At 39.3% G+C, this 288,358-nt stretch overlaps 1 long non-coding RNA gene across 1 annotated transcript; it reads right to left on the reverse strand.

Moving 5' to 3' along the window:
- Nucleotides 1–101,677: 101,677 nt before the first annotated feature.
- Nucleotides 101,678–102,516, reverse strand: LOC127135504 (uncharacterized). The gene is made up of 4 exons (XR_007808589.1): nucleotides 102,485–102,516; nucleotides 102,241–102,404; nucleotides 101,927–102,165; nucleotides 101,678–101,833 (listed from the first exon to the last, which is right to left on the reverse strand). It is a non-coding gene; the product is annotated as an uncharacterized LOC127135504 (long non-coding RNA).
- Nucleotides 102,517–288,358: the final 185,842 nt, after the last annotated feature.

Here is a 288,358-nt window from a genome sequence, read left to right on the forward strand (position 1 = left end):
GTGTTTTCGTAAGGAGCCAACGAATCATTGAATGAGGCATGGGAGAGATTTAAATCCATGCTTCGAAAGTGCAAAGGGCATGGTTTTGACGAATTGACGCAAATCCACATTTTCAAGAATGGCCTTCAACCTAATTGCAAGACTTTATTGGATGCTACCTCGGGTGGTTCTTTGTTGTCTAAAAGCGCCGACGAAGCTGCTGATATCATTAACCGTATGGCTTTAAATGACCTCCAAAGTCAAAGTAGAGGCAACACTTTGAAGAAACCGGGAGTGCTTGAACTTGGGACAAATGATGCTATTCTTGCCCAAAATAAACTTCTTTCACAACAAGTTGAACTCTTAACTCAACAAATAAAAGAGTTGAGAGAGCCTTCAAAAGCTAAACAAATAGCTTGTTGTGAGCTTTGCAAGGGTGATCATGACACCGGGTTTTGTCCACCTCCCGGGTTCGAAGAGGTGAATTACATGGCGAACCAACGAGACTACCAACCGAGGCAACAACAACAACAACCGTATCAACAACATCCTCAAAATCAACAACAACACTTTCAAGGGAATCAAGGGTTCCAACCAAGGTTATGGGGGTGGTACTTCTAGCCGTCAAAATCCTTACCAACCTCAACAACCGTCGGTTGTGACTTCAAAGTTGGAAGATACATTGACACAATTTATGCAATTGTCGATGGCTAATCAAAAGAGTAACGATGCGGCAATCAAAAATCTCGAAACTCAAGTCGGTCAACTTGCTAAACAACTAGCGGAACAACAACCCGAACCATCTTTTTCGGCGAACACGCAAACGAATCCAAAAGAGCATTGTAAAGCGATAACGACGAGAAGTGGAAGGGAGTTGATTAGTGAGAGTAAAAAAAGAGATGAGAGTTAAAAAAGAGAGGATGATAAAAAAGATGAGGAGAAAAAAATAGAGGATAACATTGATGGTGAAGTTGGGGAGTGGAGTGAGGAAGAAGTTGAAAAGAATGAAAAAAATGGTGAAGTAGAAAATAAAGAAAGTGTGGAAGTTGAAAAAAATAAGAGTGATGAAGTGATGGTGGAGGGAGTAAAAAAGAAAAGAGAGAGGAATTCTAGAGTTTCTAAAGGAAATGAGGTAGTGGGAGCTACTCCAATCCAAAACCTTCCGTATCCACATGCTCCATCTAAGAGGGAGAATGAACGGCATTACGCCCGGTCATGGATATATTCAAACAACTTCAAGTGAACATTCCGTTTGCCGAAGCATTGGAGCAAATGCCTAAGTATGCGAAATTCATGAAAGACATACTTACTAAAAAGCGGAGGTACACGGAACTGGAGACAATTGTCCTAGATGCTAGTTGTAGTGCAATCATTCAACGGATGCTTCCGAGAAAAGAGGTTGACCCGGGACGAGTTACTTTGCCGGTTACAATTGGTGATTTCTATGTCGGAAAAGGGCTAATTGATTTGGGGTCAAGCATTAATCTAATACGATTGTCTATTGTGAAGAGGCTTGGCAACATTGAAATGAAGGCAATCCGGATGACTTTGCAATTGGCCGATAAGTCGACTACCCATCCTCATGGGTTAGCCCAAGATGTATTGGTCAAAGTTGACAAATTCTTCTTCCCGGTTGATTTCATTGTGATTGATATGGAAGAAGATGACGATGCTCCGCTTATTCTTGGCCGACCGTTCATGAAAACCGCACGTATGATGATTGACGTTGACGACGGTTTGATGAAAGTAAGGGTCCAAAATGAAGAAGTTACTTTTGATCTATTCGAAGCCATGAAGCATTCAAAGGATAGGCGTGATAACTTTCGCATTGATGTGATCGAAGAGACTCCTTTGAAGTTTTCACATTGAAGAAGAGCAAGCTCTTGATGAATGCATAAGGGAACTTGATAGTCTAAAAGAGTTACATCCGTGGGAAGTTGAGGAGGAAGTATTGAAGAAGGAGGTTAATGAAGAAAAATCGCCGATTGAATTGAAAATGTTACCTTCTAATTTGAAGTATACATTCCTCGACGAGACCGAAGCAAAGCCGGTTATTATAAGCAATCTTTTGTCAAAGAATGAAGAAGCCCGTTTGATCAATGTTTTGAAAAAGAATCAAGAAGCCATGGGTTGGACTCTTTCCGATCTCAAAGGAATTAGTCCTTCCTATTGCATGCACAAGATCTTAATGGAAGAGGACTTTAAGCCGGTAGCTCAACCGCAACGCCGCTTAAATCCTACTATGAAGGAAGTTGTTAGAAAGGAGGTTGTTAAGTTGTTGGATGTGGGAATGATTTACCCGATTTCAGATAGCCAATGGGTTAGTCCTGTACATGTGGTTCCGAAGAAAGGTGGCATTGCTGTGATTCGAAATGAAACGGATGAGTTGATCCCAACAAAAGTGGCAACGGGGTGGCGTATGTGCATTGATTATAGGCGGTTGAATACCGCAACTCGAAAAGATCACTTTCCACTCCCGTTCATGGATCAAATGCTAGAAAGACTTTCTGGGCAACAATACTATTGTTTCTTAGATGGCTATTCCGGGTATAACCAAATTGCGGTTGACCCGGCCGATCATGAAAAGACGGCTTTCACATGTCCTTTTGGAATTTTCGTATACCGTAAAATGCCCTTTGGGTTGTGCAATGCACCGACGACTTTCTAAAGATGTGTGCAAGCTATTTTTGCCGACCTTATCGAGAAAACAATGGAAGTCTTTATGGGCGACTTCTCCGTATTTGGTGGTTCCTTTGGTCTATGCTTGGACAACTTGGAAACGGTTCTTGAAAGATGTGTGAAGAAAAATCTTGTTCTTAATTGGGAGAAGTGACACTTCATGGTGACCGAGGGGATAGTGCTTGGCCATAAAGTCTCCTCAAGGAGGCTTGAAGTTGGTCGTGCTAAAGTTGAAGTGATTGAAAAGTTGCCTCCTCCGGTGAATTTGAAGGGAGTCTGAAGCTTTCTGGGGCATGCCGATTTCTATCGGCGCTTTATCAAAGACTTCTCAAAGGTAGCTAAGCCTTTGAGTAACTTGCTAGCTAAGGATCAGGTATTTCTTTTAACTGATGAGTGTTTACAAGCTTTTGAAATTTTAAAGGAAAAATTGGTTACCGCTCCAATTATAGTCGCTCCAAATTGGAATTTAAATTTTGAGCTCATGTGTGATGCGAGCGACTATGCAATTGGAGCGGTATTAGGCCAAAGAAAAGAGAAAAATTTTCATGCGATACACTACGCAAGTAAAGTTCTTAATGAGGATCAAGTTAATTATGCCACCACTGAAAAAGAATTACTTGCAATAGTGTATGCGCTTGAAAAGTTTAGGTCCTATCTTATTGGTTTCAAGGTCATAGTGTATACTGACCACTCGACGATTAAATATTTTCTCACCAAACCGGACTCGAAGCAAAGGCTCATCCGTTGGATCCTCTTGTTGCAAGAGTTTGATGTTGAAATCAAAGACAAGAAAGGATCGGAAAATTTGGTGGCGGATCATTTATCTCGCTTAGTTAATGTGGAGGTTACCGCTTCCGAGAAGGAAATCCGGGAAGAGTTTCCTGATGAAAAACTTTTCAAATATCAAGTTAGGCCGTGGTTTGCGGACTTTGCGAACCATAAGGCTAGTGGTTTGGTGCCTCCCGACCTAACTTCGAACCAAAAAAGGAAATTTCTCTCGCATGCTAAGTACTACGTATGGGATGACCCATACTTGTTTAAATTGGGTGGTGATAACCTTTTGAGGAGGTGTGTTATTGGCGATGAAGCGCAAAGCATTCTTTGGCATTGTCACAACTCGCCTTACGGCGGACACTACAATGGAGCAAGAACGACCACTAAAGTCCTTCAGTCAGGAGTTTATTGGCCTACTATTTTTAAAGACGCAAATGCCCATGCGCAAAGTTATGATAGTTGCCAAAGAAATGGTGGGATTGGTAAGAGAGACGAGATGCCTCTCCAAAACATCCAAGAGGTTGAAGTATTCGATTGTTGGGGTATCAACTTTGTTGGACCATTCCCACCCTCATATGGTAATGAATATATGCTTGTGGCGGTTGACTATGTTTCTAAGTGGGTTGAGGCGACTGCCTCACCTCGGGCGGATGCTAAAACGGTAATAATTTTTTTGAAGAAAAACATCTTTTCCCGTTTTGGAACCCCCCGTGTGTTGATTAGTGACGAAGGGTCGCACTTTTGTAATGCACCGTTAGAAAGAATTTTTAAACATTACGGTGTATCACATAGAGTGGCGACTCCGTATCACCCACAAGCAAACGGTCAAGCCGAAGTATCTAATCGTGAGATTAAGAGAATTCTTGAGAAAACCGTGTCAAATTCTAAAAAAGAGTGGTCGCAAAAATTGGATGAAGCTTTATGGGCATACTGTACCGCTTTTGAAGCTCCAATTGGGCTAACTCCTTTTCAATTGGTATTTGGTAAGACTTGCCATTTGCCGGTCGAATTGAAGCACAAAGCTTTGTGGGCTCTGAAATTATTGAACTTTGATAAGGATTTGGCCGGTGAAAAAAGAAAAGTGCAATTGCTTGAGTTGGAAGAAATGCGCAATGCCGCATATCACTCGAGTTGGTTGTACAAAGAAAAGGTGAAAAAGTATCATGACAAAAAGCTTAGGAAGAAGGAATTTATGCCCGGACAGTTGGTCCTTTTATTCAATTCTAGGTTGAAGCTATTCCGCGGAAAATTGAAATCAAAATGGTCTGGGCCATTTCGTGTCAAAGAAGTCAAAGAGTATGGAGCTGTTGTCATTGAGGACTTGGAGAAGAAAGAGAGTTGGACGATTAACGTCCAACGTTTGAAGATTTATCTTGGCGGTCTTGTGGATCGCGAGAGCTGTGCAATCTGCTTGGATGCTCCTCTGTGAGCATCTCGAACCATCGAGCTTATCCGACGTTAAAAAAGCGCTTGTTGGGAGGCACCCAAACATTGTAAGTATTTACAACTTTGTGTTGTGTGGTATTGGTGTTCAAATTGGTGGAACCTTGCTGAATTGTGCTATGCAGTGCTGTTTTGAAAAAAACAGATACTGTCATGTTCGCTAGCTGCTCGCTAGGCGAAGACAGTAGCGAGCTGATTCGCTAGCTGCTCGCTAGGCGAAGACAGTAGCCAACGTTGCGTGACAGAACTTTATTATATTTTCAGAGGGCCATTCATTTGGGCTCAAAACTCTTTACTTTGTTTTAAGTATGAATATAAGGTCGAACTCACTCTCACTTTCACACTTTTCACTTCCATCTCACACAATCTCTTTGAGAATCATCCTTGTGCAAACCCTAACTGTTGCATTTCAAAATCAATCAACCTCTTCAATCAGGTTTGTTCTGTCCGCATTCTTTTGTGCCTTCAATGTTGTAAACTCTGAAGAATGAGTCATTAGGGTTGAATTTGGGAGATTGGGTTTTTAGGTTTGCATGTATGTTTAGAACGACTCCTAGCATGTTAAATTACTTTGTTTATGAAATTTGGGAGATTGGGTATCATTAGACTTTGGGTTTTCTGAAATTGGATTGTTAACAGTGGAGAACTCAGAATCCCGTAACATTCGCTAGCATCTTCGCTAGGCGAATCTGTGGCGAGCATTCGCTGCCACTTCGCTAAGCGAACCCGTAGCGAATCTTCGCTGGGTCCTCGCTAAGCGAAGCAGTAGCGACCATGACAGTATTTGGTTTTTCTGTTTTGATCTCTAATCTGTTTTGTGGTTGTGTGCTATTTCTTTTCTATGATTTTACAGATGGCATCCAGGTCAAGTGCTTCAAAAAAGAGAAAGGTCGGGAGCACTTCCCGCACTGTGCCAATTCAATTTGACACCGACAAATTCATTGGGGTGAAGCAAGCCGCACGTTATGTGGCGTTGGAAAAAAGGAAAATCTTGCCAGAGAAGAGGTTTTTGATCAACCCCGAAGGCGATTATCGGACATTTGTAGGGTTGATACATAGCAAGAAATGGGACAAGTTGATCTCTCCACTCGAAAGCTATGATATTGAGATAGTGCGCGAGTTCTATGCGAATGCGCTGCCAAATGACGACGAGCCTTTCACTTGGACTACAAGAGTGTCAGGACGTCAGGTCGCTTTTGATTGGGATGCTATTAACCGAGTGCTTGGTGAACTGCTCCATCTGGGAGTTAATGAGAGGGATGCATACCACAGAGATCTGAGGCTCGACAGGGACACTGATTCTATTTCTGCGGCCCTGTTGTTTGAGGGAAAGTCGGTTGAGGTGAACCCATCTGGGGTTCCTGTGAGGTACCATCGGGAGGATATGATTCCCTTGGCTCAACTGATCTTGATGCTGGTTCTGACTAACATTAAGCCCAAGTCACACACATCGACCGTGCCGATCCTAGTGGCACACTTGGTCCACTGTATTCTAACCAATGTACAAATCGATGTGGCGCGAATCATTGCGATTGAGATGAAGTCCGTGGTTGAGAGCGGGCTGAAATCGGGGGCGCGAGTTAACTGCCCCCTTGCTTTTCCTTGTCTCATCATGGCTTTGTGCCAACAGTCGAGGGTGAAGCTACCCTCCCGCAGTCAGGTAAGGATTCCGTCAGCAATCGATGATCGATATGTGGCCAAGTACTGTAAGCCGAAGAACTTCCGAGGTAGTACAACTGCTGATGATACCGGGGCTTCTGATGGTCCTGGTGCTTTTGCTCAGGGGTTTGATCATTTCTAGCAAGCTGTTTGCAATTACAATTGGGATTGGATGGCGGCGACTCAGCGAGCCATGGTTGATATATATGACTCTATGCAGTTATTACAGTTGCAGGTACGTGACCCTTCTGGAGAGCATCCTATGATGACGCGTGAGCAGTTCCTGCAACATGCTAGCTGGCCTGAGGACAGGCCTGTTTTCGTAGAGGGGGCGGGTGCTGGTGCTTCTGGTGCTGATGCTTCTGGTGATGATGATGATGATGATGGTTCCGGTTCTGAGGCCGGTAGTGAAGAGAGTTCTGAGTCCTATGAGGACTAAGTTTTTTTTCTTTTTCATGTTATGTTTTATTTTCTTGTATTTTCAGATATTTAGTATTTTGGTTATGTACTTTTTGGGGTGTTTTTTCCCCCACGCACATTTTAACATTTTGAAGTGATGATTGTTGTTTATGTTTTAAATTATTGTGTTTGGTTTGAATTTCTTTTGTTTAATAAATTTTTGGTTGTTGAGGGTCAAACCTTCTAGATTGGTTGCTCCTCAAACAAGTATCCAATGAAGGTGCATCCGAGCTTGGATGACAATGATAAAAATAAACAAGCGAATAATGCTAAGGTACATGGTTACCTCCGGTTAGAATTTTAGAATGCATTAAGAACTTTACTCTTTTCGTAATTGAATATTGTTCTTTTTGCAACATAATTGAATGAATGATTCACCTAGGATTTAGAACCACAAATTGTGAGGAAACCTCCATTGTACACTAAAATGCTGGATTCTAATAAACTGTGTTGATTCATTTGATTCATGCTTTGTCTTTTATTATTGTGAATTTGTGGAAGCAATTAGAAATGATCAAGGTGCTTGTTTTCTTTCGAGCACAACCAGTTCCAAATACAACTTACCCGTGAGCAGAGAGTATTCGTGAACCCCTTTGAGCTTAAACAGTTGAATCTCAGCTTGAAATAAGGCGAGATGTCAAAATCTTTTTTCTTGAAACCCTGAAATTTTTGATAATTGTTCTTTTGCCGTAAAAAGTCAAGAGCATTCACTTGGGGTGAGTAAAAGATAAGTTGGGGAGAACGAAAATGAGAATCGGTAGGTGCCACAACTCTTGAATAATCGAGCAAGCATTGAAAAAAAAATTAGAAAAGAGAAACATCTGTTTTGTGAATACGATGTGAAAAAAAAATAGAGAAAATGAAAATGAATGCTTGCTTGGAAGAAAAATAGTGAAAAACAAAATTGAGTTGTGAAATAAGGGTTGTGAAGGTTTCAAATGAGAAACAAGTGGAACGAAGTTGAGATGTGTGAATAGCTTGTACAGTGAATGTCTCTTTTGCGTCGGCAAGTTCGTTTTCAATGGCCTTAGATATGACCCTTGTTTGTAAACCTGACCAAGCTACAATCGGAAAAGACCTTAGTGATCTTCGTGCTTCCGCATTTTCATTTATAATTGTTAGACATTATATGAATTGAATTGACTTTTGCATTGTTTGTTGGAGAGTGAAATTGTCCCCGCGGTTGCAAACGCGTAATTTCTTCAATCCTTATTCGAAGAGGAGAGATAGGGTGATTCATTCAGGATAACATTGTTGTGGATTGATACATGTTTTGCTTTGCTATAAGGCTTTAGTTCTTGTGTATTGTGTTATTCTAACCATTGGGAACTTGTGTCTCGTTGATTCTCTTGTGTTTGAGCCATTTTATCCGATTTCGGAGAAATCTTTTTCTGTAAGCGAATCCTCTTGTCCTTCAAGAGGCATACTTTGCTTGAGGGCAAGCAAGAATCTAGTTGGGGAGAGTTGTTAGATGCCCAAGTTTGTTTATTTGAGCTATCAAATGTGGGCATCTTTCACTCCTTTTTGTCGAAAAAATGTTCGAAACCGCCCTTGCTTTTGTTGATTTGCAATACTATGGAAATGATCTTGGTACCTTTAATTTGTGTGTTATTGTGCAGGAATTAGGCATGAAAGAGTAGAAAACTAAGGCACAAGAAAGATGGCAAAGGAACCTAGAAAGAAAGCAAACATTAGCAAGCTCGCTAGGCGAGTGAGGTAGCGAAGTGCTCGCTAGGCAAGCACTCAGCGAGATGCCAGCGAACACTCCCAGACTTGGACAGAACCAAAAAGATCAAGTACTCGCTAGGCGAGCATCCAGCGAGCAAGCAGCGAACAATTCCAGTAGCAAAACAATTAAAACTCGCTGTGGCGAGGGAATTAGCTAAGTACTCGCTAGGCGAGCATCCAGCGAGCAGGTAGCGAACAATTCTAGTATCAAAATCATCAAAACTCGCTGGAGCGAATGAGAGAAGCGAGGGCTTCACCTAGCGAAGGATTGTTCGCCTAGCGAAGAGATGCAAACTTTTCTAGGATGTTTCCTCTGGACGCAGGCTATTCTGGTGGCTTATTTTGGGGCTCGCTAGGCGAACCATTCTGCTCGTCTAGCGAGCATGACAGCTCAGTTACCATTACTATAAGTAGCATGGGCTACTTTTTGGAACAACATCTTTTTTCTTCATTTTTCTTGGGATCATCTTTTTACTTGTTTTTGGCTTAGAGGTGATTTTTGTGCCCTAGAAAACACATTTTCTCATTTCTCTTCTTCTCTTGACAATATTTTACAAAAAGAAGGGGGATTCCCATCCAATCTCGATTATTCGACTCGGATGTTGATCAACCTTCAACCGAAACTTGTTGTTCAAGCTACCATGAAAATGAGTAGCTAAGCCTTTCATTTTGTCAAGGTTAGATGTAGATGATCATAAGCTTTGTATGTATATGGGTTAATCATTATTTGTAAACTCTTTGATGATGAATGTATGGTGAAAACCTTGTTTTATTGAAAACTCTTTGTGCTGGTTTATGATTGAAAGGTGTTTTCCAACTCTTGACCTAGGTTTTCATCCATCCTTGTTCTTTAGCTAGAGATAATATTGAATGAGTTTGTTCACTAAAAAGTTGAACCTTAAAGTTGTCATTTTGATAGATTGTGTGAGAAATCAACAATGGATCAAAATGGGAAAAACCACAATGTGTGTTAGAAATAAACACATTGGGAGGATTTTGTGAATGTGTTTATCATCTAATCGAGTTTATGAGTTTTGTTTTATCGAACATATGCATGCAAAGTGATCGTCGAACCCTAACTTTGACAATCTTTCTCAAATCGTAAAACCAAAACTTTTACCGTAATTTCTTACTTTTTATGCAAGATACCGTAACCGAAAACTAAAACCCCCTTGTTACTATAAGTTAAGAACTTAACAACTGTCGAACGGCGGCAATATCACATAATCCCTGTGGAGACGATAACAAATCTTGATACTCTATCCCTGTACCAACAAACCTCATTTTTCAATTCCACATATCTCTTAATATATTTGGAATTGGAGAAATTGGAGGTCATATTCGTGCTTAGTGATGGTTTTTTCTTTAAGATCATGTCCCTGTTTTGTATTTTGGTGATGGTTCATGTTGACCAGTCCGATGGAGCTCACCGGAGAAGACAACCGGAGCTTTGGCTCCGGTGATGATGTGTCTTGAGTCTGAACCATGGGATCCATCTTCCACGTTTTAATCTTAACCGTTCCTTGTGAATACCATGTGTATAACGCTGTTGACTTGGACATATGTGGAACGCGCGTTCTGGATCATCAGATTTGCCACCTAGATTAATCAGGGAGATCTGATGGTCCACGTATTTTTGGATTTTATGAATTTCATTTTAATTCCATTTTCGTCAATAATGCATAATAAATTTAATATTGATCCAAAAAATATGGGACTTTCACCAAAAAATTTCAAATATTTTTCTCTTTTATATTCTGAATTAAAATTATTTTTTGGATCATTATTAATATTTTTCATGAATTAATTGATTTTGCATTTGTTTTTAATTATTTAAAAATATTTTTAAGTGTCCAAAAATTATGAAATTTTTTCTCCAAGGTCCTTTGACCTTGTTTGACCTATGATAAATCTCATGGCCATTTATTTGGTGTTTTGATGAGATTTTAGGATTTGGACAAAACATATTTGAATTTAATGCATTATTTTATTATTTTTAATTGAATAAATTCCATTTTAATTGTGTTGACCATTTGTATTGACTTAATTGAGTTTCTTATTTGTCGTTGGGCCTTGGTCAAGGTTGATTTGACTTTGTCAAGTTAATATCATTGGATTTAGGGGATTGGTGGAATGTACATTCCATCTCCCAAAATGAATGAATGATATTAATTTGGTAAAAGTCCTCCTTTGACCAATTTGTGATCTCATTCATCCCCTCCCCCTTCATCTAATTCCCCTTCTTCATTCATTAATTTCCATTTGGCCAATGACATCTCAAAGTCCTAATGCTAGTTGATTGAAAGATTAACATGAGTATGAATGAGATTAGGCCACACCTTTTGCATATTTTTTGTGTGTGGTATGTTTAATGAGCATCGTTCATAATACTATGTCTCCAACATGCATTCATACCAAAAGTCTATTGCCCGACCTCAAATAGTTGTGACTTCTACATAAGTCCAATTACGATTGCTTAACATAACGCTAAATTTGTGACATAAAAGGCATAAGCAATCTAGTTAGTGAGATTGTAAGTCTCCCCTCTTCCATGATATTATGTGGAAAGTTGTCCTTCTTTCCTTCCTTTGGAAGATGTTTTGGTTCAAGGATCCATGCTTGTGGCAAGTGGGTTGAGTGTTCTCCCAAGAATGTCTTGAAATCAAAAGCAAAATAAAACTAACTACTAACTTACTAACTACTAACTTTTAACTTCAAGTCTTTATTCTAATACAATTTACTTTTAGCACTTTATTTCATTTGCCATTATACATATCATTTTAATTGTTTATGTTAATGTAATTTTCACTTTTTCCATTTGGACCATATTGTGTGATATTATTTTGTTTGTGTATACTCTGTTTGTTTGTGTGGTCTTTGACCATTAATGCACATAATAATAACAAAAAACCCTAAAAGACTTTTGAATGGACTGTTGGTTTGATCTTGCCCAATTGGACTTAGAACTTAGGCAACATTCCTTTGCTAATGGACTTGGCTAATGTCAATTTGTTGAAGAACCAAGTACTTGCAATTTGAATTCATCTGATACATCATTCAAGATCTCTCCAGTTCATCTGCAACATTGATCATTGTTAAGCTGTTATGTTGAACCTGTAACTTGTGGAATTCATATGCTACATAGGCTATTTTGAAAAAGATCATGAGGTGGATAAGCTTGGATGAGGCCATCTTTATTTGATGCCTTTGCTCTTCAAGATTGATATAATTGTGCATTTGTGTGTTGCTTGATTCTATAAGTCCAAGGGAATTCTGGGTTTCCATTGACATACTTGTCTATTGGATTGCTCCCATTTGGTCAGATCTTTTCAACTTTAAACTTTTAAATTTTTGTGCATAGGGTAGTCTCTTCATCTTCTCCCCATTTCTTTAATTTCAAAATCTCTCTCTCCATTTTCAAAACCTTCTTTGTGTGAACTACTTTTGTTCTAAACTTAGACCACTTTTGCAAAAGGTAGAAACTTTGGCCTTATCCCATTGGATTTTCAAATTTATTTTCTTAAATCAAACTTGTAAGTGAACTTAACTATACTTGACTTAAAACTTTCAAGAAAAAAATCCAAAAAAGAGCTAACTCATTCAAACCATTTTTAGGCCCTTGTGCGTTTCAAACTTAAATTTTGTTAAAACCAACACACTCATTTTGAAGTTTATAGCACGAACTACGAGGTTTTGATCCCTCATTTATATTATGGTACGTGAAGGTGAGAAAAAACAAGAAAGGGGGGTTTGAATTGTTTTGGAAAATAAGCGCTTTTACAAAATAAAATCACACAGGATTTTATACTGGTTCGCTTATAACACAAAGCTACTCCAGTCCACCCGGCCAAGGTGATTTCGCCTTCAACAAGGACTTAATCCACTAATCTTGAAAGATTATTACAACCAACGTCTAAGAGAAAGATCTCTTAGTCCTCTCAAGTATACAGACTGCGCAGAGTCACTTGAGGAATTAAACAATTGAGGTAAAAGCAGAATTTGTAATCTAGAGTGCTTCTAGGATAAAGCAAGTATTACAAAAATTAGAGCATATAAGAAATTTCACGTTATGAGCAAAAGCTCGTGAAAGATTAGAGAGAGAGTAGAGTAATTCTGTGCGTTCAGGTGTATCTCTCAATGAGGTTCGTTGTTCTTTATATAGAGGTGAAAAACGACCGTTGTAGTGATGGCAGATATTTAGTCTTGATGAGAGTTTAATGCCATAACTTCGTTGTTTCTTGCCATAACAAGTTTGTCTCCCTGAATAACTTCTTTCCAAATAGTTTCTTTCCACTTGAAATTGAAGTTGCCATTACTCTTCTTGGATAAGGAAATCCATTATCAGAGTCTGCGTCACTCTGTTAGACTGAGATCTTGAGATGTGGCTTCAGAGCTTCTGATAGTCCTCAGCTTTTAGATATCCAGTGTTGTCTTCAGATGATCTTGAGACTTCTGGAATTTCTGATATACCGTTGCTCAGAGTCAGAACTTCTAGAGCGCGCTTCTTCTTCAGATGCTTCTGATGTTTCAGATATGCTGTTTTGCTCAGAGTCAGAACTTCTAGAGCGCATTTCTACTTCAGATGCTTCTGATCTTCTGGTAATTTGTATCTGATTTGATTCTGTATCTGATGTCGCGATCAGATTCCTTTCTTCTTGTTTAGAGTCCTGCATACTTAGAAACTTTTCGTTAGAGTGTCATTTTTGGTTTCATCCTTTGTTATCATCAAAATCTTGGAATCTGTTGTAGAACTATTTTTGTTCTTACAATCTCCCCCTTCAGACAAGCATGATTCTAAATCTGATCGAGAGAGTTCAGTGAATACCTCTTCTGATTCAGGTTCTTCATCTGAACTGTTCCTGGATGTGGTGGCCATGAGCGCCACATTGGCCTGTTCATCAGCGTCAGATTCTGATGAGTCAGATTCACTATCATCCTAGGTAGCCATTAATCCCTATTTGGTTCTGAGGGAATTTTTCTTGAAGCTTTCTTTTCTGGAGCTGTCTTTCTTTAGCTTGGGGCATTCATTCCTGTAGTGACCTGTTTCTTTACATTCATAACAAGTAACATCTTTGTTAGTTTTACCTTTTGAGGTTGATTCTGATCGATCCCCTCTGGGTCTTGGTCTTCTGAAGTTGTTGTTCCTCTTTTTCCAGAGTTGTTTAACTCTTCTGGTCAGGAGGGACAATTCTTCTTCATCATCAGAATCTTCCTGTTCAGAGTCATCCGCATCTTCTGTTTCGGCCTGGAATGCTTTGTTTCTGTCAGATTTGCGTTTTTCAGATCTGGACTTTAATGCTACAGACTTGTTCTTCTTCTGAGGCTCATCTTCCTCTAGTTCTATCTCATGGCTTCTAAGGGAACTGACAAGCTCTTCAAGACTGATGTTGTTCAGATCCTTTGACAGCTTCAGAGCAGTGACCATGGGTCTCCACTTCTTTGACAAGCTTCTGACTATCTTTTTGACGTGGTCTGCAGTTGTGTATCCTTTGTCTAGAACTTTGAGACCTGCAATAAGAGTTTGGAATCTAGAGAACATTACCTCTATGGCTTCGTCATCCTCCATTTTGAAGGCTTCATACTTCTAGATTAGAGCCAGAGCCTTTGTTTCTTTGACCTGAGAGTTTCCTTCATGAGTCATCTTCAGAGAATCAAGTATATCTTTAGCTGTTTCCCTGTTGGTGATTTTTTCGTATTCATTATAGGATATGGCATTGAGAAGTATCGTTCTAGCTTTGTGATGATTCTTGAATACGCGCTTCTGATCCTCTGTCATCTTACTTCTGGGAACTTCAACTCCAACATTAGTTACAGGAGGTGTGTATCCATCTGTGACAATGTCCCAGAGATCAGCGTCATAGCCTAGAAAGAAACTTTCAATTCTATCTTTCCAGTAGTCAAATTTCTCTCCATCAAAAACAGGAGGCTTAGCATTGTAACTGTCTCTTTCGTTTGTCTGTGCCATAGTTTTTCTCGTTCTGGATCTCTCTACACTGTTAAGTGTTTGATTGGAAAATCAATAACAGAGCCGAAGCTTTGATACCAATTGAAGGTGAGAAAAAACAAGAAAGGGGGGTTTGAATTGTTTTGGAAAATAAGCGCTTTTACAAAATAAAATCACACAGGATTTTATACTGGTTCGCTTATAACACAAAGCTACTCCAGTCCACCCGGCCAAGGTGATTTCGCCTTCAACAAGGACTTAATCCACTAATCTTGAAAGATTATTACAACCAACGTCTAAGAGAAAGATCTCTTAGTCCTCTCAAGTATACAGACTGCGCAGAGTCACTTGAGGAATTAAACAATTGAGGTAAAAGCAGAATTTGTAATCTAGAGTGCTTCTAGGATAAAGCAAGTATTACAAAAATTAGAGCATATAAGAAATTTCACGTTATGAGCAAAAGCTCGTGAAAGATTAGAGAGAGAGTAGAGTAATTCTGTGCGTTCAGGTGTATCTCTCAATGAGGTTCGCTGTTCTTTATATAGAGGTGAAAAACGACCGTTGTAGTGATGGCAGATATTTAGTCTTGATGAGAGTTTAATGCCATAACTTCGTTGTTTCTTGCCATAACAAGTTTGTCTCCCTGAATAACTTCTTTCCAAATAGTTTCTTTCCACTTGAAATTGAAGTTGCCGTTACTCTTCTTGGATAAGGAAATCCATTATCAGAGTCTGCGTCACTCTGTTAGACTGAGATCTTGAGATCTGGCTTCAGAGCTTCTGATAGTCCTCATCTTTTAGATATCCAGTGTTGTCTTCAGATGATCTTGAGACTTCTGGAATTTCTGATATACCGTTGCTCAGAGTCAGAACTTCTAGAGCGCGCTTCTTCTTCAGATGCTTCTGATGTTCTGATATGCTGTTTTGCTCAGAGTCAGAACTTCTAGAGCGCATTTCTACTTCAGATGCTTCTGATCTTCTGGTAATTTGTATCTGATTTGATTATGTATCTGATGTCGCGATCAAATTCCTTTCTTCTTGTTTAGAGTCCTGCATACTTAGAAACTTTTCGTTAGAGTGCCATTTTTGGTTTCATCCTTTGTTATCATCAAAATCTTGGAATCTGTTGTAGAACTATTTTTGTTCTTACAATCTCCCCCTTCAGACAAGCATGATTCTAAATATGATCGAGAGAGTTCAGTGAATACCTCTTCTGATTCAGATTCTTCATCTGAACTGTTCCTGGATGTGGTGGCCATGAGCGTCACATTGGCCTGTTCATCAGCGTCAGATTCTGATGAGTCAGATTCACTATCATCCTAGGTAGCCATTAATCCCTTCTTGGTTCTGAGGGAATTTTTCTTGAAGCTTTCTTTTCTGGAGCTGTCTTTCTTTAGCTTGGGGCATTCATTCCTGTAGTGACCTGTTTCTTTACATTCATAATAAGTAACATCTTTGTTAGTTTTACCTTTTGAGGTTGATTCTGATCGATCCCCTCTGGGTCTTGGTCTTCTGAAGTTGTTGTTCCTCTTTTTCCAGAGTTGTTTAACTCTTCTGGTCAAGAGGGACAATTCTTCTTCATCATCAGAATCTTCCTGTTCAGAGTCATCCGCATCTTCTGTTTCGGCCTGGAATGCTTTGTTTCTGTCAGATTTGCGTCTTTCAGATCTGGACTTTAATGCTACAGACTTGTTCTTCTTCTGAGGCTCATCTTCCTCTAGTTCTATCTCATGGCTTCTAAGGGAACTGACAAGCTCTTTAAGACTGATGTTGTTCAGATCCTTTGACAGCTTCAGAGCAGTGACCATGGGTCTCCACTTCTTTGGCAAGCTTTTGACTATCTTTTTGACGTGGTCTGCAGTTGTGTATCTTTTGTCTAGAACTTTGAGACCTGCAATAAGAGTTTGGAATCTAGAGAACATTACCTCTATGGCTTCGTCATCCTCCATTTTGAAGGCTTCATACTTCTGGATTAGAGTCAGAGCCTTTGTTTCTTTGACCTGTGAGTTTCCTTCATGAGTCATCTTCAGAGAATCAAGTATATCTTTAGCTGTTTCCCTGTTGGTGATTTTTTCGTATTCATTATAGGATATGGCATTGAGAAGTATCGTTCTAGCTTTGTGATGATTCTTGAATACGCGCTTCTGATCCTCTGTCATCTTACTTCTGGGAACTTCAACTCCAACATTAGTTACAGGAGGTGTGTATCCATCTGTGACAATGTCCCAGAGATCAGCGTCATAGCCTAGAAAGAAACTTTCAATTCTATCTTTCCAGTAGTCAAATTTCTCTCCATCAAAAACAGGAGGCTTAGCATTGTAACTGTCTCTTTCGTTTGTCTGGGCCATAGTTTTTCTCGTTCTGGATCTCTCTACACTGTTAAGTGTTTGATTGGAAAATCAATAACAGAGCCGAAGCTTTGATACCAATTGAAGGTGAGAAAAAACAAGAAAGGGGGGTTTGAATTGTTTTGGAAAATAAGCGCTTTTACAAAATAAAATCACACAGGATTTTATACTGGTTCGCTTATAACACAAAGCTACTCCAGTCCACCCGGCCAAGGTGATTTCGCCTTCAACAAGGACTTAATCCACTAATCTTGAAAGATTATTACAACCAACGTCTAAGAGAAAGATCTCTTAGTCCTCTCAAGTATACAGACTGCGCAGAGTCACTTGAGGAATTAAACAATTGAGGTAAAAGCAGAATTTGTAATCTAGAGTGCTTCTAGGATAAAGCAAGTATTACAAAAATTAGAGCATATAAGAAATTTCACGTTATGAGCAAAAGCTCGTGAAAGATTAGAGAGAGAGTAGAGTAATTCTGTGCGTTCAGGTGTATCTCTCAATGAGGTTCGCTGTTCTTTATATAGAGGTGAAAAACGACCGTTGTAGTGATGGCAGATATTTAGTCTTGATGAGAGTTTAATGCCATAACTTCGTTGTTTCTTGCCATAACAAGTTTGTCTCCCTTAATAACTTCTTTCCAAATAGTTTCTTTCCACTTGAAATTGAAGTTGCCGTTACTCTTCTTGGATAAGGAAATCCATTATCAGAGTCTGCGTCACTCTGTTAGACTGAGATCTTGAGATGTGGCTTCAGAGCTTCTGATAGTCCTCATCTTTTAGATATCCAGTGTTGTCTTCAGATGATCTTGAGACTTCTGGAATTTCTGATATACCGTTGCTCAGAGTCAGAACTTCTAGAGCGCGCTTCTTCTTCAGATGCTTCTGATGTTCTGATATGCTGTTTTGCTCAGAGTCAGAACTTCTAGAGCGCATTTCTACTTCAGATGCTTCTGATCTTCTGGTAATTTGTATCTGATTTGATTCTGTATCTGATGTCGCGATCAGATTCCTTTCTTCTTGTTTAGAGTCCTGCATACTTAGAAACTTTTCGTTAGAGTGCCATTTTTGGTTTCATCCTTTGTTATCATCAAAATCTTGGAATCTGTTGTAGAACTATTTTTGTTCTTACAATCTCCCCCTTCAGACAAGCATGATTCTAAATATGATCGAGAGAGTTCAGTGAATACCTCTTCTGATTCAGATTCTTCATCTGAACTGTTCCTGGATGTGGTGGCCATGAGCGTCACATTGGCCTGTTCATCAGCGTCAGATTCTGATGAGTCAGATTCACTATCATCCTAGGTAGCCATTAATCCCTTCTTGGTTCTGAGGGAATTTTTCTTGAAGCTTTCTTTTCTGGAGCTGTCTTTCTTTAGCTTGGGGCATTCATTCCTGTAGTGACCTGTTTCTTTACATTCATAATAAGTAACATCTTTGTTAGTTTTACCTTTTGAGGTTGATTCTGATCGATCCCCTCTGGGTCTTGGTCTTCTGAAGTTGTTGTTCCTCTTTTTCCAGAGTTGTTTAACTCTTCTGGTCAAGAGGGACAATTCTTCTTCATCATCAGAATCTTCCTGTTCAGAGTCATCCGCATCTTCTGTTTCGGCCTGGAATGCTTTGTTTCTGTCAGATTTGCGTCTTTCAGATCTGGACTTTAATGCTACAGACTTGTTCTTCTTCTGAGGCTCATCTTCCTCTAGTCCTATCTCATGGCTTCTAAGGGAACTGACAAGCTCTTCAAGACCGATGTTGTTCAGATCCTTTGACAACTTCAGAGCAGTGACCATGGGTCTCCATTTCTTTGGCAAGCTTTTGACTATCTTTTTGACGTGGTCTGCAGTTGTGTATCCTTTGTCTAGAACTTTGAGACCTGCAATAAGAGTTTGGAATCTAGAGAACATTACCTCTATGGCTTCGTCATCCTCCATTTTGAAGGCTTCATACTTCTGGATTAGAGCCAGAGCCTTTGTTTCTTTGACCTGAGAGTTTCCTTCATGAGTCATCTTCAGAGAATCAAGTATATCTTTAGCTGTTTCCCTGTTGGTGATTTTTTCGTATTCATTATAGGATATGGCATTGAGAAGTATCGTTCTAGCTTTGTGATGATTCTTGAATACGCGCTTCTGATCCTCTGTCATCTTACTTCTGGGAACTTCAACTCCAACATTAGTTACAGGAGGTGTGTATCCATCTGTGACAATGTCCCAGAGATCAGCGTCATAGCCTAGAAAGAAACTTTCAATTCTATCTTTCCAGTAGTCAAATTTCTCTCCATCAAAAACAGGAGGCTTAGCATTGTAACTGTCTCTTTCGTTTGTCTGGGCCATAGTTTTTCTCGTTCTGGATCTCTCTACACTGTTAAGTGTTTGATTGGAAAATCAATAACAGAGCCGAAGCTTTGATACCAATTGAAGGTGAGAAAAAACAAGAAAGGGGGGTTTGAATTGTTTTGGAAAATAAGCGCTTTTACAAAATAAAATCACACAGGATTTTATACTGGTTCGCTTATAACACAAAGCTACTCCAGTCCACCCGGCCAAGGTGATTTCGCCTTCAACAAGGACTTAATCCACTAATCTTGAAAGATTATTACAACCAACGTCTAAGAGAAAGATCTCTTAGTCCTCTCAAGTATACAGACTGCGCAGAGTCACTTGAGGAATTAAACAATTGAGGTAAAAGCAGAATTTGTAATCTAGAGTGCTTCTAGGATAAAGCAAGTATTACAAAAATTAGAGCATATAAGAAATTTCACGTTATGAGCAAAAGCTCGTGAAAGATTAGAGAGAGAGTAGAGTAATTCTGTGCGTTCAGGTGTATCTCTCAATGAGGTTCGCTGTTCTTTATATAGAGGTGAAAAACGACCGTTGTAGTGATGGCAGATATTTAGTCTTGATGAGAGTTTAATGCCATAACTTCGTTGTTTCTTGCCATAACAAGTTTGTCTCCCTGAATAACTTCTTTCCAAATAGTTTCTTTCCACTTGAAATTGAAGTTGCCGTTACTCTTCTTGGATAAGGAAATCCATTATCAGAGTCTGCGTCACTCTGTTAGATTGAGATCTTGAGATGTGGCTTCAGAGCTTCTGATAGTCCTCATCTTTTAGATATCCAGTGTTGTCTTCAGATGATCTTGAGACTTCTGGAATTTCTGATATACCGTTGCTCAGAGTCAGAACTTCTAGAGCGCGCTTCTTCTTCAGATGCTTCTGATGTTCTGATATGCTGTTTTGCTCAGAGTCAGAACTTCTAGAGCGCATTTCTACTTCAGATGCTTCTGATCTTCTGGTAATTTGTATCTGATTTGATTATGTATCTGATGTCGCGATCAAATTCCTTTCTTCTTGTTTAGAGTCCTGCATACTTAGAAACTTTTCGTTAGAGTGTCATTTTTGGTTTCATCATTTGTTATCATCAAAATCTTGGAATCTGTTGTAGAACTATTTTTGTTCTTACAATCTCCCCCTTTTTGATGATGACAAAACAAACTCAAATAACAGATGAAACATTCAAAAATTAAGAGTTAATCAGATTAGATAGAAGTGAGCTCCCCATGAGATAAGTTAGGGAGTTCAGAAGTTCTTACCAGAGCTTCCAAGCAATGAAGTTTCTCGATACCTTTCTGCAATTTCTTAAGTCAAGTATTAGATAGATTTATTTTATAGAATAATATGTTTGCAGAGTGCTTTGAGGCATTAGGTAATTTTTCAACAGAGCTATTTGATTTCTCCCCCTTTTTGTCAGAATCAAAAAGACAGAAAATAAAACAGGAAGAAAATATATATATATATATATATATATAGATCCAGATAAGAGAAAAGAAACATCAGAGGCAAAGACAAGCAAAAATAACAAGCAAAAAAATCCTAAGTGCCTAAGGGTTGGGAGGGGGAGGCATTCTCTGAAGCAGTTGAGTCAGCAGGTTCTGAATGTTGGTGTTGACTGTGTCCTGTTGATCCAATCTGGCTCGGACTCCCTTCTGCTCTTTCTGAAGCTCTTCAAGGGTCTTGAGAACCAGAGGGGCAAAGGTAGAGGACCCCCCCTGAGTCAGAGCATTCTGTTCTTCAACAGCTTTAGCTTCAGCTTCAGCAGCAGCCTTTGCTTCAGCTTCAGCAGCAGCAACAGTAGTAGCATCAACTAGAGCTTTGGCTTCAGCTTCCCGTACCCTTTGAAGTTCTTCTTGTCTTGCTCTTTCTTCTTCTATCCTTCTAGCTTCTTCTTCAGCTTCTCTGGCCAAGCGCTCCTGTAGTCTTGCCTCATCGTCTCCGATAAAGTCGTTTCTGACTTGCTCAGAGATGTGCTTCAGTTTAAAGGCCTCAGATGTCATCCAGCCAATGACTCTGTTCCAGTGTGTCCTAACAGAGTCAGGATCATCACTGATACCAGAGTTGATGGTCAGAGACTTGACCTTTTCAACTGATGCTCATGCAAAGAGCATAATTGCTTCCTCTAGGGTTGGCAGGGAATGTTCTGGTTCAGATGGTTGAGGTGGAGAGTTTGGAGGGCTTAGGTTGAGAGTAGGAGGTTCAGCGGAAGTGTTTGGAGGGGTAATGTCAGAGGTATTGAGGTCAGAGGGTTGAACTTCAGATGGAGTGACGGTTGGTTGTTCTGTGGGTGGTGAAGTTACTTCAAGTTCAGGTGGTGGTTGTTGTGAATTCCGATTCAGAGTTTGGAGTTGGGCTAGAGTGGGAGAAGCGGGGTCAGAGGGTTCTGTGTCAGAAGAAATGACGAAATAGGGAGGTGATTCTGGGGCTGAGGATGAGGAAGTGGTTTGATTCATTTCTTCAGCTTCGGATAGTGGTAATGAGGTGTTGGCAAGATTGAATTTTGGTAGTGGTTGAGAGGTTCTGGTTGTTGAAGGAGGGGTTTCAGATATGGTGTAGATGGGTGTTGGTAGAGGAGTAGAAGAAGCAACTTGCTGTATAGAGGGAGCAGTAGAGGCAGACTTACCAGAAGACTCTTGCAGAGGTGCTGGAGGTCTTGATTCAAAAGTTTCCCCTAGCTTCGCTTTCTTCGCCTTGGATGCCTTCTCAGATGGACCTCTTTTAAACCTCACGAAGTCTGGAGCTGATTCTGGCAGATCGCTCAATCTGAAATCTGAGATGTCCACTCCTTCATCCTTCAGACGTTGGAGATAGTGGAGAATTTCCTCTTTGGGTTCATCCCTGTAGAACTTACATAGACCATTTGGCATATCCCTATGATCTTTTAAGGCTTCCCAAGAAGTGTCCAGAGTAGGTTTAACGTGAATCTTCTCCAGAATCCCCATGCTCTTCAGATTCCTGGAGTTCAGAGGCCTTCCAGTTTCTATTGCCAAGTCTTCCATGAGTTTGTGTTTAATCAGATGGTCCACGAGACCATTTTCTATCAGCACATCTGAGAGGAGTCTTCCCAGAGGAATGTAGGTTCTGGGTTTCATGTTATTCCTGGTTTCCCGTACAGAATCTCTGAGGTATTTGAAGAGGAGCGCTGGGAGGCAAAGCTTCAGACCTTTATGAATGCAATACAAAATACATTTCTGATCTGTATTGATGTAATCTGATGAGTTTGATGCTGGGCGATGATGAATAGTTCCCAGAATGATTTTGAGCCACACCCGGAGATTCTGATGTAGTTCCTTGTTCTTTGAGGGATTGCCTTCTGTGTTGAGTTTGAAGATTGTGGGGTTGATTTCATGAGCAATGTATTTCGCCCTGGGATTTATGTTGTAAATTCTTCTTCCTCCAGCTTTCTCCATGTTCAGCAAGGCAACGATTGACTTTTCAGTAATCACAATTTTTACACCTAAAACGTAGGAGACGATGAAATGATCGTCAGCATCAGCAAACCTCCAGAATTCCTTAATAAGATATGGGTAAACTGGACCGTAGAGGCGTTAAAAATAGTTTCCCCAACCTTGTTGATGAAGTTCTTCAGTGAGATCTACTCCATTTCTCTTCATGTTGTTAAAATCCACCAGGGATTCACACAGCACGTCCAGTTTCTCGAAGGGAGTTGCAAGATTAATATGAGGCTCACGGTCAAGGATGTGAGGCTCCTTGTACACTGGTGTTGCAGTTACGCCTGTAACGGTGGGAGTAGGATTACTTGTGCTTTGAGCTGTGTTGCTGGAGTTCATTTGTTGAGAAAAGTTGAATACAGATTGTTGTTGAGAATCCATTGTTGATGAAGAACTGAGATGAGGATGAACTGTTTGCAGAAATGCCTGAGAGAGCTAGGTTTGAATAAGTAGGTGAGAGTGAAGTATGTGTGAAGTGTGAGAGGAGTGTTTAAATACCCAAAAGAAACGCATGCAAAACGACACGTAAATCAGAGTTAGCACAAAAACCAAGTTAGCACGTTTAGAGGGAGAAATGATTATGGCTCATTAATGAATGTCTAATCCCAACAGTATGCACACTGCTCGAGGAGATCTCAAGAGTCCGTTCCTTGATTACTGGTAGACAGCTGTCTAGAAGTTCCAAGGTTAGACGCAAGTCACTCCACGTGTTTGCTTTATCTGATCTTCAGGAATACCAAACGAATGGTTCCTGGAGATTTCTAACTCAGATAGCTTCTTAACTAGGTAGAAGTATCAGAGTCAGATGCAAAATTTTATTTGTTTATGTCAGAGTTTCATTTTACGACTTCAGAGGCATATTTTATTCAGGGCAGTTTTGAATGTTCAGATTTTCTAAGATAAAGAGAAATCTATCTTCAGCTAAAGGCTTAGTAAATATATCTGTCCATTGATGATCTGTATCAATGAACTTCAATGTTACTATCCCTTTCTGAACATAGTCTCTGATAAAATGATGTTTTATTTCAATGTGCTTAGCTCTGGAGTGTAGAATGGGATTCTTACTAAAAACAAATAGCAGCAGTATTATCACAAAAGATAGGAATGTTACTCTCGAAGATTTGCAGATCTTCTAACTGATTCTTCATCCAGAGCATCTGAGTTGTGCACAGTGATGCTGAGATGTATTCAGCTTCTGCAGTTGATAAAGCGATAGTTGACTGTGTTTTGCTGGCCCAGGATATCAGATTGTTTCCTAGGAGCTGACAATTTCCAGATGTGCTTTTTCGTTCCAATCTATCTCCTGCGTAATCTGCATCACAGTAACCCGAAAGTCTATACTCTGATGTTTTCTCATACATCAGGCCCAGGTTAGGAGTTCCTTTCAGATATTTGAAAATTCTCTTAACTGCTGTTAAGTGAGTTTCTCTAGGATCTGATTAGAATCTGGCATATAGACAGACACTAAAGAGAATATCAGGTCGAGTAGCAGTCAGATAGAGAAGGGAGCCTATCATACCACGATAGAGCTTCTGACAAACCTTTTTACTGACATCTTCCTTTTCAAGAATGCATGTTGGATGCATGGGAGTCTTTACAGAGTTGCATTCAGCCATGTCAAATTTCTTCAGAACATCTTTTATATATTTGCTTTGATGAACGTACGTGACTTCTGAAGTTTGGTTTATTTGAATTCCTAGAAAGAACTTTAGTTCTTGCATTAATCTCATTTCAAATTCTGCCTGCATTAACTCAGAGAATTCTTGACAAACAGAGGCGTTAGCTGAACCAAAAATAATATCATCAACGTATATCTGGCATATCATGAGATCATTGTTAAGGTTCTTACAAAAGAGTGTGGAGTCAACTTTCCCTCTGATAAAATTGTGTTCCAGAAGAAAGTTACTTAAACGTTTATACCAAGCTCTGGGGGCTTGTTTAAGTCCATATAAAGATCTTTTAAGTTTAAAAACATGTTCTGGAAAATTTGAATTTTCAAAACCTGGAGGTTGGTTGACATACACTTCTTGTGATATATAACCATTAAGGAATGCGCTCTTGACATCCATTTGAAATAATTTAATAGAATGGTTTATAGCGAAAGATACAAGAAGACGAATAGATTCTAACCTTGCGATTGGAGCAAAGGTTTCATTGTAGTCAATACCTTCTTGTTGACTGTAACCTTGAGCTACCAGTCGAGCTTTGTTTCTGACGACTTCTCCTTTCTCGTTCAGCTTGTTTATGAATACCCATCTGGTTCCGATAACGTGAGTGCCTCTGGGCTTGTGAACAAGATCCCAAACATCATTCTTTGTGAATTGATCTAATTCTTCTTGCATGGCTTGAACCCAGTCATTATCTTGAAGTGCTTCATCATAGGATGTAGGCTCGATCAGAGACACTAGTCCTAGAGGAGTCTCTTCAGAAGTCCTGAATGTAGATCTGGTTCTGACAGGTTCGTCCTTGTTGCCCAAAATCAATTCTTCAGATACGTTGAGGCGACTTTTAGCTTTCATGGGGATTAATGGAAGATTAATTTCCTCAGAATTCTGAATGGCAGTTGCTTCTGGAGCTTTGTCAGATCCTGCAAGAGTGATTTCTAAATCTGCAAATTTTTCAACTAGCTTTGACTTTTCAGGGTCAAGCTTATCGTCAAATCTGACATGAATTGATTCTTCCACAATTTTGGTTTCTGTATTGTATACTCTGTAGCCTTTAGAGCGTTCTGAGTATCCTAACATAATACCTTTCTGTGCTTTGGAATCAAACTTGTTCAGATGTTCTTTAGTGTTTAAAATAAAGCAAGAACATCCAAATGGATGAAAATATGAAATGTTTGGTTTTCTTCCTTTACACAGTTCATAGGGAGTCTTTTCCAGAATAGGTCTTATGGAGATTCTATTCTGAATGTAACACGTTGTATTTACAGCTTCGGCCCAAAAGTGCTTAGCCACACTAGTTTCGTTGATCATAGTTCTGGCCATCTCTTGGAGTGTCCTATTCTTCCTCTCTACAACTCCATTCTGTTGTGGAGTTCTAGGGCAGGAGAAATCATGGGATATTCCATTAGAGTCAAATAATTCCTCAAAGGATTTATTTTCGAATTCCCCACCATGATCACTTCTGACTCTGATAATTTTAGAGTCAAATTCTTTTTGCACTTTGGAGCAGAAACTAGTGAATACAGAGTGAGACTCACTCTTGTGTTTAAGGAATTTCACCCATGTCCAGCGACTGAAATCATCAACAATGACTAGTCCGTACTTCTTTCCATTGACTGATGTTGTTTTCACAGGACCAAATAAATCAATGTGAAGAAGTTCTAGAGGCTTAGAGGTAGTAACAATAGTTTTCTTTTTGAAAGAAGTTTTTGAAAATTTCCCTTTCTGACATGCTTCACATAGAGCATCTGAAGAGAACTTCAGTTTAGGTAGGCCTCTGACTAACTCGAGTTTATTTAGCTGAGATAGTTTCCTCATGCTAATGTGGCCCAAGCGTCTATGCCATACCCATTGCTCTTCGTGAACAGACATCAGACATTTCACATTTTGTTCTTTTAAATCAGAAAGATTAATTTTATAAATATTGTTTTTCCTCTTGCCTGTGAATAGGACAGAACCATTGTTTTGATTTATGGCTTTACATGTTTTTTGATTAAAGATCACATCATAACCGTTATCACTTAATTGACTTATGGATAACAAATTATGCATTAATCCTTCTACGTAAAGGACATCAGATATAGAGGGAAGAGTACCATTACCAATAGTTCCGGAGCCTCTGATCCTTCCTTTCTGATCTCCTCCGAAGCCTACAAATCCAGCGTCTTTAAGTTCCAGGCTTTGGAACATAGACTTTCTTCCCGTCATGTGTCGCGAGCATCCAGAGTCCAGGTACCATGACTGGTGTTTGAACTTTGCTGCATAAGATATCTGCAACATAAACAATCTTATCTTTTGCTACCCAGAGTCTCTTGGGTCCTTTCTGATTAGTTTTCCCAGAGTTTCTTATCACTTTGGGTTTTCTAGCATTTTCAAATTTTTGCTCTTGTGTGTGTGTATAGTGATATGAAAATGGAGATTTAAGTTGGTCACTAGTAGAAGTTTTGTCTTCCTTAGGATCATACCCAATTCCTTTTCTATTGTTCTGACTGACTCCATAAATCATGGATGCCATTACACTCCTTCCTATCCCATTTTTTCAGAAACTTTTGAAAGGATTTTTCGTATTTATAAATTATCGTATTTGAAGTTTGTGGAGCTTGAGATAACGCTTCTTCTAGTTTTAAGCAATTTTTCTTTGCTGCATCTTTTAGAGATGTTAAAACTTTGTTTTCATCTTTGAGTTCTAGAATTGTCATCTCAAGTTTGCCACACTCTTCAAATTTTTCTTCAAGACAGCCTTTTATTGCTTTAAATTTTTGTTTTAGTTTCTGATATGAGTTAAGAGTTTCAGACAAGCATGATTCTAAATCTGATCGAGAGAGTTCAGTGAATACCTCTTCTGATTCATATTCTTCATCTGAACTGTTCCTGGATGTGGTGGCCATGAGCGCCACATTGGCCTGTTCATCAGCGTCAGATTCTGATGAGTCAGATTCACTATCATCCTAGGTAGCCATTAATCCCTTCTTGGTTCTGAGGGAATTTTTCTTGAAGCTTTCTTTTCTGGAGCTGTCTTTCTTTAGCTTGAGGCATTCATTCCTGTAGTGACCTGTTTCTTTACATTCATAACAAGTAACATCTTTGTTAGTTTTACCTTTTGAGGTTGATTCTGATCGATCCCCTCTGGGTCTTGGTCTTCTGAAGTTGTTGTTCCTCTTTTTCCAGAGTTGTTTAACTCTTCTGGTCAGGAGGGACAATTCTTCTTCATCATCAGAATCTTCCTGTTCAGAGTCATCCGCATCTTCTGTTTCGGCCTGGAATGCTTTGTTTTTGTCAGATTTGCGTCTTTCAGATCTGGACTTTAATGCTACAGACTTGTTCTTCTTCTGAGGCTCATCTTCCTCTAGTTCTATCTCATGGCTTCTAAGGGAACTGACAAGCTCTTCAAGACTGATGTTGTTCAGATCCTTTGACAGCTTCAGAGCAGTGACCATGGGTCTCCACTTCTTTGACAAGCTTCTGACTATCTTTTTGACGTGGTCTGCAGTTGTGTATCCTTTGTCTAGAACTTTGAGACCTGCAATAAGAGTTTGGAATCTAGAGAACATTACCTCTATGGCTTCGTCATCCTCCATTTTGAAGGCTTCATACTTCTGGATTAGAGCTAGAGCCTTTGTTTCTTTGACCTGAGTGTTTCCTTCATGAGTCATCTTCAGAGAATCAAGTATATCTTTAGCTGTTTCGCTGTTGGTGATTTTTTCGTATTCATTATAGGATATGGCATTGAGAAGTATCGTTCTAGCTTTGTGATGATTCTTGAATACGCACTTCTGATCCTCTGTCATCTTACTTCTGGGAACTTCAACTCCAATATTAGTTACAGGAGGTGTGTATCCATATGTGACAATGTCCCAGAGATCAGCGTCATAGCCTAGAAAGAAACTTTCAATTCTATCTTTCCAGTAGTCAAATTTCTCTCCATCAAAAACAGGAGGCTTAGCATTGTAACTGTCTCTTTCGTTTGTCTGGGCCATAGTTTTTCTCGTTCTGGATCTCTCTACACTGTTAAGTGTTTGATTGGAAAATCAATAACAGAGCCGAAGCTTTGATACCAATTGAAGGTGAGAAAAAACAAGAAAGGGGGGTTTGAATTGTTTTGGAAAATAAGCGCTTTTACAAAATAAAATCACACAGGATTTTATACTGGTTCGCTTATAACACAAAGCTACTCCAGTCCACCCGGCCAAGGTGATTTCGCCTTCAACAAGGACTTAATCCACTAATCTTGAAAGATTATTACAACCAACGTCTAAGAGAAAGATCTCTTAGTCCTCTCAAGTATACAGACTGCGCAGAGTCACTTGAGGAATTAAACAATTGAGGTAAAAGCAGAATTTGTAATCTATAGTGCTTCTAGGATAAAGCAAGTATTACAAAAATTAGAGCATATAAGAAATTTCACGTTATGAGCAAAAGCTCGTGAAAGATTAGAGAGAGAGTAGAGTAATTCTGTGCGTTCAGGTGTATCTCTCAATGAGGTTCGCTGTTCTTTATATAGAGGTGAAAAACGACCGTTGTAGTGATGGCAGATATTTAGTCTTGATGAGAGTTTAATGCCATAACTTCGTTGTTTCTTGCCATAACAAGTTTGTCTCCCTGAATAACTTCTTTCCAAATAGTTTCTTTCCACTTGAAATTGAAGTTGCCGTTACTCTTCTTGGATAAGGAAATCCATTATCAGAGTCTGCGTCACTCTGTTAGACTGAGATCTTGAGATGTGGCTTCAGAGCTTCTGATAGTCCTCATCTTTTAGATATCCAGTGTTGTCTTCAGATGATCTTGAGAATTCTGGAATTTCTGATATACCGTTGCTCAGAGTCAGAACTTCTAGAGCGCGCTTCTTCTTTAGATGCTTCTGATGTTCTGATATGCTGTTTTGCTCAGAGTCAGAACTTCTAGAGCGCATTTCTACTTCAGATGCTTCTGATCTTCTGGTAATTTGTATCTGATTTGATTCTGTATCTGATGTCGCGATCAGATTCCTTTCTTCTTGTTTAGAGTCCTGCATACTTAGAAACTTTTCGTTAGAGTGCCATTTTTCGTTTCATCCTTTGTTATCATCAAAATCTTGGAATCTGTTGTAGAACTATTTTTGTTCTTACAGTACGTTGGCACAAGACCGAAGGTCTTGTCAAACACAAAAATATAATAAATGAATTCTTTTCTCATCCCCCCATTCTATTTGTTTGTAAACATCACTTTATACAAATACATATGTGTCGCATCCCGCGAAAAATCAACCGGCGAAGCTCAAATAAAAATACAACACAGAGCCGCCACTGCGCGTTATTTATCCCAAGATAGGGAAAGGAAACGCTCAGAAAAACCTGGAAAGGAAATGGTCTTGCGACCAAAGAGAATGGGTAAGGGAGTCGGTTACGCAAGGGGAAGGTATTAGCACCCCTCACGTCCGTCGTACTCGACGGGATCCACGTTCTAAAATAAAGAAAAGGTTGCTAAAACACACACACACACAGGGAACGCAGGTGGGGTTAGGAGAAACGGGCTCGATAAGGTATCGCACCTTATGCCTACATATCTTGTCTGGAACAAGAATCAGAGCCACTGTAGTTCGGCTTACGCACGCCAAACAACACCAAACAATCAAACAAACAAATGTGGTAAACATGGAGCCCGACAACCACTGGATGGAATTACGTCGGCATCCGAACCAAAACACAAAAACGGCAAACGTGGAGCCCGACTGCCAATCATTGGATTTACGTCGGCATCCGAACCAAACACACAGTCAGATAACAAGTAAACACACGCAAAAAAGGAAAAAGGTTGCCCGGAGTGGTCTCGCACGACCACCTGCCTACATACCTTGTCTGGAACAAGGATCAGGGCGATGTAGTTCCCCTGAAAGGGACTGAATTGCTAACAAGAAACCGGGGAAAGACACACTACTAGGGAGCTGGACTCGAGCCTAGTGTTGTCATGCATCGTTACCCTAAGTTCGGTTTTCTATCCTACTTGCATAAGCAAGCCTATCCTAACCAGGAAAGAAGCAAGCATACAAGCAATCAACATACAAGCATACATCAGATGAGAACAAGCATCTCAAACAAACATGTTAATCAGATATCCACATATCACACACTATAGCCAAACAAGGGGCTCAATCAATAGGTTTGACTGCCTAAGCGAGTCGTCTGTACGGGCTGGATTTGCTCTTAACCTTGCCATTACGAGGCTAAGGTGAAGCAGATGAAAGGATGAGGTGAGGATCAGACCTCACAGCTCTTATCCCTAACCAGGGAGAGCTTCTGACAAATGAGCATGGGTCCAGAATGGGGGAACCCTTCTATACTCAGAGACTCTGACACAATGTGCACTGCACAAGATCTTGGGCTAGGATCTCAATGCTACAACCATGTAATGGGAGCAAGGAGAAGACTCAACTGAATAGTGGGGGGTAGACTGCATACCCCTACCTTCCACCAATTGCCTTGATTAAGGACTTTCACCTGCTTGGCACGAAAAATAAACAACCACAATCATTGCCTCTTAAGGAGGACTTCAGATATTTATTTGCCCGGCCCGGTAACAGCCGGGTCTCCAGACTACATGAAGTCAAGAGGACCTACCTCAATGCAAGTTGCTTAAGCAAAGCAAAGCAAAAGTTCACGAGGAACTAAGCAACTAAAAGTACCTGGAAACAGTCAAACACAGTTAGTACTCAGACAGACAAAGCTAAACAGCAAAAGTTCAATCAGTTAATCTATACAACTCAATGCACAACAAGGCAAGCTCAAAGCTTAAGCCCAAATTTCACAACCTACAAAACAATGTTATGTTAGTGTACAAACATCAAACAACATCAATTGCATTTAACTTGATTCATTCTCCATGTGCCTTGTGCTTTTGATCCTGAAAAATCAAGCAAATATTAGCAACAAGACCACTAGGCTAAGCCTAGGGTCCAAAGGCAAGAAAAATTCCTAAACAGCAAGGTATCTCTAACCAAACTCAAGTTAATGTCAAACAAGAGCAAGCACCATTGGTCTCATGTTTATATCATTCATCATGCTCATGTTATGCACAAAACAAGGCAAACTAGTTCAAATGAAGCATCAAACATGCAAACAGAACTATTGCATTCAATTCCATATCAAAACAATTCTAAAAAGTCTCAAATAATTTACACCCAAACAGGGGATATTCAAGGTCTACCATGTCAAATTTGAACTCAATTGGGCAAATGGAACCATGTCAATGAAAATCAACAAAAACAGACACAATTACATGCTCCAAATCACAACATCAACACATGAGCTCACTTCAAAAATTCATAACTCAATGAAAACAAAAAAGAAATGGATGAGACCAAAACAGGGAGGTCACACAATGTGTCTATTACAAGCATGCCAAATTTCATGATTATCAAATACCATATGAGCATTTCTCAAAAGATTTGCCAACCTATGTCACATGAACTTGCAATTTCAACCACCAGAGATGAAAAATACCAATCAATTTGAAAATGCAATGTAAAATTCCACAAAAATTCATACAACATCTCAACATGTTAATGATTCACCATGCAAAATTTCACTTCATTTCACCAAGCATAAGTCACTCAATCAAATCACTCAAGTTGACATCAAGAGGTGTGACACAAATTGTCACACCTAAGTTCTAAAATTCATAACTCCATGGCCAGGTATCAAAAACTCATGAAATTTACATATAAATGAACATCAGCCAGTCAACAATCATCACAAAAATTGTCAAGAATTTATTTTACATTATGAGAATTTCATGAACAAATTGGTAAAAGGTATCAAAATATCATACATGTGAGAGAAGCCTAGGTCAAATGATAATTCTACCATGCACAACTTTGACCAATAGGTCAAAAAAATCCTAGAGTCAACAACAAAGTCATAGAAAAAATTTCCACATTTTTCTGATTTTTCTATGATTTTTTATGAATTATTTAATGTGTTAATGAATTAATTAGAATTATCCAATGGCATTTCTGTAATTCTTGAACAGTGGCGCGGTAAACAGGATTTTCAAAAATTCAAAATGGAAAACGGATCAAACACCTGTACTGTCCAGAATTTCTCATCTCCTTCCTCGCGCTTGTTCTTCACCCTCTCAAAACGGATTTTTCTCATTTCTCAACCAAAACGCGCAAACAAATAACCGTTGGAAAGGTCTCACTCTCAGGATCTCAATCATGCAAACGATTTATCCTAACTGTTCATATATCTCACGGATCGATCGACTAAAGTTTCACATTCAAAGCTTCGAGTTCAGATTTCTCCACCTACGGTTATCCATTTCTAAAACCAACAGCACCACTACGATCTATGATAAACAAGCTACAAAACGCCTATAACCAATTGAAAAATCGTGTTACTCGAATACTAACCTCAATTCGAAGGCAGTCGCGATTCGTGGAGTTTCGATGCTTAATTCCTTGAAACAGATGGCCTAGAAGCTACAAGAAGTTGCATACAAAGCTCAGGTTCGAGAGAGATTGCTCCTACCGCGCCAAATCTTGATTCACCATGGGAGATGCTTCACGTGGACAGTGGTGTTCAATGGATAATCGATGAGGAAAACCAAAAATAGATGGAGTATTCGAGGATTTAAGATCAACACCACAAGAATTTCTGCATTTGATCAAGAAATGAGGAGGTTTGATGGATTTGAAGTTTTTGTGTTCTTGAGCAAAACTTGAGAGAATGAAGAGTTTCAGATCTGAATTTTGGTGAAATGAAATTCTGTTATGTTTATCAGATGATTAAGATTATATATGATGCACTAATCCATGATTAATCATCACATTAACCAAATTGGAATTGTTAAGTGAAATGGAAATTTTCAAGAGAGGGTAAAAATGTAATTTCCACATGCCAGCCCATGCCACCTGTTTGACAGCTCACACAACTTCCAAATGTCATGTGTGAGCTGTTGAAACTTGTCTCATGCTCATTGGTTAGGCCATTCTCATTTTCACCTTGTGTTTGCATTTTGTCCATTTTACAACTTCCATTTTTCAAGCCAATTCTCAAATTATGAAGCCTAGACATGAAATGATGATTCAAACAAGCTTAAAATACCATTCATGAGGTGTAGCAAAAAGTCCCACTCAAAAATTCCAATTATTTTGAAAGTTGGACAATTTTGCCCTTGGTCCAATTTAACTGTCCAGTTGAAAAGTGACTTTTTGCATCGACCACTTTTGGAAAAATCCAATTATGCACCATGAAAGTACATATCAAATGGAGTTTGTGCATATAAAGAACTTGCAATTTGGACAAACCATGTGGAAGTTATGGCCTCCTGATTATGGGTCATTTCTGAATTTCACTGTGCCATAATTTTCCAACCATACATGGGATTTTCAAGTTCTTGGACTTTTTGGAAAGGTAAGAACAAGATCTACAACTTTCATGTTGAACAAATTTTCATTTGAAGCTTCCTTGGACACGTGGCTTTGAGGTCCAAAACTTTCCATTTTTGGAAACTTCAATTACAAGTCACTTTCTATTTTTGGCAGTTTTTGTCCTGACTTGATTTTCTTCATTCTTAAGTTTTGAGATGTCATATAACACTTGTTTCAACATGAATGAAGTGTATCCAACTCATTTCCACCTCCAAATCCATCAGATCATGTACAGTTGACCACAGTTGACTTTTCAACTGACAGATGAATCAGGCAATGCATAGATCAATTTAAGCTTCAATCTCCAACTGAAATGGCTCAAGGGTGAAACCCTAGCCTCAATTAGCACAATATAACCATAGAATGAACCCCACAACCATCATAGACCCCATCTCCTGACTATGCCCTGACTGGCCCAATGCAACTGATTAGGGTTGACCAGTGGTCAAAACCCTAATCTCAAGGAATAAGCTCCAATCTCTTGATGACATCCAACCATGATGATGATGATATATCACTGCAATCAAGATGAAGACCAACATCCTTTGAGAATCATGAAACCCTAATTCACAGTCCAATCCTCAGATAGCCAATGATCAGTCAATAACCCTAGGCTTGCACTTAGACTTCCTCATCTTCTGATCAAGACTTGGGCGGATAGCTTGCACAATGTAACCACATGATATGCAATATGCAATGCCTAATGACCTAAAAATGATATGCAACATGATAATGCTAGTCCCAAGAGAGGAGGGCAAATTTTGAGGTGTTACAGCTGCCCCTATTCAATCCACTGTGAACCTGTCGATACGAATAGCCTCGGCTTTCGGATGATCAGGATGAAGAGTGATTGAATACCAAGAACAGACGAACAATTTGCACTCTGATGGGATAATAATTAACAACGCCTGTCAGAATCGGCGAAGAACACACTCGAAAAACATCGACCCGGATACCAAAATAAATGGTAACTCAGGGATAACCATGGTCTGATCACCACACATCCACTCGGGATTATTATTTTTTTTCTGCTTTTCTTGAACCCCAAGGTTTTCTCTATTTTTTATTTTCTTGAACCCCGGAATTTTCTTCTTTGCTCTTTTCATTTTCTCGAACCCCGAAATTTTTTCTTTTTTCATTTTCTTGAACCCCGAAATTTTCTCTGCGCAAACGATCCTCGGATCTCTGCATTTGAACCCCGAATTTTTTTTCTTTTTTCATTTTCTTGAACCCCGAAATTTTCTCTGCGCAAACGATCCTCGGATCTCTGCATTTGAACCCCGGAAAATGCCTCAGCACTCCTTTTTGCCAACATAATGAACCCCGATCTCCAATTTGAACCCCAGTCGCCTGACGATAACTCGCGATCGCCAATATGAACCCCGCTCTCCAGAAAATGTCGCAACATCTCCTTTTCTCCATTTGAACCCCAGAAAATGCCTCAGCATTTCTTTTCTCCGTTTGAACCCCAGGAAAATGCCTCAGCATATCCTTTTCTCCAATCTCTCGTGATAATTCCGCTGGCAACGTCGGAAATAACACCAAACCACTCTGAGGGCGACATGTCAGAGGGTAAACCTTCATAAAAGAAGGTAACATGTGTATCTCTTCCTCAGAAGACACCTATAACGACCTCCATTGGCCTCAGCCAGAGTCTAAGATGACACATGAACAGAAGATAATCCTAAGGACCTCATCCCGGATATAATCTTCAACTCCATCTCCATTTGAACCCCAGAAAATACCTCAGTATCTCCTTTTCTCCATTTGAACCCCGGAAATTTTCTTTGCGCAAACGATCCTCGGATCTCTGCATCTGAACCCCGCTCTCCTTTTTCATTTTCTTGGCCTGAACACCACTTTGGTCTGAACACCTCTTCGGTCTGGATACCACTTCGGTCTGGATACCGGGAAACTGGCCGGATTGCCGCAAGCTGCATCGATCTAATCATCACGAGCTTCTTCGATCTGGAAATCAGAACTGGCCGGAGTGCCACAAGTTCTTCGTCCTGACTGTTGAGAACCTCTTCGATCTGGAAATCGGAAACTTCTTCGATCTGGAAATCGGAAACTGCTTCGATCTGGAAATCGGAAACTGGCCGGAGTGCCACAAGTTCTTCGTCCTGACTGTTGAGAACCTCTTCGATCTGGGAATCGGAAACTTCTTCGATCTGGAAATCGGAAACTGGCCGGAGTGCCACAAGTTCTTCGTCCTGACTGTGGAGAACCTCTTCGATCTGGAAATCGGAAACTGGTCGGAATGCCACAAGTTCTTCGTCCTGACTGTGGAGAACCTCTTCGATCTGGAAATCGGAAACTTCTTCGATCTGGAAATCAGAAACTTCTTCGATCTGGAAATCGGAAACTGGCCGGAATGCCACAAGTTCTTCGTCCTGATGGTTGAGAACCTCTTCGATCTGGAAATCGGAAACTTCTTCGATCTGGAAATCGGAAACTGGCCGGAGTGCCACAACGACCCATGCTGAGGATGACAATCCCTGAGCCGACTGCTCTCTATTCAACCCTGGCAGACAAACACTTCGCGTTTAGCTGGGGATTATCTTCTTTCTTGTTTTTCTTTTTGGACCCCGAAACTTTCTTGATTAACATTCCCATCTCTGCTCGACAGAAACTTACCCTCCAGTATCGTACTACTGGGGAATATCCTTGATTAAAACCATGATGCTAGACTCCTCGGAGTAACACCTTCACTGTCTAATAAAACCAATCCTCAAGCAGTAACCACGGCTTGAATCGCGCTGATCGCGTAACGTCTTCTGATATTATTTCCATCTCTGTCCGACGGAAACATTTCCTCCAATATCGCACTACTGGGGAACACTGCTGATCTGACGTCATGATGCTGAACTCCACAGAGTAACATCTTCGCTTTCTGGCACAACCACCTCTCAAATGGTAGCCACGACTTGAGACTAGCTCTATGCTTACAACAATGATGCATGATCTTTTTCTGCGTAATGCTCCATAATTATGGAAATGCTACGCGATTTTATTTTTTCTATGCAATATGCTATGCTTATTTACATGATGAATGCATAAAAAGTATCCCCCTCAAGGGACTCTTCTGAGGAGCACGAGACACTCTGCTGAGGAACTCGTCAATACTCCAATCTCCCCCCTGCTGGGGAATAATACTGCTGCTGGGGATAAGGCAACCCTTGCTGGGGAAGAACCTCCTTTGCACCCAATCTACTCGAGAACCCGCTGGGGATAAGCACCACCAACATTCTGTGGGGATACACCAATCTTGACTTGCCGGGGACATCAATCCTGATTCTGCTTCGGGAAACCCTCACAGATACCTTCACTGGGGAAATACCCACAGATACTCTGCTGGGGAAACAGCAACCTCCAGGCTCAACTGGGGATGCATCACTCTATCACCTGTTGGGGATAACCATCCCGACCCTGCTAAGGAACTGCACACTACTCCGCTGGGGACAACCCATGCAATCCATATGTAGAATCCCCTCATCTGGGGATGCAAAAATCCGTCCGCTACGGGAACTCGTCCAATCCACTGGTAGGATGGACACTGTTGGAGATATATTTCATTGAAACCCGCTCCACTCGGGGAACCGCTGGAGATATATGTCATTGAACCCGCTCCACTCGGGGAACTGCTGGAGATATATTTCTTTAAACCCGCTCCACTCGGGGAATAGCAACCTCCAGGCCTGGCTGCTGAGGACACACCGTTTAAACCTGCCGGGGATAACCATCCTGACTCGGCTGGGGAAGTCACAGACTCTGGATCTGCTGGGGAAGCTAGTCCTATGATTCTGCTTGGGGACCTAGCTGGGGAAATGAGAAAAGTTGGTACAAAACACCCGTCGACTCGTCGAACCACGGTATCTACCTCCCAAGCTCGTATCAGCTTTCCACTTTTGAGAACTCCCAGACTCGTCTGGACCTTTTCTGCTCCATCATCTTGTATTTCCAATCGCTCCGCGCTCGACGAGAAACGTACTCCTGGGAGTTATACAGAAATTTCAATTCTCCGACTTTGAAGAGTCTTCTTGATTAATTCCCAAGGTCGTCGGACGTCTCGACGTCTCTCACTGCTTCTCTACCCATCCATTCGTTTCTGGTCAAACTCTGCGGGGAATTTCTACAGACTTCCAAATCTTCCGACTTTGAAGAGTCTTCTTGATTACCATCAAGGATCGTCGTACGTCTCAACGTCACTTCGTCGTTTTCATTCATTCGTCCCTGAGCGAACTCTCTGGGGATTTGTTACAAAGCTTCCACATCACAACCTGCAAGTGAGTGAAGAATACCCAACAGTTCCTGCAAAACAGATCGTCAAATAAAACCGTGCCCCAGGCGTGTCAAGATTTCAACACTTGGGTCACTCAACCTTCCAAATAAGATTTCAAGCTTTCAATCTTATAAACATACATCGGAAGGGACCTGTATGTCTTAAAATGCAAGATTCTTTATCAAAATAATCTGGATGTTTTTGCAATCAACGCGGTAATGAAAAACAAAAACCAAAATTATTTGACTGAACATGCGTTTTATTGATTGGAAAAAGTGTGGCTCAAATTGAGCAATACAAAGGGAAGCAATTCCTGAAAAGAGGTAACTGCGCAAAAGGAAAAATCTATCCTAATGGCAATGTGAAACCCGTGATCTTATCGAGTTCCAACTCGGTTACACCCCATATGTCCTCAGACTCTCCACGCTTTCCGCCTTCTGAACAAGACGTTTCTGATCGATCCCTACCGGGTATTATCCATGATGCTTTAACCAAAGCGCAAACGATCATGCTAGACGCAGTTGTTCGTTTCAATCCCTCTTTTGCCTGGACCGCCCTTTCGGGTTTTCAGTCCACCGGGATACCCCTTTTTGCCCAAGTCGCCTTTTCAGGTTTTCGACTTGCCGGGTGTACAATTTTTCATTTATATCCCTAATTTTTGCCCGAACCTTTTTTCCGTTTTTGGTTCGCCGGGATGCCCATTTTTGCCTGGACTATTTTGTTCTTTTCGTCCAGCGGGTCTCTTTATACGAAGTATTTTCTAACTGCGTCCGCATTCACAGGGGATGGAAAATCTTCACCATCCATGGTCATTAACAACAAGGCTCCGCCAGAGAAAACCTTCTTGACCACGAATGGACCTTCATAATTCGGTGTCCATTTGCCCCTTCGACCGTTTTGAGGAGGGAGGATCCTTTTCAGCACCATATCACCTACGTGATATACCCGAGGTCGCACCTTCTTGTCAAAAGCACGCTTCATTCGCTGCTGATACAACTGCCCATGACAGATGGCTGCTAGCCTCTTTTCTTCAATCAGGCTCAACTCTTCATACCGGGTCCTTACCCATTCAGCCTCTTGCAATTTCACGTCCATCAGGACTCTCAAAGAAGGAATCTGAACCTCAACAGGTAACACGGCTTCCATTCCATATACCAATGAGAAAGGCGTTGCCCCAGTAGATGTACGTACTGCGGTACGGTACCCAGGACACCAGCTCCGTACTCGGCTACCATCGTTGGTGCATTCCATCGTGCTCCGGGAAGCACTAACTCATTCACCTTATCCTCCCCATCAGACATCAGAACCCGTTCGGATTCGGGGTCATGCCCCTCCTCTGGGATCGGTTACTCTCAATCTTTCGATTAGAGCACCTCAAGATGTCCTCATCAGGGAACTCAAACTTCCTCGGTTGATAACCCTCAACGGGTTGCAGAGAGATGTAATCAGACAACACCCCTTGATTGCTTTCTGAGCATCACCAATCAGTCAACATTATTTTGCACTTTCCGCAACCCGTCCGGTCAACGCTAGATTCTCAAACCCATACTTGATCGGATCCATCTTGGACATCCACAAAGTGGTATGAATCAGCATACTGTCTCAGTCGGCGAGCAGCCTATGCCAAAGTACATCAAGTTTTCTCGAACAGTGAATGTATTGTTTCACAGTCGGTAAACTTTTTGCTAAGGTAAATTGCATGCTCTTTTCGACAAGACTCGTCATGCTGACCCAATACACCTCGTAGACCCCTCGAAGGCCATCAAGCACAGATTAACAATCGCTCCTTCCACAGGAGGTATCAGAATCAGAGGTTCCTGCAACTTTTCTTTTATTTTTCAATGCCCCTTGGCAATCATTATTTCACCTGACCGTTTTTTTTTCAACATCTCGAATGCGGGTTCACACGTGGCTGTTAGATGAGATGTGAACCATGACAGATAGTTCATCCTTTCTAAGAAACCACGAACCTCTCTTTTCTTTTCCTCGGTCCAGGCGTTTTTTTTTTTTTATTTTTTTATTTTTTTTTTTTTCAGGATGAACCTCGATTCCTCCCTTACAATGAACCCCGACAGTTTACCGGCTCGCACTCTGATAGTGCACTTGTCTGAATTCAACCTCAGTTTGAATTATCTCCACCAGATGCCCCTCTTCTGTTTGGGACTTTGCTATCATGTCATCAACATAGCAATTGATTCCACGATGAATCATATCACGAAACAAAGTCACCATGGCTCTCTGATAAGTAGCACCGGCGTTCTGCTTCTCTGGAGGACAGTCTCCTTTCCATGGTAGCTTGTGCACAACGATACCGATATTCGACCCTGGCATATCCTGACATGACCAGGCGAAGGTATCCACCTGCTCTTTCAACAGGGCTACCATTCTGCTCTCGATTCGCCTCTGAAACGGCTTCAATTTCCTATTTCCTTCCTGACCTCGGCGGTGCTTGGAATAACAATCTCAACTCGCTCCTTATGCGGCTGGATCACCTTCTCCTCTGGTTTCAACAACCTGGCTAATTCCAGCAGATCACAATCTTCTTCGTCTTCTTCTTCAGCCTGATTGCTCGGATTGTCGAAGTCATATGAGGTGTAACCAAATTGTTATCAAAGAGATCCGGAGAATTATTTTTGAATTCGGGACGAGACAAATCAAAAAGGAAAAATGCAAATAAACATTGCCATTTTTATTTGTTTTTAAACTGCAAAAATAAATGAAAAACAGGGAACACCGTTTTTTGACTGAAAAACATCCATTTATTAATGATGCAGAAAATGCAAATTTATGAACATGAGGTGGCCCTTACAATGGACCATTACGTGTCGGGCAACACGTAAGGCTTTCATGCATATAAACTGAAAACAAGAAATCATTACTCTTCAGGACGAGTGCCAGTGTTGATCTTTTTTTAGGCCTTCCAGCTTCCTGGTACGCACGATTTTATCCATTGATCAATCTCCCAGTCACTGTCAGTTTCTTTACCCACTGTACAGGCGTGATCTGAATCTAGCATTCCGGCACTGACAAAGGTGAACGACGGACGACGTCCTCTGTTCTGCTCAGACGAGTCTTGACCTAGATGATAACCAATCCCAAACATATCCGCCTTTACCACAATGCCTACGATCTGTCCCCAGCCTGGGATCCCTCCATTTCTCACCACTTCCAATGCCTGCTTATAAGAAGAAATGGACGGCTTTTTCTCTTTCTCAACACCAATGGCATTTTCCACCTTGACGGTTTCAACTGCCAGACTGAGTGCTTTACACCTTGCATCGTCCATTTCTGCTTTCATCATTCTCTGGACCGATTCCCCAATTACTACACACCCCTTTGTAGCGATGGATGCACAACAATCATCAACACGAGGGAAAGCTCCATTTTTCGTCGGGCGTTTTGGGACCACAGACATTGGCATTTTTAACTGATCCCTCTCAGTCACCTCTATCCCTTTCTTGTCCTTCAACATCATTTCCGCTTTTACAGGACCATGCCTTGGCACGGGGTTAACACTATCATCTGCCATCGGTGCAAAGCTGATTGTCTTAGAATCCACCAAGTCCTGGACCACATGCTTAAAAGCTTTGCAATCCTCAATGTGATGTCCGGGTGCCCCAGCATGGAACTCACACCTGACATTCTCATCATAACTGGCAGGCCTCTGATCAGGTTTCAACAGAGTCAACATCCTTGGCTGCACCAATCCAAGATCCTTCAACTTTTTAAACAAAGAGGCGTAAGTCACGGGCGGCTTATTGAAATGACGATCTGTCGTCCTCCTTCTCACTTGGCCCACTGCTCTTTGTGTCCTCTGTTGAGGTGGTGGTTGCCGCTGTGGTATAGATGAATCACCAACAGGAATGGTTACGGTGGCCGCATAAGGGTGGTAACGATCCTTACCGCATTCTCTTTTAGTCTGCGCATCACCCGATTCAACCTTCTTCTTGGGCTGACCACTGTCAAGGGATTTCTTCACCACAGAGCCAGAGGGATTTGTTACTTCAGATGACGGAGCCTTTCCCTGAACTTTCTCTTTGATCATCCAACCCTTAATCCTTTCTAATCTCTCGGCCATGGCTTTCTGCCCCAAGGCAAGCCCTTGCACAACACTGAACAAATCCCTCACCATCTCTTTCAGTTCGATGATGTCGGCGTTGAGAGGATCCATCAGTTTGGATTTGTTGCCCCTAGCAGGATATCTGAGCAGACAAGCTATGCGCACCGGTTGACACCTACAAAACAGCAAATGGGTTAATATGCATGAATGCAACGTCTATCCATATGAGGAAGATTCTGTCCTTTGATTCTGGTTTCATCGAGACAGCTAATATTTTGACATCCACATTCTGAAATTCAAGATGTCTCTCAACCAGATTCTCAATCAATAATACTCCCCATATGGCTAGACGTGAGTTTGATGCAGATGAATGCAAAATGAGAATGATGCAGATGTATGCAATGCACTGGGCCATCCTCCAAGTCATCTGATCATCTGTTGCTTTGAACTACAGCTCTGATTTCTGAACTGATCATAATCATCTGAGGGAACATGTAACCACAAATCTGACCCACGGGTTCCGAAATAAACGGAAGAAAGATACATCATCATCATCACCATCACCAATCTCTGAGCAGATACCCATCATCATCTGAATCGGCCCGGGGAATCCTGAAATAAACGGATCCCCACTGATAAATAACTCGGCCCGGGGAATCCTGAAATAAACGGATCCCCACTGATAAATCACGGACAGCACTCCGGCGTCTCGGCAATAAATGGCCATAAATCCGACTTATAAATAGGACTCTGATACACGGAACAAAAAGTCACCATCTGAGTCACCATCTGAACATGCATCTGTAAGAATCACCCTCCCCTCACAGGTAAATTCTAAACAGGTCATCCTAAGGCGGACAATAGTCTCGACAATCGGGCAGAGATACTCAATGGGTTTGCCCTTTCGGGTGTGCCATCGCAGCTCTCCTGAGATCGTCTAAACCAAAGATCCGGGAAATGATCGGTCACCAGAGTCAATAGCCCAAAAGAGATAATCCAACCTAAGCGGAATAACTCCACCCGGCAAGACTCTCTCAAATGAACCTCGTCCGGCTGTGGTGACATGTCTCCGCATCATGTCGTACAACATGTGAAGAGACATAAGACCACGCTAATCCTAGGTGTGTACTCAGGCCTGGGTATTGGGCCTCACTCAGAACACCCACCCCAAAACAGAGAAAAACCACTTGTACAGAGGACGACAACAACATGATAGTATGATGCATGCAGACATTAATGCAAATATAGATACACACTGGTTAGAATAATAAATGCAATAAATCAAACAAAACAAGCAACCTAAACTATCCTAGAACGCTAGGAAGGACTCGCTTAGGGAAGATGGACCAGCACAGGTCTACATCCGTGAAATCCCAGCAGAGTCGCCAGCTGTCGCATCCCGCGAAAAATCAACCGGCGAAGCTCAAATAAAAATACAACACAGAGCCGCCACTACGCGTTATTTATCCCAAGATAGGGAAAGGAAACGCTCAGAAAAACCTGGAAAGGAAATGGTCTTGCGACCAAAGAGAATGGGTAAGGGAGTCGGTTACGCAAGGGGAAGGTATTAGCACCCCTCACGTCCGTCGTACTCGACGGGATCCACGTTCTAAAATAAAGAAAAGGTTGCTAAAACACACACACACACACAGGGAACGCAGGTGGGGTTAGGAGAAACGAGCTCGATAAGGTATCGCACCTTATGCCTACATATCTTGTCTGGAACAAGAATCAGAGCCACTGTAGTTCGGCTTACGCACGCCAAACAACACCAAACAATCAAACAAACAAATGTGGTAAACATGGAGCCCGACAACCACTGGATGGAATTACGTCGGCATCCGAACCAAAACACAAAAACGGCAAACGTGGAGCCCGACTGCCAATCATTGGATTTACGTCGGCATCCGAACCAAACACACAGTCAGATAACAAGTAAACACACGCAAAAAAGGAAAAAGGTTGCCCGGAGTGGTCTCGCACGACCACCTGCCTACATACCTTGTCTGGAACAAGGATCAGGGCGATGTAGTTCCCCTGAAAGGGACTGAATTGCTAACCAGAAACCGGGGAAAGACACACTACTAGGGAGCTAGACTCGAGCCTAGTGTTGTCATGCATCGTTACCCTAAGTTCGGTTTTCTATCCTACTTGCATAAGCAAGCCTATCCTAACCAGGAAAGAAGCAAGCATACAAGCAATCAACATACAAGCATACATCAGATGAGAACAAGCATCTCAAACAAACATGTTAATCAGATATCCACATATCACACACTATAGCCAAACAAGGGGCTCAATCAATAGGTTTGACTGCCTAAGCGAGTCGTCTGTACGGGCTGGATTTGCTCTTAACCTTGCCATTACGAGGCTAAGGTGAAGCAGATGAAAGGATGAGGTGAGGATCAGACCTCACAGCTCTTATCCCTAACCAGGGAGAGCTTCTGACAAATGAGCATGGGTCCAGAATGGGGGAACCCTTCTATACTCAGAGACTCTGACACAATGTGCACTGCACAAGATCTTGGGCTAGGATCTCAATGCTACAACCATGTAATGGGAGCAAGGAGAAGACTCAACTGAATAGTGGGGGGTAGACTGCATACCCCTACCTTCCACCAATTGCCTTGATTAAGGACTTTCACCTGCTTGGCACGAAAAATAAACAACCACAATCATTGCCTCTTAAGGAGGACTTCAGACATTTATTTGCCCGGCCCGGTAACAGCCGGGTCTCCAGACTACATGAAGTCAAGAGGACCTACCTCAATGTAAGTTGCTTAAGCAAAGCAAAGCAAAAGTTCACGAGGAACTAAGCAACTAAAAGTACCTGGAAACAGTCAAACACAGTTAGTACTCAGACAGACAAAGCTAAACAGCAAAAGTTCAATCAGTTAATCTATACAACTCAATGCACAACAAGGCAAGCTCAAAGCTTAAGCCCAAATTTCACAACCTACAAAACAATGTTATGTTAGTGTACAAACATCAAACAACATCAATTGCATTTAACTTGATTCATTCTCCATGTGCCTTGTGCTTTTGATCCTGAAAAATCAAGCAAATATTAGCAACAAGACCACTAGGCTAAGCCTAGGGTCCAAAGGCAAGAAAAATTCCTAAACAGCAAGGTATCTCTAACCAAACTCAAGTTAATGTCAAACAAGAGCAAGCACCATTGGTCTCATGTTTATATCATTCATCATGCTCATGTTATGCACAAAACAAGGCAAACTAGTTCAAATGAAGCATCAAACATGCAAACAGAACTATTGCATTCAATTCCATATCAAAACAATTCTAAAAATTCTCAAATAATTTACACCCAAACAGGGGATATTCAAGGTCTACCATGACAAATTTGAACTCAATTGGGCAAATGGAACCATGTCAATGAAAATCAACAAAAACAGACACAATTACATGCTCCAAATCACAACATCAACACATGAGCTCACTTCAAAAATTCATAACTCAATGAAAACAAAAAAGAAATGGATGAGACCAAAACAGGGAGGTCACACAATGTGTCTATTACAAGCATGCCAAATTTCATGATTATCAAATACCATATGAGCATTTCTCAAAAGATTTGCCAACCTATGTCACATGAACTTGCAATTTCAACCACCAGAGATGAAAAATACCAATCAATTTGAAAATGCAATGTAAAATTCCACAAAAATTCATACAACATCTCAACATGTTAATGATTCACCATGCAAAATTTCACTTCATTTCACCAAGCATAAGTCACTCAATTAAATCACTCAAGTTGACATCAAGAGGTGTGACACAAATTGTCACACCTAAGTTCTAAAATTCATAACTCCATGGCCAGGTATCAAAAACTCATGAAATTTACATATAAATGAACATCAGCCAGTCAACAATCATCAAAAAAATTGTCAAGAATTTATTTTACATTATGAGAATTTCATGAACAAATTGGTAAAAGGTATCAAAATATCATACATGTGAGAGAAGCCTAGGTCAAATGATAATTCTACCATTCACAACTTTGACCAATAGGTCAAAAAAATCCTAGAGTCAACAACAAAGTCATAGAAAAAATTTCCACATTTTTCTGATTTTTCTATGATTTTTTATGAATTATTTAATGTGTCAATGAATTAATTAGAATTATCCAATGGCATTTCTGTAATTCTTGAACAGTGGCGCGGTAAACAGGATTTTCAAAAATTCAAAATGGAAAACGGATCAAACACCTGTACTGTCCAGAATTTCTCATCTCCTTCCTCGCGCTTGTTCTTCACCCTCTCAAAACGGATTTTTCTCATTTCTCAACCAAAACGTGCAAACAAATAACCGTTGGAAAGGTCTCACTCTCAGGATCTCAATCATGCAAACGATTTATCCTAACTGTTCATATATCTCACGGATCGATCGACTAAAGTTTCACATTCAAAGCTTCGAGTTCAGATTTCTCCACCTACGGTTATCCATTTCTAAAACCAACAGCACCACTACGATCTATGATAAACAAGCTACAAAACGCCTATAACCAATTGAAAAATCGTGTTACTCGAATACTAACCTCAATTCGAAGGCAGTCGCGATTCGTGGAGTTTCGATGCTTAATTCCTTGAAACAGATGGCCTAGAAGCTACAAGAAGTTGCATACAAAGCTCAGGTTCGAGAGAGATTGCTCCTACCGCGCCAAATCTTGATTCACCATGGGAGATGCTTCACGTGGACAGTGGTGTTCAATGGATAATCGATGAGGAAAACCAAAAACAAATGTAGTATTCGAGGATTTAAGATCAACACCACAAGAATTTCTGCATTTGATCAAGAAATGAGAAGGTTTGATGGATTTGAAGTTTTTGTGTTCTTGAGCAAAACTTGAGAGAATGAAGAGTTTCAGATCTGAATTTTGGTGAAATGAAATTCTGTTATGTTTATCAGATGATTAAGATTATATATGATGCACTAATCCATGATTAATCATCACATTAACCAAATTGGAATTGTTAAGTGAAATGGAAATTTTCAAGAGAGGGTAAAAATGTAATTTCCACATGCCAGCCCATGCCACCTGTTTGACAGCTCACACAACTTCCAAATGTCATGTGTGAGCTGTTGAAACTTGTCTCATGCTCATTGGTTAGGCCATTCTCATTTTCACCTTGTGTTTGCATTTTGTCCATTTTACAACTTCCATTTTTCAAGCCAATTCTCAAATTATGAAGCCTAGCCATGAAATGATGATTCAAACAAGCTTAAAATACCATTCATGAGGTGTAGCAAAAAGTCCCACTCAAAAATTCCAATTATTTTGAAAGTTGGACAATTTTGCCCTTGGTCCAATTTAACTGTCCAATTGAAAAGTGACTTTTTGCATCGACCACTTTTGGAAAAATCCAATTATGCACAATGAAAGTACATGTCAAATGGAGTTTGTGCATATAAAGAACTTGCAATTTGGACAAACCATGTGGAAGTTATGGCCTCCTGATTATGGGTCATTTCTGAATTTCACTGTGCCATAATTTTCCAACCATACATGGGATTTTCAAGTTCTTGGACTTTTTGGAAAGTTAAGTACAAGATCTACAACTTTCATGTTGAACAAATTTTCATTTGAAGCTTCCTTGGACACGTGGCTTTGAGGTCCAAAACTTTCCATTTTTGGAAACTTCAATTACAAGTCACTTTCTATTTTTGGCAGTTTTTGTCCTGACTTGATTTTCTTCATTCTTAAGTTTTGAGATGTCATATAACACTTGTTTCAACATGAATGAAGTGTATCCAACTCATTTCCACCTCCAAATCCATCAGATCATGTACAGTTGACCACAGTTGACTTTTCAACTGACAGATGAATCAGGCAATGCATAGATCAATTTAAGCTTCAATCTCCAACTGAAATGGCTCAAGGGTGAAACCCTAGCCTCAATTAGCACAATATAACCATAGAATGAACCCCACAACCATCATAGACCCCATCTCCTGACTATGCCCTGACTGGCCCAATGCAACTGATTAGGGTTGACCAGTGGTCAAAACCCTAATCTCAAGGAATAAGCTCCAATCTCTTGATGACATCCAACCATGATGATGATGATATATCACTTCAATCAAGATGAAGACCAACATCCTTTGAGAATCATGAAACCCTAATTCACAGTCCAATCCTCAGATAGCCAATGATCAGTCAATAACCCTAGGCTTGCACTTAGACTTCCTCATCTTCTGATCAAGACTTGGGCGGATAGCTTGCACAATGTAACCACATGATATGCAATATGCAATGCCTAATGACCTAAAAATGATATGCAACATGATAATGCTAGTCCCAAGAGAGGAGGGCAAATTTTGAGGTGTTACAATATGCACACAAAAAGGGCTCCTTAGGAGTACCTAGGACACTTTGGGTGCTAACACCTTCTCTCTATGTAACCAACCCTCTTACATGTGATCTCTGATTTTTGTTAGTTTTTATTTGAAAACTTCTTACTAATTGGGTTTTGTTTGTACTTTTTCCCTTTTCCCTTGGAAATAATAAAATCATGGTGGCGACTCTTGTTAATTGATCTCTAGCTTGTCAATAGCTTGATGATCATGAATTTCCCGCTACAGAAATTAAGTGGCGACTCTGCTGGGGAGTAGTCTCCAGTGGGTTTAGCCTACTTTTTGTGTGAATATATTTGTATGTATGTGATATTTGTATATATATGTATGTGTGATATAATCTGCTTGTTGTGCTTGGTGATCTCTGAGTGGTGCGATAAGTTCTAACCCAAACTTGAGTACAATTAAGATAGAAGGATGGTATAGTCATGTTTGACTTGTGTGGAGTAGTCCTTAACAAGGTGGATTGAGATCCATCTTCTTAGTGGAGACTCCTTTGGATTTGGAAATGTCGCACAAGTATTTGTGGTTAGGTATTACTATTTCTAATTGGGTCTGAGAAGCTGAGGACCTTAGAACACCTAACCCATCTTGGCCTATTTAGGACGTAGTGCGGAAACTGTTCAAGTGTAGACTTGATAACAGTTGTTATGCGAAACTACACTTAGACGAGTTTCTCTTGAGAATATTATGGGTCGATGAGTCAGTTATCTTAACCTGTAATATCCGATAGATGGAATTAAGACTCTGGGAACTTTATAGAACATGATCTACAGGTTTTTATCCTTAGTTCACTCCTTTGGGATGGTTCTTACCCAGACTCCATGCTCGTGACTTGCAACAAACCATTGATTCTTGGTAGATCCAATCAAGTCTTGTCAATATCAATGGAACTTGGGTGTCGATAAGGTGTAAACCATAATCCACCAAAATGGATGATTGATCTTGATAATGACTTGATTCATCCCTTGACCTTTGTTTGCCTTGTGTGTGATCACTTACTTGTGATTATTGCATTCATGCATTTCATGCGCATCATAACATTCATCACACAAAATTTCAAGGAACTAAGGTATCATTTGCAAATATTTTCAGACCATGGATTATGGATGAAGGAACACTAAGAAGTACAATTTCAAATGTCCAGACTTGAAAGAGTTAAGGAAGCTAGCATCTTTGTATTAGATCCCTTGGAATTCAAACAACATCATGGGAAGCTTTTGTCCATTTTGTCTACTGATGTAGTTGAAGGACTCTTGAGTGTATTGGTGCAGTTCTATGATCCTCTATACCATTGTTTCACTTTCCCAGATTTTCAGCTTGTGCCTACCTTGGAGGAGTATTCTCATCTTTTGGGGATACCCGTTTCTAGTAGAGTGCCTTTTAGTGGATTGGAGGAGATTCCCCGATTTAGTATTATTGCTGAAGCTCTTAACTTGAAGAAGCCCGAGATAGAGGCTCATTGGGTGAAGAAAGGAGGGTTATTTGGGTTGCCATTTGTTTTCTTCATCAAGGAAGCTACCACTTTTGCTCAAGCTGGTAGTGTGGATTCTTTTGAAGCTATCTTTGTGTTGCTCATCTATGGATTAACTTTGTTCCCTAACATTGAGATTTTTATTGATGTTAACGCTATTAGACTTTTCTTGATTGGGAATCCTGTGCCTACTTTGTTGGGTGATATGTATTTCTCTTTGCATCTAAGGAATTCTAAGGGTGGTGGAACTATTGTCTGTTGCATTCCTCTTCTGTACAAGTGGTTTATTTCGCACTTGCCTTAGACGCCTGCTTTTGTGGAGAACAAACTATGTCTAAGGTGGTCTCAGAGACTTATGTCTCTCACTAATGATAATATAGTTTGGTATGAACCGTCCTTAAGCAGTTTGGAGATTATTGATAATTGTGGTGAATTCTCTAATGTACCTCTCATTGGTACACAAGGAGGAATTAGCTACGACCCTACTTTGGCTCGTCGTCAACTTGGGTTCCCCTTGAGAGACAAACCTAATAACACCTTGTTAGAAGGTCTTTTCTATCAATAGGGTAAAGATCCCCAACATTTGAAGCAGAAGATTGTGCACACTTAGCATAAGGTGCAGACGGGAGGAAGATCCGAGCTTGGTCCACGCAATTGTGTGGCTTTGGAAGCTTACACTCTTTGGGTGAAGAAGAGAGCTATGAAGTTGAAGATGCCTTATCCATGTGAAAGACCTATGTCTAGGGTTGTGGTTGAGCCATTAACTCTCCATAACCAAGATGTAGAGGAGTTGGAAGATACGCTCATCAAGATGAAGCAAGAGAAGGACATGTGGGAAGAGCGTTTCCATGCTTTGAGCAAGAAATATGAAGAGTTGCAGTTGGAGTCTAAGGACAAAGATGCACTGATTGAGCTACTTGAAGACCGAGTGACGAAGAGACAGGGAGAGCCAGAGGTTTCATCTTCTAGCATGCCTCAACCTTCCGTTGCTTGGAAGAAGATTGTTGACCAGCTTGTCCTCGAGAAGACTCAGACGAAGGCTTCTTTTGAGACTGAGATTCGTCGCATTCGAAGGAAGTACGCGCCTTCTGCCAGATCTTCTGACGTTGTTGTTAGGGATCCTTAGGATGACTATCTTCCTTTTCTCTTGTATCTTTTATTTTGATTTCTGAAATTATACTCAGTGTAATCCTTCCAATTTATATAAATAAAAAGAGATTTTTTAGTCATGTCAAATTGTTGCAATTTTAATATTATATATTTGCAAATGATATAGTAAGTTCCTTGTAAAATAAAAATAATCAAGCATTGCATTTCATGCATCATTTGCATAAACAGGTTTTTGCCAGGTGTCTGATTGGTGTTTTTCTGTGCTTTAGCCAAACTAACTCACCGATACAACACCAGAGCTAATTATTCAAGAATCATGGAACACCTTGAGAAAGAGAACCAAGATTTGAAAGAGGAGATTGCCCGGCTGACTGCCATGATGGAGTCAGTTCTTGTTGCTCAAAACCAAGCTTCTCCAACGCCTGCAACTCCTCCCGTGAGGACTGTCATTTCTGAAGTGGTTACCTCTACTGTGCCTGCTGCCACCGCCCATTTCGCTCCCAATCTTCCTGCCGGAGTCCCGTGGGGAATGCCACCCAATTTTATGCCAGAAGGTTTCACTCCCACATTTGCTTCCATGCCGACATCTAGCCCGATCATGTCTGTGCCACCTCCAGTTGTGCACACTTTACCTCGTGTAGAGGACACCATCTATCATTTTGAGCCGTTTGAGGGCCCTAATGTCTATGAGAAGATGGATGAGATGAAGGACCAATTTCTTGAGCTGCGCAAGGAATTGAAAATGCTGAGAGGCAAAAATCTGTTTGGGAAGAGTGTTGCTGAACTGTGCCTAGTGCTCAATGTGAAAATCCTAGTGAAACTCAAAGTGCCTGACTTTGAGAAGTACAAAGGGAACTCTTGTCCACTCAGTCATCTTGTGATGTATGCCCGCAAGATGTCAACCCAGATAGATAATGACCAATTGCTGATTCACTACTTCTAGGATAGCCTGACACGTGCGGCACTCCGTTGGTATATGGGGTTATATAATGCAAGCATCCGCAATTTCAATGACCTATGTGAGGCTTTTGTGAAACAATACAAGTACAACGTGGATATGGCGCCGGATAGGGACCAAATGAGGTCCATGTCTCAAAAAGATAAGGAGACATTCAAGGAGTATGCCCAGCGTTGGAGGGAGTTGGCTGCCCAGATCACTCCTCCTTTGGATGAGAAAGAGATGACAAAATATTTCTGAAAACCCTGAGTTCATTTTACTATGAACGCATGATCGCCAATGCCCCTATTGATTTTACCGAAATGGTAAATATGGGGATGAGACTTGAAGAAGGGGTCCGTGAAGGACGATTGTCAAAAGATGAGGCGTCGACAACCAAGAAGTATGACAGTGATTTCAGCAAGAGAAAGGATAGTGAGACCAACGCAATTTCCAGTGGGAGGCAGAGGAGGCCTCAAGTTAGAAGAAATCCATCACCTTGTCAACATCATCATCATCAAGTATCTTCTATTATTCCAGTCTTTTCTAATCAGCAAACAACACCAATTCAACAACAACAACAACATCAATATCAAAATCAACGTCAACAACAACAACCGCAACAAAGAACAAACACCTACAATAACAACAATTCCAACAACAATCATCACCAGCAACCAAACTTTGAGAGGAAGAAGGTCTCTTTTGACCCGATTCCTATGTCATATGCAGAACTGTACCCATCATTAGTCCTCAAAAATTTGATTCAACCGAGGAATCCACTGCAGATCCCAGAACCACTTCCTTGGTGGTATAAACCCGAACTTCATTGTGCTTTTCACTAGGGTGCACCTGGGCACGATATTGAGAACTGTTATCCGCTGAAGTATGAGGTGCAAAAGCTTATGAAGAGTGGCATGGTGTCTTTTGAAGACCGCGCACCTAACGTGAAAGCTAATCCTTTGCCCGCTCATGGGAATTCTTCAGTGAACATGGTGGACGACTGTCCAGGTGAATTTAAGGTTTTTGATTTCCGGTTTATTCGAAGATCTTTGGTGCAAATGCATAAAGATATCTGTTTGGTGAGTAATTGTGAACATGATCACGATGGTTGTGATATTTGTAGCGTGAACCCAAGGGGGTGTGTTGTAGTGAAAAGGGACATCCAGTGTCTGATGGATGAAGGCATGATCCAGATTGTTTAATCCCGCCATGTAGATGACGATGTCAATGTCATAGTGGCCATTTTCAAACAACCAGAGCGGTTGGTGATTCAGTACGATAGCAACACTAACCAGAACGTCAATAATAGATCAGTTTCGCCGTTGGTAATACAGTTAGCGGGCCCAGTCCCGTATGCATCTGATAAGGTTGTACCATATCAATACAATGCTACAATGATAGAGAATGGTCAAGAGGTCCCGTTGCCTACGACCAGTTCAGTGGTGAGCATTGCAGATGTTACGAAGGTGACCCGCAGTGGTCGAGTTTTTGGACCGGTGTTCCCAGAGAATAAAGAAGAGTTGATTGTTGGTAAGAAGGCGGAGGTGCCTATTGTAGATCTAGTGGGCTGTTCAAAGGATAAGTCTGGTGAATCCATCAATTTGAAAGCCAATAGTGATGATGATGAGGTACTTTGACTGATTAAGAGGAGTGAATTTAATGTGGTTGAGAAGTTACTCCAGACCCCCTCCAAGATTTCCGTGCTGTCTCTGCTTTTAAATTCTGAAGCACACAGAGAAGCACTCCAGAGAGTTCTTGAATAGACATATGTAGAGCAAGATGTTACTGTGGATAAATTTGATCACATTGTGGCTAACATCTCTTCATGCAATAATTTGAGCTTTTGCGATGAAGAACTCCCTGAGGAGGGAAGAAATCACAATCTGGCTTTGCATATTTCGATGAATTGCAAAGAAGATGCTTTGTCAAATGTGCTTGTTGACACCGGTTCGTCACTCAATGTGCTTCCGAAGTCAACATTGTCAAAGTTATCTTATCAAGGAGCTCCCATGAGGTACATTGGGGTGATTGTCAAAGCCTTTGATGGCTCGCGCAAGACGATTATTGGAGAAGTGGACCTTCCAGTCAAGATAGGTCCGAGTGATTTTCAGATTACTTTCCAGGTAATGGATATTCACCCGGCCTATAACTGTTTATTGGGAAGGCCATGGATTCATGAGGCAGGGGCTGTTACTTCCACTATGCATCAGAAGCTCAAATTTGTCAAGAATGACAAGTTGGTGATTGTGGGAGGTGAGAAAGAACTGTTGGTTAGCCATCTGTCATCTTTCTCCTATGTGGAAGCTAAGGATGAGGTTGGAACTCCGTTCCAAGCCTTATCTATTGCTGCTGAGGAGAGAGTTGGGGCACCTATGTCCTCTCTGAAAGATGCACAGAAGATTGTGGAAGAAGGTCCTGTTGATCAGTGGGGGCGCGTGGTAGAGGTCTCCGACAACAAGGGAAGAACTGGTTTGGGGTTTTAGAAGGGCTCGTCAACTGTTAGATCTGAAGAGATGCAACTCAGCTTCCGTAACAGAGGGTTCATTCATGGGAATGAACAACACTTAGCTACTGTGCTAGAGGATAGTGAAGAGGAAGACTGCACCGACTTTGTGACCCATGGACATACATGCAACAATTGGACTGCCGTTGATATTCCTGTTATTTTGCATCTATTGATTCTAAGAGTTGGCAGCAATTTTGGTAAAACAAAGAGTGTTCACAAGATGTTATGTGTGATGTCTTAACATGAGATATCCTATGTACGTGCTGGAGTTCAAGAACATGTGCATGCAGGATTGTTTCAGAATGCCACATACAATGCCATGGCTTCTGATATTGGATGTATCTGCTGGAGCTTAAATGAAAGACATGTTCATGTAGGATTGTTTCAGATGACATGCACAAGATCATGACATCTGATATGGCTGTACCTGCTGGAAGTTATAAAAGGAATTATTGGATTATGCAGGATTTTTCCAGGATGTCAGACCCGATGTCATGACATCCTGTACACAGAACATTCAGTATGAATGTCTGGTGTTTTGTGATTGCACAATTAATGACAATCTTTGGATGATTGAAGATATGATTAGCTGGCGCATTCAATCATGGTTTACAACCAGATTTACTTATTTTCCAAGGAGATCTATACAGCTGTTATAAAAAGATTTGATTGGAAAATAGATTTAGGGTTTTCAAGATGTCCAAGCCTAGCTGAGAGCTTCTATAAAAAGGGACTTAGAAAACCTGTTTGAACACACAACCAAGACTGAGCGAAATATAGAGAGAGAGCTAGGGTTTGTGTCTGTTTAGTCGTAAGACTTGTAGGTCATTCAAGTCATCCATTGATGATTGAATTGGACTGATTTGTGGTTGTAATTTGTCACTCTAAAGGTGTTAAGCAAGAGTGTGTGTCTTCTTGATCAAAGCTGTGAAGCAAGATCAAGAGTGTGTCTTCTTGATTGAAACTGTGAAGTAAAATCAAGAGTGTGTAATTGAAAAGTATTTTCTTTTCACAAGGGATTGTTGTTTATAATCACTGGTGTGTGATTGTAGGGAAGTGAGTGGGTTCTCATATCTAAGAGTGCTTAGGTAGAAATTGCACGGGTAGAGATTAGGTGAGAAAGACTGTAACTTGTTGAAGTGTACGGAGAGTCTTTGAACTAATTCTATTTTAGTGAATTTACTTCCTGGCTTGGTAGCCCTCAGACGTAGGTGAGTTGCACCGAACTGGGTTAACAATTGCTTGTGTTATTCGCTTTACCATTCTATTTTTATCTATCCATTGTGTATTACCAGATATTAGTGTCGTGATATTACCTTCGACATCTTATATCTGATACCAGAATTTCAGCATCAGTCTAAGTAATTGCTTTTATATTTTAAAACCCTTCTCCTATGCCTAAGGGAGAAGTGAACATTGTTTGGGCATTTTAGTTTGATCATCAATAAAATTAATTCTATTCATCCACATCTTTGATGTTTATTTTTACTTTTTGCTTTATTCTGAAAATGGTAATCACAAAAAACATAATAAACAATATAATTGTCCATCTGCATAATATTTGGTCACAAATTCACTTCTCTAAAATCAAAATATCAAATCATTATGCAGGTTGGTTCCTAACCCCATTGAATACAACGATCCTTCTCCTTCTCCAAATTTTGAATTCCCTGTGTTTGAAGCCGAGGAGGAAAGCGATGTAGAGGTGAGTGAGGAATTGTCTCGTGTTCTTGAGCAAGATGAGAAGATTATTCATCCGTTTGAAGAGGAGATTGAGCTAGTCAACTTGGGTTCCGAAGATGATGCGAAGGAAGTCAAGATTGGGTCTCGACTGTGTCCAGATGCTAAGAAGGGGTTGATTGATCTTCTTCGAGAATATTCAGATGTGTTTGCTTGGTCCTATAAAGACATGCCTCGGTTGGATTCTGAGATTGTGGAGCATAGATTGCCGTTGAAGCCAGAATGCCCGCCATTCAAGCAAAAGTTGAGAAGAACGCATCCTGATATGGATGTGAAGATCAAAGAGGAAGTTCAGAAGCAAATTGATGCCAGTTTCCTTGTAACTGCTGAGTATCCGCAATGGGTGACCAATATTGTGCCTGTGCCGAAGAAAGATGGGAAAGTCTGCATGTGTGTTGACTGTATAGATTTGATTAAGCCAGTCCAAAAAATGATTTCCCTCTGCCACACATTAACATGTTGGTAGACAATACTGCTAAATTCAAAGTCTTTTCGTTTATGGATGGATTTTCCGAATATAATCAAATTAAGATGGCACCCGAGGATATGGAAAAGACCACATTCATTACACCCCGGGGAACATTCTTTTATAGAGTGATGCCTTTCGGTCTAAAGAATGCTGGTGCAACTTACCAGAGAGCAATGACTACTCTTTTTCATGATATGATGTATAAAGAGATTGAGGTTTAGGTCGATGACATGATTGCTAAATCAATTAATGAAGAGGAACACGTTGAGTATTTGTTGAAGCTATTCCAACGTTTGAGGAAGTATAAACTCCGCTTGAGTCCCAATAAGTGTACTTTTGGTGTTCGTTCTGGTAAGTTGTTGGACTTTATTGTCAGTGAGAAGGGTATTGAAGTTGATCCTGCCAAGGTCAAAGAAATACAAGAGATGCCTGCGCCCAAAACTGAGAAGTAAGTCAGAGGTTTTCTCGACCGCTTGAATTATATTTCCAGATTCATTTCCCATATGACTACCACATGTGCGCCTATATTCAAGCTTCTTTGGAAAGATCAGTCTTGTGATTGGACCGAAGACTTCCAGAAAGCATTTGATAGTATCAAAGAATATTTGCTTGAGCCCCCGATTTGGTCTCCACCTGTTGAAGGAAAACCGTTGATCATGTATTTGGCTGTGCTCGAAGATAATATGGGTTGTGTTCTTGGTCAGCAAGATGAGACTGGGAAGAAATAATTTGCAATCTATTACCTCAGTAAGAAATTCACTGACTGTGAGACTCGGTATTCTATGCTTGAGAAGACTTGTTGCGCATTGGCTTGGGCTGCTAAGCGTCCGCGTAAGTATATGTTGAATCATACCACTTGGTTGATATCCAAAATGGATCCAATTAAGTATATATTTGAGAAGACTGCTTTAATTGGGAGGATTGCCCGTTGGCAGATGTTGTTATCAGAGTATGATATCGAATACCGATCTCAAAAAGCGATCAAAGGTAGTATCTTGGCTGACCAATTGGCTCACCAACCAATTGAAGATTATTAGTCAGTACAGTATGATTTTCCCGATGAAGAGATTTTGTACTTGAAAATGAAAGATTGTGAAGAACCATTGCTAGAAGAAGGGCCAGAACCTGGTTCCCGTTGGGGCATTGTATTTGATGGAGCTGTTAATCAATATGGAAATGGAATTGGGGCAGTGATTATTACTCCTCAAGGCACGCATCTATCATTTACAGCTAGATTTACTTTCAAGTGTACAAACAACATGGCAAAATATGAAGCTTGAATTATGGGGCTTGAAGAGGCCATGAATCTCAGAATCAAGTATTTAGATGTCTTCAGAGATTCAACTTTGGTTGTGAATCAAATCAAAGGAGAATGGGAGACAAATTAACCATGTTTGATACCATATAGAGATTATGAAAGGAGGATTTCAACTTTCTCTACCAAGGTTGAGTTTCATCATATCCCTCGATATAAGAACCGAATGGCAGATGCTTTTACGATGTTATCATTGATGATTGTAGTAAAGTACTGGAATGAAGTTCCTAATTTATCTGTGATGCGTCTTGATAGGCCAACTCATGTGTTTGTTGTTGAAGAAATCGAAGATGAGAAGCCGTGGTATGACGACATCAAATGTTTCCTCCAAAGTCAGATTTACCCGCCTGGCACATCTTTGAAAGATAAGAAGACTTTGAGAAGATTAGTCGATAATTTCTACTTGAATGGTGATATATTGTACAAGAGAAACTTCTACATGGTTTTGCTCAGATGCATGGTGTAACACCTCAAAATTTGCTCTCCTCTCTTGGGACTAGCATTATCATTGTACATATCATTTTTAGGTCATTAGGCATTGCATATTGCATATCATGTGGTTACATTATGCAAGCCATCTTCTCAAGTCTTGATCAGAAGATGAGGAAGTCTAAGTGCAAGCCTAGGGTTTATTGACTGATCATTGGCCATCTGAGGATTGGGCAGTGAATTAGGGTTTTGTGATTCTCAAAGAGCATTGATCTTCATTTTATTTGCAATGATACATCATCATCATCATGGTTGGATGTCATCAGAAGATTGAAGAAGATTCCTTGAGATTAGGGTTTTGACCACTAGTCAACCCTAATCAGCTGCATTGGGCCAGTCAGGGCTTAGTCAGGAGATGAGGTTTCTGATGGTTATGGGGTTCATTTTGTGATTATATTATGCTTATGGAGGTTAGGGTTTCACCCTTGAGCCATTTCAGTAGAAGATTGGAGCTTAATTTGATCTATGCATTGCCAGATTCATCTATCAGTTGAAAAAGTCAACTGTGGTCAACTGTACATGATCTGATGGATTTGGAGGTGGAAATGAGTTGGAGACACTTCATTCATGTTGGAACAAGTGTTATTTGACATCTCAAAGCTTAAGAATGAAGAAAATCAAGTCAGGACAAAAACTGCCAAAAATAGAAAGTGACTTGTGATTGAAGTTTCCAAAAATGGAAAGTTTTTGACCTCAAAGCCACGTGTCCAAGGAAGCTTCAAATGAAAATTTGTTCAACATGAAAGTTGTAGATCTTGTTCTCACCTTTCCAAAAAGTCCAAGAACTTGAAAATCCCATGTATGGTTGGAAAGTTATGGCTCAGTGAAATTCAAAAATGACCCATAATCAGGAGGCCATAACTTCCACATGGTTTGTCCAAATTGCAAGTTCTTTATATGCACAAACTCCATTTGACATGTACTTTCATGGTGCATAATTGGATTTTTCCTAAAATGGCCAAGGCAAAAAGTCACTTTTCAACTGGACAGTTGAATTGGACCAGGGGCAAAATTGTCCAACTCTCAAAATAATTGGAATTTGGAGATGGGACTTTTTTCTACACCTCATAAATGGAATTTAGAGTGTGTTGGAATCATCATTTCTTGCATAGGCCTTGTAAATTGAGATTTGGCTTGAAAAATGCAATGGATAAAAATGGACAAATGGTGTCACATGGTGATTTTGAGATTTAAGCAACCAATGGGCATGAGGAAAGTTTCTACAGCTCACATGTGATAATTAGAAGGTGTATGTGCTGTCAAAACAGGTGGCATGAGCTGGCATAGTGAAATACCATTTTTACCCCTCACTTGAAATAACCAATTACACTAACAATGCTAATTTGGTTAATCACACACTTAAGCATGGATTAAGCTACCATATATAATCATAATCATCTGTTAATCATAACAGAAAACACATTTCCCCAAATTGGATCTAGAAACTCCTCATTCTCTCAAGTTTTCTCAAGAACTCAAGAACTTCAAATCCATAATTCTTCATCATTCCTAAACCAAATCTCGAAATTCTTTTTGATCTGAATTCCTTTCATCACCGTGATCATCTGTTTGTGGAGTTTGAACTGAAACAAGCTTGGAAGTGCAACTGTCATGGCAAGGTGCTCCAATGGTGAATCGTGAATCCAAGCGCTAGGAGTAAAACTGAGCGAATCTAAGCTTCACATTTCATTTCCATAAGCCTATGCTGCTTCTGTTTCAAGGAATCAAGCTTCAAAAACGCCAGTTTCGAGTCTGCCATTCCAGGTTTGGAGTTTTCTCGAGTTGCTAGATTTTGTGAATGGTTATATGTATTCTGTAGAGCATTGAATGTAGATTACGGTGATAGTTTTAGAATTGCAAATGGATGAATATATAGGAAGAAATCTGGAAATGAATTTTCGATCCAAAACCCTAAGTGATTCGATTCGTTTGATTTAGGAATGGTTAGGCAAAATAGAATTCATATTTGTAATCCTCATGCTTGGACGGTTCGAATGAGTATCTATTTGTCCATTTTGGTGCTGGTTTGTTCAATGCGTGTTCTTGAATGTTCGTGTGAAATTCTGGATTTTCTTGGACTAAAAACGATGAAATGAAGTTGTTTGATCCAAAAAGCCATTTGAAAATTCAAACCAGGTGTTTCCCGCTGGCGCCATCACGTAATTACAAGAATGCCATTGGCATTTTAATTAATTTAAATTAATTCACAAAAAATTCTAAAAAATATTTTAACACCTTAAAAAATCCATAAAAAATAGGAGAAAAATCAGAAAATTGTGGAGATTTTTTCTATGACTTTGTTGACTTGTGTAGGATTTTTTTGACCTATTGGTCAAAGTTGTGCTTGGTAGAAAAAATCATTTGCCCTAGGGTTTTCTCACATGTGTGCATTTTTGCTACATTTTGGCAATTTGATCATGAAATGCTCATATCATAAAATAAATTCTTGCCAATTTTTGTGATGATTCTTGACTGGATGATGTTTATTTCCATATAAATTTCATGGATTTTTGATACCTGGCCATTGAGATATGATTTTTGTAACTTAGGTGTGACAATTTGTGTCACACCTCTTGATGTCAATTTGCTGGAATTTTTTACATGACCTATACTTGTTAGAATTGATTGAAATTTTGCAGGGTGAATTGTTAACATGTTGAGATGTTGTATGAATTTTTGTGGAATTTTACACTGCATTTTCTAATTGATTGTGAATTTTCATTTCTGGTGATTAAATTTGCAAGCTCATGTGACCTAGGTTGGTAGATTGATTGGTAAATGCTCATGTGGTACTGTATGATCATGAAATTTGATATGCTTGTAGTAGACACATGTTAGGACCTCCCTGTTTTGGTCTCATCCATTTCTTTGTTGTTTTCATTGAGTTATGAATTTTTGAAGTGAGTTCATGCATTGATGTTGTGATTTGGAGCCTATAATTGTGTCTGTTTTTGTTGGTTTTCATTGACATGGTTCCATTTGCCCAAATAAGCTCAAATTTGACATGGTAGACCTTGATTATCCCCTGTTTAGGTGTAATTAATTTGAGAATTTTTGGATGTGTTTTGGTATGGATTTGAATGCAATACTTCTGTTTGTATGCTTGGTGCTTCATATGAACCAATGTGCCTTGTTTTGTGCATAACATGAACATGATGGATGATATAAACATGAGACCAATGATGTTTGCTCTTGTTTGACTTTAATTTGAGATTGGTTGGTGAATGCCTTGCTGTTTTAAATTTTTTCTTGCCTTTGGACCCTAGGCTTGGCCTAGTGGTCTAGTTGCTAATGTTTGCTTGATTTTTCAGGATCAAAAGCATAAGGCACATGGATAATGAGCCAAATCAATTTTAATTGATGTTGTTGATGTTTGTATACTAACATAACATGGTTTTGTAGGTGTTGAAGCTTGGACATAAGCCTTGAGCTTGCCTTGTGTTGTGCATTGAGTTGTATAGATTAATTGATTGAACTTGTTGTTTATGTTTGTCTGTCTGATTACTAACTGTGTTTGATTGTTTCCAGGTACTTTAGTTGCTCAGTTCCTTGTGAACTATTGCTTTGCTTTGCTTTGCTTAAGCAACTTGCATAGAGGTATAACCTTCTTACTTCATGTAGTCTGGAGACCCGGCTGTTACCGGGCCGGGCAAAATGTCTGAAGTCCTCCTTAAGAGGCAATGATTGTGGTTGTTTATTTTTAAGCCCAAGCAGGTGAAAGTCCTTTAAATAAGGCAATTGGTGGAAGTTAGGGACAAGCAGCCTGTCCCCCACTATTCTGTGAGTCTTCTCCTTGCTCCCATTACATGGTTGTAGCATTGAGATCAAAAGCCCAAGATCCGTGCAGTGCACAATTGAGTCGGAGTCATCGAGTATAGAAGGGTTCCCCTATTCTGGACCCATGCTCATTTGTCAGAAGCTCTCCCTGGTTAGGGATAAGAGCTGTGAGGTCTGATCCTCACTTCATCCTTTCATCTGCTTCACCTTAGCCTCGTAATGGCAAGGTTAAGAGCAAACCCAGCCCGTACAGACGACTTGCTGAGGCAGTCAAACCTATTGTGTGAGCCCCTTGTTTGGCTATAGTGCGTGCTATGTGGATATCTGATTGACATGCTTGTTTGAGATGCCTGTTCTCATTTGATATGATTGTATGCTTGTGTGCTAGCTTCTTTCCTGGTTAGGATAGGCTTATGTATGCAAGTAGGATAGAAAACCGAACTTAGGTGAACGATGCATGACAACATTAGGCTCGAGTCTCAGCTCCCTAGTTGTGTGTCTTTCCCCGGTTTCTGGTTAGCAATTCAGTCCCTTTAAGGGGAACTACATCGCCCTGATCCTCGTGCCAGACGAGGTATGTAGGCAGGTGGTCGTGCGAGACCACTCCGGGCAACCTTTTTCTTTTTTGCGTATGTTTACTTGTTATCTGACTGTGTGTTTTGGCTCGGATGCCGACGTAAGCCCAGTGATTGGCAGTCGGGCTCCACGTTTGCCCTTTTGAGTGTGTTTTGGTTCGGATGCCGACGTAATTCCATCCAGTGGTTGTCGGGCTCCATGTTTGCCACCCTTGCTTGTTTGTATGTTTTGTGTTGTTTGGCATGTGTAAGCCGAACTACAGTGGCTCTGATTCTTGTTCCAGACAAGATATGTAGGCATAAGGTGCGATACCTTATCGAGCCCGTTTCTCCTAACCCCACCTGCGTTCCCCGTGTGTGTGTGTGATGTTTAGCAACCTTTTCTTTATTTTAGAACGTGGATCCCTAGGAGTACCTAGGACGTGAGGGGTGCTAATACCTTCCCCTCGCGTAACCGACTCCCGAACCCTGTCTCTTTGGTCGCGAGACCATGTCTTTCCAGGTTTCTCTGAGCGTTTCCTTTCCCTATCTTGGGATAAATAACGTTTAGTGGCGGCTCTGTATGTGTTTTATTTTCGAGCTTCGCCGGTTGATTTTTCGCAGGATGCGACAGCTGGCGACTCTGCTGGGGAGAAGAGATGTAGACCTATGCTGGTCCATCGTCCCTAAGCGAGTCTCTCCTAGCGTTTTAGGATTGGTTTGGGTTGCTTATTGTGTTCTATTTATTGCATTTATTATTCTAACCAGTGTGTATCTATATTTGCATTAATGTCTGCATGCATCATACTATCATATTGTTGCCGTCCTCTGTACAGGTGGTTCCTCTATTTTGGGGGGGAGTCAGTTGAGGTAAAAGGTCCAATACCCAGACCATGAGTGAAATCTAGGATGATTAGGAATAGAGTGATTCATGGGAAGCGGGTGGTATGGCGCCACTTAGCGGAACATTGACATCACGAGCAGTTCAGACCCTGGTGGGATATTATCGTTACATACTTCGGGTGTGTATATGATAGTATTCTGCGAAAGGTTATTTATGCTGCGTTTCTCCCGACCTTACCCTGGCCTAGATGACACCCGTGAGTGGGGAGGGAATGATCATTTTAACAGGTACAGATGGTGACTGTTGGTGATTGATGGTGACTCAGATGGTGACTTTTTGTTCCGTGGATCAGAGTCATATTTATAAGTCGGATTTATGGTCATTTATTGCCGTGACGCCGGAGTGCTGTCCGTGATTTATCAGTGGGGATCCGTTTATTTCAGGATTCCCCGGGCCGAGATATTTATCAGTGGGGATCCGTTTATTTCAGGATTCCCCGGGCCGATTCAGATGATTGTCTGCTCAGAGACTGATGATGATGATGATGTATCTGTATTCCGTTTATTTCGGAATCCTTGAGTCGGATTTATGGTTACATATTCCTCAGATGGTTATGATCAATTCAGAGATCAGGGTTGTGGTTCAGAGCAACAGATGTTCAGAGGACTTGGAGGATGGCACAGTGCATTGCATTCATACATCATCCTCATTTTGCATTCATCTGCACCAAACTCACGTCTAGCCATATGGGGAGTATTATGGATTGAGAATCTGGTTGAGAGACATCTGAATGTCAGAATGTTATTGGTGAAATATTATCTGTCTCGATGAAACCAGAATCAAAGGACAGAATCTTCCTCATGTGGATAGACATTGCATTCATGCATAATAACTTGTTTTCTGTTTTGCAGGTGTCAGTTCTAACCTGTTTGATTGATTGAGGAATGATGAATCCGCCCAACGCTGACATTCTCGAGCTGAAAGAGAGGATGGGAGAACTGATCAGTGTCATGCAAGAGTTCGCCTTAGAGCAGAAAGTAATTGCCGAAAAGGTGAGGAGGATTGAAGACTGGCTGAAGATGGGGAACATGCAAGGAAACGCTTCGTTGTCTGGACCGAAGAAATTCTTTGGTAATGACCAGCGCAAGGATGAGGGTGAATCAAGTGCTGGGCACGCTCAGAGAGGACCCAGTAGGGATCATTACTTCCAGCGCACCGCTGCGGTAACTTTTCCTGCTGGCAATCAGCCTGCACAACAGCAACAGCAGCGTCAGCCATTTCAGCAAAGGTCTCAGAGGGTAGGATATCCAGTCAGGAGGAGAATGAGTGATCGGCATTTTGACAGGCCGCCTGTGACATATTCTTTCCTATTGAAAAAGTTGAAAGATATGGGGCTGGTACAGTTGAGGACTTTGGCATCTATGAGACCTGATCAGAGGCCGGCCAATTTTGATGAAAGTGTCAAATGTGAATTCCATTCGGGTGCTCTCGGGCACAGTGTAGAGGACTGCAAAGCTTTTAAGCACGTAGTCCAAGACCTGGTGGATTCCAAGGCTATTAATTTCGCACCATCTCCGAATGTTAATGCCAACCCTATGCCGGCACATGGTCAGGCAATGGTAAACGCAATTACTGAAGATTCAGATCACGTCTGTGTGATGGGTGAAGAGACTGATGGTAACTGCAAGTTCAGTGTTTGGATAAAGCCGTGCGTACCAGGAAGCTGGAAGGCTTAACAGATCATCACGGTCACTCTACTTGAAGAGTAATGATTTCTGTTTTGATTTTATCTGCATGAAAGCCATACGTGTTGCCCGACACGTAATGGTTCATTGTAAGGGCCACCTCATGTCTAAATTTGCATATTTCTGCATCATTAATAAATGGATGTTTTTCAGTCAAAAAACGGTGTTCCCTGTTTTTCATTTATTTTTGCAGTTTAAAAACAAATAAAAATGGCAATGTTTGTTTTCATTTTCTTTTTGATTTGTCTCGTCCCAACTTCAAAAATAATTCTCCGAATCTCGTTGATAACAATTCGGTTACCCCTCATATGACTTCGACACTCCGAGCAATCAGGCTGAAGAAGAGGGCGAAGAAAATTGCGATCTGCTGGAATTAACCAGGATGTTAAAACCAGGGGAGAAAGTGATTCAGCCGCATGAGGAGCGGGTTGAGATTGTTATTCCAGGCACCGCCGAAGTCAGAATGGAAGTGAAAATTGTGGCCGCTTCAGAGGCGAGTCGAAAGCAGAATGGTAGTCCTGCTGAGAGAACAGGTCGACGCATTCCCCTGGTCTTATCAAGATATGCCAAGGTCGGATACCGGTGTCGTTGTGCACGAGCTACCATGGAAAGAAGACTGTCCTCTAGAGAAGCGGAACGCCGGTGCCATGTATCAGAGAGCCATGGTGACTTTGTTTCATGATATGATTTATCATGAAATGGAATGCTATGCTATGTCATGATAGCAAAGTCCCAAACAGGAGTGGGGCATCTGGTGGAGATAATTCAGACTGAGGTTGAATTCAGATAAGTGCACTATCAGAGTGCGAGCCGGTAAGCTGCTGGGGTTCATTGTAAGGGAGGAATCGAGGTTGATCCTGCTAAAAAAAAAAAAAAAAAAAAAAGAAAAAAAAAGAAAAGCCTGAACCGAGGAAAAGAAAAGAGAGGTTCGTGGTTTCATAGATAGATTGAACTACCTGTCATGGTTCGCATCTCATCTAACAGCCGCGGGTGAACCCATATCCAAGATGTTGAAAAAAAAAAAGATCAAACGGTCAGGTGAAATAATGATTGCCAAGGGGCATTGAAAAATAAAAGAATAAGTTGCAGGAGCCTCTGATTCTGTTGCCTCCCTATGGAAAGAGACTGTTAATCTGGTACTTGACAGCCTTTGAGGGGTCTACGAGGTGTATTGGGTCAGCATGACGCGTCTTGTCGAAAAGAGCATGCAATTTACCTTAGCAAAAAGTTTACCGACTGTGAAACAATACATTCACTGTTCGAGAAAACTTGATGTACTTTGGCATAGGCTGCTCGTCGACTGAGACAGTTTATGCTGGTTCATACCACTTTGTGGATTTCCGAGATGGATCCAATCGAGTATGTGTTTGATAAGCCAACATTGACCGGACGGGTTGCAAGAGTGCAAAATAATGTTGACTGATTGGTGATGCTCTCAGAAAGCAATCAAGGGGTGTATTGTCTGATTACATCTCTCTGCAACCCATTGAGGATTATCAACCGATGAAGTTTGAATTCCCTGATGAGGATATCTCGAGGTGCTCCAATCGAAAGATTGAGAGTAACCGATCCCGGAGGAGGGGCCTGACCCTGAATCCGAACGGATTCTGATGTCTGATGGGGTTAAGGTGAATAAGCTTTTGTTGCCCGGATAACGTTTGAATGCACCGACGGTGTGATTGAGTAGGAAACTGGTATCCTGGGTATTGAACCTCGGTGAGATTACTGGGGCAAAGCCTTTCTAAGCTGGTATATGGAATGGAAGCTGTATTACCTGTTGAGGTTCAGATTCCCTCGTTGAGAGTCCTGATGGACGTAAAGTTGCAAGAGGCTGAATGGGTAAGGACCCGGTACGAAGAGTTAAGCCTGATTGAAGAAAAGAGGCTAGCAGCCATCTGTCATGGGCAGTCATACCAGCAAAGGATGAAGCGTGCTTTTGACAAGAAGGTGCGACCTCGGGTATATCACGTAGGTGATATGGTGCTGAAAAGGACCCTTCCTCCTCAAAACGATTGAAGGGGCAAATGGATACCGAATTATGAAGGTCCATTCGTGGTCAAGAAGGTTTTCTCTGGTGGAGCCTTGTTGTTAACGACCATGGATGGTGAGGATTTTCCATCCCCTGTGAATGCGGACGCAGTTAAAAAATACTTCGTATAAATAGACCCGCTGGACGAAAAGAATAAAACAGTCCAGGCAAAAAAGGGCATCCCGGCGAACCAAAAACAGAAAGAAAGGTTCGGGCAAAAATTAGGGATAAAAGAAAGGCTGTACACCCGGCAAGTCGAAAACCTGAAAAGGCGACTTGGGCAAAAAAGGGTATCCCGGTGGACTGAAAACCCAAAAGGGCGGTCCAGGCAAAAGAGGGATTGAAACGAACAACTGCGTCCCGCATGATCGTTTGCGCTTTGGTTAAAGCACCATGGATAATACCCGGTAGGGATCAGTCAGAATCGTCTTGTTCAGAAGGCAGAAAGCATGGGGAGTCTGAGGACATATGGGGTGTAACCGAGTTGGAACTCGATGAGATCACGGGTTTCACATTGCCATTAGGATAGATTTTTCCTTTTGTGCGCAATTACCTCTTTTCAGGAATTGCTTCGTTTGTATTGCTCAATTTGAGCCACATTTTTCAGTCAATAAAATGCATATTCAGTCAAATAATTTTGTTTTTGTTTTCATTACCGCTTTGATTGCAGAAACATCCAGATATTTTTGATAAAGAATCTTGCATTTTTAACACATACAGGTTTCCTTCCAATGCATGTTTATAAGATTGAAAGCTTGAAATCTTATTCGGAAGGTTGAGTGACCCAAGTGTTGAAATCTTGACACGCCTGGGGCACGGTTTTATCTGACGATCTGTTTTGCAGGGACTGTTAGATATTTTCACTCACTTGCAGGTTGTGATGTGGAAGCTTTGACAAAACAGATCCCCAGAGAGTTCGCTCAGGAACTAATATGTGAAAGAATGACGAAGACGTTGCGGCGTACGACGATCCTTGATGGTAATCAAGAAGACTCTTCAAAGTCGAAAGACTTGAAAGTATGTAATTCCCCGCAGAGTCCGATCAGGGACGAGCGCATGAAGAAAGGACGGAGAGACGACGAGACGTCCGACGACCCTTGAAATTAACCAAGAAGACTCTTCAAAGTCGGAAAATTGAAATTTCTGTATAAATCCCAGGAGTACGTTTCTCGTCGAGCGAGGAGCGACTTGGAATACAAGATGATGGAGCAGAAAAGGTCCAGATGAGTCTGGGAGTTCTCCAAAGTGGAAAGCTGATATGAGTATTGGAGGTGGATACCGTGGTTCGACGTGTTGACGGGTGTTCTGTACCAACTTTTCTCATTTTCCCAGCTAGGTCCCCAAGCAGAGTTAGAGGACCAACTCCCCAGCGGATTCCAGATCTGTGACATCCCCAGCCGAGTCAGGATGGTTATCCCCGTCAGGTTTAAAGTGGTGTTTCCTCAGCAGCCAGGTCTGAAGGTTGTTACTCCCCGAGTGGAGCGGGTTTCAATGAAATATATCTCCAGCAGTGTTCATCCTACCAGTGGATTGAACAAGTTCCCGTAGCGGATGGATTTTTGCATCTCCAGCTGAGGATTCTACCTATGGATGGCCTGGGGTGTCCCCAGCGGAGTAGTATGCGTGTCCCTAGCAGGTCAGGATGGTTATCCCCAGCAGGGGATAGATCAATGTTTCCCCAGTCGACAGGCCTGGAGATTGTTATTTCCCTAGCAGAGTCTCTGTGAGTGTTTCCCCAGCGGAGTCAACAGGTATCTGTGAGGGTTTTCCCGAAGCGGAGTCAGGATTGATATCCCTAGCAAGTCAAGATTGTTGTATCCCCACAGAGCGTTGGTGGTGCTTATCCCCAGCAGTTTCCCGAGCGGATTGGGTGCAAAGGAGGTTCTTCCCCGGCAAGGGTTACCTTGTCCCAGCAGCAGTGCTATTCCCCAGCAGGGTGGAGTTGGAGCAATGGCGAGTTCCTCAGCAGAATGTCTCGTGCTCCCCAGCAGAATCCCTTGAGGGGGACGTTTTTATGCATTCATCATGTAAATAAGCATTGCATATTGCATAGAAAAAATAATAAATCGCGTAGCATTTCCATAATTATGGAGCATTACGCAGAAAAAGATCATGCATCATTGTTGCAAGCATAGAGCTAGTCTCAGGCCGTGGTTACCGCTTGAGGATTGGTTTTATCAGAAAGTGAAGGTGTTACTCTGAGGAGTCTAGCATCATGGTAATCGAAGATATTCCCCAGTAGTGCGATATTGGAGGAAATGTTTCCGTCGAGCAGAGATGGAAATAAAATCGGAGGACGTTACGCGATCAGCGCGATTTAGGGGTTCAAGTGGAGAAAAGGAAATGTGGATACATTTTCTGGAGAGCGGGGTTCAAATGAAGATGGAGTTGAAGATTACATCCGGGATGAGGTCCTTAGGATTATCTTTTGTTCGTGTGTCACCTTAGACTCTGGCTGAGGCCAATGGAGGTCGTTATAGGTGTCTTCTGAGGAAGAGATACACATGCTACCTTCCTTTTGTGAAGGTTTACCCTCTGACATGTCGCCCTCAGAGTGGTTTGGTGTTATTTCCGATGTTGCCAGCGGAATTATCACGAGAGATTGGAGAAAAGGGTATGCTGAGGCATTTTCCTGGGGTTCAAATGGAGAAAAGGGTATGCTGAGGCATTTTCCTGGGGTTCAAATGGAGAAAAGGAGATGTTGCGACATTTTCTGGAGAACGGGGTTCATATTGGCGATCGCGAGTTATCGTCAGGAGACTGGGGTTCAAACTGGAGATTGGGGTTCATTATTCTGGCAAAGAAGGAGTGCTGAGGCATTTTCCGGGGTTCAAATGCAGAGGTCCGAGGATCGTTTGCGCGGAAAAACGTTCGGGGTTCAAGAAAATGAAAAAGGGCAGAGAAAATTTCGGGGTTCAAGAAAAGCGTAAAAAGAAGAAATAATAATCCCGCGTGGATGTGTGGTGTTCAGGCCATGGTTATCCCTGTGTTACCATTTATTTTGGTATCCAGGTTGACGTTTTTCGAGTTTGTTTCTTCGCCGACGCTGACAGGCGCTGTTAATTATTATCCCATCAGAGTGCAAATTGTTCGTCTGTTCTTGGTATTCAATCACTCTTCATCCTGATCATCCGAAAGCCGAGGCAATTTCGTATCGACAGGTTCACAGTGGATTGAATAGGGGCAGCTGTAACACCTCAAAATTTGCTCTCCTCTCTTGGGACTAGCATTATCATTGTACATATCATTTTTAGTTCATTAGGCATTGCATATTGCATATCATGTGGTTACATTATGCAAGCCATCTTCTCAAGTCTTGATCAGAAGATGAGGAAGTCTAAGTGCAAGCCTAGGGTTTATTGACTGATCATTGGCCATCTGAGGATTGGGCAGTGAATTAGGGTTTTGTGATTCTCAAAGAGCATTGATCTTCATTTTATTTGCAATGATACATCATCATCATCATGGTTGGATGTCATCAGAAGATTGAAGAAGATTCCTTGAGATTAGGGTTTTGACCACTGGTCAACCCTAATCAGCTGCATTGGGCCAGTCAGGGCTTAGTCAGGAGATGAGGTTTCTGATGGTTATGGGGTTCATTTTGTGATTATATTATGCTTATGGAGGTTAGGGTTTCACCCTTGAGCCATTTCAGTAGAAGATTGGAGCTTAATTTGATCTATGCATTGCCAGATTCATCTATCAGTTGAAAAAGTCAACTGTGGTCAACTGTACATGATCTGATGGATTTGGAGGTGGAAATGAGTTGGAGACACTTCATTCATGTTGGAACAAGTGTTATTTGACATCTCAAAGCTTAAGAATGAAGAAAATCAAGTCAGGACAAAAACTGCCAAAAATAGAAAGTGACTTGTGATTGAAGTTTCCAAAAATGGAAAGTTTTTGACCTCAAAGCCACGTGTCCAAGGAAGCTTCAAATGAAAATTTGTTCAACATGAAAGTTGTAGATCTTGTTCTCACCTTTCCAAAAAGTCCAAGAACTTGAAAATCCCATGTATGGTTGGAAAGTTATGGCTCAGTGAAATTCAAAAATGACCCATAATCAGGAGGCCATAACTTCCACATGGTTTGTCCAAATTGCAAGTTCTTTATATGCACAAACTCCATTTGACATGTACTTTCATGGTGCATAATTGGATTTTTCCTAAAATGGCCAAGGCAAAAAGTCACTTTTCAACTGGACAGTTGAATTGGACCAGGGGCAAAATTGTCCAACTCTCAAAATAATTGGAATTTGGAGATGGGACTTTTTTCTACACCTCATAAATGGAATTTAGAGTGTGTTGGAATCATCATTTCTTGCATAGGCCTTGTAAATTGAGATTTGGCTTGAAAAATGCAATGGATAAAAATGGACAAATGGTGTCACATGGTGATTTTGAGATTTAAGCAACCAATGGGCATGAGGAAAGTTTCTACAGCTCACATGTGATAATTAGAAGGTGTATGTGCTGTCAAAACAGGTGGCATGAGCTGGCATAGTGAAATACCATTTTTACCCCTCACTTGAAATAACCAATTACACTAACAATGCTAATTTGGTTAATCACACACTTAAGCATGGATTAAGCTACCATATATAATCATAATCATCTGTTAATCATAACAGAAAACACATTTCCCCAAATTGGATCTAGAAACTCCTCATTCTCTCAAGTTTTCTCAGGAACTCAAGAACTTCAAATCCATAATTCTTCATCATTCCTAAACCAAATCTCGAAATTCTTTTTGATCTGAATTCCTTTCATCACCGTGATCATCTGTTTGTGGAGTTTGAACTGAAACAAGCTTGGAAGTGCAACTGTCATGGCAAGGTGCTCCAATGGTGAATCGTGAATCCAAGCGCTAGGAGTAAAACTGAGCGAATCTAAGCTTCACATTTCATTTCCATAAGCCTATGCTGCTTCTGTTTCAAGGAATCAAGCTTCAAAAACGCCAGTTTCGAGTCTGCCATTCCAGGTTTGGAGTTTTCTCGAGTTGCTAGATTTTGTGAATGGTTATATGTATTCTGTAGAGCATTGAATGTAGATTACGGTGATAGTTTTAGAATTGCAAATGGATGAATATATAGGAAGAAATCTGGAAATGAATTTTCGATCCAAAACCCTAAGTGATTCGATTCGTTTGATTTAGGAATGGTTAGGCAAAATAGAATTCATATTTGTAATCCTCATGCTTGGACGGTTCGAATGAGTATCTATTTGTCCATTTTGGTGCTGGTTTGTTCAATGCGTGTTCTTGAATGTTCGTGTGAAATTCTGGATTTTCTTGGACTAAAAACGATGAAATGAAGCTGTTTGATCCAAAAAGCCATTTGAAAATTCAAACCAGGTGTTTCCCGCTGGCGCCATCACGTAATTACAAGAATGCCATTGGCATTTTAATTAATTTAAATTAATTCACAAAAAATTCTAAAAAATATTTTAACACCTTAAAAAATCCATAAAAAATAGGAGAAAAATCAGAAAATTGTGGAGATTTTTTCTATGACTTTGTTGACTTGTGTAGGATTTTTTTGACCTATTGGTCAAAGTTGTGCTTGGTAGAAAAAATCATTTGCCCTAGGGTTTTCTCACATGTGTGCATTTTTGCTACATTTTGGCAATTTGATCATGAAATGCTCATATCATAAAATAAATTCTTGCCAATTTTTGTGATGATTCTTGACTGGATGATGTTTATTTCCATATAAATTTCATGGATTTTTGATACCTGGCCATTGAGATATGATTTTTGTAACTTAGGTGTGACAATTTGTGTCACACCTCTTGATGTCAATTTGCTGGAATTTTTTACATGACCTATACTTGTTAGAATTGATTGAAATTTTGCAGGGTGAATTGTTAACATGTTGAGATGTTGTATGAATTTTTGTGGAATTTTACACTGCATTTTCTAATTGATTGTGAATTTTCATTTCTGGTGATTAAATTTGCAAGCTCATGTGACCTAGGTTGGTAGATTGATTGGTAAATGCTCATGTGGTACTGTATGATCATGAAATTTGATATGCTTGTAGTAGACACATGTTAGGACCTCCCTGTTTTGGTCTCATCCATTTCTTTGTTGTTTTCATTGAGTTATGAATTTTTGAAGTGAGTTCATGCATTGATGTTGTGATTTGGAGCCTATAATTGTGTCTGTTTTTGTTGGTTTTCATTGACATGGTTCCATTTGCCCAAATAAGCTCAAATTTGACATGGTAGACCTTGATTATCCCCTGTTTAGGTGTAATTAATTTGAGAATTTTTGGATGTGTTTTGGTATGGATTTGAATGCAATACTTCTGTTTGTATGCTTGGTGCTTCATATGAACCAATGTGCCTTGTTTTGTGCATAACATGAACATGATGGATGATATAAACATGAGACCAATGATGTTTGCTCTTGTTTGACTTTAATTTGAGATTGGTTGGTGAATGCCTTGCTGTTTTAAATTTTTTCTTGCCTTTGGACCCTAGGCTTGGCCTAGTGGTCTAGTTGCTAATGTTTGCTTGATTTTTCAGGATCAAAAGCATAAGGCACATGGATAATGAGCCAAATCAATTTTAATTGATGTTGTTGATGTTTGTATACTAACATAACATGGTTTTGTAGGTGTTGAAGCTTGGACATAAGCCTTGAGCTTGCCTTGTGTTGTGCATTGAGTTGTATAGATTAATTGATTGAACTTGTTGTTTATGTTTGTCTGTCTGATTACTAACTGTGTTTGATTGTTTCCAGGTACTTTAGTTGCTCAGTTCCTTGTGAACTATTGCTTTGCTTTGCTTTGCTTAAGCAACTTGCATAGAGGTATAACCTTCTTACTTCATGTAGTCTGGAGACCCGGCTGTTACCGGGCCGGGCAAAATGTCTGAAGTCCTCCTTAAGAGGCAATGATTGTGGTTGTTTATTTTTAAGCCCAAGCAGGTGAAAGTCCTTTAAATAAGGCAATTGGTGGAAGTTAGGGACAAGCAGCCTGTCCCCCACTATTCTGTGAGTCTTCTCCTTGCTCCCATTACATGGTTGTAGCATTGAGATCAAAAGCCCAAGATCCGTGCAGTGCACAATTGAGTCGGAGTCATCGAGTATAGAAGGGTTCCCCTATTCTGGACCCATGCTCATTTGTCAGAAGCTCTCCCTGGTTAGGGATAAGAGCTGTGAGGTCTGATCCTCACTTCATCCTTTCATCTGCTTCACCTTAGCCTCGTAATGGCAAGGTTAAGAGCAAACCCAGCCCGTACAGACGACTTGCTGAGGCAGTCAAACCTATTGTGTGAGCCCCTTGTTTGGCTATAGTGCGTGCTATGTGGATATCTGATTGACATGCTTGTTTGAGATGCCTGTTCTCATTTGATATGATTGTATGCTTGTGTGCTAGCTTCTTTCCTGGTTAGGATAGGCTTATGTATGCAAGTAGGATAGAAAACCGAACTTAGGTGAACGATGCATGACAACATTAGGCTCGAGTCTCAGCTCCCTAGTTGTGTGTCTTTCCCCGGTTTCTGGTTAGCAATTCAGTCCCTTTAAGGGGAACTACATCGCCCTGATCCTCGTGCCAGACGAGGTATGTAGGCAGGTGGTCGTGCGAGACCACTCCGGGCAACCTTTTTCTTTTTTGCGTATGTTTACTTGTTATCTGACTGTGTGTTTTGGCTCGGATGCCGACGTAAGCCCAGTGATTGGCAGTCGGGCTCCACGTTTGCCCTTTTGAGTGTGTTTTGGTTCGGATGCCGACGTAATTCCATCCAGTGGTTGTCGGGCTCCATGTTTGCCACCCTTGCTTGTTTGTATGTTTTGTGTTGTTTGGCGTGTGTAAGCCGAACTACAGTGGCTCTGATTCTTGTTCCAGACAAGATATGTAGGCATAAGGTGCGATACCTTATCGAGCCCGTTTCTCCTAACTCCACCTGCGTTCCCCGTGTGTGTGTGTGATGTTTAGCAACCTTTTCTTTATTTTAGAACGTGGATCCCTAGGAGTACCTAGGACGTGAGGGGTGCTAATACCTTCCCCTCGCGTAACCGACTCCCGAACCCTGTCTCTTTGGTCGCGAGACCATGTCTTTCCAGGTTTCTCTGAGCGTTTCCTTTCCCTATCTTGGGATAAATAACGTTTAGTGGCGGCTCTGTATGTGTTTTATTTTCGAGCTTCGCCGGTTGATTTTTCGCAGGATGCGACACATGGATAGACACGAAGCAGACTTGTTAATGACCGAAGTGCATGAAGGTTCCTTTGGTACTCATTCCAATGGACATGCAATAACAAAGAAGATGTTGCGAGCAGGTTCATATTGGCTGACAATGGAATCTGACTATTGCAAGTTTGTGAAGAAATGCAACAAGTGTCAAATCTATGCTGATAAGATTCATGCTCCTCTGACACTATTGAATGTTATCTCTTCCCCATGGCCCTTCTCCATGTGGGGAATTGATATGATTGGGATGATTGAGCCAAAAGCTTCAAATGGACATCGTTTCATTTTGGTGGCAATTGATTATTTCACAAAATGGGTTGAAGCGGCATCGTATGCAAATGTAACCAAGCAAGTTGTTATAAGGTTTATCAAGAATCAAATTATATGCCGTTATGGTGTGCCAAGTAAGATCATTACAGACAATGGGTCGAACTTGAAAAATAATATGGTGGAAGCTGTTTGCAAAGACTTCAAGATTGCACATCATAATTCTTCTCCCTACAGACCTAATATGAATGGGGCTAATGAAGCTGTGAACAAGAACATCAAGAAGATTATCCAGAAGATGGTTGTTACGTACAAGGATTGGCATGAGATGCTCTCATTTGCTTTACATAGGTATCGTACATCCGTTTGCACTTCAACAGGGGCAACCCCTTTCTCTCTTGTGTATGGTATGGAAGTAGTGCTCCCCGTAGAGGGTGAGATTCCTTCATTGCGTGTGGTCATGGAAGCCAAGTTGACTGAAGCAGAATGGTGTCAGACCAGGTTTGATCAGCTGAATTTGATTGAAGAGAAGAGATTAACTGCCATGTGTTATGGACAATTATATCAGCAGAGAAAGAAGAAAGCATTTGATAAGAAGGTCAAACCTCGAGTGTTCAGAGAAGGTGACCTTGTGCTTAAGAAGATTTTGACGTTCAAGCCAGATTCTAGAGGAAAATGGACTCCTAACTGTGAAGGCCCATATGTTGTCAAGAGAGCCTTTTCAGGCAGTGCATTGATTCTTACAACTATGGATGGTGAAGAGTTCACTCGTCCTGTGAACGTAAATGCAGTCAAGAAATACTTTGCCTAAAAATAAAATAGAAGAACAACTCACTAAGTTGAAAACCCGAAAGGGCAGCTTAGGCAAAAAGAGAGCGTCTCTGTGGATTGAAAATCTGAAAGGGCGATCCAGGCAAAAATTAGAGACATAAAAACAGAAAGAATTTCCCGATAAGTTGAGTACCCCACCTTGGGGCAACTTATGCAAAAATTAGGGATTATGGCAAGTAACTGCATTCTGCTGATCTTCAGTGATTTTGAAGACTTGTTTGAGCACAAGGGTTGGCGTTAGTTCATCTCCCGCAGCGGACAAGAGCACAGTGGATATCAATATTTGATAGATGGATTAAGGATCATTTGTATTCAATGTAACCCCTTTTCCATGTAAATTACCATTTTCAACTTTGTAAAATCTATGGAGTTTTGTCATTTATAGACTACCATTCTATTAAATAAAGTTGAGCTTTTATCCAATTGTTTATACTCTTATTTACTTCAGCCAATAGTTTTAAATTTTATTATGATCATTTTAAAATTAAATTTTTAAATCAAAATCAAGTTTTGTTTAAAATATAAAAGCAAAAAACTTTTCCAAAATAAGTAAAAAGAATATCAACAACATTTCAGTAAGAAGCAAGTTCTTAAGTGCGAAGCATCTGAGGTTCCCCAAGCGGTTGACTCTTCTGGTATCCCTAGACGTTTGTGTTGATTCAGTCCTCAGCGGAGTGTGTGACCCCCGATGGAGCTTATTTCTTTTTTCCCCAGCTGAGTTGGTTGTGGCATGTCCTTGTCCCCAACAGAGTTTCGGCCTTCCCAGCGGAGTTCGTTTTTTCTCAGCAGGTAGATCATCGTTAGAAGATGTTTGATCTTCCCTAGTAGATCACCTTGATGTCCCCACCAATCATCGTATCTTTGTTCCCAGTCAGAGTCTCCTCCTGGTTCTTGAGCAGCTTTTTGATTCTTCCCCAATAGGGTTGTCTCCCATTTTTATGGTGTTGACCTAAAATTCCCTAGAGATTGGATGTTTTATCCTCAGCAGATCTCCTTCCCCATCTAGGGTTGAGCCTTTGGGGTGTTGATCTCTCTGTTCTCCAGCAGTTTGTCTCCATGATTTATGGATTGACCGAGGATTGTACCGGTGGTTTAATTTCTTTGCGACGTCTCCGTATCCTTCGTGATCGTTTTGTCAACATAATCACCATATATACATACGCATATACATTCATATAAATTCATGATTTGCATATCCCGCATCTTCATATTTGATTTATTTGAGATTTTCATTCTCTGTTATGGCGGTACTTTATCCCCATACCAAATCTGGTGTCTGTCCTCTTTCAATTATAGAGTGTCATCCCCTAAGCAGAAAAGACTTTAACCTTTCACTATTTCCCCACTGAGTTTGTTTCCTCGTGGATGATTGTTATTTCAGTTTCCTCTCCAGCAAATTTTCTGGATGGAATTACTCCCCTTGAGTTATGTCCCTCATTGGGTTGAGTCTTGATTGACCGTTTTCTTTCTAGCTCTTACCTAGATAGATATCTTGGTCCCCTAAGAGTCTATTACCCAGTAACTGGTAATATTCTTCTTGGTTGGTAGTTTGTTACTTCTTGCCCAATACCCGACAAAAGTACCATTTTTCTCCTCAGCAGAATCCTCAGTGGATATATTCCTCGAAACGTATATCCTTGATATGTTCATCCTAACCGGTGAAGGATATCTTTTCTTCCCCCGTGGAGTCTATCCTTGATATGTTCACTTTAATTAGTGACGCATATTCTCTTCTTTGGTATTCTACCCATTAAAAAGGTAGTTGTAATTCCTATTTTGGTTCCTTGGAGAGTTAATCCTTGATATGTTCATCTTAATCGATGACGGGTTTTCTTCTTCTTGTTGGTCTTCTACCTAGTAACCAGTAGTTGTAAATCCTACTTTTCTTCTGTGCAGAGTCAATCCTTGATATGTTCACTTTAACCGGTGACATATTTTCTCTTCTTTGGTATTCTATCCAGTAACTGATATATGTAATCCCTACTATTATTCCCCATTTCAGAGTCTATCCTTGATATGTTCACTTTAACCGGTGACAAATTTTCTCTTTGATTGGTTTTCTACCCAACAACCGGTAGTCGTAAATCCTACTTTGTCCCCTCGCAGAGTTAATCCTTGATATGTTCATCCTAACCGGTGACAGATTTTTCCCTTCGACGGTTTTCTATCCAGTTTTCGATAGATGTAATTCCCCCTTTTGTTGTTCAGTTGGCATATCCTTGATATGTTCATTCTAATTGATGACGGATATCCTCCTTGACATCCCCAACAAGGCTATTCTTACCCAGTAACCGGTAATGAATATTTCCCCCTGCTTTCCCTCAGCGAGTCATCCTAGATATGTTCATCCTAACCGATGACGAATGTTGTCTCTGTCAGATTTTTATTATCTCCTTACCCAGTAATAGGTAGTAGATAATAGATTTCTGCTTCTCCTGTATGGAAATTTTATTTTCTTCCCCAGTTGAGTTGAGTGCGCATTTCTCTATGTTATTATCTAAGCCCATTCTACTAAGTCGAGCCGAAGATTTTAACCTTCACCTCCTCAGTTAGAATGTCCTTAAATAGGGGCAGCTGTAAGACCCCAATTTTGACCCTAAGATCCCTCATGCAATTTCATCATAAGCATTAGCATTTGGGTCATACCTTGGCATCCTCTTTACCCCTCTTTCAATGGGTTTGTTTTGGGAGAGATCACCAAGCACTTTGTGATTATATCATACTTGTATTTTTTCATTTCACTAACCAAAATACCAAAAATATGTCTTTGTATTTGCCTAACTCTTTTGTAGGTATGACATGATCTCATTGATTCATCAAGATCACATCTAGGGTTTGAGACCCTCATGAACAAAGAGAACAACCAAGAATTGATTCAATAATGGTTATGAACATCATATATGAGTCCCAATGTTCTCTACATGTTATATTGTTCAAGTTTGCTTCAAGAGTTTGAGGGTGATTTGCCTTGGAAACCCTAGTTTGACTGGGTATCTTGAGTAACTTCTCCAACAAGATATCTCACCAATTGATCAAATTTCTCAAGGGGAACTTCAAATTTCATCATCTTATGCATACCATGAGCCAAGAAAGTCAAGATAATTGGAAATTAGCAAGTTGGTTGACGGTGGTTGGCCAGATGAATTCATCTGATCAAAAATGGGTCTCTCTAAACCCTATCTCCTACAATTTTCATCATATGAAAATGATTCCAAGATAAAACTTTATCTAAATGAAATTATTAACAACTTTCATGTTGAGACCTAGATCTATTTTTTCTAGGAAAATCATTTTCTATGTTGAAACATTATAGGTCATTTTGTCTAAACCCTAATTTGAAAGTCAACTTCCCAAGGCCATAACTTTCTCAATTTTTATTAGATGACAAATTTCCAAGTTTCAGAATCACATTCGATATGTCTAATTAAACTTTTATGTTTAGAGTGGGAGCTAATTCAACCTTTTTGAGCATGTGATATGAGGCTACATTATAGGTCACTTTTGACCTATACCATTGATCAAATGATTTTTCCAAACTTCAAAAATGCATAACTCTATCATTTCAAATCCAAATGACATGAAATTAGTGACCATTTTGTAGGTCCTTGATAGAGCTACAACTTTGATGAACACATTTTTCCAATTTGAAGCTCCCATAAAAAGTTAAGCAAGGTGGAATGTTGAGACATATGGCTTGACACTTAGAAAAATTTTGATATGTCAATTTTTTCCAAACTTCCACCTCAAATTTCTCCTAGTTCCAAGCTCCAAATGAAAAAGTATTCATCATAAAACTTGTTCCTCTTTATCTCACCTTTCCAAATAGCTCAAACTCATTCATTTTGGACTTGAAATGTATAGGCTGCACATGGCATAAACAGGCTGATATCATTTGGCATGGATCTAACTTCAAGCATCAATGCACAATTGCCTTGCATTCTAAGCTTGCTTAAACATATCTGATCATTCATTTTGGACTTCAAGCTATCATTCCACGGGCCTATGCGCGCCCATACACCATGCTATCATCATTTGCCAAATTTAGAAGGTTGAAAAGAGTGTGCAAATATCACATGGATTTGGCTATAAATACAACTGCATTTGCTCAGAAATCACACACACATTGCGCCAACTTTGAATCTCCATTGAAAACCCTTCACTCTCATAGGATAACCCTGATAAATTCATTTGAATTTGAGCTTGAATCTCCACTGTTTTGGAATACAATTCTCCAGGATTCCATTACTTCTAAACCTTTCCATTCCTCTCCTACAAGCAATTGAAGTGAAGCCAAGCACAATTCTAGTTATCAGACTTTGGATGTCACACTGGTTGTTATGACATCCAATTCTGCACAGACAGGGATTATGCAGAACTTAACAGTAAGTGCAGTAAATAACACAAGTAATTGTTCACCCAGTTCAGTCCAACATGACCTACATCTGGGGGCTACCAAGCCAGGGAGGAAATCCACTATTAGTAGTATCAATTCAAAGCTAAACTCACCCGTTTACAACTTATCACTTAATCCCTACCCAATGCAATTTCAATCTTAACCTAAGATCAGAGTTCCTACTCACTCCCCCTCAATCACCTCAGTGATATTAAAGACACTTTGAAGTCACACTTCAAAAACAACTCTTGATTATGCTTCACAGCTTAAATCAAGATACACAGCACTCACGCTTAAAAGCTTTGAGTGACACAACACTTACAACTCAATGAACACCCTATGCCAAAGCAATCATCTACTTGATAATGGCTTGGCTTACAAGATACGTCTAATACAAGACTCACAAAATACAGCAGTGAAGTATGATGGACACACTGACTCTTCACGCTTCAAAATCCCCGAAACTGAATGAAGGAATGCCTTCCTTTTTATATTGCAGCACCTGGGCTTTTGCACCTGTATTTTCCTGAATTTTAGGTCACACAAGTTCCCTCAAATTCAACATTTAGGTTGCTAACAAATAGGCTATTTGTTAGGTTCATTGAATGTAGCTTGGTTGTTGATTTCCTGGATTTTCTCTCAGCTGTTGAATCCCTAAAGAATAGCCTGAGAAAAAGCTGAAACAGAAAACTGAACAACCTACAATTTAGCATATGCTGTCAGGCACGAATGTCACGACATTCAGCTTGACATCAAGGTCCATATGCTGAGTCTGTTTTTCCAGAAAACAGACTGTACAATTTGCTGACCTGTACATGATCAAAATGACCATACTACAGTAACAGCTTACATTAATAAATGTCAAAGTGTCCAACTTAACATTTATACATTTGGCCTTAAGTTAGTTCTGTTATTCTCTTGAAGAACAAACTAAGTTTTATGCTGAAGTATAGCAGAACACCACTCTGCCTAATCTCCAGTAGCTGCTGTCAATGATGAATGTCACAACATCCAGTTTGACATTCAGTCAGTAGGCCTTATGCCAGGTCTGGTTCTTCCTTGATAACCAGACTGCAAATGAATACTAAGTTCTAACAGAACTTCTGTTCCTTAGTATCTGTTGACAGGTATGAATGTCACAGCATTCAATAATCCTGTGTTAGCTAGTCCTGCTGTAACTACAATGTAGTCACATATACATGTCATGACATCAGTCAAGACATTAGTGTTTTACCATATAATGCAGCCAATTAAACACCTACAAACTCCCCCTTTGGCAAATTTTTGGCTAAAACACTTTGATCCCCATAACAGAGTTCATGGCAGCGGAATACTACTAGCTAATACACTCAGAGTGGCAGCACACTCACACACATGGAAGTTAAATAAAAACTTCGCATAGCAGCACACACATATTAGAAGTTGCACCTAAACTTCAACATCAGCTGCAGGGGGGGAATCTTCAGATCTGTCATGAGAGTCTGTTGTAGAGACCCACTCTGTTTGTCAGGGGTATTGGTGGTTATTACTCCCCCTTTTTGTCACAAATGTTGCCAAAGCCAACAACATAGTCAGAGCACAATGACAGAGTTCCAGACTTGGTTTTACTTCACAGTTTCAACCAAGTTAACATCCACTTGATCTTGCTTCACAGCTTCGATCAAGTGATCACCCACTTTTGCTTTACAGTAGGTACCACCATATCAGATGCCATGATTTTGTTTCTGACATCCAGAACCACTCCTGCATGAACAGCATCCTTGAACTCCTGCAGGTACAATGGCCTTCTCTCTGTAGGGTGTCTCCTTTCCCTCTTGTATCCACCCTTGTTGCAAGCAGCATAGCTATGATCTGTTGACCAATCATAGCCTAGTACAAATTGTTTAATAGTCAGAGATATTAAACAATTTATCCCAAACATCAGTGGTTGCTATAAGGTCTCAGAGAGACATATTCCCAGTTTGCTCCTTAAGTTTTCAAACTGAGTAGCATCCAGAGCCTTTGTAAATATGTCAGCCAGTTGAAGATCCGTGGCTACATGTTCCAAAGTGATCACCTTGTCTTCCACCAGATCTCTGATGAAGTGGTGCCTAATGTCAATATGTTTGGTCCTGCTATGTTGGATGGGATTCTTGGAGATGTTGATGGCACTGAGATTATCACAGAATAATGTCATAACATTTTGAGTGACATTGTACTCAGTGAGCATTTGTTTCATCCAAACTAGTTGGGAGCAACTGCTTCCAGCAGCTATGTATTCAGCCTCTGCAGTGGACAGAGAGACACAGTTCTGCTTCTTGCTGAACCATGATATGAGGTTTTCTCCTAAGAAGAAACATCCACCTGATGTGCTTTTTCTGTCATCAGCACTTCCAGCCCAATCAGCATCACAGTACCCAGATAGGACAGGCTTAGACCCATGTGAATACAGCATCCCATAGTCACACGTCCCATTGATGTACTTGAGAATCCTTTTGACTTGATTCAAGTGGCTCACCTTGGGCTCTGCTTGGTATCTGGCACACACTCCAACTGCATAGGAAATGTCAGGTCTACTTGCAGTTAGATACAGCAGACTACCTATCATGCTTCTGTACAGGCATTGATCAACACTAGGCCCTCCATCATCTTTGGTTAACTTCAGATGAGTAGGAGCAGGAGTCCTCTTGTGCCTGGCATGATCCATACCAAACTTCTTAACTATGTTCTTGGCATACTTGCTTTGGGAGAGAAACATAGAGTCCTCCATTTGGTTTACTTGCATTCCAAGGAAATAGGTCAGTTCTCCCACTAGACTCATTTCAAACTCAGACTGCATCTGGTGAACAAATTTTTTAACCATTTGTTCTGACATTCCACCAAAGACTATATCATCAACATAGATTTGAGCTATCATGATTTTGCCTTCTTCATCCTTCACAAACAAGGTTTTATCTATGCCATCCTTTCTGTATCCATTTGAGGTCAGAAATTCGGTTAACCTTTCATACCAAGCTCTGGGTGCTTGCTTCAACCCATACAAGGCTTTCTTCAACTTGTATACATGCTCAGGTTGGTTAGGATCACAGAACCCTTTGGGTTGTTCCACATAGACTTCTTCATTCAGGTAGCCATTCAAGAATGCACTCTTCACATCCATTTGGAACAGCTTAAACTTCAGGATGCATGCTACCCCCAACAGCAATCTGATGGACTCAAGTCTAGCCACAGGAGCAAATGTCTCATCAAAGTCTACTCCTTCAACTTGAGTGTATCCTTGAGCTACTAGTCTTGCTTTATTTCTAGTAATTACTCCTTTCTCATCAGATTTGTTTTTGTAGATCCACTTGGTACCAATGATGTTGGACCCTTCAGGTCTTGGAACCAGCTCCCATACTTCATGCCTTGTGAACTGCTCGAGTTCCTCTTGCATGGCAATGATCCAGTATTCATCAGTCAGGGCTTCTTTCACATTCTTTGGTTCAACCTTGGAAACAAAGCAGGAATTTGAGTTTATTCCTCTTGACCTGGTAGTTACACCACTGGTGGGATCCCCTATGATAAGATCCTTAGGGTGGTCTTTCTGAATTCTGATAGATGGCACTTTGGTGGGTGCTTCTACTTCACATTCAGGAGAAGGTTCCTGTACTTCTTCAGGCTTGACTGGACTATCAGTTGGACTGTCAAGGAATGTTTCAACATCCTCCATGACATCGGTTCCTTCCTCTTTATCATCCACAATGACATTTATGGACTCCATCAGGACATTGGTCCTGTAGTTGAACACTCTATAGGCTCTGCTGTTAGTGGAGTATCCCAGAAATACGCCTTCATCACTTTTGGGATCTAGCTTCCTTCTCTGTTCACGATCTGTGAGAATGTAGCATTTACTTCCAAAAATATGAAAGTACTTCACAGTGGGTTTTCTGCCCTTCCATATTTCATACAGAGTGGAGGAGGTTCCTTTTCTCAAGGTGACTCTGTTGTGAACATAGCACGCGGTATTCATTGCTTCAGCCCAAAAGTGCATAGGGAGCTTCTTTGCATGAATCATTGCTCTGGCAGATTCTTGAATAGTTCTATTTTTTCTTTCAACTATTCCATTCTGCTGAGGAGTTATAGGGGAGGAGAACTCATGGCTTATTCCTTCAGATGAGCAAAACTCATCAAACTTGGAATTCTTGAATTCAGTACCATGATCACTTCTAATCCGGACCACACAACTGTCCTTTTCCCTTTGAAGTCTTATGCACAGATCTTTGAAGACATCAAATGTATCTGACTTCTCTCTGATGAAGCTTATCCACGTGTATCTGGAATGGTCATCAACCACCACGTAGGCATACTTCTTCCCACCAAGACTTTCAACCTGCATAGGTCCCATTAGGTCCATGTGCAGCAGCTCCAGAACTCTGGAGGTTGTGGAATGTCCCAGCTTTGGGTGTGACATCTTGGTTTGCTTGCCCATTTGGCATTCTCCACAGACTCTTCCTTCATCAATCAGAAGCTTTGGCATTCCTCTGACTGCTTCCTTGGATATGATCTTCTTCATTCCCCGTAAGTGGAGATGTCCAAGTCTTCTATGCCACAGCTTCACCTCCTGTTCTTCCTTGGCTGAGGAGCATGTTGTGGAAAAGTTAGAGAGATCAGGTTCCCACAGGTAGCAGTTGTCTTTGGACCTGGTTCCTCTCATAACTTCCTGATTGTCACCATTTGTCACAATGCACAGCTCCTTAGTAAACTGAACATGAAAACCTTGATCACACAGCTGACTTATGCTAATGAGGTTTGCAGTTAGTCCTCTTACTAACAACACATTGTTCAGTTTTGGCACTCCAGAACAGTCCAGTTTGCCCACACCTCTTATTTTTCCTTTGGCACCATCACCAAAAGTCACATAGCTGGTGGTGTGAGGTTGAATATCTACCAGTAGATTTTCCATACCAGTCATATGTCTTGAGCATCCACTGTCAAAGTACCAGTCTTCTCTGGAAGAAGCCCTTAGGGCAGTGTGTGCTATCCTAGCATACCATTGTTGCTTCTTAATGGGAACACATCGCTTACGTGTTCTATGCTTAGGTCTGACAGGTGAGGCTCTGTTAGGGAAGCCATGAATCCAGTAGCAGAAGGCTTTTATATGACCAAGCCTGCCACAGTGGTGACACCTCCAATTCTGGTATTTCCTCTTCTGATGATCATTCATCCTAGCTCCTTGATGTTGAGACATTGGCTTTGACATATGTTTGAACTTCTGAACTCTAGCCTTTGGGCGTTCGTGTTCAGTTCTTTTTCCAAATCCTAGCCCAGATTTGGTTCCAGACTGCTGTCCCACCTTTAGAATTTCTTCCAAGGTGTCAGTTCCCTTATTCATCATTCTGATGGATTTGGTCATCTGGTTCAGCTTGGAGGTCAGAAGGGCTATCTCATCATTTAGCCCCTCTATGGCAGACAGTTGCTTCTGTCTCTCATCTTCCAGTTCCTTGATGAGTTTCTTCTGCTTTTCTCCTTGTGTGCGCACTTCTGCACTGGTGGTACACAGCTTCTTATATGCTGCAGCAAGTTCATCAAATGTCAGCTCATCTGCACTTGTGTCATCTTCAGAGACACACACACTGGTTAGTGCAGTGACATGTTTGGCAGATTCTCCTTCAGATTCACTTTCAGAATCTCCTTCAGACCATGTGATAGCTAGCCCCTTATTTTGCAATTTGAGGTAAGTAGGGCATTCAGCTCTGACGTGTCCATACCCTTCACAGCCATGACACTGGATTCCCTTCCCATGGTTGAACTTCTCCTCAGAAGTTGATCTTTTCTTAATGTCAGACGGGATGTTCTTGACATTAGGTCTACCTCTTTGATCAATCTTCTTCATGAACTTGTTGAATTGCCTCCCAAGCATGGCTAAGGCTTCTGATATATTTTCATCACCTCCTGTATATCCTTCTTCTGACTCCTCTTCAGCATTTGATATAAAGGCTATGCTTTTCTTCTTCTCAGCATACTCACCTAAGCCCATTTCAAAGGTTTGGAGAGAACCAATGAGCTCATCTACCTTCATATTGCTGATGTCCTGAGCCTCCTCTATGGCAGTGACCTTCATAGCAAACCTCTTAGGCAAGGACCTGAGAATCTTTCTTACAAGTTTCTCTTCAGTCATTTTCTCACCTAGTCCACCAGAGGTGTTTGCAATTTCAAGAATATTCATGTGAAAGTCATGAATAGTCTCATCCTCTTTCATCCTCAGATTTTCAAACTTGGTTGTCAACATCTGAAGTTTGGACATCTTCACCTTGGAAGTACCTTCATGAGTTACCTTGAGGGTATCCCAAACTTCCTTAGCTAGTTCACAATGGTGCACCAGCCTGAAGATGTTCTTAGTGATTCCATTGAACAGTGCATTCAAGGCTTTGGAGTTTCCAAGAGCTAATGCCTCTTGTTCCTTGTCCCAATCTTCTTCGGGAATCTGCACACTGACTCCATCTTCATCAGTCCTCGTTGGATGTTCCCATCCCTTGTTGACAGCTCTCCAGACTTTGCTGTCTAGAGACCTTAAGAAGGCTATCATGCGAGGCTTCCAGTCATCATAATTAGATCCATCCAACATGGGTGGTCTGTTTGAGTGTCCTAAATCCTTGTCCATGGAACTAGAAAGTAACTTCCCTAGATCTCACCCAAAACTTCACAGGCAGGGTGCCTGCTCTGATGCCAATTGAAATTCTAGTTATCATACTTTGGATGTCACACTGGTTGTTATGACATCCAATTCTGCACAGACAGGGATTATGCAGAACTTAACAGTAAGTGCAGTAAATAACACAAGTAATTGTTCACCCAGTTCAGTCCAACATGACCTACATCTGGGGGCTACCAAGCCAGGGAGGAAATCCACTATTAGTAGTATCAATTCAAAGCTAAACTCACCCGTTTACAACTTATCACTTAATCCCTACCCAATGCAATTTCAATCTTAACCTAAGATCAGAGTTCCTACTCACTCCCCCTCAATCACCTCAGTGATATTAAAGACACTTTGAAGTCACACTTCAAAAACAACTCTTGATTATGCTTCACAGCTTAAATCAAGATACACAGCACTCACGCTTAAAAGCTTTGAGTGACACAACACTTACAACTCAATGAACACCCTATGCCAAAGCAATCATCTACTTGATAATGGCTTGGCTTACAAGATACGTCTAATACAAGACTCACAAAATACAGCAGTGAAGTATGATGGACACACTGACTCTTCACGCTTCAAAATCCCCGAAACTGAATGAAGGAATGCCTTCCTTTTTATATTGCAGCACCTGGGCTTTTGCACCTGTATTTTCCTGAATTTTAGGTCACACAAGTTCCCTCAAATTCAACATTTAGGTTGCTAACAAATAGGCTATTTGTTAGGTTCATTGAATGTAGCTTGGTTGTTGATTTCCTGGATTTTCTCTCAGCTGTTGAATCCCTAAAGAATAGCCTGAGAAAAAGCTGAAACAGAAAACTGAACAACCTACAATTTAGCATATGCTGTCAGGCACGAATGTCACGACATTCAGCTTGACATCAAGGTCCATATGCTGAGTCTGTTTTTCCAGAAAACAGACTGTACAATTTGCTGACCTGTACATGATCAAAATGACCATACTACAGTAACAGCTTACATTAATAAATGTCAAAGTGTCCAACTTAACATTTATACATTTGGCCTTAAGTTAGTTCTGTTATTCTCTTGAAGAACAAACTAAGTTTTATGCTGAAGTATAGCAGAACACCACTCTGCCTAATCTCCAGTAGCTGCTATCAATGATGAATGTCACAACATCCAGTTTGACATTCAGTCAGTAGGCCTTATGCCAGGTCTGGTTCTTCCTTGATAACCAGACTGCAAATGAATACTAAGTTCTAACAGAACTTCTGTTCCTTAGTATCTGTTGACAGGTATGAATGTCACAGCATTCAATAATCCTGTGTTAGCTAGTCCTGCTGTAACTACAATGTAGTCACATATACATGTCATGACATCAGTCAAGACATTAGTGTTTTACCATATAATGCAGCCAATTAAACACCTACAGTCCACGTATTTTTAGATTTTCTGAATTTCATTTTAATTCCATTTTCTTCAATAATTCATAATAAATTTAATATTGATCCAAAAAATATGGGACTTTCACCAAAAATTTTCAAATATTTTTCTCTTTCATATTCTGAATTAAAATTATTTTTTTGGATCATTATTAATATTTTTCATGAATTAATTGATTTTGCATTTGTTTTTAATTGTTTAAAAATATTTTTAAGTGTCCAAAAATTATGAAATTTTTTCTCCAAGGTCCTTTGACCTTGTTTGACCTATGATAATTCTCATGGCCATTTATTTGGTGTTTTGATGAGATTTTAGGATTTGGACAAAACATATTTGAATTTAATGCATTATTTTATTATTTTTAATTGAATAAATGCCATTTTAATTGTGTTGACCATTTGTATTGACTTAATTGAGTTTCTTATTTGTTGCTGGGCCTTGGTCAAGGTTGATTTGACTTTGTTAAGTTAATATCATTGCATTTAGGGGATTGATGGAATGTACATTCCATCTCCCAAAATGAATGAATGATATTAATTTGGTAAAAGTCCTCCTTTGACCAATTTGTGATCTCATTCAACCCCTTCCCCTTCATCTAATTACCCTTCTTCATTCATTCATTTCCATTTGGCCAATGACATCTCAAAGTCCTAATGCTAGTTGATTGAAAGATTAACATGAGTATGGATGAGATTAGGCCACACCTTTTGCATATTTTGTGTGCGTGGTATGTTTAATGAGCATAGTTCATAATACTATGTCTTCAACATGCATTAACACCAAAAGTCTATTGCCCGACCTCAAATAGTTGTGACTTCTACATAAGTCCAATTACGTTTGCTCAACATAGCGCTAAATTTGTGACATAAAAGGCATAAGCATTCTAGTTAGTGAGACTGTAAGTCTCCCCTCTTCCATGGTATTGTGTGGAAACTTGGCCTTCCTTCCTTCCTTTGGAAGATGTTTTGGTTCAAGGATCCATGCTTGTGGCAAGTGGGTTGAGTGTTCTCCAAAGAATGTCTTGAAATCAAAAGCAAAACAAAACTAACTACTAACTTACTAACTATTAACTTTTAACTTCAAGTCTTTATTTTAATGTAATTTACTTTTAGCACTTTATTTCATTTGCCATTATACATATCATTTTAATTGTTTATGTTAATGTAATTTTCACTTGTCCATTTGGACCATATTGTGTGATATTATTTTGTTTGTGTATACTCTGTTTGTTTGTGTGGTCTTTGACCATCTTTATTTGATGCCTTTGCTCTTCAAGATTGACATAATTGTGCATTTGTGTGTTGCGTGATTCTAAAAGTTCAAGGGAATTCTGGGTTTCTATTGGCATACTTGTCTATTAGATTGCTCCCATTTGGTCAGATCTTTTCAACTTTAAACTTTTAAATTTTTGTGCATAGGGTAGTCTCTTCATCTTCTCCCCATTTCTTTAATTTCAAAATCTCTCCCTCCATTTTCAAAACCTTCTTTGTGTGAACTACTTTTGTTCTAAACTTAGACCATTTTTGCAAAAGGTAGAAACTTTGGCCTTATGCCATTGCATTTTCAAACTTATTTTCTTAAATCAAACTTGTAAGTGAACTTAACTATACTTGACTTAAAACTTTCAAAAAAAAGCTAACTCATTCAAACCATTTTTAGGCCCTTGTGCCTTTCAAACTTAAATTTTGTTAAAACCAACACACTCATTTTGAATATTATAGCACGAAATACGAAGTTTTGATCCCTCATTTATATGTTGGTACGTAGGCACAAGACCGAAGGTCTTGTCAAACACAAAAATATAATAAATGAATTCTTTTCTTATCCCCCCATTCTATTTGTTTGTAGACATCACTTTGTACGAAATACATATGCACACAAAAAGGGTTCCCTAGGAGTACCTAGGACACTTTGGGTGGTAACACCTTCCCTCTGTGTAACCAACCCCCTTACCTGTGATCTCTGATTTTTATTAGTTTTTATTTGAAAACTTCTTACTAATTGGGTTTTGTTCGTACTTTTTCCCTTTTCCTTTGGAAATAATAAAAGCGCGGTGGCGACTCTTGTTAATTGATCTCTAGCTTGTCAATATCTTGATGATCATGAATTTCCCGCTACAGGGAGCCCTTTTTGTGTGCAAGTGTTTTAGTTAAAAAAGATGTTTGCTAAAAAAATAGAATGAGGGGATGAGAAAAAGAATTCATTATTTACAATTTTATGTTTGACAAGAGCTTCGGTCTTATGCCTACGTTCCATCATAAAAATAAGGGATCAAAACCTCGTAGTTCATGGTTAAAATTTCAAAGATGCGTGGGTTGATTTTGAAAAAAGCTTAAAGATATTTTTTTATCAAAGGGAGAATACTCAACCAAACATCCATCGATAATGAGGGCTTTACAACATTTCAGAGGGAGGGCTCCAACTTGGATTCAACCAACAAGTATGCTACTAACCCCTAATAAATGGAAAGACTTACAATCAAATTATCATGAAATGGGAGAATTATATCTCAACCAAAGATAACTCAAATCTAAATGCTTCCTTTTGAAAAATTTAAAAGAAAAGGCACAAAATAGCCAAAAGGATTAGATGAGGTTGTTAGTTCTTTTTTATTTTTTGAAAATAAGGCTAATATGATTAAGTTTATTTACAAGTTTGCTTAAGAAAGTATTTTGAAAATCAATGGCATATGGCTAAGGTTTCTACTCATTAAAACAAGTCTAAGTTGAAAACAACAAGCAAAGAAGTTTTTAAAAATGAGAGATATATTTTGAAAGTTTAGAGTTGAAAATATCTAACCATTAGGAAGCATCCACAAGACAACAATGTCAGATAGAAACCCATTTCCTTTGGACTTTCAAGCAAGCAACATGCATAATCATCCAGGCAATTAATAAGAAGACCAATGGCATCAAATAAAGATATCCAAACATTCAAGTAATCATTCCAAAGCAAGTAATCTTCAATGTCCTTTAGATGTATTAGATGAACGGTCCCTTGAATCATACTCAAAGAGAAACCATCAGATGATATCAATAAGCTCAAAATAACAATTCAAATAAGAAGAAAGAGTGTATAACAGATAAACCAAAAGAGTTTCTCTAACTTGTATCAGATGAATGGCATTGGCCAAGATATCTCAGTCTCAAATAACGACATTGGCCAAGTTTCCTTCCAAAGCACATGGATGTTATCTACTCTAAGTCCAAAGATTCAGATCAAGTCACAGGCAGAGGTCCAACAGTCCACAAATGTACTTTTTAGGGTTTTTGTTTTTATTAAGTGTTTTAAGATCCTAAGACCACAGACAAAACCATATCACAAGCACAAATATAATACAAACACAAAATATGGCTCAAGTGAGCAAAGTGAAAATGACTGAAACATAAATAAATTTGCTTGAATGTAAATGACAATAAAATATAAAGTGTAAGAATTTAAATTGCATTAAAGTAAATGACATTAAAAATAAAGTCAATAAGAAATTTTTTATTCAATGTTAGTGGAAGAAGAAAATTGTTTTTAAGTCATTTTTTGAGAACTCTCAACCATCCACTGGCAAGCATGAAGATGCGAACCTAAACATCATTCATGAGAAGGGCTCCAACTTGGATAAATTAACAAGTATGCCACTAGCTCTCATAAATGGAAAAGAGGTAAAATATTCACACAATACCATGAGGAATGGGAGACTTAAAATCTCACTTACAAAAATGCTATGCCTTTGGGACAAATTTAGCGCTATGTTAAGCAATCGTAATTGGACTTATGTAGAAGTCACAACTATTTGAGGTCGGGAAATAAAAATATTGGTGTTAATGCATGCTAGAGACAAGGTATAAAAACCAAGCTCCTAAAGCATACCACACGCAAAAATAAAAGGGGATGAACCTATCTCAATCAAGCTCATGTTGATTCATCTGACACAAGGTTATTGATGAATCAACTAGCATTTTGATATATGAGAAATCATTGGCCATGAATGGATTGGGAAAGAAGTGAGATGAATATGAAGATATGAAGTGAAAAGGATCCCGAATTGATCAAAGGATAAACTTAATTTGATCAATACCATCCATTCATTTTGATGGATGAAGTTAAAACTTCATCAACCCCCTAAATCCAATGGTTTTGATCAAATTAATGTCCAATTCAACCAAGATCAAGGCCAAACAGAAGTTTAGTCAACACAAAGTCAAAACAAAATCTCAACAAAATATTGAAGCAATTAAACAATTTAAATTCAATTTTTAAATGAAAAAAAACATTTTAAAAGGTAAAAAACCTCAAATCCCTTCAAATCACCAAAGAAATAGCCAATGGATTTATTATAGGTTAGACAAGGTCAAAGGACCTTTGACTAATTTTGTTGGCACTTTTTGAAAGTCAGAAGTATTTAAAATCAATTAAAAACAAGTCAAAAACCACAAAATTCACTAAAAATATCAAACTTAATTCAAAAAATAATTTTAATTTAGAAAATGGAAGAGGAAGTTATTTGTGAAATTTTGGTGAAAGTACCATATTTTTTGGATAAAAATTGAACTTATAGTGAATTAAATGAGAAAATGCTATGAGATTCTGAGATTGCTTGGCACAACTTGTGCAAGGGTTTCTCTCGAATCTTAGCCTATGGAGTTCAATTTATAGGCAATGCAATTGATATTTACACCGTTTGAAATTTGAATCCAAAAATAGTAATTGATGTGCATGGGTGCATGGCCATGTGTTTAGGCCCAAATGATCATATAATCCACTCCAAATTGGTGCACAAATGATGCTGAGATCATAACATGGAACCATGTAAAGGTGTGTGATAATTGAGTTCAAAAGTTGCCAAATCAAGCCATCCAAAGGAACCATGCGCAAGTCCCTCAATTTTGACCCAAATGTAATGATCTTGGACTCTTTAGAGAGCTACCATGAAGGGGAACAACTTTAATGTTGAGACTTTTCTATTTACAGCTTGGATTGTAATGAATTCTGAAATTCTAGTATCAGATATGAGACGTCGAAGGTAATGTCACGACACTAATATCTGAACAATATAAACAGGATAAAAGATAAAGAACAATAATACAAGTGACACAAGTAATTGTTAACCCAGTCCGGTGCAAACTCACCTACGTCTGGGGGCTACCAAGCCAGGAAGGAAATCCACTAAACAGGATTAGTTTAATGACTCTCAGTAAACAACTTCAAGTTACAATCTTTTCACCTAATCTCTACCCGTGTGACTTCTATCTAAGAACTCTTAGATATGAGATCCTACTCACTCCCTCTCAATCACAGTAGTGATGTAAAAACAAATATTACAATGAAAGAAGACACTCTTCAAGAACACATACTTGATCTTGCTTAAAAGCTTCAACCAAGTAAACACACATTCATGCTTCAAAGCTTAGAATGGACAAATTACAACTCAAAAGTCAGTCAAATTCAATCATCTATGGATGAATGAATGGCTCACAATACACACAACCACACAAGACTAAAACCCTTATTCTCTCTCAATATTTCGTTCGTTATTTCTTGTGTATTAAAACCAGGTTTTCCATGCCCTTTATATAGAAGTGTTTGGCTGGGCTTGGACATCATAAAACCCTAAAACTATTTTCCATTCATATCTTCTCATGACAACTGATTATATCTTGTTGGAAAATAAGTCAATCTGGTTGTAATTACTGATTGAATGGCGCGTTCAATCATCTCATCAATCACACATAGATTAGCATAAAAAGCGCAATCACACAATACATAAGATTCAGACTGAATGTTCTGTATACATATGTCTTGATATTGGGTCTGACATCTCAGCAAAATCCTGCACATCCACATTTAAACATCCTGCAGGAACCTGTTATCTTATGTCAAGACAACACTTGTGACAACTTGTGAACACTCTAGGTTTTACCAAAATTGATGCCAACACATAAAACCAACAAACTCCCCCTTTGGAAATTTTGGGCTAAAACATACATCAGACCATTTGTTTCACAAGAGAATAATCACATCATCTGTTTAGCAATAGAAATAATAAAATACACATTACTAGCTAAAATAGCAACTAGTAAACACATATTAAGCACACATGCTCTTGTGCTTCTCCTCCCCCTCAGTCTGCTCAACACATACATCACCTTCAACATCACCTGTAACATACACCTCCCCATCTGACATCACCTTCAACATCACCTGTACTAAACAGATTATCTCCAATATACATGCTCTTCAACAACATTTGTCATCTGTTTATAGCATAGCTACTTTAGCTACATCTCCCCCCTTTTTAGCCAAAAGAGACCAAAGAGACCAACGGGACAAAATAAATGTCTATTAGTCAAACAAAATGTCACACAGTATGTCAAAGCATATTGTTAGGTGTTATAGAACCACAAACATACACAGCTTAACAAGCTGAGATAAAAATCCAGAAAAACTAGAAAGAACCCAGAAAAAAATACATCAAGGCATCAGAACATGACTGCCAAAAGAACCACCAAATCCATCACAGCCACCCGTCTTTGGAGTACAAACTTCCATTTTGCTGCTCCATCTTCAAGATGGAAAGAAATATTGTCCAGGTGTACAACAATAACTTTTGCAGGGGCCTACGACTTTGCTCTTCTTTACCTCAACTTTGATCCAAGACTTTAAGGGGCCTACAACAGTAGCCTTCTTAGCGGTTTTGGCTGTCATCATTTCAGCCACAAACCTACCCTTTCTGGTCTTCATCCTCTTATCCACACTAGGCTTCAAGTGATAAAGCAAGCTATCATCTTTATCATCCGAACTCTCAGCTTCTAGGTCAATCACCTTCTTTGCAGAATCATGCTTCTTAGACTGAGAAGCATTGGCAGTAGGTGATGCCACAGATTTCTTACTAGACAAAGTTTGCCCTAAAGAGCACAATCCTTTAGCAGCTATATCTTTTTCACACCTAGATGAATCATCATCCTTCTCATTGTGAGGTCCAACCTCAGGAGAGGGGTCCCTTTTTGATAGAGGAGTAGAAACTCCCTTTACAGAGTGTCCTTTATTGAGGATTCTCATGACAAGATTTCTAATTACACGATCAATGTGATGCATGTCGTCCTTAGAGCTAGGAGTATGAGTAGAGTTGGAGGGGATATAAAAACTATTACCTTGAGTATGGAATGCAGTGGCGGATGAGCCAAGAGCTTCGCCTGGGATGACAGACAGGGGAATCACGTCTAAAATATCTTCATCAAGAAAGTCCATAGAAGGCGTTCTATCCATGTGTGTAGGTTTGATATTTTTAGAACCAGATGGTGTTGGATGTTGTGACATCTTGTTGTTCTTGTGGAAAGTTTTCTGTTGCCCTAGCAAAGAAGGTTGATAAAGTCGAAGGAAGGTGGAAATGTTTGAGTAAAGGTAGCGTGTGAAAAGGCAATAGATGGAATTTCCAATACTAGGTGATGATTTACCATAAATGGGACACTTTATTTTAAGTGGGCAGACAATATTTTTATTACCTTTTCCACTCCAAATTAATTGCTACAAATTCTCATAGATACAAATCCCTAATTTCCCTCTTAGACATTCAAATTGATTCGCATCCAAAGCCTTTGTAAATATATCAGCTAACTGCATTTCAGTAGCAACATGCTCCAGGGTTATGATTTTATCTTCCATTAGTTCTCTAATAAAATGATGACGAATATCATTATGTTTTGTCCTACTGTGCTGAATAGGATTCTTAGAAATATTTATAGCACTCAGGTTGTCATAGTACAATGTCATGACATCTTGCGTGACATTGTATTCAGTCAGCATCTGTTTCATCCAAACCAGTTGAGAACAACTACTTCCAGCTGCTATGTATTCAGCTTCAGTAGTGCACAGAGACACACAATTTTGTTTCTTACTAAACCATGATATTAAGTTGTTCCCCAAGAAGAAGCATCCTCCCGATGTGCTTTTCCTATCATCAGCACTTCCAGCCCAGTCAACATCACATATCCAGTCAGCACAGATCCAAATCCATGAGTGTACAACATCCCATAGTTACTGGTGCCATTGACATATTTCAGTATCCTTTTCACTTGGTTTATGTGACTGACTTTTGGTTCAACTTGATATCTAGCACAAACACCTACATCAAAAGCAATGTCAGGTCTGCTTGTTGTGAGATATAACAGACTCCCTATCATGCTTCTGTAGAGACTGTGATCTACACTAACACCATTTTCATCTTTAGAGACTTTCAGATGAGTAGGAGCAGGTGTCCTTTTATGACTTGCATTCTCCATGCCAAACTTCTTAACAATGTTTTTGGCATATTTGCTTTGAGATAGAAAGATAGAATCTTCCATCTGCTTGACTTGTAGCCCAAGAAAATAGGTCAGCTCTCCAAAGAGGCTCATTTCAAATTCAGACTGCATTTGTTTAACAAAATGTTCGACCATCTGATCTGACATCCCACCAAACACAATATCATCCACATATATTTAAGCCACCATGAGTTTTCCTCCTTCATTATTAACAAATAAGGTCTTGTCAATGCCTCCCTTCCTGTATCCATTGTTAATGAGAAACACTATGAGTCTATCATACCAAGCCTTAAGAGCCTGTTTCAAACCATAAAGGGCTTTCCTCAACTTATACACATGCTTTGGAAGATTTGGATGTGTGAACCCTTTAGGTTGCTCAACATACACTTCCTTATTTAAGTAACCATTCAAGAAGGCACTTTTTACACCCATTTGGAACAGTTTAAACTTCAGAATACATGCCGCTCCAAGCAATAGTCTAATGGACTCAAGGCGAGCTACAAGGGCAAATGTTTCATCAAAGTCAACTCCTTCAACTTGAGTGTATCCTTGTGCTACTAATCTTGCTTTATTTTTAGTAACCACCCCTTGTTCATCAAATTTATTCTTGTAAACCCACTTTGTTCCAATAACATTTATCCCTTTAGGTCTTGGAACCAGTTCCCATACTTCATTTCTCTTGAATTGACCTAACTCTTCCTGCATGACATTGATCTAGAATTCATCAGTCAAGGCTTCCTTGACATTCCTAGGCTCAATCTTGGACACAAAATAACTATGTGAGATCAGTTCCCTTGATCTAGTTGTGACCCCTTTATTTGGGTCTCCTATAATGAGATCTTTAGGATGATCCTTCTGAATTCTGATAGAGGGTCCCTTATTAATTTTTTCATCTTCAGGTGCAGCTTGAGTGAGTTCACTCTCATTACTTTTGTCTGGGAAATCAGCGGGGCATTATTTAGAGATGTCTCAACATTGTCTGTGACATCAGTCTGTTGATCATCAACCACAACATTGATATATTCCATTATTACTTTTGTTATGGAATTAAAGACTCTAAATGCTCTGCTGTTTGTTGAGTAGCCCAAAAATATTCCTTCATCACTCTTGGGATCCATCTTCCTTTTTAGTTCATGATCAGTCAAGATATAACATTTACTACCAAACACATGGAAGTATTTGACAGTAGGTTTCTTCCTTTCCAGACTTCATATAAAGTAGTAGGAGTCCCTTTCTTCAAGATTACTCTATTGTGAACATAGCAGGCCGTGTTCATAGCTTCAGCCCAGAAGTGGTAGGACAATTTCTTAGCATGAATCATAGCTCTGGTAGATTCTTGGAGAGTTTTATTTTTCCTTTCTACTACACCATTTTGCTGAGGGGTAATGGGAGATGAGAACTCATGACTAATTCCTTCAGATGCACAGAATCCAGCAAATTTGCTGTTCTCAAATTCTTTCCCATGATCACTTCTGATTCTGATAACCTGACTTTCTTTCTGTCTTTGAAGTCTTAGGCAAAGATCTTTGAATACCTCAAATACATCAGATTTTTCCCTTATAAAATTGACCCAAGTGTATTTGGAGAAGTCATCCACCACCACATAAGCATACTTTTCCCACCAAGACTTTCTACCTGCATAGGTCCCATCAAGTCCATGGGGAGAAGTTCCAGCACTCTGGAAGTGGTGTCATGTCTGAGCTTCTGATGTGACATCTTTGTCTGTTTTCCAATCTGACACTCCCCACAAACTCTTCCTTCATCAATCTTTAAGTTTGGGATTCCTCTAATAGCTTCAACAGATATAATCCTCTTCATTCCTTTAAGATGCAGATGGCCCAATTTTGGATGCCATAAATTCACTTCTTATTCTTTGGCTAGAGTACACATTGAAGAATAACCAGTTTCTTGAGAACTCCACATATAGCAGTTGTCCTTAGACCTGACTCCTTTCATGATCACTTCATTTTCTTTATTAGTAATCAGACATTCAGTTTTTTTGAAGTTTACATTAGACCTTGGTCACATAGTTGACTGATGTTGATTAGGTTTGCAGCCAGTCCTTTAACAAGTAGCACATTGTCAAGTAGCAACAAGACTCTTCTTCTACTTCTTGAGGTATGTCCCACATTCAGCTCTAATGTGTCCATACCCATCACATTCATGGCACTGAACTCCTTTTCATTGTTTGGACTTTTCATCAAATCTTGTTCTTCTTCCAGCATCATTGGACCTATTGATGTCAGATGAGATTTTCTTGACATTAGACTTAGACCTTACATCCATCTTTTTCAGAAGTTTGTTGAACTGTCTCCCCAGTAATGCTATATCATTTTCCAGATCTTCATTAGTATCTTGACCACTTTCTTCCTCTTTCTCTCCAGTGTTTGACATGAAGGCTATGCTTTTGACTTTCTTTTCAGATCCATCACACATTCCTAACTCAAATGTTTGGAGGGATCCAATTAGCTCATCCACTCTCATATTGCAAATGTCTTGAGATTCTTCTATGGCTGTCGCTTCACTACGCCAAAAGAGGGAAAAAAGGGCGCTTTTTTTGGCCTATAACAGCGCTTTAAAGCGCCCTCTAATCTGGCGCTGGCATAGGTAAAGACAGCGCTTTTTTTCCTGGTGAAAGCGCTGTCTAAAGTGGCTCTTTAAGCCCTTTAAGGGCCACTTTAGAGGGCGCTTTTTAAAGAAAGCGCCCTCTAAAGTGGAAACATTTAAGGGTTTAGAGGGCGCTTTTACTGGAAAGCGCCCTCTAAAGTGGAAACTTTTAAGGGTTTAGAGGGCGCTTTTACTGGAAAGCGCCCTCTAAAGTGGAAATTTAAAGGGTTTAGAGGGCGCTTATTTTGGAAAGCGCCCTCTAAAGTGGGTGGTTATTTAAATTTTTTTTTTTTAAAAAGCGCTATATTTTTTTATTTATTTTAGACAACCTGTATATTGAAGCAGTACACCCAAAACTGTATAATTTGAAGCCCTTTTTCACACATTGCATTCAACAAGCCTTATATACAACAATTCATACATATACAACAATCCACTGATATATAATTGTTTAACTTCTAAAGATTCTAAATATACAACCAATTCATAACTTAAAAAGAAATAAAACTAAGTAGCAAAAGCATCTCTGAGATGTATGTTTTTTTTGCTAGCAGCAGTCTTCTTAGCAACAACCTCTTTTTGTTCAATATCAATAGCATGAACCTAAAATATCATAAAATTAGTTAGGTGATGTATAAGATCAAGAATTAACATTTTCTATGCATAAATATCATATAATTGTGTTTATACCTTTTTTTTTTATGCAACTGACTCGATTTGCTGTAATAAAAGCCATTTTACCTGTAATAAAGAAAACAATTAAAATCATTTGACCTGTACCTTTTTCACTAAGTTCTCTTTCTTTTCTTGGTTGGAATATGTTCTACATGTCTCTTAACAACACGGACGGTTGGATTGATCCAAATACCCTCATTATGATCATTTCTAATATATGAATCATTTGATATAATATTCCTTCAGACAAACTTATAAATATACATCCTGCAGTAATTTCATAGCAAGGAGAAATATATATAACGAGATAACAACTATGGCAACAACCACAGTGACTCATTCTTATTGTCAGCAGCAGCAGTAAGAACAAATCATATACATAAGTTTATTGAATGAAATCTCCCTAAGAGATGTTGTATTTTTGTGTCTGGTTATTTACCGCAAAGGCGATAACATAGTTCTTCAGCCTGCTCGTCAGGGTTACGGTTTGACAGAGAAAAAATGCCACTTCTTCCATTGTTCAAACATGTCACGTTAAGTTTGTTTCCGATCTAGTAATCCTGCAGCATTACATCACAAAAATGTTAGCATCAGTAACATTTCAAGTTTCATTGTTGAACTTTTCAAGCATTAAATCATCATAAGAAAAATTGTTTGGCAAATAAATTAACCATATATGTAGAATCGAAACTGGTTCTTTTAATATGTGTCAACAGAACTAAAGATTAGTTATATCAGTTGTAATCACTTTTATGTCGGTGCTTCATAGAAGCTGCATAGATCAAGCAAATACATAAGGAAGTAGCATAGCAGCATCACTCACCTCACAAGAAATGTAGCCTGGTTTACAGCTCGGAGGGGCACAGGTTATATAATGGCACCAAGAGCAGTAATCATTCAAGTCCACCCCTTTAAAGAACAAGACGCCGCCGCCGACCAATCTGTAAACAACCACTTTCACATTAGAGACACTAGTACATAACAATGTAATTCACCTAACAGCAACAACAACAAAAAAAGGAGAGAGACACTACCCAACACTAAGTAGCACAAAAGAGATAATCCGAAGCGCATATTGATAAGATTCTTGCTTCTGGGAAGTATTAGACTTGTTTAGATTAAGCCAATGATGCTGACGGCGAGTCAAAATGACAAATCCAAGAAGAAATCCTGATGTAAACCCTCAAATGTTACTAAAATTACTTCCAAATGGAAAAGTTCCAAGAGCTAAGTCCAAAACAATGATCACAACAAGAATCAACATCTCATCAAACTGCAAAACAATAACCAAAATATATCTATTAGACACCATCATTGAACTTAATAACTTATAAACCTATTTATTTACCTTATGAGTATGCATTTTCCAATTTGTTAAAAGCTCTGATAGCATCACTCCTAGTAAGCCGAATATTGCACCAGATGCACCAACGTAGATGATTGAATGGAGGAATAAAACACACAGCAAATTTCCTCCCAAACCCGATATCACATACACCAATCCAATTCGAACTAAAAAAAGCAAGTAAAACAGTTATCATATTCAAAATTGGCACATAGAAGAAACCAAACGCCAATAACCAGAACCTTACCAAAACCAAATTTCTTCTCAAGAGGAATTTGAAGATTAGAAAATGAACAATAGCGAACGTCAGAAGAGAAACCAAGTAATATGAAGATTAGAAAAATACCTATGGTGTCAAAATCGAACAGCTAACAACGAATTAATAGAAGGAGGAAATGTCGTAGATCTAACAGAGGTGGAAGGAGAACGCCTTAGAAGTAGCGAAAATCGTAGCAGTGAGAACCCTAACGTGAAAAAGAATGAAAATAACAGAGAGTGAAATAACAAAACGCGCAGTATGTTATAATTTTAATGTTTACTAAAGGGGACCTTAGAGGGCGCTTGTGGAAAAAAAGCGCCCTCTAAAGGGGGCCTAAGAGGGCGCTTATGAAAGCGCTCTCTAAGGCTTTCCAAAAGCGCTTTATAAACTGGAAATGCACATGGACTTATAGAGCGCTTTTTTAAAAGCGCCCTCTAAGGGTAACCTTAGAGGGCGCTTTCTAAAAAGCGCCCTGTATTGTTGTCCCTCTATCTCCTCCTTATTTTTTCGCTTCACCTTAGAGGGCGCTTTATTACAAAAGCGCCCTCTAAAGTGCGCTGTCTATTGCTCCTTATTTTTTGCTTCACTTTAGAGAGCGCTTTTGTATTAAAGCGCCCTCTAAGGTGCGCTGTCTATTCCAGTTTTTGGCGTAGTGCTTTCATGGAAAATCTCTTGGGAAGTGACCTGAGTATTTTCCTCACTAGTTTTTCATTTGACATCTTCTCACCCAGGGCTCCTGAGACATTAGCAATTTCAAGGATATTCATATGAAAGTCATGAATATTTTCATCTTCTTTCATCCTCAAATTTTCAAACTTGGTAGTGAGCAGCTGCAATCTAGACATCTTCACTCTAGAGGTGCCTTCATGAGTGGTTTTGAGAATATTCCAAGCATCTTTAGCCACCTCACATTTGTTCACCAGTCTAAATATGTTCTTATCAACCCCATTGAATATAGCATTCAATGCTTTAGATTTTCCAAGGGCTAGATCACCCTCTTCCTTGGTCCATTGTTCCTCAGCCTTCTTATCAGTTGTAACTTCTCCTTCCTTAGTAATAACTGGATGTTCCCATCCTATTAGAACAACCTTCCAAGCCTTATTATCCAAAGATTTCAGGAAGGTTACCATTCGAGGTTTCCAGTAGTCATAGTTAGATCCATCAAGAATTGGTGGTCTGTGAACATATCCTCCATCTCTATCCATAGTACCAGAAAGTAACGTCCCTAGATCTCACCCAGAACCGGAGCAGGATGCTTGCTCTGATACCAATTGAAATTCTGGTATCAGATATGAGATGTCGAAGGTAATGTCACGACACTAATATCTGAACAATATAGACAGGATTAAAGATAAAGAACAGTAATACAAGTGACACAAGCAATTGTTAACCCAGTTCGGTGCAAACTCACCTACGTCTGGGGGCTACCAAGCTAGGAAGGAAATCCACTAAACAGGATTAGTTCAATGACTCTCAGTAAACAACTTCAAGTTACAATCTTTTCACCTAATCTCTACCCGTGTGACTTCTATCTAAGAACTCTTAGATATGAGATCCTACTCACTCCCTCTCAATCACAGTAGTGATGTAAAAACAAATGATACAATGAAAGAATACACTCTTCAAGAACACATACTTGATCTTGCTTAAAAGCTTCAACCAAGTAAACACACACTCATGCTTCAAAGCTTAGAGTGGACAAATTACAACTCAAAAGTCAGTCCAATTCAATCATCTATGGATGAATGAATGGCTCACAATACACACAACCACACAAGACTAAAACCCTTATTCTCTCTCAATATTTCGTTCGTTATTTCTTGTGTATTAAAACCAGGTTTTCCATGCCCTTTATATAGAAGTGTTTGGCTGGGCTTGGACATCATAAAACCCTAAAACTATTTTCCATTCATATCTTCTCATGACAACTGATTATATCTTGTTGGAAAATAAGTCAATCTGGTTGTAATTACTGATTGAATGGCGCGTTCAATCATCTCATCAATCACACATAGATTAGCATAAAAAGCATATGTAAGACCCTCATGAACAAAATTCGCGGGCATCCCCCAGGGAAACCCGGCTGGCATAGGAGTAGGCGCGAAGTGGGTGCTGGCAGCAGGCACTGTTGAAGAGGCAATCTTAGAAATGACTGTCCTCTGGGGAGGAGTTGAAGGCGTTGGAGACGACTGGCATTGGGCGGCCAAGAAAGACTCCATAAGGGTAGTCAATCTTGACACTTCCTCCTTTAATTATCTGTTCTCTTGTTCTAGGTGATCCATCGGCTTTGAATAGTTGGCTCTGGTGTAGTGCCAGTGCGTCAGCTTGTCTTCAAAATAAATGAAGAACACAGAGTTAGACCACTGAACAAGAAGCCTGGAGCAAAACCTGCTTATGCACATGATGCATAAAATGCTTGTGCATATGATTTATTTTTAATCAGAGGAACTTTAGAGTCCTATTTGCAAATATTGGAAATATTAATCATTTAGACATATATGGAAATATCATATCAATAATATCTGGAAAATATTTTTACACCAAAGGAGTACAATCTTGGTAACCAAATACAATACAAGAGAGAAGGAAAATGAACACCCTATGGAACCCTAGAAACAATTGTCCAAAGCTCTCGAGACCAGAAGATAAGCTGCGCAAAGCCTCTTCACTTCTCTCTCATAGGCTGCCTCCATATCTGCCTTCTCCTTGGCGAGTCGATCATACTTCCTCTTCCAAAACTTGGAAGACTGAGAAAGAAGAGAAGTCACCACATAATCAGGCTCATCGATAACCTTATGCTTAAGAAACTCTATCAATGCATCCTTATCTCTAAGCTGCTGAAGTAGCTCCTCTCGCTCACGGATCCAAGCACGTGAACGGTCTTCGTCTCTTAACTCCTCTACTCCTTGGTCAGGGAGGGTTGAGGGTCCAGCCATAACTAAAGGTGTAGGTCTCGGATAATCATAAGGCATAAGGTACTCAGAAGCTCTCCTCCTCACCCACGAGGTGTAGGGTTCCAAAGCAATATAGTTCTTCGGGTCGAGCTCTTTCCTTCCCTTCTTATGAATCTTGCGCCAAGCACGGACCATCTTGCCCTTCAAGTTTTAGGGATCTTTACCCTCTTGAAAGAACACACCTTCTAACAAAATGTTAGTAGGTTTATCCTTTAAGGGGAATCCAAGCTGACGACGTGCCAAAACAGGGTTGTAGTTAATCCCACCACATGTACCAAGAAGAGGTACATTGGAGAATTCACCACAAGAGTTAATAATCTGCACACCATCATATACACGTTTGTACCAATGGATATCATCATTAGTGAGAGACATAAGTCTCATGGACCATCGTAGACATCTGTCGCATCCTGCGAAAAATCAACCGGCGAGCCTAAAAATAAAAACACACACAGAGCCGCCACTGCGCGTTATTTATCCCAAGATAGGGAAAGGAAACGCTCAGAGAAACCTGGAAAGGAAACGGTCTTGCGACCAAAGAGAATGGGTAAGGGAGTCGGTTACGCAAGGGGAAGGTATTAGCACCCCTCACGTCCGTCGTACTCGACGGGATCCACGTCCTAGAATAAAGAAAAGGTTGCTAAAACATCACACACACACACACGGGGAACGCAGGTGGGGTTAGGAGGAACGAGCTCGATAAGGTATCGCACCTTATGCCTACATATCTTGTCTGGAACAAGAATCAGAGCCACTGTAGTTCGGCTTACGCACGCCAAACAACACAAAACATACAAACAAGCAAGGGTGGCAAACATGGAGCCCGACAACCACTGGATGGAATTACGTCGGCATCCGAACCAGAACACGCTCAAAAAGGGCAAACATGGAGCCCGACAGCCAATCACTGGGCTTACGTCGGCATCCGAACCCAAACACACAATCAGATAACAAGTAAACGCACGCAAAAAAGAAAAAGGTTGCCCGGAGTGGTCTCGCACGACCACCTGCCTACATACCTCGTCTGGCACGAGGATCAGGGCGATGTAGTTCCCCTGAAAGGGACTGAATTGCTAACCAGAAACCGGGGAAAGACACACTACTAGGGAGCTGGACTCGAGCCTAGTGTTGTCATGCATCGTTACCCTAAGTTCGGTTTCTATCCTACTTGCATAAGCAAGCCTATCCTAACCAGGAAAGAAGCAAGCACACAAGCAAACAACATACAAGCATACATCAAATGAGAACAAGCATCTCAAACAGGCATCCACATAGCACGCACTATAACCAAACAAGTGGCTCACACAATAGGTTTGACTGCCTCAGCAAGTCGTCTGTACGGGCTGTGTTTGCTCTTAACCTTGCCATTACGAGGCTAAGGTGAAGCAGATGAGAGGATGAAGTGAGGATCAGACCTCACAGCTCTTATCCCTAACCAGGGAGAGCTTCTGACAAATGAGCATGGGTCCAGAATGGGGGAACCCTTCTATACTCAGAGACTCCGACTCGATTGTGCGACAACACAGATCTTGGGCTTGTGTTCTCAATGCTACAACCATGTAATGGGAGCAAGGAGAAGACTCACAGAATAGTGGGGGATAGATTGCTTATCCCTACCTTCCACCAATTGCCTCTTTAGAGGACTTTCACCTGCTTAGGCACAAAAGTAAACAATCACAAGCATCGCCTCTTAAGGAGGACTTCAGACATTTATTTGCCCGGCCAAATAACAGACCGGGTCTCCAGACTACATGAAGTTAGGAAGTTATACCTCAATGCAAGTTGCTTAAGCAAAGCAAAGCAAAAGTTCACAAGGAACTGAGCAACTAAAAGTACCTGGAAACAGTCAAACACAGTTAGTACTCAGACAGACAAACCATAAACAGCAAGTGTTCAATCAATCAAACTATACAAAGCAATGCACAACAAGGCAAGCTCAAAGCTCAAGCCCAAGCTTCACAACCTACAAAACAATGTTATGTTAGTGTACAAACATCAAACAACATCAATTGCATTTAACTTGATTCATTCTCCATGTGCATTATGCTTTTGATCCTGAAAAATCAAGCAAACATTAGCAACAAGACCACTAGGCTAAGCCTAGGGTCTAAAGGCAAGAAAAATTCCTAAACAGCAAGGTATTCACCAACCAAAGTCAAATTAATGTCAAACAAGAGCAAACACCATTGGTCTCATGTTTATATCATTCATCATGTTCATGTTATGCACAAAACAAGGCAAATTAGTTCAAATGAAGCACCAAACATGCAAACAGAACTATTGCATTCAAATCCACATCAAAACAACTTCAAAAATTCTCAAATAAATTACACCTAAACAGGGCCTAATCCAGGTATGGCACACCAAATTTCAGCTTAATTGGGCAAAGGTAACTATGTCAATGAAAATCAACAAAAACAGACACAACTATATGCTCCAAATCACAACATCAACACATGCTTCCACTTCAAAAATTCATAACTTAATGAAAACAATAAAGAAATGGATGGGACCAAAACAGGGATGTCACATCATGTGTCTATTACAAGCATATCAAATTTCATGATCATTCAATACCATATGAGCATTTCACATTAAATCTACCAAAATGTATCACATGAGCTTGCACATTTGACCAACAGAAATGAAAAATAGCAATCAATTTGAAAATGCAATGTAAAATTCCACAAAAAATCACATAGCATCCTAACATGTTAATCAACCATCCTGCAAAATTTCACATCATTTCACCAAGTATAGGTCACTCAAAAAAATCCAGCAAGTTGACATAATGAGGTGTGACACAAATTGTCACACCTAAGTTCCAAAATTCATATCTCAATGGCCAGGTATCAAAAACTCATGAAATTTACATGTAAACAAGCATCAACCAGTCCACAATTACCACAAAAAAATTTCAAGAATTTATTTAACACTAAGTGCATTTCACAATTAAAATGGTGGAATGTATCAAAAATGTGCACATGTGAAACAACCTTAGGGCAAACAAAATTATTACCATGCACAACTTTGACCAATAGGTCAAACAAATTCTACACTCAACAACAAAGTCAACACAAAAATTCTCACATTTTTCTGAATTTTCTATGATTTTCTATGAATTTTTTAAAGTCTTTATGAATTTTTAATAATTTATTTGAATTAATATAATTAATTGGATTTCATTAATGGCATTTTCGTAATTGTTGTGAACAGTACCGCGGGAAACACTACATTTGAAAGGGAAATGCAGAAAATGGATCGAATACTGTAAGTTTTCCAGAAATCTTCTTCTTCTTCGCGGCATACACGAGCTTGGAACGGTAAATGCGGTTTCGCTCATTTCATCACCAAATCTCACAAATGAATAACCGTTGGAATCGTCTCAGTGCATAGATCATGAATATATAACCTAATCAACCTACATCTAACTGTATAAACCGGATCGATCGTTTAAAGTTTCACATTCAAAGCTTCGAGTCGCGATTTCTCTCAACTCGCTCAATCATTTTACAAACCGATTGCTACATGTTAACCTATGACAAATGACCTACCCAACGCATATGACAATTAGCAAAATCGTGAGACTCGAATTTTGAGTACCTTGAGATTGCAGTGTTGGAATCGGAGCTTTCAAGGTGTTGTGACGCGAAACAGTCGAAGAACAAGCTTCAAGAAGTAGCCTGGAGCGCTCGAATTCGCTTGGAGTAGCTTCTAGCAAAAGGAATTTTGATTCACCATGGACGGAGCTCACTTGCACAGTAGCGATTCGAAGCTCTTTTTGATTCCAACTTCAAAAACAGTTGATGATGAAGATGAGAGGAAATCAATGCAAAAAGAATTTCGCAAATTGAGCAAAAATTGAAGAAGTTTGATGAATTTTTTGGTTTTGTGTTCTTGGAGAATTCTTGAGAGAATGAAGAGTTTTCAGATCTGTTTTGGGGAATTGTGATTTCTGTTATGATTAGAATGTGTTTAGGCTTATATATGTGACCTTAAACCAAGTTTAATCATGTCATTAACCAAATGGAGTGTATTAGTGAAAATGGTAATTTCCAAGTGAGGGCAAAATGGGAATTTCACTTGCCAGCTCAATGCCACCTATTTGACAGCTCACACACTCTCTAAATGACATGTGTGAGCTATTGCAACTTGTCCCACTCTCATTGGTTGTGTAATTCTCAATTTCACTATGTATTTGCATTTTGTCCAATTTTACACTTTCATTTTTCAAGCCAAATCCCAAACCATGAAGCCTAGCCATGAAGTGATGATTCCAACAAATTTTAAATGCCATTCATGAGGTGTTGCAAAAATCCCCACTCAAAAATTCCAATTATTTCACAAGTTGGACAATTTTGCCCTTGGTCCAATTTAACTGTCCAGTTAAAAATTGACTTTTTGCATTGACCATTTTTGGAAAAATACAATTATGCACCATGAAAGTACATGTCAAATGGGGTTTGTGCATATAAAGAACTTGCAATTTGGACAAACCATGTGGAAGTTATGGCGTCCTGATTATGGGTCATTTCTGAACTTCACTGAGCCCTAATTTTCCAACCATACATGGGATTTTCAAGTTCTTGGACTTTTTGGAAAGGTGAGAACAAGATCTATAACTTTCATGTTGAACAAATTTTCATTTGAAGCTTCCTTGGACACGTGGTCTTGAGGTCAAAAACTTTCCATTTTTGGAAACTTCAGTTACAAGTCACTTTCTATTTTTGGCAGTTTTTGTCCTGACTTGATTTTCTTCATTTTAAAGCTTTGAGATGTCAAATAACACTTGTTCCAACATGAATGAAGTGTATCCAACTCATTTCCACCTCCAAATCCATCAAATCATGTACAGTTGACCACAGTTGACTTTTCCATCTGATAGATGAATTTGGCATAGCATAGATCAATCTGAGCCCCAATCTTCAACTGAAATGGCTCAAGGGTGAAACCCTAGCCTCAATAAGCACAATACAATCATATAATGAACCCCATAGTCATCATAGACCCCATCTCCTGATTATGCCCTGACTGGCCCAATGCAACTGATTAGGGTTGACCAGTGGTCAAAACCCTAATCTCAAGGAATCTGCTTCCATCTCCTGATGATAATAAACCATGATGATAATGATGTATCATTGCAATCAAGATGAAGACCAACATCCATTGAGAATCCTGAAACCCTCATTCACAGTCCAATCCTCAGATGGCCCATGATCAGTCAATAAACCCTAGGCTTGCACTTTGACTTCTTCATCTTCTGATCAAGACTTGAGAAGATGACTTGCATAATGTAACCACATGATATGCAATATGCAATGCCTAATGACCTAAAAATGATATGCAATATGTTAATGCTAGTCCCAAGAGAGGAGGGCAAATTTTGAGGTGTTACAACTGCCCCTATTCAATCCACTGTGAACCTGTCGATATGAATAGCCTCGGCTTTCAGATGATCAGGATGAAGAGTGATTGAATACCAAGAACAGACGAACAATTTGCACTCTGATGGGATAATAATTAACAACGCCTGTCAGCATCGGCAAAGAAACAATCTCTGAAAAATTCGTCTGGAACGGAGAAAACTCGGCTTGAACCCCAAAACATAAACGTCGACCTGGATACCAAAATAAATGGTAACTCAGGGATAACCATGGCCTGAAAACCACACATCCACGCGGGATTATCATCTCTTCTTTTTATGCTTTTCTTGAACCCCAAGGTTTTCTCTATTTTTTATTTTCTTGAACCCCAGAATTTTCTGCGCTAACGATCCTCGGATCTCTGCATTTGAACCCCGCTCTCCTTTTTCATTTTCTTGAACCCCGGAATTTTCTCTTCTTTTTTCATTTTCTTGGCCTGAACACCACTTTGGTCTGGACACCTCTTCGGTCTGAATACCACTTCGGTCTGGATACCACTTCGGTCTGGATACCGGGAAACTGGCCGGATTGCCGCAAGCTGCATCGATCTAACCATCATGAGCTTCTTCGATCTGGAAATCGGAACTGGCCGGAGTGTCGCAAGTTCTTCGTCCTGATTGTGGAGAACCTCTTCGATCTGGAAATTGGAAACTGGCCGGAGCGCCACAAGTTCTTCGTCCTGATTGTGGAGAACCTCTTCGATCTGGAAATCGGAAACTTCTTCGATCTGGAAATCGGAAACTTCTTCGATCTGGAAATCGGAAACTGGCCGGAATGCCACAAGTTCTTCGTCCTGACTGTTGAGAACCACTTCGATCTGGAAATCGGAAACTGGCCGGAGTGCCACAAGTTCTTCGTCCTGATTGTGGAGAACCTCTTCGATCTGGAAATCGGAAACTTCTTCGATCTGGAAATCGGAAACTGGCCGGAGTGCCACAAGTTCTTCGTCCTGACTGTTGAGAACTTCTTCGATCTGGAAATCGGAAACTTCTTCGATCTGGAAATCGGAAACTGGCCGGAGTGCCACAACGACCCATGCTGAGGATGACAATCCCTGAGCCGACTGCTCACTATTCAACCCTGGCAGACAAACACTTCGCGTTTAGCTGGGGATTATCTTCTTTCTTGTTTTTCTTTTTGGACCCCGAAACTTTCTTGATTAACATTCCCATCTCTGCTCGACAGAAACTTACCCTCCAGTATCGTACTACTGGGGAATATCCTTGATTAAAACCATGATGCTAGACTCCTCGGAGTAACACCTTCACTGTCTGATAAAACCAATCCTCAAGCGGTAACCACGGCTTGAATCGCGCTGATCGCGTAACGTCCTCTGATTTTATTTCCATCTCTGTCCGACGGAAACATTTCCTCCAATATCGCACTACTGGGGAACATTGCTGATCTGACGTCATGATGCTAAACTCCACAGAGTAACATCTTCGCTTTCTGGCACAACTGTAACACCCTTCTAAATACCCCAAAATATTTAATTAAAATATATAACATCAAATCAGAGTAATTATGCCCCGAAGGGTGTCACACAATCATTTCACAACAATCATCAAATTATCCTGTCATGCTCATTTATTTAACCAAAATAAGACTCTTTTGCATAATTCGCAGCGGACACAAAATATCGACATTCAAAACAAGTATTACATTACATGTAAAGTTGATCAACAACTAAACTAAAGCATAGTCAAACATCCCCTCCCGATGTTACATCTACCAGAGCATGACCACTAAGGACGACACTAGACTCCAAGGACTAGCTTCTACTCAACTCTGCTCGTTACCTGAAAACATAGTTATAAGGGTGAGTTTCTCAATCAATATAATAGGCATTATACAACATTATGTAATGTTAAGTAAATACGCATTTGTTCACCCTAACCAGACTACACACTCAGCAACGGCAGTACCAACTCAAACATCATACCCAACAATAACATATATCCTATGTATAATCTCAAACCATACTCAATCATCAACAACACAACACATAATAACCATATAATACTGGAATACATCCATTCATATTATATGCCATACATTCATTATGCAATGAGACTCAACATATGCGGTACCGACTGTTCTTGAACATGCAGTTCAAGCTCACCGATCCCTCCAGATACGGCTACTGAGCTCACTAGTCCCACTCATTTGAGATCTAATGACTCACTCACTAATTCCTCACCATGGAAATTAGCTAGAGCCCCGAAGGCTAGACTATGCACACTAATCATCTAGTATGCAAACATCAACAACAAATCCACAATGATTCACTCACTAATTCCTCACCATGGGAATTAGCTACAGCCCCAAAGGCTAGAATATGCATGCTAATCACCTAGCAATGCAACAACACAACAACAATTCAAGAATAGACATAAGCTCACACTCTAAGCCATAAAACAGTCTATTCACAATGCATACATAACTGATACATTCACGGCATCATGCTTATCATCACACATCATTAATACATTTTATCACAAAAGCATATCACATCATGCCACATAATCAAATACAGTATTAGCACACTCTACTAATACCTAAACTACTCAAAACAACGGGAAATGATCCCTGCTACATCATACATCAGCTAAGTACATCACCCAGCCTAAACAACCAGAAACTGCATAACAACAGCACAGAAAAATCACAATTCTGCCCATACGCGTATTGCCTATGCCCATACGCGTATTGCCCACGCCTGACCAAATCCATACGCGTATTGGCCATTCCCATACGCGTATGCTACGCGTATCACTTCCCCATACGCGTACCACCAGAGACCATTTCACGTCCAAAATTTCATCTTCCTCATCCATACGCGTATTGCCTAGTGCCATACGCGTACCAGCCATCTCATGCGCGTATTGCCTAGTGCCATACGCGTATGACCAGAAACCAGAACTCTCAGATCTGCAATGGCTTTCTCTGCTACGAGATCTACTCAAACCAACCTTCCACAGTCCAATTTCTACACAGAAATCATTCATATTCTCAACACAATTCGTATCTTATTCGATTACCCAAAATCTGACACTTTTACATCTAACTCCTACGAATTCTTTCTCAATTATACCCCAATTTCGTTCATCCCAAAAAGTTCACAAATTCATCATGCATCAATCTAATCAGAGGTAAAACAATGGTTATCACTACCCAGTACATATTACCACATAATGCCTTTTAACCGATGATAAACCCCCCTTACCTGAGTTAATCCGGCAGTCTCTGAGCTCCAAGCTTTCCCTTCCTTCAACCTTCGTTCTTTTGTTTTTTTTTTGCCCTTTTTCCACTTTCAGCCGCTTCTCTCTTTTCCTTTTCACGTGAAAACCCTTTTTACCAAAAATGGGATTTTTTTATTATTCCAACTTATTTTATTCCAATAAAATAATAACCCAATAATTATTATTCCAAAATAATAATAATAATCCAAACTTCCAATTATTCAATTAAATTAATAAATAAAATATTAATTTAAATTAAATAATTATCTTATTTTAATTGGGGTGTTACAACTCTCCCCCACTAAAAGAGTTTTCGTCCTCGAAAACATACCTCAAGCGAACAACTCCGGATAAGACTCCTTCATCTGGCTCTCAAGTTCCCAAGTCACATTGCCACCGGCTGGTCCTCCCCAAGCTACCTTCACCAAGGCAATCTCTTTACCCCGCAACTGCTTCAATTCTCGATCCTCGATCCTCATAGGTGATGTTTCAACAGTCAGGTTATCTCTCACCTGTACATCATCTACTTGGACTACATGCGACGGATCATGAATGTACCTCCTCAACTGAGACACATGAAAAACCTCATGCAAATTCGCAAGCGACGGCGGTAAAGCGACACGATAGGCTACCTCCCCTATCCTCTCCAAAATCTGATAAGGACCAATAAATCGAGGTGTCAACTTCTTCGACTTCAAAGCTCGACCAACACCAGTTATCGGAGTAACACGAAGAAACACATGGTCTCCCTCCTGGAACTCAAGTGACTTCCTCCTCTTATCATGATAACTCTTCTGACGACTCTGAGCAATTCTCATCTTCTCCTGAATCATCTTAATCTTTTCCGTAGTTTGTTGAACAATCTCCGGTCCAACCACAACACTCTCACCGGACTCATACCAACATAAAGGTGTCCGACATCTCCTACCATACAAAGCTTCGAACGGTGCCATACCAATACTCGAATGAAAACTATTGTTGTAGGTAAACTCAATCAAAGGCAAATAACAATCCCAAGCACCTCCCTTTTCCAAAACACAAGCTCTCAAAAGATCCTCTAATGACTGAATCGTCCTCTCAGTCTGACCATCAGTCTGCGGATGATATGCAGAACTGAATCTCAGCTTAGTTCCCAAAGCCTTCTGCAAACCTTCCCAGAACTTCGATGTAAATCTAGGATCTCTGTCCGAAACAATACTAGACGGAATACCATGCAAACTTACAATCTTCTCAATATACAACTCGGCTAATCTTTCTAACGGATAATCCATTCTGATCGGAATGAAATGAGCCGACTTCGTCAATCTATCCACAATCACCCAAATAGCTTCAAAATTCTTACTTGTCCTCGGCAAACCATAAACAAAATCCATACTGATACTATCCCACTTCCACTCTGGAATAGCCAACGGTTGCATTAGCCCAGACGGCTTCTGATGCTCAATCTTTGACTTCTGACAAGTCAAACAGGAATAAACAAAACTCGCAATTTCTTTCTTCATTCCCGGCCACCAAAATAACTTTTTCATATCATGATACATCTTCGTAGCTCCAGGATGAATACTCAAGCCACTACGATGTCCTTCTTCAAGAATACTTTTCTTAAGTTCGGTAACATCCGGAATACACACCCGATTACCAAATCTCAAAACACCATTCTCATCAACTCTGAATTCACCACCTTGACCTTGATTCACTAAAGTCAACTTATCCACCAAAAGCATATCAGATTTCTGACCCTCTCTAATCTCATCCAGAATACTACTCGTTAACTTCAACATTCCCAATTTAACACTATTGTGAGTACTCTCGCACACCAAACTCAAGTCTCTAAACTGCTCAATCAAATCCAATTCTTTAACCATTAACATAGACATATGTAATGATTTCCGACTCAATGCATCAGCTACTACGTTTGCTTTACCCGGATGGTAATTCAAACCAAAATCATAATCCTTCAGAAATTCTAACCATCTCCTCTGTCTCATATTCAGCTCTTTCTGATCAAACAAATACTTTAAACTTTTATGATCACTGAAAACCTCAAATCTTGATCCATACAAATAATGCCTCCATAACTTCAGAACAAATACCACGGCTGCCAACTCTAAATCATGTGTCGGATAGTTCCTCTCATGAACCCTTAGCTGTCTCGAAGCATAAGCTATAACCTGCTTATTCTGCATCAATACACCACCTAAACCCAACAATGAAGCATCACAGTAGACCTCAAATGGTTCCGACGAACTCGGTAATATCAGAATAGGAGCAGTAGTTAACCTTCTCTTTAACTCTTGGAAACCTTCCTCACATTTTGAGTCCCAAACAAATGCTTGCCCCTTTCTAGTCAACATCGTCAACGGTAACGCCAACTTAGAAAATCCCTCAATGAATTTTCTATAATAACCTGCAAGTCCAAGAAAACTCCTTATCTCAGAAACTGACTTCGGAGCTTCCCACTTAGACACCGCTTCTATCTTAGAAGGATCAACAGCAACACCACCTCTTGAAATCACATGACCCAGAAAACTAACCTCCTCTAACCAAAATTCACACTTAGACAGTTTAGCAAATAACTTCTTTTCTCGTAGAACTCCCAAAACCACTCTCAAATGCTCAGCATGCTCTTCTTCAGATTTCGAATACACCAAAATGTCGTCAATAAACACTACTACAAACTTGTCCAGGTACGGATGGAAGATCCTATTCATATACTCCATAAATACTCCCGGCGCATTAGTCACACCAAAAGGCATTACAGAATACTCATAATGTCCATACCTTGTTCTGAAAGCAGTCTTCTGAATATCTTCAGTTTTCACACGTATCTGATGATACCCAGATCTCAAATCTATTTTGCTGAACACACTAGCACCAACCAATTGATCCATTAAATCATCAATCCTCGGTAAAGGATATCGATTCTTGATCGTCACTTTATTCAGTTGCCTGTAGTCCACACACAACCTCATAGTACCTTCTTTCTTCTTAACCAACAACACTGGAGCACCCCACGGTGACACACTCGGACGAATAAATTTCTTATCCAACAAATCTTCCAACTGATTCTTCAATTCAGTTAACTCAACAGCAGACATACGGTACGGAGCCATCGATATTGGCCTAGTACCAGGTACCAAATCAATCGAGAACTCAACTTCACGCTTTGGCGGTAATTCATTCACTTCTTCCGGAAACACATCAGGAAAATCACACACCACAGCGAGATCGCCAATCACCAGTTTATCTTTAGCCTCCAAAGTTGCTAACAGCATAAACAACTCTGCCCCACCAGCTACTTCCTCATTCACTTGCCTTGCTGATAGAAACAAACTCCTTTCTTTCTCAATCTCGGGAAAGATCACAGTCTTATCAAAACAGTTAATAGAAACTCGGTTAAACACCAACCAATTCATTCCCAAGATAACATCAATCTGCACTAGTGGAAGACACACAAGGTCTATCCCAAAGTCTCTACCAAAAATACTCAAAGAACAATTTAAACAAACTGAAGTAGTAGTCACTGAACCCTTCGCAGGAGTATCAATTACCATACTTCCAAGCATCTCAGATATCTCTAACTTAAGTTTCACAGCACAATCCAAAGATATAAAAGAATGAGTCGCACCTGTGTCAATAATAGCTACAAGAGGAAAGCCATTAATATAACACGTATCTCGGATCAACCGATCATCTGCGGAAGTCTCAGAACCTGATAAAGCAAAGACCTTGCCTCCTGACTGATTCTCTTTCTTTGGCTTAGGACACTGTGGACTGATATGACCCAACTCCCCACAGTTGAAACAAGTCACAGTCTTCAACCGACACTCTGCAGCCAAATGACCACCTTTTCCACACTTGAAACACTTCATCTCAGCACTGGTACACTCATGAACACGATGTCCAGCCCGACCACATCTGTAACACTTAACAGGAGCACTAGAGTCTCCCCCACTAAGCCTCTTCATCCCACTCTGCCTCTGGAAACCTTTGCCAGCTGCATACGGTTTTCCACGGTCAATCTGATTCTTACCTTTCCTATCAACCCTTTGCTGATAGCTCTCTGCTCTAGCCTTGGAATCCTGTTCGAAAATCCTGCAACAGTCAACCAAATCAGACAACACCCTGATCCGCTGATATCCAATCGCCTGCTTGATCTCGGGACGCAACCCGTTCTCAAACTTCACACATTTGGAAAATTCCCCAGTAGCCTCACTATAGGGAGTATAATACTTTAACAGCTCGGTGAACTTAGCAGCATACTCAGTAACAGACTTGTTACCCTGCTTCAATTCCAAGAACTCTATCTCTTTCTTCCCTCTAACATCCTCTGGAAAATACTTCCTCAGGAATCTCTCTCTGAACACAGCCCAAGTGATTTCAGCATTCCCAGCAGTTTCCAACTCAGTGCGGGTAGCAACCCACCAATCATCAGCTTCCTCTGACAGCATATGCGTGCCGAACCTGACCTTCTGGTTATCAGCACACTCAGTCACTCGGAAGATTCTCTCTATTTCCTTCAACCACTTCTGAGCGCCATCTGGATCGTATGCTCCCTTGAACATTGGAGGATTGTTCTTCTGGAACTCACTCAGTTGACGAGCAGCTCCCATTCCCACAACGTTCGGATTTCCTCCAAGTACTCCAGCTAGCATACCCAGAGCCTCAGCAATCGCAGCATCATCTCTACCTCTTCCAGCCATCTCTATTCTGAAAACCCAAACAAACTAAACAATAAGTACTGATAGTGTTACACAACACCTATCCCGTACAGGGGAACAGAATAATTACGACTCGACTCGACCGACTATGCTCTGATACCACTAATGTAACACCCTTCTAAATACCCCAAAATATTTAATTAAAATATATAACATATCAAATCAGAGTAATTATGCCCCGAAGGGTGTCACACAATCATTTCACAACAATCATCAAATTATCCTGTCATGCTCATTTATTTAACCAAAATAAGACTCTTTTGCATAATTCGCAGCGGACACAAAATATCGACATTCAAAACAAGTATTACATTACATGTAAAGTTGATCAACAACTAAACTAAAGCATAGTCAAACATCCCCTCCCGATGTTACATCTACCAGAGCATGACCACTAAGGACGACACTAGACTCCAAGGACTAGCTTCTACTCAACTCTGCTCGTTACCTGAAAACATAGTTATAAGGGTGAGTTTCTCAATCAATATAATAGGCATTATACAACATTATGTAATGTTAAGTAAATACGCATTTGTTCGCCCTAACCAGACTACACACTCAGCAACGGCAGTACCAACTCAAACATCATACCCAACAATAACATATATCCTATGTATAATCTCAAACCATACTCAATCATCAACAACACAACACATAATAACCATATAATACTGGAATACATCCATTCATATTATATGCCATACATTCATTATGCAATGAGACTCAATATATGCGGTACCGACTGTTCTTGAACATGCAGTTCAAGCTCACCGATCCCTCCAGATACGGCTACTGAGCTCACTAGTCCCACTCATTTGAGATCTAATGACTCACTCACTAATTCCTCACCATGGAAATTAGCTACAGCCCCGAAGGCTAGACTATGCACACTAATCATCTAGTATGCAAACATCAACAACAAATCCACAATGATTCACTCACTAATTCCTCACCATGGGAATTAGCTACAGCCCCAAAGGCTAGAATATGCATGCTAATCACCTAGCAATGCAACAACACAACAACAATTCAAGAATAGACATAAGCTCACACTCTAAGCCATAAAACAGTCTATTCACAATGCATACATAACTGATACATTCACGGCATCATGCTTATCATCACACATCATTAATACATTTTATCACAAAAGCATATCACATCATGCCACATAATCAAATACAGTATTAGCACACTCTACTAATACCTAAACTACTCAAAACAACGGGAAATGATCCCTGCTACATCATACATCAGCTAAGTACATCACCCAGCCTAAACAACCAGAAACTGCATAACAACAGCACAGAAAAATCACAATTCTGCCCATACGCGTATTGCCTATGCCCATACGCGTATTGCCCACGCCTGACCAAATCCATACGCGTATTGGCCATTCCCATACGCGTATGCTACGCGTATCACTTCCCCATACGCGTACCACCAGAGACCATTTCACGTCCAAAATTTCATCTTCCTCATCCATACGCGTATTGCCTAGTGCCATACGCGTACCAGCCATCTCATACGCGTATTGCCTAGTGCCATACGCGTATGACCAGAAACCAGAACTCTCAGATCTGCAATGGCTTTCTCTGCTACGAGATCTACTCAAACCAACCTTCCACAATCCAATTTCTACACAGAAATCATTCATATTCTCAACACAATTCGTATCTTATTCGATTACCCAAAATCTGACACTTTTACATCTAACTCCTACGAATTCTTTCTCAATTATACCCCAATTTCGTTCATCCCAAAAAGTTCACAAATTCATCATGCATCAATCTAATCAGAGGTAAAACAATGGTTATCACTACCCAGTACATATTACCACATAATGCCCTTTAACCGATGATAAACCCCCCTTACATGAGTTAATCCGGCAGTCTCTGAGCTCCAAGCTTTCCCTTCCTTCAACCTTCGTTCTTTTGTTTTTTTTTTGCCCTTTTTCCACTTTCAGCCGCTTCTCTCTTTTCCTTTTCACGTGAAAACCCTTTTTACCAAAAATGGGATTTTTTTATTATTCCAACTTATTTTATTCCAATAAAATAATAACCCAATAATTATTATTCCAAAATAATAATAATAATCCAAACTTCCAATTATTCAATTAAATTAATAAATAAAATATTAATTTAAATTAAATAATTATCTTATTTTAATTGGGGTGTTACAACAACCACCTCTCAAATGGTAACCACGGCTTGAGATTAGCTCTATGCTTGCAACAATGATGCATGATCTTTTTCTGCGTAATGCTCCATAGTTATGGAAATGCTACGCGATTTATTATTATTTTTTTTATGCAATATGCTATGTTTATTTACATGATGAATGCATAAAAAATATCCCCCTCAAGGGACTCTTCTGGGAAGCACGAGACACTCCGTTGAGGAACTCGCCATTGCTCCAACTCCACCCTGCTGGGGAATAATACTGCTGCTGGGAAAAGGTAACCCTTGCTGGGGAAACACCTCCTTTGCACCCAATCCGCTCGAGAAACTGCTGGGGATAAGCACCACCAACGCTCTGTGGGGATACAACAATCTTTGACTTGCTGAGGATATAAATCCCAACTCTGCCTCGAGAAAACCTCACAGATACCTGACGACTTCACTGGGGAAATGCTCACAGATACTCCGCTGGGAAACAGCGACCTCCAGGACTGTCGACTGGGGAAGCACCGATTTGACACCTGCTGAGGATAACCATCCTGACCCTGCTAGGGAAGCGAATGCCACTCCGCTGGGGACAACCCATGCAATCCATAGATAGCATCAACTCAGCTGGGGATGCAGATATCCGTCCGCTACGGGAACTTGTTCAATCCACTGGTAGGATGAACACTGCTGGAGATATATATCATTGAAACCCGCTCCACTCGGGGAACTGCTGGAGATATATTTCTTTGCAAAAGACCCGCTCCACTCGGGGAATAGCAACCTTCTGGCCTGGCTGCTGAGGAAACACCGTTTTACACCTGCCGGGGATAACCGTCTTGACTCGGCTGGAGAGGTCACAGACCTTGGATCTGCTGGGGAGCTAGTCCTATGACTCTGCTTGGGGACCTAGCTGAGGAAATGAGCAAAGTTGGTACAGAACACCTGTCGACTCGTCGAACCATGGTGTCCACCTCCCAATCTCGTATCAGCTTTCCACTTTTGAGAACTCCCAGACTCGTCCGGACCTTTTCTGCTCCATCATCTTGTATTCCAAATCGCTCCGCGTTCGACGGAAACGTACTCCTGGGATTTATACAGAAATTTCGATTTTCCGACTTTGAAAAGTCTTCTTGGTTAATTCCAAAGGTCGTCGGACGTCTCACGTCGTCTCTTCCTACCGTCCTCCTCTGGGGAATTTCTACAAACTTTCAAGTCTTCCGACTTTGAAAAGTCTTCTTGATTACCATCAAGGATCGTCGTACGTCTCAACGTCTTCGTCATTCTTTCATATTCATTTGTTCCTGATCGAACTCTCTGGGGATCCGTTACACAGCTTCCATATCACAACCTGCAAGTGAGTGAAAATATCCAACAGTTCCTGCAAAACGGATCGTTAGATAAAACCGTGCCCCAGGCGTGTCAAGATTTCCACACTTGGGTCACTCAACCTTCCAAATAAGATTTCAAGCTCTCAATCTTATAAACATGCATCGGAAGGGACCTGTATGTCTAAAAATGCAAAATTCTTTATCAAAAATATCTGGATGTTTTTGCAATCAAAGCGGTAATGAAAAACAAAAACAAAATTATTTGACTGAATATGCATTTTATTGATTGGAAAAAAGTGTGGCTCAAATGAGTAATACAAAAGGAAGCAATTCCTGAAAAGAGGTAACTGCGCTCAAAAGGAAAAATCTATCCTAATGGCAATGTGAAACCCGTGATCTCATCGAGTTCCAACTCGGTTACACCCCATATGTCCTCAGACTCTCCATGCTTTCTGCCTTCTGAACAAGACGATTCCGACTGATCCCTACCGGGTATTATCCATGATGCTTTAACCAAAGCGTAAACGATCATGCTAGACGCAGTTGTTCGTTTCAATCCCTCTTTTGCCTGGACCGCCCTTTCAGGTTTTCAGTCCACCGGGATACCCATTTTTGCCCAAGTCGCCTTTTCAGGTTTTCGACTTGCCGGGTGTACATTTTTCATTTTATCCCTAATTTTTGCCCGAACCTTTCTTTCTGTTTTTGGTTCGCCGGGATGCCCATTTTTGCCTGGACTATTTTGTTCTTTTCGTCCAGCGGGTCCATTTATACGAAGTATTTTTTTAACTGCGTCCGCATTCACAGGGGATGGAAAATCCTCGCCATCCATGGTCGTTAGCAACAAGGCTCCGCCAGAGAAGACCTTCTTGACCACGAATGGACCTTCATAATTCGGTGTCCATTTGCCCCTTCGATCGTTTTGAGGAGGAAGGATCCTTTTCAGCACCATATCACCTACGTGATATACCCGAGGTCGCACCTTCTTGTCAAAAGCACGCTTCATCCTTTGCTGGTACAACTTCCCATGACAGATGGCTGCTAGCCTCTTTTCCTCAATCAGGCTCAACTCTTCATACCGGGTCCTTACCCATTCAGCCTCTTGCAATTTCACGTCCATCAGGACTCTCAAAGAGGGAATCTGAACCTCAACGGGTAACACAGCCTCCATCCCATATACCAATGAGAAGGGAGTTGCCCCAGTAGACGTGCGCACCGCGGTACGGTACCCAGGATACAAGCTTCGTACTTAGCCACCCTGTTGGCGCATTCAAATGCTATCCTGGCAACAAAAGCCTATTCACCTTAACCTCCCCATCAGACATCAGAACCCGTTCGGATTCGGGGTCAGGCCCCTCCTCCGGGATCGGTTACTCTCAATCTTTCGATCAGAGCACCTCGAGATGTCCTCATCAGGGAACTCAAACTTCATCGGTTGATAATCCTCAATGGGTTGCGGAGCGATGTAATCAGACAATACACTCCTTGATTGCTTTCTGAAAGTATCCCAAATCAGTCAACATTCTCTTGCTTTTCTCGCAACCCGTCCGGTCAATGCTAGATTCTCAAACCCATACTCGATCGGATCCATCTCGGAAATCCACAAAGTGGCATGAATCAGCATATACTGTCTCAGTCGGCGAGCAGCCTATGCCAAAGTACATCAAGTTTTCTCGAACAGTGAATGTATTGTTTCACAGTCGGTAAACTTTTTGCTAAGGTAAATTGCATGCTCTTTTCGACAAGACGCGTCATGCTGACCCAATACACCTCGTAGACCCCTCGAAGGCCGTCAAGTACAGATTAACAATTGCTCCTTCCACGGGAGGTATCAGAATCAGAGGTTCCTGCACTTATTCTTTTATTCCTTCAATGCCCCTTGGCAATCATTATTTCACCTGACCGTTCGATCTTTTTTATTTCAACAACTTGAATATAGGTTCGCCCGTGGCCGTTAGATGAGATGTGAACCATGACAGGTAGTTCAATCTTTCTAAGAAACCACGAACCTCTCTTTTTCTTTCTCGGTTCAGGCGTTTCTCTTATTGTTCTTTTTTTTTTTTTTTTTTTTTTTTTTTTTTTTTTGCAGGATGAACCTCGATTCCTCCCTTACAATGAACCCCAATCATCTTACCGGACCGCACTCTGATAGTGCACTCATCTAAATTCAACCTCAGTTTGAATTGTCTTAATCGGTCAAACGACTTGCCCCGGTCTGCCAGATGCCCCTCTCTTGTCTGGGACTTTGCTATCAAGTCATAGCATTCGATTTCAACTTCATGACGAATCATATCATGAAACAAAGTCACCATGGCTCTCTGATAAGTGGCACTGGCGTTTCGCTTCTTTAGAGGACAATCTCCTTTCCATGGTAGCTTGTACACAACGACATTGGTATCCGCCCTGGCATATCCTGACACGACCAGGTGAAGGCATCCACATGCTCTTTCAACAAGGCTACCATTCTGCTCTCGATTCGCCTCTGAAGCGGCCCCAATTTTTTCCTTCTTGACCTCGGCGGTGCTTGGAACAACAACTTTGCATCGCTCCTCGTGCGACTGAATCACCTTCTCCTCTTGTTTCAACAACCTGGCTAATCCCAGCAGATCACAATCTTCTTCGTCTTCTTCTTCAGCAAGATAGATTGGTTTGTCGAAGTCATATGAGGGGTAACCGAATCGTTATCAACGAGATCCGGAGAATATTTTTGAAGTTGGGACGAGACAAATCAAAAAGAAAAATGAAAATAAACATTGCCATTTTTATTTGTTTTTAAACTGCAAAAATAAATGAAAAACAGGGAACACCGCTTTTTGACTGAAAAACATCCATTTATTAATGATGCAGAAATGCAAATTATGAACATAAGGTGGCCCTTACAATGAACCATTACGCGTCGGGCAACACGTATGGCTTTCATGCAGATAAAAACTGAAAACAAGAAATATTACTCTTCCGGACGAGTGTCAGTGATGATCTTGTTTAGGCCTTCCAGCTTCCTGGTACGCACGGCTTTATCCAACCATCAAACTTGCAGTTACTGTCATTCTCTTCACCCATCACACAGACGTGATCCGAATCTTCAACAACTGCACTCACCATCGCCTGACCATGTGCCGGCATGGGATTGGCATTAACGTTGGGAGATGGAGCAAAGTTGATTGCTTTTGAATCCACCAGGTCTTGGACTACGTGCTTAAAAGCTTTGCAGTCCTCTACACTGTGCCCGGGAGCACCCGAATGGAATTCACATTTGACATTTTCATCAAAATTGGCTGGCCTTTGATCAGGTCCCATAGGTGCCAAAGTCCTCAACTGTACCAGCCCCATATCTTTCAACTTTTTCAATAGGACAGAGTATGTCACAGGCGGCCTGTCAAAATGCCGATCACTCATCCTCCTCCTGACTGGATATCCTGCCCTCTGAGACCTCTGCTGAAATGGCTGACGCTGCTGTTGCTGTTGTGCAGGCTGATTGTCAGCAGGAATAGTTACCGTAGCGGTGTGCTGGAAGTAACGATCCCTACTGGGTCCTCTCTGAGCGTAGACCGCACTGGTATTACCCTCATTCTTGCGCTGACCGTTCCCGAATGGCTTCTTCGACCCTGATGACGAAGCATTACCTTGTATCTTCCCCATTTTCAGCCAACTTTCGATTCTCTCTCCAGCCACCACAATGTCGGCAAAGTTAGTCACCGGGCAACCTACCATCCTTTCAGCAAAAACCCCTTGCAGGGTACCCATGAACAGATCAGACATCTCTCTGTCCACCAGTGGAGGTTGCACTCTGGCAGCCAACTCCCTCCATCTCTGTGCATATTCTTTAAACCCTTCACTTGACTTCTGAGACATACCCTGCAGCTGGGTACGACTCGGGGCCATATCAGCATTGAACTGCTACTGCTTGAAGAAAGCGTCCCCAAGATCTTGCCAACTCTTGATGTCAGCAGATTTCAGCTTGGTATACCACTCCAAGGATCCTCCGGACAGACTGTCCTGGAAGAAGTACATCCATAGCTTCTGATTTGTCGTGTACGCAGAGATCTTGCGGACAAAGGCTTGCAGATGAGTTTCCGGGCAAGAACTCCCATTGTATTTGTCAAACGTAGGCGCTTTGAATTTCTGTGGGATCACAATCCCCTCGACTAGCCCCATGTTGGACATGTTGACAAACCCCGGAGTAGCATGGCTTTCCAGAGCCCTTACCTTCTCTGCCAGCAACTGAATCTCTTTGCTTTGAGGCGGGACATTGTACTGACCCAAAGGCTCGTTGTGCATCGAGAACTGATCAGCCTCTCTGTCTTCCTCCCTATCTTCATCGAAGCCATAGAATGGAGGCACAAAATTATCCTTCAGATTCTGCCCCGGTTGGCCACCAGCACCAGCATTATTCACCACACCAATGGTTGTCCTCTTTCCACCATCTCGAGAACCACCCAGCCCCTGGTTGGAGACTCCATCCAGGTTAACCCCACTGTTAGCAGCTGAAGCCCGCTCGAGCTTTTCAACTTTGTCAGCCAAAGCTTTCTGATCAACTGCAAAACCCTGCATGATGTTGATCAGCTCAGTCATCTTATCCTTCAGCTCAAGGAGATCAGTACTCGGAAGATCCATCAGTAGAGGAGTGTTGCGTCTGGTGAAGTATCTGTGAGGACGGGTTGAGTGCAAAGGGATGACTCTACGAGCGCGAGCAATGATTCCTGCAAAACAGCAAACAGGTTAATATGCATGAATGCAACGTCTATCCATATGAGGAAGCTTCTGTCCTTTGATTCTGATTTCATCGAGACAGACAACATTTTGACATCCATATTCTGAAATTCAAGATGTCTCTCAACCAGATTCTCAATCAATAATACTCCCCATATGGCTAGACGTGAGTTTGGTGCAGATGAATGCAAAATGAGAATGATGCAGATGTATGCAATGCACTGGGCCATCCTCCAAGTCATCTGATCATTTGTTGCTCTGAGTCACAACCTTGATTTCTGAACTGATCATAACCATCTGAGGGAATATGTAACCACCAATCTGACCCACGGGTTCCGAAATAAACGGAAGACAGATACATCATCATCATCATCTGACAATCTCTGCGCAGACATTCTCAACCATCTGACTCGGCCCGGGGAATCCTGAAATAAACGGATCCCCACTGCTAAATATCTCGGCCCGGGGAATCCTGAAATAAACGGATTCCCATTGATAAATCACGGACAGCACTCCGGCGTCTCGACAATAAATGGCCATAAATCCGACTTATAAATAGGACTCTGATCCACGGAACAACAAGTCACCATCTGAGTCACCATCTGAACATGCATCTGCAAGAATCACCCTCCCCTCACAGGTAAATTCTAAACAGGTCATCCTAAGGCGGATAATAGTCTCGACAATCGGGCAGAGATACTCAATGGGTTTGCCCTTTCGGGTGTGCCGTTGTAGCTCCCTTAAGACCGTCTAAACCAAAGATCCGGGAAATGATCGGTCACCAGAGTCAACAGCTCAGATGAAGTAACTAAGCCAAAGTGGATACTCCACAGAGGAAAGCACTATCAAATGAACCTCGTCCGGCTTGTGGTACATCACGCCGCCAAGCACATGTTAACCTAACACGAAAGAGGCGACATGAGACCACACTAGTCCTAGGTGTATACTCGGGCCTGGGTTTTAGCCCCACTCAGAACACCCACCCCACACAGAGGAACCACCTGCATAGAGGACGGCAACAACATGATAGTATGATGCATGCAGACATTAATGCAAATATATACAATGGTTAGAATAATAAATGCAATAAATAACACAAAACAAGCAACCTAAACTAATCCTAGAACGCTAGGAAGGACTCGCTTAGGGACGATGGACCAGCATAGGTCTACATCAGACAAGTCCCCAGTGGAGTCGCCAGCTGTCGCATCCTGCGAAAAATCAACCGGCGAGCCTAAAAATAAAAACACACACAGAGCCGCCACTGCGCGTTATTTATCCCAAGATAGGGAAAGGAAACGCTCAGAGAAACCTGGAAAGGAAACGGTCTTGCGACCAAAGAGAATGGGTAAGGGAGTCGGTTACGCAAGGGGAAGGTATTAGCACCCCTCACGTCCGTCGTACTCGACGGGATCCACGTCCTAGAATAAAGAAAAGGTTGCTAAAACATCACACACACACACGGGGAACGCAGGTGGGGTTAGGAGGAATGAGCTCGATAAGGTATCGCACCTTATGCCTACATATCTTGTCTGGAACAAGAATCAGAGCCACTGTAGTTCGGCTTACGCACGCCAAACAACACAAAACATACAAACAAGCAAGGGTGGCAAACATGGAGCCCGACAACCACTGGATGGAATTACGTCGGCATCCGAACCAGAACACGCTCAAAAAGGGCAAACATGGAGCCCGACAACCAATCACTGGGCTTACGTCGGCATCCGAACCCAAACACACAATCAGATAACAAGTAAACGCACGCAAAAAAGAAAAAGGTTGCCCGGAGTGGTCTCGCACGACCACCTGCCTACATACCTCGTCTGGCACGAGGATCAGGGCGATGTAGTTCCCCTGAAAGGGACTGAATTGCTAACCAGAAACCGGGGAAAGACACACTACTAGGGAGCTGGACTCGAGCCTAGTGTTGTCATGCATCGTTACCCTAAGTTCGGTTTCTATCCTACTTGCATAAGCAAGCCTATCCTAACCAGGAAAGAAGCAAGCACACAAGCAAACAACATACAAGCATACATCAAATGAGAACAAGCATCTCAAACAGGCATCCACATAGCACGCACTATAACCAAACAAGTGGCTCACACAATAGGTTTGACTGCCTCAGCAAGTCGTCTGTACGGGCTGTGTTTGCTCTTAACCTTGCCATTACGAGGCTAAGGTGAAGCAGATGAGAGGATGAAGTGAGGATCAGACCTCACAGCTCTTATCCCTAACCAGGGAGAGCTTCTGACAAATGAGCATGGGTCCAGAATGGGGGAACCCTTCTATACTCAGAGACTCCGACTCGATTGTGCGACAACACAGATCTTGGGCTTGTGTTCTCAATGCTACAACCATGTAATGGGAGCAAGGAGAAGACTCACAGAATAGTGGGGGATAGATTGCTTATCCCTACCTTCCACCAATTGCCTCTTTAGAGGACTTTCACCTGCTTAGGCACAAAAGTAAACAATCACAAGCATCGCCTCTTAAGGAGGACTTCAGACATTTATTTGCCCGGCCAAATAACAGACCGGGTCTCCAGACTACATGAAGTTAGGAAGTTATACCTCAATGCAAGTTGCTTAAGCAAAGCAAAGCAAAAGTTCACAAGGAACTGAGCAACTAAAAGTACCTGGAAACAGTCAAACACAGTTAGTACTCAGACAGACAAACCATAAACAGCAAGTGTTCAATCAATCAAACTATACAAAGCAATGCACAACAAGGCAAGCTCAAAGCTCAAGCCCAAGCTTCACAACCTACAAAACAATGTTATGTTAGTGTACAAACATCAAACAACATCAATTGCATTTAACTTGATTCATTCTCCATGTGCATTATGCTTTTGATCCTGAAAAATCAAGCAAACATTAGCAACAAGACCACTAGGCTAAGCCTAGGGTCTAAAGGCAAGAAAAATTCCTAAACATCAAGGTATTCACCAACCAAAGTCAAATTAATGTCAAACAAGAGCAAACACCATTGGTCTCATGTTTATATCATTCATCATGTTCATGTTATGCACAAAACAAGGCAAATTAGTTCAAATGAAGCACCAAACATGCAAACAGAACTATTGCATTCAAATCCACATCAAAACAACTTCAAAAATTCTCAAATAAATTACACCTAAACAGGGCCTAATCCAGGTATGGCACACCAAATTTCAGCTTAATTGGGCAAAGGTAACTATGTCAATGAAAATCAACAAAAACAGACACAACTATATGCTCCAAATCACAACATCAACACATGCTTCCACTTCAAAAATTCATAACTTAATGAAAACAATAAAGAAATGGATGAGACCAAAACAGGGATGTCACATCATGTGTCTATTACAAGCATATCAAATTTCATGATCATTCAATACCATATGAGCATTTCACATTAAATCTACCAAAATGTATCACATGAGCTTGCACATTTGACCAACAGAAATGAAAAATAGCAATCAATTTGAAAATGCAATGTAAAATTCCACAAAAAATCACATAGCATCCTAACATGTTAATCAACCATCCTGCAAAATTTCACATCATTTCACCAAGTATAGGTCACTCAAAAAAATCCAGCAAGTTGACATAATGAGGTGTGACACAAATTGTCACACCTAAGTTCCAAAATTCATATCTCAATGGCCAGGTATCAAAAACTCATGAAATTTACATGTAAACAAGCATCAACCAGTCCACAATTACCACAAAAAAATTTCAAGAATTTATTTAACACTAAGTGCATTTCACAATTAAAATGGTGGAATGTATCAAAAATGTGCACATGTGAAACAACCTTAGGGCAAACAAAATTATTACCATGCACAACTTTGACCAATAGGTCAAACAAATTCTACACTCAACAACAAAGTCAACACAAAAATTCTCACATTTTTCTGAATTTTCTATGATTTTCTATGAATTTTTTAAAGTCTTTATGAATTTTTAATAATTTATTTGAATTAATATAATTAATTGGATTTCATTAATGGCATTTTCGTAATTGTTGTGAACAGTACCGCGGGAAACACTACATTTGAAAGGGAAATGCAGAAAATGGATCGAATACTGTAAGTTTTCCAGAAATCTTCTTCTTCTTCGCGGCATACACGAGCTTGGAACGGTAAATGCGGTTTCGCTCATTTCATCACCAAATCTCACAAATGAATAACCGTTGGAATCGTCTCAGTGCATAGATCATGAATATATAACCTAATCAACCTACATCTAACTGTATAAACCGGATCGATCGTTTAAAGTTTCACATTCAAAGCTTCGAGTCGCGATTTCTCTCAACTCGCTCAATCATTTTACAAACCGATTGCTACATGTTAACCTATGACAAATGACCTACCCAACGCATATGACAATTAGCAAAATCGTGAGACTCGAATTTTGAGTACCTTGAGATTGCAGTGTTGGAATCGGAGCTTTCAAGGTGTTGTGACGCGAAACAGTCGAAGAACAAGCTTCAAGAAGTAGCCTGGAGCGCTCGAATTCGCTTGGAGTAGCTTCTAGCAAAAGGAATTTTGATTCACCATGGACGGAGCTCACTTGCACAGTAGCGATTCGAAGCTCTTTTTGATTCCAACTTCAAAAACAGTTGATGATGAAGATGAGAGGAAATCAATGCAAAAAGAATTTCGCAAATTGAGCAAAAATTGAAGAAGTTTGATGAATTTTTTGGTTTTGTGTTCTTGGAGAATTCTTGAGAGAATGAAGAGTTTTCAGATCTGTTTTGGGGAATTGTGATTTCTGTTATGATTAGAATGTGTTTAGGCTTATATATGTGACCTTAAACCAAGTTTAATCATGTCATTAACCAAATGGAGTGTATTAGTGAAAATGGTAATTTCCAAGTGAGGGCAAAATGGGAATTTCACTTGCCAGCTCAATGCCACCTATTTGACAGCTCACACACTCTCTAAATGACATGTGTGAGCTATTGCAACTTGTCCCACTCTCATTGGTTGTGTAATTCTCAATTTCACTATGTATTTGCATTTTGTCCAATTTTACACTTTCATTTTTCAAGCCAAATCCCAAACCATGAAGCCTAGCCATGAAGTGATGATTCCAACAAATTTTAAATGCCATTCATGAGGTGTTGCAAAAATCCCCACTCAAAAATTCCAATTATTTCACAAGTTGGACAATTTTGCCCTTGGTCCAATTTAACTGTCCAGTTAAAAATTGACTTTTTGCATTGACCATTTTTGGAAAAATACAATTATGCACCATGAAAGTACATGTCAAATGGGGTTTGTGCATATAAAGAACTTGCAATTTGGACAAACCATGTGGAAGTTATGGCCTCCTGATTATGGGTCATTTCTGAACTTCACTGAGCCCTAATTTTCCAACCATACATGGGATTTTCAAGTTCTTGGACTTTTTGGAAAGGTGAGAACAAGATCTACAACTTTCATGTTGAACAAATTTTCATTTGAAGCTTCCTTGGACACGTGGTCTTGAGGTCAAAAACTTTCCATTTTTGGAAACTTCAGTTACAAGTCACTTTCTATTTTTGGCAGTTTTTGTCCTGACTTGATTTTCTTCATTTTTAAGCTTTGAGATGTCAAATAACACTTGTTCCAACATGAATGAAGTGTATCCAACTCATTTCCACCTCCAAATCCATCAAATCATGTACAGTTGACCACAGTTGACTTTTCCATCTGATAGATGAATTTGGCATAGCATAGATCAATCTGAGCCCCAATCTTCAACTGAAATGGCTCAAGGGTGAAACCCTAGCCTCAATAAGCACAATACAATCATATAATGAACCCCATAGTCATCATAGACCCCATCTCCTGATTATGCCCTGACTGGCCCAATGCAACTGATTAGGGTTGACCAGTGGTCAAAACCCTAATCTCAAGGAATCTGCTTCCATCTCCTGATGATAATAAACCATGATGATAATGATGTATCATTGCAATCAAGATGAAGACCAACATCCATTGAGAATCCTGAAACCCTCATTCACAGTCCAATCCTCAGATGGCCCATGATCAGTCAATAAACCCTAGGCTTGCACTTTGACTTCTTCATCTTCTGATCAAGACTTGAGAAGATGACTTGCACAATGTAACCACATGATATGCAATATGCAATGCCTAATGACCTAAAAATGATATGCAATATGTTAATGCTAGTCCCAAGAGAGGAGGGCAAATTTTGAGGTGTTACAACATCCTTTGTTCTCCTTGAAGGCGATCGTCTGTGGCAAGTGCGAAATAAACCACTTGTACAACAAAGGCAAACAATACATAATGGTACCACCACCCTTTGCATTCCTCATATGCAAAGAGAAATAAGTGTCACCCAACAGAGTAGGAACGAGATTATGAGTAGAGAAAATCCTAATAGCGTTCACATCCACAAATTTATCGATGTTGGGGAATAACACTAGCCCATAGATGAGAAGTACAAATATGGCCTCAAAGGCGTCCTCACTCAGGCCTTCCCATACAGAGTATCTTGAGCAATGAGGAAATCAGATGGGAGACCTTGAATTCCACCTTTGGTAGTCATATGAGCACCCACAATTGATTCATCTATATGCAATAGATCAACAATCTCTTGAGAAGTAGGAACCCTCTCCAAGCCACTGAACGACAATTGATCTAGAATAGGTATACCCACAAGATAGGCATACTCCTCAAGCGTAGGCAGAAGCTGGAAATCTGGAAATGTGAAGCAACGGTACAAGGCATCATAGAACTGCACCAACACACTCATCAGACCTTCATCCACCTGAGTAGCAAGAATAGACAGAAGCTTCCCATGACGTGCCTTGAACTCCAAGGGGTCTAATACATAGGATGTCAAACTCCTTAACTCTTTCAAGTCGAGTTGTCTGAAACTATACTTCTTCGTATTCCTTCTTTGTCTATCCATGTCTGAAAATTTGCAAACAGACCTCTTAAGTTCTTTGAAATTTTCTCATTGTTGATGATATGAATGCAAATGGATGCATGAATGCATGGATGCAACAATCACACTCAAGAATCAAACAAAGCACACCACACAAAGGTCATGGGATGGATCAAGTCATCCTTAATATCAATCATCCCTTTTGGTGGATTATGGTTTACACCTTATCAACACGCAAGTTCCATTGATATTAAGGATACACAAGAACGGATCAACCATGAATCAAGGGTTTGTTGCAAGTCACGGGCATGGAGTCTTGGTTAAGAACCACCAAAAGGGAATGTACTATGGTTTAAACCTGCCAATCATGTTCTACAAGAGGTTCCCGTAGTCATCATCCCATATTTCAGATATTATCGGATAAACGACTACTCGTATTCCAAAAATATTCTCAAGAGAGACTCTTATGAGTGTAGTATCGCGTAACAATCATATCAAATCTTACACTTGAACGACCTTCGCACTACGTCCTAAAAAAAGGCCAAGATGGGCTTGGTAAACTAAGGTCCTTGGCTTCTAAGGCATATATTGGAAAGAGTAATGCCTAACCACGACTACTCGTGTAACATTATTGATCCCAACATAACCTCCACCAAGTGAATGGGCTTGCAAGTCAACTTGCTAAGGAATAACTCCACACAACTCAACAAGACTATGCCATTCTCCTATCCTAAGTGCACTTTAGTTCGGGTATAGAACTCATCTCACAAAGACCACCAAGCATACAAGCAATTAATATATCAAGCAATTCATACATTACAACCAATACAGTAATCCCAAATTTGCACAAAAAATATGTCACAAAATAATATAAACATACAATACAACAAAGGTGAAAAGTAGGCAAAACCCACTAGGCAAGTGTTATTTCCCCAGCAGAGTCGCCACTTTTCTGTAGCGGGGTATTCGTTACCTTTAGATTTATTGACTAAATCAAAAGTAAATCATACAATTCGAGTCGCCACCGCACTTCTATTTATCCAAAGGAAATGTTAGAAAGCGAAAAAATCCGAGAAGTTTTATCGAATCAAAAACTAATAAGAATGTTAGAGATCGGGGTAAGGGGGTTGGTTATGCAATGGGAAGTTTTTAAGCACCCAAAACATCATAGGTACTCCTAGGGAGCCCTTTTCTTAATTGTTGTAAGGTAGGTTGGTATTTGTGAAAACTTATTTGTGTAAACATGATTGGGGAGATGAGAGAAGAATGTACAGATTATTTATAACTTTGTGTTTGAATGGATAAACCCACTGCCTACGTACCATCTTAAAAAAGATTAGGATAAAAACCTCGTAGTTCGGGGTAAAAATCTCAAAAGAAGTTGGTGAATTGATTGGTCAAAAGCCTCAAGATCTTTTGTTATCAAAGGGAGAAAACTCAACCTAAAACCACAAATTCACCATGTGAGGAGAGCTTCAACATGCTAGTGAGGGGTTAACCCTATAATAAGCATGGAAGTCTTATGGTCCATCACTAAGGATATAGGTGAGTATTATATCAACCTCTAAAATAACTCAAACCTAATAGCTAAAGTTTATGAAAAGCTCTGGCAAGAAGTGGCCATTGAAACCACAAAAACAATTGAGTGAGTTGTATTTACCACATGAAAAGTATTTACAAAAAGGTCAAAGTTTACTTAAGGATTCAATTCAAAATAAGTGTTATGAAAAGAAGTTTGGGAAATTCAAAAGCATAATGCTTAGGTTTCTAATTTTGAAAACAAATGTTAATGTTTGCACAATAGTTTTGGCTTGGGTTAGAGTGGAGGGAAGAAGAAGAATGGCTAAGTCCTAAACATACAAAGATGAAGGAAGAGAAATAAGACCACAATGGAGTTCCCTTCTTGAGATCATAGTGATGATCCAAGTAGCTCCCATCCTTTGGAATAATCAAGCAAAATAAGCAAATACTCAAGCAATCAAGCACACAATCAAACAAGCTCCTAGGAATCTTCCAATGGCTTTTGTATCTCTCACTTTGGATGCTCATGACAATGGTTCTTCAATTTGGCTCAATGTTTGGGATCCCTAGCACAAGAACACACACACCAAAAAGTTCCATAATGCAAACAAAGAATGGACAATAGTGAGTTTAGAAATTAGGATCCTTTCAAGTTCATCTTCAAGATTAAGCATTCTAAAGGCATGAGGCCTAGTTGCTCTTTGACATTTTTCTTCTATTATAGCATTCTAAAGGCATGAGGCCTAGTTGCTCTTTGACTCCATTTTGCATAGGGAATGTCCTAAAGTCTAAGTCCTTTTGTCCATTTGTATTTGGTTCACAATAATCAAAACAAAACACAAGCACAATAATATATACACAATAATGTGCTCAAATGAGAAAAAGACAAATTGCATTAACATAAACATGAGCTCAAGTGAGAAAAGGGCAAAAGCAAATGAAATAATGTACAAGAATATTAAATTGCATTAATGTAAAATGCAAGAATTAAATGACTTGAATTAAAAGTTAATGGTCAATAGTTAGTGTTAGTGTGCCATAAGGCAATTTAGCGTTATGTTAAGCAATCGTAAGTGGACTAATGTATTAGTCACACCTATCTGAGGCCGGTCAATAAAAATATAGGCAACAAACACAAGTTAGAGGCCTTGACTAGTAAGCCAAGCTCCTACAACTTGCCATGCCAAAAGAAAAGAAGAATGATCTTGTATTGATTTAGGTTTTTTGCTTGATCAAGAAGCAACCTATCCTTGATGCAAAGCCATTGACTTGATCTTTGATCAAGATGAATTAAATTTGAATCAAGGAAGGTTAAACCTCCCATATATCAAGGCTAACCACCAATCTCTAACTCATTGATTAAAAAGAAAAAGATGAAGAAGAAGATGAATAAGAATATACATGAATTGAACTTCAAATGAAACAAGCAAGGTACATTGACCAAAGATGAATGGGATCAAGGTCAAACCATAGTAAACAGAAGCAAAATGAAACTTAGAAGTCAAGAAACAAATAAAATATTTTTGGTATTTTTCAAAATTAAAATAATACTTGAATTAAAATAAACAATTAAAGGTCAAACTTCAAATCCACTTCAAATCAACTTTGAAAAGTCCAAATGGATCATCCTAAGTTCACCAAGGTCAAACAAAGTTTGACAAAAAATTTCAGCATTTTTAGAAACCAGAAACTATTTTTAAACAATTAAAAATGAATAAAAAATAACCTAATTGAACTAAAATCTCAAATAAATCTCAAATCAATTAATAAATTGATGATAATATTTTTCATAGATTCATCACCATTCAAAGAGGTTAAGAAAATATTTTTGCATTTTTTGAATATTGGAAGCTATTTAAAATGAACTAAAAATAACCAGAAAAGAGAAAATTCACAAAAAATATCAAATGACAAAATAAAAAATATTAAAAATCATTTTGAGAAACTAAAATTAAAAAGGGAAATAATATAATTGGTCCCATATTTTTTGGAATTAAAATGAAAGAGATATGCTTTTTTGAAATAAAAGGGAATAAACAAAATAAAAGTGGAAAATCAGAAATAACAAAATCCAGGCGCGTTGGATCTGTTTCATTAAATGACCTGGTAGATCCAATGGAAATGGAATGCGCGCGCACGATGGTCTTCAGTCAACTAAGCAACACAAAGAATTAAATAAAGTCATAAGATCTGATGGCTAGGATTTAAACTAGAAACACAATCCAACAGTCTGAAATCAAACTGGCAAAGGGACGGTGGTGTACACCACCGTCTTCTCCGGCGAGCCCAAGGATTCCGGTGACATTTGAAGGTATGAAAAACTTAACCAAATGAAGCGATCCTCATATCATTGGAAAGCTAGAGTGATGTACATAACCCTTGTACCATTGGTTTCTCCTCTAGACTCTCATAGAAAGAGAAATCAGAGAGAGAAAATCATGGTGTTCAATCTGAACTTCATGGATTTGCAAAATTAAGAACACAATTCAAATGCCTCTTATGAGAGGACTTCAGCCAAGCTAATAAACACAAGAAATGAGCTATAATCAGTGAGTTTCGATTGAAAAAAGTTTGAGCATCAACCTTGGAAATGCATATCTATGGAGCACGATCCTTCACAATTCTCTGTTGCAGTTTGCTCTTGAGATGGAGATGAAACAAGGCCAAGGAATTTAAGTCCAATAATCAACCAATGAAGTTGAAAATTGGATCTGAAAAATGAAATTGAAATTGCACAATTCCTTTAGAGTGAGGTTTGGATTGATTTCTGCAGCATATGAGGCGCCTTAAGGTTGGTTTCTGATGAAGGTATGCAGCTCTATTTATAGCAAAAGGCAATGGAAGCATGGGAATTTCATGTGCATGAATGATGAGGGCCTCCATGCATGGGCCTATACAGGCGCGTGGAGGGCCCAAATCCAATTTTAAATGCAAGCTTAAGTCATATTAATCTGAAATGGACGTGCAGATATGATTGAAAATGAGTGTGCATGGCGTTTTCAAATGATTTCTAAAAATGCACATGAATCTTCTCCTCTTCGAAACTACCTCTTACCAAAATAAAACATGGCCTTGTGGGTAATGGTTGGAAAGGTCTTGACATAAGGAACAATTGTTACATTGAACAAAACTCCATTTGGAATTGGGAAATTAGTGAAAATTGGTCATAAAGTTCAAGGTGCAAAACATGTGCATGTGAAATTTTCCAAAATGGACCAACATCAAGCCCTTATATTTCAATTTTACAAGCCTCAAATGACAAAACCTTAAACATAAAAGTTGTAGATCGTTTCAAGAAAATCAATTTGGACTTACATTTTGCATCATTTGGATTTTTTATGAGGAAGTTATGGGAACTTGAAGTTGGACTTTTTCACATTTTAATGCCTTTGGTCCAAAGTGACCTATAATGTTTTGTATTATCACATGTACTTATTTTAGGATTATGAAAATTTGTTCAACATAAAAAATGAAGTAGGCATCTTAAACTTTCCAATGCATTTGATCCCACCTTAAAATCATGAAAAATGAGTGAGTTAGGTCCTTGGGAAGTTGACCCAAAATTAGGGTTTCAATCAAAATGACCTATAATGTTTTGAAATGGATGATGAACTTACAAGCTTCAAATAAATTTTTGATGAACATGGAAGTTGTTAATATGGTTCTTAAGAACATTTTTTCTCTTGGGGTCATCTTAATTTGACAAACACGTAAAACGTTAGGTCTCAGTGGATTTCAAAATAGTCAGATGAATTGACTGATCAACTTCTCAAGTCCAAACTTCAAATATTGATAAATGGATGATTGAGGACACTAAAATAAGCTCAAATATGCATGAAATGATGAATGAAATAACTTCCCTTTATTATATTTGATCCTGGGTTGAGATTGCTTCATGAGCAAGGCACAGTCAATGCACAGTTGAATTAGGGTTTCCTTGGGAAACAAGCCTCAAGCCCTTTGGTTTATCTTGATCAAATTGACAAATTGAGATACTTGGGAGGCATATATGGTGATTGAGAGCTTTGTGAACCATTGTCATGCTTGCTTTCACCATCACCTGGCCATATCAATGAGCATAGGGCCTCCTAGGAGCCTTAGATCTTATGATTGCTCAAGCTACAAAACAAAAATGTTAGTGAAATATTTTTGTGCTTTTGGTTAGTAAATAAAAATGAGAAAAGCAATAATACACAATTCAAGCATGCTTGGTGGTCTCAAACCAACTCTCACAAGTCCCAACTCAATGGTAAGGAACCAAGATGATATGATCCTTGAGGCAAGATGCAAAATGCAATGATATGATGCCATGAGGGATCTTAGGGTCAAAATTAGGGTCTTACAGCATAATCACATAATACATAACATTCAGACTAAATGTTCTGTATACAGATGTCTTGACATCGGGTCTGACATCTCAGCAAAATCCTGCACATCCACATTTTAAACATCCTGCAGGAACCTGTTATCTTATGTCAAGACAACACTTGTGACAACTTGTGAACACTCTAGGTTTTACCAAAATTGATGCCGACACATAGAACCAACAAATTCTGACCTTTAAGTTGGAGGAATCAAACATACTTGAAAACTTTCTAAGTTAAAAGTAAAATGATCCCTTTTTCCACCTTTAATAACATTTGCTATGAGCTTCAAATGACTTTAGTTCCTTCTTCAAAGTTGTAGCTATTTCAATCGTATTCAAATTGGTCACAAATTTGACACCATTTGGATCTTGCATGATGGAGGTATGGATTTTGGAAGTTGAGGAAAAATGCTTATTCAATGATGGGGACCAAAATGGACCTATAATGTTTCCTCATGGCACATGCCCTTGCAAATGGAATTTGACCTTTATCAAAGAAGAAAAGTTGAAAAAGACATCTTAAAATTGATAATGAAACTTGGATAATTTTCATATCATAAAAAAAATCAATTTATGGTTCTTGGAAGTTGACCTTCTATCTAAGGCATAAACAAAATAACCTATAATCTTTCACCATAAAAAATGACTTTCCAAGCAAAATTATCTCTTGATTCCAACATGAAAGTTATTTGGAATGTCATAAAGAGTAACGTTTTGCTTGCATTCATTTTCATATGACAAGAATTGTAGGAGATAGGGTCTAGGGAACCCTAGATTTGACTAGTTGACTTTTCTGGTCAACCTCCTTGAACCAACTTGCAAACTTGAAGTTCCTTTGCTCTTTGGGGGCTCATGGAGGATCATATATGCTTATGATGAAGTAAAATGAAGTATCCCTTGATATCTTTGACCAAATGTAGAAGAAACTTGCTAAGGAAGGCCCACAAGATACCCATATGAATTTCGGCTTCCTTGACAAACAAGCTTCAAACTCTTGATAAATTCTTGGCCAAAATGTAAAATAAAGAACACGAGTATCTGTAAGACCCTAATTTTGATCCTAAGACCCCTCATGCAATTTTATCATATGCATTGGGATCACACCTTGGCATTCTCCTTACCCCTCTTTCGTTGGATTTGTTTTGGGAGAGATCACCAAGCATTATGTGATTGTATCATACTTGTATATTATCATTGTACTAACCAAAATACCAAAAATATGTCTTTGCATTTGCCTAACTCTTTTGTAGGTAGAGCATGATCATCATTGACCTATCAAGTTAATATCTAGGGTCTAAAACCCTCATGGCTAAAAGTACAATCAAGGATTAAGCCACAATGTCTCAAAGCATCATATATGAGTACCCAATGATCTCTACATGTTATATTGATCAAGCATTCTTCAAGAGTTTGGAGGTGATTTGCCTTGGAAACTCTAGTTTGACTGAGTATCTTAAGTAACTTCTCTAACAAGCTATCTCACCAATTGATCAAACTTCTCAAGGGACACTTCAAATTTCATCATCTTATGCATATATTATCTACCGTGAGCCTATAAAGTCAAGAGAATTGGAAGTTAGCAAGTTGGTTGATGGTGGTTGGCCAGATGAATTCATCTAATCAAAACTGGGTCTCCCTAGACCCTATCTCCCTAAATTTTCACCATATGAAAATGATTCCAAGAGAAACGTTACTCTAAATGACATTCCAAACAAATTTCATGTTGAAGTCTAGAGCTAATTTTTCTTGGAAAATTATTTTCTATGTTGAAACATTACAGGCCATTTTGTCTAAACCCTGATTTGAAAGTCAACTTCCCAAGAGCATAACTTGCCCAATTTTTATGAGATGAGAGATTTTCAAGTTGCACAATCAAATTCAAGATGTTTAATTCAACTTTGATGTTTGGAGTGAGAGCTAAAACAACTTTTATGAGCATGTGAAATTGGTGAAGACACTTTTCTCATTTGGAGGTCACATAAAAAGTTAAGTAAGGTGGAAGTTTGAGATATATGACTTAACACTTAGAAAATTTTTCAACATGTTGAAATTTCCAAACTTCCACCTCAAAATTCACCATGATCCAAGTTCCAATTGGAAAAGTGTCCAACATCAAAGTTGTTCCCCTTTATCTAAACTTTCAAAAGAACCATATTTCATGCATTTTGGATGAGGTTTGCTAGGGATGCGCATGGTCTTAATAGGTCTGCATCATTGGAGAAAATCAAATGTCCAAAACTCCATTTCACTTTGCCTTATCATTCAAGCATGATTTGAACTTCAGTACAGTTGCAATTGGATCATAATGGATTGCTTCATGAGCATGTACACGCCCATGCAAGCTTGTGCATCACATTTCCAAATTTAGCAAATTTTCAAGTGTGCAATTATCAATCCCAAATGCTATAAATACAAGGCCTCTGAGCTCATTTCAAGGACCCCTGGCGCGCCAGCTTTGCCCCCCAATTGAAACCCTCACAATTCAAAGGAAAACCTGAGAATTTTCAACTTGAAAATTGAGTTTGAATCTCACTGTTTGGAGATTCTAGGATCCAAAGCTTTGTACCATTGCTAAACAACTTCTGCAAGCTCCTCGAGTGTGATCAAGTCAAGTTTGAAGCAAGCAAGATCCATTTCTGCACATCATTGAAGGTAGTTTTCAAAAATCTTCTTCTCTTTGATTGTCTGAAGCCCTACCAATGTAGGCAAGAAGATTGAGTTATCTTGATGATTTGTATAAGCTTGACTTATGTTGTTGGGCCTTGGTCAAAGTTGATTTGACCTTGCTAGGTTAAGATTATTGGATTTAGGGGATTGATAGAATGTACATTCCATCTCCCAAAATGAATGAATGATCTTAATTTGGTAAAAGTACTCCTTTGACCAATTTGAGTTTTGATCTATTCCCCTCCCTCTTCGTCTAATTCCCCTTCCTTATGCATCCATTTCAATAGGCCTATGATATCTCAAGGTCCTAAGGCTAGTTGATTGAAAAATCAACATAATTATGGATGAGATTAGGCCACCTATTTTGCATATTCTTTTTATGTGTGGTATGTTTCATGAGCATAGTCTACTACACTATGTCTCTAACATGCATTAACATCAAAATTCTATTGCCCGACCTCAAATAGTTGTGACTTCTACATAAGTCCAATTACGATTGCTTAATATAACGCTAGAGGCATATCATTCTAGTTAGTGAGATTGTAAGTCTCCCCTCTTTCATGGTATTGTGTGGAAACTTGGCCTTTTTTCCTTCCTTTGGAAGATGTCTTGGTTCAAGGATCCATGCTTGTGATAAGTGAGTTGAGTGTTCTCCAAAGAATGACTTAAAATGAAAAGCAAAAGCAAAAACAATACTAACTTCTAATTCATTAACAACTAACATTTAATTTCAAGCCATTTACTTTTTATGCACTTTAATTTTTAAGCTCTACTCATTTGCCATTATTCATACCATTCTAATTGTTTATATTAATGCCTTTTCAGTTTGTCCACTTGGACCATATTGTGTGATATATCTTGTTTGTGTATATTTTGTTTGTTTGTGTGGTCTTTGACCATTAATGTACATAATATGAAACAAAAACCCTAAAAACTATTGTGTGGACTGTTGGTTTGATCTTGGACAATTGGACTTAGAATCTAGGCAACATTCCTATGCAAAAGGACTTGGCCAATGCCAACTTTCATGTAACCCAATGCTTGCAATTTGAAACTTCATCTGATACATCATTGAAGATCCATTTCTACACAAGATTGAAGGTAATTTTCAGAAATCTTCTTCTCTTTGATTCTCACTCAATTCTCATCAATTCTCTTGGATATTTGGTTGTCTGAAGTCCTACCAATGTAGGTAAGAAGATTGAGTTGCTTTGAGGTCAAATCGAAGCAACTCAGTTGACACACCTCAAAATTCAACTCCTCATATCTTTCTATATATTTGGAGTTAGTTGAAATTGAGGTTAGATTCGTGCTCTACGCCATTTTTTCTTTCAGATCATGTCCTTTTTTTTCACTTTTGTGATGGTGATGAGTGAATCAGTCCGGTGGACCTCGCCTGAGAAGCTGACCGGAGGTCCAACATCGGTGGTGTGCTGGATAGGTTCTGAGCCATTGATCTCACTTGAAATGTTTTAATCCTTAGCGCCCAAAGTAATTACCATGCGTGTGGAACAATTGACCGGGTGTATGGTGGAACGTGCACTCATGTCCACTTGATCTGCGACCTCAATTAACGAGGGAGATCAAGTAGTCCATGTTTTTTTGATTTTTATTTTATTTCATTTGATTTTCATTAATTCATATTAATTTTATATTGATCCAAAAAATATGAGAGTTTCACCAATTTTTTTAAAATAAATTCTTCTTTCAGATTTTGAATTAAAATTATTTGTTTGGATCATTATTAATATTTTTCATGATTTAGTTGACTTTGTGAATATTTTTAATTGTTTAAAAATACTTTTAAGTCTCCAAAAGTTCTGAAAATATTTCTCCAAGGTCCTTTGACCTTGTTTGACCTATGATAAATCTCATGGCCATTTCTTTGGTGTTTTGATGAGATTTTGGGAATTGGACAAACCATATTTAATTTAATGCATTATTTTTAGTATTTTTTAAATTGAATAAATGTCAAATAATTGTGTTGAGCTATCTTGATGATTTCTATAAGCTTGACTTGTGTTGTTGGGCCTTGGTCAAAATTGATTTGACTTTGCTAAGTTAAGATCATTGGATTTAGGTGATTGATGGAATGTACATTCCATCTCCTAAAATGAATGAATGATCTTAATTTGGTAAAAGTCCTCCTTTGACCAATTTGAGTTTTGATCTATTCCCCTCCCTCTTCATCTAATTCCCCTTCTTTATGCATCCATTTAATTTGGCCTATGATATCTCAAGGTCCTAAGGCTAGTTCATTGAAAATCAACATAAATATGGATGAGATTAGGCCACCTCTTTTGCATATTCTTTTTGTGTGTGGTATGTTTCATGAGCATAGTCCATTATACTATGTCTCTAACATGCATTAACACCAAAATTTTATTGCTCAGCCTCAAATAGTTGTGACTTCTACATAAGTCCAATTACGATTGTTTAACATAGCGCTAAATTTTTGACACAAAAAGGCATAACATTCTAGTTAGTGAGATTGTAAGTCTCCTCTCTTTCATGGTATTATGTGGAAACTTGGCCTTTTTTCCTTCCTTTGGAAGATGTCTTGGTTCAAGGATCCATGCTTGTGATAAGTGGGTTGAGTGTTCTCCAAAGAATGACTTTAAATGAAAAGCAAAAGCAAAAACAATACTAACTTCTAATTCATTAACAACTAACATTTAGTTTCAAGCCATTTACTTTTAATGCACTTTAATTTTTGAGCTCTATTCATTTGCCATTATTCATACCATTCTAATTGTTTATATTAATGCCTTTTCACTTTGTCCACTTCGACCATATTGTGTGATATATCTTGTTTGTGTATATTTTGTTTGTTTGTATGGTCTTTGACCATTAATGTACATGATAAGAAACAAAAACCCTAAAAAACTATTGTGTGGACTGTTGGTTTGATCTTGTACAATTGGACTTAGAATCTAGGCAAAATCCCTATGCAAAAGGACTTGGCCAATGCTAACTTTCATGTAACCCAGTGCTTGTAATTTGAAACTTCATCTGATACATCATTGAAGATCCATCTGAGTTCATCTGTGACATGATGATTGTGAAGTTGTTATTTTGAACCTGTGATTTGTAGAATTCATCTGCTACATAGGCCAATTTGAAGAAGATTATGGAGTGGCTAAAGCTTGGAAGTGGCTATCTTTATTTGATGGCTTGCTCTTCAAGTTAATATTATGCATTGTTTGTTGCTTGATTCAAATGTCCAAGGGAATTTGGGTTTCTATAAGGCATTCTTGCCTATTAGATTGCAGCCCATTGGTCAGATCTTTTCAACTCTTAACTTTTAAATTTATGCTTAGGATTAGTCTCTTCATCTCCTCCCTATTTCTTTAATTTCAAAATCTCTCCCTCCTTTTAAAAAAATTCTTTGCTTGTACTTTTCCTTTTTTAAAACTTAGACCCTTTGCAAATTAGAAACTTTGGCCTTATGCCATTGCATTTTCAAACTTCTTTTCTTAAATCAAACTTTTAAATAAACTTAACTATACTTGACTTAAAATTTTCAAAAGCCAAAAATAACTAACTCATTCAAACCATTTTCTAGGCCCTAGTGCCTTTCAAACTTAATTTTTTATTAAAAGCAATGCATCCACTTTGAAATTGATTTCACGAACTACGAGGTTTTGATCCCTCATTTTTATGTTGGTACGTAGGCACAAGTCCGAAGGTCTTGTCAAACACAAAAATATAATTAATGAATTCTTTTCTCATCCCCCCATTCTATTTGTTTGTAAACATCACTTTATACAAAATACATATGCACACAAGAAAGGGCTCCCTAGGAGTACCTAGGACACTTTGGGTGCTAACACCTTCCCTCTGTGTAACCAACCCCCTTACCTGTAATCTCTGGCATTTTATTAGTTTTGATTTGAAAACTTCTTATCTTTTGGGTTTTGTTCGTACTTTTCCCTTTTCCCTTGGAAACAATAAAAGCGTGGTGGCGACTCTTTTTATTTGATGTCTTGCTTATCCATAGTTTGATAATCATGAGTTTACCGCTATATAAATTAAGTGGCGATTCTGCTGGGGAGTAGTCTCCGATGGGTTTAGCCTACCTTTTTTGTGTGTATATAATTGTATATATGTGATGCATGTATATTTGTGATATATAGTTTGCTTGTTGTGCTTGGTGATCTCTGAGTGGTGAGATAAGTTCTAACTCGAACTTGAGTGCAATTAAGATAGAAGGATAGTATAGTCATGTTCGACTTGTGTGGAGTAGTCCTAAACAAGTTGGCTTGAGATCCATATGCTCAGTGGAGACCCTTTTGGATTTGGAAATGTTACACAAGTATTTGTGGTTAGGCATTGCTATCTCTAATTTGGGTCCAAGAAGCTGATGACCGTAGAACATTTACCCCCTCTTGGCCTATTTAGGACGTAGTGCGGAGACTGTTCAGGTTTAGACTTGATAACAGTTGCTACACGATACTACACTCAGACGAGTTTCTCTTGAGAATATTATGGGTCGATGGGTCAGTAATCTTAACTTGTAATATCTGATAGATGGAATTAAGACTCTGGTAACTTTTTAGAACATGATCTACAAGTTTTATCCTTAGTTCACTCCTTTGGGGTGGTTCTTACCCAGACTCCATGCTCGTGACTCACAACAAACCCTTGATTCTCGGTTGATCTAATCAAGTCTTGTCAATATCAATGGAACTTGGGTGTTGATAAGGTGTAAACCATAATCCACCAAAATGGATGATTGATCTTGACAATGATTTGATTCATCCCTTGACATTTGTTTGCTTGCCTTGTGTGTGATCCCTTATTTGTGATTGTTGCATTCATGCATTCATACGCATCATAACATTCATCACACGAAAATTTCGAAGAACTGAGGTATTATTTGCAAATATTTTTAGACCATGGATTGTGGACGAAGGAACACTAAGAAGTACAGTTTCAGATGTCCCGACTTGAAAGAGTTAAGGAAGCTAGCATCTTTTGTATTAGATCTCTTGGACTTCAAACAACGCCATGGGAAGCTATTGTCTATCTTGTCTGCGGATGTGGTTGAAGGACTTCTGAGTGTGCTAGTGCAGTTCTATGATCCTCTCTACCGTTGCTTCACTTTCCCAGATTATCAGCTTGTGCCTACATTGGAGGAGTATTCTCATCTGTTAGGGATACCCATTTCTATTAGAGTGCCTTTTAGTGGATTGGAGGAGATTCCCAGATCTCATCTTATTGCTGAAGCTATTCACTTGAAGAAGTCTGAGATTGAGGCTCATTGGGTGAAGAAAGGAGGATTGTTTGGGTTGCCATCTGATTTCCACATAAAGGAAGCTACTGCTTTTGCTCAAGCTAGTAGCGTGGACGCTTTTCAAGCTATCTTTGCATTGCTCATTTATGGATTAGCTTTGTTCCCTAACATTGACGGTTTTGTTGATGTTAACGCGATTATACTTTTCTTGATTGGAAATCCTGTGCCTACTTTGTTGTGTGATATGTATTTCTCTTTGCATCTAAGGAACTCTAAAGGTGGTGGGACTATCTTCTGTTGCATTCCTCTTTTGTACAAGTGGTTTATTTTGCACTTGCCTCAAACACCTGTTTTTGTGGAGAACAAACAATATCTACGGTGGTCTCAGAGACTTATGTCTCTAACTAATGATGATATAGTTTGGTATGATCCTTCTTTGAGTAGTTTGGAGATTATTGACTATTGTGGAGAATTCTCTAATGTGCCTCTCATTGGTACACAAGGGGGAATTAACTACAACCCTGCTTTGGCTCGTCGTCAACTTGGGTTCCCCTTGAGAGATAAACCTAATAACACTTTGTTAGAAGGTCTTTTCTATCAAGAGGGTAAAGATCCCCAACATTTGAAGCAGAAGATCGTGCATGCTTGGCATAATGTGCATAGGAAAGGAAGATCTGAGCTTGGTCCGCGTGATTGTGTAGCTTTAGAAGCTTACACTACTTGGGTAAAGAAAAGAGATTTGGAGTTAAAGACACCTTATCCTTGTGAGAGACCTACGTATGTGGTTGTGGTTGAGCCATTAACTCTCCCTAACCAAGATGTAGAGGAGTTGGAAGACGCACTCTCCAAGATGAAGCAAGAGAAAGATATGTGGGAAAAACGTTTCTGTGCTTTGAGCAAAAAGCATGCGGAGTTGCAGTTGGTGTCTAAGGACAAAGATGCACTTATTGAGCTACTTGAATACGGAGTAATGAAGAGACAGAGAGAGTCAGAGGTTTCATCTTGCTCTAGTGTGCCTCAACCTTCCGTTGCTTGGAAGAGGATTGTTGTCCAGCTTGTCTTCGAGAAGACTCAGATGAAGGCTTCTTTTGAGACCGAGATTCGACGCATTCGAAGGAAGTACGCGCCTACAGCCAGATCTTCTGACATTGTTGTTAGGGATCCTTAGGATGACTAGTCTCTTTTACTCTTCTACTTTCCATTTGGTTTCGGAAATTGTACTCAGTGTAATCCTTCCAGTTATATAAATAAAAGAGAGTTTTGCTCATATCAAATTGTTGCAATTGTTGTAAAAAATCTATCTATCTATATATCTATCTATCTATCTATCTATCTATCTATCTATCTATCTATCTATCTCTCTGTCTCTCTCTCTCTCTGTCTCTCTCTCTGTCTCTCTCTCTCTCTCTCTCTCTCTATATATATATATATATATATATATATATATATATATATATATTCGCAAATAATATATTAAGTTCCTTGAAAAAATAAAAATAAATAAACAAGCATTGCATTTCATGCATCATTTGCATAAGCAGGTTTCTCTTTTGCCAGATGTCTCATTGGTGTTGCTTTTCTGCTTTAGCCAAGCTGACTCATCGGTACAACACTCACGCCAATCACTCCAGAATCATGGAACATATTAAGCAAGAGAATAGAGAACTAAAGGACAAGATCGCTCGACTAACTGCCATGATGGAGTCAGTGCTAGTTGCTCAGAGCTAGTCTTCTCCAACACCCACAACTCCTCCTCCTCAAAGGAATGTTATTTCAGAGGTGGCTACCTCTATCATGCTTGCTGCTACCACTCATTTTGCGCCTGCCATGCCTGCCAAATTCCCGTGGGGAATGCCGCCGAACTTCATGCTTGAAGGCTTTGCGCCTACCTTTGCTTCTATGCCAGCATCTAGCCCGGTCATGTCTGTGCCACCTCCCGTAGTGCACACCTTACCTCGTGTGGAAGACACCATTTATCATTCCGAGCCATCTGAGAGCCCGGGCGTGTATGAGAAAATGGATGAGATGAAAGATCAATTTCTTGAGTTGCGCAAGGAGTTGAAAACTTTGAGAGGTAAGGACCTGTTTGGAAAGAGTGCTGCTGAATTATGTCTGGTACCAAATTTGAAGATTCTGGTGAAGTTCAAAGTTTCTGACTTTGAAAAATACGGAGGGAACACATGCCCGCTCAGTCATTTGGTGATATATGCCCGCAAAATATCTACCCAAGCTGACAATTATCAGTTGTTAATTCACTACTTCCAAGACAGTCTGACCGGTGCGGCGCTCAGATGGTATATGGGGTTGGACAGTGCAAGCATTCTCACTTTCAACGATTTGGGAGAAGCTTTTGTCAAACAATCTAAATATAATATGGATATGGCGCCTGATAGAGACCAGTTGAGGTCCATGTCTCAGAAAGATAAGGAGACATCCAAAGAATATGCGCAGAGATAGAGAAAGTTAGCTGCTCAGATCACTCCTCCTTTAGAGGATAGGGAGATGACAAAGATCTTTTTGAAGACCCTGAGTTTATTTTACTATGAACTCATGATCTCCAGTTCCCCCAGTGACTTTACCGAAATGGTAAACATGGGGATGAGGCTTTAAGAATGTGTCCGAGAGGGACGATTGTCAAAAGAAGAGGCATCATCATGTAAGATATATGGCAGCAGCTTCGGGAAGAAGAAAGACAGCGAAGCCAATGCAATTTCCAGTGGGAGGCAGATGAGGCCTCCGATCAGAAGGAATCAACCACCCCGTCAACACCATAATCACGCATCCTCTGTAATTCCTGTATTTTCCGCAAGTCAGTCAACACCAGTTCAACAACCACAACAACGAACAAACACCTACAATAACAACAATACCAACAATCATCAACAACAAACTTTCAAGAGGAAGAAGGTCTCTTTCGACCCAATTCCTATGACCTATGTTGAGCTTTATCCCTCGTTGGTTCTCAAGAACCTACTCCAACCGAGAAGTCCGCCATAAATTCCTGAACCACTTCCATGGTGGTACAAGCTTGACCTCCGTTGTGCTTTTCATCAAGGAGCACCTAGACATGATATTGAGAACTGTTATCCGCTCAAATACGAAGTTCAAAAGCTAGTGAAAAGTGGAATGATGTCCTTTGAGGACCGCGCACCTAATATGAAAGCAAACCCACCGCCCGCTCATGGGAATTCATCAGTCAACATGGTGGACGGTTGTCCCGGAGAGTTTAAAGTGTTCGATGTCCGTTTCATAAGGAGATCCTTGGCGACGATGCATAAGGACATTTTCTTAGTGAGCGATTGTGAGCATGACCATGATGGTTGTGTTATCTGCAGTGTTAACCCAAGGGGTTGTATGGTAGTGAAAATAGACATCCATCGGTTGATGGATGAAGGTATGATTCAAATTGTTCAATCCCGTCATGTAGATGACGATGTAAATGTCATAGTGCCCGTTTTCAAGAATCCAGAAAGAGTAGTAATCCAGTACGATAGCAATAATAGTAATAACATCAGTCAGAGATCGGTATCGTCGTTGGTCATACGGTTAGCGGGTCCAGTCCCGTATTCATCCGACAAGGTTGTTCCGTATCAATACAATGCAACAATGTTGAAAGATGGTCAAGAGGTTCCATTGCCTACGACCAACTCTGTAGTAAGCATTGCTGATGTTACTGAAGTGACCCGCAACGGTCGAGTGTTTGGGTCAGTGTTCCCAAAAGATAAGGAAGTATCACCTGTCATTAAGAATGTGGGAGTGCCTACTATAGGTCCGACTAGTGCTTTAAAGTGTCAGTCTTGTGAATCCAACAATTTGAAGGCTAATGATGATGATGAGATACTCCGTTTGATCAAGAAAAGTGAGTTCAACATGGTGGAGCAGTTTCTCCAAACCCCCTTGAAGATTTCAGTATTGTCTCTGCTCATGAATACAGAGGCGCACAGAGAAGCATTGCAAAGAGTTCTAAAACAAGCGTTTGTGGAACATGATGTTACAATGGATCAGTTTGATCATAGAGTAGCTAACATCACTTCCTGCAACAATCTCAACTTTTGTGATGAAGAACTCCCTGAGGAGGGTAGGAATCATAATTTGGCCTTGCATATCTCCATGAATTGCAAAGATGATGCTTTGTCCAATGTGCTTGTTGACACCGGATCTTCGTTGAATATGCTGCCGAAGTCAACATTGTCAAAGTTATCATATCAAGGAGCGCCCATGAGATATAGTGGTGTAATCGTCAAAGCTTTTGACGATTCAAACAAAACAGTGATAGGAGAAGTGGAACTTCTAGTAAAGATAAGTCCGAGTGACTTCCAGATTACTTTCCAAGTAATGGATATCCACCCGGCCTATAGTGTCTGTTCGAAAGGCCATGGATCCATGAGGCATGAGCTGTTACCTCCACGTTGCATCATACACTCAAATTTGTCAAGAATGGAAAGCTTGTTATTGTTGGCAGGGAAAAGGAATTGTTAGTTAGCCACCTGTCATCTTTCTCTTATGTGGAAGTTGAGGATGAGGTTTGAACTCTATTCCAAGCTTTATCTATTGCTGCTGAAAAGAGGGTTGGGGCACCTATGTCCTCATTGAAACATGTAAGGAAGATTGTCGAAGAAGGTAGTGTGGATCAGTGGGGGCGCATGGAAGAGGTCTCCGACAACAAAGGTAGAACCGGTCTGGGTTTTCAGCAAGGTTCATCAATTGCTAGGTTTGAGGATATGCAACTTAGCTTCCGTAGCGGAGGGTTCATTCATGGAAATAAACAACACTTAGCTGCCGTGCTAGAGGATGACGAAAAGGAAGACTGCACCAATTTTGTGACACATGGAAAGCCTTGTAACAATTGGACTGCTATTGACATTCCTGTTATTTTGCATCAATCTAAGTAATTTCTTTTAATTGTTTTAAAAAAATCCTTCTCCTACGCCTAAGGGAGAGGTGAAAATTGTTGGGCATTTTGAAATTTGATCATCAATAAAATTAATTCTATTCATCCACATCTATGATGTTTTGTTTTTACTTTTTGCTTTATTCTGAAAGTGGTAGTCACAAAAAACATAAATAAACAATATAATTGTCTATCTGCATAATGTTTGGTCACAAAATCACTTCTCTAAAATCAAAATATCAAATCATTATGCATGTTGGTTTCTAACCCTGTAAGACCCTAATTTTGACCCTAAGATCCCTCATGGCATCATATCATTGCACATTGCATTTGCCTCAAGGATCATAGCATCTTGGCTCCTTAACCCTTGGGTTGGGACCTGCGTGAGTTGGTTTGAGACCACCAAGCATGCTTGAATTGTATATTATTGCTTTTCTTATTTTGTTTACTAACCAAAAGCACAAAAATATGTCACTAACTTGTTTTGTTTTGAAGCCTAAGCAATCATAAGATCCAAGGCTCCTAGGAGGCCCTTATACTCATTGATGTGGCCAAATGAAGTTGAAAGCAAGCATGACAATGGTTCACAAAGCTCTCAATCATCATATATGCCTCCCAAGTATCTCAATTTGTCAATTTGATCAAGATAACCCAAAGGGCTTGAGGATTGTTTCCCAAGGAAACCCTAATTTCATTGTGCTTCAACTGTGTCTTGCCCATGAAGAAATCTCAACCTATGATCAAATAAAATCAAGGGAAGTTCTTTCATTCATCTGTTTATGCATATATGAGCCCATGTGAGTATCCTCAATCATTTATTCATCAACCTATGAACAAATATTATGTTGGACAAAATTTCATAATCGTAAAATAAACACATGTGATAATACAAAACATTATAGGTCACTTTGGACCAAAGTCATTGAAATGTGAAAAAGTCCAACTTCAAGTGCCCATAACTTTCTCATAAAAAATCAAAATATTCAAAATTTAAGTCCAAATTGTTTGTCTTGGAACGGTCTACAACTTTAATGTTGGAGGTATTTCCATTTGAGGCTTGTGTAGTTGAAACAGAAGGGATTGAAGTTGGTCCATTTTGGCAAAATTTCCATATACATGTTTTGTACCTTGAACTTCATGGCCAGTTTTCAATATTTTCCAAACTCCAAATGAATTTTTGTTCAACATAACATTTGTCCATTATGTCAAGAACTTTCTAACCATTACCCACATGCCTAGGTTTCAATTTTTCAAATGGAATTTTCGAAGAGGTGAAGTTTTAGGTTCAATTATGCATAACATGTTAAAATTCCATGCACAAGCCAATGCATTGTCATCTCCACGTCCAAATCCATTTGTTTGATCATCAACACTCAAATGCAATTGAGTTTGGGCCTCACATGCGCCTGTACAGGTCCATGCATGGAGAACCCAAGTTCATGCACACACGAGTTTCCCACACATTGCATCAGCCTTGGCTATAAATAGACATGCTTGCATAATTTGAAAACTAACCTAAAGGCGCCTAAAGCTCTGCACAACTGATTCCCCAACCCTCCATTAAAGGAATTCTGAATATTTTCTCCATTTTTCAAGCTCAAATTTCAACTTCATTGGTTGATCTTTGGCTTCCAAATTCCTTAGAGTTGCATCCTTGTCACTTCAAGATCAAGCTGCACTAAAGATTTGGATTGGATCAAGCTCACATAAACTGCACTTCAGAGGTCTTCACTCCAACTATTTTCCTTCGAATCTCTTTGGATATTGAACATTATTTGTATTGGTTGGCATCTCTGAAGTCCTCATGTGAGAGGCAATTGATTTGTGGTTTTAATTTTGAGAATTGAACAAGTTCATATTGAGTACCTTGTTTTTCCATCTCAGATTTCTCCTTCTATGAGAGTCTTGAGAAAAAACTAAGGTCACAGGGGTGATGTACATCACCCCAGCTTTCGAATGGTATATAGATCGCGTGTTTGAAAACCTGCAATAGGTGGCCGGAACTGGCCATCTCACCGGAGAAGACAGTGGTTTCCACCACCGTCCCCACACGTTTGAATCTGGACCATTGGATGTTGATTCCCAGATTTAATCTTAGCGTTTCTTTGTTATGACTATTTTTAATGTTGAACGCCACGCGTTTGACTTGTCCTTACCATTAGCGTGCACTTCCCATCCACAAGATCAGTCACGTTAATTAATGAAGTGGACCAATTGCAAAATTTGGAATCACAAAAATATGGGACCAATTGCAAAATTTTTCTCTTAAATTTTAGTTTCTAAAAATGATTTTTAATTATTTTTGTGATTCCATTTAATATTTTTTTGAATTATTTCTTTTCTGGTTATTTTTAATTCATTTAAAATACTTTTTGATATTCAAAAATGCCAAAAATATTTTCTTAACATCTTTGGATGATGATGAATCTATGAAAAATATTCTCATCAATTTCTTAATTGATTTGAGATTTATTTGAGTTTTTTGTCCAATTATGTTATTTTTCTTCATTTTTAATTGTTTAAAATTAGTTTCTGTTTTCAAAAAATGATGAAATTTTTTGTCAAACCTTGTTTGACCATGTTAGACTTATGATGATCCAATTGGACTTTTCCAAGTTGATTTGAATTGGATTTGAAGTTTGACCTTTATTTGTTCATTTTATTTCATGTATTATTTTAATTCCAAAAAATACCAAAAATATTTTTGTTATTTCTTGACTTCTAAGCTTCATCTCACTTCTGTTCACCATTGATTGATGTTGATTCCATTCATGTTTGATCAATGTGTTTTGCTTATGTCATTTGAATTTGAATTATGTACATTCCATTTCCATCTTCTTCTTCTTCTTTTCTTTTGACCAATGAGTTAATGATTGGTGGTTAGCCTTGACATATGAAAGGCTTAACCTTCTTTGATCCAAATCAAACTCATCTTGATCAAAGATCAAGTGAATTGCTTTGTGTCCAAGGTAGGTTGCTTCTTGGTCAAGCAAAAAACCTAAATCCATACAAGGTCATTCTTCTTTTCTTTTGGCATGGCAAGTTGTAGGAGCTTGGCTTACTAGTCATGGTCTCTAACTTGTGTTTGTTTGCCTATATTTTTATTGATCGGCCTCAGATAGGTGTGACTACTACATTAGTCCATTTACGATTGCTTAACATAACACTAAATTTCCTTATGGAACACTAACACTAACCACTAATTACTAACTTTTAATTCAAGCATTTAATTCTTCCAATTTACTTTAATGCAATTTAATTTCTTGCTCATTAACTCATTTGTATTTGCCCTTTGCTCACTTGAGCTCATGTTTATGTTTATGCCATTTGCCTTTTGCTCACTTGAGCCCATTATTGTGTATATACTATTGCCTTGTGCTTGTTTTGTTTTGTTTGTGTGAACCCAATGCAAATGGAGAAAGGACTTAGATTTAGGACCTTACCTATGCTAAATGGAGTTTCAAGAGCAAATAGGCATCATGCCTTTAGAATTATAAATATGATTGAAGAGCAACTAGGCCTCATGCCTTTAGAATGCTTAATCTTGAAGATGAATTGAAAGGACCCTAATTCTAAACTCACTCTTGTCCATTCCTTTTAATGCATTATGGAACTTTTTGATTTGTGTGTTCTTGTGTGATAGGGATCCCAAACTTGAGCCAATTAGAAGGACCATTGTCATGAGCCTCCAAGATAAGAGAGACAAATCCAAATTGGAAGATCCTAAGAGCTTGTTTGAATATTTGCTTGATTGCTTGAGTTAATTGCTTATTACTTGCTAAGTCCCAAGGAAAGGAGCAACTTGGATCATCTTTATGATTTCAAGAAGGGAACTCCAAGTGGTTTTATTTCTCTTCCATCATCTTTGCATGTTTAGGACCTAACCCTTCTCTTCTTCTCTCCACTCTAACCCAAGCCAAACTTTTTGTGCAAACATTGACATTCAAATTTAGAAACCTAGGCATTATGCCTTTGATTTTTCAAACTTTTTTTCATAATACTTATTTTGAATTGAATCTTAAGTCAACTTTGACTTCATTTTGTGAATACTTTTCATTTGTAAATACAACTCACTCAAATTGTTTTATGGTTCCAATGACCATTTGTGTTAAAGCTTTTCATAAACATTAGCTATTAGGTTTGAGTTATCATAAGGGTTGATATAAACCTCAGCTATATCCTTAGTGATTGGAATATAAGTCTTCCATACTTATTATAGGGTGGATCCCTCACTAGTATGTTGAAGCTCTTCTCACATGGTGGATTTGTGGTTTTAGGTTGAGTTTTCTCCTTTTGATAACAAAAGACCTTAAGGCTTTTGACCAATCAATTCACCAATTTATTTTGAGATTTTTACCCCGAACTACGAGATTTTGATCCTACCTTTTTTAAGATGGTACGTAGGCAATTGGTTTATCCATTCAAACAACAAAATTGTAAATAATTTGTATATTCTTTTCTCATCTCCCCAATCATGTTTGCATAAGTATTTTTTTCACAAATACCAACCTACCATACAACATTCGTAAAAAGGGATCCCTTAGAGTACTAAGAATGTTTTGGGTGCTTAAAACCTTCCCATTATATAACCAACCCCCTTACCCAGATATCTGACATTTTTATTAGTTTTTGATTTGATTAAACTTCTTGGTTTTTGTTCGCTTTCTAACCTTTCCTTTGGATAAATAGAAGTGCGGTGGCGACTCAAATTGTATGATTGTCAGGTTTAACCATAGTACACTCCCTTTGAGTGGTTCTTAACCGAGACCCCATGCTCGTGACTTGCAACAAACCCTTGATTCGCGGTTGATCCGTTCTCGTATATCCTTAATATCAATGGAACTTGGGTGTCGATAAGGTGTAAACCATAATCCACCAAAATGGATGATTGATATTAAGGATGACTTGATCCATCCCGTGACCTTTGTGTGGTGTGATTTGCTTGATCCTTGAGTGTGATTGTTGCATCCATGCATTCATGCATTCATACACATCCATATCGTCAACAATGAGAAAATTTTCAAGGAACTTAAGAGGTCTATTTGCAAATTTTCAGACATGGATAAACAAAGAAGGAATACGAAGAAGTACAGTTTAAGACAACCCGACTTGAAAGAGTTAAGGAGTTTGACATCCTATGTATTAGATCCCTTGGAGTTCAAGGCTCGTCATGGGAAGATTCTGTCTATTCTTACTACTAAGGTGGATGAAGGTCTGATGAGTGTGTTGGTGCAGTTCTATGATCCTTTGTACCGTTGCTTCACTTTTCCGGATTTCCAGCTTTTGCCTACGCTTGAGGAGTATACCTATCTTGTGGGTATACCTATCCTAGATTAGTTGTCGTTCAGTGGTTTGGAGAGAGTTCCTTCTTCCCAAGAGATTGCTGATTTGTTGCATATAGATGAATCTATTGTTGGTGCTCATATGAATACCAAAGGTGGAATTCAAGGTCTCCCATTTGATTTCCTCATTGCTCAAGATACTCTATATGGGAAGGCCATGAGTGAGGACGCCTTTGAGGCCATATTTGTACTTCTCATCTATGGGCTAGTGTTATTCCCCAACATCGACAATTTTGTGGATGTGAACGCTATTAGGATTTTCTCTACTCTTAATCCCGTTCCTACTATGTTGGGTGACACTTATTTCTCTTTGTATATGAGGAATGCAAAGGGTGGTGGTACCATTGTGTGTTGTTTGCCTCTATTGTACAAGTGGTTTATTTCGCACTTGCCACAGACGCTCACCTTCAAGGAGAACAAAGGATGTATACGGTGGTCCACGAGACTTATGTCTCTCACTAATGATGATATCTTTTGGTATAACCGCGTATATGATGGTGTGCAGATTATTGACTCTTGTGGTGAATTCTCCAATATGCCCCTTCTTGGTACATGTGGTGGGATTAACTACAACCCTATTTTGGCACGTCGTCAGCTTGGGTTCCCCTTAAAGGATAAACCTAATAACATTTTGTTAGAGGGTGTGTTCTTTTAAGAGGGTAAAGATCCCCAAAACTTGAAGGGCAGGATGGTTCGCGCTTGGTGCAAGATTCATAGGAAGGGAAGGAAAGAGCTTGGTCCGAAGAATTGTATTGCTTTGGAACCTTACACCTCGTGGGTGAGGAGGAGAGCTTCTGAGTACCGTATGCCCTATGATTACCCAATACCTACACCTATGGTTATGGTTGGGCCTTCAACCCTCCCTAACCAAGGAGTAGAGGAGTTGAGAGATGAAGACCGTTCGTGCGCTTGGGTCCGTGAGCGAGAGGAGCTACTTCAGCAACTCAGAGATAAGGATGCTTTGATAGAGTTTCTGGAGAATCAGGTTATCGACGAGCCTGAGGAAGTGGTTACTTCTCTTCTTCCTCAGTTATCCAGGTTTTGGAAGAGGAAGTATGATCGGCTCGCCAAAGAGAAGGCAGACATGGAGGTAGCCTATGAGAGAGAGGTGAAGATGCTTCGTGCAGCTTATCTTCCGGTCTCGAGAGCTTTGGACGATTGTTTCTAGGGTTCCATAGGATGTTCATTTTCCTTCCCTCTTATATTGTATTTTGGTTACCAAGACTGTACTTCTTTGGTGTAAAATTTTTTCCAGATATTATTGATATGATTATTCCATATATGTCTAAGATGATTAATATTTTCCAGATATTTGCAAATAAAACTCTAAAGTTCCTCTGATTAAAAATAAAATCATGCGCACAAGCATTGCATGCATCATGTGCATAAGCAAGTTTTGTTCAGGGCTTCTTGATCAGTGGTCTAACTCTGTGTTCTTCATTTATTTTGAAGACAAGCTGACACACCGGTACTACACCAGAGCCAACTCATCAAAGCTAATGGATCACCTCGAACAAGAAAACAGAGAACTCAAGGAGGAAGTGGCAAGGTTGACTTCCCTGATGGAGTCATTCTTGGCCGCTTAAGCCAGTCTTCTCCAACGCCTTCAACTCTTCCCTAGAGGACGATCATTTCAGAGGTTGCTTCCTCTACCATGCCTGCTGCCAGCGCTTATTTTGCTCCGTCTGCTATGCCAGTCGGGTTTCCCTGGGGGATGCCCGCTAATTTTGTTCCAGAGGGTCTCGCCTCTACATTTGCTTCTCTGTCGGCATCTAGCCCGGTCCTTGCTGTGCCACCTCCAGTTGTGCATACTTTGCCAAGAGTTAATGACACCATTTATCACTCTGAGCCGTCTGAGGGCCCAGATGTGTACGAGAAAATGGACGCTATAAATGATCAATTCCTTGAGTTGCACAAGGAACTGAAAACTCTAAGAGGAAAAGACCTCTTCGGCAAATCTGCTGCTGAGATGTGCCTCGTGCCAAACGTCAAGATTCCTATCAAGTTCAAAGTGCCTGACTTTGAAAATTACAAAGGAAACACTTTCCCGCTCATCCATCTTGTGATGTACGCACGCAAGATGTCGACTCAAACCGACAACGATCAACTCCTGATCCACTACTTCTAGGATAGCCTATCCGGTACCGCATTGAGATGGTATATGGGCTTGGATAGTGTGAATATTCGCTCCTTCAACGACCTTGGCGAAGCTTTCGTCAAGCAGTACAAGTACAACGTTGATATGGCTCCCGATAGGGAACAACTGAGGGCTATGTCCCAGAAGGAGAAAGAAACATTCAAGGACTACGCCCAGAGGTGGCGTGAATTAGCTACACAGATTGTGCCCCCGCTCGAAGAGAAAGAAATGACGAAGATCTTTCTCAAGACTTTAAGCTCTTTCTACTACGAGCGAATGATCGCTAGTGCTCCCTCTGACTTTACCAAGATGGTGAACATGGGGATGCGACTAGAAGAAGGAGTCAGGGAAGGACGCCTGACCAGAGAAGAAGGCTCTTCTGCCAAATGCTATGGGGAGTTTGCCAAGAAGAAAGATGGAGAGGCACATGCTGTGTCCTCCCATGTCAAACAACGAAGACCCTCTATGAAGAGGAAGACTGTACACCCGACCAGTACCCAGCACCAGGTGGCTCATATAGCACCTGCCTTTAGAGAAATTCAACATTATCAGCATCAGAACCAGCAACAGCAACATCAGCAGTATCAACAACAACAGCATCGTCCGCAACAGCAGGCCTACCAGCCTCGAAACAACAATCAAACCAGCATTAGCTATGATAGGAAGAGGGTCACTTTTGATCCTATTCCAATGACTTACGCTGAATTATATCCTTCATTGATCGAAAGGAAGCTGATTACTCCACACGACCCACCTGTTATATCAACCAACCCTTAGTGGTGGTATAAGCCTGAGCTTCACTGTGTTTATCATTCCGGTACTCCCGGACATGATGTGGAGAACTGTTACCCACTCAAGACCAAGGTTCAAGACCTTGTTAGAAGTGGTATCTTGTTTTTCGAGGACGTAGGTCCTAATGTTAAGAAGAGCCCATTGCCCGAGCATGGGAAATCTGCTGTTAATATGGTTCAGGGTTGCCCTGGCAAGTACAAGGTCAGATATGTCAGCCATATCAGACAATCTTTGGTCGAGATGCACAGACTGTTATGTGGATACAGTCACTACGAGCATGACCATGACAGTTGTCGTGTATGCACTATCAACGAGAGGGGATGTTGTCAAGTCAGGAAAGACATCCAAGAAATGTTGGATCAGGGTGTGATCGAGATACTTCAAATTCGTGATGAGGATGAAGTTAATGTTATATCCCCTGTATTTAGAATACCTAAGCCTGTTGTCTCAGATATGATGGCAGCAAGCAGAAGGTTTCTCCCTCTCTTATCATTAAGCCAGCTGGCCCTGTTCTATACGCTTCAGACAAGGTTGTTCCCTATAGATATAATGCGGTTGCATTAGAAGATGGGAAGGAGGTGCCTTTACCCCCCACTTCTGTTACAAGTATTTCTGATGTCAGTGGATTGACCCGCAGTGGTCGAGTTTTCTCGGCGCCGCCGAAACCCAGGTTGACATGAGAAGAACTGATGTCGTTGATAGTGCAACTCGTCCTGTGGGGACTTCTTCTACTTCTCCGAATCCGGCACTTGTTGTTGACAAACCTGCCATTGTTGTTAGAGCTCCTGTCCCTGTTGGCCAGAAGAGCATATTGAGAGAGGACTGTGATGAGATGTTGAGGCTCATCAAGAGGAGCGAATATAATGTTGTGGATCAGCTGCTACAAACTCCATCAAAGATATCAGTGTTGTCTTTGTTGATGAACTCCGAGCCACACCGCGAAGCTTTGCAGAGGGTGTTGGACGTGGCATATGTGGATCACGATGTCACAATTGAACAGTTTGATAGCATTGTTGCAAACATAACTACTTGTAACAACCTGAGCTTTTGCGATGCTGATCTTCCCGAGGAGGGAAAAGACCACAATTTGGCACTTCACATTTTAATGAATTGCAAAGATGATGCCTTGTCTAACGTGCTGGTAAACACAGGATCATCGCTGAATGTGTTGCTAAAATCCACTATTTAGAAACTTTCTTACCAGGGCCTCCCATGAGGCTGAGTGGAGTGGTAGTCAAAGCTTTTGATGGATCCAGAAAGACTGTGATTGGTGAGGTTGAGCTCCCAATCAAGATAGGACCTAGTGATTTTCAGATCACTTTTCAGGTCATGGATATCCATCCATCCTATAGCTGTTTGCTAGGCAGACCATGGATTCACGAGGCAGGCGCCGGGACATGCACCCTACACCAAAAGTTAAAGTCCGTGAAGAACAAGAAGTTGGTGGCGGTAGGGGGAGAAGGCTCTCTTGGTAAGCCATATGTCTTCCTTTTCTTATATTGATGCTGAGGACGAGGTTGGGACGCTGTTCCAAGCCTTGTTTATTGCTGAGCCTTCTAAGAAAGGAACTTCTTCATTTGCGTCCTACAATGATGCGAAGTTGGCCATTGAGCATGGCGCAACTACTGGTTTGGGACAAATGATAAAGCTGGAAGACAATAAATCCCGGGCTGGCATAGGGTACTCTTCAGGCACTTTCAACAAGCATGGGCTGTTTCAGAGTGGTGGTTTCATCCACACGATCGAAGACCAAGAGGCTGCTTGTAACAACCCAATTTTAGTAATTATTTCTTATATTAGTATTATTATATTTTATTTTATTTATTTAGAGTGTTAATTAATTAATTGGTTGTTAGATAGTATAATAATTGATTATATTAATTAATTTGGTGTGTTAATTAATTCTTTAGTTGATATGAGATATAATGAATAATTGAATTATTTAATCTGGTGTGCATATTGATTTGGTTTAATTTATTTGAATTAAATAGAGATATTATAATACTAGGTATTATTGGGCCTAATAATTAAATTAGAGGTATCATTCTTTAAGCCCAAATATAATACTATAAATAAGAGGTAGGAGAGTGAGAAGTAGGATTCATTTGATCATTTGACGGCAACAGAGAAAGAAAAGAGGAAAAGTAAGGAGAAGAGGGGAAGAACAAGAGAGAAGCTAGGGTTTCCAGAAAATTGAAGAGGTAAGGGGGAGAATCCTTATTATTATGGGTTAGTATAATTGGGGCAATGAGTAGAAATATGTTTAGGTTGAAATCCCTAATTTTTATGGTTTTGGTATTGTTAGATTTTGATGAGTATTCTTGATTTGTGGTGATTTGATTGTGTTAAAACTGCAAATTAACATTATATACTTAGAGTATTGTATGAGTTATAATTTTCTGAACGTTTGGCTTTTTACGGAATCGAAATCGCAGGTCCGAAAGTCCTCCAACGATGAAAAACGTAGAAAATTCTGCATTCTGTTTTATGTTAACCGGTTACTTGCTTAAAAATCTGCGTAGGAAGTTGATTATGTTTTATGTTAAACGGTTACCCACCGAGCGTTAACAGGTTACTTGCCTGTTTTGTGTTAACCGGTTACCCTCCGAGCGTTAACCGGTTACCACTGTTGAAAAATGAAAAATTGAGATTTTAAAAGTTGTATTCATTTTGAAATGCAATCTAATTGTGCGTAGTTGATAATTAGCTTATAATTATGAATGATATATTGTTATGAATGTGTATATGTACCATTGGTGGATAATTCGTGGAGTTGAATTATAGTGATATGTGGAATGTTAAGATGGTATAGATGATCTTAATTGCATATGTGTTGGTATTTGTACATTCATTCATGGCATGGTCGGCTTCATGGTGGAAGCGGTGAAACTGTGGGTTCACATGGTATTAGATGTTGATCCTTGAATGGAAATAGGCGTAGCAGACGTTGATCCTTAATTGGAAATAGGCGTAGTGGCTTTGATCTTGTCCGGATCGGAAACGTGGCTTGGAGTCTAGATATTGAATCGGAAAGCAGTGAAACATTGGGTTCACATTGCGGTACCACATGCATAGAGTCACATGTCTTACATTGAGTCACATTAGAGTTATGTGATAATTGAGTGTATGCATTATTGTGATTGTGATGTGTGTATGAGATAATGGTAATTGAATTTGGTGATGTTTGGATACATAACTTGGCAAAGTATGTGATTATGTGATAATTGTAGTTATGCGTATATTTGGGAATATAGTATTGGATTTTAATATTATACTCCTTGAGTTTTGATGGATGTTTGAAACATGTGAAATAAATGTTGGTTAGTATTATTTACATGGTTATACAAGGTGTGATGAATTCCGTTAATTGTTGATTTAATCATTCTGCCTTATTATACTTCTTCATAATGATTTGAATTATCACCCTTCTGTTTGAATGTTGCTTTACATGGCATTGTGCAGATACTCCAGAGTAGTATTGCTGAAGTAAGTGAACGGTAGCTCACTCGAGATTAGCTGGAGAGTTTCCGTGTTTTGGTTTTAGAGACTAATTATTGAGTCAATGCTCTGGTCATGTAACACGGGGTAGATTAGTAGTATTGGACTCATATCTTATTTGGATATGTATTATGTTATTACTTGTGAACATGTTTGATTGCAATTGCTGTTTGAGATGCCATAGTGCCAAATATTCTGAATATGGTTTTATTTTATCTTGGGTTGTTGAGAGATGATCATGGTATGGGACATGGATCGTTTTATGAAATACATGAGTATTCATTATTTTCCGCTGGGAACGCATATTCTTGAATATTCATGATAATTGAAATGTGTTATTTTAAATGACCAGGTGTATTGTATACTGATGATGAATAATGTTGGTTTTTGAAAGCTTTTAGTTTTTGAAAACGTTGATGTGACGCCCTTTTGTTTATATGCGTGCTTATTTACTCTGATTATATGTTAAGTATTTTGGGGTAGAAAAAGGGGTGTTACATTAGTGGTATCAGAGCATGGACTACCAGTTGGTCAATAGTCGTTAATGTTTTCCAATCCTGTTGTATCTGACACGATCAATACTGTTTGTCTGGTTGTTCGGGCTGTTCAGGACGATGGTTGCAGGCAGGAATGATGAGGCCATTGCTGAGGTGCTGAGGATGTTGGCTGACTCCATTGGTCAGATCCCTCAAGCGAATGCTGGTAACCGAAATGGAGATGATGATGAGTTCCGTGCTTTGGGGAGATTCCAGCGGGACAATCCTCCGGTCTTTGAGGGTGAGCATGAACCTGATAAAGCTCAAGCTTGGCTGAAGGCAATTGAGAAGATCTTTAGAGTCATGAACTGTACTGATGCTCAGAAACAGCAGTTTGGTACTCATATGCTTGAGAAGCAAGCTGAAGATTGGTGGAGTAACACTCTTCAGAGGTTCGAAGGAGACATCATTGAGGTTACTTGGGCTCTTTTCCGTTATGTCTTCTTGGAGAACTATTTTCCAGAAGATTGTCGTGGGAAGAAAGAGGTGGAGTTCCTTGAATTGAAGCAAGGAAATGGTACTGTTGCTGAATATGCTGCTAGATTTCAGGAGCTTATCAAGTATTGTCCTCATTACAATACTGCTAATGCTGAGAAATCTAAATGCTTGAAGTTTGTGAATGGCTTGAGACACGATATCAAGAAGGCCATTGGTTACCAACAGATTACTCGTTTTGCGGAGTTGGTTAACAAGAGTCGAATTTATGATGAGGATAGTAGGGAAACTGCTTCTTTCTACAAGAGTTTGAAGGGGAAAAACCAGGATCGTGGGAAACCGTATGATGGCAAGAGGAGACAATCTGGTTTTGGCAAGAAGCCAAGTGGGGGAGGATCTTCTACTCCACTTAAGTGTTTCAAATGTGGTGTTGAAGGTCATCGTGCTGTTGATTGTAGTAAGGATTCTGTGACGTGTTTCAAGTGTGGCAAGAGTGGTCACAGAGCAAACCAGTGTGGAGTTGGTTCGAGTGTGACTTGTTACAATTATGGTGAGAAAGGTCACATTAGTACCAAATGTGATAAGCCGAAGAAGGAGCAAGCGAAGGGAAAGGTGTTTGCATTGTCTGGTGCGGAGACCACTACCGATGATAGGCTAATCCAAGGTACGTGCTTTATTAATGGTACACCTTTGACTGCCATTATTGATACCGGTGCAACACATTCTTTCATTTCTTTGGATTGTGCTAAGAGATTGAATCTTATATTATCTAATATGCGTAGAAGTATGGTTATTGATACACCTGTTATGGGTTATGTTTCTACTTCCTATGTGTGTCTGAATTGTCCGTTGAGTATCTTTGGTAGGGATTTTGGAGTTGATTTAGTTTGTCTTCCGTTAGAACAACTTGATGTGATTTTGGGTATGAATTGGTTAGAATTTAATCGGGTGTATATCAACTGTTTCGAGAAGACGGTTATTTTTCCTGAGGTTGGTGCTAAGGAAGATTGGTTTGTGTCTGCTAAGCAAGTTGATGAATCGGTGCAAGATGGTGCCGAGTTGTTTATGTTGTTGGCAACTTTGGATATTCGTGAGAAGAGGATGATTGAAGAATTGCCAATAGTTTGTGAGTTTGCGGAGGTATTTCCGGAAGATATAAGTGATTTACCACCGGAACGTGAGGTTGAGTTTTCGATTGATTTAGTTCCTGGAACTAGTCCTGTATCGATGGCTCCCTATAGGATGTCTGCTTCTGAGTTGAAAGAGTTGAAGAGTCAACTTGAAGACTTGCTTGAGAAGCGGTTTATTCGTCCTAGTGTGTCGCCGTGGGGTGCACCTGTTCTGTTGGTCAAGAAGAAAGAAGGTTCTATGAGATTATGTGTTGATTATAGACAACTGAATAAAGTGACGATTAAGAACAAGTATCCACTTCCGAGGATTGACGATCTGATGGATCAGCTGGTTGGAGCTTGTGTGTTTAGCAAAATTGATTTGAGGTCTGGGTATCAACAGATTCGTGTAAAGGCTGAGGATATTCAAAAGACTACTTTTCGGACAAGGTACGGTCACTACGAGTACTCTGTGATGCCTTTTGGTGTGACTAATGCACCTGGTGTATTTATGGAGTATATGAATAGAATTTTTCATGATTATCTGGATAAGTTTGTTGTTGTGTTCATCGATGATATATTGATTTATTCCAAGAGTAAAGAGGATCATGCCGAGCATTTAAAGGTTGTGTTATCAGTGTTGAAAGAGAGGAAGTTGTTTGCTAAACTCTCTAAATGTGAGTTTTGGTTGAGTGAAGTAAGTTTTCTTGGACATGTGATTTCGAGTGGTGGTATTTCTGTGGATCCTATGAAGATTGAAGCTGTATCTCAGTGGGAAGCCCCTAAGTCTGTTGCTGAGATTAGAAGTTTCCTTGGTTTGGCTGGTTATTATAGGAAGTTCATTGAAGGATTTTCTAAGTTGTCGTTACCGTTGACGCAGTTGACTAGGAAAGGTCAAGCTTTCATTTGGACTTCGCATTGTGAAGCGGATTTTTAAGAGCTTAAGAGAAGATTGACTACGGCTCCTATTTTGATTTTACCGGATCCGTTAGAAACTTTCGTTGTGTATTGTGATGCTTCTTTGTTGGGTTTGGGAGGTGTTATGATGCAAAAAGGGCAAGTGGTAGCTTATGCTTCAAGGCAACTTAAAGTTCATGAAAGGAATTATCCGACGCATGATTTAGAGTTGGCCGCCGTTGTGTTTGTGTTGAAGCTTTGGAGACATTATTTATTTGGATCGCGATTTGATGTGTTTAGTGATCACAAGGGTTTGAAGTACTTGTTCGATCAGAAAGAATTGAATATGAGGCAAAGGAGATGGTTGGAATTCTTGAAAGATTATGATTTTGGTTTGAATTATCATCCTGGAAAGGCGAATGTTGTAGCCGATGCATTGAGTAGGAAGTCATTGCACATGTCTATGTTGATGATTCGAGAGTTTGAATTGTTGGAGCAATTTAGAGATTTGAGTTTGGTTTATGAAGCGACGCCTTCGTGTGTTAAGCTTGGTATGTTGAAGCTTACGTGTGGCATTCTTGACGAGATTAGAGAAGGTCAAAAGTCAGATTTGAAATTAGTCGATGTTATGACATTGATTAATCAAGACAAAGGTGGTGACTTTCGGATTGATGAGAATGGTATCATAAGGTGTCGTGATCGAGTTTGTGTTCCGGATGTTGCGGATTTGAGAAAGAGGATTCTTGAGGAAGGGCATAGAAGTGGTTTGAGTATTCATCCTGGTGCTACTAAAATGTACCAAGACTTGAGAAAGATGTTTTGGTGGCAAGGTATGAAGAAGGATGTAGCGGAATTTGTGTATTCATGTTTGACTTGTCAAAAGTCAAAGATTGAACATCAAAAGCCGTCTGGTTTGATGCAACCGTTATCTATTCCCGAGTGGAAGTGGGATAGTATCTCTATGGATTTTGTTTCGGGTTTGCCGAGAACATTGAGTAATTGTGAGGCAATTTGGGTCGTTGTGGACAGGCTGACGAAATGTGCTCATTTTATTCCGATGAGGATGGATTATTCGATGGAGAGACTTGCTCAGTTGTACATCGAAAGGATTGTGTGTTTGCATGGTATTCCGTCGAGCATTGTTTCGGATAGAGATCCGAGGTTCACTTTGAGATTTTGGGAAGGCTTGCAAAGTGCTTTGGGTACGAAGTTGCGTTTAAGTTCAGCATATCATCCGCAAACTGATGGTCAAACGGAGAGGACTATTCAATCACTTGAAGATCTTTTGAGGTCTTGTATTTTGGAACAAGGAGGAAATTGGGATAGTTTCTTGCCTTTGATCGAGGTTACGTATAACAATAGTTTCCATTTGAGTATTGGAATGACACCTTTTGAGGCTCTTTATGGTAGAAGGTGTAGAAATCCTTTGTGTTGGTACGAATCGGGAGAAAGTGATATGGTTGGATCCGAGTTGATTCAAGAGACTACGGATAAGATTAAGATAATTCAAGAGAAGATGAAGGCTTCTCAGAGTCGTCAAAAGAGTTATCATGATAAGAGGAGGAAGGCTCTTGAGTTTGAGAAAGACGAGCATGTGTTTCTTCGAGTTACGCCAATAACGGGGGTTGGTAGAGCTTTGAAGTCGCGTAAGTTGACGCCGCGTTTCATTGGTCCTTATCAGATTTCTGAGAGGGTAGGTGAAGTGGCATATCGGATTGCATTACCACCATCACTTTCTAATCTTCATGATGTGTTCCATGTGTCTCAATTGAGGAGGTACATTGCGGATCCATCGCATGTTGTTCCATTAGATGATGTTCAAGTGCGGGATAATTTAACGGTTGATACATCACCTATACGAATTGAAGATAGAGAAGTGAAGAAGCTTCGTGGTAAGGAGATTGCTTTGGTGAAAGTGATATGGGGCGGAGTCGCCAATGGCAATATCACTTGGGAACTCGAGGATAAGATGAAGGAATCGTATCCGGAGTTGTTCGTTTGAGGTAAATTTTCGAGGCCGAAAATCTTTTAAGTGGGGGAGAGTTGTAACAACCCAATTTTAGTAATTATTTCTTATATTAGTATTATTATATTTTATTTTATTTATTTAGAGTGTTAATTAATTAATTGGTTGTTAGGTAGTATAATAATTGATTATATTAATTAATTTGGTGTGTTAATTAATTATTTAGTTGATATGAGATATAATGAATAATTGAATTAATTAACTTGGTGTGCATATTGAGTTGGTTTAATTTATTTGAATTAAATAGAGATATTATAATACTAGATATTATTGGGCCTAATAATTAAATTAGAGGTATCATTCTTTAAGCCCAAATATAATACTATAAATAAGAGGTAGGAGAGTGAGAAGTAGGATTCATTTGATCATTTGGCGACAACAGAGAAAGAAAAGAGGAAAAGTAAGGAGAAGAGGGGAAGAACAAGAGAGAAGCTAGGGTTTCCAGAAAATTGAAGAGGTAAGGGGGAGAATCCTTATTATTATGGGTTAGTATAATTAGGGCAATGGGTAGAAATATGTTTAGGTTGAAATCCCTAATTTTTATGGTTTTGGAATTGTTAGGTTTTGATGAGTATTCTTGATTTGTGGTGATTTGATTGTGTTAAAACTACAAATTAACATTATATAGTTAGAGTATTGTATGAGTTATAATTTTCTGAATGTTTGGCTTTTTACGGAATCGAAATCGGAGGTCTGAAAGTCCTCCAACGATGAAAAACGCAGAAAATTATGCATTCTGTTTTATGTTAACCGGTTACCCACCGAGCGTTAACCGGTTACTTACTTAAAAATCTGCGCAGGAAGTTGATTCTGTTTTATGTTAACCGGTTATCCACCGAGCGTTAACCGATTACTTGCCTATTTTGTGCTAACCGTTTACCCTCCGAGCGTTAACCGTTTACCACTGTTGAAAAATGAAAAATTGAGATTTTAAAAGTTGTATTCATTTTGAAATGCAATCTAATTGTGCGTAGTTGATAATTAGCTTATAATTGTGAATGATATATTGTTATGAATGTGTATATGTACCATTGGTGGATAATTCATGGAGTTGAATTATAGTGATATGTGGCATGTTAAGATGGTAGAGATGATCTTAATTGCATATGTGTTGGTATTTTTACATTCATTAATGGCATGGTCGGCTTCATGGTGGAAGCGGTGAAACTGTGGGTTCACATGGTATTAGACGTTGATCCTTGAATGAAAATAGGCGTAGCAGACGTTGATCCTTAATTGGAAATAGGCGTAGTGGCTTTGATCTTGTCCGGATCGGAAGCGTGGCTTGGATTCTAGATATTGAATCGGAAAGCGGTGAAATGTTGGGTTCACATTGCGGTACCACATGCATAGAGTCACATGTCTTGCATTGAGTCACATTAGAGTTATGTGATAATTGAGTGTATGCATTGTTGTGATTGTGATGTGTGTATGAGATAATGGTAATTGAATTTGGTGATGTTTGGATACATAACTTGGCAAAGTATGTGATTATGTGATAATTGTAGTTATGTGTATATTTGGGAATATAGTATTGGATTTTAATATTATACTCTTTGAGTTTTGATGGATGTTTGAAACATGTGAAAAAAATGTTGGTTAGTATTATTTACATGGTTATACAAGGTGTGATGAATTCCGTTAATTGTTGATTTAATCATTGTGCCTTATTATACTTCTTCATAATGATTTGAATTCTCACCCTTCTGTTTAAATGTTGCTTTACATGGCGTCATGCAGATACTCCAGAGTAGTATTGCTGAAGTAAGTAAACAGTAGCTCACTCGAGATTAGCTGGAGAGTTTCCGTGTTTTGGTTTTAGAGACTAGTTAGTGAGTCAATGCTCTGGTCATGTAACACGGGGTAGATTAGTAGTATTGAACTCATATCTTATTTGGATATGTATTATGTTATTACTTGTGAACATGTTTGATTGCAATTGTTGTTCGAGATGCCATAGTGCCAAATATTCTGGATATGGTTTTATTTTATCTTGAGTTATTAAGAGATGATCATGGTATGGGACATGGATCATTTTATAAAATACATGAGTATTCATTATTTTCCGCTGCGAACGCATATTCTTGAATATTCATGATAATTGAAATGTGTTATTTTAAATGACCAGGTGTATTGTATATTGATGATGAATGATGTTGGTTTTTGAAAGCTTTTAGGTTTTGAAAACATCGATGTGATGCCCTTTTATTTATATGCGTGCTTATTTACTCTGATTATATGTTAAGTATTTTGGGGTTGAAAAAGGGGTGTTACACTGCTGCTATAGTGGAGGATGGTGTAGAGGAAGATTCTGGCAACTTTGTCATCCCTGGAGGAGTCTGCAATAATTGGGTCGCTGTTGATGTTCCAACAGTTGTCCATAAGTCCACGTAATGTTCATTTTTTTTTAAAAACCCTTCTCCCATGCCAAAAGGAGAAGTGATGACATTGTTGGCGCATTAATACAATAATATTCATTCAATAATTACATGTTAAATGTTTTTTTTTCCAAATTATTTTCACTTTTCACTTTTTGCATGAAATTGGTGATCATTAAAAAACCCTAAAAAGAGAATAAAATCAATTTTTTCATCTACATAATGATTTGCTTTGCTTGAATTCTAAAATCTCTTTCATATCCAAAATCATTATGCAGGTTGATCAAACCCATTGAACATAATAATCCAACACCATCTCCCAACTTTGAGTTCCCTGTATTTGAGGCCGAAGAAGATGATGTTGAAGAGATTCCTGATGAGATTACCCGTTTACTTGAGCACGAAGAGAAGATCATTCAGCCGCATCTCGGGAATCTGGAAACGGTCAACTTAGGGTCTGAAGATTGTGTTCGTGAAGTGAAGATTGGGGCACTCCTTGAAGAATTTGTTAAGAAGGGGTTGATTGAGTTGCTACGAGAATATGTCGGCGTGTTTTCCTGGTCATATGAATACATGCCTGGTCTGGATACTGATATCGTGCAACATATCCTGCCTTTAAAGCCTGAGTGTGTGCCTGTGAAGCAGAAGCTCAGAAGAACTCATTCTGATATGGCGGTGAAGATTAAAGAAGAAGTTCAGAAGCAAATTGATGCGGGGTTTCTGGTGACTCCTACATATCCTTAATGGGTGGTCAATATTGTGCATGTGCCTAAGAAAGATGGAAAAGTCTGAATGTGTGTGGACTATAGAGACTTGAATAAAGCTAGTCCAAAAGATGATTTCCCTCTACCACATATTGATATGTTGGTAGATAATACAACTAAATTCAAAGTCTTCTCATTTATGGATGGATTTTCCGGATATAATCAGATCAAAATGGCACCCAAGGATATGGAGAAGACAACATTCATCACACCTTGGGGAACATTCTGTTATCGAGTGATGCCCTTCGGTTTGAAGAACGCTGGAGCCACGTATCAACGAGCTATGACTACCTTGTTTCATGATATGATGCATAAGGAGATCGAGGTATATGTTGATGATATGATTGCAAAGTCGAGAACGGAAATTGAACATGTAGAGCACTTGTTGAAGCTCTTTCAGCGTCTGAGGAAGTACAAACTCCGCCTGAATCCGAACAAGTGTACATTTGGAGTCCGTTCGGGAATGTTATTGGGCTTTATCGTCAGTGAGAGAGGTATTGAGGTTGATCTTGCCAAGGTCAAAGCAATACAAGAGATGCCTGCGCCCAAAACTGAGAAGCAAGTCCGAGGTTTTCTTGGCCGCTTGAATTATATTTCCAGGTTTATATCCCACATGACTGCCACATGTGCACCAATATTCAAGCTCCTCCGGAAAGATCAGTGTCATGATTGGACCAAGGATTGCCAAAAAGCCTTTGACAGTATCAAAGAGCATCTGTCCGAGCCTCCGATTCTGTCTCCGCCTGTGGAAGGGAGACCCTTGTTTATGTACTTGACTGTTCTTGAAGACTCTATGGGTTGTGTATTGGGTCTGCAAAATGAATCAGGGAAGAAAAATATGCTATATACTATCTGAGTAAGAAGTTCACTGATTGTGAGTCTCGTTACTCAATGCTTGAGAAAACATGTTGTGCTTTGGCTTGGGCTGCTAAGCGCTTACGCCAGTATATGTTGAACCATACGACTTGGTTGATATCCAAAATGGATCCAATTACGTATATCTTTGAGAAGCCCGCTTTAACTGGGAGGATTGCCCGTTGGAAGATGCTGTTGTCTGAGTATAATATTGAGTATCGAGCTCAGAAAGCTATTAAAGGTAGTATCTTGGCTGGCCACTTGGCACATCAACCAATTGAGGATTATCAGTCAGTTCAGTACGACTTTCCTGATGAGGAGATTCTGTATTTGAAAATGAAAGATTGCGATAAGCCTACGCTCGATGAAGGGCCGAAACCTGGTTCCCGATGGGGCATGGTGTTTGATGGCGCTGTAAATCAATATGGAAATGGTATTGGGGCAGTGATTATTACTCCTCAGGGCAAACATTTTCCTTTTACAGCAAGGCTAACTTTTAAATGCACGAATAATATGGCGGAGTATGAGGCCTGTATTATGGGTTTGGAAGAGTGTATTGATCTTAGGATCAAACATCTTGATGTTTATGGCGATTCGGCCCTTGTTGTTAATCAGATCAAGGGTGAATAGGAGATGAATCAGCCTGGCCTCATCCCATACAGAGATTATGCGAGGAGGATTTTGACTTTCTTTACTGAGGTTGACTTCCATCATATTCCTCGAGATGAGAATCGGATGGCAGATGCTCTTGCTACACTTGCTTCGATGATTATGGTGAAATTCTGGAATGAAGTCCCCAATATTACTGTGATGCACTTGGATAGACCAACTCATGTATTTGCAGTAGAAGAAGTAAAAGATGATAAGCCATGGTATTATGATATCAAGTGTTTTCTTCATAATCAGATTTACCCGCTTGGGGCATCTGTTAAAGATAAGAAAACTTTGAGGAGATTATCTGGTAGTTTCTACCTCAATGGCGATGTGCTTTATAAAAGAAATTTTGACATGGTTCTTCTCAGATGCGTGGATAAACACGAAGAAGACATGTTAATGACTGAAGTCCATGAGGGTTCATTTGGTACTCATTCCAATGGACACGCCATGGCAAAGAAGATGTTAGGAGCAGGCTACTATTGACTGACAATGGAGTCTGACTGCTGCAAATATGTGAAGAAGTGCCATAAGTGTCAAATTTATGCGGATAAGATTCATATTCCCTCGACACTTCTGAACGTTATTTCCTCACCATAGCCTTTCTCTATGTGGCGAATTGACATGATCGGCATGATAGAGCCAAAAGCATCCAACGATCACAGATTTATTCTCGTAGCAATTGATTACTTCACCAAGTGGGTTGAAGCGACATCATATGCAAATGTGACAAGGCAGGTGATCGTGAAGTTTATCAAGAATCAACTCATATGCCGTTATGGTGTGCCAGATAAGATCATTACTGATAATGGATCTAACTTGAACAACAAGATGATGAAAGAACTGTGTAGCGAGTTCAAGATTGCACATTATAATTCTTCTTCTTATAGACCCAAGATGAATGGGGCTGTTGAAGCTGCTAATAAGAACATCAAGAAGATTATTCAGAAGATGGTTGTTATGTACAAAGATTGGCATGAGATGATGCCGTTTGCTTTGCATGGCTATCGTACATCTGTCCGCACTTCAACAAGGGCAACCCCTTTCTCTCTTGTTTATGGCATGGAGGTTGTGCTCCTCGTGGAAGTTGAGATCCCATCAATGAGAGTCTTGATGGAAGCCAAGTTGACTGAGGCTGAATGGGTTCAGAGTCGTTATAACCAGCTGAATTTGATTGAAGAGAAGAGATTAACTGCCATGTGTCATGGTCAGTTATATCAGCAAAGGATGAAGAAAGCTTTTGATAAGAAGGTCAAGCCTTGTGTGTTCTGAGAAGGTGACCTTGTGCTCAAGAAATTCTTGTCTTTCGCGCCCGACTCCAGGGGCAAGTGGACTCCAAACTATGAAGGTCCATATGTTGTTAAGAGAGCCTTTTCAGGGGGTGCTTTGATACTTACAACTATGGATGGGGAGGATTTCACTCGTTCTGTGAATTCAGATGCAGTCAAGAAATACTTCGCCTAAAATATAAACAGAATAGCTCGCTAAGTTGAAAACCCGAAAGGGAGACTTAGGCAAAAATGAGCGTCTCGGTGGATTGAAAACCCGAAAGGGTGATCCAGGCAAAAGTTAGAGACATAAAAAAATGAATATATATCCTGCTAGATTGAGTACCTCACCCTGGGTCAATCTAGGCAAAAATTAGGGATTTGGCAAGCAATTGCATCCTGACAAGACTTTGTTTTTCAACCGTCTTCTGTCAAAGATTCTCGCTCAGTCATCGACAACTGAAGCTTCAAATACATTGGATTCAGAGTTGGTGGAGAAATGTTCATTATGTTCAATGTAGCCTTTTTCCAATATACATCACCAATTTCAAATTTGTAAAGATCCATGGAGTCTTGCCATTTGTAGACTACCATCCTATCAAATAAATTTGAGCCTTTATCCAATTCCTTGCACTCTTATTTGTTTTTGTTCAACAAATATTTGCATGTTTTAATTGATAAATATCATTGTTTTAAACAAATAAAGTTTTATAAACTGTTTTTAAACAAAGTTAACATTCACAATGACTGAAAGGATAAATGGAATGTCTTCAGTGCTCTCCCAAGGATAGTACGATTTCCAAAAGGGTAAGGCATTTGTTCATATTCCTAGCATATTTGTGTCCTCTTCATCATCTTTCAGGTTGTCTCCTCAATGAGCACAGAAAGGTAATACACCACCAAAGTCCCCAGAGAGTATGGAGTTTGGTCTCAATCCTCTAGCTCCCCAATGGGTCTGGATCTAACATCTGTGCTTTATCAATTATATGGTTGTCATCCCTTGCGTGGATTGACCTAAAATCCCTTATAGATTGATAAATTGACATGCTATCTTTTTTGAGGAAGTTGGTCTTCCCTAATTCAGATTGGAAATCTCCCGCAGAGTACGCAGGAAATCCCAGCATGAGTGGAATTTTCAACAAGTCGGTTTGTAGCTTATCCCCAGCGGATTCACATACATTGATCTCCAGCAGGTTTGCCTACCGTCCATCCTCAGCAGGGTTGCTCACATTAGACTTCCCTAGTTTGGTCACCAGCAGGTTATCTACACCATGATCACCTACGGGTTATCCCGGGTTCAGACATCAGCAGTTGTTCCCCAGTGGAGTTGCCTGATCAGAGCTTGATGATTTATTTGCTTCCTCCTTTGGATAGCTCCCTCCTAGCAGAGCTAGTGTTGAAGATGATGTTTCCTTCCCTAGCGGAGCAGTGGTTCCCTTCTCCTCGGCAGAGATGTTTTTCCAGCGGATGTAAGGAAATATGTTGATTATTGAAACTCTTATGTAGTGGTTGTTCCCCACAGAGTTCCATATCTCCCATTTGATAAGTTCCCCAGTAGAGATTCTGCTACGATGGATCTTATCTGTGTTGAGCGCCCTGGCAGTGGCTTTGTAGCTTCCCCAACTGACTTTATCTGATCCTAGTTTGGCGTTGGAACTCTAAGGAGGACGTGTTGTTTTCTTCCCCAGCGAAGTGTTTGGTGTTGTCTCCGCAGCAGAGATATTCCTTTTGTGGTTAGAAGTGAATACTTGATTGAGGTGTTTCTGTTTGGTGGTTATTCCCCACGGAATTTCATATTATCCCCTGATAAGATCCTCATTTAGAGTTCTTCTTCGATGACGGGTATTCTCTTCTGTGGTTTTCTACCCAGTAACTGGTAGATGTAATCCCCTCTTTGTGGGTTATCTTTATCCAGTATTTGGTATTGATACTCCTTCAGTTTTGAGTATACCACCCAGTAACCGGTGATATATCTCTTGGATAATTACTTTGATCAAGCAATTTATCCCCCCAGTGAGTCATCTCTCATTTACCCTTGTTTGGTAATGATTGTTTCTCCCCTTGATTGGCCATTAGTTTATACCTAGTAGTCGGTATCCTGATGTCCTTTCTGTTTGGTCGATTTATCCTTTATTAACCCAGTAATTGGTTATGGATAATCTTCCATGCGAGTATGTTATCTACGTTCTGACAGTAATAGATAATATATCTCATGCGCTCTTCAGTCGAAGTCTTTTCCTTCCTCAGTTGAGTAAGATTCGTATGTCCTTATGGGATCGAATCTCCATCCTGTAATCGAGTTCGCTTTTTCAGCCCTCCTTTCGGATGATGAGTGTCTTGGAAATATTTCCCAATTCACGCCTGGTCGGTCACCTATTATTTCCCAATTCACGCCTTCCTTTCTGCTCCCTATTATGACTTTTTATCCCCCGTGGAGTCAGATTTTCCTGAGTTGAAACGTACCTTTAGGTTTTCCTCAGATGTTCAGATGATCAATATCTCTCACCTTTATACCGGTCTTAGATATTCTTTCTCTCTGAGCATGTGGCCTTTTCACCCTTATACCAGTGTACTTGATCACATGTCTCTTTGAGCTTATTACCCAGTAACCGGTAATACCTCATTTGTTTCTTCCTCAGCTGAGTCCTTTTGTGGACATTCCCATCCTGAGTCCGGATTTTTATCCGAAGTATCCTTTGTGGATAGTTTGCTGTATTGGCATATTCCCCGCAATACATGTATCTTTGCGTCAGCTCGAGTCTTTCCTTTGATTTATTTTCATGGAATCCCTTCATGTCTCCCAACAAATTTGAAGTCGTGACCTGCTTACGCATTTTCCCCTTTACTCCCCAGTAAAGTCCCCAAAGTCTCTGTCCCATTTATGAGTGTATTACTCATATGGATTTTCAGTTTCTCCTGATTTCTTTTTCTTTATGGACATATATCCCCACAGAGTATTAACTTTTGCATACATACATTTGCATCATGAGGTCTCTTAGGGACCAAAATTTGTCTCTTTGTTATTATTTAAGCCCATTCTACCTCGTTGAGATGAAGATTTTAACCTTCATATCTCCGGATAGAATGACCTTAAATAGGGGCATCTGTAAGACCCTAATTTTGATCCTAAGATCCCTCATGGCATCATATCAGTGCACATTGCATTTGCCTCAAGGATCATAGCATCTTGGCTCCTTAACCCTTGGGTTGGGACCTGTGTGAGTTGGTTTGAGACCACCAAGCATGCTTCAATTGTATATTATTGCTTTTCTTATTTTTTTTACTAACCAAAAGCACAAAAATATGTCACTAACTTGTTTTGTTTTGAAGCCTAAGCAATCATAAGATCCAAGGCTCCTAGGAGGCCCCTATACTCATTGATGTGGCCAGATGAAGTTGAAAGCAAGCATGACAATGGTTCACAAAGCTCTAAATTATCATATATGCCTCCCAAGTATCTCAATTTGTCAATTTGATCAAGATAACCCAAAGGGCTTGAGGATTGTTTCCCAAGGAAACCCTAATTACATTATGCTTCAACTGTGCCTTGCCCATGAAAAAATCTCAACCTATGATCAAATAAAATCAAGGGAAGTTCTTTCATTTATCAGTTTATGCATATATGAGCCCATGTGAGTGTCCTCAATCATTTATTCATCAAGATTTGAAGTTTGGACTAGAGAAGTTGATCAGTCAATTCATCTGACTATTTTGAAATCCACTGAGACCTAACTTTTGATATGTTTGTCAAATGAAGATGACCCCAAGAGAAAAAATGTTCTTAAGGGTCATATGAAAAACTTTCATGTTCATCAGAAATCCATTTGAAACTTGGAAGGTCATCATTCATTTCAAAACATTATAGGTCATTTTGACTGAAACCTTAATTTTGGGTCAACTTCCTAAGGACCTAACTCCTTCATTTTTTATGATTTTGAGTTGGGACCAAGTTAATTAGGAATTTTGGGATGTCTAATTCAATTGTTATGTTTTACAAAATTTCATAATCCTAAAAGAAACACATGTGATATTACAAAACATTATAGGTCACTTTGGACCAAAGTCATTGAAATGTGAAAAAGTCCAACTTCAAGTGCCCATAACTTTTTCATAAAAAATCCAAATAATGAAAAATTTAAGTTTAAATTGATTGTCTTGAAAAGATCTACAAATTTTGAGTTGTAGGGTTTACCATTTGAGGCTTGTATCATTGAAACAGAAGGGCTTGAAGTTGGTCCATTTTGGCAAAATTTCCATATACATGTTTTGTACCTTGAACTTCATGGCCAGTTTTCAATATTTTCCAAACTCCAAATGAATTTTTGTTCAACATAACACTTGTTCCTTATGTCAAGACCTTTCTAACTGTTACCCACATGCCTAGGTTTCAATTTTGCAAATGGCATTTTCAAAGAGGTGAAATTTTAGGTTCAATTATGCATAACATGTCAAAATTCCATGCACAAGCCAATGCAATGCCATCTGCATGTCCAAATCCATTTTTTTGATCATCAGCACTCAAATGCAATTGAGTTTAGGCCTCACATGCGCCTGTACAGGCCCATGCATGGAGAACCCAAGTTCACGCACACACGAGTTTCCCACACATTGCATCAGCCTTGGCTATAAATAGACATGGTTGCTTCATTTGAAAACTAACCTAAAGGTGCCTGAAGCTCTGTGCAATTGATTCCCCAACCCTCCATTAAAGGAATTCTGAATTTTTTCTCCATTTTTCAAGCTCAAATTTCAACTTCATTGGTTGATCTTTGGCTTCCAAATTCCTTAGTCTTGCTTCCTTGTTACTTCAAGATCAAGCTCCACTGAAGATTTGGATTGGATCAAGCTCACACAAACTGCACTTCAGAGGTTTTCACTCCAACTGTTTTCCTTCGAATCTCTTTGGATATTGAACATTATTTGTATTGGTTGGCATCTCTGAAGTCCTCATGTGAGAGGAAATTGATTTGTGGTTTTAATTTTGAGAATTGAACAAGTTCAGATTGAGTACCTTGCTTTTCCATCTCAGGTTTCTCCTTCTATGAGAGTCTTGAGCAAAAACTAAGGTCATAGGGGTGATGTACATCACCCTAGCTTTCGAATGGTATATGGATCGTGTGTTTTAGTTGAGGTTTGAAAACCTACAACAGGTGGTCGGAACTGGCATTCTCACTGGAGGAGACGGTGGTTTCCACCACCGTCCCCACGCGTTTGAATCCGGACCATTGGATGTTGATTCCCAGATTTAATCTTAGCCTTTCTTTGTTATGACTATTTTTAATGTTGAATGCCACGCGTTTGACTTGTCCTTACCATGAGCGCGCGCTTCTCATCCACAAGATCAGCCACGTCAATTACTGAAGTGGGTCTGACGCCTCAAGATTTTTGCTATTTTTAATTTCTGTTTTAATTTTATTTTATTCCATTTTATTTTAAAAATTCATAACTTCTTTATTTGGAACCACAAAAATATGGGACCAATTGCAAAAATTTTCTCTTAAATTCTAGTTTCTAAAAATGATTTTTAATTATTTTTGTGATTCCGTTTAATATTTTTTGTGAATTATTTCTTTTATGGTTATTATTAATTCATTTAAAATACTTTTTGATATTCAAAAATTCCAAAAATATTTTCTTAACATCTTTGGATGATGATGAATCTATATAAAATATTCTCATAAATTTCTTAATTGATTTGAGATTTTAGTCCAATTATGTTATTTTTCTTCATTTTTAATTGTTTAAAATTAGTTTCTGTTTTCAAAAAATGATGAAATATTTTGTCAAACCTTGTTTGACCATGTTAGACTTATGATGATCCAATTGGACTTTTCCAAGTTGATTTGAATTGGATTTGAAGTTTGACCTTTATTTGTTCATTTTATTTCATGTATTATTTTAATTCCAAAAAATAGCAAAAATATTTTTGTTATTTCTTGACTTCTAAGCTTCATCTCACTTTTGTTCACCATTGGTTGATGTTGATTCCATTCATGTTTGATCAATGTGTTTTGCTTATGTCATTTGAATTTCAATTGTGTACATTCCATTTCCATCTTCTTCTTCTTCTTCTTTTCTTTTGACCAATGAGTTAATGATTGGTGGTTAGCCTTGACATATGAGAGGCTTAACCTTCTTTGATCCAAATCAAATTCATCTTGATCAAAGATCAAGTGAATTGCTTTGTGTCCAAGATAGGTTGCTTCTTGGTCAAGCAAAAAACCTAAATCCATACAAGGTCATTCTTCTTTTCTTTTGGCATGGCAAGTTGTAAGAGCTTGGCTTACTAGTCATGGTCTCTAACTTGTGTTTGTTTGCCTATAGTTTTATTGACCGACCTCAGATAGGTGTGACAACAATACATTAGTCCACTTACGATTGTTTAACATAACGCTATATTGCCTTATGACACACTAACACTAACCACTAATTACTAACTTTTAATTTAAGCATTTAATTCTTGCAATTTACTTTAATGCAATTTAATTTCTTGCTCATTAATTCATTTGTCTTTGCCCTTTGCTCACTTGAGATCATGTTTATGTTTATGTCATTTGCCTTTTGCTCACTTGAGCACATTATTGTGTATATACTATTGCCTTGTGCTTGTTTTATTTTGTTTGTGTGAACCCAATGCAAATGGAGAAAGGATTTAGATTTAGGACCTTACCTATGCTAAATGGAGTTTCAAGAGCAACTAGGCCTCATGCCTTTAGAATGATAAATATCATTGAAGAGCAACTAGGTCTCATGCCTTTAGAATGCTTAATCTTGAAGATGAATTGAAAGGACCCTAATTCTAAACTCACTCTTGTCCATTCCTTTTATTGCATTGTGGAACTTTTTGGTTTGTGTGTTCTTGTGTGATAGGGATCCCAAACTTGAGCCAATTAGAAGGACCATTGTCATGAGCATCCAAGATAAGAGAGACAGATCCAAATTGGAAGATCCTAGGAGCTTGTTTGAATATTTGCTTGATTGCTTGAGTTAATTGCTTATTGCTTGCTAAGTCCCAAGGAAAGGAGCAACTTGGATCATCTTTATGATCTCAAGAAGGGAACTCCAAGTGGTTTTATTTCTCTTCCCTCATCTTTGCATGTTTAGGACCTAGCCCTTCTCTTCTTCTCTCCACTCTAACCTAAGCCAAACTTTTTGTGCAAACATTGACATTGTTTTCAAATTTAGAAACCTAGGCATTATGCCTTTGATTTTTCAAACTTTTTTTCATAATACTTATTTTGAATTGAATCTTAAGTCAACTTTGACTTCATTTTGTGAATACTTTTCATTTGTAAATACAACTCACTCGAATTGTTTTATGGTTCCAATGACCATTCGTGTTAAAGCTTTTCATAAACATTAGCTATTAGGTTTGATTTATCATAATGGTTGATATAAACCTCACCTATATCCTTAGTGATTGGACTATAAATCTTCCATACTTATCATAGGGTGGATCCCTCACTAGTATGTTGAAGCTCTCCTCACATGATGGATTTGTGGTTTTAGGTTGAGTTTTCTCCCTTTGATAACAAAAGACCTTAAGGCTTTTGACCAATCAATTCACCAATTTATTTTGAGATTTTTACCCCGAACTATGAGGTTTTGATCCTACCTTTTTTAAGATGGTACGTAGGCAATGGGTTTATCCATTCAAACAAAAAAAATTGTAAATAATTTGTATATTATTTTCTCATCTCCTCAATCATGTTTGCATAAATATTTTTTTCACAGATACCAACCTACCATACAACATTCCTAAAAAGGGCTCCCTTAGAGTACTAAGGATGTTTTGGGTGCTTAAAACCTTCCCATTGCATAACCAACCCCCTTACCCAGATCTCTGACATTTTTATTAGTTTTTGATTTGATAAAACTTCTCGGTTTTTGTTCGCTTTCTAACCTTTCCTTAGATATGATTTACTTGTGATGCGTCTTGATAGGCCAGCTCATGTGTTTATTGTTGAAGAGATCAAAGATGAAAAGCTATGGTATTACGACATCAAGTGTTTCCTCCAAAGTCAGTTTTACCCGTCTAGGGCATCTATGAAAGATAAGAAGACTTTGAGGAGATTAGCCGGCAATTTCTACCTTAATGGAGAGGCGTTGTACATGAGAAACTTCGATATGGTTTTTCTCAGATGCGTGGATAGACACGAAGCATACTTGTTGATGATTGAAGTCCATGAAGGTTCCTTTGGTACTCATTCCAATGGACATGCAATGGCAAAGAAGATGTTGAGGGCAGGTTACTATTGGCTGACAATGGAATCTGACTGTTGCAAGTTTGTGAAGAAATGCCACATGTGTCAAATTTATGTGGACAAGATTCATGTTCCCCCGACACTGTTGAATGTTATTTCCTCCCCATGGCCCTTATCCATGTGGGGAATTGATATGATTGGGCCTAAAGCTTCGAATGGACATCGTTTCATTTTGGTGGCAATTGACTACTTCGCAAAATGGGTTGAAGTGGCATCATATGCAAATGTAACCAAGCAAGTTGTTGTGAGGTTTATAAGGAATCAAATTATATGCCGTTATAGTGTGCCAAGTAAGACCATTACTGATAATGGATCGAACTTTAATAATAATATGGTGGAAGCTCTTTGTAAAGACTTCAAGATTGCACATCATAATTCTTCTCCCTACAGACCCAAGATGAATGGGGTTGTTGAAGCTGTGAATAAGAATATCAAGAAGATTATTCAGAAGATGGTTGTAACGTATAACGATTGGCATGAGATGCTCCCATTTGCTTTGCATGGGTATCGTACATCCATCCGCACTTCAACAGGGGCAACCCCTTTCTCTCTTGTATATTATATGGAAGCAGTGCTCCCCGTAGAGGTTGAGATTCCATCATTACGTGTGCTCATGGAAGCTAAGTTGACTGAGGCTGAATGGTGTCAGACCAGGTTTGATCAGTTGAATTTAATTGAAGATAAGAGATTAACTGCTATGTGTCATGGTCAGTTATATCAGTAAAGGATGAAGAAAGCTTTTGATAAGAAGGCCAGACCTCGTGTATTCAGGGATGGTGACCTTGTGCTCAAGAAGATTCTATCGTTTAAAACATATTCTAGAGGCAAATGGACTCCTAATTATGAAGGCCCATATGTTGTTAAGAGAGCCTTTTTAGGCGGTGCATTGATTCTTACAACTATGGATGGTGAAGAGTTCAGTCTCCGAAGAACGCAGATATAGTTGTGAAATACTTCGCCTAAAGAAAGAAAAGAACAACTCGCTAAGTTGAAAACCCGAAAGGGCGGCTTAGGCAAAAATGAGCGTCTCGGTGGATTGAAAACCCGAAAGGACGATCCAAGCAAAATTAGAGACATAAAACAGAAAGAATTCTCCCGATAAGTTGAGTACCCCACCCTGGGCAACTTATGCAAAATTTAGGGATTATGGCAAGTAACTGCATTCTGCTGATCTTCAATTTTTGGAGAAACTTTGTTGAACACAAGGGTTGACGTCAGTTCATCATCCCCAGTAGCGGCCAAAAGCACAACGGATATCAAGAGTTGGTAGAAGGATTAATGGTCAATTGTATCCAGTGTAACCCTTTTCCATGTAAATTACCATTTTCGACTTTGTAAAGATCTATGGAGTCTTGTCATTTACAGACTACCATTCTATTAAATAAAGTTGAGCTTTTATCCAAATGTTCAACTCTTATTTACTTCAGCCAAATAGTTTTAAATTTTATTATGATCATTTTTAATTTTTAATTTTTTAATCAAAATCACTTTCTTAAACATATAAAAGCAAGAATTTTAAAGCAATTAAAAAGAAATATCAACAGCATTTCAAAAAAACAACAAGTCCTAAATGTGGAGCATTAATGGTTCCCCCGAGCAGTTAACCCTTCGGTTATCCCCAACCGAGTTGGTTGATTCATTCGCACATTGGAGTTTGTGGATATTCCTCAGCGGAGTTTGTATATTCCTCAGCAGGGTTGATGTTGGTTTTAATCTCCAGTAGAGTAAGATTGGTTTCCTCAGTAGATTGTGTTGGTTTCTCCACCAGTCGCCATCCAGCTCGATCCCCAGTCAGAGTTTCCTCCTGGTTCCTGAGCAACTATTTGGGTTTATCCTCTGTACGGTTGTACCCCATTTGATATGGTGTTGACCTAGAATTTCCTGCAGATTTGATAATGTTTCCTTTCCTCAGCAGGTTTCCTCCTTCCCCAGCAAGGATTGAGCCTTTGTGAAATTGATCTCTTTGCTCCGGCAGTTGTTCCCCTCTTTTATGGATTAACCGGGGATTGTATCGATGATTCAAATTTTGCGACACCTTCGTATCCTCTGCGATTTGTTTTGTTAGCATAATCATCACATATATGTATATATATATGCATATACCCTCATATAATTTCATAATTGCATGATTATATCATCATATTGGTTGATTCATTGTTTGAGACTCTTATTCTCTGTTATGGCGGTACTTTATCCCCATACAAATCTGGCGTATGTCCTCCTTCAATTGTAGAGTATCGGCCCCTTAAGCAGAAAGACTTTAACCTTTCTCCTTTCTCCACTGAGTTATTTCCTCGTGGAGGATTTTTGTTTTAGTTTCCTCCCTAGTGGATTATCTGGATGGAATCACTCCCCTTGAGTTATATCCTCATTGGTTTGAGTCTTGATTGACCGTTTCTTTCTTAGTTCTTACCTAGATAGATACTTTGGGTCCCCTAAGAGTTTATTACCCAGTAATTGGTAATATTCTTCTTAGTTTGCAGTTTGTTACTTCTTGCCCAATACCAAGCAAAGGTACCCCTGTTTTCCCCATCAGTAGAGTCCCTAGTGGATTCATTCTTTTCCCGGAAGAATATCCTTGATATGTTCATCCTAACCGATGACGGATATTTTCTTCCCCTGTCTGATTTTATCCTTGATATGTTCATTCTAGCCGATGACAAATACTCTCATCCTTGGTATTCTACCCAGTAAAAAGGTAGTTGTAATCCCTATTTTGTTCCCCAGAGAGCTAATCATTGATATGTTCATCATAACCGATGACGGGTTTCCTTCTCTTTGCAGTCTTCTACCTAGTAACCGGTAGTTATAAATTCTGCTTTTCTTTCCCCTTTGCAGAGTCTATCCTTGATATGTTCATCCTAACCGGTGACGAATTTTCTCTTTGTGGTATTCTATCCAGTAACTGATAGATGTAATTCCTATTTTGCTTCTCAACAGAGTTTATCCTTGATATGTTCATCCTAACCGGTGACGATTTTTATCTTTGATGGTCTTCTATCTAGCATTCGATAGATGTAATTCCTACTTTTTCTCAGTTGGTTTATCCTTGATATGTTCATCTTAGTTGATGACGGATATCCTCCTTGACATCCCATGCAAGTCTATCCTTGATATGTTCATCTTAACCGATGATGGATTTTCTTCCCTTCTGAGTCTATCCTTGACATGTTCACCCTAACCGGTGACGGGTATTCTCATATTTGGTCTTCTGCCCAGTAACTGGTAGTTATAAATCCTATTTTCTGCATTTTTTCCCGGCAAGGCTATTCTTACACAGTAACCGATAATGAATATACCCTCCTGGTGGTTCTCAGCGAGTCATCCTTGATATGTTCATCCTAACTGATGACGGATGTCCTCTCTGTCAGATCTCTATTATCTCCTTACCCAGTAACAGGTAGTAGATAATAGATTTCTGCTCCTCCTGTGTTGAAGTTTATTTCTTCCTGTCGCATCCGCGAAAATCAACCGGCGGGACTCAAATAAAAACACAACACAGAGCCGCCACTGCGCGTTATTTATCCCTAGATAGGGAAAGGAAACGCTCAGAGAAACCTGGAAAGGAAATGGTCTTGCGACCAAAGAGAAAGGGTAAGGGAGTCGGTTACGCAAGGGGAAGGTATTAGCACCCCTCACGTCCGTCGTACTCGACGGGATCCACGTTCTAAGAAAGAAAAGGTTGCTAAAACATCACACACACACACACAGGGAACGCAGGTGGGGTTAAGAGAAGGGAGCTCGGTAGGACATCGCATCCTATGCCTACATATCTCGTCTGGAACGAGAATCAGAGCCACTGTAGTTCGGCTTACGCACGCCAAACAACACAAAACACACAAACAGATGGCAAACATGGAGCCCAACAGCCAATCATTGGACTTACGTCAGCATCCGAACCAAAACACACTCAAAGGGGCAAACGTGGAGCCCGACAGCCAATCACTGGACTTACGTCGGCATCCGAACCAAATCACTCAATCAGATAACAAGCAAACACACGCAAAAAAGAAAAAAAGTGCCCGGAGTGGTCTCGCACGACCACCTGCCTACATACCTCGTCTGGAACAAGGATCAGGGCGATGTAGTTCCCCCTCAAGGGAAAGAAAATCTAGCCAGAAACCAAGGGAAGACACACTACCAGGGAGCTGGACTCGAGCCTAGTGTTGTCATGCATCGTTACCCTATGTTCAGGTTACTACCTACTTGCACAACTGCAAGCTAATCCTATCCAGGAAAGAAGCAAGCATACAAGCATACAAACAGAACAACCCAAGCATTTCAAACAAATATTCACATAGCACACACTATAACCAATCAAGTGAGGCTCACACAATGGGTTTGACTGCCGAAGCAAGTCATCTGTACATGGGTAGTATTCGCTCTTAACCTTGCCATTACGAGACTAAGGTGAAGCAGATGAAAGGTGAGTGAAGATCAGACTTCACAGCTCTTATCCCTAACCAGGGAGAGCTTCAGACAAAGGAGCGTGGGTCCAGAATGGAGGGACCCTTCTACGCTCAAAGACTCTGACTCGATTGTGCAACAGCACGAGATCTTGGGTTTGTGTCCCAATGCATCAACACACAGCCGTGTGAGCAGAGGGACGACTCACAGAATAGTGGGGGATAGATTGCATATCCCTTTGATCCACCAATTGCCTCATAGAGGTCTTTCACCTGCTTGGCACAAATGTAAACAATCACAAACATCGCCTCTTAAGGAGGACTTCAGACATTTTGCCCGGCCAAGTAACAGGCCGGGTCTCCCAGACTACATGAAGAATAGAAGTCCTACCTCAAGTGGTTTAAAAACCAAGCAGCAGCAAGCAAGTTCTTAAAGAACTGTAAGCAACTAAATGTACCTGAAATCAATCAAGTATCATCAGTACTCAGACAAACCAACAATAAACAGCAAAAGTTAATCAGTTAATCTGTACAAACAAACAACACAGGTTAATGCACACAAGTGCAAGCTATAAGCTCAAGCTCAAGCTTCACAACCTAAAAACAAATTCATGTTAGTTTTCAACATCAAACAATCTCAATTTAATTGACTTGAAGCATTCTCCTTAAGCATTGTGCATTTCATCCTGAAAAGTCAATCCAAATGTGAGAAACTAGACCACTAGGCCAAGCCTAGGGTCCAAAAGGGAGAAAAAAATTCTAAACAACAAACAATTCCCAACCAAAACCAAATTAATGCAAATAGAAAGCAAATGCAATTGATCCCATACTCATATCATTCACCATATTCATTTCATGACCAAAACAAGTCAAACTAGGTCAAAAGCAACATCCAATGTCCAAACAGAATGAATTCCATCAAAAGCATACCAAAATAATTCCAAAAATCCTCAAATAATTCACACCTAAACAGGACATATTCAAGGTATAGCATGTCAATTTTCAGCTTAATTGGACAAAAGGAACTAGGTCAATGAAAATCAAGAAATCCATACACAAATATTCAAGCCAATTCAAGGTATCAACACATGCATTCACTTCAAAAATTCATAAATCAGTGAGAACATTTAAGAAATGAATGGGACCAAAACAGGGATGTCCTACAATGTGTCTACAACCAGCATACCAAATTTCACATTCATCCAAAACCATATGAGAATTTCACACAAGATATAAAAACATGTGTCATATAAGCTTGCACAATGAACCAACAGAGATGAAAAATATCAATCAAATTGAAAATGCCACATAAAAATCCAGAAAAATTCACGTAACATCTCAACTTGTCAATAGTCATCCATGCAAAATTTCACTCCATTTCAACAATCATAGGTCATGCAAATAATTTCATGAAGTTGACCTAGCTAGGTGTGACACAAATTGTCACACCTAGATTCAAAAAATCATATCTTACTCCACAGGTATCCAAAAATCATAAACTTTATATGGAAATCACCATCAACATGTCCAGAATGAGCATAAAAATTTTCAATCATTTCTTTACAAGTATGAGCATTTCATGATGAATTTGGTGAAACATGCAAAAATATGATACAAGTCAAAGATCAATAGGCCAGGTCAACATTTCACCATGCACAACTTCTAAAACCATGCTCATAAAAAACTAGAGGAAAAATGGGAACTAACAAAAAAATCCTCATAATTTTCTGATTAACCATTATTTTTTTATGATTTTTCTAAGATTTAAATGAATTATGTAATATTTATTTAGGTGTTATAATTAATTAATTAAATCAGTGGCATTATTGTAATTAACATCAACCAGTCCAATTTCATTTTTTCGCTGGCTCCTCCTGATTGGACGGATTCGCGCGGAAAACATGATTTCGAATAAGCCAAGCAATTTCACGGATCAAACGCATTGCATCTCCAGAAATTCATCATCTTCTTCCATCAATTTTCCAGAAATGCTATGAACACGCAAACATCAAATCTCAATGAAAATTCACAAACTTATATCCGTTGGAAAGGTCTGAGTGAGAGGATCACGAATATGCACTTGATTTTACCTAATTCCTAATGTACACTCTGGATCGAACGAAATAGGTTTTGCATTCAAGACTTTGAATCAACATAACTTATCCTATGGTTTACCATTTCAAGAACTAATTATATCATGATAATCTACATCAAACAAACTACAAAACGCATATAACAATTAAAGCAATGGTGAATTTCGAATTCTAACCTTGATTTGAAGGCAGTGTTGAAATTTGATGTTTCAAGGTGTTTTGATCCAAAACAGATGGAGAAGAATGATAGGTGAGTTGACTGGAACAGCTAGATCAATCCAACACGACTCCAATTGCAAGAAAAATCAAATCACCATTGTTAACCAACACTTGAACAGTCACGAATTTGGAGGTTTTAAGTGATGAATTGCCAAAACAGTTGAGGAAGAAGATGAATGGAGGAGGTAGCAAGAAAAACCACACGATTTGGTGAAGAAATGAAGAAGTTCCAATGGATCTTGCTCTTGAAGCTTCTTGAAGAATTTGGAGAATTTGGAGCCAAAAGTTTGTAATTTCTTGTGATTGATGATTCTGTTAGAAGTTAGTTATGATTAGGAATATATACTTCCCATTAATCAAGCCTTAATCATCCAAATTAACAAATGTGCAAGTGATTAGCAAAATGTCATTTTCAAAAGGCAAGGGCAAAATGGTATTTTCCTATGGGCTCTGTGACAGCTCATTGACAGCTCACACACTCTCAAAATGACATGTGTGAGCTGTTGCAACTTGTCCCATGGCCATTGGATGTATATTTTGCAATTTCACTATGTCATGGCACTTTTATGCATTTTCAAGTTCATTTCAAAAGTGAATTCTTCAACCATTGCACCTTGACCTGTTATGATGATTCAAACCATTTCCAAATATCATTTGTGAGGTGTTGCAAAAATCCCCATTCAAAAATTCTCATTATTTCACAAGTTGGACCATTTTGCCCTTGGATCTTTAACTGTACACTTGAAATTTGACTTTTTGCATTGACCATTTTTGATGAATTCCAATTATGCACCATGAAAGTACATGTCAAATGGAGTTTGCACATAAAAAGATCACTCAATTTGGACACTCCATGTGGAAGTTATGCCCCTCTGATTATGAGTCATTTTTGAAATTGACTGGACCATAACTTGCCAACCATACATGGGAAATTCAAGTTCTTGGACTTTTTGGAAAGGTGAGACCAAGATCTACAACTTTCATGTTGAACACATTTTCATTTGAAGCTTCCTTGGACATGTAATTTTGAGGTCAAAAACTTTCCATTTTTGGAAACTTCTATTACAAGTCACTTTCTATTTTTGGCAGTTTTTGTTCTGACTTGATTTTCTCCATTCTTAAGCTTTGACATGTCAAATAACACTTGTTACAACATGAATAAAGTGTATCCAACTCATTTCCACCTCCAAATCCATTAAATCATGCACAGTTGACCACAGTTGACTTTTCAACTGATAGATGAATTTGGCCATGCACTGATCAAACTGAGCTCCAATCTTCTGATGAAATGGCTCAAGGGTGAAACCCTAGCCTCAATAATCTCAATAAAACCAAATAATGATCCCCATATACATCATAGACCCCATTTCCTGATCATGCCCTGATTGGCCCAATGCAACTGATTAGGGTTGACCAGTGGTCAAAACCCTAATCTCAAGGAATATACTCCAACACTTGATGATGACAAACCATGATGATGATGATGAATCATTGCAATCAAGATGAAGACCAATATCCTTTGAGAATCATGAAACCCTAATTTGGACCTCCACATCCTCAGATGATTGATGACCAGTCCAATGAAACCCTAGCTTGCACTTTGACTTCCTCATCTTCTGATCAAGACTTGTGAGGATGACTTGCACAATGTAACCACATGATATGCAATATGTAATGCCTAATGACCTAAAAATGATATGCAATATGATATGCTAGTCCCAAGAGAGGAGGGCAAATTTTGAGGTGTTACAGCTGCCCCTATTCAATCCACTGTGAACCTGTCGATATGAATAGCCTCGGCTTTCAGATGATCAGGATGAAGACTGATTGAATACCAAGAACAGACGAACAATTTGCACTCTGATGGGATAATAATTAACAACGCCTGTCAGAATCGGCGAAGAACACAATCTTGAAAGAAAATCCGTCTGGTACGGAGAATGTTGGCCTGATCACCGAAATGAAACTGTCGACCTGGATACCAAAACAAATGGTAACACAGGGATAACCATGGTCTGAACACCACATCCGCTGGAGATTATCATTTCTTTTTCTTCTCTTATTTTATATTTTTTCATTTTCTTGAACCCCGTAATTTTCCTTTTCTTGGTCTGAAAACCACCTCGGTCTGAATACCGCTTCGGTCTGAACTCCGGAAACTTGGCCTGATCGCCACTTCGGTCTGAACTCCGGAAACTGGCCTGACTGCCACAAGCTGCATCGATCTAAACGTCGGGCGCTTCTTCGATCTGAAAATCGGAACATTGGCCTGAACGCCACTTCGGTCTGGACACCGCCTCGGTCTGAACACCGGAAAAAGTACTTCAACCTGATCGTCGGAAACTTCTTCGATCTGAAAATCGGAACATTGGCCTGAACGCCACTTCGGTCTGGACACCGCCTCGGTCTGAACACCGGAAAAAGTACTTCAACCTGATCGTCGGAAACTTCTTCGATCTGAAAATCGGAACATTGGCCTGAACGCCACTTCGGTCTGGACACCGCCTCGGTCTGAACACCGGAAAAAGTTCTTTGATCATCATTCCCATCTTCGCTCGACAGAAACTTTGTGGCAACTGATTACAATGCCAAACTTGTCAGAATAACACCCTCATCTTCTGGCGAAACCGCCTCTCAAACAGTAACCATAGTCTGAGACTAGCTTATGCCTGCAATGATGCATGATTGATTTTTCTACGTAATGCTCCAAAAATATGGAAATGCTACGCGTTTATTTATTTTTCTATGCAATATGCTATGCTATTTTTCATGATGAATGCGTAAAAAGTATCCCCCCCAAGGGACTCTTCTGGGGAATACGAGGCACTCTGCTGAGGAACTCGTCACTGCTCCGATCTCCACCCTGCTGGGGAATAGCACTGCTGCTGGGAAAAGGTTACCCTTGCTGGGGAAGAACCTCCTTTGCACCCACTCAGCTCGAAAAACTGCTGGGGATAAGTACCACCAACGCTCTGTGGGGATACACCAGTCCTCGACTTGCTAGAGATATCAATCCTGACCCTGCTTTGGGACACCCTCGCAGATACCTGACGACTTCACTGGGGGAAATGCTCACAGATACTCTGCTAGGGAAATAGCAACCTCCAGGCCCATTGACTGGGGAAGCACCGATCTAAAACCTGTTGGGGATAACCATCCTGACCCTGCTAGGGAAACGAGTGCTACTCCGCTGGGAACAACCCATGCAATCCACAGCTAGAATCAGCTCAGCTGGGGATGCAAAATCCGTCTGTTACAGAAACTCGTCCAGTCCACTAGTAGGATGAACACTGCTGGAGATATATTTCATTGAAACCCGCTCCACTCGGGGAGTAGCAACCTTCTGACCTGGCTGCTGAGGAAACACCGTTGTAAACCTGCCGGGGATAACCATCCTGACTCGGCTGGAGAAGTTACAGACCTTGGATCTGCTGGGGAGCTAGTCCCCCGATTCTGCTTGGGGACTTAGCTAGGAAATGAGAAAAGTAGGTACAGAACACCCACCGACTCGTTGAACCACGGTATCCACCTCCCAATCTCGTATCGACTTTCCACTTTTGAGAATTCCCAGACTCGTCTGGACCTTTTCTGCTCCATCATCTTGTATTCCAAATCGCTCCGCGCTCGACGGAGAGCGAACTCCTGGAGATTATACAGAAATTTCAATCTTTCGACTTTGAAGAGTCTTCTTGATTAATTCCAAAGGTCGTCGGACGTCTCGTCGTCTCTCCGTCCTTTCTTCATGCACCCGTCCCTGATTGGACTCTGCGGGGAATTACATACTTTCAAGTCTTCCGACTTTGAAGAGTCTTCTTGATTACCATCAAGGATCGTCGCACGTCTCAACATCTTCGTCATCCCTTCATACATTCGTCCCTGATCGGACTCTCTGGGGAATTGTTACAAAGCTTCCACATCACAACCTGCAAGCGAGTGAAAAAGTACCTAACAGTTCCTGCAAAACAGATCGTCAGATAAAACCGTGCCCCAGGCGTGTCAAGATTTCAACACTTGGGTCACTCAACCTTCCAAATAAGATTTCAAGTTTTCAATCTTACAAACATGCATTGGAAGGAACCTGTATGTCTTAAAATGCAAAGATTCTTTATCAAAAATAATCAGACGTTTTTGCAATCAAAGCGGTAATGAGAACAAAAAAAAACAAAATTATTTGACTGAATATGCATTTTATTGATTTGAAGAAGTGTGGCTCAAATGAGCAATACAAAAGGAAGCAATTCCTGAAAAGAGGTAATTGCGCACAAAAGGAAAAATCTATCCTAATGGCAATGTGAAACCCGCAATCTCATCGAGTTCCAACTCGGTTACACCCCATATGTCCTCAGACTCTCCGTGCTTTCTGCCTTTTGAACAAGACGTTTCCGACTGATCCTTACCGGGTATTATCCATGATGCTTTAACCAAAGCGCGAACGATCATGCTAGACGCAGTTGTTCGTTTTAATCCCTCTTTTGCCTGGACCGCCCTTTCGGGTTTTCAGTCCACCGGGATACCCTTTTTTGCCCAAGTCGCCCTTGTGGGGTTTTCGACTTGCCGGGTGTACATTTTTTCATTTTATCCCTAATTTTTGCCCGAACCTTTCTTTCTGTTTTTGGTTCGCCGGGATGCCCATTTTTGCCTGGACTATTTTATTCTTTTCGTCCAGCGGGTCTCTTTATACGAAGTATTTTTTAACTGCGTCCGCATTCACAGGGGATGGAAAGTCCTCGCCATCCATGGTCGTTAACAACAAGGCTCCGCCAGAGAAAACCTTCTTGACCACGAACGGACCTTCATAATTCGGTGTCCATTTGCCCCTTCGATCGTTTTGAGGAGGAAGGATCCTTTTCAACACCATATCACCCACGTGATATACCCGAGATCGTACCTTCTTGTCAAAAGCCCGCTTCATCCTTTGCTGGTATAACTGCCCATGACAGATGGCTGCTAGCCTTTTTTCCTCTATCAGGCTTAGCTCTTCATACCGGGTCCTTACCCATTCAGCCTCTTGCAACTTCACGTCCATCAGGATTCTCAAAGAGATAATCTGAACCTCAACCGGTAGCACGGCCTCCATTCCATATACCAGTGAGAAAGGAGTTGCCCCAGTAGATGTACGTACCGACGTTCGATACCCATGCAATGCAAACGGCAACATCTCATGCCAGTCTTTGTAGGTTACCACCATTTTCTGCACAATCTTCTTTATGTTCTTGTTGGCTGCCTCAACCGCCCCGTTCATCTTCGGACGATAGGGAGAAGAATTGTGATGTTCAATCTTGAATTCCCGGCACAGCTCTGCCATCATCTTATTGTTCAAATTAGAACCATTATCAGTAATGATTCTCTTGGGAACCCCATATCTGCAAATGATGTCTCTCTTGAGAAATCTGGCTACGACCTGCTTCGTCACATTCGTATAAGAGGCTGCTTCCACCCACTTGGTGAAGTAATCAATAGCCACTAATATGAATCTGTGCCCATTCGAAGCTGTAGGCTCAATCTTTTCGATCATATCAATGCCCCACATAGCAAACGGCCATGGAGACGACATTAAGCTCAACGGATCTGGAGGCACGTGCACCTTGTCAGCATAAATCTGGCATTTATGACACTTCCGCACGAAATTAAAACATTGGGCCTCCATTGTCATCCAATAATAACCTGCCCTCAGCAGCTTCTTTAACATTGCATTCCCACTGGCATGGGTACCGAACGATCCTTCATGAACCTCTTTCATCAATTGGCTTGCTTCTCTATCATCAACACATCGGAGCAAGACCCAATCAAAATTTCTCTTGTACAAAACCCCATCCTTATTCAGGTAGAACACCATGGCTAACCTCCGCAGAGTCTTTCGATCCTTTTTCGATGCTCCCTCAGGGTATTCTTGCGTCTCAAGATAGCGCTTGATATCGTAATACAACGGCTTTTCATCATCCGACGCTGTATCAACAGCGAACACATAAGTCGGTCTATCCAGACGACCTACTTCCACACTGGGGAACTGATTCCACCTCTGTACCTTAATCAAGGCAGCCAGAGTAGCCAAAGCATCTGCCAAAGGATTCTCCTCTCTGGGCACATGATGCAACTTCACCTTGGTGAAAAACGTCAACAATCTCCTCGTATAATCTCGATACGGAACCAAATGAGATTGATGCGTATACCATTTCCCGTTAACCTGATTTATCACCAGAGCTGAATCTCCATATATGACAAGGTTCTTGATCCTCAAATCAATCGCCTCCTCAATCCCCAATATGCAAGCTTCATATTCAGCCACGTTGTTGGTGCACTCAAATGTCAGCCGGGCAGCAAAAGGAATGTGGGATCCTTTCGGCGTAACCAAAACAACACCAACACCGCTTCCATTCACGTTAACGGCCCCATCAAACATCAAAATCCATTCGGATTCAGGGTCAGGCCCCTCCTCCGGGATTGGTTCCTCGCAATCTTTCGATTTGAGGAACATGATGTCCTCATCAGGGAATTCAAACTTCATTGGTTGATAATCATCAATAGGTTGCTGGGCGAGGTAATCAGACAATACACTCCCCTTGATCGCATTCTGAGAGGTATACTGAATATCATATTCTGTCAAAATCATTTGCCACCTCGCAACCCGTCCGGTTAATGCTGGCTTCTCGAAAATGTACTTGATTGGATCCATCTTGGAAATCAATAAAGTGGTATGAACCAGCATATACTGCCTTAGTCGGCGAGCAGCCCAGACCAAAACACAGCAAGTTTTCTCGAGCAGTGAATATCTTGTTTCACAGTCGGTAAACTTTTTGCTAAGGTAGTATATGGCATGCTCTTTTCGACCAGACTCGTCATGCTGCCCCAATACACACCCCATAGACCCCTCGAGGACTGTCAGGTACAGAATTAACGGTCTTCCCTCCACAGGAGGCATCAGAATCGGAGGCTCCTGCAAATATTCTTTTATTTTTTCAAATGCCGCTTGGCAATCATCATTCCACCTGACCGTTTGATCTTTTCTCAACAACTTGAAAATTGGTTCACACGTGGCTGTTAGGTGAGATATGAACCGTGAAATGTAGTTCAATCTACCTAAGAAACCAAGAACCTCCTTCTCTGTTCTCGGTTCAGGCATTTCTCTTATTGCTTTTACTTTTGCAGGATCAACCTCGATTCCTTTCTCACTTACAATGAACCCCAGCAATTTACCGGATCGCACTCCGAACGTGCACTTGTTCGGATTCAACCTCAGTCTGAACTGTCTCAGCCGGTCGAACAACTTGGCCAGATCTACCAAATGCCCTTCTTCTGTCTGGGACTTTGCTATCATGTCATCAACGTAGCATTCGATTTCATGATGAATCATATCATGAAACAAAGTCACCATGGCTCTCTGATAAGTAGCACCGGCGTTCTTGAGACCGAATGGCATCACCTTGTAACAAAAAGTGCCCCATGGTATAATGAACGTTGTTTTCTCCATATCATCTGGCGACATTTTGATTTGATTATAGCCAGAAAAGCCATCCATGAAGGAAAACACCGAGAATTGAGCTGTATTACCTACCAACACATCAATGTGAGGTAATGGAAAATCATCTTTCGGACTAGCTCTATTCAGATCTCGGTAGTCCACACACATTCTCACTTTACCATCTTTCTTCGGGACTGGCACAATGTTCGCAACCCATGGCGGATAATTAGTGACAGCAAGGAAACCAGCATCCCACTGCTTCTGCACCTCTTCCTTGATTTTCATTGCCATGTCAGGTCGAGTTCTGCGCAACTTCTGCTTCACTGGAGGACAATCTGTTCTCAACGGTAGCTTGTGCACAACAATATCGGTATCCAACCCTGGCATATCTTGATAAGACCAGGCAAAGATGTCGACATACTCTTTCAACAATACCACCAATCTGCTCTTGACACTTTCCTCCAAAGCAGCCCCGATTTTCACTTCTTTCTTGACCTCGTCGGTACCCAGATTCACAACCTCAATCGGCTCTTCATGCGGCTGAATCACCTTCTCCTCTTGTTTCAACAACCTGGCTAATTCCCCTGGCAGTTCACAATCTTCTTCGTCTTCTTCTTCAGCAAGATAGATTGGATTATCGAAGTCATACAAGGGTGTAACAGGATTGTTATCAATGAGATCCGGAGAAGAATCGCATCTGCATGAATGTTGATTCATGCATTGCTTTAGAACCGGTGTGAGAAATTGAAAAGAAATTTGAAAACATTGCCATTTTTATTTTGTTTTTATTTTTAAACTGCAAAAATAAATGAAAAACAAGGAACACCGCTTTTAACTGAAAAACATCCTTTTATTCATGATGCGAAATTCTTGCAAATTTAAACATGAGGTGGCCCCTACAATGGACCATTACGTGTCGGGCAACACGTATGGCTTTCATGCATATAAGATGAAAACAGGAAAAATATTACTCTTCAAGGAGAGTGACCCGGATGATCTCTTCGGCCTTCCAGTTCTGGATTCCCATCCCTGGTGCGCACGACTTTATCCATTGGTCAATGTCGCAGTCACTATCAGCATCTTCACCCATCATGAAGATGTGATCCGGATCCAGCATTCCTGCGCTTGTGAAGGTTACCGACGCACGACGTCCTCTGCCTTGCCCGGATCCTCGGCCCGGTTGATATCCAACCCCGAACCGATCTTTCTTCTCAGGGACCTCCATCATTCTGCCCCAACCGGGAGCCTTTCCACTCTTTACCACCTCAGCGGCCTGCTTGTACGAAGCTATGGACGGTTTTTCTTCTTCTTGTTTAGCAAACAGAGCATTCTCCACCTTAACAGTTTCAAACGCCTGACTGGGCGTTTCCCATATCTCACCATCCATCTCCACATATTTGAATGAAGACAGGTGGCTGACAAAGATGTCTTCCTCTCCGCACACAGTGACAACTTGACCTTCCTAGATGTACTTTAGTTTCTGGTGCAAAGTCGACGTTACTGCCCCAGCAGCATGAATCCATGGGCGACCCAACAGGCAACTGTATGCCGGCTGAATATCCATGACGTAAAAAGTCGACTTGAACACCTCCGGTCCAATCTTCACTGGCAGCTCCACCTCTCCAAATACGGCCCGCTTTGACCCATCAAAAGCCCGTACTATCAAATCAGTAGGGGTCAGAATCAGCCCATCACAATTCAGCTTTGCCAGAGCCTTCTTTGGCAACACATTCAAGGAGGAGCCGGTATCAACCAGCACATGCGAAAGCACGGCTCCTTTGCATTCCATAGCTATGTGTAGCGCCCTATTATGATTCCTTCCATCCACTGTCAAGTCCATATCAGTGAAACCCAACCCATGACTGGCATGCACGTTGGACACCACCGTTTCCAATTGATTGATAGTGATTTCCTGAGGAACATAGGCCTTCTTCAGAATTTTCAACAAAGCTTCCCTATGCCCCTCAGAGCTCAACAGCAATGACAGAATTGAGATTTTGGAAGGAGTCTGCTGCAAATGATCCACCAACTTATACTCTGACTTTTTGATGATCCTCAGAAATTCTTCAGCATCATCATCAAGTTTGTTTTCCGACCCCGCAGGCGCCGGTGTCACCACAGGAGTATTTCCATCCACCACAGCCTTTCCTTTTGCCCTGGCTAAAGCCTCGGCCTTTTCTTTTTTATCCTTCTCTTCTTCTCCTCTCCTCAATGCATCAGGAGCAAACAACCTCCCACTGCGAGTGAAACCGCTGGGACCGGCATTATCCACCTTTAGCACGGTGGTTTCACTTGCAGATTGTTCCTCTATCTTCTCCCCATTGCAATACACCTCTCTACCATAATGCCACGGCACGGCATCATCTTTGTCGTAAGGAATTGGTCCAGGTACCGTGATGGTAACTGGAGCTGCTTCAGCTAGATCAGACAAATCCACCGGGTCGAAATAGATAGTTATGGTGGCAACTTCCTCTTTTTCCTTATCAACTCTCTCAATCAAGATACTCCCCTCGTCCATCAAACCCTGGACACTCTTCCTCAGAAGCTCACACCCGTTAACAGAGATAGTGCACTCAGCACACTCATGGCCGCAGCCCGGATAGACCCCATTTTTCAACAACAGCCCTTTGACCTCAGCCAACGGAGTCTTCAACTGGCCAATAGACGACAGCCCAACTTGATTCTCGTCAAAGATCGCATTCACCCCCCTTTGACCATGCGCGGGCATGGGATTTGCATTTACATTGGGAGATGGTGCGAAGTTGATTGCCTTTGAATCCACCAGGTCTTGAACTGTGTGCTTAAAAGCTTTACAGTTCTCGATGTTATGCCCAGGCGCACCTGAGTGGAATTCACACTTTGCATTCTCGTCATAGCTGGCTGGCCTTTGATCAGGTCTCAAAGGTGCCAGGGTCCTTGTCTGCACAAGCCCCAAATCTGTCAATTTCTTAAACAGGAAAGAATAGGTCACCAGAGGCCTATCAAATTGTCTGTCCACTGCCCTGCCCCTCATCTGATAACCAGCCCTTTGAGGCCTCTGCTGAAAGGGTTGTCTCTGTTGTTGTTGTTGTTGCGGTGCAGGTTGAGACTCAGCAGGAATGGTTACCGCAACAGTGTGCTGAAAGTAACGATCCCTACTAGGTCCTCGTTGAGCATAAACGGCACTGGTGTCACCTTCTTTCTTCCTCTGTCCATTATTACCGAATGGTTTCTTTGACCCTGAAGAAGAAGCGTTACCACCCTGAATCTTGCCAAGCTTCAACCAACTTTCTATCCTTTCCCCTGCCACGACGATATCAGAGAAGTTGGTGACTGGACATCCGACCATTCTTTCAGCAAAGGCCCCCTGCAGGGTCCCCATAAACAGATCTGACATCTCACGATCAACCAGAGGAGGTTGCACTCTTGCAGCCAGTTCTCTCCACCGCTGAGCATACTCTTTAAATCCTTCATTGTTTTTCTGAGACATACCCTGCAACTGGGTACGGCTCGGAGCCATGTCAGCATTAAACTGATATTGCTTGAAGAAAGCATCCCCAAGATCCTGCCAGTTTTTGATGTCAGCAGATTTCAGCTTGGTATACCATTCCAGGGATCCTCCGGACAGACTGTCCTGGAAAAAGTACATCCACAGTTTTTGATCCATTGTATATGCCGAAATTTTGCGGACAAAGGCCTGAAGGTGCGTCTCTGGGCAAGAACTCCCATTATATCTGTCGAAAGTGGGCGCTTTGAACTTCTGTGGAATCACAATCCCCTCAACCAGCCCCATGTTTGACATGTTGACCACCCCGGGAGTGGCATAGCTCTCAAGTACCTTAATCTTCTCAGCCAGCAGCTGAATCTCCTTGCTCTGAGGCGGAGCACTGTATGGAACAAACGGTTCATTCTGCATTGAAAACTGATCAGCCTCCCTATCTTCCTCCCGGTCTTCATCAAACCCGTAGAATGGAGGCAACAAACCATCCTTCATATTCTGCCCCAGACCGGGCCCAGGTTGACCACCAGCACCACCAAAACCAGCAGCATTATTTACCATACCGACTGTTGTCCTCTTGCCGCCATCTCGAGACCCCAGCCCCTGGTTGGAGACACCATCCAGGTTTATACCACTATTTGCTGCTGAAGCCCGCTCGAGCTTTTCAACTTTGTCTGCCAACGCCTTTTGACCCACTGCAAAGCCTTGCATGATGTTGATCAGCTCGTTCATCTTGTCTTTCAGCTCGAGGAGATCAGTGTTGGGAAGATCCATGAGTCTGGGAGTATTGCGCCTGGTATAATATCTGTGAGGGCGTGTTGAGTGCAAAGGTACAGTTCTACGAGCACGAGCAATGATTCCTGTAACAATCAAGCCCGTTAGCAACAGATACCTGCAAAATAAAACACAAGTTATTATGATCAATGCATGGATGCAGTGTCTATCCATATGAAGGACACTTTGTCTCTTAATCCTGGCATCATCGAGACAAACAATAATCCGGCATCAATATTCAGTCATTCAGCATTTGATTCCATCGTGCAGATCGGAGATATGTGATTTAGCATGATACCCCCAACCATGTGTGTACTCGTGTGAGTGCATACAGTAAAGCAAATAAAGCTTGAAGATCAATCAATGAATGAAAAATCACCATCACATAACCAAAAGTGCACAAACAGTGCCATAGTCATACATCAAATCAGATAAAATTCAAATACAATCCTCCGAAATCAGGAAAGAAATACAAGCAAGTAGATTCCGTCAACAAGCCTGACGGTAATCCTCAACAAATGAAAGATCTAGCCGGATGAGGGTCCCACAGATGGCCCCATCTCATCTTCCATCTTCGCGAACTCTACGGCGAATCTGAGCTCGGTGTTCTCCTGCTGCAATCTCCCCACTTCCTTCTGATGAATCTTCATCTGTCTGAAGTAGTGATCTCTCTCAGCCATGTAGTGATCTCTCTCGGCGATGATCTTCAAATTCTCTGCTTCCTTAACCTTCAGCTTGGCCTCCCACTCAGCAATGAGAACTCGGACTCGATCATCCCTCTGATCTCTCACCAGGATTTGCCTTCTCTTCTCATCTTCAATAGCCTTTGAAGCTCTAGCCAATCTCTCTTTGGTGATATCGTGCTCCCTGTTGGATGATGCTAAGGCTTAACTAATCTTCCCATAATAGGCAGTATCCATCTCAAAGCGCTTTGCTTCCAAGGCATGTCGTTTGTCTTGATCTTCCATCTTCACTTTGATCTCTTGATTGGACGTCTGAAACCGAGCAACACTTCTCTCCAATTCAGCTTTCTCTGCAAGTAACTGATCTCTGGCCCTCTTCATCTCGAGGAATTCTTCCATGCTGACAGAAGAACTTGGACCCTCAATCCGAGGACACACAGGATCACCTCCAGGAAATGGTAGATGTGTAACCTCAATCCTCTTCCGCAACCAGTCGTCAAATAGAGGAAAATAACGGCAGTTGACTTTGCCAAACGGAACCTTGCCCTTCCTCTGAATGTTGCGCCATGCCCCAGACACTTGCATCAGCTTGGCCTGATTACCCTCCACAGGAAAATAAAAGGATTCCTGAGTCTCACACTCAAGGGGAGGAACCTCCATAGCGAACCCCATCTGTCTCCTAAGAAGCGTCGGGTTGTAATTAATGCAATCCTGAATTCCTATAAGAGGCACATTGGGAAAGGCCCCACAGCTATATATAAAATCCCGTCCAGCCAAACCATTATGAGTCCATGCTATATCGTCAGCCCGCAAACCCATCAACCTGAATGACCACTTGACAGCGGGATCAATACGAGCAAAAGCACCCCGAGAAGGCAAATATCCCATAAACCACCTGAAGAGCAACTGGGCGCAACACCTGATCAAACCCCCACACAGCTTCTCATTCCGATTATGGATCGAGTAGTAGACGTCTCCGATCAGAGTAGGGATAGGGTTTCTCTGCATGAACAACCTGATAGCATTATGGTCTACGAAATTCTTCTGATTAGGGAACAAGATAACTCCATAAATGCTCACGGCAATCAAAGCACAAACCGTCTTCCAATCACCCACAACAGCATGTTCCTTGGCCTTAGATTCCAAGAAACCCAAGTGAAAACCCGGTAATTTTCCTTTCTCCTTTAAGCCCTCCCTGGTCACTTCCGGACTCAAATAAAGAGTGCGGGAAATTCCAAGGACGTCAGGCTCTCCTCTAATAGCACAGAAAGGAATCTGATCTCGAATCGGGATACCCAGGATGCTAGCATAGTCCTCTATCAACGGTCCCAACAGATAGTCCGGAAACACGAAGCATCTCAGCCCCGGGTCATAGAACTGGAGAAGGGTATGAATGGCGCTTCTGTTACCGTCACTGAGTCGGAAAACCATCTTCAGAATACTACCGTATGCCTCTCTGAACATCCCCACATGGTCGGGTGTAATCAATGCTATCATACCCCTTAACTCGTCAATCTCAGGGTTGAAGAAACTGTAAGCAACATCACGCTTCAAACCGGGTCTCATATCTGAGCAGAAAGTCTCTCAACCAGGATCTCGATCAAAAGTGTCCCTGCATATGGGTAAACATGTGTTAGATATAATTAATGCAAGATGTAATGATGCTGATGAATGAATGCAATGCGTTGCCATCCTCCGAGCCATCTGATCATCTGCACTGAAACTTGGTTTCTGAACTGATCATGACCATCTGAGGAAACTGTAACCACAAATCTGACCCTCGGGTTCCGAAATAAACGGAAGAAAGATACATCATCATCATCATCAGTCTCTGAGCAGACACCCACAACAATCTGAAACGGCCCGGGGAATCCTGAAATAAACGGATCCCCACTGATAAATATCTCGGCCCGGGGAATCCTGAAATAAACGGATCCCCACTGATAAATCACGGACAGCACTCCGGCGTCTCAGCAATAAACGGCCATAAATCCGACTTATAAATATGACTCTGATCCACGGAACAAAAAGTCACCATCTGAGCAATGCATCTGAAAGAATCACCCTCCCCTCACAGGTAAATTCTAATCAGGTCATCCTAAGGCGGATAATAGTCTCGACAATCGGGCAGAGATACTCAATGGGTTTGCCCTTTCGGGTGTGCCATTGTAGCTCTCCTGAGATCGTCTAAACCAAAGATCCGGGAAATGATCGGTCACCAGAGTCAATAGTTCAGATGAAGTAACTATGCTAAGGAGGGGTACCCCACAGAGGCAAGCACTATCAAATGAACCTCGTCCGGCTTGTGGTATGTCACGTTACAACAATATGCTGATACAACAAATGAGGAACGTGAGACCACACTAATCCTAGGTGTATACTCGGGCCTGGGTTTTAGCCCCACTCAGAACACCCACCCCAAAACAGAGGAACCACCTGCACAGAGGACGGCAACAATAATAGTATGATGCATGCAAGTATTTATGCAAATATATACACTGGTTAGAATAATAAATGCAATAAATCAAGCAAAACAAGCAACCTAAACTATCCTAAAACGCTAGGAAGGACTCGCTTAGGGAAGATGGACCAGCACAGGTCTACATCCGAAGTCCCCAGCAGAGTCGCCAGCTGTCGCATCCGCGAAAATCAACCGGCGGGACTCAAATAAAAACACAACACAGAGCCGCCACTGCGCATTATTTATCCCAAGATAGGGAAAGGAAACGCTCAGAGAAACCTGGAAAGGAAATGGTCTTGCGACCAAAGAGAAAGGGTAAGGGAGTCGGTTACGCAAGGGGAAGGTATTAGCACCCCTCACGTCCGTCGTACTCGACGGGATCCACGTTCTAAGAAAGAAAAGGTTGCTAAAACATCACACACACACACGGGGAACGCAGGTGGGGTTAAGAGAAGGGAGCTCGGTAGGACATCGCATCCTATGCCTACATATCTCGTCTGGAACGAGAATCAGAGCCACTGTAGTTCGGCTTACGCACGCCAAACAACACAAAACACACAAACAGATGGCAAACATGGAGCCCAACAACCAATCATTGGACTTACGTCAGCATCCGAACCAAAACACACTCAAAGGGGCAAACGTGGAGCCCGACAGCCAATCACTGGACTTACGTCGGCATCCGAACCAAAACACTCAATCAGATAACAAGCAAACACACGCAAAAAAGAAAAAAAGTGCCCGGAGTGGTCTCGCACGACCACCTGCCTACATACCTCGTCTGGAACAAGGATCAGGGCGATGTAGTTCCCCCTCAAGGGAAAGAAAATCTAGCCAGAAACCAAGGGAAGACACACTACCAGGGAGCTGGACTCGAGCCTAGTTTTGTCATGCATCGTTACCCTATGTTCAGGTTTCTACCTACTTGCACAACTGCAAGCTAATCCTATCCAGGAAAGAAGCAAGCATACAAGCATACAAACAGAACAACCCAAGCATTTCAAACAAATATTCACATAGCACACACTATAACCAATCAAGTGAGGCTCACACAATGGGTTTGACTGCCGAAGCAAGTCATCTGTACATGGGTAGTATTCGCTCTTAACCTTGCCATTACGAGACTAAGGTGAAGCAGATGAAAGGTGAGTGAAGATCAGACTTCACAGCTCTTATCCCTAACCAGGGAGAGCTTCAGACAAAGGAGCGTGGGTCCAGAATGGAGGGACCCTTCTACGCTCAAAGACTCTGACTCGATTGTGCAACAGCACGAGATCTTGGGTTTGTGTCCCAATGCATCAACACACAGCCGTGTGAGCAGAGGGACGACTCACAGAATAGTGGGGGATAGATTGCATATCCCTTTGATCCACCAATTGCCTCATAGAGGTCTTTCACCTGCTTGGCACAAATGTAAACAATCACAAACATCGCCTCTTAAGGAGGACTTCAGACATTTTGCCCGGCCAAGTAACAGGCCGGGTCTCCCAGACTACATGAAGAATAGAAGTCCTACCTCAAGTGGTTTAAAAACCAAGCAGCAGCAAGCAAGTTCTTAAAGAACTGTAAGCAACTAAATGTACCTGAAATCAATCAAGTATCATCAGTACTCAGACAAACCAACAATAAACAGCAAAAGTTAATCAGTTAATCTGTACAAACAAACAACACAGGTTAATGCACACAAGTGCAAGCTATAAGCTCAAGCTCAAGCTTCACAACCTACAAAACAAATTCATGTTAGTTTTCAACATCAAACAATCTCAATTTAATTGACTTGAAGCATTCTCCTTAAGCATTGTGCATTTCATCCTGAAAAGTCAATCCAAATGTGAGAAACTAGACCACTAGGCCAAGCCTAGGGTCCAAAAGGGAGAAAAAAATTCTAAACAGCAAACAATTCCCAACCAAAACCAAATTAATGCAAATAGAAAGCAAATGCAATTGATCCCATACTCATATCATTCACCATATTCATTTCATGACCAAAACAAGTCAAACTAGGTCAAAAGCAACATCCAATGTCCAAACAGAATGAATTCCATCAAAAGCATACCAAAATAATTCCAAAAATCCTCAAATAATTCACACCTAAACAGGACATATTCAAGGTATAGCATGTCAATTTTCAGCTCAATTGGACAAAAGAAACTAGGTCAATGAAAATCAAGAAATCCAGACACAAATATTCAAGCCAATTCAAGGTATCAACACATGCATTCACTTCAAAAATTCATAAATCAGTGAGAACATTTAAGAAATGAATGGGACCAAAACAGGGATGTCCTACAATGTGTCTACAACCAGCATACCAAATTTCACATTCATCCAAAACCATATGAGAATTTCACACAAGATATAAAAACATGTGTCATATAAGCTTGCACAATGAACCAACAGATATGAAAAATATCAATCAAATTGAAAATGCCACATAAAAATCCAGAAAAATTCACGTAACATCTCAACATGTCAATAGTCATCCATGCAAAATTTCACTCCATTTCAACAATCACAGGTCATGCAAATAATTTCATGAAGTTGACCTAGCTAGGTGTGACACAAATTGTCACACCTAGATTCAAAAAATCATATCTTACTCCACAGGTATCCAAAAATCATAAACTTTATATGGAAATCACCATCAACATGTCCAGAATGAGCACAAAAATTTTCAATCATTTCTTTACAAGTATGAGCATTTCATGATGAATTTGGTGAAACATGCAAAAATATGATACAAGTCAAAGATCAATAGGCCAGGTCAACATTTCACCATGCACAACTTCTAAAACCATGCTCATAAAAAACTAGAGGAAAAATGGGAACTAACAAAAAAATCCTCATAATTTTCTGATTAACCATTATTTTTTTATGATTTTTCTAAGATTTAAATGAATTATGTAATATTTATTTAGGTGTTATAATTAATTAATTAAATCAGTGGCATTATTGTAATTAACATCAACCAGTCCAATTTCATTTTTTCGCTGGCTCCTCCTGATTGGACGGATTCGCGCGGCAAACATGATTTCGAATAAGCCAAGCAATTTCACGGATCAAACGCATTGCATCTCCAGAAATTCATCATCTTCTTCCATCAATTTTCCAGAAATGCTATGAACACGCAAACATCAAATCTCAATGAAAATTCACAAACTTATATCCGTTGGAAAGGTCTGAGTGAGAGGATCACGAATATGCACTTGATTTTACCTAATTCCTAATGTACACTCTGGATCGAACGAAATAGGTTTTGCATTCAAGACTTTGAATCAACATAACTTATCCTATGGTTTACCATTTCAAGAACTAATTATATCATGATAATCTACATCAAACAAACTACAAAACGCATATAACAATTAAAGCAATGGTGAATTTCGAATTCTAACCTTGATTTGAAGGCAGTGTTGAAATTTGATGTTTCAAGGTGTTTTGATCCAAAACAGATGGAGAAGAATGATAGGTGAGTTGACTGGAACAGCTAGATCAATCCAACACGACTCCAATTGCAAGAAAAATCAAATCACCATTGTTAACCAACACTTGAACAGTCACGAATTTGGAGGTTTTAAGTGATGAATTGCCAAAACAGTTGAGGAAGAAGATGAATGGAGGAGGTAGCAAGAAAAACCACACGATTTGGTGAAGAAATGAAGAAGTTCCAATGGATCTTGCTCTTGAAGCTTCTTGAAGAATTTGGAGAATTTGGAGCCAAAAGTTTGTAATTTCTTGTGATTGATGATTCTGTTAGAAGTTAGTTATGATTAGGAATATATACTTCCCATTAATCAAGCCTTAATCATCCAAATTAACAAATGTGCAAGTGATTAGCAAAATGTCATTTTCAAAAGGCAAGGGCAAAATGGTATTTTCCTATGGGCTCTGTGACAGCTCATTGACAGCTCACACACTCTCAAAATGACATGTGTGAGCTGTTGCAACTTGTCCCATGGCCATTGGATGTATATTTTGCAATTTCACTATGTCATGGCACTTTTATGCATTTTCAAGTTCATTTCAAAAGTGAATTCTTCAACCATTGCACCTTGACCTGTTATGATGATTCAAACCATTTCCAAATATCATTTGTGAGGTGTTGCAAAAATCCCCATTCAAAAATTCTCATTATTTCACAAGTTGGACCATTTTGCCCTTGGATCTTTAACTGTACACTTGAAATTTGACTTTTTGCATTGACCATTTTTGATGAATTCCAATTATGCACCATGAAAGTACATGTCAAATGGAGTTTGCACATAAAAAGATCACTCAATTTGGACACTCCATGTGGAAGTTATGCCCCTCTGATTATGAGTCATTTTTGAAATTGACTGGACCATAACTTGCCAACCATACATGGGAAATTCAAGTTCTTGGACTTTTTGGAAAGGTGAGACCAAGATCTACAACTTTCATGTTGAACAAATTTTCATTTGAAGCTTACTTGGACATGTAATTTTGAGGTCAAAAACTTTCCATTTTTGGAAACTTCTATTACAAGTCACTTTCTATTTTTGGCAGTTTTTGTTCTGACTTGATTTTCTCCATTCTTAAGCTTTGACATGTCAAATAACACTTGTTCCAACATGAATGAAGTGTATCCAACTCATTTCCACCTCCAAATCCATTAAATCATGCACAGTTGACCACAGTTGACTTTTCAACTGATAGATGAATTTGGCCATGCACTGATCAAACTGAGCTCCAATCTTCTGATGAAATGGCTCAAGGGTGAAACCCTAGCCTCAATAATCTCAATAAAACCAAATAATGATCCCCATATACATCATAGACCCCATCTCCTGATCATGCCCTGATTGGCCCAATGCAACTGATTAGGGTTGACCAGTGGTCAAAACCCTAATCTCAAGGAATATACTCCAACACTTGATGATGACAAACCATGATGATGATGATGAATCATTGCAATCAAGATGAAGACCAATATCCTTTGAGAATCATGAAACCCTAATTTGGACCTCCACATCCTCAGATGATTGATGACCAGTCCAATGAAACCCTAGCTTGCACTTTGACTTCCTCATCTTCTGATCAAGACTTGTGAGGATGACTTGCACAATGTAACCACATGATATGCAATATGCAATGCCTAATGACCTAAAAATGATATGCAATATGATATGCTAGTCCCAAGAGAGGAGGGCAAATTTTGAGGTGTTACACTTCCCCACTTGAGTTAAGTGCGCATTTCCTTAGTGAAATCGTTTTTCCTGCAGTGATTCAAGTACTTCAGCTTTACCCTGAGTTACTCGTATCCCCTGCAGATATTTTGTTTCCTCAGCTGAGTCTTTCCAATTTTTATGGAATTCCTTTGAGTCCCCCAACAGTTTTTAAGTCGTAGCCTGGCCTACGCATAATCCTTTCCCCCCCCCTCAGAGTCTATGTCTCACCAGTGAGTTTTTCCTTATGGAATTCATTATGCTCTTGCGAATATTTGGTCTCTCTGATTTGTTTTCCTCTGTGGCAACATTTCCCCCACAGGGAATTCGCTTTTAGATTCATATCATATGCATCATGAGGTGTCTTAGGGACCAGAATTTGTTTCTATGTTGTTATTTCAACCCATTCTTTTGAGTCGATATGAAGATTTTAACCTTCACCTCCTCAATTAGAATATCCTTAAATAGGGGCAGCTGTAAGACCCCAATTTTGACCCTAAGACCCCTCATGCAATTTCATCATATGCATTGGGATCACACTCTCTTTACCCCTCTTTCATTGGATTTGTTTTGGGAGAGATCACCAAGCACTATGTGATTGTATCATACTTGTATATTATCATTTTACTAACCAAAATACCAAAAATATGTCTTTGCATTTGCCTAACTCTTTTGTAGGTAGGGCATGATCATCATTGACCTATCAAGTTCATATCTAGGGTTTAAGACCCTCATGGCTAAAAGTACAATCAAGGATTGAGCCACAATGTCTCAAATCATCATATATGAGTCCCCAATGATCTCTACATGTTATATTTATCAAGCATTCTTCAAGAGTTTGAAGGTGATTTGCCTTGGAAACCCTAGTTTGACTGGGTATCTTAAGTAACTTCTCTAACAAGCTATCTCACCAATTGATCAAACTTCTCAAGGGACACTTCAAATTTCATCATCTTATGCATATATGACCTACCATGAGCCTATAAAGTCAAGAGAATTGGAAGTTAGCAAGTTGGTTGATGGTGGTTGGCCAGATGAATTCATCTAATCAAAACTGGGTCTCCCTAGACCCTATCTCCTACAATTTTCACCATATGAAAATGTTTCCAATAGAAATGTTAATCTAAATGACATTCCAAACAACTATTATATTTAAGTCTAGAGCTAATTTTGCTTGGAAAATCATTTTCTATGTTGAAACATTATAGGTCATTTTGTCTAAACCCTAATTTGAAAGTCAACTTCCCAAGACAATAACTTGCTCAATTTTTATGAGATGAGAGATTTCCAAGTTTCAAAATCAAATTCAATATGTTTACTTCAACTTTCATGTTTGGAGTGAGAGCTAAATCAACTTTTATGAGCATGTGATATGAGGATACATTATAGGTCATTTTTGACCTATACCATTGAAAAAGTGATTTTCCTCAACTTCAAAAATGCATAACTCTATCATTCTAAATCCAAATGACATGAAATTGGTGACCATTTTGAAGGTATTTGAAACAAATACAACTTTGGTGAAGACACGTTTCTCATTTGGAGCTCACATAATAAGTTAAGTAAGGTCGAATTTTAAGATATATGACTTAACACTTAGAAAATTTTTGAACAAGTTGAAATTTCCAAACTTCCACCTCAAAATTCACCATGATCCAAGTTCCAATTGGAAACGTGTCCAACATCAAAGTTGTTCCCCTTTATCTAAGCTTTCCAAAGAACCCAATTTCATGCATTTTGGATAAGGTTTGCTAGGGCTGTGCATGGTCTTAACAGGTATGCATCATTGGAGAAAATCAAATGTCCAAAACTCCATTTCACTTTGCCTTGCCATTTAAGCATGATTTGAACTTCAGTACAGCTTCAATTGGATCATAATGGATTGCTTCATGGGCCAGTGCACGCCCATGCAAGCTTGTGCATCACATTGCCAAATTTAGCAAATTTTCAAGTGTGCAATTATCAATCCCAAATGCTATAAATACAAGGCCTCTGAGCTCATTTCAAGGACCCCTGGCGCGCCAGCTTTGCCCCCCAATTGAAACCCTCACAATTCAAAGGAAAACCTGAGAATTTTCAACTTGAAAATTGAGTTTGAATCTCACTGTTTGGAGATTCCAGGATCCAAAGCTTTGTACCATTGCTAAACAACTTCTGCAAGCTCCTCGAGTGTGATCAAGTCAAGTTTGAAGCAAGCAAGATTCATTTCTGCGCATCATTGAAGGTAGTTTTCAAAAATCTTCTTCTTTTTGATTCGCACTCAATTCTCATCAATTCTCTTGGATCTTTGGTTGTCTGAAGCCCTACCAATGTAGGCAAGAAGATTGAGATATCTTGATGATTTGTATAAGCTTGACTTATGTTGTTGGGCCTTGGTCAAAGTTGATTTGACCTTGCTAGGTTAAAATTATTGGATTTAGGGGATTGATAGAATGTACATTCCATCTCCCAAAATCAATGAATGATCTTAATTTGGTAAAAGTCCTCCTTTGACCAATTTGAGTTTTGATCTATTCCCCTCCCTCTTCATCTAATTCCCCTTCCTTATGCATCCATTTCATTTGGCCTATGATATCTCAAGGTCCTAAGGCTAGTTGATTGAAAAATCAACATAATTATGGATGAGATTAGGCCACCTATTTTGCATATTCTTTTTGTGTGTGGTATATTTCATGAGCATAGTCTACTACACTATGTCTCTAACATGCATTAACATCAAAATTCTATTGCCCGACCTCAAATAGTTGTGACTTCTACATAAGTACAATTACGATTGCTTAATATAACGCTAGAGGTATATCATTCTAGTTAGTGAGATTGTAAGTCTCCCCTCTTTCATGGTATTGTGTGGAAACTTGGCCTTTTTTCCTTCCTTTGGAAGATGTCTTGGTTCAAGGATCCATGCTTGTGATAAGTGAGTTGAGTGTTCTCCAAAGAATGACTTAAAATGAAAAGCAAAAGCAAAAACAATACTAACTTCTAATTCATTAACAACTAACATTTAATTTCAAGCCATTTACTTTTAATGCACTTTAATTTTTAAGCTCTATTCATTTGCCATTATTCATACCATTCTAATTGTTTATATTAATGCCTTTTCAGTTTGTCCACTTGGACCATATTGTGTGATATATCTTGTTTGTGTATATTTTGTTTGTTTGTGTGGTCTTTGACCATTAATGTACATAATATGAAACAAAAACCCTAAAAACTATTGTGTGGATTGTTGGTTTGATCTTGGACAATTGGACTTAGAATCTAGGCAACATTCCTATGCAAAAGGACTTGGCCAATGCCAACTTTCATGTAACCCAATGCTTGCAATTTGAAACTTCATCTGATACATCATTGAAGATCCATCTGAGTTCATCTGTGACATGATCATCGTGAAGCTGTTATTTTGAATCTGTGATTTGTGGAATTCATATTCTACATATGCCAATTTGAAGAAGATTATGGAGTGGCTAAAGCTTGGATGTGGCTATCTTTATTTGATGCCTTGCTTTTCAAGTTAATATTATGCATTGTTTGTTGCTTGATTCAAGTGTCCAAGGGAATTTGGGTTTCTATATGGCATTCTTGCCTATTGGATTGCAACCCATTGGTCAGATCTTTTCAACTCTTAACTTTTAAATTTATGCTTAGGATTAGTCTCTTCATCTCCTCCCCATTTATTTAATTTCAAAATCTCTCCCTCCTTTTAAAAAACTTCTTTGCTTGTACTTTTCCTTTTTTAAAACTCAGACCCTTTGCAAATTAGAAACTTTGGCCTTATGCCATTGCATTTTCAAACTTCTTTTCTTAAATCAAACTTGTAAATAAACTTAACTATACTTGACTTAAAATTTTCAAAAGCCAAAAAGAACTAACTCATTCAAACCATTTTCTAGGCCATTGTGCCTTTCAAACTTAATTTTTTATTAAAAGCAATGCATCCACTTTGAAATTGATATCACGAACTACGAGGTTTTAATCCTCATTTTTATGTTGGTACATAGGCACAAGTTCGAAGGTCTTGTCAAACACAAAAGTATAATTAATGAATTCTTTTCTCATCCCCCCTTTCTATTTGTTTGTAACCATCACTTTATACAAAATACATATGCACAAAAGAAAGGGCTCCCTAGGAGTACCTAGGACACTTTGGGTGCTAACACCTTCCCTCTGTGTAACTAACCCCCTTACCTGTAATCTCTGGCATTTTATTAGTTTTGATTTGAAAACTTCTTATCTTTTGGGTTTTGTTCGTACTTTTCCTTTTTCCCTTGGAAACAATAAAAGCACGGTGGCGACTCTTGTTATTTGATGTCTTGCTTATCCATAGCTTGATGATCATGAATTTACCGCTACAGTATCCATATATGATGCTTAGAATAAATGTGGACCTTTGCTTGCTTGATCCCTTTCATTGAGGGTCTCAAAACCTAGTTGTAAGCTTGATGAGGCATAGGTGGATACACACTCTACCTACAAAAGAAACAAAGCTACACTATACATGTTTTTGGTATTTTGGTTAGTAAACAAAGAAAATAAAGTATGATACAATAAAATATGCTTGGTGATCTCTCCCCATGAAAACTATGAACGATAGGTGAGGAGGATAACAAGATGTGATCCTAATGCCAATACAATGTTATGAGATGACATGAGGGATCTTAGGGGTGAAAATTGGGGTCTTACAACTGCCCCTATTTAAGGTCATTTTATCCGGGGATGTGAAGTTTAAAATCTTCGTATCAACACAGTAGAATGGACTTAAATAACAACAACAAGAAACAAATTTTGGTCCCTAAGAAACCTCATGATGCATATGATATGAATGCAAAAATAATATTTGTGGGGAATACATTCCACAAAGGAAAACAATCTGGGAGAGACTGAAAATCCACAGGAGCACAATGCATTCCATAAGGAAAACTCACTGAGGAGACAAAGACTCTAGGGGATAAAAGCTATGCGTAGGCTAAACTACAACTTAAAAACTGCTAGAGACACGAGACGATTTCCATGAAAATAAATCAATGGAAATACTCGGACGGGGAAAAGAAGTTTGCATGTATTGGGATAAAACCAACACAGTAAGAAACATCCACTGGGGAAGGGTGTAAATCAGAACGAAGCTGAAATATCCAAACTCAAAAGGAAATTCGATTTCACAAAGAAATACAAATCCAGACCTAACTGAGGAAGAAAAAATTCAACACATTAAAGAGATATATTATCTACCATATGCTACTGGGTAGGAAGATAATACACTCGGGCATAGGGACATCCATTACCGGTTAAGGTAAACATATCAAGGATGACTCGTTGAAGAAAAAATGAGGAATATACAATACCAGTTACTGGGTAAGAATAGCCTACTGGAAAAAAAATGAAGAAATAAGATTTATGACTATCTGTGGGGATAGAAGACCAAAGGAAGAATATCCGTTACCGGTTAGGGTAAACATATCAAGGATAGACTGCCGGGGAAAATCACCAACTATCGATTACTAGGAAGCTTAACAAAGGTGCTCGACCACAAAAACATAGGATTTATATCTACCACTTACTGGGTAGAAGACCAAAGGAAGAATATCCGTTATCGGTTAAGGTAAACATATCAAGAATATACTTGCTGGGAAAGAAGGATTTACAACTACCTGTTACTGGGAAAAAGACCAAAGAGAGAATACGCATCACTAATTAAGGTGAACATATTAAGGATATACTCATAAGGAAGAATATCTGTCACTGGTTAAGATGAACATATCAAGGATAAACTACCCAAAAGAATGGGATTTACAACTACCGGATACTGGGAAGAAGACGAAAGAGAGATTATCTGTCACAGGTTAAGGTGAACATATCAAGGATAAACTCAGAAGGATGAATATCAATCACTGGTTAAGACAAGCATATCAAGGATACACTACCAAAAAGAATAGGATTTACAACTACCAGATACTGGGTAGAAGATCAAAGAGAGAATATCCGTCACCGGTTAAGGTAAACGTATCAAGGATAGACTCAGGAGGAAGAATATCCGTCACTGTTTAAGGTGAACATATCATGGATAGACTACCAAAAAGAATAGGATTTACAACTACCAGATACTGGGTAGAAGACCAAAGGGAGAATATTCGTCACCGGTTAAGGTAAACATATCAATGATAGACTCAGGAGGAAGAATATCCGTCACCGGTTAAGGTGAACATATCAAGGATAGACTATCAAAAAGAATAGGATTTACAACTACTAGATATTAGGCAGAAGACCAAAGAGAGAATATCTGTCACCGGTTAAGGTAAACATATCAAGGATAAACTCAGGAGGAAGAATATTCGTCTCTAGTTAAGGTGAACATATCAAGGATAGACTACCAAAAAGAATAGGATTTACAACTACCGGATACTGGGAAGAAGACCAAAGAGAGAATATCCCTCAATTGTTAAGGTGAACATATCAAGGAGAAACTCGTCGGGGAAACGAAAATGAAACCGCTGGAGAAATCAAAGAAGTAAATTACCTTTTACTTGTTAGGGTAAATTAACACAGGTAAAGTACTTATTATCAAGAAGGATATTACCAATTACTGAGTAATAAACTCTTAGGAGACCAAAAGATCTATCTAGGTAAGAACTAGAAAGAAACGGTCAAACAAGACTCAACCCAATGATGATATAACTCAAGGGGAGTGGTTCCATCCAGATAATGAACTGGGGAGGAGACATGAATAATAATCATCCACGAGGAAATAACTCATTGGGGAAGAAGAAAGGATAAACTCTTTCTGCTTAAGGGGATGCCAGTCTACATTGAAGGATGACAGACACACCAAATCTGCATGGGGAAATGATATCACCAAAGCAGGGGATCAAAAAAATTAGGTCAATGTGTAAAATGCACAATGAAATATATGATGTTATGTTTATGCACGAGTATGTATATGATTATGCTAACAAACGAGAACAAAGGATACAAACAACTAAAGATCTAATCATCACAACTAGATACTCGGCTAATCTCAACAAGATGGGAACACCAATTGGAGAACCTGATATGGATGAAAATATATCATCGAGGATATAAATCCTATCTTCAAATATTTCAACTCCTTGGGAATAGCATACAAACATGTGCTCAAGGAAGGATGGGGGATATCACAATCCAAAACAAATGTTCAACTCTGGTTGGGGAAGACATGGAGAACATGCATCCGACCAAAAACTGCTGAAGACATAACGCTTAAAGGTAATGAAGAATGTATATATATATATATATATATATATATATATATATATATATATATATATATATATATATATATATATCAAAGGGGATTAAAACAAATCCAACTTCAAAACTCGACTCTCAAAAGAGGAGGAGACAACTACTAGGGGATAAGCAATGATTGACACAAATCTTACTTAAAGCTCAAACTCTCTGGGAGAGGAGAAAATACAGCTTGGAAACTTCGTTGGGGAAAGAAAGCACTGCTGAAGACATCAACCTACATGATGAGGATAAAAGAGATATGCTGAGGATCCACATCTCAAGTTGAGGGATATATGTATACTTTAAAGCCATATATTAACACTGCGGGGAATTTTAGGTCAACACCATATCAAATGGGAAACAACCCTACATGGAACGACTATATTAAATACTGCTCATAATCAAAACAATCCTGGTAATTTCAGCTAATATCAACTCTGTGGGGGGCTTCACTAGGGAATAAAATCTGTCAGGACAAATCACGCCACACGAGGATGCAATCAATAACATATTCCTTAAGAGGAAAACATCAGTCACAAGACTCTTCTTGTAGATTGAGAAATAAACTAATTCCAAGGTACCAAAATATCAACCAGACAACTGGGGACTCTTAAAGGGGAAATACTGCCATAACTATGCAACCACCAAAATAAAGGTGTTAGGGGATCTGAAAACCAAATAAAGGTTTTTACCAAAGATACAGGGTTCAATCACAACAATGCAGATTGTGGATGAAAAATTCATGAAGGCCTCAACTAGGGAAGGAATGATGAACTACAAGGAGAACAACTCATAAACTCTACTGGGGATGAATGACAACTGGTTGGGGAAGGCAATGATGTTTCACACATCAAGACTTACCGGTCTCAAATTACTGTTGACATTCCTTTTTGAATTCAATGTTCTTAAAGTAAATGCCTTATTATTTGAGAAAAATGTTTATTCATTGAATTATTTATTTCAAAATTATCATCATAAAAATTCAATTTTATTAAACAGAAACAAATAAGAATTGCAAATAATTTGGATAAAGGCTCAACTTTATTTAATAGAATGGTAGTCTATAAATGGCAGGACTCCATGGATCTTTACAAAGTTTGAAAATGGTAATTTACATGGAAAAGGGCTACATTGAATATAATGACTACTACTTTCCCTACCAACTATGAAGTCCACTGTGCTTTTGTCTTTGGTTGAGAATGATGAATCAGAACCAAATGACTGACAATGCTGCCTCAACGATGAGATCTAGCTGGATCCAGTTACTTGCCATAATCCCTATTTCCCCCTAGATTTCCCCAAGGTGGGGTACTCAATCTACCGGGATAGTTTTTCTGTTTTATGTCTCTAACTTTTGCCTGGACCGCCCTTTCAGGTTTTCAATCCATCGAGACGCTCATTTTTGCCTAAACCTACCTTTCTGGTTTTCAACTTAGCGAGCAGTTTTTTTTGTAGGCGAAGTATTTCTTGACTGCATTAGCATTCATAGGATGAGTTTGAAGACTAAGATGCGCTTATTGAGATTCTTGAAGACTGAGCAGTGAAGAGACTGGGAGAGCCAGAGGGTCTATCTTCCTGTGGTATGCCTCAGCCTTCCGGTGCTTGGAAGAAGATTGTTGATCAGCTTGTCCTTGAGAAGGCTCAGATGAAGAAATCCTTTGAGTCAGAGATTTGACGCCTCCGAAGTAAGTACATGCCCGCAGCCAGATCATCTGATATTGTTGCTAAGGAATCTTTAGGATGATAGTTTCCTTTTCACTTGTATTTGTATTTTGGTTTCTGAAATTGTACTTAGTGTAATCCTTCCAAATTTTATGAATAAAAAGAGATTCATATGGTAAATCAAATTGTTACTATTATTATTATTATTATTTAAATATGTATATTTGCAAATGAGACTTCATATATTCCTTGAAATTAAAAACAATAAAAAACATTGCATTTCATGCATCATTTGTAAAGCAGGTTTTCTTCCTCCTGATTCACTGATACAACACTCGTGCTAATCAACCAAAGATAATGGAGCATTTAGACCAAGAAAACAAAGAACTGAAGGATAAGATTTCCAGGCTGACAACATTGATGGAATTTTTCATTACTGTGCAGAACCAATCTTCACCAACTCCTACAACTCCTCCCTAGAGGAATGTCATTTCTGAGGTTGCTACCTCGATCGTTCCTATTGCTTCCAGCCAATCCGGTCCTTCCATGCCTGCTGGATTCCCTTGGGGAGTGCCATCCAATTTTATGCCATAAGGGTATGCACCCACTTTTGTTTTTCTGTCGGCATCTAGCTCGGTCATGTCAGTGCCGCCTCTAGTTGTTCACACTTTGCCTCGTGTTAAGGACACTATCTACCATTCTGATCCATTTGAGGGCCCAGATGTATATGAGAAAATGGATGAGATGAAGGACCAGTTCCTCGTGCTGCATAAATTATTAAAACTCTGAGAGGAAAGGACTTGTTTGGGAAGAGCGTTGCTGAGCTCTGCCTTGTACCCAATGTAAAAATCCCGATGAAGTTCAAGGTCCCTGACTTTGAAAAGTATAAGGGGAGCACTTGTCCACTAAGTCAACTTGTGATGTACGCCATAAAGATGTCTACTCAAACTGATAATGATCAGTTGCTGATTCACTACTTCCAAGACAGTTTGACTGGTGCCGCTTTGAGATGGTATATGGGTTTGGACAATGCAAGCGTCCGTACTTTCAACGACTTAGGCGAGCCTTTGTCAAACAGTACAAGTACAACATTGATATGGCTCCTGATAGAGACCAACTGAGGTCTATGTCTCAGAAGGATAAAGATACGTTCAAAGAGTATGCCCAGAGATGGAGGGAGTTGGCTGCCCAGATAAGTCCACCAATGGAAGAGAAAGAGATGACGAAGATCTTCCTAAAGACGTTGAGTTTGTTTTACTACGAACGTATGATTTCCAGTGCCTCCAATGACTTTACTGAAATGGTAAATATGGGGATAAGGTTAGAAGAAGGAGTCCGTGAAGGACGTCTGTCTAAAGAAGAAGCATCGTCTAACAAGAAGTATGGTGGGAGTTTCTCCAAGAGGAAGGAGGGAGAAACTAGTTCAGTATTAGAGGGGAGGCAGAGGAGGCCTCATGTCAGAAAGAGTTCTCAACCTCGTCAACATCAACATCAAGTTTCATTAGTAATTCCTGTATTTTCCAACAACTCCAACAATCAATCAGATCTAATTCAGCAACAACAATGTCAACAACAACCGCAACCAAGAACCAACAACAACAACAATAATAATAACCAGCAAAACTTTGAGACGAAGAAGGTTTATTTTGACCCTATTCCTATGTCGTATGCAGAATTATCTCCATCTTTGGTTCTCAAGAACCTCATTCAACCCAGAAATCCTCCACAGATTCCTTAGCCACTTCCATGGTGGTTCAAACCTGAACTTCGTTGTGCTTTTCACTAGGGAGCCCATGGCCACAACATAGAGAGTTGTTATCCGTTGAAGTATGAAGTACAAAAAATTGTGAAGAGTGGGATGGTGTCCTTTGAGGATAGAGCGTCTAATGTGAAAGCTAATCCATTTCCTGCTCCTGGTAATGTTACTGTCAATATGGTGGACGGTTGTCCAAGGGATTTCCGAGTATTCGATGTACGACGTATCCATAGGTCGTTGGTGGAAATGCATAGAACCTTGTGTTTGATCAGTAACTGTGAGCACGACCATGATGGTTGTACAATCTGTAGCATGAACCCCCGTGGGTGTATTATTGTCAAAAGAGATATCCAGAAGTTAATGGATGAGAATGTAATCCAGATTCAACAGTCGAGGGATATAAATGTTGTGAATGTAATTGTGCTTGTGTTTAAGACCCCTGAGCGGGTAGTTATTCAGTTTGATAGCAGCAACAGTAACAATGTCAACAGATTGGTATCTCCGTTAGTTATACGGTTAGCAGGCCCTGTTCCGTATGCATCCGATAAAGATGCGCCTTATCAATACAATGTCACAATGATAGAGAATGTTTAAGAAATTCCTTTACCAGTTACAGACTTTGTGGTGAATATTGTTGATATTGCAAAGGTGACCCGTAGTGGTCGTGTGTTTGGTCCGGTTTTTTCCAAGAGAGGTAGAAGATGTTGCAGCAAGTAAGAAGGCAAAGATTCCAGTAGCGAATACGATTAGTACTCTAGTTTGTCAGTCTGGTGAATCCAGCAAACTGAAGACTAATAATGATGATGAAGTGTTGAAATTAATCAAAAGAAGTGAGTTCAATGTTGTGGAGCAGCTTCTCCAAACTCTATCAAAGATCTCCGTGTTGTCACTATTAATGAACTCTGGGGCACATAGGGAGGCATTGTAGAAAGGTCTCGAGCAGGCTTATGTGGAGCATGATGTGACCGTGGATCAGTTTGACCACATTGTTGCCAATATTACTTCTTGCAATAATCTGAGCTTTTGTGACAAAGAACTTCCCGAGGAAGGCAAAAATCATAATTTGACGTTACACATTTTAATGAATTGTAAGGAGGATGCTTTGTCCAATGTGTTGGTCGACACTGGTTTGTCTTTGAATATGCTTCCGAAATCAACTTTGTCAAGGCTTTCCTACCAAGGCGCCCCAATGAGGTACAATGGCGTAATTGTTAAGGCATTTGATGGTTCTCGAAAAACTCTAATTGGCGAAGTGGACCTTCCAGTGGAGATTGGTCCGAGTGATTTCCATATTACTTTCCAGGTAATAGATATCCACCCGGCCTACAGTTGACTATTGGGAAGGCCATGGACTCATGAAGCAGGAGCAGTGATGTCTATGTTAGAACAAGATTTTTTGTCTACAATTCATCTCTAAGGTTTTGATGATAACAAAGGATGAAACAACTTGGTACCCTAACAAATTTATCTAAGTGTGCAGGACTCTAATAAAAAAAGGATCAGATAGACCAACATCCTACATCACACAACTCCAGAATGCACAACTTATAATAAATTGAAGTAGAGGCTCTGACTCTGAAGAAAAGAAAGATCACAGAGTCTGAAGGAAGAAGACTCGGACACTCTGGATCGGAAGAGTTCCACACAACTTCTCTGATGATTTATACTCTAAAGAGGACTCTACAGACAAAACATATCAAGAACTTCTAAAGTAAATATACTCTCAGAAACTATCTGAAGTATACACGCTGAACAAGAACATCTGAACTCCGCGTACTCTGACTCAAGGTCAACCACAAAGACTTAGCTACGAAGTTTCCTACTTTTGGTATGAATCTATATTTGGAAAAGAATAAACACTTTCCAATATTGCTATGGAAAGGACATCGAGCTTAATGACATTAAAAGTCCATCATTGCCAAGATAGTCATGAATGCCTCACCTAACGGTCTCTTGTTCAAATCACTATATAAAGGCATGATCATCATCATACAAGGCACGAAGCATACACACAAGAATACTGCAAACAAAAATTCTATATTCTCTTTCATTCTTGTTCAAATCTGTTCACACGAGTTGTTGCTCTAAGTGTGAAACATTTATGTTCTTATATTGTGTTACTACTGCTTACCTAGAAGCAGTAAACACTTTATTATATTCTCAAAATAGTTGTTGAACATTTCCTTAAGTGACTTGTGAAGTTTGTAAACTTGAGAGGGCTAATAGATATTTACTCTCTTAGACGTTTTCGGTGTAATCTTTCTAGATTATTGAATCAAGTCCTTGTTGAAGGTGAAATCACCTTGGCCGGGTGGACTGGAGTAACTTCGAATTTCAATTGAACCAGGATAAACTTTTGTGTTGATAACTTTATTTTTCGTGTGTGTTTTATTTGCAAAAGTTTCTATTATCTGTAAAACAATTCAAACCCCCATTTCTTGTTTCTTTCTAACTTCAATTGGTATCAGAGTTTGGTTATGTTATTGATGTTCAAATTAAATACTTAACAGTGTAGAGAGATCCAGCATGAGAAAAATACTATGGCTAACACTAATGAAAAAGACAGCTACAATGCCAAACCTCCAGTATTTGATGGAGAAAAGTTTGATTATTGGAAAGATAGAATCAAAAGTTTCTTTCTGGGTTATCTGTAAGACGCCAATTTTGTCCCTAAGATCCCTCATGGCATCATATCATAACATTGCATTGCCTCAAGGATCATTGGACACCTTGCTTCCTTCCCTGTGGGTGGGTCATCCTTTTGAGAGTGGTTCTTGATCACCAAGCATTGTTTGCATTTGTATATCATTGCTTTTCCTTTTATCACTAACCAAAAGTACAAAAATATGTCATCTAACCTTTGTCTTGCAGATGAAGCATTAACAGGTCAAGGCAATCAAAGGCATTCATTGAGCAATAGATGGTGGTCATTCTTGAGATTTGGACCCCACAATCATTATCAAGAGTTCATATGAGCTGTGGTGTCATTTTGAAGCAAAATCCCAAGTGGTAGAGGCTTGAATTTCATCAGAACATTCTCAAGTCAACTGAAGACCTAGAAAGTCAACTGCAAAGCCAACTGTGGATTTGGAGGTGGGAAGTGATTAGAAATACTTCATTCATGTTCAAACAAGTCTCATTTGACATTTAAAACACTCACATTGAAGAATTTGAAGTCAGGTCAAGAATTTCCAAAAATAGCAAGTGACCTATAATTTGAACTTTCCAAAAATGGAAAGATTTTGGACCAACTTCAACTCAATATTACATCATCAAGAAAGCTTCAAATGAAATTTTTTTGAACATGAAAGTTGTAAATCTTTCTCTCCCATTTCCAAAATGTCCAAGATCATGAATTTCTAATATGTGGTTGAGGAGATATGATCAAATCATGGCAAAGTATGCATAGGACTTCAAATGAGCATAACTTTTCAACCAAAGCTCCAAAATGAGTGGTTCTTTTTGCTATATTCTTCTCATGACTTGTAGTTTCTTAACATCTCATTATATGGCTTGAATTCCATTAGCATTATCATGTGCTCATTCATGAAGATTTTCAAAAGAAATTTCACAAAACCATTTTGGTGAATCATATGCATACAAAACGAATTCCAAAGGGTGCATGAACTCATTTTAAGTGATTTTGGGCCTTGTTCTGGCACTGTTCACGCATGCATGAAGTGCATGAGGTGAAAAACCATTTGTGTACATACACCTCATAAGTTGCTAATCTCCATTAGCTTTGGCTTAAACAGGTTTTAAACATGATTAGCATGGCATATATAAGGTTAAACCTAACTGCATTTGCCATTAACTACATTTTCAGATCTGAATCTCAAAATTCTCAAAAAATTTCTCTCAAATTTTTTTCCAATTTCTTCACACAAGAACACTTTCTCTTGATTGATTCATGATCCTAAAGTATTTTTGAGAAGATTTGAACGTGGAATTGGAAGGAACCGTGCCATATTGAACCAGATTCAAAGCTTGAAGCATCCATGGTGATTTCAAAATCTGTTGGATTCATGTGTAGTTGAGCTTCAAATTCATCATCAATCACTTCAATAAGCATTGTGGAGGAACTTTGAGCCATTGCTGAGCTTTGTAGAGCACGATTCCAGTTTCTGCACTTCAAGAGGTCACAATTTGAATCTCTTATTTTTAAAATCCATTGCTATGTTGTTGTAGATCTGGTTGTCCTGATGAATCTGAGCTTTGAATCGTGCAATTTGGTGTCCTATTGACTGAGTTAGGGTTGATTAAAGTTTCATGCATGAATATTATTTTGTTCGATTTGATCTTAATACGTGAAATTATGCTTAGCTATTCATTGATCCATGATCTCCTTTGAAAGATCTACACATTGATGTATTTGATTTTGATTTCTGGAGAAATATTTCTGGACGTGCATGAACGTGTACACTGTTCATCTTCATGAAGATGAAGATCATCGTTTCCAGGTTTTGCTATGAAACTGCCACGATTTTGCTACGAAATTTCAAATTAGCTACGAATTCATGCGCGCTAGGGTTTTTTAGTCAAAATTGTGTCGTTTTGGTGTGCGCGCCACATTTGAAAATCTACTTAGTTCGATTCCTGGCTGGCTCACTTTTTCAAATGTTATTCCATTTTCTCATTTTCCATCCTTATTTCATATTATGTGCTTCACATGTTTTTTTATTTTTTCTCAACTTGTAAAATGCATAACAATTTGAAAATTGATCCAAAAAATACCTGGTTTTTTTCATAGTGATCCTTTTTTTGTCTATTATTTTATCATCATAATTTCCAAAGTTGTGCTTGGCTGGAAAATATTTTGTGCTAGGATGATTGGAAACATATGCATGTGTGACCTTGCCTTGCTTATCTTGTTGTGAAATGCTTGTTTCTTATCCAATGAATGTGAAATTTTGCATGATGAAACTAGACACATTGCTTGACATTTTGGTTTTGGTTTGGTATTTTTCCTATGCTCCATTGCTGTTTTATGCTTGTGCTAACTTGGTGTGACAATTTGTGTCACACCTTTGAATGTTCAACTTGTGCCAAGTGATTGCCATGCCAAATGATGTCCAATGCTTCTGATTTTTTGTATGTGGATCATGTTAGATTTCTTGAATGTGCATGAATTTTTCCAAATTTATTTGAATCGTTTCTGTTTTGATTTGAATTTTTCATTCATGTTGATCACATATGAGCTTTGAAATTGCCTTGAACTTCACTTGATCATGAAATGCATTTGATGATTGATTTTGATGTGAGACCTTTTGGAATATGTCAATATGTGTTTTAAGTTACTTTGTGTTAAATTTCAGCTCCTGTTTCAATTTTTTTCTCCATCTTTGACCCTAGGCTTTGGCCTAGTGGTTTGTTGCTTATGTTTGAGCTTTGATTTCAGGTTTAAGCATTCAAATGTCATGGTTGATGATGCTTCATCATTTGAGCATTGATGTTTGCTTTTGATTACTAAACCTTGTTTATTTTGTAGGTTGATGCTAACTCATTTAAGTTTTGCTTTTGGCTTACACATTTTGTACATTGGGATTGTCTGTTGCTTATTGACTGTTTTCTGATTGTCTGAGTATTGTACTGATTTGTTTAGTTGTTTCCACAGGTACCTAAGTTGCTTTAAGTTCATTTGAACTTTGCTTTTTCTTGGTTGCTTAACCACTTAGGTATAATCTCTAATCTTCATGTAGTCTGGAATACCTACTGTTATTGGTAGGCACCTGTCTGAAGTCCTCCTTAAGAGGCAATGCTTGTGATTGTTTAATTTTTGTGCCAAGCAGGAAAAGTCCTCTTATGAGGCAATTGACAGATAAAAGAGATGTGTAATCCATCTCTTGCTACTCAGTGTGTCATTCACCTTGCTCACACCATGTGTTGATGCATTGTGAATAATAACCCAAGATCTTATAGAGTCCATTCGTGGAGAAGAGTTCCAACTTTCTGAACTCCCACACTTTCCATTAATCAAAGCTCTCCTTGACCATGGATAAGAGCTATGAGGCACACCCCTCATCTCCATTTCATCTGCTTCACCCTAACTCTCAATGTTAGGGTTAAGAGCTCAAAATACCCCATTCCAGTTGGTTGTAAAGCCTAACCTTGCTTGAGCCTAATTGATTGTATATAGTGTGTGCTAATTGACTTGTTTGTTGCTTACTTGATTCATCTATGCATATTTGCTTGAGTGTGCCTTTGTGCATGTATCATCATTACTTGTATATCATTTCATAAACTTTGCTTTGTAGCATTTTGTTTTGTCCATGGAGGAGGCAAGCATAAGTCCATTGATTGGCAGTTGTTTCCTATGATATGGTGGGAGATTGGTGTAAGTCCATTGAGTGGCCTCTGGTATCCATGTTGTGTTTTAGGAGATTGGTGTAAGTCCATTGATTGGCATCTGGTATCCATGTTTTGTTTTAGGAGATTGGTGTAACTCCATTGATTGGCATCCAGTATCCATTTTGTTTTGTGAGATTGGAATAAGTCCATAGATTGGCATTCGGTATCCATTTACTTTGTCCATCTGTTATTTGCATTGTTGCCTATTCCAAAGGAATCACTTGAATCATTTACATATGATCTCAAGAGGTGAACATCTAAGAAGTTTTGCATCCCTTAACCCTCCCACCTTTTGTTTCTTGAAACCTCCATTTTGCATGTTAACCCAAAACAAGAAAACTATTGTGCAAACATTTTCATCTGTTTTTCAAATTAGAAACCTAGGCCTTAAGCCTCTGATTTTTCAAACTTCATTTCATAATACTTCTTTTGAATTGAATTCTAATCATACTTTGACCATCTTTTGTGAATAAATTCTAATTGATTAATTCCACTCACTCAATTGTTTTGTGGCTTTGTCCATTCTTGATAAGTTTTCATACATTAGCCATAGGTTTGATTTATCCTAGTTGGTTGATGTTAATCTCACCTATTGGTCCTTAGTGATTGAATTGTAAGACTTCCTTGCTTATTATAGGGTTAACCCCTCACTAGCAAGTTGAAGCTTTTCTCACATGGTGGACTTGTTGTTTGTATAGGTTGAGTTTTCTCCCGTGGATAACGAAAGACCTTAGGGCTTTTGTTTTAAAATCAACCCACTTATATTTTGGAAATCTTTTAGCCGAACTACGACGTTTTGATCCTTACCTTCCATGGAAAGGTACGTAGGCAACGGGTTCATCCGTTCAAACACAAAAATAATAAAAATTGTATATTCTTTTTCTCATCCCTTCAATCCATGTTTGCACAATAGATATTTCATAAACAAATAACATTTCATACAACAAGTTGTGAAAAGGGCTCCCTAGGAGTACCTAGGACGTTTTGGGTGCCTAACACCTTCCCATTGCGTAATTAACCCCTTACCCAGATCTCTGATCTTTTCATTAGTTTTCTATGTGTAAAACTTCTTAGGCTTTTGTTCGCTTTTTAGCCATTCCTTTGGATAAATAAAAGTGCGGTGGCGACTCGATTCTTTGTATGCTTTGCTTTTGATTTAATCAATAAATCATAAAGTGACGAATACACCGCTACAGTTATGACGCTGACCTATGGGACATAATTACAATTGGCTATGTACCACCGGCATCTGATGCTGGTATTGCTATTTCCAGAAATAAAATGACCGATGATTAGAAGCGTGATTTCAAAAATCACCACAAATCAAGAATAATACTGCTGAATGCCATATCCTACAATGAATATGAAAAGATCACCAATAGGGAAACTGCTAAAGAAATACTTGACTCCTTAAAAATGACCCACAAATGCAACTCTCAAGTTAAAGAGACAAGCTCTGGCTCTAATTCAAAAATATGAAGCCTTCAAGATGGAGGACGATGAAGCTGTAGAGGTAATGTTTTCTAGATTTCAAACTTTAATTGCAGGACTTAAGGTTCTGGACAAGGGCTACACAATTGCAGATCATGTCAAAAAGATTTCCAAAACTTGCCAAAGAAGTGGAGACCTATGGTTACTGCCTTAAAGCAATCAAAATATCTGAACAACATAAGTCTGGAAGAACTCGTCAGCTCCCTCAGGAGTCATGAGATAGAACTTAAAGAAGATGAGCCCCGAAAGAAAAGAAAATTTGTGGTTCTAAAGTCTAAATTTGAGAGACACAAACCAGAAAGGAACAAAGCTTTCCAAGTTGAAGAAGAAGAAAATGATGACTCTGAAAAGGATGATTCTGATGATGAAGAAGAGTTATCCCTCTTAACCAGAAGAGTCAAACAACTCTGGAGAAAAAGAAATAACAACTTCAGAAGACCGTGACATAAGGGAGATCACTCAGAATCAACTTCCAGAGGAAAACTAAACAAAAAGGTAACATGCTATGAATGTAAAGAACCATGACACTATAGAAACGAATGCCCAAAGCTCAAGAAAGACATCTCCAGAAAAGAAGGATTCAAGAAAAATTCCTTTAAAACCAAGAAGGGACTCATGAATACCTATGATAACTCTGAATCTGATGCCTCAGAATTAGACTCTGAAGAAGAACAGGAAAATGTGGCATTCATGGCTACCGCATCTAGAAGCTCATCCGAAAGAGAATCTGATCCTGAAGAGGTATTTTCTGATCTCTCTCTTTCTGACCTTGAATCTTGTTTATATGAATCTCTAAGCTCATATCAGAAACTTCGACAAAAATTCAAGGCTTTAAAGGAAGTCCTTGAAGGAACCATTAAAGAATGTGATAAGCTTGAGATGGAAGTTTCTGAATTAAAAGACAACATTTTGGTTTTGGAAAGAGAAAAAGAATATTTAAATAAACAATGTTTAAAACTTGAAGAAGCTTTATATCAAGCCCTACAAACTTCTAATACAATCATATACAAATATGAAAAAGCTTTCCAAAAGTTTATGAAAAATGGGCTAAGAAAAGAGGAATAAGAAAAGAGGAATATGATATGGCTTCTATGATTTATAGAGTTAGTCAGAATAAGAAAAGAGGAATATGATATGACTCTGATGAAGATGAGAAGATACCTTTTGCAGATGATAAACCTAAATCCCCTTTTTCTTATCACTACATACATGCACAAACACAAAATTTTACTAATGCAAGAAAACCCAAAGTTTCCAGAAACTCTGGGAGAACTAATCACAGAGGACCCAAAAGATTATGGGTACCAAAGGATAAAATAGTCTATGTTGTAGATACCCTATGCAGTAGAGTTAAGACACTAATCATGGTACTTGGACTCTGGATGCTCGCGACACATGACGGGGAGAAAGCATATGTTCTAAAGCCTGGAAATTAAAGATGTTGGCTTCGTAGGTTTCGGAGGAAATCAGAAAGGGAGAATCAGAGGCTCCGGAACAATTGGTAATGGATCTCTTCCCTCTCTCTCTCTCTCTAATGTTATTTATGTAGAAGGATTAATGCATAACATGTTATACATAAGTCAATTAAGTGATAACGGTTATGATATAATCTTCGATCAAAAAACATGCAAAATAATTAATTAGAATAATGGAACAGTTCTTTTCACTGGAAAGAGGAAAAACAACATTTACAAAATTAATCTTTCAGATCTAAAAGATCAAATGTAAAATGTTTAATATCTGTAAATGAAGAGTATTGGGCATGGCATAGACAATTGGGTAACATTAGTATGAGAAGGATTTCTCAGCTAAATAAACTCGAGTTAGTAAGAGGTCTACCTAAACTAAAGTTTTCTTCAGATGCTCTCTGTGAGGCATGCCAGAAAGGAAAAATTTCAAAAACTTCGTTTAAAAAGAAAAATGTTGTTTCTACCTATAATCCTTTGGAACTCCTTCACATTGACTTGTTTGGACCTGTTAAGATAGCTTCAGTCAATGGAAAAAAGTATGGACTGGTCATTGATGATGATTATAGTCGCTGGACATGGGTACAATTTCTAAAGCACAAGAATGAGTCAGACTCTGTATCCACTAGTTTCTGTTCAAAAGTGCAAAATGAATTTGACTCTAAAATCATCAGAGTCAAAAGTGATCATGGTGGCGAATTTGAAAATAAGTTTTTTGAAGAACTTTTTGATTCAAATGGAATATCCCAAGATTTCTCCTGTCCTAGAACTCCACAACAAAATGGGGTTGTAGAAAGGAAGAATAAGACTCTCACAGAAATGGCCAGAACCATGAACAATGAAACAAATATGGCTAAGCACTTTTGGGATGAAGCAGTAAATACAACGTGTTATATTCAGAATACAATCTCTATAAGACCTATTCTGGAGAAGACTCCCTATGAACTATGTAAGGGAAGAAAACCCAACATTTCTTATGTTCATCCCTTTGGATGCTCTTGCTTTATCCTTAACACTAAAGAACATCTGAACAAGTTTGATTCAAAAGCACAAAAATGTATTATGTTAGGATACTCAGAGCACTCTAAGGGCTACAGAGTATACAATACTAAAACTAAAATTGTGAAAGAATCAATACATGTCAGATTTGATGAAAAGCTTGACTTTGAAAAGTCAAAGCTAGTTGAAAAACATACAGATCTAGAGATAACACTTGCAGGTTCTGACGAAAAGACTAAAGAATCTGAGGAAGCTGAAAGGAAAAACCCAGAAAGAACTGAAATCTCAAATGTACAAAAAAGATCAAGAAATCGTCAAACCATCTCTGAAGAATTGATTCTGGGAAACAAAGATGAACCTGTCAGAACAAGGTCTACATTCAAAATGTCTGAGGAAGCCCCTCTGGGATTAGTGTCCCTGATAGAGCCTACATCCTGTGATGAGGCACTTCAAGATAATGAATGGATTCTGGAAATGGAAGAAGAACTTGATCAATTTGCAAAGAACAACGTCTAGGATTTGGTACCAAAGCCAAAAGGAATCCACATTATTAGAACAAAATGGGTGTTCAGAAACAAACTAAATGAAAAGGGAGAAGTGGTTAGAAATAAAGCACGACTGAGAGCACAAGGTTATAATAAACAAGAAGGCATTGACTACAATGAAACCTTTGCTCCAGTTGCAGGGTTAGAATCTATTCATTTACTTGTATCACTCGCTGTAAATCATTCCATCAAATTATATCAGATGGATGTCAAGAGCACATTTCTTAATGGTTATATCTCATAAGAAGTGTATGTTCACCAACCTCTAGGTTTTGAAAACTCTAAGTGTCCAGAACACGTTTTTAAACTGAAAAAATCTATGTATGGTCTAAAACAAGCTCCTAGAGCTTGGTATGAAAGACTAAGCACATTTCTTTTGGAACATGATTTTAATAGAGGCAAAGTTGACTCTACACTCTTCTATAAAAACATCAGAAATAATCTCATGATATGTCAGATATACATTGATGATATAATTTTTGGTTCAACTAACCCTTCTGTTTGTCAAGAATTCTCTGAGTTAATTCAGGCAGAATTTGAAATTAGTTTGATGCAAGAACTAAAATTATTTATGGGAATTCAAATCAACCAAGCTTCAGAAGCCATATACGTATATCAAAGCAAATACATAAAAGACATTCTGAAGAAATTTGAAATGTCAGAAAGCAAACCAACCAAGACTCCCATGCATCGTACCGACATTCTGGAAAAAGAAGAAGTAAGTCAAAAGGTTTGTGAGAAGCTCTATCATAGTATGATAGGCTCTCTTCTCTATCTGACGGCTAGACAACCAGATATTCTCTTTAGTGTTTATCTTTGTGCCAGATTCCAATCAGATCCGAGGGAATCTCATCTAACAGCAGTTAAGAGAATTCTAAGGTATCTGAAAGGAACACCTAACCTTGGCATGATGTATGAGAAAACATCAGAGTATAGGCTCTCTGGATATTGTGATGCAGATTATGCCGGACACAGATATGAACGAAAAAGCACATCTAAAAACTGTCAATTTCTAGGAAATAATCTTATATCTTGGGCTAGCAAAAGACAGTCAACCATTGCACTCTTTACTACAAAAGCAGAATAAATCTCAACTTCATTATGCACTACTCAGACACTCTAGATGAAGAATCAACTAGAAGATCTTCAGATATATGAGAGTAACGTTCCTATCTTTTGTGACAATACTGCTACCATATGCTTAAGTAAGAACCATATTCTGCATTCCAAAGAAAAGCACATAGAAATAAAACATCATTTTATCAGAGACTATGTTCAAAAAGGGGTAATTTCTTTAAAATTCAGAGATTCAAACCACCAATGGGATGATATCTTCATAAAACCCCTTGCTGAAGATAGATTCTCATTCATTCTAAAACATTTGAACATGGAAAATTTCCTAGAATGAGTCAAATATGTGCTTCTCTGAAATGGCAAAGTAGGCTCTAACCTAACATCTGGCGTCTAAATCTGACTCTGATATTTTTATCAGTTAGAAGTTATCTAAATCAGAAATCCTCAGGACCCAATCTCTTGGTATTCCTGAAGGTCAGACATATCAACATGTGGCCTCTCTTGCGTCTGACCTTGGATCTTCTAGACAACTGTCTAGCACAGAACTCAAGAGACAGACTATTGAGACCTCCTCGAGCAGTGTGCAGATTTGTGCGATTAGACATCCATCATTAGCTGTAATTAATTTTCCCCTTAGCGTGTCAACTCAATTTCTGTGCCATTATTTAATTATCGTTTAATATTCCCATGAAATGGTGTCATTTTGCAAGCTAACCTTGGGTACTTAGACTTGCCATAAGTCTCACTTTCACACTTTTCACTCACATTCTACACAAACCCTCGCTCTCAACTCTCACTCAGTATTCAAGCATTAGTGTTCATCAATTTATTCTTCATCTTTTACATGGATTCTCAATAATAGTCAATATACAACTTCTCCTAATAGATGGAATTAACTGAACAACATTCAACCTCTTCCCAGCAAACAACTATTGTAACTGCTGCCATTTCCACTCCCATCTACAAATAACCCCACATCTTGGATCTCCCCCTCACATTCATCGTGCAACTCCATTCAATAAACTTGAAGTTCTCTGCGAGTCGTTGGTAGATTTTGAAAATATGAAGAGAAATGGGATTGACCTCACGGAGGAGTTGAAAAAGCAAGGTTGGGAAAACTACCTTCAAAGACTTTATGGTCCAATCTACACCTATTTGGTTAAAGAATTATGGAGATTTGCAAATTCAGACGACCACTGCATAGTCTCATACGTTCTGGTGGTGAAAATGGTGATCACTGAGAAGTCCATAGCAAAACTTCTGAATATGGAGAAGACAGGGGGAAGAAGAATTTACAACATAAACCCTAGGGAAAAATACATGTCCCAGGAGATTATCCCAACAATCTTCAAACAAAACGATGAGGGAAACTCGTCCAAGAACAAGGAACTTCACCAGAATCTAAGGGTCTGGCTGAAGATCATTCTGAGGATTATTCATCATCGCCTAACATCCAACTCGTCAGACTACATCAACACTGACCAAAAATGCATCCTCTACTGCCTACACAAAGGGCTCAAGCCGAATCTGCCAGCTCTATTGTTCAAATATCTGAGGGACTCTATCAGGGACACCAAAAACAACATGAAGCCCATAACATACATTCCCGTGGGAAGGATGATCTTCGATGTTCTGATAGAGAGCGGATTTGTGGATCATCTGATTCGCCATAATCTGATGGAGGATGTGACAGTTGTCACCGGAAGGCCTCTGAATTCAAGAAATTTGAAAAGCATGGGAATCGTAGAGAAAGTTCTGGTCAAGCCTTCTATGGACACCTCTTCGGAAGCTCTGAAGGATCAGAGGAAGATACCCAATAATCTCTACCTGTTCTCCAAGATAGACCCACCAGAAGTCATCGCATACTATTTGTAGGATCTGGAAAATCAAGGGGTAGACATCTCTGATTTCTCGGTGGATTGGATACCTGAACATCCACCAAATTTCATGAAGAGGATGCGGGAGCCATCTGAAATAAATACAAATAAGAAAGCTTAGAATCTAGGGGAAACTTCTGTATCCAGATTCTGATTCTGACCCATCTGACCCTCAATCCCTTACTCTCGCTAAACTCCAGGCTCACGCCCTCTCCGCCCAACACCCACCTGAACTAGAAACCAATATTCCTTCACCATTTGAGCAACCACCAACACCACCAACACTATCATATACACGGTTATACCAAGAGATATCATCATCAGTGAGAGACATAAGTCTCGTGGACCACCGTAGACATCCTTTGTTCTCCTTGAAGGCCAATGTCTGAGGTAAGTGAGAAATAAACCACTTATACAACAGAGGCAAACAACACACAATAGCGCCACCACCCTTTTCATTCCTCAGATGCAAAGAGAAATAGGTATCACCCGAAAGAGTCGGAACGGGATTAAGAGCAGAGAATATCCTAATAGCGTTCACATCCACAAACTTGTCGATGTTGGGGAACAATACCAATCCATATATGAGAAGTACAAATATGGCTTCAACGGCATCCTCACTCATGGCATTCCCATAAACAGTAGCTTGAGCAATGAGGAACTTAGAAGGGAGACCTTGAATTCCACCTTTGGTAGTCATATGAGCACGAACCAGAGATTCATCTATGTGCAACAGGTCAGCTATCTCTTGAGAAGTAGGAATACTCTCCAAGCCACTGAATGGCAACTGATCCAGAATAGGTATACCCACCAGATAAGCATACTCCTCAAGGGTAGGCAACAGCTGAAAGTCCGGAAAAGAGAAGCAACGGTACAGAGGATCATAAAACTGCACCAACGTACTCATCAACCCTTCATCCACCTGAGTAGTAAGAAGAGGAAGAAGCTTCCCAAAGCGAGCTTTGAAACCCAAGGGATCTAGTACATAGGATGTCAGATTCCTTAACTCTTTCAGATCGGGGTGTCTGAAGCTGTACTTCTTTGTATTCCTTCTTTGTCTTTCCATATCTGAAAAATTTGCAAAATAACCCCTTAAGTTCCTTGAAAATTTTCTTTTTATCTGATGATATGGATGAAGATGAATGCATGAGTGCATGAATGCAACAATCACACTCAAGGATCAAGCAAAGCACACCAAACAAAGGTCATGGGATGGCTCATATTATCCTTAATATCAATCATCCATTTTGGTGGATTATGGTTTACACCTTATCAACACCCAAGTTCCATTGATATTAAGGATGTATGAACGGATCAACCATGAATCAAGGATTTGTTGCGAGTCACGAGCATGGAGTCTCGGTTAAGAACCACCCAAAGGGAGTGTACTAGGGTTTAAACCTGCCAGACATGTTCTACCAGAGGTTCCCATAGTCATCATCCCATCTTTCGGATATTATCGGAGAAACGACTACTCGTATTCCAAAAATATCCTCAAGAGAGACTCTTATGAGTGTAGTATCGCGTACAATCGTATCAAATCTTACATTTGAACGACCTCCACACTACGTCCTAAGAATAGGCCAAGATGGGCTTGGTAAACTAAGGTCCTTGGCTTCTAAGGCACATATTGGAAAGAGTAATGTCTAACCACAACTTACTTGTGTGACATTATTGATCCCAACATGACCTTCACCAAGTGAATGGACTTGCAAGTCAACTTGCTAAGGAATAACTCCACACAAGTCGAAAAGACTATGCCATTCTCCTATCCTAAGTGCACTCGAGTTCGGGTACAGAACTCATCTCACAAAGATCACAAAGCAAACAAGCAATTGATATATCAAGTAATTCAATCATTACAAACAATACAATAATCCTAAATTGCACAAAAATATGTCATAACAATATAATACAACAAGTGTGAAAAGTTGACAAAACCCATCAAGGAGTAAACTCCCCAGCAGAGTCGCCACTTTTCTGTAGCAGTGTATTCGTTACCATTGGAGATATTGACTAAATCCAAGGTAAATCATACAAAGTCGAGTCGCCACCGCACTTCTATTTATCCAAAGGAATGGTTAGAAAGCGTACAAAAACCTAAAAAGTTTTACAAACAAAACTAGTAAAAGACAGAGATCTGGGTAAGGGGGTTGGTTATGTCATGGGAAGGTGTTAGGCACCCACAACATCCTAGGTACTCCTAGGGAGCCCTTTTCACGCTTGTTGCAAAAGGTTATTGTTTATGAAAGTAATTTTGTGCAAACATGATTGAAGAGATGAGAAAAGAATATACAAGTTTATTTACATTTTGTGTTTGGATGAATAAACCCATTGCCTACGTACCCTCTCATGAAAGATAAGGATCAAAACCTCGTAGTTCGGGTAAAAAATTTCAAAACAAGTGAGTGGATTGATTTTAAACAAAAGCCTTAAGGTCTTTCATTATCAAAGAGAGAAAACTCGACCTAAACCAACAATCCACCATGTGAGGAAGGCTTCGACATACTAGTGAGGGGTTAACCTTATAATAAGTATGGAAGGCTTACAATCCAACGACTAAGGATGCGGTGAGATTTACATCAACCACTGAGATAACTCAAACCTATGGCTAATACATAAAAAAATTTGATTAAGAAGTGGACATATGGACCACAAAAGCAATTGAAAGTGAGTTGAATTTACCAATTAGAAGTATGTACAAAGATGGTCAAATTTGACTTAAAGATTCAATTCAAAATGAGTATTATGAAAAGAAAGTTTGAAAATCAAAGGCATAAGGCCTAGGTTTCTAATGTTGAAAACAAGTGAAAATGTTTGCACAAAAAGTTTTTGGTTTGGGTTAAGGATGAAAGAGGATCAAGGTTAAGCATGCAAGAGGTGGGAATAAAGGAATGCAATCACAAGTAGGGTTGCTCTCTTAAGATCATATGGATGATCCAAGTAAGTCCCATCCTTTGGAATAAGGCAACACAAGGTATAAACAATAAGCAAGTCTCATAAGAGAACCACAGAAAGAGGAAACAAAATGCCAATCAATGGACTTACATCCAACTCCTAACAACAAAACAGGAAACAGAATGCCAATGAATTGACTTATATCTAACTCCTCAACAACAAACAGGAAACAGAATGCCAATGAATGGACTTATATCTAACTCCTCAACAACAAACAGGAAACAGAATGCCAATATATGGACTTACTCCCGACTCCTAACAAACAAATATCAAAAGCAAACACATACAAAGCAAGCATCACACACTATATACATACAAGGTGGCTCAAGCAATGGGTGGGCTTTAGTCAAGAGGGGTCATATCAACCTCGACAAACAAGCCAAACTGTAATGGTAAGCTGGAGCTCTTAACCACTAACATTGAGAGTTAGGGTGAAGTTGATCAAAATGGAAATGAGGATGAGACCTCATGCTCTTAACCCTGGCCTGGGTGAGCTTATGACAAAGAAAGCGTGGGGATCCAGAAAGAGGGATCCTATTCCACTTGACAGACTCTAAACAAGATCTTGGGTATATGTTCTAGAGCATCAGCACGTAGTGCGAGCATAAAGAATGACTCTCTGAATAACAGGGGATTGATTGCTAATCCCTTCTATCTGTCAATTGCCTCTTCACATAGGAGGACTTATCAAGTAACATGCCTCATTTAGAGGTCTTTGGCACAAATGTAAACACACACAAACAGAGCCTTAAAAGGAGGACTTCAGCCAAAATGCCTACCACAAAAGGTGACAGGACTTCCAGACTACATGAAGTAAGAGAGTAGCTACCTAAGTGGTGTGTCAACCACAATCCAAATCTCAAGCAAGAGCTAAAAGCAAGCAACTAATCAGAAAACAGACAGTGAAACCATTCAACTGTTGCACAATTCAATGAGCAATGGTCAAGCATTCAAATGAAGCAATGAGCTCAACTCATCAACTTAAATCCCTACAAAACACAAAGAAGTCAAAACACAATGAAATTTGCATCTCAAGAGGTGAGCAACTCAACCATTAATGCTAAGTGTCCAAACCTGAAACACAAGTCAAGCTTAGTTCATGTACAAAACACTAGTACAAAGAATAGGTTCAAAACCAAATCAAATGATCAAAACAGAACTCAATCTTTTGCACAAAGCCAGTTCAAACATGTCACAAAATGTCCTCAAAAGGACCAGCATCAATTCACAAGGAAAAGGCATCAAATGATCAATGTAAAGCAAAGACCAACAAATGAGCACAAAATGGACAATCAAATTAGAAAAACCAAATCAAAACAGAAATGCATCCAATGGCTATGAAATTGTTTATACAAGTTACCCATGTTATGAACAATCATCATGCAAAAAATCAAATCCAGAAGAGCTCAAATGATAGGTGAACAAAAATGCACAAATGCAAGGCAAAAAATGTGACACAAATTGTCACACTACATCTTCATGTGTCCAAAACAGTGATGGCATATGATAAAAATTTCAAACCAATGCTCAAAAATCATCTCACATGTGAAGATCAAACACACAAAAATTCAGATCAATTGGATTAAAGATGAGCATTTCACAAAGCATTTATCATGATTTATCAAATTAACACAAGGCTCAATCAAAAATTTACAATTAAAAATCCAGAAACGAACAAATCATGAAATAAATCCTATAAAAAACTAGACATTAAAGCAAGAATGTGAAAAAAAATTGGACTCAATTTGGATCATTCTACAATTTTTTATGATTTTTGAAAGATGAGCAAATAAAATGAAATATACATGGTAATTTGGAATGAAATGAATATTTGAATTAAACTCAGGATTAAACATGACCACACGATTAGGCGCGAGAAATCAATCAAACGGACCAGATTTAAAAGCCAAAACGCACAACATCACTAATTGACATCAGCATCACACTCAGCAGTCCAAGGCATACATGGCAAAGTCAAACGAATTGCTACCAATGGAAACGCAACGCTAGCAGCACAATCATCATCCACGCAAGCTAATCAAATCGAAACGTTTCATTAATCCTAGTCACTAGCACGCTCAGCGAGTCAAAGCTCGCGTGGAACGGTCAAGTGAATCACAACCAATGGAAAAGCCATGCAAGCGCTCACGTGGAAGACAACATGGCAGAAACCCTAGGCAAAACCAGACGGCGGAGCAACCGTCTTCTTCGGCCGTCTCCGGCGGAGCTTCATGAAATATTTTTCAGAATCGAGCAAAATGTCCATCAATCCAATCAGCATTCAACCAGGAATCCAAATATCATATTCATTTCCTCTAAATCATCATGAATTGAACGGATCGAGTGAAAACATAATCATCATCAAAACTTTCATTCAACCATGCATGCTCATTTCCTAACCATTTACGAGTCTAATCCTATCAGCGTGCTCAGCAATGCAAGATCTACACAATCATGTACATAAAACAGCAAAATATGAGGATCGAATTTTCACCTACTTGAGATGCAGTGCTATGAACTCGTGTCCTCAGGCTTCCAAACTCTCCAGATCTACTCCTCTATGCTTGACTAGAAGCTTTATGCAAGAAACAACACTTGAAACAACTTGAATCAAGCTCAATTTCAGAAATCCATTGACATGTTGAAGCACTTGTTTTGCTCGAAACTGGACTGAATTCTTCAAAGTAAGGGATGGATCTTGCTCAGTGATGCTCCATGATCAAGAATATGCAAGAGTTTTGAGGAATTGTGTGAAGAATTTTGAATTTCGAAGAGAGAGAATTTTTTAGGGAAATGGAAATTTTGATCTGAATTCTGTTATCTCCCCTCTGCAAAACAGTTAGGGTTTGCCTTATATATCACTCACTAATCACACTGAAATCAAGATTAGGCTTTGGTTAATTAAGATTAGAGAGATATGAGGTGAATTGCAAAATTGCCAAATGCACCTAGCATGGCCATGTAGCACGTGAACAGTACCATGCTGAGCTTCAATTTCACTTAAAATTATCCCATAAACATGATGGAATTGGTATTTTGCTTGCATCATCAAACAAATTTGAATTGTGAAATTTCCCTCCATTTTTCACATGAATGAAATAATAATTATACAAGCTTCTCTCATGCAAGGAAAATGTTGATTTGGAATGTCTTGGTCACAAGGAGCATTTTGCAAAAAGAGTGGACCAATTTGGAGTTTTGAATCAAAAGTTATGCCATGTTGAACTTCCATGCATACTTTGTGATCATTTGGCCATAACTTCTCAGCCAATTATCAGATGGAAATTATATAGGACTTTTTGAAAATAGGAGAGAAAGATCTTCAACTTTCATGTTCACCAAAAATCCATTTGAAGCTTCTTTGATGTTGAAAAGTCAAGTTGAATGTGGACCAAAAACTTGCCATTTTTGGAAACTTGAAGTTATAGGTCACTTTCCATTTTTGGAAACTTTTGCCATGACTTCAAAATCTTTAAGATAGATGTTTAACATGATGAATAGGCCTTGTTTGAACATGGTTGAGGTGTTTCAACTCATTTCCCCCACCTCAAAGCCCTCAGTTGACTGCATAGTTGATTTTGTTGGCCCTCAGATGACCTTGACATGCTTTGATGAACTTGAGCCTTTACCACTTGGGGAAATTGCTTCAAAGTGAAACCCTAGATCATATAAGCTCCATATAATATCATGTGGTCCTCATCTCAAGAAAAATACCATCATCTCTTGCACAAAGGAATTCCTTGAAAACCTTGACCTGATGATTGCTTCAGCTACAAAACAAATGTTAGTGACATACTTTTGTGCTTTTGGTTAGTGATTAAAACAAGAAAAAGCAATGATATACAATGCAAGCATGCCTGGTGATCTCAACCACTCACAAGAGATCCCAACCCAAAGGGAAAGGAAGCCAAGATGCTCAAATGATCCTTGAGGCTATGCAATGCAATGATATGATGCCATGAGGGATCTTAGGGACAAAATTGGGGTCTTACAACTACAGAAAGAGAAACAGATTGTGAGAGCATGATTGGATCAACAGGACTCCGTTAACTCCAACATTCAGAACATGCTGGCTCAATTGCTTCAGAGGATGCCGCCTCCTCCGAACCCTTAGGCACTCTTAGGATTTTTATTTTTGTTTTTCCTAAGTGCTTATCTTCCATGTTTCCTCTATTTTTTCCCTCTGTTACCTTATGCTTTGGTTTCTTATCTGTACTTCTCTTTCATTAATGAATTATGGTTTACCTCATCTTTTTACTAAGTCGTTTTGAGTCTGACAAAAAAGGGGGAGAATAAAAATAGCTTTGATGAAATATTATTTAAGCCTCTTATTGCACTGCACACATTTAAAACTCTTATTATGAAGCCCTAAGCTCTGCAGGAAGTATCTAAGTTAAAAATAAGATATACTAGGTAAGGAGATCTGGTAAGAACATATAAAACTTCTTAAGCATCTAAGTTAAGGGGAGTTTGACTTATCTCAGGGGGAGTCGTCACACATCTGACTCTGAGATAACTCCTTTGAATTTTTATGAAGTATCATTGTTTCATCATAAGTCTGAGGTTTTTATCATCATCAAAAAGGGGGAGATTGTTAGAACAAGATTTTGTGTCTACAATTCATCTCTAAGGTTTTAATGATAACAAATGATGAAACAAATTGGTACCCTAAGAAATTTATCTAAGTGTGCAGGACTCTAACAGAAAAAGGATCAGATAGACAAACATCCGACATCACACAAGTCCATAATAGACAACTTAGAATAAATTGAAGCAGAGGCTCTGACTCTGAAGAAAAGAAAGCTCACAGAGTCTGACGGAAGAAGACTCAGACACTCTGGATCTGAAGAGTTCCACACAACTGATCTGATGATTTGAACTCTGAAGAAGGCTCTACAGAAAAAATATATCAAGAACTTCTGAAGTAAATATGCTCTCAGCAACTATCTGAAGTATACACGTTGAACAAGAACATCTGAACTCCGTGTACTCTGACTAAAGGTCAACCACAAAGACTTAGCTACGAAGTTTTCTACTTTTGCTATGAATCTATATTTGGAAAAGATTAAACACGCTCCAAAGTTGATATGGAAAGGAAAACAAACTTAATGACATTAAAAGTCCATCATTAACAAGATAGTCATGAATGCCTCAGCTAACGGTCTCTTGTTCAAATCACTATATAAAGGCAGGATCATCATCATACAAGGCACGAAGCATACATACAAGAATACTGCAAACAAAAATTTTATATTCTCTTTCATTCTTGTTCAAATCTGTTCACACGAGTTGTTTCTCTAAGTGTGAAACATTTATGTTCTTATGTTGTGTTACTACTGCTTACCTAGAAGCACTAAACACTTTATTATAATCTCAAAGTAGCTGTTAAACATTTTCTCAAGTGACTTGTGAAGTCCTTAAACTTGAGAGGGCTAAGAGATATTTACTCTCTTAGATCTTTTCGGTGCAATCTTTCTAGATTATTAGATTAAGTCCTTGTTGAAGGTTAAATCACCTTGGCCGGGTGGACTGGAGTAGCATCGAATTTCAAGTGAACCAGGATAAACTTCTGTGTTGATAGCTTTATTTTTCGTGTGTGTTTTATTTTCAAAAGTTTCTATTATCTGTGAAAAAAATTCAAAAACCCCTTTCTTATTTTTCTCTACCTTCAGTCTACTCTACATCAAAAGCTAACATTTGTGAAGAACGGCAAGCTTGTCGTTGTTGGTGGAGAGAATGCACTATTGGTAAGCCATTTGTCATCTTTTTCATATGTTGAAGCTGAAGAGGAGGTTGGAACATTGTTCCAAGCTTTGTCTATTGTTGAAGAGAAGAAACCTGGGGCACCCATGTCTTCTTTAAAAGATGCACAAAAGGCTATTGAGGCTAGCAACATTGATAAGTGGGGTTGTATGATAGAGATCAGTGAGAATAAGAGTGGGGCTGGATTGGGATTTCAACCAGGGTCGTTCAACGTCAAAGCTGAAGTTATGCATTCGAGTTTCTACAGTGGGGGTTCATTCATGGGAATGATCAAAACTCAGTTGTTGTGATTGAGGATGGTGATGATGAAGATGAAGCTTGTGCCAACTTTGTGACGCATGGCCAGACTTGCAACAATTTGGTTGTTGTTGATGTTCCTACTATTATTCATCGCTCTAAGTAATTTGTTTTTCATTTTAAAGAAAAATCCTTCTCCTATGCCTAAGGGAGAAGTGAACATTGTTAGGTATTTCTTTTAATCATCAATAAAATACAATTTTGTTCATCCACATCTATAATGTTTTATTTTTACTTTTTTCTTTTCTGAAAATGGTAATCACAAAAAAAAAACATAAATAAATAATAATCTTCCATCTACATAATATTTGGTCACAATTCACTTCTCTAAAATCAAAATATCAAATCATTATGCAGGTCGGTTCTCAAACCCATTGAATACAATGATCCTACTCCCTCTCCAAACTTTGATTTCCCTGTGTTTGAAGCTGAGGAAGAGACTGATAATGAAGAGGTATTTGACGAATTATCTCATTTACTTGAGCATGAGGAAAAAGCCATTAAGCCGTTTGAAAAGCATACTGAACTTGTCAACTTGGGTTTCAAAGATGATGTGAAGGAAGTCAAGATTGGGTCTCAATTACGTCCAGAGGCTAAGAAGGGGTTTATTTATCTTCTTTGAGAGTATTATGATGTATTTTCTTGGTCCTATCAAGACATGCCTGGTTTAGATTCTGAGATTGTGGAGCATAAATTGTCATTAAAGTCAACATGCCCGTCGGTCAAGCAGAAGTTGAGGAGAACTCATCCTAATATGGCAGTTAAAATCAAAGAGGAAGTGAAGAAGTAGATTGATACTGGTTTCCTTGTTTCCTATGAGTATCCGTAATGGGTGGCCAATTGTGCCTATTCCAAAGAAATATGGAAAAGTCTGCATGTGTGTTGATTATAGAGATTTGAACAAAGCTAGTCCGAAAGATGATTTTCCCTTGCCACACATTGACATGTTGGTAGAAAATACAGCTAAATTCAAAGTCTTTTCATTTATGGGCGTCTTTTACGGTTATAATCAGATCAAGATGGCACCTGAAGATATGGAGAAGACCACATTCATTACACCCCAGGGAGCATTCTGTTATAGAGTGATGCCTTTCGGTTTAAAGAATGCTGGTGCGACTTATCAGAGAGCCATGACTACTCTTTTTCATGATATGATGCATAAAGAGATCGAAGTTTATATTGATGATATGATTGCCAAATCAAATGATGAAGAAGAACATGTTAAGAATTTGTTGAAGTTATTCCAACGTTTGAGGAAGTACAAACTCCGCTTGAATCTCAATAAGTGTACTTTTGGTGTTCGTTCTGGTAAGTTGTTGGGCTTTATTGTCAGCGAGAAGGGTATTGAAGTTGATCCCGCCAAGGTCAAATCAATACAAGAAATGCATGCGCCCAAAACTTAGAAGCAAGTTAGAGGTTTTCTCGGCCGCTGGAATTATATCTCAAGATTTCTATCGCATATGACTGCCACATGTGCGCCTATATTCAAGCTTCTTCGGAAAGATCAGTCTTGTGATTGGACCGAGGATTTCCAGAAAGCTTTTGACAATATCAAGGAGTATCTTCTCGAGCCTCCGATTCTGTCTCTGCCTGTTGAAGGAATACCGTTGATCATGTATTTGACTGTGCTTGATGAGAGTATGGGTTGTGTTCTTGGTCAGCAAGACGAAACTGGAAAGAAATAATATGCAATTTACTACCTTAGTAAGAAGTTCCCGGATTGTGAGACTCGGTATTCTATGCTTGAAAAGACTTGTTGCGCATTGGCTTGTGCTGCTAAGCGTGTGCGCCAGTATATGTTGAATCATACTACTTGGTTGATATCCAAAATGGATCCAATCAAGTACATTTTTGAGAAGCCTGCTTTAACTGGGAGAATTGCCCGTTGGCAGATGTTGTTATCTGAGTATGATATTGAATACCGATCTCAAAAAGCAATTCAGGGTAGTGTCTTGGCTGACCATTTGGCTCACCAACCTATTGAGGAATACCAGTCAGTGCAGTGTGATTTTTCTGACGAAGAGATTTTGTACTTGAAGATGAAAGACTGTGATGAACCATTGCTTGAAGAAGGGCTAGAACCTAGTTCCCGTTGGGGTATGGTATTTGATGGAGCTGTTAAATCGTATGGTAATGGAATTGAGGCAATGATTATTACTCCTCAAGGCACTCATTTTCCGTTCACAGCTAGATTAACCTTCAAGTGTACAAATAACATGGCTGAGTATGAATCTTGCATCATGGGGCTTGAAGAGGCCATTGATCTCAGAATAAAATATCTTGACGTCTATGGAGATTCAGCTTTGGTTATGAATCAGATCAAAGGTGAATGAGAGACGAATCAAACCGGTTTGAAACCATATAAAGACTATGCGAGGAGGATTTCAACTTTCTTTACAAAGGTTGAGTTTCATTATATCCCTTGAGATGAAAACCGGATGGCAGATGCTCTTGCAACGTTGGCTTCAATGATTATGGTGAAATTTTGGAACGAAGTTCCCAATTTGACTGTGACGCGTCTTGATAGGCCAACTCATGTATTTGCTGTTGAAGAAGCTAAAGATGAGAAGTCATGGTATTTTTATATTAAATGTTTCCTTCAAAGTCAGATTTACCCGTTTGGGGCATCTTTGAAAGATAAGAAGACTTTGAGGAGACTATCTAGAAACTTCTACCTGAATGGTGACGTGCTTTACAAGAGAAACTTCGATATGGTTCTGCTCAGACGTGTGGATAGACATGAAGCAAACTTATTGATGACTGAAGTCCATGAAGGTTCCTTTGGTACTCACTCCAATGGACATGATATGGCAAAAAAGATGTTGAGAGCAGGTTACTATTGGCTGACAATGGAATCTAACTATTGCAAGTTTGTGAAGAAATGCCACAAGTTTCAAATTTATGAAGATAAGATTCATGTTCCTCCGACACTGTTGAATATCACTTCCTCTCCATGGCCTTTCTCCATGTGGGGAATTGATATGATTGGCATGATTGAGCCCAAAGCTTCGAACATACATCGCTTCATTCTGGTCATTATTGATTACTTCACAAAGTAGGTTGAAGCGACATCATATTCAAATGTAACCAAGCAAGTTATTGTGAGGTTTATCAAGAATTAGATTATATGCCGTTATGGTGTGCGAACTTGAACAATAATATGGTGGAAGCTCTTTGCAAAGACTTTAAGATTGCACACCATAATTCTTCTCCCTACAAACCTAAGATGAATGGGGATGTTGAAGCTGCAAATAAGAACATCAAGAAGATCATTTAGAAGATGGTTGTGACATATAAAGATTGACATGAGATGCTCCCATTTGCTTTGCATGGGTACCGTACATCCATCCGCACTTCAACAGGGGCAACCCCTTTCTCTCTCATTTATGGCATGGAAACTGTGCTCCCAGTGGAGGTTGAGATCCCATCATTGCGTGTCTTGATGGAAGCCAAGTTGACTGAAGGGGAATGGTTTCAGACCAAATATGATCAAATGAATTTAATTGAAGATAATAGGTTGACTACCATGCTTCATGGTCAGTTGTATCAGCAAAGAATGAAGAAAGTATTTGATAAGAAGGTCAGGCCTTGAGTGTTTAGAGAAGGTGACCTTGTTATCAAGAAAATTTTATCCTTCAAACCTGATGCCAAGGGAAAATTGACTCCTAATTATGAAAGCTCATATGTTGTTAAGAGAGCCTTTTTAGGCGGTGCTTTGATTCTTACAACTATGGATGGTGAAGAGTTCACTTATCTTGTGAATGCCGATGCAGTCAAGAAATACTTCGCCTAAAAAAAAGAAAAGAACAACTCGCTAAGTTGAAAACTCGAAAGGGCGGCTTATGCAAAAATGAGTGTCTCGGTGGATTGAAAATCCAAAAGGGCGATCCAGGAAAAAATTAGAGACATGAAACAAAAATTTATCCCGGTAGATTGAGTACCCCACCTCGGGGAAATTTAGGTAAAAATTAGGGATTATGACAAGTAACTGCATTCGGTTGGTCCTGATCATTGGAGCAGTTTTGAGAAAGTCATTTGTTTCTGATTCATTATTCTCAACCAAAGACAAGAGCAAAGTGGATATTGAAGTTGGTAAGAAGAGTAGTGATCATTGTATTCAATGTAGCCCTTTTCCAGGTAAATTACCATTTTTCAACTTTTGTAAAAGATATATGGAGCCCTGTCATTTACAGACTACCATTCTATTAAATAAAGTTGAGCTTTTATCGAATTATTTCAACTGTTACTTATTTCTGTTAAATAAAATTGAATACTTATGATGATAATTTTGAAATAAATTAATGAATAAAAATTATTTTTCTTAGAAATAATAAAAAAATCACTTTAATAAAAATCGATTTTAGTAAGGAATGTCAACAACAATCTGAGAACAGGTAACTCTTGAAGTGCGAAGCCCTGTTGGTCTTCCCCAAGCAGTTTGGTCTGGTAACTTTTCCCCAACAGTTCTTCATTCATCCCCAATTTGGTCGATAAGTTTCTCCCCAAGTAATTTATCATCCCTAGTAGAGTTGAGTTGATGATCGTTCCCTTTTGCAAATCCATATTCCACAGTTGCGGTACTCTTTTTGATATCCTTCAATTTGTGATTTCGAAGATCCGGAACCTTTATTTGGTTTCCATTAGCATATTTGTGTTGCATAACTTTGGTAATTCATCGGATCCGATTTTATCCTCCTTGGAATTGGTTTATGTCGTAATTTCCTAAGGGAATTTGATGATTTTTTAGGAACGCAACGATCCTGGCCATAACACCCTCCACCAATTGGCTCAGATCCATGTGCAGAGTTTTATCTCATGTATTCCCCGACAGAGTTTATCTTCAGATCTCTTGTTCCTGACATCGTTTGGTCCCCTGCGAGGTTGTCTCCCATTTGAGATGGGGTTGACCTAAAATTCCCCGCAGAGTTGACAGCTTATATCCTCAGCAGATCTTTTCACTCTCTCTCCCAAGCCATTTTAAGTTGCAGAGCCAGATGATTTTTTCTCATCCCTAATATCTTTCTCTAGTTGGTGTTTCCAACGTGTTGAGATTCGCCGAGTGTTGCAGTGGTGACTCAAATATGTGATATTTATATCCTTTGTGATTGTTTTGTCAGTATAATTATAATCATATACATACACATTCAGGCATAAAAAAATACAGCTTCAGATATTTCATTATATATTTTATCACATTTGATTCCTTTATTCTGATTCCCTACTTGGTGATATTATCTCCCCATACAGGTTTGGTGCGTTTGTCCCCCTTCAATTGTAGAGTGTCATTCCCCTTTTAGGCAGAAATAGTTTAACCTTTTTCATTCCCCACTAAGTTATTTCCTCGTGGATGATCATTATTTCAGTTTCCTCCCCAGTTAATTATCTGGATGGAACCACTCCCCTTGAGTTATATCCTCATTGGGGAGAGTCTTTGTTTGACCGTTTCTTTCTAGTTACTACCTAGATGGATATTTTGGTCCCCCGTGAGAGTGTGTGGCCTAGTAACTGGTAATTTCTTCTCGATTTTTTTAGTACATTACTTTTGCCCAATACCCGATAAAATGTAATCTACTTCCTTTGCTTTCCCCAGCAGATTTATTTTCACGTTTCCCCAAGAAGTCTATCCTTGATATGTTTTTCCTAACCGGTGACAAATATTCTTCCTTTGTTGGTTTTGTACACAAAAAAAGGTAGTTGTAATCCCTACTTTTTTCCCCAGAGAGTTAATCCTTGATATGTTCATCTTAACCGATGAAAGATTTTCTCCTCTTTGTGGTCTTCTGCCTAGTAACCGGTAGTTGTAAATCCTATTTCCCCCTGTTGAGTCTATCCTAACCGATGACGGATATTCTCTCTTTGGTATTCTATCCAGTAACTGATAGATATAATTCCTACTTTCTCCTGGTAGTCTATCCTTGATATGTTCATCTTAACCGATGACAAATATTTTTCCTTTGAGTCTATCCTTGATATGTTCATCCTAACCGGTGACAGATATTCTCTCTTTGGTATTCTATCCAGTAACTGATAGATATCATTTCTATTTTCTCCTAGCAGTCTATCCTTGATATGTTCATCTTAACCGATGACAGATATTCTTCCTTTGAGTCTATCCTTGATATCTTCATCTTAACCGGTGACGAATATTCTCTCTTTGGTCTTCTACCCAGTAACCAGTATTTGTAAATTCTATTTGATATTTTCCCAGCAGGCTATTCTTACCCAATAACCAATAACAAATATGCATCATTTTCCCCAGCAAGTCATCCATGATATGTTTACCCTAACCGGTAATAGATGTCCCTCTGTCAGAATGTATTATCTTCCTGCCCAATAACCGGTAATAAATAATATACTTCTGATACTCCTGTGTCGAAGTTCATTATTCCCCAGTTGAGTTTGAAGTCCCCAATCCCCTGTTTAGTTCGAGTATTTCAGTTTTGTTCTAATTTACCCGTTTCCCCTGCAGATTTTCCTTATCCCCAACCGAGTCCTTCCATTGATTTATTTTCATGGAAATTCCCCTCGTGTCTCCAGCAGTTTTTAAGTCATAGTCTGACCTACGCACAACTTTTATTCCCCAGAGTCTCTGTATCCCCAGCGAGTTTTCCTTATGGAATGCGTTATGCCCCTGTGGACTTTCAGTCTCTTCGGATTCTTTTTCTTTGTGGAAATATGTCCCCCACATGGATTATTTTTAACATTCCATATCATATGCATCATGAGGTCTCTTAGGGACCAAAATTTGTTTCTATATGTTTTTATTTAAGTTCATTCTACTGAGTTGATACGCAAATTTTAACCTTCACATCCTCAGTTAGAATGTCCTTAAATAGGTGCAGTTGTAAGACCCCAATTTTGACCCTAAGATCCCTCATGTTATCTCATCATATGCATTAGCCTTGGGATCACACATTGGCATCCTCCTTACCCCTCATTCATTGGGTTTACATTGGGAGAGATCACCAAGAACATTTGATTGTATCATACTTTGTTTCTCATTATTTACTAACCAAAATACCAAAAATATGTCAATGTATAGTTTGTTGCTTTTGTAGGTAGTGTTTGTGTTCACCCACGCTTCATCAAGCTCATATCTAGGGTTTGAGACCCTCAAGGCAAAGAGAATAATCAAGATATGGTTCACAATGATTATAGACATCATATATGGATCCCCATGATCTTCACCTATCATTTTGATCAAGAAATCATCGAGAGTTTGAAGCTTGTTTGTCTTGGAAGCCCTAATTCATCCTGGTATCTTGTGTGACTTCCTCAGCAAGTTTCTTCATCATTTGATCAAATATTTCAACGGATACTTCATATTACATCATATTACACATATATCATCCTCCATGAGTCCCAAAGATCAAGAGATTTTCAAGTTTGCAAGATGGTTCAAGGTGGTTGACCAGAGAAAGTCAACTCGTCAAAATTGGGATTCCCTAGACCCTATCTCCTACAAGTTTTATCATATGAAAATGATTACAAGAGAAACGTTACTCCTTATTACATTACAAACAACTTTCATGTTGAAGTCAAGATCTATTTTTGCTTGGAAAGTCATTTTTTATGGTGAAAGATTATAGGTCATTTGTCTGAACCCTAGTTAGGAGGTCAAATTCCAAGGACCATAACATGCTCAATTTTTATGAGATTAAATCCATTAAAGTTCCATGATCAAATTAACGGTGTGCTATATAACTTTTGTGTTTGTAAGAAGTTCAAATTCAACTTGAAAATACATGTGCCAAGAGGAAACATTATATGTCATTTTGGGTCATTACCATTGAACAAGTGGTTTTCCTCAACTTCAAAAATGTATAACTCCTTCATGACAAATCCAAATGAGGTCACATTTGTGACCAAATTTAATAGTTTTGAAAGAGCTACAACTTTGATGAAGGAACTTTTCCCATTTGAATTCTATAGCAAACGTTATTCAAGGTGGAAGAAGTGAACATTTGACTTGGTACTTAGAAAATTTTCAAATATGTTTGATTTTCCAAACTTCTACGTCAACATTAATCATGATCCAAGCTTCAAATGTAAAATTGTTCAACAAGAAAGTTGTTCCCCTTGATCTCACCTTTCCAAAAAGTCCAATAGCTTCTCATTTGGCTAAGAAATGAAGGACTTACACATGGATTCTTTTAAAAGGTCCATTTGGATGGATTTCACATTCACTTTCCAATTTCAAATGCATGGCCACATGACATGATTTCAGCATTGCACATTAATAATTTTGGACCTGAATACATCACTTGATGAGCCTATCACACGCCCATGCAAGCATGCAAAGAAAATTGCTAAATTTGGCAAATTTTGGAAGTGTGTGGAAATGAATTGGAATGCCTATAAATACAACCATATTGGCTCAGAATTCAGGACCGCATTCCCAAGCTTTGAACCTGCAATCCAAACCCTCTCCATTAAAGGATAATCTTGAAGGTTTTCATTTGAAAATCGAGCTTCAAATCTCATTCTATTTTGAGATTCAAACTCGAAGAGTCCAAGCTTTTCTTTGATCCTATTCATCTCCTACAAGCTTCTGAAGCCAAGCCAAGGTCAATTGGAAGCAAGATCGAGCAAGGTTGAATCTCATTCAAAGGTAATTTTCAAGATTTTTCATCTCTTCGATTCTGTCTCAATTCTTCACTATTCTTTGTGATTTTTGGTTGGCTGAATTGAATGAGAACGGCGATCCAAAACGCAGCGGAAATTAAAAATATCTCCTTTAGTGATCCTTACGAATGTGCATGATCAGTGATAGAATAGTTACCTCTTGTGACGATTGAAACCTTTGATGCAGATCTACGGAGCGATCACGAACGTTGAACGATGACAACGCCTCTACTCAATCCACACAAATGGATTCCTTCAATCTCAGTGCTAGTTGCTACGAATGAAGGCTTTGAGTAAGAGAGAGAGAGAGAGAAAGAGAAAACGAAAATGCAACCGCATTAAATGCTTCTGCACAAGGGTTCTATTTATAGAACCACTTGTGTGGGCTTCAAGCTAAAAAGCCCACTTAAGTGTATGTGGGCCATATTTTATAATATGCCCAAAATCGCATGGTACCTTACCATATTTCGTATTCTTCTTAAGTACACCGTACCTTACGATGTTCTATAATTCACTTAAGTGCATCGTACCTTACAATGTTCCTTAGTTACTCTATCTCTCATCAATCCGTCTTTTGTGTGTGACCCTGTAGGTTTTCGCGACATTGGCAATTATATTAAATCACGTATTTAACATAATAAACAGTGAGCGGTATCTAGCAACACATCACTGCTACCCAAGACACGAAAATGTCATGTGATCTGACAAATCCTTCTGTGATAATACTTATGTGTATAATTACCCTTTTGCCCTTATGTCTATATTGAACACAAGGCATAAACCGTGTCATCCTTGTCCAGTTCAATATTGGGCCCATAGACATTTATCCTATTATGCAGGATGGGCAAGTTCCATCTAGGTCACTCATGTCCCTCAGCATGCTTCGTGGAGTACCCATCAACTGCCTTTATGGTTATCCAGTTACGGACAACGTTTGATCAGCAGTAAAGCACTCGACTCTACATCTTGGGTCCATAGTGGTTTCAGGTCGAAGGGTGGTATACACCATTATCACCATGAGAATAACTTATGACACTTTGCATAACATTCTATATAATATTCTCATAGCGGGTCAATCCAGTATAAATATTACTCTTAATATTCATACATATGTTTAAGACTTGATAACTCCTTATCCATGATCCATGAGATGTGATCATCAGTCTATATACACAATAGTCTTAATGCTTTAATGTTATCCCACTTCATAATAAAGCTCGACTACGGATACTTTAAGAATAATGTCCTTATGTTTAATGTGATCTCATGATCAAGTCACACTTGATACATTAAACGGACTAGCTATTCTAGGGACTTTATTAAACAAACATAATAAAGAAAAAGCCTTTTATTATTAATAAATAATTCGATACAAGTACCAAAAGTATGGGCCTCTAGGGCTTACACCAACATGAAGTCCTACCAATGTAGGCAACAAGATTGAGTTACTTTGAGATCAAATCGAAGAACCTCAGTTCATGATCCTCAAAATTCAAATCCCTGTATCTTTTTGTATACTTGGAATTGGAGAAAATTGAGGCCAAATTCGAGCTCCTGAGCATTTTTTATTTAAATCCATGTCCTTGTTTTTCATTTTCATGGTGGTTTGTGGTGGACCAGTCCGACGAGGTCCATCGTAGAAGAAGACCGGAGCCCTAGCTCTGGTGATGTGTTGGCAATGTCCTGATCCATCTGATCTTTTCCCATGTTCTAATCCTATCATTCACTTCTGATTACCACGCGTGTACACACGTTGACTGTTGTACGTGATGGAGTGCCCGTTTTGGCCATCAGATTTGCCACCTCAATTAATGAGAGAGATCTGATGGCCCTTGTTTTTTCTATTTTTATTTAATTTCTGATTTTATGTTTAATCCTTTAATTTTGTTTAATTCATAATAATTTCATTTTTAACCTAAAAAATATGGGTCTTTCACCAAAAATCATTAAATATTTTTCTCTTCCATATTCTGAATTAAAATTATTTTTTGGATTAATTTTGATACTTTTCATGAATTAAATGTTTTTTTTTGCATATTTTTAATTGTTTAAAAATACTTATGACTTTTCAAAAATCATGAAATTTTTTTCATAAGGTCCTTTGACCTAGGATAAATCTCTTGGCCATTTATTTGTTATTTTGAAGATATTTTAGGTTTTGACCAAATTAAATTGTATTTTAATGCATTTTTAATTTGATTAAATGTGTAAAAATTATGTTGAGCCATTTTTGTGATCTTCTGATGTTTGACTATTTGTTTGGGCATTGGTCAAGGTTGATTTGTCTTTTGTTGGATTAAAACCATTGGATTTAGGGGATTGAAGAAATGTACATTGCATCTCCCAAAATGAATGAATGGTTTTAATTTGATAAAATTCCTCCCATGACCAATTTGTGTTTCTCTCGCTCTCCTCCCTCTTCATCTTCATCCCTATTATTTTCCATTCCTTTCATTGACAAATGAAATCTCTAATATCTAAAGGCTAATTGGTTCATCAATGACCTTGTTTCAGATGAACCAATATTAGTATAGCTGATATAGGTCCACCCTCTTGATCTTTTCTTTTAGTGTGTCGTATGTTTTAGGAGTTTGGTTCATTATACCAAATCTCTAACATGCATTGACACCTAAACTTTTATTGCCCGACCTGAGATAGTAGTGACTTCTACATAAGTCCAATTACGAGTGTGGAAACTTGACCTTTTTTCCTTCCCATGGAAGATGTCTTGGTTCAAGGATTTATGCTTGTGAATGGATGGTTGAGTGTTCTCCAAAGAATAACTTAATCAATTAAAAAAACATCACTAACACTTGACTAACCTTTGACTAACATTTGACTAACATTTGACTAACATTTGACTAACTCTTATTAATATAGCTTTATTTTCGAGTCATTTACTTTATGAAATTTAAATTTAAGTCATTTACCATTCATTTCCATTTCCATTTTATTTAACTTGTTTATGTTTATGCCATTTTCACTTTGCTCATTTGAGTCATATCTTGTGATTGTATATATTATTTGTGCATTTTGATTTTGTTTGTGGTCTTAGGACCTTAAAATACTTAATAAATAACAAAAACCCTAAAAAACATTTGGTGGACTGTTGATCTTGGTTTGAACTTTTGGACTCAGGATTAGGCAACATTCCTTGTGCAAAAAGGACTTGGCCAATGCCAACATTTTGGGACCAAGTTATTGTGAACTGAGCCTTCATCTGATGCAAGTCTTGGGATTTATTTAAATTCATCTGCTACTTTGTCTTGGTGTTATTTATTATTTTGATCTTGTGCCTGATGCTTTATTCTGAGTTGATCAAGGAATATTTCATCTGATACAGTAGAAGACAAAGAAGAGTGCTAGCTATGGAATTTACTTGCTTGGATGTGGCTATCTTTATTTAATGCCTTGATCTACATGATGTCTGATATTGCTAATTGCTTGTTGATTATTGCTTGATTCAAAGTCCAAAGAGAAAGTGGGTTTTCTATATGACATTCTTGTATGTTGGATTGCATCCCATTGGTAAGATCTTTTCAACTCTTAACTTTTAATTTTATGCTTAGGATAGCCTCTTCATCTTCTCCTACTTCTTGAATTTCAAAATCTCTCCCCCCTTTCAAAAACTTTCTTTGCTTGTGACTTCAAAGATAGACCTTATTTCAAGTAGAAACTTTGGCTTTATGCCGTTGAATTTTTGAACTTCTTTTTCTTAAATCAAACTTGTAAATAAACTTAATCATATTGACTTAAATTTTTAAAAGACAAAAAGAACTAACAACTCCATTCAAACTTTTGGACCTTTGTGCCATTCTCAATTAAATTTTTGTTAAAAGAAATTCACCAACTTTGAAATTTTTACCACGAACTACGAGGTTTTGATCCCTCATTTTATGTTGGTACATAGGCACAAGTCCGAGGATCTTGTCAAACACAAAAATATAATCAATGAATTCTTTTCTCATCCCCACACTCTATTTTTCTCAAACGTCTTTTATACCAAACACACACACACACACACACACACACATAAAAAAGGGCTCCCTAGGAGTATCTAGGATACTTTGGGTGCTAACACCTTCCGTATGTGTAACCAACCCCCTTACATGTAATCTTTGACATTTTATTAGTTTTGATTTGAAAACTTCTTATCTTTGGGTTTTGTTCGTACTTTTCCCTTTTCCTTTGGAAATAATAAAAGCGTGGTGGCTACTCTGGTTTTAATGATGTTAAACTTATCCATAGTTTGATGGTCATGAATTTACCGCTATAATATGACAAATATTCTGGGAGATATGGCCTAGGTAACCCTAGATTTGACTAGTTGTCTTTTCTGGTCAACCTCCTTGAACCAACTTGCAAACTTGAAGTTCTTTTTCTCTTTGGGGCCCATGGAGAATCATATATGCTTGTGATGAAGTATAATGAAGTATCCCTTGATATATTTGACCAAATGTTGAAGAAACTTGCTGAGGAAGGCACACAAGATACCTAGATGAATTAGGGGTTCCTTGACAAACAAGCTTCAAACTCTTGATGAATTCTTGATCAAAATGACAAATAAAGAACATGGGGATCCATATATGATGCTTAGAACCAATGTGTAACTTTTCTAACTTGTTCTCTTGCATTGAGGGTCTCAAACCTTAGTTGTGAGCTTGATGAGGCACATGTGGACATACGCACTTCCTACAAAAGAAACAAAGCTACACATAGATATAGTTTTGTATTTTTGGTTAGTGAATAAAGAAAAATAAAGTATGATACAATCAAATATGCTTGGTGATCTGTTCCAATGCAAAACCAATGAATGATAGGTTAGGAGGATACCAAGATGTGATCCCAATGCCAATGCCAAGTTATGAGATGGTATGAGGGATCTTAGGGGTCAAAATTGGGGTCTTACAGTCCCCTTGAGGTGCTTCACTTACCCCGACTTCTAAATCTCTCCAACCTTATAAGGCCTTGAGAGAATCCTTAACCTATCAATCAAATAATACAACCCCTCTCCCAAATTGGAAGAAGGTTTATGCTTGACCGAGCTCTCCATCGTCATAGGTATCAACACCAACAAGCTAGTGGGCAGTTGAGGAATTAAAGGTTTCGTCAAGGGTTTGACTCAAAAGTTCCTCGAAGCCCATGCTTGGAAGATGTTAAAGGAATAAAGGCTCAACTTTTATAGTGCCACCTTCACACTTTTAATTCATGGAATTATTCTCTTCCTAAATGTGGAAAAGTTTGTGGATCACTTGGCGGTTGAAGTATTTCTAACAAAGAACCCGATGCCTTTTCTACTTGCCGACTTATATCATACCTTTCATACAAGGCATGATAAGAAAGGAGGTATTTTTCCCTATTGTGCTCCTGTTGTATATGTGGATGAGGGCCCGCATGCCTCAACTTGGACCTTTTGCTCAAAATAATTTGACATGGCCTCAAAGGTTTGCATCTCTCTCCGCCAGTTTAATTTTGTGGTACAAGAGAGAATGGGATACAAAATAAGTCATTGCAAGATGTGGAGGGTTCCCAAACATACCCTTAATAGTAAAGCAAGGTTATATCAACTACAACCCCGCTTTACTCAAAAGACAGTTAGGGTATGCCATGTTGAGTCCTCCAGTGGAAAGAGACTTCATTCCTTTCATCGTCAATACCGTGGATCCGCTCGATTCAAATGTGAAGAGAGTGAAAAAATCTTGGATAAGCATAGTCCGTATTTACCAAGAATGGGGTAAGAAGAACATCCTAGCCAAGAAACCCTACTATGTGTGGGTTAAAAAGAGGGTTAGGGTTATCAAGATGTTGTTCCTGTTTGACCCTTCTTCATTCCCGTTGATACCTGATCCCGAGCCTATCCTACAAGAGGACATGGACAAGCTTACCAACCAAATCAAAGAGCTTGAGTTGGAGAACACTCAATTATGAGTTCAACTCAACCGTGTCAAGGAACATAACCATGTATTAGAATATAACGGTAAGCAAGTTTGTGAAAAAATTGAGGATAGCAAGAAGAGGCTCCAAATAGCCAAAGGACAAAGAGTTTGGGTTGGTGGAGCTCTACAAGGAGCTAATTCTGAGCTAGACTTCCGCAATGACAAGTTGGATCAAGCGTTCCGAACTATCAAGGACCTTGAGAAAACTGTTGAGAGGTCTAACGCTATAAAGAAAGAAGCGATGGAGGATTATGAAGCCCAAATCCTCGAGCTTAGGACCATTCTAAAGGAGTGTAAGGACCTATTAGCTAAGGAACAACTTCAGAGAGAGAAGATTCACCGAAGCTTCTTGCATGAGTAGTTCAACCTTGGACGAGCTTGCGAGCAAATCAAAAACCTGAAAAGGGGGATCTACGACCAAGCATATGTAGAGTTCCAAAAAAGCTATAGACATTGGGAGGAGCGTTGTCGTGGAGCCGAGGCTGCCATTGCTCAAAGGGATGAAATCATCCACAATATCCAAACCCTTTACAATGAGTGGAGGGACAAATACGCCAACATGGCAGTGCTGACTAACTATGCCCTTCAAGACTTTCCCGACAAGTTGAAGGAGGTTGGTCTGTTCATGTGCCTAGATAATACCCATGAGGAGGTCTATCACTTAGTCAAATTCTACAAGAAGATGATGGTCGAACTCGTTGTCGGCATTAAGGCTCTCCACAAGTCTCAAGGGGGCACTTTTAGGGTTGACATCTAGTTAGTTTATTTGTTTCAACTGTTTGTACTTTGTGACTTCCATGTATTGTAACTTATTTTGACTTCCCTTAAAAGTACGAATAAAGCTTTTTGGTTATCTCTATTGTGTTTTCCTTTATCTTTAATTGTGAACATAAATCATTGAGTATTTTCTTGCAATGAATAAACACGACTATTTAAAAGAGCTTTGTATTAACATAAACAAAAAATTCATGCATCATTTTCATTTTTGAAAACATAAAAACAAAAACTCATCCATCCACCCTTTTCTGATCAAAACCACTCTACAAAGCTGACTTTCCGGTATAATACGAGAAGACACCAAAAAGTTGTCATGGAGAAACTTCGGCAAAACCAAACTGCGCTTCAAGAGGAAGTATCGCAAGTGAGGTACCATATGGTGCAAGTTATGGAGATAATCCAAGCGGTCGCAAAGAGCCAAGAGATTATGGTGAAGATGCAAGAAGACATGAACCAACGTGCTAACGCTGCTAATCCTCCCATTCCTCTAGTGGTTGAAACTCTGATTCCTTCTCCTCAAGTTGCCCCTCCAGTTCATATAGGTCAACCCGAAGGTGTCCCAGACTTCAATCTTCATCCTCTTATCGTCGAGATAGATGATTAACATAATGCTTTATTTAGCCATAGGGATGCCTCCCAATATGATGTTTTTTGTCCGACGACCAATGAAGTATAGAAGAAAGTAAAAGCTATTGAGGAAAAACTTAAAGCAATAGAGATTACTGATGCTTTAGGTCTTGATGCAGCGGAAATGTGCTTGGTTCCTATCATGGTTATCCCGACCAAATTCAAAGTCCCTAACTTTGAGAAGTATAAGGGAGCCAGTGACCCTATAACCCACATCATAGCTTACTGTCGGAAAATGGCTACCTATTATAGTGATGACTGACTCTTGATGTACTTTTTCCTCAAACACTATCAATACAACACTGATATGGCACCGAACCGCATGAAGTTATAGAATTTAACATAAAAGTATGAGGAATCCTTTAAAGAGTATGATCAAAGGTGGAGGGAGCTTGCGGCCCAAATTCAATCACCATTGTTAGAGTGAGAGTTAATAGACATGTTAATGGGCAATTTACAAGGCCCATACCTTGATAGAATGGTGGGAAGTACCTCCTCTGACTTCTCTGATTTGGTGTTGGCCGGTGAAAGGATCGAGAACATGATCAAAATGGGCAAAATTCAAAACTCTGCAATTACTACGGTGTAGCAAAGAAACATTTCATCCCATATGGAAAGAAAAGAGAAGGTGAGACTAATACACAGCGGTCGTCTGATCAAGGACTCCCGCTTATCAAGTTCCATATCAACAAGTGGCCATTGTGGCCTCGTTCAACCAACTCAGCAACAATCATTTACTATTCTTGTTCAACCTCAATAGCAACAATAACAACGCTATCAACAACCACCATAACAATGTTATCCATAATAACATCAACGTCAACAACCCCAAGATCAGCAACAACAAAGAGCAAGAAGGTTTGAAAGAAGGTTTGACCCGGTTCATATGCCGTACAACCATATTTTACCATACTTACTAAGAGGATCACTTGTACAACTAAGGGAGTTTGGACCCCTGTAGCTGGGTTTTCGTTATTTTTAGGTTTATTGACTAAACCAAAAGTCAACATACAATTCAAGTCGCCACCGCACATTTATTTGTCCAAAGAAAAAGCTAAAAAGCGAACAAAAGCCAAGGTAAGAAGTTTTTCAAATAAAAAACTAATAAAAATGTCAGAGGTCTAGGTAAGGGGGTTGGTTATGAAATGGGAAGGTTTTACGCACCCAAAACAACCTTAGTACTCTAAGGGAACCCTTTTTGCAAATATGTGTTGTAGGTTGGTATTTGCGAAAAGATTTGTGCAAAAAGATTGGAGGGATGAGAAGAGAATAAATTATATTTACAAATTTTGTTGTTTGAATGGATAAACTTATTGCCTACGTACCGTCACAAAGGAGGATCAAAACCTTGTTGTTCGGGGTAACAATTTTAAAGGTTGGTGAATTGATTTTAATCAAAAGCCTTAAGGTCGTTTGTTATCAAAGGGAGAAAACTCAACCTAAACCAACAATCCACCATGTGAGGAAGGCTTCAACATGCTAGTGAGGTGTTAACCCTATAATAAGCATGGAAGGCTTATAATCCAATACTAAGGATGAGGTGAGATTTACATCAACCACTATGATAACTCAAAGCTATGACTAATGTTTTGAAAAGATTTTTAACAAGTGGCCATTGGAACCATAAAACAACTTGAAATGGGTTGTATTTACAAGTTAGACTTATTTACAAAATGAGGTCAAGGTTGGATTAAAGTTTATTTACAATGAGTATTTATGAAAAGAGTTTTGAAAAGTCAAAGGCTTAAGGCCTAGGTTTCTAATTTGAAAGAAAGTCAAAGTTTTGGAAATGAATTTTGGCTTGGTTAGAGTGGGGAGAAGAGAGAAGGGCTAGTCCTAAAGCATACAAAGATAAGAGGGGGAAAGATAACCCTTGGAGTTCCTTTTCTTGGAGTCATAGAAATGACTCAAGATGCTTCTTTCCTTTGGATTTAGCACACAAACAAGCAATTAATAAGTGAATTCAAGCTCATAGGATCTCCATTTGGCTTGGCTATTAACTTGGCTACTCATGACAATGGTCCTCTTTTCACAATCTTAAGATGGAATCCCTATCACACAAAAGCACACATCAAAAAGCTCATAACTCAATAAAGGGAATGGACAAAGAAATAAGTTTGAGGAGAAGTCCTTTGAGATCAACTTTCAATTTTAGCATTCTAAAGGCATGAGGCCTAGTTGCTCTTGAACTCCTTTAAGCATGGGTAAATCCTAATTCTAAGTCCTTTCTCCTTTTGCATTTAATTCAAGTCAAAACAAACACAAACAACACAAAATAGCAATATATTTATATACAATAATGGGCTCAAATGAGCAAAAGGAAAATGACATAAACATAAAATATGTGCTCATGTGAGCAAAGATGAAAATCAAGATGAATAATGAGCAAGAAATAAATGACATTAAAAGTAAATGACAAGAAATTAAAAGCTCAAATTAAAGTTAGTAATTAGTAGAGTTATGTTAGCTTGTCATGAGACAATGTAGCACTATGTTAAGCAATCGTAAGTGGACTAATGTAGTAGTCACACCTATCTGAGGCCGGTCAGTAAGAATATAGGCAAAAAAACACAAGTTAGAGGTCATGACTAGTAAGCCAAACTCCATAAACTTGCCATGCCAAACAAAAGGGGAAGGGCCTTGTATTGACTTTTGGTTATTTGCTTGACCAAAAAGTAACCTATCTTTGACACAAAATAACTCACTTGATCATGGATCAAGTTGAGTTTGGTTTGAATCAAAGAAGGTTAAACTTCTTATTTGTCAAGACCAACCTTAAGACTTTAACTCATTGGCCATTGATGGAAAGAAAGGGATGAAGATGAAAGGGAGGGGTAAGAAGTCAATAACCAAGCCCAATTGATCAAGGGATAACTCATCCTTGATCAAATTCATTCATATTTTTAGGTGATGATCCTTAAGGATTTTCAAACCATAAGATCCAATGAATTTGATCAAAGTTGGATCAATTCAACCTCAATCAACACCAAACGAAAAAGAAATGAAGATAAGAAGTCAAGAAGTCAACAATATTTTTTTGGTATTTTTTGAATTAAAAGAAAATACAAATAAAAAATAAACAAAACAAGTGGAACCTCAAATTCAATTCAAAGCAAATTCAAAAAGTCCAATTAATATCTCATAGGTTCAACATAGTCAACCAAGCTTTGACTAATTTTCTTACAAATTTTTGAAATCAGAAAGTAATTAAAATCAATTAAAAAACAACAAAAAATAGCATAATATGAATTAAAATCTCAAATAATCTCAAAACAAATAAGAAATTGTTGAGACAATTTTTCATTGACTTAACATGATCAATAAATGCTATGAAAATATTTTTGTATTTTTTAAAAGTCAGAAGCATTTTAAAATGAATTAAAATCAATAAAATCAAGTAATTCATAAAAAATACCAAATGAAGTCACAAATATAATTAAAAATCATAATATGAAACTAGATTTTTCAAGAATTTTGTTGGAATTGGTCTCATATTTTTCTGACTTCAAATGAATTTTTAATGAATTAATGAAAATGAAATGAATTAACAGAAAATAAATGGAAAATGAAAATAAGCGAAAAAGACTGAGCCACATGATGCGCTTCATTAATTGACTTGGCACTTGTGTATGGTCCAGATCTGAGGACACACGGTGCACACAAGTCAAACGCGCCACAAAACAAATTAAATAAAGTAATTAAAATGAATGACCAAGAATAGATCGTGGGAGCAAGATCCAATGGCCCTGGGCAAAACACGCGGTGGTGGTGGAAGCCACCGTCTTCTCCGGCGAAGCACACAAACTCCGGCCACATTTGTAGAGAAATGAAACTTAATGAAAATTAAAAACAAGGCCATGGAAATGAAGCTTGTGTGATGTAGATCATCATTGTACCAATGGATTTCCTTCACTCTTCCTATATTGAGAGAAAGATGAAGGAGAAAATCATGATGTCCACACGGATTGTTCATGAAATGATAAATTGAATCATCAACATCTTACCTCAAGTATGAGGACTTCAGAGAACCACAGAAACACAAGCAAACTACATTAAATTAGGAGTTTCAGATCCAAAAAACTTGAGATTATACCTTTGAATTGATGAACTTCTGGCCACGAATTCTCCAAGATCTTTGCTCCTCTTTGATCCCTGGACGTAATGGAAGTGATAGGCTAAGGAATCTGGCTTTAAAACTCAGCTAATGATGCTGAATTTCAAGCTCGAAAGTATAAAAAATTATGAGTGATTCCTTTGGTGAGGGCTATGGTATTAGTTCTGCAGCACTTGGGATCTCCAAAAGGTTAACAAATGAAGCTCATGAGGGTGTTATTTATAGCTGAATATATAAGATCATCATGCTTTGTTCATGTGCATGGAAATTGGAATTGGATTGCATGGGCCTTTGTGGGCGTGTGAAAGGCCCATGGATGGCTGAAGCAACATGCTGAGATCAAGTGAAATGCATTTGGATATGCACATTAATCTGAAGCATGCTTACAATTCAAGTTTCAACATAAAATATCAAAATGCACCTAAATGAAAATAAATTTGAAACTCACAAATGGTAGATCCAAATGAGTGTTATGAATAATGGTTGGAAAGCTCTTGAAATAAGGAACAAAAGTCATGTTGGGGAAAAATCATTTGGCATCTGCAAAATGATCAAAACTGGCTGGGAAAATTCAAGTACAAAACATGTTCAAATCATTTTGAAAAATTAACCCAAAAGCAAGCTTAATCAAACCCCTCTTTCCTTATGATAAAAGCTTCAAATGAAAAATTCTCCAACATCAAAGTTGTAGGTATTTTCAAGATGGTAAATCTAGACTCATAGTTTGAATCATTGTGATTTTATATGACAAAGTTAAAGGCATTTTAAGTTGGATACTTTTTCAAATTCAATGAATTAGGTCCAAGATGACCTATAATGTTTTGCATTATCACATGTATTTATTTTAGGATTATGAAATTTTGTCCAACATAACATTTAAATTATACATCTAAAGCTTTCCAATTAATTTGGTATCACCTCAAAATCATAAAAATTAAGGAAGTTATGCCCTTGGTAAGTTGACCCAAAATTAGGGTTTCAGTCAAAATGACCTATGATGTTTTGAAATGAATGATAACCTTCAAAGATTAAAATGGATTTTTGATGAACATGAAAGTTATTCATATGGTTATTAGGAATATTTTGTATCTTGGGGCCATCTTCATTTGACAAACACATAAAAATGTATGGCTCATTGGACTTCAGCTTAGTCAGATGACTTGACTGGTCATCTTTTCAAGGCCAAACTTCCAATCTTGATGAATAAATGATTGAGGGGCCTCAAATAGGATCACATATTCATAAAATGATGAATGAAATAACTTCCCTTGACTAAATTTGATCATAGGTTGAGGTTGCTTCATGGGCAAGGCACAACCAAAGCACAATGGAATTAGGGTTTCCTTGGGAAACAATCTTCAAGCCCTTTGGGTTATCTTGATCAAATTGGAAAATTGAGATACTTGGGAGACATATATGATGATTAGAAGATTTGTGGACCATTGTCATGCTTTTTCTCATCTTCATCTATCCATTTCATTGGGCTTATGAGCCTCCTAGGAGCATTGTGGAGCACATGATCACTTGAGCTTCAAAATAAAAAGAGTTAGTGACATATTTTTGTGCTTTTGGTTAGTAATAAAATAAGAAAAGAAATAATATAAAATACAAGCATGCTTGGTGATCTCAAAACACTCAACCAAGTCCCAACCCTAGAGTTAAAGAGCCAAACATGCTATGATCCTTGAGGCAATGCACTTGTGCAATAACATGATGCCATGAGGGATCTTAGGGTCAAAATTAGGGTCTTACAACCCCCACCAACAGTTCTTCCTTCCGGTTATGATGCAAATGCCCATTGTGAATTCCATTTGGGTGCTCCTGGACATTATATTGAAAATTGCAAAGCTCTAAAGTACAAAGTCCAAGATCGAATTGATTCAAAGGCAATTTCGTTCGCACCTAATGGGCCAAATATAAACAACAATCCTATGCTTCCGCACAATAAAGAAAATGTAAATATGGTAGAATTGGATAATAGAAGGAAGGTGATAACCTCTGTCAGTGAATTGAAGACTCCTCTCATTGAAATCAAGCATGTACTAATGAAAAGTGATGCATTCTCAGTTTGCACCAGTACTTGTGAACATTGTTTAAAGGACCCATAACAGTGTGAGATATTGAAGGCCTTCATTCAGACTCTGATGAATTAAGGAATTCTTTTAACTGATTTACCCTCTACACTCAAAGACGTGTCTACCCTCGAGATACCATATGATGCAGTCCCCCCTCTACAAATTCCGTGTAACTTGTCCCAGTTAACTCTCTCAGAAAATCCTGTCTCCACAATTATAATAACAATTTTAACACCATTCCTATACAATGACAATGTAGCGTTAAATTCATGATCATCAAGCTATCGATAAGCAAGACATCAAATAACAAGAGTCGCCATCGCGCTTTTATTGTTTCCAAGGGAAAAGGGGAAAGTACGAACAAAACCAAAAAAATAAGAAGTTTTCAAATCAAAACTAATAAAATGTCAGAGATTACAGGTAAGGGGGTTGGTTACACAGAGGGAAGGTTTTAGCACCCAAAGTGTCCTAGGTACTCCTAGCGAGCCCTTCTTTGTGTGCATAAGTGTTTTTGTACAAATGATGTTTGCAAACAAATAGAATGGAGGGATGAGAAAAGAACTTGTAAATTATATTTTTGTGTTTGACAAGACCTTCGGACTTGTGCCTACGTACCAACATAAAAATGAGGTATCAAAACCTCGTAGTTCGTGGTATCAATTTCAAAGTGGGTACATTGCTTTTTAACAAAAAATTAAGTTTGAAAGGCACAAAGGCCTAAAAATGGTTTGAATGAGTTAGTTCTTTTTGGCTTTTGAAATTTTTAAGTCAAGTATAGTTAAGTCTATTTACAAGTTTAATTAAGAAAAAAAGTTTGAAATTACAATGGCTTAAGACCAAAGTTTATAGTTTGCAAAAGTGGTCAAAGTTTGAAAATAAACACAAGAAAAGAAGATTTTAAAATGGGGGGCATATTTGAAATTAAAAAAGTGAGGTGGAGATGAAGAGACTAATCCTAAGCAAAAATTTAAAAGTTGAGAGTTGAAAAGATCTGACCAATGGGCTGCAATCCAATAGACAAGAATGTCCTATAGAAACCCAAAATTCCCTTGGACTCTAGAATCAAGCAATATCAATACACAAGTAGCAAGATGAAAAGCAAGGCATCAAATAAAGATAGCCACATCCAAGCTTAGCAACTCCATGATCTTCTTAAAAATTTACCATGTATAAGATGAATTCCAAGATGGCACAAATCACAGGTCCAAAATAACAGCTTCATAATGATCATGTTGCATATGAACTCCAATGGATCTTCAATATTGTATCAGATGAATGTTTACTTCACAAGCACTTGGTTTCATGAAAATTGGCATTGGCCAAGTCATTTGCATAGGGGTTGTTGCCTAAATTCTAAGTCCAATTGTCCTAGATCAAACTAACAGTCCACACAAGATATTTTTTAGGGTTTTTTATTCTTATTATGTACATTAATGGTCAAAGACCACATAAACAAACACAATATACACAATCAAAATATATCACACAAAATGGTCCAAGTGGACAAAGTGAAAATGACATTAACATAAACAATTAGAATGGTATGAATAATGGCAAATGAATAAGGCTTAAAAATTAAATTGCATTGAAAGTAAAGGACTTGGAAATAATGTTAGTTGTTAATGAGTTAGAAGTTAGTATTGCTTTTGCTTTGCGTTTATTTAAGTCATTCTTTGGAGAACACTCAACCCACTTATCACAATCATGGATCCTTGAACCAATACATCTTCCAAAGGAAGGAAAAAAGGCCAAGTTTCCACACAATACCATTAAAGAGTGGAGACTTACAATCTCACTAACTAGAATGCTATGCCTTTTGGATCAAAATTTAGCGCTATGTTAAGCAATCGTAATTGGACTTATGTAGAAGTCACAACTATTTGAGGTCGGGTAATAGAATTTTGGTGTTAATGCATGTTAGAGACATAGCATGATGAACTATGCTCATGAAACATACAACACACGAAAAGAATATGCAAAGTGGGGAACCTAATCTCATCCATACATATGTTGATTTTGCAATCAACTAGCCTTAGGATATTGAGATATTATAGGTCCATGACATGAATGCATAAAGAAGGGGAATGAGATGAAGAGGGAAGGGAAATGGATCAAACTCAAATTGGACAAATGAGGACTTTTACCAAAATAAGATCATTCATTCATTTTGGGAGATGGAATGTACATTCCATCAATCCCCTAAATCCAATGATCTTAACCTAACAAACTCAAATCAACCTTGACCAAGGCCCAACAACACAAGTTAAACTCACAAAGTCAATTAAAATGGCTCTACACAATTAATTTGGCATTTAAAGAATTAAAAATATTAAAAAAATAATATATTAAATTAAATATGGTTGGTCAATTTCCTAAAACCTCATCAAAATACCAAAGAAATGGCCATGAGATTTATCATAGGCCAAACAAGGTCAAAGGACCTTGGAGAAAAAAATTCAGAATTTATGGAGACTTAAAAGTATTTTGAAATAATTAAAAATATTCACAAAATCAATTAAATGATGAAAAATATTAATAATGGTCCAAGAAATAATTTTTAATTCATAAAATGAAAGAGGATTTTATTTGAAATTTTTTGGTGAAAATCAAAGGAATAAAAAATAAAATCAGATAATCAAAAAAACATGGACCACTTGATCTGCCTCATTAATTGAGATGGAAGATCAAGTGGTTGAGCGCGCGCGTTCCATGATGCGCTTGAGTAAACATGTTGTACCAATGGTAATCACAATGTACGCTCATGATTAAAACATTTTGAAACAGATCAATGGCTCTGGACCACGCCACATCATTGCCGGAGCAAAGCGCTGGTCTTCTTCTCAGGCGACCTTGGCCGGACTGGTCCATTCATCAACACATCAAAAATGAAAAAAGAGGACATGATCTTAAAGATAAAATGGTGTAGATCACGAATATCACCTCAATTTTAACTAACTCAAAATATATAGAGAGATACATGGAGTTGAATTTTGAGGTGTGTCAACTGAGTTGCTTCGATTTGACCTTAAAGCAACTCAATCTTATTGCCTACATTGGTAGGACTTCACGTTGGTGTAATTTTGGTACTTGTATCAAATTATTTATTAATCGTAAAAGGCTTTTTCTTTATTATGTTTTTCTAATAAAGCCCCTAGAATAGATAGTCCGTTTAATGTATCAAGTGTGACTTAATCATGAGATAAAATTAAACATAAGGACACTATTCTTAAAGTATCCATAGTCGAGCTTTATTGTCAAGTGGGATAACATTAAACCATTAAGACTATTATGTATATAGACTGATGATCACATCTCATGGGTCATGGATAAGGAGTTATCAAGTCTGAAACATAGGTATGAATATTAAGAGTAATATTTATACTTGATTGACCCGCTATGAGAATACTATATAGAATGTTATGCAAAGTGTCATAAGTTATTCTCATGGTGATAATGGTGTATACCACCCTTCGACCTGAAACCTCTATGGATCCTAGATATAGAGTCGAGTGCCTTATTGCTGATCAAACATTGTCCGTAACTGGATGACCCTAAAGACAATTGATGGGTACTCCATGAAGCATGCTAACTGGACATGAGTGACCTAGATGGAATTTGCCCATCCCGCGTAACAGGATAAATGTCTATGGGCCTAATATTGAACTGGACAAGGATTACACGATCTATGTCTTGTGTTCAATATAGACATAAGGGCAAAAGGGTAATTATACACATAAGTATTATCACAAAAGGATTTGTCAGATCACTTGACATTTTCGTGTCTTGGGTAGCAGTGATGTGTTGCTAGATACCGCTCACTGTTTATTATGTTAAATGCGTGATTTAATATAATTGCCAATGTCGCGAAAACCTACAGGGTCACACACAAAAGGACGGATTGATGAGAGATAGAGTAACTAAGGAATACCGTAATGTATAGTGCACTTAAGTGAATTGTAGAACATCGTGGGGTACTGTGTACTTAAGTAGAATACGAAATATGGTAGGGTACCATGTACTTAAGTGATTTTCGTATATAATAAGATATGGGCCACATACACTTGAATGGGCTTTTTAGCTTGCAGCCCACACAAGTGGTTCTATAAATAGAACCCTTGTGTAGAAGCATTTGTGCAGTTGCAATTTCATTTCTCCCTCTCTCTCTCTCATTTAAAGCCTTCATTCGTAGCAGTTATCACTGAGATTGAAGGATTTCGTTCGTGTGGACTGAGTAGAGGTGTTGTCATCGTTCAACTTCGTGATCGCTCTGTAGATCTGTATCAAAGGTTACAATTGCCACAAGAGGTAACGATTCTATCACTGATCATGCCCATTCGTAAGGATCATTAAAGGAGAAATTTTAAATTCTGCTGCATTTTGGATCGCTCTTCTCCTTCAGTGGTAGCAGAGCCACTTACGAAACCATGCATCTGATAGGTGTTTATTTTTTTGTATTTTCTGTATTAATACGATTAAAAGATAGAATGAATCAAAGAATAAACGAGTAATTAAATTTGGCATCATGTGTGTATGATTTGGATGATTGATGTTGACTATGCTTCGGAATCCGACATTAGTATGGTGAAGCAGCGATACATCGACCGTTCATAGGTTATGCAATTGGGATCGATCAAATTATATATATGATATAAGCAATCCTGAGGCAAAATACGGTATATATATGATATATTGTGTCTGTTTCATTCATTTAAACACTTAATGGTTGTTTTCCTTTGAGTGATCAATGGTCGTTTGCTTCTTGATCCGACATTTGTATGGTGAAACACTGACGTGTTGATCAATCATACTGAATTAATAATCGGGGCGTGTTTGAAGGTATATATGAACCCCCGTCCCGCTGACCGGGCAACGGACCCCCGGCTAACTCTGCGTAGTATGACCGGTCTCTGAAATTTAATTTGGTTTTAATTAATTAAAAGAATTAAAATTAATAATAATAATGTGTTTATTATTACTGTCATGTGGTGATCGGTTACGGCCTTAGTTTTCCTTTATTTTGTTTTGGATTTTTAAAATACGACCTGCGTGTCGAGCCTCTCTTTTAATCTCATAATGTACCTTCTTTTCTCATCTCACTCCCTTGTATGTAAAATGAGTTTCTTTTATGTAATGTAATGTTATGAAGAGAAGAATTCAATATCAAAGGAGGACAACCTTGAAGATCTTTCTTGGAGAAGCTTAGATCGTTATTAGGTTATCTTAGGTTCTCTCATTGGCTTGGGATAACAATTGAGCTAGGGGCCATAATTGTTTCATTATGTATGTTGATGCATGTGAATGTATGTTGATGCATGTGAGAGACGATGTATATGATAAATAAGCCGGTGAGATCAGAATAATTGCAAATTCCCTCAAATTAAATATTAAGTTTATGCTTTCCAAGTTTTAGCACTCATCAAGACTAGTATCGGATAATGTAGGTTTCGCCTACGCGAGGTGCATGTTCTATATTAGTAAGGTGCGATGGGATAATTGTAATATCCAATTGCTAAAACAATGGGTCAAACTTAACTAAACAAATTATAATAAGATTATATACGTTTAGAAGCAAGAGTTGGAAATGATCCATGTGATGGATTGGAATAAGGAGTTATTCACCCAACTAAAATATTCGAGAGTTGTATTAGATACAATTGGAAGGAGTTCCTACCTAAATAACCTAGTTTTGTGTAATCCGCCTATGCGGACTTAAAACAAAGTGAAATGTGGATCTCGACCCACTAGAAAATCTTCCAACGGGATTTTCCGAATCAAATGGTGAGGGTCATTTGTTTTGAGTAAAATAGTGGGAGCATATTTAATTAAAGTCCTAATTAAATATGTTATTGATACTTATATTTTCATTATTTTCATGTAGATTACCATGATAACAAACACCTCTAACAACATTTTGCGATCAATCCTTTACAAGGAAAAATTGTCTAGGACAAATTTTCTGGATTGACACCGAAATCTGAGGATTGTCCTCAAACATGATAGAAAGCTGTACGTCTTGGAGAAACCTGTTCCTGAAGAGGAACCTCCTACTTCTACACCTAAGGCAGAAAGAGATGCTTATAAGAAGCATGTTGATGATGCCAATGAAACTGCTTATCTCATGCTAGCTACCATGAACTCAGAGTTGCAAAAGCAACATGAGAACATGGCAGCGTTCGATATGATCGAACACCTGAAGATGCTCTATCAAGAGAAAGCAAGGCATGAAAGGTTTGAAGTTTCAAAAGCCCTTTTTCAAGGAAAGTTAGCCGAGGGAGCCCCTGTAGGTCCCCATGTGCTCAAGATGATTGGGTATGTGGAAAACCTTGAAAGGTTGGGTTTTCCCCTTAGAAAGGAACTTGCGACTGATTTGATCTTACAATCGTTGCCAGATAGATTCAGTCAATTTGTCCTAAATTTCAATATGAATGATATGGACAAATCTCTTCCTGAACTGCTAGCCATGTTAAGAAATGCTGAGCAGAATCTGAAGTCAAAAGGGAAGTCCATTCTGATGATCGGAAATGGAAAGAGACCGAACAAAAGATCCACCAAGCAGGGTGATAAAGGGAAAGACGAGGAAGTTGCCAAACCCAAACCCATTATTGCTGCTTTGAAGCCTAGTGGAGGCATAGCAAAGGAAAGAACCTGCTTCCATTGCGGTAATATCGGACACTGGAAGAGAAACTGCCCAAAGTACCTGGAAGATAAGAAGAATGGAGTAGAGACTTCAACTTCAGGTATTTTTGTTATTGAAATTAATTTATCTACTTCTGCATCATGGGTATTAGATACTGGATCCGGTTCTCACATTTGTACCAATGTGCAGAGGCTAAAAAGTAATAGAGATTTGGCAAAAGGTGGAGTTGACCTACGAGTTGGCAATGGAGCAAAGGTTGTTGCTTTATCCGTAGGAACATATGTATTGACTTTACCTAGTGGTTTAATAATTCAGTTAGAGAACTGTTATTATGTACCTGCAATTAGCAGGAATATTATTTCCGTGTCTTGTTTGAACAAGTTTGGTTTTTCATTTATAATAAAGAACAATTGTTGCTCAATTTATTTGAATGATATATTTTATGCTACTGCACAAATGAACAATGGACTATATGTCCTTGATCTTGAAATGCCTATTTATAACATTAATACTAAAAGGATGAAACCTAATGAGTTAAATCTAACTTACCTTTGGCATTGTCGATTAGACCACATAAATGAGAAACGCATTTCCGAACTCCATAAAGATGGACTCTTGGACTCTTTTGATTATGAACCATATGAGACATGCAGATCTTGTTTAATTGGAAAGATGACAAAGTCTCCATTCACAGGAAAAGGTGAAAGAGCTAATGATCTTTTGTCCCTCATACATACTGATGTATGTGGACCACTGAACATACCAGCTAGAGGAGGTTTTCAATACTTCATCACATTTACTGATGATTTTAGTAGATATGGTTATGTGTATTTAATGAAACACAAATCAGAGTCCTTTGAAAAGTTCAAGGAATTCAATAATGAAGTACAAAACCAACTAGGTAAGAATATTAAAACTTTTCGATCAGATCGAGGTAGTGAGTATTTAAGCCTAGAGTTTGATGACCATCTGAAAGACTGTGGGATCCTATCCCAACTTACTCCTCCTGGAACACCCTAATGGAATGGTGTATATGAGAGAAGAAATCGAACCCTGTTAGACATGGTCCGATCCATGATAAGTCACGCCGATCTTCCAAACTCCTTTTGGGGACATGCACTATTGACATCAGCTTACACACTTAACCGTGTTCCATCCAAAAAAGTTGAGAAGACACCATATGAGATATGGAGTGGTAATAAACCACATATGTCTTACATGAAGATTTGGGGTTGCGAAGTTTATGTGAAACGACAAATTTCAACTAAGCTTGAGCCCAAATATGATAAATGCTTATTTGTGGGGTATCCTAAAGAAATAAGAGGGTATTACTTCTACAATCCTTCTGAGGGCAAAGTGTTTGTCGCTCGAACTGGAGTTTTCCTAGAAAAGGATTTTATTTCCAAAGGAATTAGTGGGAGGAAAGTAGAGCTTGAAGAAATTCAAGAATCACAAAGCATCGATACATCTATGGAGGAGTTAGAGCAGGAAACACAAGTAGTTGTGGAAGAGCAACCTGCTCAAGTAGAACAAGACCAGTGTAGGTCAAGCAGGATACATCACCTACCTGAGAGATATGGATATCTCACAACTGATCAAGGTGATGTATTACTCATGGATCAAGATGAGCCTGTGACCTACCAAGAGGCCATAACTGGTCCCGAGTCTGAGAAGTGGCTAGAAGCCATGAAATATGAAATGGATTCCATGTATACAAACCAAGTTTGGACCTTGGTAGAGCCTCCTGTAGGAGTTAACCCTATAGGATGCAAGTGGGTCTTCAAAAAGAAGACGGACATGGATGGTAAGGTACATATCTATAAGGCAAGACTGGTTGAAAAAGGATATAAACAAATTCATGGGGTTGACTATGATGAAACCTTTTCACAAGTTGCAATGCTTAAATCTGTTCGGATTTTACTTTCTATCGCTACATATCATGATTATGAAATATGGCAAATGGATGTCAAAACTGCTTTCCTTAATGGGAATATTCTTGAGGATGTGTACATGACACAACCTGAAGGATTTGACATACCAGAAGAAGCCCAAAAGATATGTAAGTTACAAAGATCAATCTATGGATTGAAGCTAGCTTCCAGAAGCTGGAATCTTCGTTTTGATGAAACAGTAAAACAATATGGATTCATCAAGAACGAAGATGAGCCTTGTGTCTACAAGAAGGTTAGTGGGAGCATGATCGTTTTCTTGGTATTATATGTAGATGACATATTACTCATTAGAAACGATGTCCCTCCCCTGGAACAGGTAAAGTCTTGGTTGGGGAAATGCTTTTCTATGAAGGACCTAGGTGAAGCAACCTATATATTAGGAATCAAAATATATATAGATAGATCACAAAAACTGCTTGGCCTAAGTCAGAGTACGTACATAGACAAAGTGCTGAGACGCTTTAATATGCATGATTCCCTGAAAGGATTCATACCTATGCAACATGGTCTGTGTCTATCAAAAACACAATCCCCTTAAACTATGGAAGAAAGGGATCACATGAATAAGATTCCATATGCATCTGCAATAGGATCTATCATGTATGCCATGTTATGTACTCGACCAAACGTCTCGTATGCTTTAAGTGCAATGAGTAGGTACCAATCTGATCCTGGTGATGCTCATTGGGTAGCTGTCAAGAATATCCTTAAGTATTTGAGAAGGACTAAGGACTCATTCTTGATATATGGACTAAGGACTTCAAATGCCCATAACTTTGTCATGGAAAATCCAAATGATGCAAAATTTGAGTCTAAATTGATCATTTTGAAAAGATATACAACTTTGTTGTTGGAGGTTTTTCCATTTGAAACTTTCATCAATGCAAACAAAGGGGTTTGAATAGGCTTGCTTTTGGTGAAAATTTTCAAAAGGGGACTTAAACATGTTTTGTACCTAAACTTTCACAGCCAGTTTTCATTAATTTCCAAATGCCAAATGAATTTTTTCTCAACATGACTTTTGTTCCTTATGTCAAGGGCTTTTTCCAACCATTACTCACAATGCTATTTTGGATTTACCATGTGTGAGTTTCAAAGAGCTTCTTCTTTATGTTCATTTTGACATTTCATGTTGAAACTTAATGTGCAAGCTGATTACTTCATATGTACACGTCCAATTCCATTTCAAATGAATTCAACTTGGATTTTCACCCATCATTGGGCCTCACATGTGCCTGTACAGGCCCATGCATCAAGTTTCAAATTTCCATGCACACGAGGGAATCATGAACTCAGCCACATTTCAACTATAAATAAAGCTGCATTCTCACTCATTTGGTAACCTTTTGGAGACCTGAAACGCTGCAGCACTGAAATCCCAACCAATACCAAAGGAATTTCCCAAATTTTTCTCTCATTTTCAAGCTTGAAATTCAACATCATTAGTTGATTTTGAAAGCTCAACTCCTTAGCCTCTCATCTCCATTACATCTCTAGAGCAAAAAGGAATCAAGATCTTGAAGAATTCGTGGCCTTAAGAGCTCCAATTCAGAGGTAGAACTTCAAACTTTTTGGATCTAGATCTTGCAATACAATGTAATATTCTCTTATTTGTGTGGTTTTCTGAAGTCCTCACACTTGAGGCAAGTCAATGGTGGTTTCAATTTTTCATTTCGTGCACTTTCAGTTTGAACACCATGATCTTCCATCTCACATTTCTCTCAATATAGGAAGAGTGAGGAAGATCCATGGATACAGTGGTGATGTACATCACACGAGCTTCTCAAGATCGGTATTCGATATCATACTCTGATAACATCATCTGTCAACGGGCGTTCCTCCCAGTTAAAGCAGGCTTCTCAAATATATACTTGATTTGATCCATTTTGGATATCAACCAAGTGGTATGATTCAGCATATACTGACGCAGACGCTTAGCAGTCCAAGCCAATGCGCAACAAGTCTTCTCAAGCATAAAATATCGAGTCTCACAGTCGGTGAACTTCTTACTGAGGTAGTAAATTGCAAATTCTTTCTTTCCAGTCTCATCTTGTTGACCAAGAACACAACCCATACTATCTTCGAGCACAATCAAATACATGATCAACGGTCTTCCTTCAACAGGGGGAGACAAAATTGGAGGTTCAGACAAATATTCTTTGATACTGTCAAATGCTTTCTGGTAATCCTCGGTCCAATCACAAGACTGATCTTTCCGAAGAAGCTTGAATATTTGTTCACATGTGGCAGTCATGTGGGAAATGAATCAAGAAATATAATTCAAGCAACCGAGAAAGCCTTTGACTTGCTTCTCAATTTTGGGCGCAGGCATTTCTTGTATTGCTTTGACCTTGGCAGGATCAACTTTAATACCCTTCTCGCTAACAATAAAGCCCAATAACTTACCAGGACGAACACCAAAAGTACACTTATTGGGATTCAAGCAGAGTTTATACTTCCTTAAACGCTGGAATAGCTTCAACAAATGTTCAACATGTTCCTCTTCATCAATTGATTTAGCAATCATGTCATAGACATATACTTCAATCTTTTTATGCATCATATCATGAAAAAGAGTAGTCATTGCCCTCTGGTAAGTCGAACCAGCATTCTTCAAACTGAAAGGCATCACTCTATAACAGAATGTTCCCCCAAGGTGTAATAAATATGGTCTTCTCCATATCTTCGGGTGCCATCTTGATCTGATTATATCTAGAAAATCCATCCATAAACGAAAAGACTTTGAATTTAGTTGTATTATCTACCAACATATCAATATGTGGCAGAGGGAAATCATCTTTCGGACTGGCTTTATTCAAAGCTTTATAGTCGACACACATGCGGACTTTTCCATCTTTCTTCGGCACAGGCATAATATTGGCCACCCATTGCGGATACTCAGCTGTTACAAGGAAACCAACCTCAATCTGCTTCTGCACTTCCTCTTTGATCTTCACAGTCATATCAGGATGCGTTCTTCTCAACTTCTACTTGACTAGCGGGCATTCTGGGTTCCACGACAATCTATGCTCCACAATCTCGGAATCTAAACCAGTCATGTCTTGATAGGACCAAGCAAACACATCTAAATACTCTCGAAGAAGATCAATCAACCCCTTCTTGACATTTGGACACAGTCGAGACCCAATCTTGACTTCCTTCACATCATCTTCGGAACCCAAGTTGACTAGCTCAATCTGATATTCAAACAGCTGAATAATCTTTTCATCTGGCTCAAGAAGACGAGACAATTCATCACTCACTACTACATCACTTTCCTCCTTGGCCTCAAACACAGGGAATTCAAAATTTGGATAAGGAGAAGGATCATTGTATTCAATGGGGTTAGGAATCAACCTGCATAATGATTTGATATTTTGATTTTATAGAAGTGAATTTGTGACCAAATATTATGCAGATGGACAATTATATTGTTTATTTATGTTTTTGTGATTACCATTTTCAGAATAAAGCAAAAAGTAAAAACAAACATCAAAGATGTGGATGAATAGAATTAATTTTATTAATGATCAATTTAAAATGCCCAAACAATGTTCACTTCTCCCTTAGGCATAGGAGAAGGATTTTAAAATATAAAAGCAATTACTTAAATTGATGCAAAATAACAGGAATATCAACAGTAGTCCAATTGTTGCACGTCTTTCCATGCGTAACAAAGTTGGTGCAGTCTTCCTCTTTGCTATCCTCTAGCACAAAAGCTAAGTGTTGTTCATTTCCATGAATGAACCCTCCGCTACGGAAGCTGAGTTGCATATCTTCAGATCTTGCAATTGATGAGCCTTTCTGGAACCCCAAACCGGTTCTGCCCATGTTGTCGGAGACCTCTACCATGTGCCCCCACTGATCAACAATACCTTCTTCAACAATCTTCTGAGCATCTTTCAACGAGGACATAGTTGCCCTAACTCTCTTTTCAGCAGTAATAGACAAGGCTTGGAATGGAGTTCTAACCTCATCCTCAGCTTCGACATATGAGAAAGATGACAAATGGCTAACCAACAGCGCCTTCTCTCCACCAATAATCACTAGCTTGCCATTCTTGACAAATTTAAATTTCTGATGCAAAGTGGAGGTAACAGCTCCTGCCTCATGAATCCATGGCCTTCCCAATAAACAGTTGTAGGCCAGATGGATATCCATTACTTGAAAAGTAATCTGAAAATCACTCGGACCTATCTTAACTGGAAGGTCCACTTCACCAATTACTGTCTTGCGTGAACCATCAAAGGCTTTGATGATTACACCTCTATACCTCATAGGCGCTCCTTGGTAAGATAGCTTTGACAAAGTTGACTTCGGAAGCACATTCAGCGACGTATTTTGGTATTCACAAAGTGCTTGGTGATATCTCCCAAAACAAACCCAATGAAGGAGGGGTAAGGAGGATTCCAAGATATGATCCCAATGCTAATGCTTATGATAGAATGCATGAGGGATCTTAGGGTCAAAATTAGGGTCTTATAGCTGCCCCTATTTAAGGACATTCTAACTGAGGAGGTGAAGGTTAAAATCTTTGGCTCGACTCAGTAGAATGGGCTTAAATAACAACATGGAGAAACAAATTTTGGTCCCTAAGACACCTCATGATTCATATGATATGAATGCAAAAGTAAATGCTCTGTGGGGAAATATTGCCCCAAAGGAAAAGAAATCAGAGAGACGGAAAGTCTGCAGGAGTATAATGCATTCCATAAGGAAAACTCGCTGGGAGACAGAGACTCTGGGGGATAAAAAGGAGTTATGCGTAGGCCAGGCTACGACTTAAAACTACTGGGGGACTCAGGGAAATCCATATAATAATGGAAAGACTCATCCGGGGGGAACAGACATCTGCAGGAGATACGAATAAGTCAGGATAAAACTGAAGTACTCGACTCGTGCAGGGGAACAACGATTTCACTAAGGAAATGTACACTCAACTCAACTGGGGAAAAAAACTTCAACACAGGAGGAGTAGACATCTATTATATACTACATGTTACTGGGTAAGGAGATAATAAAGATCTAACAGAGAGAACATCCGTCATCGGTTAGGATGAACATATTAAGGATGACTCACTGGGAACCACCAGGAGGGAGTATTCATTACCAGTTACTGGGTAAGAATAACCTTGCTGGGGAGAACTGCATGAAATAGGATTTACAACTACCAGTTACTGGGCAAAAGACCAAAGGGTGAGATTATTCGTCATCGGTTAGGATGAACATATCAAGGATAAACTCGACAAGGAAGAAAATCCATCACTGGTTAAGATGAACATATCAAGGATAGACTTGCCTGGGGATGTCAAGGAGGATACCCATCATCGGTTAGGATGAACATATCAAGGATATACCAACTGCACAAAAAGGGATGAATTACATCTATCGAAAATTGGATAGAAAACCGTCAGAGAGAAAATTCGTCACCGGTTAGGATGAACATATCAAGGACTAACTCTGCGAGGGGACAAAGTAGGATTTACAACTACCGGTTACTGGGTAGAAGACCAACAAGGAGAAGAAAATCCGTCATCGGCTAAGATGAACAAATCAAGGATTAACTCTCTGAGGAACAAAAATAGGGATTGCAACTACCTTTTTACTGGGTAGAATACCAAAGAATGAGAACATCTGTCACTGGTTAAAAGTGAACATATCAAGGATGGACTCATGCGGGGAAGGAAAGATATCTGTCACTGGCTAGGATGAACATATCAAGGATATACTTTCGAGGAAAAGATCCACTAGGGATTCTGCTGAAGAGAAAAAGGGTACTTTTGTCGCGTATTGGGCAAGAAGTAACAAACCACAAACTAAGAAGAATATTACCAGTTACTAGGTAATAGACTCTTAGGGGACCAAAGCATCTATCTAGGTAAGAGCTAGAAAGAAACAGTCAATCAAGACTCAACCCATTGAGGACATAACTCAAGGGGAGTAATTCCATCCAGAAAATTTGTTGGAGAGGAAACTGGAATAACAATCATCCACGAGGAAACAAACTCAGTGGGGAAACGGAGAAAGGTTAAAATCTTTCTGCTTAAGGGGATGACACTCTATAATTGAAAGAGGACAGACACCAAATTTGGTATGGGGATAAAGTACCATCATAACAGAGAATGAGAATCTCAAACAAGTCAAATATGAAGATGCAGGATATGCAAATTATGAAATTTTATGAATGTATATGTATATGTATATGTATATATGATGATTATGCTGATAAGACGATCACAAAGGATACAAAGGTGTTGCAAAGAAATTGAACCACCGATACAATACTTGGTCAATCCACAAAATATGGAGACTACTACTGGAGAGCAGATAGATCAACATCCCAAGGGCTTAACCCTGGCTGGGGGAACAGGAGATCTGCTGAGGACAGAACAACCAATTCTGTGAGGAATTTTAGGTCAACATCATTAAAATGGGAGACAACCCTGCAGAGGAAGTAATCAACAAATGTTGCTCAGAAACCAGGAGGAAACTCTGATTGGGAGAAAACATACAGCGATTGGTGGGGACACCAAAGCGATCTACTGGGGAAAATACAAAACATCTTTGATGAAGATCCACCTGCCGAGGAAATACGAACTCCGCTAGGGGAGGCCAAAACTCTGTTGGGGACCAGAACACACCATAGGGTATCTAAATTAGCCAACCCAGCTGGGGATAACAGAATTCCATTTGAGGAAATGAATCAACACTAATTTCTAGGGATACCCGATGAGTTACTGCTTGGGGAACCTCCGATGCTTCACACTTAAAAACTTGCTATTCACCGAAAAGTTGTTGATATTACTGTTACTTGCTTTGGAAAAGTTCTTGCTTTTATATTTTAAAGAAAACTTGATTTTGATTTAAAATTTTAATTTCAAAATGATCATAATAAAATTTAAAACTATTGGCTGAAGTAAATAAGATTAGAAACAATTGGATAAAAGCTCAACTTTATTTAATAGGATGGTAGTCTGTAAATGACAAGACTCCATAGATTTTACAAAGTTGAAAATGGTATTTTACATGGAAAAGGTTACATTGAATACAAATGATCCTTAATCCCTCTACCAACTCTTGATATCCACTGTGTTCTTGACCACTGCTGGGATGATGAACTGATGTCAACCCTTGTGCTCAAACAAGTCTTCAAAATCATCGAAGATCAGCAGAATGGAGTTACTTGCCATAATCCCTAATTTTTGCATAAGTTGCCCCGACGTGGGGTACTCAACTTATCGGGAATTTTTTCTGTTTTTATGTCTCTAATTTTTGCCTGGACTGCCCTTTCGGGTTTTCAATCCACCGAGATGCTAATTTTTGCCTAAGCCGCCCTTTCGGGTTTTCAACTTAGCGAGTTGTTCTTTTATTTTTAGGCAAAGTATTTATTGACTGCATATGCGTTCATAGGACGAGTGAACTCTTCACCATCCATAGTTGTAAGAACTAATGCACCGCCTAAAAAGGCTCTCTTAACAACATATGGGCCTTCATAATTAGGAGTCCATTTTCCTCTGGAATCTGGCTTGAATGACAAAATCTTCTTGAGCAGAAGGTCACCTTCTCTGAACACGTGAGGTTTGACCTTCTTATCAAAATCTTTCTTCATCCTCTGTTGATATAACTGACCATGACACATGGCAGTCAATCTCTTTTCTTCAATCAAATTCAACTAGTCAAACCTGGTCTGACACCATTCAGCTTCGGTCAACTTGGCTTCCATAAGCACATGTAATGAAGGAATCTCAACCTCTACGGGGAGCACTGCTTCCATACCATACACAAGAGAGAAATGGGTTGCCCCTGTTGAAGTGCATATGGATGTACGATACCCATGCAAAGCAAAAGGGAGCATCTCATGCCAATCCTTGTACGTGACAACCATCTTCTAGATAATCTTCTTAGTGTTCTTGTTTGCAACTTCAACATCCCCATTCATCTTTGGTCTATAGGGAGAAGAATTATGATGTGCAATCTTAAAATCTTTGCAAAGAGCTTCCACCATATTGTTATTCAATAGTGTCGGAGGAACATGAATCTTATCAGCATAAATTTGACACTTGTGGCATTTCTTCACAAATTTGCAACAGTCAGATTCCATTGTCAGCCAATAGTAACCTGCTTACAACATCCTCTTTGCTATTGCATGTCCATTTGAATGAGTACCAAAGGAACCTTCATGCACCTCAGTCATCAACAAGTCTGCCTCGTGGCTATCCACACATCTGAGCAAGACCATGTCGAAGTTTCTCTTGTACAGTATATCACCATTCAAGTAGAAATTGTCGACTAATCTTCTCAAAGTCTACTTATCTTTCAAAGATGCCCCGAGCGGGTAAATCTGACTTTGGAGGAAACATTTGATGTCGTAGTACCATGGCTTCTCATCTTTGATCTCTTAAACAGCAAACACATGAGCTGGCATATCAAGATGCATCACAAATAAATTGGGAACTTCATTCCAATACTTCACTATAATCATTGATGCCAACGTTGCAAGAGCATCTGCCATCCGGTTCTGATCTCGAGGGATATGATGAAATTCAACCTTTGTAAAGAAAGTTGAAATCCTCCTCACATAATCTCTATATGGTACTAAATCGGGTTGATTTGTCTCCCATTCTCCTTTGATCTGATTTACAACCAAATATGAATCACCGAAGACATCCAAATACTTGATTCTGAGATTCATGGCCTCCTCAAGCCCCATAATGCAAGCTTCATATTTTGCCATGTTGTTTGTACACTTGAAAGTCAATCTAGCTGTAAATGGTAGATGCGTGCCTTGAGGAGTAATAATTGTTGCCCCAATGCCATTTCCATATTGATTAACAGCTCCATCAAATACCATGTCCCAACAGGAACCAGGTTCTGGCCCCTCTTCTAGCAATGGTTCATCACAATCTTTCATCTTCAAGTACAAAATCTCTTCATCAGGAAAGTCATATTGCACTGACTGATAATCTTCAATTGGTTGGTGAGCCAAATGGTCAGCCTAGATACTACCTTTGATTGCCTTCTGAGATTGGTATTCGATATCATACTCTGACAGCAACATCTGCCAACGGGAAATCCTCCCAGTTAAAGTAGGCTTCTCAAATATATATTTGATTGGATCCATTTTGGATATCAACCAAGTGGTATGATTCAACATATAGTGACGCGAACGCTTAGCAGCCCAAGCCAATGCGCAACAAGTCTTCTCAAGCATAGAATACCGAGTCTCACAGTCGGTGAACTTCTTATTGAGGTAGTAAATTGCAAATTCTCTCTTCCCAGTCTCATCTTGCTGACCAAGAACACAACCCATACTATCTTCGAGCACAGTCAAATACATGATCAACGATCTTCCTTCAACAGGCGGAGACAAAATCGGAGGCTCAAGCAAATATTCTTTGATACTATCAAATTATTTCTGGCAGTCTTCGGTCCAATCACAAGACTGATCTTTCCGAAGAAGCTTGAATATAGGCGCACATGTCGCAGTCATGTGGGAAATGAATCTTGAAATATAATTCAAGCGGCCGAGAAAACCTCTGACTTGCTTCTCAGTTTTAGGCGCAGGCATCTCTTGTATTGCTTTGACCTTGGCAGGATCAACTTCAATACCCTTCTCGCTGACAATAAAGCCCAACAACTTACCAGAACGAACACCAAAAGTACACTTATTGGGATCCAAGCGGAGTTTATACTTCCTCAAACGCTAGAATAGCTTCAAAAAATGCTCAAAATGTTCCTCTTCATCAATCGATTTAGAAATCATGTCATCGACGTAAACTTCAATCTCTTTATGCATCATATCATGAAAAAGAGTAGTCATTTCTCTCTCATAAGTTACACCAGCATTCTTTAAACCGAAAGGAATCACTCTTTAACAGAATATTCCCCAGGGTGTAATGAGTGTGGTCTTCTCCATATCTTCGGGTGCCATCTTGATCTGATTATATCCGGAAAATCCATCCATAAACGAAAAGACTTTGTATTTAGCAGTATTGTCTACCAATATATCAATGTGTGGTAGAGGGAAATCATCTTTCAGACTGGATTTATTCAAATCTCTATAATCAACACACATGCGGACTTTTCCATCTTTCTTCGGGACTTGCACAATTTTGGCCACCCATTGCGGATACTCAGTGGTCACAAGGAAACCGACATCAATTTTCTTTTTCACTTCCTCTTTGATCTTCACAGCCATATCAGGATGCATTCTTCTCAACTTCTGCTTGACTGGCAGGCATTCTGGCTTCAACGGCAATCTATGCTCTACAATCTCAGAATCCAACCCAGGCATGTCTTAATAGGACCAAGCAAACACATCTGGATACTCTCAAAGAAGATCAATCAACCCCTTCTTAGCATCTGGACACAGTCGAGACCCAATCTTGACTTCCTTCACATCATCTTCGGAACCCAAGTTGTCTAGCTCAATCTGCTCTTCCAACGGCTGAATAATATTTTCATCTTGCTCAAGAAGACGAGATAACTCCTCACTCACTTATACATCACTTTCCTCCTCAACCTCAAACACAGGGAATTCAAAATTTGGAGAAGGAGAAGGATTATTGTATTCAATAGGGTTAGGAACCAACCTGCATAATGATTTGATATTTTGATTTTAGAGAAGTGAATTTGTGACCAAATATTATACAGATGGACAACTATATTGTTTATTTATGTTTTTTGTGATTACCATTTTCAGAATAAAGCAAAAATTAAAAATAAACATCAAAGATATGGATGAATAGAATTAATTTTATTGATAATCAATTTAAATGTCCCAAACAATGTTCAATTCTCCCTTAGGCATAGGAGAAGGATTTTAAAATATAAAGGTAATTACTTAGATCGATGCAAAATAATAGGAATATCAACAGCAGTCCAATTCTTGCATGTCTTTCCATGCGTTACAAAGTTGGTGCAGTCTTCCTCTTCATTATCCTCTAGCACAGAAGCTAAGTGTTGTTCATTCACGTGAATGAACCCTCCGCTACGGAAGTTGAGTTGCATCTCTTCAAATCTAACGGTTGACGAGCCCTTCTGGAACCCCAAACCAGTTCTTCCTTTGTTGTCGGAGACCTCTACCACGCGCCCCCACTGATCAACAACACCTTCTTCAACAATCTTCTGCGCATATTTCAACGAGGAGATAGGTGCCCCAACTCTCTTCTCAGCAGCAATAGATAAGGCTTGGAACGGAGTTCCAACCTCATCCTCAGCTTCAATATATGAGAAAGGTGACAGATGGCTAACCAACAACGCTTTCTCTCCTCCCACATTCACTAGCTTGCCATTCTTGACAAATTTGAGCTTCTGATGCAGAGTGGAAGTAACATCCCCTGGCTCATGAATCCATGGCCTTCCCAATAAACAATTGTAGGCCGAGTGAATATCCATTACCTGGAAAGTAATCAGAAAATCACTCGGACGTATCTTGACTGGAAGGTCCACTTATCTAATAACCATCTTGCGCGAGCCACCGAAGGCTTTGACAATTACTCCACTGTACCTCATGGGAGCTTCTTGATAAGATAACTTTGACAAAGTTGACTTCGGAGGCACATTGAGTGACGACCCGATGTCAACAAGCACGTTTGACAAAGCATCTTCCTTACAATTCATCGAAATATGCAAAGCCAGATTGTGATTTCTTCCCTCCTCAGGGAGTTCTTCATCGCAAAAGCTCAAATTATTGCATGAAGTGATGTTAGCCACAATGTGATCAAACTGATCCACAGTAACATCCTGCTCCACTATGCTTGTTCAAGAACTCTCTAGAGTGATTCTTTGTGCGCTTCAGAATTCAAAAGCAGGGACAGCACGGAAATCTTTGAGGGAGTCTGGAGCAACTGCTCAACCACATTAAATTCGCTCCTTTTAATCAGTTGGAGTACCTCATCATCATCATTTACTTTCAAGTTGCTGGATTCACCAGACTTATCCTTTGAATAGCCAACAGGATCTACAATAGGCACCTCCGCCTTCTTACCAATACTCAACTCTTCTTTATTCTCCGGGAACATCGGTCCAAAAACTCGACCACTGCGGGTCACCTTCGTAACGTCTATAATGCTCACCACTGAACTGGTCGTAGGCAACGCGACCTCTTGACCATTCTCTATCATCGTAGCATTGTACTGGTACGGTACAGCCTTATCAGATGCGTACGGGACTGGGCCCGCTAACCGTATTACCAACGGTGAAATTGATCTATTGCTGACGTTCTTGTTACTGCTGCTATCATACTGAATCACCAATCTCTCTTGTTGCTTGAAAACGGGCACTATGACATTGACATCATCATCTTCATGACGGGATTGACAAATCTGAATCATGCCTTCATCCATCAGACGTTGGATGTCCCTTTTCACCACAGCACACCCCCTAGGGTTCACGCTACAAATATCACAACCATCGTGATCATGTTCACAGTCACTCACCATACAGATGTCCTTGTGTATCTGCACCAAGGATCCACGGATAAAACGTACATCATAAACTTTGTACTCACCAAGACAACTGTCCACCATATTAACTGAAGAATTCCCATTAGTGGGCAATGGATTAGCTTTCACATTAGGCGCGCGGTCCTCAAAGGACACCATACCACTCTTCATAAGCTTTTTAACCTCATACTTCAGTGGATAACAGTTTTCAATATCATGTCCAGGTGCACCCTTGAGAAAAGCGGATCAGATCTCAGGATTATACCACCAAGGAAGTGGTTCTGAGATCTGCGGTGGGTTCCTCGGTTGAAACAAGTTTTTGAGGACTAATGATGGATACAATTCTGCATATGACATAGGAATCGGGTCGAAAGAGACCTTCTTCCTCTCAAAGTTTTGTTGCTGGTGATGATTGTTGTTGGTATTGTTGTTGTAGGTGTTTGTTCTTTGTTGCAGTTGTTATTGTTGATGTTGATTTTGATATTGATGTTGTTGTTGTATTTGAATTGGTGTTGTTTTCTGATTAGAAAATACTAAAATAATGGAAGATACTTGATGATGATGATGTTGACGGGGTGGTGGATTTCTTCTGATCTGAGGCCTCCTCTGCCTCCCACTGGAAATTGCGTTGGTCTCATTATCCTTCCTCTTACTGAAACTACCGCCATACTTCTTACTTGTCGATGCCTCATCTTTCGACAGACGTCCTTCACGGACCCCTTCTTCAAGTCTCGTCCCTATATTTACCATTTCAGTAAAGTCACGGGGGGACTGGCGATCATGTGTTCATAATAAAATGAACTCAGGGTTTTCAGAAAGCTTTTTGTCATCTCCTTCTCCTCCAAAGGAGGAGTGATCTGGGTAGCCAACTCCCTCCATCGCTGCGCATACTCCTTGAAAGTCTCCTTATCTTTCTGAGACATGGACCTCAACTGGTCCCTATCCGGCGCCATGTCCATGTTGTACTTGTACTGCTTCACAAAAGCCTCTCCCAAGTCGTTGAAAGTACGGATGCTTACACTATCTAACCCCATGTACCAACGGAGTGCAGCACCTGTCAGGCTATCCTGGAAGTAGTGAATCAGCAATTGGTCATTATCTATCTGAGTAGACATCTTGCGGGAATACATCACAAGATGACTAGGAAGACAAGAGTTCCCCCTATACTTCTCAAAGTCAAGCACTTTGAATTTCACTGGGATTTTCATATTGGGTACCAAGCACAGTTCAGCAGCAGTCTTCCCAAATAGATCATTGCCTCTCATCATTTTCAATTCCTTGCGCAGAATTGGTCTTTCATCTCGTCCATCTTCTCATAGACGTCTGGGCCCTCAGATGGCTTTGAATGATAGATGGTA

The sequence above is a fragment of the Lathyrus oleraceus genome, chromosome 4 (genome assembly GCF_024323335.1).
Source record: "Lathyrus oleraceus cultivar Zhongwan6 chromosome 4, CAAS_Psat_ZW6_1.0, whole genome shotgun sequence".
Taxonomy (NCBI): Eukaryota; Viridiplantae; Streptophyta; class Magnoliopsida; order Fabales; family Fabaceae; genus Lathyrus; species Lathyrus oleraceus.